General features: G+C 40.8%; 1 protein-coding gene, 2 long non-coding RNA genes and 1 pseudogene across 33 annotated transcripts; 3 read left to right on the plus strand and 1 right to left on the minus strand.

Moving 5' to 3' along the window:
- The first annotated feature begins 53,331 nt into the window (after window positions 1-53,331).
- USP9X (ubiquitin specific peptidase 9 X-linked) lies at window positions 53,332-205,864 on the plus strand. Of its 31 annotated transcripts, none has more exons than XM_035288921.3 (48): window positions 53,870-54,627; window positions 56,154-56,202; window positions 88,192-88,251; window positions 88,716-88,779; window positions 90,855-91,108; window positions 96,243-96,388; window positions 100,004-100,083; window positions 103,770-103,882; window positions 106,238-106,456; window positions 110,095-110,210; window positions 110,425-110,676; window positions 110,752-110,890; window positions 119,607-119,759; window positions 120,929-121,033; window positions 122,744-122,950; window positions 125,266-125,402; window positions 127,245-127,393; window positions 135,448-135,535; window positions 138,363-138,705; window positions 139,982-140,077; window positions 140,819-141,030; window positions 143,133-143,373; window positions 143,598-143,747; window positions 144,850-144,970; window positions 157,823-157,953; window positions 158,186-158,464; window positions 160,333-160,458; window positions 161,775-161,900; window positions 163,094-163,260; window positions 169,724-169,832; window positions 170,063-170,209; window positions 170,826-170,972; window positions 171,941-172,163; window positions 174,415-174,635; window positions 178,872-179,062; window positions 184,414-184,587; window positions 187,818-187,959; window positions 189,635-190,388; window positions 190,619-190,742; window positions 191,799-192,024; window positions 192,533-192,662; window positions 196,449-196,634; window positions 198,151-198,371; window positions 198,458-198,546; window positions 202,009-202,165; window positions 202,323-202,583; window positions 203,198-203,293; window positions 205,494-205,864. In XM_035288921.3, the coding sequence occupies exons 5-48, from the start codon at window positions 91,013-91,015 to the stop codon at window positions 205,629-205,631; spliced, it is 7,728 nt and encodes a 2,575-aa protein (XP_035144812.1). In that variant the 5' UTR covers window positions 53,870-54,627; window positions 56,154-56,202; window positions 88,192-88,251; window positions 88,716-88,779; window positions 90,855-91,012; the 3' UTR covers window positions 205,632-205,864. The 31 variants fall into 31 exon arrangements, with proteins under 31 accessions (XP_078220184.1, XP_078220189.1, XP_054107096.1 ...); XM_078364062.1 differs by having other exon boundaries at window positions 127,260-127,393; XM_078364072.1 differs by having other exon boundaries at window positions 127,260-127,393; window positions 202,323-202,535.
- Window positions 205,865-212,327: 6,463 nt separating this feature from the next.
- Window positions 212,328-216,815, plus strand: LOC144581047 (glyceraldehyde-3-phosphate dehydrogenase pseudogene; annotated as a pseudogene).
- Window positions 216,816-229,451: 12,636 nt separating this feature from the next.
- On the minus strand, window positions 229,452-237,676 carry LOC103790217 (uncharacterized). The gene is made up of 3 exons (XR_616402.6): window positions 237,525-237,676; window positions 229,855-229,928; window positions 229,452-229,701 (listed from the first exon to the last, which is right to left on the minus strand). It is a non-coding gene; the product is annotated as an uncharacterized LOC103790217 (long non-coding RNA).
- Window positions 236,909-243,207, plus strand: LOC144581199 (uncharacterized). The gene is made up of 2 exons (XR_013531753.1): window positions 236,909-237,118; window positions 239,317-243,207. It is a non-coding gene; the product is annotated as an uncharacterized LOC144581199 (long non-coding RNA).
- Window positions 243,208-270,385: the final 27,178 nt, after the last annotated feature.

A 270,385-nucleotide genomic window follows, 5' to 3' on the forward strand; every position in this document is an offset into this window, starting at 1 on the left:
GTACTGGGGGGTCTTCTGTGACTCCACTAAAATTTAATCTGCTCAGCATTTTCTTTGAATATCTACAATCTATTGGTTATTCACTGACATCATACGCCTTTTTCTTTTCCTGAGACAGAGTTTCCCTCTTCTCGCCCAGGAAAGACCAGGTTTCACCATGCAGTGTTTTCTGCATTTTTCACAGTGGCATCTTTATGCATTTGAAAAATTTGGAGTAAGAAATGGAAATAGGCCAGGAGTGGTGGCTCATGCCTATAATCCCAGCACTTTGGGAGGCTGAGGCAGGTAGATCACGAGGTCAGGAGTTCAAGACCAGCCTGGCCAAGATGGTGAAACCCTGTCTCTACTATAAATACAAAAATTAGCCAGGCATGAGGGCAGGTGCCTGTAATCCCAACTACTCAGGAGGCTGAGAAGAGAAATGCTTGAACCCAGGAGGTGAAGTTTTCAGTGAACTGAGATCGCACCACTGCACCCCAGCCTGGGCAATAGAACAAGACTCCATCTCAAAAAAAAAAAAAAGAGAAATACAAATAAATCAGCAACTGTCCTTACCCTTAAAATTATGTGTCTTGCCAGGTACTTACTTTCTCTATTACATGATTAAAAACAGTAACCTATAATTTCTTTCCCTAAAAGTAAGTGTCAAAAGTTATTATGGTGCTATCACACAGAGCAAAAATCTTTAAGCTATTACTAAATTTGGCCAGGCGTGGCTCACACCTATAATCCCAGCACTTTGGGAGGCTGAGGAGAAAGGATCATTTGGGGCCAGGAGTTCCAGAACAGCCTGGTCAAAAAAGTGAGACCCCACTTCTACAAAAAATAAAATAAATAATCTGGGCAAGGGGGTATGTGCCTGTAGTCCCAGCTACTCAAGAGGCTGTGGTGGAAGGATCACTTCAGCCTGGGAGTTCAAGGCTACAGTGAGCTGTGATCATGCCACTGCACTCCAGCCTTAGGCAACAGAGTGAGACCCTGTTTGTTTAAAAAACAAACAAAATAACTATCACTAAATTTTGCTGACATATTGACTAAAGGAGTCATCCATGCAGATAACATAAATGAAAAAAATATCTTGTATGTTTTAAGACAATCCTTTGTTAGCATATATTTTATAATATGCAATTCCATCTGACTTTCTCATACTTGCAGTTAACAAACGGCCAATTATTAATCCACCTCTGCCACAGGCTTTATCTTTACTTTGCCAACAAAGGCTTAAGAATCCCTTAGGCTAAAAAGCTAGCAAGTTTTTTTTTTTTTTTTTTTGAGATGGAGTTTCGCTCGTTACCCAGGCTGGAGTGCAATGGTGCGATCTCTGCTCACCGCAACCTCCGCCTCCTGGGTTCAGGCAATTCTCCTGCCTCAGCCTCCTGAGTAGCTGGGATTACAGGCACGTGCCACTATGCCCAGCTAATTTTTTGTATTTTTAGTAGAGACGGGGTTTCACCATGTCGACCAGGATGGTCTCGGTCTCCTGACCTCGTGATCCACCTGCCTCGGCCTCCCAAAAAGCTAGCAAGTTTTAAAAGCTTTGAGAAATGTTCTTGACACACCCATGAACACGTGTGAGCTCTAGGTAGGCTCTCTGTGTACCAAGCTCTGTTCCATTCCAGCAACCTGGACAGTAATAACACATGTAACAAGTGTGCTCTTTGGTGAAATGGAGATTCTGAATTATTCAAGGTAGTTTCACCAATGAAATGACATAATGTGATATTGATGGAGTTGTGTTCATGTTTTCATTGTACTATATAATTTGGTCTAGAAATGCTTCAAATGTTAAACGTAAATGAAACTACAAAACAAACAGAATAAGTTATTACTGGATAGGTCATTAATTAGGTAATTTAGAACATTTATAGAATTTTACCCTCATGCAATTACACCAAGGTCACCAAGCTGCAAAATAAAACTTGCAGGCCAATGCAGTAGTAGGCAGAATCCTGGGAGTTCAGGAATCTGCATTAAGTCCCACATATACAGAATGAATTCTACATAGTTGGGCAAAGAATGATTTCTTTTTTTTTTTTTTTGAGATGGAGTCTTGCTTTGTCACCCAGGTGGGAGTGCAGTGGCATGATCTTGGCTCACTGCAGTCTCCGCCTCCCAAGTTCAAGCGTTTCTCCTGCCTCAGCCTCCCGAGTGGCTGGGATCACAGACGCACACCACCAAGCTCAGCTGACTTTTTGTATTTTTAGTAGAGACAGGATTTCACCCTGTTGTTGGCTAGGCAGGTCTCAAACTCCTGACCTCAGGCAATCCGCCTGCCTCAGCCTCGGAAAGTGCTGGAATTACAGGTATGAGCCATCATGCCTGGCCTCAAAGAAAGATTTCTACAGAAATAACTACCAGGAAGTTGTATTCAAACAATTCCCAGAGTTCACACAGGACCAAGGATCTTCAAGTTTCTACTAACCTGAGCAAAGTAACAACAAAGTAAACTTTGTTGAATAAATGGGGAACTCAGTAGAGACCCCACAAGCGTCACACCTTAGGAGTGTGGCTAACCAAGCCCTAAAGGAAAGTTTACTCTGAACCTACCCTTAAAAATTTTTACAAGAAAGTCTTGAAGAGATCAAGCTGATCTGCAAGTAACATAAACTGTGCCAGAGCAAAGTCCAATGGTATTTAAAGTAGAATGAAGAATTCTAGGACTTAGCAATGTAAAATGCATGTGCTTGGCATCCAATGAGAAATTACTTAGTATGTGCCCAGGAGTTCAAGACTATCCTGGGCAACATAGGGAAACTTCATCTCTACAAAAAAAATTAAAAATTAGCCAGACACGATGGCACATGCCTGTGGTCCCAGCTACTGAGGAGGCTGATGTGGTAGAATTGCTTGAGTCCAGGAGGTCGAGGCTGCAGTGGGCCATGATCACAACACTGCACTTCATCCTGGCAACAGAGTGAGACCCTGTCTCTAATAAAGAAAAAAAAGAAATTATCTAGTATGCAAAGAAACAAGACTGGGCACGGTGGCTCACGCCTGTAATCCCAGCTCTTTATGAGGCTGAGGCAGGTGTATCACCTGAGGTCAGGAATTCAAGACCAGCCTGGCCAACATAGTGAAACCCCATCACTACTAAAAATACAAAAATTAGCCAGGTGTGGTGGCACGCACCTGTAATCCCAGCTACTCAGGAGGCTGAGGCAGGAGAATTGCTTGAACCAGGGAGGTGGAGGTTACAGTGAGCCAAGATTGCTCCACTGTACACTGCACTGCAACGTGGACAACAGAGTGAGACTCCGTCTCAAAGAAAAAAGAAAAGAAAACATGGCCCCAAACTAGGAGAAAAATAGTCAATAGAAATATACACAGGATTTACAAAATGATGGGGTAAAAGACAAAGAACAAAAAAAATAGCTATTATAAATATTCTTAGACGGGCATGGTGGCTCACACCTATAATCTCAGCACTTTGAGAGGCTGAGGTGAATGGATCACTTGAGGTCAGGAGTTCAAGACCAGCCTGGGCAACATGGTGAAACCCTGTCTCTACCAAAAATACAAAAATTAGCTGGGCATGGTGGCTCTCGCCTGTAATCCCAGCTACTCGGGAGGCTGAGGCCAGAGGATCACTTGAACCCAGAAGGTGGAGGTTGCAGTGAGCTGAGATTATGCCACTGCAAGATTTCATCTCAAAACAAGTAAATATTTTCAGTATAGTAAAGTAAAAATAGGAATTACAGTAAAAGGAAATATGAACAGAATGAAAATATAAATAGATAACACAAAAAAAGAACCAGGCTGGGTGTGGGGGCTCACACCTGCAATCCCAGGACTTTGAGAGGCCAAGGCAGGCAAATCACTTGAGGTCAGGAGTTCGAGACCAGCCTGGTCAACATGGAAACCCAGTCTCTAGGAAAATACAAAAACTAGCTGGGCTTGGTGGCGAACACCTGTAATCCCAGCTACTAGGGAGGCTGAGGCATGAAGATAGCTTGAACCGAGAAGGCAGGGGTTCCAGAGAGCCAAGATCATGCCACAACAGCCTGTGTGACACAGTGAGACTCTGTCTCAAAAAAAAGAAAAAGGAAATTCTAGACATGAAAAACAGACAAAGTACCTGAATTTACAGTTTCACCTAACTGGATTAATGGCAGATTAGACACCACAGAAGACCAGAGATCTGAAGACAGAAACTATATCCAAAATGAAGCACAATGAGAAAAATGGCTAAGAAATGATACATAGAGCCTCAGTGACCTATAGAATAATACCAAGTGGTTTAACATATGTGCAATTGGAATCTCAAGAGAGAAGAAAGGAGGACAGTAAAATACTTGAAGAAAGAATGGCCAGAAATTTTCCAAATTTGCTTTTTAAACTCCTGTGAAGCCACAGATCCAAATAGCACAATGAACCCCAACAAAACAAAACTGCATCAAGACATGACAAAGTTGAATTGCTAAAAACCAGCGATAAGGAGATTTCTTTTTTTCGTGACAGGGTCTCACTCTATCGCCCAGGCTGGAGTGCAGTGGTGTGATCTTGGTTCACTGCAACCCCTGCCTCCTGGGTTAGAGCAATTCTCATGCCTCAACCTCCCCAGTAGCTGGGATTGCAGGCACATGACACTATGCCTGGCTAATTTTTCTATTTTCAGTAGAGATGCGGTTTCGTCATGTTGGCCAGGCTGTTCTCAAACTCCTGGCCTCAAGTGATCTGCCCACCTTGGCCTCCCACAGTGCTGGGATTACAGGTGTGAGCTACCATGCCCGGCCTAAGAGAAAATCTTTCTTTCTTTTTTTCTTTTTTTTTTTTTTGAGACAGTCTTGCTGTTGTCAGCTTGGGCTGGAGTGCAATGGCATGATCTCAGCTCACTGCAACCCCCACCTCCCGGGTTCCAGCAATTCTCCTGCCTCAGCCTCCCAAGTAGCTGAGACTACAGATGCCTGCCACCACGCTCGGCTAATTTTTGTATTTTTAGTAGAGACAGGGTTTTACCATGTTGGTCAGGCTGGTCTCGAACTCCTGACCTCAGGTGATCCACCTGCCTTAGCCTCCCAAAGTTCTAGGATTACAGGCATGAGCCACCACGCCTGGCCAAGAATAAATCTTAAAAGCACACAGAGAAGAAAGGTATATTATGTACAGGTATACAGAGGTAAGACTCACTGTAGACTTCTCTCCAAAAACTATGAAAGGCATATAAACAGTTCTTTATATAACTGAAAGGAGGAAAAGGGTTTATTTAGAATTCTCTACCTAGAAAACATATCCTTCAGAAATGAAGGTTACAAACAAAAACTGAAAGGATGGGCACCCACCCATCCACACTGCAAGAAATGTTAAAAGTTTTTCCAGCAGAGAAATATGATACCAGAAAGCAACTTGGATATACACAAAGGAATAAAGAGTGCTGAAATGGTAAATATGTGGTTTAAAGTCATTTTTCTAATTTTCTAATTCTCTTATGAGATAATTGTTTATAGAAAAAAATAATAAAATGTACTGTAGGGTTTCTAAGATAGGTAGAAATAAAACGTATGGCAAATTAACACAAAGACTAGTAAGGGAAGAAGGGAAGTACACTGTTGAAGGGTTCTCAGACAATATGTGAAGCGGTATATTATTTGAAACTAAACTGTGATAAGTTAAAGAAGCAGTTTGTAAACCCTAGAGAAACCATCTCAAACCAAACAAAGAGGCATAGATGGGAGGGGCAGTGGTTCCCACCTATAATCCTAACATTTTGGGAGGTGACATGAGAGTATCACTTGAGACCAAGAGTTCAAGGCTGCAATGAGCTATGATCATGTCACTGCACTCCAGCCTGGATGACAGAATGAGACTACTCTGTCTCAAAAAATAAGTACAAAGCTATAGCAATCAAATCAGCATAGTTTTGGCATAAAAACAGACACATACACCAGTGGAATAGAATAGAGAACCCAGATAAAAATCCACACATTTACTGCCTATTCATTTTTTAAAACCTTTTTTAAAATTGATTTTTAAAAATTTTAATAGAGACATGGCATCTTGCCTTGCCCAGCATGGCCTCAAACTCCTGTCCTCAAGGGATCCTCCTGCCTCAGCCTCCCAAAATGCTGGGATTACAGGCGTGAGCCACCATGCCCAGTCCAACCAACTCATTTTCGACAAAGGAGCCAAGAACATGCAATGGGGAAAGGACACTCCCTTTAATAAATGGTGTTGGGGAAACTGCATAACCATATGCAGAAGAAGGAAACTAGGCCACTATCTTTTACCATATACAAAAATCAAATCAAAATATATCAAAGACTGAAACTGTGAAACTACTAGATGTAAGCATTAGAGAAATGTTCCAGGATATTGGTCTGAGCAAAGATTTTTTGGGTAAGACCTTAAAAGCACAGGCAACAAAAGAAAAAATAGACAAATGGGATCACATCGAGTTATAAAGCTTCTGCATAGCAAAGGAAACAACAAAGAGACAACCCACAGAATGGGAGAAAATATCTGCAAACTACACATCTGACAAGGGATTAACAACCAGAAGATGTAAGGAGCTCAAACAACTCAATAGCAAAAAAATTCCTAATAATCCAATTTAAAAATGGTCAAAAGATCTGAATAGACATTTCTCAAAAGAAGACATAGAGGGGCAGGCGCAGTTGTTCACGCCTGTAATTCCAGCACCTTGGGAAGCTGAGGCAGGTAGATCACTTGAGGCCAGGAGTTTGAGACCAGCCTGGACAACATGGTGAAATACCATCCCTACTAAAAATTAAAAATTAGCCAGGTGTAATGGTGCAAGCCTATAATCCCAGCTACTCGGGAGGCTGAGGCAGCAGAATTGCTTGAACCCGGGAGGCAGAGGTTGCAGTTAGCCGAGATCAGGCCATTGAGCTCCAGCCCAGGCTATAAGAGCAAAACTCTTGTCTCAAAAACAAAAGCAAAACAGAATTACCACGTGATCCAGCAATCCCACTGCTGGGTATATACCCACAAGAAAGGGAATTAGTATATTGAAGAGATATCTGCACTCCCATGTTTGTTGCAGCTCTGTTCACAATAGCCAAGATTTGGAGGCCACCTAAATGTCCATCAACAGATATATGGATAAAGAAAATGTGGTAAATATACACAATGGAGTGAGTACTAGTCAGCCATAAAAAAAAGAATGAGATCCTGTCATTTGCAATAACATGGATGGAAATGGAAGTCATTATGTTAAATGTTGTTATGTTATTACCTCTTAGAGAATGCACTGTGTTAAATGACTTCCAGTTCCATCCATGTTATTGCCAGGCATAGAAAGACAAATACTGTATTTTCTCATTAATATGTGGGAGTTAAAAAAGTAGATCTCATGAAAACAGAGAGTAGGTTGGTGGTTCCCAGGGGCTGGGAAGGGTAACGGGGAGAGGGAGATGAAGAGAGGTTGATTAATGGGTTCAAATATACAGTCTGATAGAAATAACATCTAGTGTTTGATTGATCAGAAGAGGGACTACAGTTTACAATAATCTATTGTATATTTCAAAACAGCTAGAAGAGAAGAATTAGAACGTTTCCAGCTTTATGCTGGAAAAGACAAATATTTAAGGTGATAGATACCCCAACTATACTGATTTCATCTTTACAGATTACATGAATGTATTACATGATTGCATGTACCCTCTAAATACTTACAGCTATTATGTATCAGCAAAAAGAATAACATTTTAAAAATACTCAGTGCAACTACAGAATACACATTCTTTTCAGGTGCGCATGGAACATTCACCAAACAGACCATATGCTGGGCCATAAAACAAGTCATAATAAATTTAAGAGGATTGTGAGCAAACAGAACATGCTCCCTGACCACAACAGAATTAAATTACAAATCAATAAGAGAAAGATATCTGGAAAATGCCCACAAATTTGGAAACAAAACAACACTCTTCTAACTAACCCATGGGGCAAAGAAATCACAGAGGAACTAATACTGCATTTTTAATGGGATGTAAATAAAAATACAACATATCAAAATTTGTGAGTTGCATCTGAAACAGTGCTTAGACTTTAGAGGAAATTTTTATAATATTAAATACTTACATTAGAAAGAAGAGGCCAGGTATGGTGGCTCACGCCTGTAGTCCCAGCTATTTGAAAGACTGAGGTGTGAGGATTGCTTGAGTTCAGGAGTTCAAGGTTGTAATAAGCTGTCATTGTGCCACTCCATTCCAGCATGGACGACAGAGCAAGTCCCTGTTTCTTACAAAAGAAAAATGAAGAAGAAGAAATGTCAAAAATTGATTATCTAAGATTCTACCATAAGCTAGAGGGCCGGGCAGGGTGGCTCATGCCTGTAAGCCCAATACTTTGGGAGGCCTAAGCATAGAGGATCACTTTGAGATCAGGAATTCAAGACCAGCTTGGGCAACATAGCAAGACCCTGCCTCTGAAAAAATTTAGAAAAAAAAAGAAAGCCAGAAAAAGAAGAACGTATTAAACCCAAAGAAAGGAAATGAATGACAGGAGCAGAAATCAATATAATAGGAAATTAACAAACAACAAAAAGATCAATGATACCAAAAGCTGGTTCTTTGAAAATATAAAATCAGTCAACCTCTAGCTAGGCTGATCAAAAAGAAGAGAGAAGACACAAATTACCAACATCCGGAATAAAGGAGGGCACATCACCCAGATCCCAGAGACTATACAGACTATATATACATATCCCTTGCTACGTGTGTGTGTGTGTGTGTGTATAGCAAGATATAACCAAAATAGATAATAACTGTATTAATTAAAAAAGGATGGATACTTAATGAATCTGGTTTTAAAGCAAACACACGTGCACACACTCACACAAGCAACCAACCAGTAAATCTTTTTAAAGATTTTTCCCAATTCAGGTTATTACCTCTTAGAGTGTATTTTCTACAATATTTCAGCACATAATATCAAAAATATTCAAAGCTAGAGAGCTGCCATTGTGACTCATCATGACGCAGTCTGAGTAGAACTGGCAAAAAGTGTCTCTTATTTTTATATATAAAAAAAGGATATGTTTATTTCAGAAATGCAGCATTGGGTGAACAATCTGAAAATAAATGTTACTATTTACCATATTAACAGAATAAAGGAACAAAATTATACGTGTCTCAAAATGCATTAAAAGCACTTGATACAGCTTCTATTCATGATAAAAATCCTTAGAAAGCTACGAATAGACATAGGCTTCCTTAAAATGACACCAACAACAAACATACACAATAATAAAATACTGAAAGCTTTGAAATCGAAACAAGACGAGGTTGTCCACTTTCACTATTTCATTGCCATTGCAATGTAGCTCCTAGTGAGCATAATGAGGTAAAAAAGAATAAATGAGAATGCGAGAATGCATCACGTCTTACAAAGGAGCAATGACTCTCATTCTTTGTTAGCAGCATGATTGTGCATATGGAAAGTTGTATATGTGGAGGGTCACCAAAGTGCAGGATAAAATGTTAGTATACAAAATCAGTTGCAGTCTTATATGCCGTAAAAAAATTAAGAAATGAAATCTTAAGAGAAATCATGTACAACAGCATCAAAAGAACCAAAGACTTAAATCTACCATAATTGTGCAAGAACTCTACAAAGAAAGCTATAAAATACTATTGATATTGTTAATAGAAATGCAAGAAAACTTACACCGGAAAACTTTATATTGCGAAAATATCAATTTTCCACAAACCTGCTAGATTTAATAATCTACATATTGTGTCTTTAGGGGAAGATTGGCCAGCTTATTCTTTTTTCTGCATATGAATTTTAATCCATAATCAGTGCCATTATTGAGAATATTAAGATGCTTTCATGTTAAACTGATTAAAACAGCATTTGGGAATAGTAAATGGCATGTAATGTATGAATAACCTCCAGCTGGCCAGGTGCCATGGCTCACGCCTGTAATCCCATCACTTGGGAAGGCTGAGAGGGTGAGGAGGGTGGATCATGAGGTCAAAAGATCGAGACCCACCTGGGCAACATAGTGAAATCCCATCTCTACTAATAATACAAAAATTAACTGGGCATGGTGGTGTGCACCTGTAATCCCAGCTACTCAGGAGACTGAGGCAGGAGAATTGTTTGAATCTGGGAGGGGGAGGTTGTGGTGAGCCAAGGTCATGCCACTGTACTTTCAGCCTGGCAACAGAGCGAGACTCTGTCTCAAAAAAAAAAACAAACAAACAAAACCCAGCCCTCTTTTCTCTAAGTGTAAAAATTATAAGCAACTATAATGAATAGTCTTCAAAGGTATTCTCTGGGAAACTCAGGATTGGAGGGGCCAGAAGCAGAGAGCCAGTAGGTCCTAGGAGGTGGTCTACTACAAGATCTGGGGGCTTACTGCCTACCCAAAAAGATATAGAACTCCTGCCCTCAAAAAATCAAAGGGAAGTTGAACTACTCTGGAAGTCAGTATTCATCAGTATTCATTTTCTTTTGAATCGCTGAAAGACTAAAGATGCCTTTTAAAATAGGTCTCTGTAATCTGGTAGGAAGAGTTTGCCAAGGTTTTCTGATTTTGAACCCAAATATTGCTTAAGCATCTAAGGCACAGCTCCAAATATATTGAACCTGCTTCTCTCCCTTGCCAATGTTGCATGAGGCCCTTTTCAAAACCATCTTAATTCCATTCTACCAGCAGTATAGGCCACACACAAAGTGGTGCTTCTGGCTTTTGTAATCAGAACGCAAAAGCACCATCCTGCCAATACTGAAGTCAGCCAAGCCCAACCCTTTGCAGGGAGCTCCTTCTGGGGTAATGGCTGATCAGCCTTCTGGCTTCAAGAAGAGCTCTCTGAGTACCAGCATAAACAGTACTGGTATAAACCAATTCACCAAGGCAAAGTTCTGTGGAAGAGCCTGGCAGGTTCCTCGCCCTATACCCATTCCCAAGGCACCACGTGCCTCCATTCCCTCCAATACCCCCATCAGCCTCTCATCTGCCACCAGAATGACTTTTTCCCTGCCTTCCTGTGGGTTGCCTGAACATATTTTAGAACGCTATTTTGACTTAGCTTTAGTGTTCTTGGGGTATATCTCTTTAATGGTTGCCCTAAGGATTACATTATAAATACCTAACTTATTCTACGGTTGACAACATTTTACCAGTTTGAGTGAAGTGTTGAAACTTTACCTCTTTTTATAACTCTCAATCCTCCCCCGTTTATAATATAATTGTCTTAAATATTTCCTCTACATACATTGAAAATTACTGCATAAGCCAGGATTATAATTTTGTTTCAACTGTCAAATATAATTTAGAAAACTCAAGAAGAGAACAAAAGTCTATTGTATTTACCCATGCTTTTGCTTTATCATTCTTTCTTCCTTCCTGATGGGCCAAGATTTCTTTTTCTCTCATTTTCTTTTTGTTTAGAGAACTTCCTTTGGCTATTCATTAGGGCAAGTCAGCTGACAACAAATTCTTTTAGTTTTTTTGTCACCAGAGCATATCTTGATTTCCTTTTTATTCCTGAAAATATTTCAGCTATATAATTCTGCATTGAAAGTTCTTTCCAGCACTTGAAAAATGTTTTGCCATTTCCTGCTGGCCTTCATGGTTTCCGATAAGAAAAAATCCATGGTCGTTCGAATTGTTTTTCCTCTATAGGTAACATGTTGTTTCTGTTTGGCTGCTTTCAAGATATTTTTCTTTGTCTTAATTTTCAGAAGTTTGAGTATGATGGGCCTTGGCATGGATTTCTTTAGGTTTATTCTGTTTGGGGTTTTCTCAGCTTCTTGAGCTGCAGGTTTATGTCTTTTGCCAAATTCCAGAACTTTTATCAATTATTTCTTCAGTTCCACATTTTTCTCCTCTCCTTCTAGAACACCCATAATGTGAGTATTATATTTTTTGTTACAGCGGTCTCATGTGTCCCTGAAGCCCTGATTTCTTTCGTTCTTTTTTCAGCCTATTTTTTCTCTTTTGTTCAGGTTGGGTAAATTCTATTCGATCCTCAAATTCTGATTCTTTCTTCTGTCTGTATTCTCTTGTTGAGTATATGCACTGAGCATTTTATTTCAGTTACTGCAATTTTTAGTTAAAAAATTTCCCTTTGGTTCTCCCTTATAGCTTCGATTTCTTTGCTGAGATTTCCTACTTTTTTCGTTTGTTTCGAGCATGTTTGTAATTGTTCACCAAAGCATTTTTATGATGGCTGCTTTAAAACCTTATCAAATAATTCTAGCAATTCTGTCATCTAGGTTAATTGTCTTTTCTTATCCAAGTTGACATCTTCCTGGTTCTCAGTATGACAAGTGATTTTTGTTTTTGAAACCAGGATATTTTGGGCACGATGTTGTAAGATTCCAAATATTATTTCAATCCTGTGTTTTAGCAGACCTCTTCTGCCTTACTATTGGCAGATGAAGGTGAAAGTCCAGGTTCTCCCCCCAGGGGGAGTGGGAGTTCAGGCTCCCCACTAGGCTTCCACTGATACCACCCTGGTTAGGAGGGTTGAAGGTGTTTCCTTATTGCCTCTCTTAATGCCGTCGTGTCAGGGTGACCTCATTACCACGGAGCAGTGTGAAAGTTCAAACTCTGCTTGAAGATCGGTTTGTACAGAATTCTCTCAGTTTCAACTGCCCATCCTTGATAAGAATATTTCTATTCTCTTGATACAAAGAAGGCAGTGCTCACATAAGAATTTTATCTCGTATTTTTTAAAAAAGAAAAGGGGGATCAGAGTGTACTTCTTGCATCTGCTGTTTTTCAAGTGCCTTTAACCCCAAATAGTCAATATGGTATACTGGCATACTTTAGGCTGGCATGTTTTGAACTCCTTCAATACAATGGAACACTACACAGAGGGAATGAATTGCTGATAGATACAACAACATGAAGAATCTCAAAATCGTAATGCTCAGTGAAAGAAGCCTTACACAAAAGACTACATATTGTGTGATAACATTTATATGAAACTCCAGAATGAGCACAAGTAATCTACAGAGGAAAAAAACAGAACAGTGGTTGTCTCTGGTAGATGGGATTGGACAATGCATGGGAAAGAACATGAGGAAACTTTCATCGATGATGGAATTGTTCTATATCTTCATAGAGTTTTTGATCATATGGCACTTTTCAAAACTCAGTGAATATTCTCTTAAAATTTGTGTCTATGGTTGTAGGTAAATTTTATATCAAAGAAGAACTATGAACGAATACTTAACTCTTATTAACCATTTGCCTGCTGAAATATTTAGGGAGGTAAGTACTGTTGTTAACAATTTACTTTAAATGCATTAAAATAAGATAGACTAATGGATGGATAGAGCAATAGATAAATATATTTGTAATAAAACAAATGTAGTAAAATGTTAATGCTAAAATCTAGATGATTTTATGAACGTTTGCTATAAAACTCAATGTTGCTGTTATGTTTAAAAATTAAATGAAAATTTTCATAATAAGACCAGGCATGGTGACTCATACCTGTAATTACAGCATTTTGGGAGGCCAAGGTGGGAGGATTGCTTAAGGCCAGCAGTTCAAGACCAGCCTGGGCAACATAGCAAGACCCTCTCTCCATTTTTTATTAAAAAATGTATTTCTCATAATGACATGTTAAGAAAAAAGTAACAAAATACAGAAGAATATGCAGTAAAAAGTAAAGTCTCCCCTTTTCTACTTACCCCAACCATTCCCCGTTTCCAGATGCAACTACTACTAACAATGTGGTAGATATTGTTCCAAATTCTTTTCTTTAAATTTGCATACATGTATATGGGGTGGTGTCAGAAGAGACCTAGCATGTAAATTTGCATACATGCTAGGTCTCTTCTGACACCATCCCAGAGTAGAGGGGGAGCAGTACTTTGTTACTGCCTGGCGGAGGTGGACGTCCAGGCTGCCCATGTGGTTTCCATTGACACAGGGAACGAGGAGGCTCCTTACTCCCCAGCAGGGATGTTCCACCTGCCTTCCTACTCAGCCTGCTCTGGCACCACTGGGTTGGGGTAAGGGTGGTGTGAGGTGCCTGCTTACAGTCTGGTAAGGGTGAAAGTCTAGGCTCCCGACTTGGCTTCTGTCCCACAAAAGGTGGAGCCACGGTTTTTTTTCTGTGTTGTTTGCTTGCAGCAAAGTGATTATTGTCTAGAAGTTTTCTGTCTTGCTAAGCTATCCTTTTCCTGGTCCTTTGGCTAGAAAGAGTAGACTTTTCTTTTTCTTTTTCTTTTTTTTTTTTTTTTGAGACAGAGTTTCACTCTTGTTGCCAAGGCTGAAGTGCAATGGCGAGATCTCGGCTCACCACAACCTCCGCCTCCTGGGTTCAAGAGACTCTCCTGCCTCAGCCTCCTAAGTAGCTAGGATTACAGGCATGTGCCACCACAGCCGGCTAATTTTGTATTTTTAGTAGAGATGGGGTTTCTCCATGTTGGTCAGGCTGGTCTCAAACTTCTGACCTCAGGTGATCAGCCCGCCTAGGCCAAGAGTAGACTTTTCTTGGAGGCTTTATGTTTTGTGTTTTTGTCTGTGCCTGTTGATGTTTCTAGGTTGCTGGCTTCACCAGCACCCAGTCAGGAAAATGTCAGACAAAAAGAAAACTCCGGGAATTCGCAGCCATGTTGTTCCTCAGGTCCTAATGAGTGTGACTTTTTCTCTCTGCCTTTCAGTCGTCATATGCTTATTTTACATAGAAAATCTAGGGTGTTGGTGGGGTGCAGTGGCTCATGCCTGTAATCTCAGCACTTTGGGACGCCAAGGCAGGCAGATCACACTTGAGGCCAGGAATTCAAAACCAGCCCGGCCAACACGGTGAAATCCCATCTCTATTAAAAATATGAAAAATAGCTAGGTGTAGTGGCATGTGCCTATAATCCCAGCTACTTGGGAAGCTGAGGCAGGAGAATCACTTGAATCAGGGAGGCAGAGGTTGCAGTGAGCCAAGACCGCACCACCGTACTCCAGCTTGGGTGTCAGAGTGAGATTCTGCCTCAATAAAACAAACAAACCAACAAAGAAGTCTAGGATTTTGAGCTGTACTTAGCAGGAGGACTAGTACATTTACTCCATCTTCCCAGAAGTCCCAAAGGCTGCCTTTTCATATTTCGTCACAGCCAAGAAAGTATTATTCCACTGCTCTATGTATGGGTTTGGAGGGCATTTCCTGCTGTAAGGGAGTCTATATTGGAATGGGGAACTGTCTTAAAAAACCAATTATTGGGTTTTAAAAAGAACAAACTTGAGGCCAGGCACAGTGGCTCATGCCTGTAATCACAGCACTTTGGGAGGCCAAGGCAGGTGGATCACCTGAGGTCAGGAGTTCTAGAGCAGCCTGGCCAACATGGTGAAACCCCCATCTCTACTAAAAAAAAAAAAATGAACAAACAAACAAAAATAGTTGGGTGTGGTGGTGGGCACCTGTAATCCCAGATACTCAGGAGGCTAAGGCAGGAGAATCACTTGAACCCAGGAGGTGGAGTTTGCAGTGAGCCGAGATCACGCCCTTGGTATTATACTATTCACACAATGAGTAACTTGCTTTATTTACTTGACATTTTGTCTTGGAGTATGCTCCATGTCAGCACATCTACATTGGGTTCTTTCTCTTTAACTTCTGCTTGCTACCTTATTCCCAAAAGAAATGTCAACTGCTTAAAGTTTTTTTGCTGTTAAAAAATTACTCTTCAAAAAACCTGAGTCAAATTACCTACAAAATGACTATTTTTTAATATTGTGTGTACCAATGCCTGATGCCCCACACTCTTGCCAACACTAGATACTATCAGTCTTTTTCATTTTTGTCTAATGATGAGTGAAAAATACTTTGCATTTTCCTGAGAATTGGTGAGATTGAGAATCTTTTCATATTTTATTGGTCATGTATGATTTTTCTTTGGTGAATTGCCTTTTCATATTCTTTGCCCTCTTCTCTATTGGATTTGACTTTTCCTCATTGATTCTTTATATATTCTGCATACAATCCTTTGTCAGGTATCATGTTGAAAATATAAAAATATTGTCTCTAGTTTGTGGCTTGTGGTTTTGTCCTTTCGTTAACGTAAGTTTTTAATTTAAATTTATTCAAACGTATAAGCTTTTCTTTATGGTTTGTACTATTTATGCCTTATTTAAGAAACTTCCCAATATCACAAGACTATAAAAATTTTCTTATAATTATCTCCTAAAAAATTTCCCAGATATCTTTCTTATTTTTTTTGAGATCTGCCTCCCAGGTTCAAGCGATTCTCCTACTTCAGCCTCCGGAGCAGCTGGGATTACCTTTGCACGCCACCACACCCAGCTAATTTTTGTATTTTAAGTAGAGACGGAGTTTCACCATGTTGGCCAGGCTGTTCTTGAACTCCTGACCTTAGGTGATCCGCCCACCTCGGCCTCCCAAAGTACTGGGATTACAGACGTGAGCCACCACGCCTGCCCCCCAGATATTTTTTCTAGGCAGATCTATAACCTGTATAATTAAAAAAACAGGATGACATCATGCATACAGCTTTATAACTTGTTTTGTCATTTAGCTATATATTTTGAACATCTTTTCATTTGAATAAATGTATCAGTAGTGTTGTGGGTGGGGTTTCCCAGGAAACAGATCTGAGACAGAGATTTGTGTGCAGGACGTTTATCCGGGAGTGCTTTCAGGATCAACATGTATGGGTGAAGGGAATGAAGCAGGATTAGACAGGAGAAGGTAGGCTGTGGTGCAGTACCAACAAGGGCTCCGGCTTTGTTGCTTAGAGGGCCCTGCAATGCTGTCCCAAATTGAAGAAAGAAAGCTGGGCCTTTATACACCCATGTGGTTTGATGTGGGCTGCCCCTGGGAAGGGATGGGGGTGACATTGGGCAAGGCAGCTGACTTCAACTGAATACAATTCCCAGAGGCAGATGAAGCCTGTAGCACTCCCAATAGCTGGGAGTCCTGAAGTGGGATCCGAGCCCTGCATCACAGAATCCACCATAGTTAGGGACACTACTGACTTCAACCAGCAGAAAACCCAACTAACCCTTGCTTAATAAATAGAAGTTAGTCTGAGTTAACAGGTCCTTAGTAGATGATTACTGGCATCAATGCTATCTATCCCTTTACTAGGAAAACAAAAACTTACTGAGAAATCCTCAGTAGATCCTTCTTTACATTTCATTGGCCAGAACTAAAATGTCCATCCCTAGGCGCAAGGGCAACTTCGAAAGTAGTATCAGAATTGACAGGATTTCGTGCCTGGAGCAGTGAACATTGCTGCCCTGAACAGTATCCAGATTGTTAGTATTGGAGAAAGCATAAAGGGCATTACACATGCAACTAACAAAATAGACTTGCACAAAATTATGTTGAATAATTGCATATGGATTTAACTTACTAAAACGGTCTCCATATTGCTAAACACTTGGTAGTTTCTAACTTTTTGCTACTATCCACTGTACTGCAATAAACACCCTAGATACTTTTCTCTGCCCATTGCTTGTTTGGAATGAAATGGTAAATATATAATTGTTAAACAAAGGGAATGGATCTTTGAAAGAATTTTGATGCAGATTACCAAGAAGTACTTTTAAAAGGCCCTACAAATTCATGTTTTCTCTGGCAGTAAATTTTTTTTTTTTTTTTGAGACAGAGTTTCACTCCTGTAGCCCAGGATGGAGGGCAGTGGCATGATCTTGGCTCACTGCAACCTTGGACTCCCAGGTTCAAGCGATTCTCCTACCTCAGCCTGATGGGTAGCTGAGATTACCTCCACCATGCCCAGGGTTGTCAGCCTCCCAAAGTGCTGGGATTACAGGCGTGAGCCACCCGGCAGTAAATTAACAGGTCTATTTTCCCTTAGCACATCCTCACTGTAGTCCCAGCTACTCAGGAGACTGAGGCAGGAAGATCGCTTTACACCAGGAATTGGAGGCTGCAGTGAGCTAAGATCACACTACTGCACTCTAGGCAACAGAGTGATACCCTGTCTCTTAAAAAAAAAAATTATCGGTTTTAAATCTCATTTTGTGTAGACTTTTACTGTTCATATTTGCTAATTTTTGCACTGTAGTTGAAAAACGTGCTCCAGACATTTCCCTTCTTGGAAAGTATTGAGATATAGTAGGTGTCTTCGTTCTTGTACTGTGAGGGTTAATTCCAACAGGCCTGAGTTATTTTGCTGGTCAAGGCAAGAAACATACACACTGATAATGTTTCCTAGCCAGGTGCAGTGGCTCACACCTGTAATGCCAGTACTTTGGGAGGTCGAGGCAGGTGGATCACGTCAGGAGATCAAGACCAGCCTGGCCAACATGGTAAAAACCCCGTCTCTACTAAAAATACAAAAATTAGCTGAGCGTGGTGGTGGGCACCTGTAATCCCAGCTACTCGGGAGGCTGAGGCAAGAGAATTGCTTAAACCCAGGAGGCAGAGGTTGCAGTGGGCCAAGATCGCGCCAGCACACTCCAGCCTGGGCGACAGAGCAAGACTCCATCCCGGGATGAATGAATGAATGAATAAATAAATAAATAAATAAATAAATAAATAAAAATAATGTTTCCTTTTAGCTAGGAATATCACAAGCTGGAAACATACAAATTAATGTTCCCTTTTAGCTAGGAACCTCACAGGCTGGAAATATACAAATTAATAATGTTTCCGTTTAGTTTGGAACCTAACAGTCAGTGCTGGGAGTGGGGGAGCCCAGGGCAGAAAGATTTTCTTAGCATTTTGACCCAATTTGATAGAATTATTTATTGATAACAATGAGATTAGCCAGCAATGTGGCTCACACCTATAATCCCAGCACTTTGGGAGGCTGAGGTGGGTGGATCACCTGAGCTCAGGAGTTCAGACCAGCCTGGCCAACATGATGAAACTTTGTCTCTAGTGAAAACATACAAAAATTAGCTGGATGTAGTGGTGGGAACCTGTAATCACAGCTACTTGGGAGGTTGAGGCAGAAGAATCACTTAGGTGTATGAGGCAGAGACTGCAGTGAGGTTGCAGTGAGCCGAGATCTGCCACTGCACTCCAGCCTGGGTGACAGGATGAGACTCAGTCTCAAAAAAAAAAAGGCCAGGCGAAATAGCTCACGCCTGTAATCCCAGCACTTTAGGAGGCCAAGGCAGGCAGATCATGAGGTCAGGAGTGCTAGACCAGCCTGGCCAACATAGTGAAACCCTGTCTCTACTAAAAATAAAAAAATTAGCCCAGTATGATGGCAGGCGCCTATAATCCTAGCTACTTGGGAGGCTGAGGCAGGAGAATCGCTTAAACCTGGGAGGTGGAGGTTGCTGCAAGCAGAGATTGCGCCACTGCACACCAGCCCGGGCTAAAGTGGGAAACTCTGTCTCAAAAAAAAAAAAAGGACTGCAACGAGATTGATGATAGCAGGTGGTCTTGGTATTACATACCCCCATTCCCCACCCCAAGGGAGCTCTGCTGTTGAATCTTCTTACATTTCAGGAAAACAGCTAGGTATTACCAATATCTAAATATATATTCACAATTAGTATTCACACTATTGAATATTACTGATGAAAGCTAGACCTCTCTCAATGTATCTTACAAAAGTACTTTATTATATAAACAACTCTTTCATGACCTATATATTACACTCTGCATGTCTAATAAATGCCAAAGATATTTTTAAAATATCACTCTGAAAAGGAAAAGGAAAAGAAATCATTTTGCTCATCTAAGGAAGAATGATGACACCTGAACTTAGAAACGTGTACCATAGCTATCTTAATGGGAAACATGGCAGTGCTATTTTGAAAACATTTAGGGACTATGTAGTTCATAAATAATAGATCTCTAACTCCAGTTTATGTTTTCTTAGCAGAAAAAGGTTAACAGTTATTATTATAGCCAAGATAAAACTATAATGCTACAAATCCAACAAAATAACTTGAATAATTCACTCTCTCTGAATATGTGAATATAATATACTAAAAATGTTTGGAATAATTTTTAGTGAATATTATATGAAATATAATCAAAATCATTGATGTACTTTATTATTTTGGTACACATAGTGTTCATAGAAATGTAAGTATTAAATATTTACTAGCTCAGAAAAATTCTGTAAGTCAACACACAGTTCAGGTTAAATATGTAGAAAAATTAAATAGTAAAAAATGGTATTTGATATATATATAATATAGTTTTTAAAGTAATAAGTTATCATTGAAATACATAAAGTAACTAACTTAGTAGTAAGAATGATGTGAAAGTATATGGCCACTACAGAAATCCACTTAGGCATATCTGTCAAAATAGTGAAGATTAAAAAGGAATTAGGCTACCAAATGCAGATCACAATACAGAGAAAATGAACACTCTCTGCATAGTAGGTGGAAACACAATGGGGTGTAACTCTGTTGTGAAACAGTTCAGGAGTACATAAGCAGAACATGAAACTTCTCATATCTTCGACTTAGTAAATCTGTATCTATGAGTCTAGTACCCTAAGATAAACCCACATCCAGCGAAACCTTTATACACAGATATTCACTGCAGCATTATTTATAATGTTGAAAATTATAAGCAACTAATGTCCCAAATTGGAGAAAAATTGATAAATGATGATGCCATTACAACATAATGTAAACTACAGGATCACTATATAATGGAGTTGAATGAAGGTATAAAATGGAATAAAGATGGCTATCGGTTGCCATTAGGTGGTCTGTTGGACATGGCATTAATTGAAGAAAGCAAGGTGTTGGAAATGTGTATAGTAAGTTAACTCTTGGAACTACAGATATATGTACATATTTTCTGATAATTTTCCAAACGAAACAATGGAAAAATAAAGCAAGAAGTAACAAAAGTAGTTTCCTAAAGGTGGAGGTAGGCAATGTGGAACACACAAAGGTGAAAGCTAGAACCCTCTGAATGTATCTTGCTTTATATTTTTGCTATGTGTAAAAGATGACCCCAAGAATCCCCACCTCCTGGCATTTACACCTTTGTGATGTCCCCTCTGACACTGTACCAGGGTTGATCTGTGAGACCAACAGAATTTGGCAGAAGTTACATCCGTTTTGTGTGTGGGAAGAAAAGAAACAGAATTTGACAGAAATGATGGTATGTAATTTCCAAGATTAGATTCTAAAAGACAACATAGTTTCCTTTTCAGCCTATTTTTCTCTCTTGGATCACTTGTTGCGGGGGAACCAGTTGCCTTGTAGAGCAGTCCCACCTGTTGAGGATCCAAGGCCCAACAAAGCCATGTGAGTGAGCCCTAGTGGAAGCAGATCCTCCAGCATTAGTCAAGGCTTACCATAGTCCTGGCTGACATCTTGACTGCATTTCAGGAGGAGATCCTGAGCCAGGGCCACCTAGCAAAGCTGCATCGGAAACTGATAAGATAATAAAAGCTGATTCACAGAAAGTGTAAGATAATAAAAATTGGTTATTTTAAGCTGCTAAGTTTGGTATAATTTGTTATGCACCAATAGATCACTAATAGATATTAGAACAGTAAGATTGTTGTAAATAATTTAAAAACTGGGCCAGGCGCAGTGGCTCATGCCTGTAATACCAGCATTTTGGGAGGTTGAGGTGGGTGGATTGCCTGACGTCAGGAGTTTAAGACCAGCCTGGCCAACTTGGTGAAACCCTGTCTCTTATTAAAAATACAAAAAAATTAGCCGGGCATGGTGGCACGTGCCTGTAATCCCAGCTACTCAGGAGGCTGAGGCAGGAGAATCGCTTGAACCCAGGAGGTGGAGGTTGCAGTGAGCCAAGATCGCACCACTGCACGCCAGCCTGGACGACAGAGCAAGACTCTGTCTCAGAAAAAAAGCAAAACAAAACGAAAAAATCTCCATGTGCCTCCCAATGAGGAAGTACACAGCATCCTGTGAAATATGCTTGCTAAAAAAATTAAACCTGAATCTAATTGAGTCTTCAAACTACCAGCTTATAGAAAGTAAAGGGAACAGAGGAACAGGTTATATGATGCCAACAGGATACAACCAGATGAATTTAAAATATGGGATATTCTGTAGGACAAATGACATGGTTTCTTTAGTAAGTAAATGACATAATAGAGGAAAGGGAGTATGGAAGGAAGGCGTCTTAGTCCTTTTGTGCTGCCACAGCAGAATACTTGAACAGAATTAAATTTCTGTTCAATTATAATGAACAGAAATTTATTTCTTACAGCTTGTGGAGGCTGGGAAGTCTAAGATCAAGACAGTGTCTTGAGCCTCTAGTGAGGGCCTTTGTGCTGTGAAGGGCAGAAAGACAAGAGACTAAAAAGAGGACCTAACCCATCTTTTTACAATGAATTAACTCCTGAGATAACAGCATTTATCCATTCGTGAAGACAGAGGCCTAATCTGTCTCCTGGACTAATTACATCTTATTAGGCCCCACCTGTCAACGTGGTTGCTTTGGGGATTAAATTTCTAACACATTCTTTTTGGCGGATACATTCAACCCATAGTAGAAGGATTATAGAGTAAAAGAGACTCAAGGGACGTATTTACCAAAACAACATGTGGACATTGTTTGGGTCCTGATTCAACTAAGGCCTGTTTGAATTAACCCTCACAACACAAGACCAAGTGGGGAGCAGAGCACTCTCCATCCTTTCCGCGTGCTCCCCGCTTCTCTCAGTTTCTCACCTGGAACCTTCCTTTTCTCCACTCCGCAAACGCCCTGCCCGGGTCTACACCAGAATCCAGTTAGTGGTTTTCCAGCATCACAGAACCAGCCTCGAGGTAGGTCCCTCTGCAGCGCCAACAAGCGGAGAGCAGCACCCGCGCCTTAGGGTCTGCACCTGTGCTATGGAGCCCTTCTCCCCAGCGGCTTTCCAAATGGGGAGGGTGGGAGCTGCTTCCCGAACTTTCTCTCTCCATGATGCCTTCGAGTTTGCTTACATTTAGTTATGTAACAACGTGTGTGTGTGTGTGTGTGTGTGTGTGTGTGTGTGTGTTAGAGAGAGAGCATGCCAGGATCTTGCCCTGTGGTCCAGGCTGAAGTGCAGTGGTGCATACTAGCTCACTGAGACCTCCACTTTCCCAGCTCCAGTAGTCTTCCTGGCTCAGCCTCTCGAGTAGCTGGAACTACAGGCGTGCGCCACTACGCCTGGCTAACTTCTTTTAAATTTTTTGTAGAGATGGGATTTCCCATGTTGTCCAGGATGGTCTTGGACTCCTGAGCTCAAGCGGTCCTCTCGCCTCGGCTCCCCCAAGTGCTGGGAGTACAGGGGTGAGGGATGGAATCCAGCTGTTACCTAATAACTTTACACCCAGTTAACTTTCTTTTTTTTTTTTGAGACAGTCTGGCTGTATCAACCAGACTGGAGTGCAGTGTCTCCATCTCGGCTCACTGCAACCTCCGCCTCCCGGCTTCAGGCGATTCTCCTGCCTCAGCCTCTGCAGTAGCAGGGATGACAGGCGCAAACCACCATGCCCAGCCAATTTCTATTGTATTTTTAGTAGAGATGAGGTTTCACCATGTATGCCAGGCTGGTTTCAAACTCCTGACCTAAGGTGATTGGCCCACCTCAGCCTCCCAAAGTGCTGGGATTACAGGCCTGAGGGCACTGCACCCGGCCTAGTTAACATTCTTTATGTTAAATCCTGTCTGTTCAAAGAACGAATGTGGTTTCTGCCTCCTGCCTCATTTCTGTCTGATACACCGCCTTCCATCAGGAATTGGTGAGGGCCGCTGCCAGGGGGTGTTAATTCCCTAGTATTTTCAGTTTGTCACATGGGTGGCAAAACTGATTCCAGCAGGAAAACAAGCTTCAGGGGCTGGGAAAGTCCTTGGGCAAAGTAATGCAGGAGTATAGCAGTTGGAAGTGGGGCCAGTGTGTGCTTAATTGATGAGACAAGGGACAGGGGTAGGGGGCATGACAATGTTTTCTACACAGCCAAATGGCTGTTATAAAAAATTAATTTCTTAGCTACATAAGTATTCATTATCCGTGAAAGACACTTTGCTCTTAAGCACAGGGCTAAAATTCTCTGTCACCATCCCCAATCCTTCTCTTCCTTCATCCCCAGACAGAGTTAACCACTGTTATCAGTTACCATTTACATGTGCTTGTACACATAGAGATACTGAAATACATGTGGCATGACTTTTTAGGTTTTGGGATTTTATTTCACAATATACATTGTAACTGGCTTTATTCAGTAAACAGTTTGTCTTGGAAGTTGACTATTCTGAATTACGGCATATAGATCCACTTCATTCTTTTCAAATGCTGTGTAATAGTCCTCTTGTGCATATACCACGGTTTATTTCACTGTTGTCCTGAGTTCCTTATTACAAAAACCCAGTGATTAATATCTCTGTCCCTGTGTCTTTGTCCCTGTTTAGGAGTGTTTCTCTAACGTAGATAGAGAGTAGTAAAAATGCTGGGTAAGAAACAACATATATTTTAAAATTGCATTAGATGTTAAAAAGGTTCTCTAAGGCCAGGTGCAGTGGCTCACGCCTGTAATCCCAGCACTTTGGGAGTCTGAGGCAGGCAGATCACGTGAGGCCAGGAATTCAAGACTAGCCTGATCAACATAGTGAAAGCCTGTCTATACTGAAAGTACAAAGTATTATCTGGGTGTGGTGGTGCATGGCTGTAGTTCCAGCTACTTGGGAGGCTGATGCAGGAGAATCGCTTGAACCCGGAAACTGGAGCTTGCAGGGGGCAGAGATTTCGCCACTGCACCCCATTCTGGACAACAGAGTGAAATTCTGTCTCAAAAAAAAAAAAAATTTCTCTATTTTCTCTAGAGAAAAGTGTTCTCTAACCAGGCATGGTGGCACATACCTGTAGTCTCAGCTACCTGGGAGGCTGAAATGAGTGAACTGCTGGAGGCCAGTAGTTAAGGCTGCAGTGAGCTGTGATCATGCCTGTGAATAGGCACTGCAATCCAGTCTGGCCAATAGAGTGAGACCCTGTCTCTAAAAAAAGAAAAGAAAAATGTGTCCTCTGAAATTTGGTTCTAATTTACAAGTGTACCTGGAGAGCACCAATGCCCTTTTCTTACTACAGGACTTCCGATTGCTGCCTTAGCCTACATTTCCCAACTGGCACTGCTCTGGACTGCTCTAGCAGAAGATAACACAGGGGGAGAGAGCTATTCATCCCAACCACCCAGAGACGACCACACACCTTCTGCAGCCCCCTACTGTCCAGGGGGCCACCAAGGCAGAACTATTGCAGCCCTGCAGAGAAACCAACATCCCATCAGAGCCCTTAAAGTGGCAGGGTGTTGTATCCAGCTGAGAGTAGAGTCTTACCGAGACTGCTGCAGTGGACTTGTTTCTAAGCATATGTGACAACCCTCAGAAACTCTTGGGAATAATTAGGTGCTTTTTGTGGGGATTTCAGGTTCTTTCTTTTCTTTTTTTTCCTTTTTTGAGATGAGGGTCTTGCTGCATTGCCCAAGCTGGAGTGCAGTGGAGCGATCTTGGCTCACTGTAACCTCCGCCTCCCAGGTTCAAGCGATTCTCCTGCTTCACCTCTCTGTTAGCTGGGATTATAGACGCATGCCACCAAACCTGGGTAATGCTTGTATTTTTAGTTCAGTCAGGGTTTCACCATATTGGCCAGGCTGGTCTTGATCTCATGACCTCAGGTGATCCCCCCTGTCTCGAGCTCACAAAGTGCTGGGATTACAGGCATGAGCCACTGCTCCTGGCCCTATCTGAGGTTCTTGCATGACAGGCGGCAGTGCAACTAGGTTTCACCTAGCTTTTGTTTTATGCCAACAGGTCAGACTGCAGCCAAGCCTTGCTCGTGTCTGTGGGAGTGGCGGCTTGCCGGATGAAAGCTAGACTGTTTCTTTCAATTTCCCCTAAATAGGCCTGGGACTGGGATCCACAGTGTCCTTTGCTATGTGAATTTCTGAAAATACATTTTTTTCCCATCAGAGGAATCAGCAAAGGCAAAGGTGGTAGCATGTTTATTGTTAAAGGAATGGTAAGGAGGCTGCCTGGAACGGAGGGAGTGAGGGGGGAAAGTAGGAAATGATGTCAGAGGGATAATGATGGGGATTGGAGACCACGGCAGCTTTCTCTGATCATTTCCTGCCCAAGGGCCGTTTTACACTTTGCAGTGTTTTGAGAGCAGGCTCTTGGTTTCTTTGGTAATTTAATTCCTTCAAAGCCATAGAAGGCTTCAGATCTCTTTGCTTCCAGACAGTTCCATGTGCTGTAACCATGCCCAGTGTTCTTTCCTAGATGTAGTGGTAAAGTCTCCTTTCTGCAGTGCTTGCTTTCTTGGTCCTGTGCTTCTCTCCCTTTCAAATTAATGGTGGCTACCTTGATGTCATCTCAAGCAACATGCTTGGTGAGGACACCAACACCCTTAATCAATTTTTGCTTTAGGGCAGGGTCTCTCTCTTTAAGTGAGGGGCCTTAAGGGTCATTGTGTCAAGGGGTCAAGCGCTTCCTAAACAGCAGCAGCATAGTGTCTGCCACTATTGCAGCTCTTAGGCTGGCTTGCCACACTACTGTAGATTTGGCTGGTAAGAGGTAATGAGGCCAAATGGAATTCAAATGGTATATTACTTACAGAGTCAATGTAAGCAAGATCAGCATGGTGTCCGCTTCCCATGTCCTTAGTCCCACAGAATGACAGGGAACCTGAGGAGCCAAATGACAGACCACTGGAGTGGTAGGTCACTCTGCTGCAGATAAGCCAGGTATAAACCATGGTTGATCAGTTTTGTAGAGCACTTCAGAAACATGCAGCTGCACCCTAGCTCAGAGGTGGGGAAGGTGGAAAGGGTTGCCCTCCCCAAATGAGGGAGATGCAGTTTCCCACAAGATAGGGACATGAAATGGCCTTGCAGCAGTTTCTTGTCCTTATCTCTCCTTGTTCCAGGAGGAATCAAGGGCATTCTGCCAAGACTCAGGTCAGACTGCAGCCAAACCTTGCTGTGTGGCCTACATGAAGATGTGCAGCATCACCAGCATATCATGATGAAGCCTTTCCTGTACACTTTGTGACACAAAGTCTTTTTCAGTCTCCTCTCTTATTTGGGATATAGAAACAGTGAGCTTTTCTAATGCTGTATCCCCAAATTTCCTAACTCTTTCTTTTTAACTTTTGGGTTCAGGGGTACATGTGCAGATTTGTTTTATAGGTACATTATGTGTCACAGGGATTTGGTGTACAGATTATTTCACCACCCAGGTAATAAGTGTAGTAATTGATAGGTAGTTCTTTGATTCTCATCTTTGTCCCTCCCTCTACCCTCAAGGATGTCCAGGTGTCTAACTGTTCCCTTCTTTATGTCCATGTAGACTCAGGGTTTAGCTCCCACTTATAAGTGAGAACATGTGATATTTGGTTTTCTGTTCCTGTGTTAGTTCACTTAGGATAATGGCCTTCAGCTCCATCCACATTGTTGCAAAGGACATGGCCCTATTCTTTTGTACGGTTGCACAGTATTCCATGGTGTGTATGTACCACATTTTCTTTATCCAGTCTACTGTAGATGGTCTTTTAGGTTGATTCTATGTGTTTGCTGTTTTGAATCATGCCGGGATGAACATACACATGCATGTGTCTTTACGGTACAATGATTTCTATTCCCTTGTATATATATCCAATAATAGGATTGCTGGGTCCAATGGTAAGTCGGCTTTGAGCTCTTTGAGAAATTGCCATACCGCTTTCCACAGTTGCCAAATTAATCTATATCCTCACCAGCAGTGTATAAGCAGCCCCTTCTCTCCACAACCTTTCAAGCATCTGTTTATATATATATAAAATAGCCATTCTGACTAATGTGTGATGTTATCTTATTGTGTGTGTGTGTGTGTGTGTGTGTGTGTGTGTGTGTGTGTGTGTGTTTCCAATGAGACTTAAGGTGAGGTGGGCTTTGGGGGCTTTGAGATTATTGTGGTTTTGATTTGCATTTCTCTAATTAGTGATGTTGAGCCTTTTTTCATATACTTGTTGGCCATGTGTATGTCTTCTTTTTTAAAAAATTTAATTGAATTTAAAAGTTCCAGGATAAATGAGAAGGATGTGCAGGTTTGTTACATAAGTAAACATGTACCATGGTGGTTTGCAGCACCTATCAACCTATCTTTAGTTATTAAGCCCCACATGTATTATGTATTTACCCTGCTCTCCTTCCCTGCGCCCCCCCATGTATGTGTGTATGTCTTCTTTTAAAGAGTGTCAGTTCATGTCCTTTGCCCTTTTTTATTTTCTTTTTCTGAAACAGAGTCTCATTCTGTTGCCCAGGCTGGAATGCAGTGGCACAATCTCGGCACACTGCAACCTCTGCTTCCCAGGTTTAAGCGATTCTCCTGCCTCAGCATCCCCAGTCACGCCTGGCAGCACCACCAGGCTTGACTAATTTTTGTATTTAGTACAGACAGTTTCATCATGCTGGCCAGGCTGGTCTCAAACTCCTGACAGGAAGTGATCCGCCTGCCTCGGCCTCCCAACTGTTGGGATTACAGGCGTAGGCCACTGAGCCCCGCCTCCTTTGCCCATTGTTAAATGGGGTTGTTTGGGTTTTTTTCTAGTTGATTTAAGTTCCTTATATATTATAGATATTAGACCTTTGTCAGATGCACAGTTTGCAAATATTTTCTCCCGTGCTAAGGTTGTCTGTTTACTCGCTGATAGTTTCTTTTGCCTTGCAGTTCTTTAGTTCAATTAGGTCCTGTTTGTCCATTTTTGTTTCAGTTGCAATTGCTTTAGGATTCTTTGTCATGAAATCTTTGCCAGGTCCTGTGTCCAGAATGGTATTTCCTAGATCACCTTCCAGGATTTTCATAGTTTTAGCTTATACATTTAAATCTTTAATTCATCTAGGGTTTATTTTTGTGACTGTTGTAAGGAAGGGGTCCAGTTTCAATCTTCTGCAAATGGCTAGTCAGATATCCCACCAGCATTTATTGAATAGGGAGTGTGGCATTATTTAAACTCTAATTCCTGCTTTTTTTTTTTTTTGAAACAAAGTCTTGCTCTGGCGTCCCCCAAGCTGGAGTGCAGTGGCACAATCTTGGTTCCCTGCAACCTCTGCCTCTGGGATTCAAAGGATTCTCCTGTCTCAGCTTCCCGAGTACCTGGAATTACACGTGCCCGCCACCTCATCTGGCTGATTTTTGTATTTATAGTAGAGACAGCATTTTGCCATGTTGGCCAGCCTAGTCTCCAACTCCTGACCTCAAGTGATATGTCCACCTTGGTCTCCCAAAGTGCTGGGATTACAGGCATGAGCCACCACACCGGACCTACAAAATTATTTTGAATAATTGCATATGGATTTAACTCACTAAAACAGTCTCCATATTGCTGGACATTTGGTAGTTTCCAACTTTTTGCTACTATTCACTGAAGTGCAGTAAATACTTTAGGAATTTTTCTCTGCCCATTATTTGTTCATGATGAAATGGTAAATACATAATTGTTAGGGAAAGGGAATGGATCATGAAAGAATTTTGATGCAGATTACCAAGAAGTACCTTAAAAAAGTTCTACAGACCAGGCGCAGTAGCTTCACTCGAGTCCCACCTACTCAGAAGGCTGAGGTGGGAGGATCACTTTAGCCCAGGAGTTGCAGGCTGCAGTGAGCTATGATCACACCACTGCACTCTAGCCTGGGTGACAGAGTGAGATGCTGTCTCTTAAAAAAAAAAATAGTGTTTTAAATTTTGTATCCACTTTTACTGTTCATATTTGCTAATTTTTGCACTGTAGTTGAAAAAAGTGCTCCAGGCTGTTTGAGCTTTTTGGAAAGTATTGAGATACAGTCGGTGCCTTTGCTCCTATGCTGTGAGGGTTAATTCTAACAGGCCTGAGTTGTTTTGCTGGCTGAAGGCAAGAAACATACTAATTAACAATGTTTTTTTTTAGCTAGGGCCCAGCAGGCCCCAGAGAACTAAGGAATTTCAGGGCATTTTGACCCAGTTTGTTAGAATTATTTATTGAGAACCTTGAGATTGATCATTAGCACTTGGCCTTGGTGTTATATACTCCATCCCCCATTCCCAGGGAGCTCTGCTGTTGAGTCTTGCTACATTTCAGAAAAACAGCTAGGTATTACCAACACCTAAATACATATTCACAATTAGTATTCACAGTATTGAATGTGATTGATGAAAGCGATACCTCTCTGCATGTATCCTGCAAAGTACTTTATTACATAAATAACCCTTTTATGACCTAAAAATTACACTCTGTATATCTAATAAGTGCCAAAAATATTTTTAAAATATCACTCTGAAAAGTAAAAAGAGAAATAATTTTGCTCATCTAATGAAGAATGATGACACCTGAACTTAGAAACATGTGACATATATTGGGTGTGGTGGCTCATACCTGTAATCTCAGCACATTGGGGACCCAGACAGGCAGATCACCTGAGGTCGGGAATTTGAGACCAGCCTGACCATCTTGGAGAAACCCCGTCTCTACTTTAAAAACTACAAAATTAGCCGGGCATGGTGGCGCAGGCCTGTAATTCCAGCTACTTGAGATGCTGAGGCAGGAGAATGGCTTGAACCCAGGAGGTGGAGGTTATGGTGAGCTGAGATCACAGCATTGCACTCCAGCCTGGGCAACAAGAGCGAAACTCTGTCTCAAAAAAAAAAAGAAAGAAAGAAAAAATGTACCATAGCTATCTTAATGGGAAACATGGAAGTGGTGTTTTGAAAACATTTAGGGACTATGTAGTTCATCAATAATAGATCTGTAACTCTATGTTTTCTTAGCAAAAAAGTATTAACAGCATTATTATAGCAAAGATAAAACTATAATTCTACAAATCCAACAAAATAACTTGATTTTAGTATCTCTATATGAATATATTGTACTAAAACTTTTTTGAATAATTTTAGCGAATATTCTATGACATATATACTCATAATCATTGATGCACTTTATGATTTTAGTATATATTTTAGTCTTGCATGGAAATGTACTAAATATTACTAGCTCAGAAAAATATTCTATAAGTTCACATGTGCGTCAGGTTAAATATATAGAAAATTAAATAGAAAAAATGGTATTATATATATGCTATTGTTTTTAAAGTGATGAATTATCATTGAAGTACCTCAAGTAAATAACTTAGTACCTAGCATGATGTGAAAATATATGGACACTAAAAGAATCCACTTAGGCATATCTGTTAAAATAGTGAAGATTAAAAAAAGTTAGGCTACCAAATGCAAATCACAATACAGAGAAAATGAACACTCTCTGCATAGTAGGTGGAAACATAATGCAATATAACTCTTTTCTGAACCAATTTAGCAATACATAAGCAGAACATACAAATTTTCATATCTTTGACTTAATAAATCTGTATCTCTGAGTCTAGTAGTCTAAGATAATTCCACATCCAGCAAAACCTTTATACAGAAAGGTATTCATTGCAGCATTGTTTATGATGATGAAAATTATAAGCAACTAATGCTCCAGATTGGAGAAAAATTGATAAATGATGATGTCATTGCAACATTACATCAACTACAGGATCACTATATAATGGAGTTGAATGAAGGTATAAAATGGAATAAAGATGGCTATCGGTTGCCATTAGGTGGTCTGTTGGACATGGCATTAATTGAAGAAGGCAAGGTGTTGGAAATGTGTATAGTAAGTTAACTCTTGGAACTACAGATACATGTATATATTTTTTGATACTTTTTCAAACAAAACAATGGAAAAAATAAAGCAAGTAGTAACAAAGTAATTTCCTAAAGGTGGAGGTAGGCAATGTGGAACACACAAAGGTGAAAGCTAGAACCCTCTGAATGTATCTTGCTTTATATTTTTGCTATGTGTAAAAGATGACCCCAAGAATCCCCACCTCCTGGCATTTACACCTTTGTGATGTCCCCTCTGACACTGTACCAGGGTTGATCTGTGAGACCAACAGAATTTGGCAGAAGTTACATCCGTTTTGTGTGTGGGAAGAAAAGAAACAGAATTTGGCAGATGTGATGGTATGTAATTTCCAAGATTAGATTCTAAAAGACAACATAGTTTCCTTTTTAGCCTATTTTTCTCTCTTGGATCACTTGTTGCGGGGGAACCAGTTGCCTTGTAGAGCAGTCCCACCTGTTGAGGATCCAAGGCCCAACAAAGCCATGTGAGTGAGCCCTAGTGGAAGCAGATCCTCCAGCATTAGTCAAGGCTTACCATAGTCCTGGCTGACATCTTGACTGCATTTCAGGAGGAGATCCTGAGCCAGGGCCATCCAGCTAAGCCACACTGGATCCCTGATCCACAGAAACTGTCAGATAATAAAAATTGGTTATTTTAAGCTGCTAAATTTTGTATAATTGATTATACACAAATAGGTCACTAATAGATGTTAGAACAGTAAGATTTGTTGTAAATAATTTTTTTTTTTGAGACAGAGTCTCACCCTGTTATCCAGGCTGGAGTGCAGTAGCATGATCCCGGCTCACTGCAGCCTCCGACTCCTGAGCTCAAGAAATTCTCCTGCCTCAGCTTCCCGAGGAGCTGGGATTACCGGCATGCACCACCACACTGGGCTAATTTTTGTATTTTTAGTAGAGACGGGGATTTCACCATGTTGGCCAGGCTGGTCTCAAACTTGTGACCTCAGGTGATTCGCCCGCCTCGGCCTCCCAAAGTGCTGGGATTACAGGCATGAGACACTGCGCCCAGCTGAGATGTCAATAATTTAACAACTGAATATAATCAAAAAGAAAACAAGAGGCAGTTGTTAAAAATTGAAGACAAACTGAAACAAATTGAACTTGATTATATATCAAGTTGGTGGCAAAACTACACATATAAAAATGATTTCAAGTGATTCATGAACACAGTATTTTTTACTGTACATCCTTAGTGGGCTGGATCCTAAGGACTGAAATAACTGTGAATAAATCTTAAAAGGCATTTGGTGATCTGACTGTTAGTAATAACATTGGTATTGTTATCCTGAAACTATTCTATCTATACAGTGGAATAAATCAAGTAAGTCATTATGTTAGTATCATTAGCAACCAACATATTACACGAGAGAAGAGATGCAAACACAAAAATCAGAGAAATTAAGTAAAAACCATTTAATCTTTAATTTAGATTAGAAATAGCAGTATTTATTCATAATTTATTTTTATTTTGAAAATTTCTTAGCTCTGTGCACTGAAAAAACCTGAAGGAAATGACAGCATGATAGCAATAAAGACCCATCATCCATATCATAGTGAGTAAATATAATTTGAAACAAACATGCAGAACTCCTTAGGGAAGTGGCTAGTTCCAATTCCAAGGCTGGAAATGTAAAAGATGAACTTGGAATATCCTGTCTTTCCAGAAATTAAGGATTCCAAGGGTTGTATGACAGAAATAAGGAGCTGACTTTTTAAGGGCTCTCACTGGCCCAGGATGGGACAATTTGAACATCAAAAAGCATAATGACTGCAAAGTACTGTAATATTTACACATCAAGTATTTTAAAACTCCGTGAATTCATAATGACATCAATAATCATAAATAAAACCTCATTGGTTACCTTTTGCAGGCTGCTGGGACATCAACTTGCTAATTGCAAAACAGGCAAATAAAAGGAAAGAATCACATTTTTGGGGGGGGAACTATATTCAAGAGCATCCAGAAATGATAGGAAAGTTCTTCATTATAAACGAATTCAAGCTCATAAAAAAAAGACAGGGCCAGGTGCTATGGCTCACACCTGTAATCCCAGCACTCTGGGAGGCCAAGGTGGGTGGATCACCTGAAGTCAGGAGTTGGAGACCAGCCTGGCCAATATGGTGAAACCCCATCTCTACTAAAAAATTTTTAAAAATAATCTGGGCATGGTGGTGCACACCTGTAGACCCAGCTACTCAAGAGGCTGAGGCAGGAGAATCACTTGAACCCAGGAGGCGAAAGTTGCAGTGACCCGAGATCCTGTCACTGCACTCCAGCCTGGGCCACAGAGCTAGACTCCGACTCAAAAAAAAAAAAAAAAAAAAGCAATTGAAAAACTACCTTTGGGCTGGGCACGGTGGCTCACACCTGTAATCTCAGCACTTTGGGAGGCCAAGGCGGGCAGATCACCTGAGGTCAGGAGTTTGAGACCAGCATGACTAACAGAGAGAAACCCCATCTCTAGTAAAAAATACAGAATAAGCCGGGCATGGTGGCAGATGCCTGTAATCCCAGCTACTCAGGAGGCTGAGACAGGAGAATTGCTTGAACCCAGGAGGCAGAGGTTGCGGTGAGCCAAGATCTCACCATGGAAATGCTTTGTATTCATATAAGTGGTGGTTACATGGTTGTGTAAATATGAATATGTAAATATTCACCAAGCTCTTCACTTAATATTTGTTCATTATATTTTAGGTAGTTTAACCTTAATTTAATAATTTTACCTCAATTTTCAAATTACACTTGAATTATAAAAAAAATTCTCATTGTGGCCAGGACCCGTGGCTCACGCCTGTAATCCCAGCACTTTGGGAGGCCGAAGCAGACAGATCACTTAAGGCCAAGAGTTCAAGACCAGCCTTACCAACATGGTGAAACCTCTTCGCTACTAAAAATACAAAAATTAGCCGGGCTTGGTGGTGCACACCTGTAATCCCAGATACTTGGGAGGCCAAGGCAGGAGAATCGCTCAAACCTGGGAGGCGGAGGTTGCAGTGAGCCAAGATTGTACCACTGCATACAAGCCTCAGTGACAGAGTGAGACTCCATCTCAAAAAAAAATAAAGAAAATAGCCGGGCACGGTGGCTCATGCCTATAATCCCAGCACTTTGGGAGGCTGAGGCAGGTGGATCACAAGGTCAGGAGTTCGAGACCAGCCTGACCCATATGGTGAAACCCTGTCTCTACTAAAAATACAAAAATTAGCCGAGTGTAGTGGCACATGCCTGTAATCCCAGCTACTTCGGGCTGCGGCAGGAGAATCGCTTGAACCTGGGAGGCAGAGTTCGCAGTGAGCTGAGATCGCGCCGCTGCACTTTAGCCTGGGCAACTGAGTGAGACTCCATCTCAAAAAAAAAAAAAGGAAAGAAAAGAAAGGCCAGACGCAGTGGTTCATGCCTATAATCGCAGTATTTTGGGAGGCCAAGGCGGGCAGATCACAAGGTCAAGAGATCGAGACCATCCTGGCCAACATGGTAAAACCCCATCTGTACTAAAAATACAAAAATTAGCTGGGCGTGGTGGCACACACCTGTAGTCCCAGTTACTCGGGAGGCTGAGGCAGGAGAATTGCTTGAACCCGGGAGGCCGAGGTTGCAGTGAGCCGAGATCGCGCCACTGCACTCCAGCCTGGCGCCTGGTGACAGAAGGAGACTCTGTCTCAGAAAAAAAAAAAAAGAGAAGAAAAGAAAAGAAAAAAATCCCCATCGTGCCTCCCAATGAGGAAATACACAGATACAGAGCACCCTATGAAATATACTTGCTAAAAATTTGAACCTGAATCTCATTGAGTCTTCATATGTGACTACCAGCTTAAAGGAAACAAAGGGAACAGAGACGCAGGTTAAATGAGACTAACAGGACACAACCAGATGAATTTAAAAATATGGGATATTCTGTAGGACAAATGACATGATTTCTTCATGACATAATAGAGGAAAGGAAGTAAGGAAGTATGGAACAAAGGTGTCTTAGTCCCTTTGTGCTGCCATAGCAGAATAACTGAGACAGGTCAATGATAATGAACAGAAATTTATTTCTCACAGTTGTGGAAGCTGGGAAGTCTAAAGTCCAAGACACCAGCATCTAGAGGGCCTTTGTGCTGTGAAAGGCAGAAAGGTGAGAGAGTTAAAAGGGGGCCAACCCATCTTTTTACAAGGAATCCACTCCTGAGATAACAACATTTAACCATTTGTGAAGAGGTCTAATCTGTGTCATGGACTAATTATCTCTCATTAGGCCCCACTTCTCAACACTTGCTTTAGGGATTAAGTTTCTAACACATTCTTTTTGGGGGATACATCCAACCCATAGCAGGATTATAGAGTAAAAGTGACTTAAGAGACATATTCACCAAAACAATATATGACATTCGGTCCTGATTCAAACAAACCAACTGTTAAAAAACAAACAAAAACAAAAAACCAAAACATTTTTTAGACAATCAGGAACACTGGAACACAGACCGGGAATTAGATAACATTAAGAAATTAGTCTTAATTTTATCAGGTGTGATAACGGCACTGTGTTCTTAAGTCTGTGTCTATTAAATGCTTGAGTATTTGTACATGAAATGATGTGACTGCTTAAAAGTACTCCTGAGGGAAAATGTTGAGAGGAACAAATGAAAAAAGAGGGGCAAAGTAGTAATGATGGTCGAAGCTGGGTGATGGATACACCTGGAGTCACTAAACTGTTCGTGTATGTTCTTAAACTATGAGGTTATGAAGCTGCAACCCACCCTTGCAGACTCCACTTTTGGATTCCGGAGATGGGATTCTACAAGCCACATTACTGGTTTTACCCGCGGCTACCTGTTAGGCTCCGCCTATAGGGGGCGACAGAAGGATACTGCCAGGCTGGAGGTGTGGAAGGATGGCAGAGCGCTCTCCATCCTTCCCGCATGCTTCCCGCTTCTCTTAGTTTTCCCCCTAGGAATGTTTCTTCTCTCAGTTCCTGCCAAGCCCTGCTCGGGTCTACACCAGAATCCAGTTAGCGGTTTTCCAGCATCACAGGACCAGCCTCGAGGTAGGCCTCTCGGCAGCGCCAAAATGAGGAGAGCAATACCTGCGCTTTAGGGTCTGCGCCTGCGCTGTGGAGCCCTTCCCCCCAGCGGATTTCCATATGTGGGGGTGGGAGCTGCTTCCCTAACTTTCTCTCTCCATGATGCCTTTGAGTTTGCTTATGTTTAGTTATGTAACAACGTGTGTGTGTGTGTGTGTGTGTGTGTGTGTGTGTGTGTGTGTGTGTGTGTGTGACAGCGACAGAGAGCAAGCGAGGGAGCAAACAAGCGGTGTGGTCCAGGCTGGAATGCAGTGGCGCCATTATACTAGCTCACTGCATCCTTGACTTCCTGAGCTCCAGCAGTCTCCCGGCCTCAGCCTCCCAAGTAGCTGGGATTACAGGCGTGCACCACCACGCCCCGCTGATTTCTTTTAAATTTTGGTGCAGACGGTTTCCCATGTTGCCCAGGATGGTCGCAGACTCCTGGGCTCAAGCGACCCTCTCGCCTCAGTCCCACAAAGTGCTGGGATTACAGGTGTGAGCGACGGAATTCTGTCTGTCCTTAACAATTTTATGCCTAGTTCACTTTTTTTTTTCTTTTTTTGAGACAGAGTTTCTCTCTGCCCAGTCTGGTGTTTAGTGGTGTGATCCTGGCTCATCGCAACCTCCGACTGCTAGGTTCAAGCCATTCTCCTGCCTCAGCGTCCGGGGTAGCTGGGATTACAGGTGCCCACCACCATGACTGGCTACTTTTATTTTTGTATTTTTGGTAGAGACGGGGTTTCACCAGTGTTGCCCAGGCTAGTCTCAAACTTCTGACCTCAAATGATCCGACCGCCTCGACCTTCCAAAGTGCTAGTATTACAGGCCTGAGCCTCTGGGCCCAGCGTTTTTTTCCCCCCGTGAGACAGAGTCTCACTCTTTTGTCGCAGCTAGAGTGTAGTGGTGCGATCCCAGCACTCTGGGATGCTGAGTCGGGAGGATCACTCAGGCCCGGAGTTCGAGTCCAGCCTGTCCAACATAGTGAAACCCTGTCTCTACTGAAAATACAAAAATTATCTGGGTGTGCTGGTGAACTTGTAGTCCCAGCTATACGGGAGGCTGAGGCAGAATTCCTTGAACCCAGAGAGGTAGGTTGCAATGAGCCAAGATGGCGCCACTGCATTCTGTCTTGGGTGACAGAGTGAGACTCTGTCTCAAAAACAAACAGTGTTCTCTAACCTGGTGTGGTGGCACATGCCTGTAATCTCAGCTACCTGGGAGGCTGAAATGGGTGAATTGCTTGAGACAAGGAGTTCAGGCTACAGTGAGCTGTGATCTCACCTTTGAATAGACACTGCACTCCAGCCTGAGCAATAGAGTAATACCCTGTCTCTAAAAAAACAGAAAAAATATGTGTCCTGTAAAATGTAGTTCCAATTCATAAGGGTACCTAGAGAGCACTAATGCCCTTCTCTTACTACAGACTTTGGATAGCTGCCTTCGCCTGTATTTCCATCTGGCACCGTTCTGGACTGCTTTAGCAGAAGATAACCCAGGGGGAAAGAGCTGTTCATCCCAACCACCCAGAGACCACCACACACCTTCTGCAGCCCCCTACCGTCCAGGGGGCCACAGGGGCAGAACTATTGCAACCCTGCAGAGAAACCAGCACCCCACCATAGCCCCTAGAGGGGCAGGAGTGTCTGGTATCCAACTGAGAGTAGAGTCTTACTGAGACTGCTGCAGTGGGCCTGTTCCTAAGTATATGTGACAATCCCTAGCAACTCCTGGAAATAATTAGGTGTTTTTTGTGGGGATTTGAGGTTCTTGCATGAACAGGTGGCAGGGCAATTCGATTTCACCTAGCTTTTGTTTTACAGCAACAATGGACCTGGTTGCCTGGGGGAGTGGCAGCTTGCAGGAAGAAAGCTAGACTGTTTCTTTCAATTTCCCCTAAATAGGCCTGGGGCTGGGATCCACAGTGTCCTATGCCATGTGAATATCTTTCTAACAGTTTTTTCCTGTCAGAGGAGTCAGCAAAGGCAAAGGTGGTAGCATGTTTATTGTTAAAGGAATGGTAAGGAGGCTGCCTGGAACGGAGGGAGTGAGGGGGGAAAGTAGGAAATGATGTCAGAGGGATGATGATGGGGATTGGAGACCACGGCAGCTTTCTCTGATCATTTCCTGCCCAAGGGCCGTTTTACACTTTGCAGTGTTTTGAGAGCAGGCTCTTGGTTTCTTTGGTAATTTAATTCCTTCAAAGCCATAGAAGGCTTCAGATCTCTTTGCTTCCAGACAGTTCCATGTGCTGTAACCATGCCCAGTGTCCTTTCCTAGATGTAGTGGTAAAGTCTCCTTTCTGCAGTGTTTGCTTTCTCGGTCCTGTGCTTCTCTCCCTTTCAAATTAGTGGTGGCTACCTTGATGTCACATCAAACAACAGGCTTAATTAGGTGAGGGCACCACCACCCTTAATCTAATTTTTGTTTTAGGGCAGGGTCCCTCTGTTTAAGTGAGGGGTTTTTATGGACTATTGTGTCAAGGGGTCAAGTGCTCAAGATATAGGGACATGAAATGGCCTTGCAGCAGTTTCTTGTCCTTATCTTCCCTAGTTCCAGGAGGAATCAAGGGCATTCTGCCAAGACTCAGGTCAGACTGCAGCCAAGCCTTGCTGTGTGGCCTACATGAAGATGTGCAGCGTCACCAGCATATCATGATGAAGCCTTTCCTGTACCCTTTGTGACACAAAGTCTTTTTCAGTGTCCCCTTCTTATTTGGGATATAGAAGCAGTGAGCTTTTCTAATGCTGTATCCCCATATTTCCCAACTCTTTCTTTTTAACTTTTAGGTTCAGGGGTACATGTACAGGTTTGTTATATATAGGTACATTGTATGTCACGGGGATTTGGTGTACAGATTATTTACTACCCAGGTAATAACCAATTGGTAGGTTTTTTTTTCTTCCTGTTTTTTTTTTTTTTGAGATGAAGTTTCGCTCTTGTTGCCCAGGCTGTAGTGCAATGGCACAATTTTGGCTGGTAGTTTTTTGATTCCTCCCCTCCTTTCTCTGTCCACCCTCAATCAGGGCCTGGTGTCTATTGTTCCCTTCTTTATGTCCATGTGTACTCAGTGTTAGGCTCCCACTTATAAGTGAGAACATGTGGTATTTGTTTTCTGTTCCTGTGTTAGTTCACTTAGGATAATGGCCTCCAGCTCCATCCATGTTACTGCAAAGGACATGATCTCGTTCGTTTTTAATGTTGCATAGTATTCTACGGTGTATATGTACCACATTTTCTTAATCTGTCCTACCATACATGGTCATTTAGGTTAATTCCATGTATTTGCTATTGTGAATAGTGCTGTAGTCAACATACACATGCTTGGGTCTTTATGGTAGAATGATTTGTATTTTTTGGGTATATACCAATAATATTGGATTGCTGGGTCAAATGGTAAGTCTGTTTTGAGCTCTTTGAGAAATTGCCATACTGCTTTCCACAGTGGCTGAACTAATCTACGTTTTCACCAGCCGTGTATAAGCATTCCTTTTTCTCTACAACCTTTCCAGCATCTGTTGTTTTTTGCCTTTTTAATAACAGCAATTCTGAGTGGTGTGAGATGGCATCTCAATTTTTTTTTTAATTTGACTTAAGGGCACGGAGGCTTTGGGGACTTTGAGGTCATTGTGGTTTTGATTTGCATTTCTCAAAGTCCTGGGACACATGTATAGCACCTGCATGTTTGTTACATAGATTAACATGTTTCATGGTGATTTGCTGTACCTTTCAACCCATCATGTAGGTATTAAAGTCCCACATGCTCTAGCTATTTATCCTGATGCTCTCCCTTCCCCTCCTTCCCTGTGCATATGTCTATGTCTTGTTTTGAAGAGCATCTGTTCTTGTCCTTCGCCCATTTTTAAATGGCGTTGTTTGTTTCTAGTTGATTTAAGTTCCTTATAGATTCTGGATATGAGACCTTTGTCGGATTAACAGGTTGTAAATATTTTCTCCCATTCTATAGGTTGTCTGTTTACTCTGTTGATAGCTTCTTTTGCTCTGCAGAAGTTCTTTGATTAGGTCCTATTTGTCAATTTTTGTTTTTGTTGCAATTGCTTTTGGCGTCTTTGTCGTGAAATCTTTGTGAGGTCCTTTGTCCAGAATGGTATTTCCTAGGTTATCCTGTAGGATTTTTATAGTCTTAGGTTTTACATTTAAGCCTTTAATCCAGCTTGAGTTGATTTTTGTGTATGGTATAAGGAAGGGGTCCAGTTTCAATCTTCTGCATATGGGTAGCCAGTTATCCCAGCACCATTTATTGAATAGGGAGTCCTTTCCCCATTACTTTTTTTTTTTTTTTTTTCGGAGACCAGGTTTCTCCATGTGATCTGCCAGCCTCCCTTGGCCTCCCAAAGTGCTGGGATTACAGGCATGAGCCACTGCTCCCAGCCAGCCCATTACTTGTTTTTGTCAACTCTGTTGAAGATCAGATGGTTGTTAGTGAGCAGCATTATTTTAACTCTTTCTTTTCTTTCATTTCTGCTCTTGAACCAGCCAGTTCTTGAGTCAGCTTTTCTCTTTCATGTAATACCTTGCTAAACACAAGTAACCATCAATACACACCAAAAATTGCTTTCTATCTTTATTTCCCTAGAGTTATAGGCTCAGGAGATACTTGGTCTGACTTCCAATTTATCACAGGTGACATTTTAATCAAGAATTTTGCTGCTTTTTAACATGGCTCTCCATGTTTTATCTTCCAGTATCAGTTACGTCACTGCTCACTGGCTCAAACACAATAAACATGTTTTGGTATTGCTCATCTTCAAGTATTATGTGGGTGAACAGGTCGATGGGGCAGCCTTCCTCCATGTAATCATTCAGAAACCCAGAGTGACAGGGGCTTTGCTACCTTCAGCACATGGTCACCAAGGACATCCTTGGGGATTGCGTGCAGTCATCCCTACTCCAGCAACCTAGTAGATGAGAAAAGCATATAGGAATATGTTTGGGAGTTTTATAGGAGCAGGCTGAAAGTGACACGAGAAATTTGCTCTCATATTTCATTGCTTATAAAGCAATTTCATCATATGGCTATACCTAACTGCAAGGGGAGGCTGGGAAATGTGTGCCCAGGATGAAGAGGAAAGCATGGATCAGGTGAGGGGCTAGCAATCTGCCACGGGTGCTTTGGAATAGTGTATTGGCAATGAGAATAGTGAGAAGTGGTAGAATTTTGGGTTTATATTGAAGATAGAGACATGAGAATTTGTTGACTCCAAGGCTTTTGGACTAAATAATTGGAAGAATAAAAATGCCATATACTGATATTGGAAAGATTGTTGAGAACTCAGTTTTAGGCATTTAATTTTTGAGATGTCTGTTAGCATCCGTGTGGAGATGTCAACCAAGCAGTTGAATACGCAGGTCTAAAGTTTAAAGGAGTGGTCAGGATTGAAAATGTAAATTTGGGGGTCCTTGGGACATGGATGGTATTCAAAGCAGTTGTACACTAAATGAAAAATTATATTTAACAATACTGAATTTCATTCACTCTACAAAGTGCAACTTCCTCAGATCTTTGAAATTGGAATGCATCTTGGAACACTCAGTAGTCTTCAGTTATTATGATTGGCAGTGTTTTCTTTCCTTGTTAGTGACACATAAAATAATGATGTGTCTACAATTGATGGCACCGCAGATTCAATGAAGCATAGTAATAATGGTAAAAAATGATAATATTGAACATTTAAAATTGTGGATGAGACACTATGCTAAGCTCCTTCTACAATTATCTTTATATCCAGTTGTAATATAGAAAGGCTAAGAACACAAACACTGGGGCCTGACTGGGTGGGGTCTGTCTAAATTTTAGCTCTGGGCTTACTAATCACATGACTCCAGCCAAATGCTTTATCTATGCCATAGTTTTCCTATCTAAAATAAGATAATACCACCTAACTTACAGGTTTATTATAAGGATTAAAGGAATTAATACACATATAGTGCCTAGAACAGTGCTTAGCATGTAAGAACTAAAATGATTTAATATTATTGTTAAAATATGTGAAAGGCATATGTAGCCTGGGTGTGGTGGCTCAAGCCTATAATCCTAGCACTTTGGGAGGCTGAGGCAGGCAGATCATTTGAGGTCAGGAGTTCAAGACCAGCCTGGCTAACATAGTGAAACCCCGTCTCTACTGAAAATACAAAAAAAATTAGCCAGGCATGATGGTGCATGCCTGTAATCCAGCTACTCAGGAGGCTGAGGCAGGAGAATCTCTTGAACCTGAGGGGCAGCCACTGCACTCTAGCCTGGGAGACAGAACAACATTCTGTCTCTAAATAAATAAATAGCATATATGAATGCATGTAAAAATTGACTATACTCTTTTTTTATTTTTATTTTTTTTGAGACAGAGTCTCGCTGTGTCATCCAGGCTGTAGTGCAGTGGAACGATCTTGGCTCCTTGCAGCTTCCTCCTTGAGGGCTCAAGCCATCCTCCCATGTCAGCTTCCTAAGTAGCTGGGACTATAGGTGTGCATCAGCATGCCTGGCTAACATTCCTTTACTTTTAATCTATATGTTTATATTTTAAGTAGGTTTCTGGTAGATGACAAACAGTTAGGTGTTGGGTTTTTTTTAATCCATTCTGACAGTGTCTATCTTGTAATTGGTGTTCTTTATAATAATTAGAACATTGATGTTTAAGGTGACTATTGATATAGTTGGATTAATGTCTACCATGTTTGTTATTGGCTTCTTTTCATTGTCCTTATTCTTTTTTTTTTGTCTTACACTTTTTTCATGCCCTCTCTGGTGTTAGCTGAACTTTTTGTTTTGTTTTGTTTTGCTTTTTGTTTTTTGAAACAAGATTTTGCTTTGTTTTCCAGGCTGGAGTGCAGTGGCATGATCTTGGCTCACTGCAGCCTTGACCTCCTGGGCACAAGTGATCTTCCTACTTCAGTCTTCTGAGTAGCTGGGACTACAGATGTGCACCACCACCCTTGGGTATTTTTTGTACTTTTTTGGTAGAAAGGGGTTCATCATGTTGGCCAGGCTGGTCTTGAACTGCTGGGGTCAAGCAATCTGCCCACCTGAGCCTCTCAAAGTGCTGGGATTATAAACATGAGTGACCATGCCCGGCCAGTTGAACTTTTTATATGATTCTAATTTCTCTCCTCTCTTAGCATATCAATTCTACTTCTTTCTTTTGAGGAGTTGCAATAGAGTTTGTGTTGTGAACTGAACGCGAGCCCGGGAATCTCGTCCAGCAAGAGTGTCCCAAACCTGGAAGAGAGCGCGCACCGGAAAAAAAAAAGATAGAAAAGGCGAGGTCTGGAGGGCTACATGCGCTATGCTCATGCAGCAATTTTATTTTTGCAATGTTTCATTATATACTTTTCTGAAGTTAAAGTTGTTTATGCCAGATCAACATACTTAAGTTACAGTAAGCAAGTTACGCCCAGTAAGTAAGTTAAGCCCAGTAAGTGGGCTAAGTCCAGTAAGTAGGTTACGCCCAATAGGTCAAGGTAAGTAAGTTACAGTCACTCCCTGTAAGCTATGGTAAGTAAGTTACAGTTACGCCCTGTAAGCTATGGTAAGTAAGTTACAGTTACGCCCTGTAAGCTGTGGTAAGTAAGTTACAGTTACGCCCTGTAAGCTATGGTAAGTAAGTTACAGTTACACCCAGTAAGTTACTGGTAAGTAAGTTACCAAGTGTGAATACTTAAGTTAATATTTTACAATGAAGGTAACAAGGGTCCAAAATGAACACAATCAAGCAATAAACCATAAGAAGCCAAAAGTGGACACATTGCCTCCCAAGTCCTCATATCCATAAAGTAATATCTATTAATTATTTAGAATAACATAGTCCCTCTCCTGGTTCTTGCTTTCCCTCAGCTCGACTCCCCCAACCGGGGATCTGTGTCAGGGCTCAAGCTCACCGTATGGCGAGGCCCATTTCCTAGGGGCCTCACACAGGAGTGATCCCCACAGGTCTCCCTTAAGTTTGCAGTATACATTTACAACTAATCTAAGTCCACTTTCAAATAACACTACCACTTGCCAGGTAATACAAGTACCTTATAACAGAGTATTTTCAATTCCTCTTTCATGCCCCTATAACATTGCTGTCATTCATTTCAGTTATGTATAAGCTATAACCAATGAATACTGCTAAAATTGAATCACTGCTATTATTATTTTGAACAAACTGTTACCTATTAGATGAATTAAGTATAAAGATAAAATATTTTATTTTACCTTCATTTATTCCTTCTCTAATCCTCTTCCTTTCTTAATGTAGACCCAAATCTTTGACCTTCATAATTCTCCTTCTTTCTGAAGCACTTAACATTTCTTTCAAGGCAAGTATATAGGCAAGAAAATACCTCAATGTTTCTCTGAGAAAGTTTTTACTTCCCCCTCACATTTGAAGGATAATTTGGCTGGATACAGAATTCTAGGTTGGTGGTTTGTTTGTTTTTTTAATATAACACTTTAAATATTTTACTCTATTCTCTTCTTGTTTGTTTTCGTGGGCTCTAAAGAGAGGTCTGATGTGATTCTTATCTTTGCTCCTCTGTAGGTATAGTAAGGTGTTTATCCCCTCTGGCTTCTTAGAAGATTTTATCTTTTTTTTTTTTTTTTTTTTTTTTTTAATTAAGACGGAATTTTGCTCTGTCGCCCAGGCTGGAGTGCAGTGGGCATGGTGACAGGTGCCTGTCAGCCACCACAACCTCCACCTTCTGGGTTCAAGCAATTCTCCTGTCTCAGCTTCCCGAGTAGCTGGGATTACAGGTGACTGCCACCATGCCTGACTAATATTTTTGTATTTTTAGTAGAGATGGGGTTTCACCATGTTGGTCAGGCTGGCCTCAAACTCCTGATCTCAGGTAATCTACCCACCTTGGCCTCCCAAAGTGCTGGGATTACAGGCATGAGCCACCTTGCCTGACCGATTTGAAACTTTTAGTAGCCTACAGTAGAGTTGCTGGGGGTACCTCTTTAAGTTGGCCCTGGCTCTCTTGAAAGCTCTGTGTGGTAACAGAGCCCTCAGGTCATTACTATGCTCATTTCACATGCTTTAGAGAAGCTACTTTAAATACTAAAAATGATTTAGAAGTTTAGTGTTTTAGCAGATTTTTCTAAAATGTCCCAAACAACTCTGTAATAGAGACTAGATTATAAATAATTCTCTTATAATTTTGTTTATACTGTCGATTTGAATATGCTTTCTTTTTTTTCTTTCCCCCAACGATGGGATAAGCATAAAATTCAAGACAGTTGCTGTCTAGAATATCATGCTCTAATTTAGTGAGATCCAAATTAATGATGTTGTAGTAGATGATTTGGTAGCAAATGAGCATATTTGCTTATGGGCTTAAAAAGTGTTTACTTTTTCTGAGATAAGCAGTAATATTTCCAAATTAGAATAGACTTTGAAGAAACTCTAGCAAAAGGAAGAGTTGGTTGAAAATTTGCCTTTTTACAAGACTTCTAGACTAGTCAAGAAGAAATAACAGTGCTAAGGCAGAAAGCAGGACAGAACTGAAGCTTCTCCAGGCTGCAGTCATTGTAGAGAATTGGACTTGATGTCTGACTTGAATTAGCAAATGGTTGGTCTGGGTGACTACAGTGCAGTTTTCTTTCTTTCTTTCGCTCTCTCTCTCTCTCTTTCTTTCTTTTTTTATAGAGCCTAGCTCTTGTTGCCCAGGCTGGAGTGCAATGGCGTGATCTCAGCTCGCTGCAACCTCCACTTCCTGGTTCAAGCAATTCTCCTGCCTCAGCCTCCTGAGAGCTGGGATTACAGGCACCTGCCACCACACCCAGCTAATTTTTTGTATTTTTAGTAGAGATGGGATTTCACCATGTTGGCCAGGCTGGTCTGGAACTTCTGACCTCAGATGATCCGCCCACCTCAGCCTCCCAAAGTGCTGGGATTACAGGTGTGAGTCACTGCGCCTGGCCTTGCAGTGCAGTTTTGATTGTGAATATGGTTGGAAAATGTGGAATCCTCTAGACGGTACATAGATATATATCTGAGATAGACCACTGCTAAGGAGCAATGGATTTACTGGAACTAGCATAAGGTCAGGAATGAGGCATAATCTGTGCCACAAACTGGCGATATCTTCTCCTGGGAAAATATATTCTCTTTAGGCCTAGTTGAAATAAACAAGATTTCACTAGTAAAAGCAAAAGGATCAAATCATTTTGTGCTATGGTGGTTTACATAGAATATGTAAGGCAGAACCCTTCAAATTTAAAAAAAAAGCCCCAAAGATCTGAAAACTCTACAGTAAAAGGAGAGCAATAATACCTAAAACACTGGCTAATAGACTCTGGTGGAATAGTAATAGTGATGCCCTTGGGGTAGGGTAAGGTGGAGATGCAGGGAGGCAGGTTGGCTTGGGGTCAGCTCTGGGGTCCCTCCAGTACTTTTCAGGTCTTACTCCTCAAATCTTTATTGGTTTTTTTTTTTTTTTTTTTTTTTTTGAGACGGAGTTTTACTCTTGTTGCCCAGACTGGAGTGCAATGGTACCATCTTGGCTTACTGCAACCTCCACCTCCTGGGTTCAAGCGATTCTCCTGCCTCAGCCTCCTGAATAGCTGAGATTACAGGCACATGCCAACACATCTGGCTAATTTTTGTATTTTTAGTAGAGACAGGGTTTCGCCACTTGGGCCAGGCTGGTCTCAAACTCCTGACCGCAGGTGATCCACCCGCCTCAGCCTCCTAAAGTGCTAGGATTACAGGCGTGAGCCACCACGCCTGGCCCTGTTTTTTGTTTTTTGACATAGGGTCTGTCTCTGTTGCCCAGGCTGGAGTGCAGTGGTGCAATTTTGGTCCACTGCAGCCTCAACCTCCTGGTCTCAAGTGATCCTCCCGCCTCAGTCTTCCCAGTAGGTGGGACTACCGGCATGTGTTATCATGCCTGGCTAATTTTTTATTATTTTTTGCAGTGATGGGGTCACCCTATGTTGCCCAGACTGGTCTCAAACTCCCGAGCTCAAGTGATCCTCCCACCCTGTCCTTCCAAAGTGTCAGGATTACAGGTGTGAGCCACTGCACCCGGTCCCTCATTCCTCAAGTCTTTAATATCCAGAGATGAACTTCCTCTAGTGATGAGCCCATGCTAGCCAAATCCAGAGGAGCCTAACATATGGATCCCAATGAGAATGTGTTCATTCCTAACGAAATATGTCCCTTCTCAGTGACAGGAATGTTGGGGATCTACTATCCAGGGTGCATGCTATACAGTATCAAAATTTTAGAGGGCCACTTTTTAGTAAAATAGCCATCCATCCTCTGTGCTTCTCTATGGCTTCTTATTTCAGGAGGGCCAGCCTCCAGTGCCTGGCTGGCCCTTGCTCTCTCAGTGACCCCTCCTTGTTTTTGCTCCTACCCCAGATTTCTTCTTTGGGTTTCCTACGAAGCCATCCATTTTGATGCCCAGGCCCCGGGGGCTCAGCTTCCACTGCATGGGCCTTTCAAGGTTCTTTTGAAAATCAGAATAAGAAAGATTTCATGTCATTGCAAATATTTCTTTCATTTATGTTTTTCCTGGCTTTCTAAATTGCTGGGGGGATTTTTAAAAATCTTTCTGGTTTTTAACTAGATAAACTAATAAAATATACACAGACTCTCAAATGACAGTATGGGCACCTTCATGGCTTCATCTTTAATTATTTGTTATTACGTTATCCTTCTTCACAGGGGCAAACCCATGCTTTATGAAGGCTGGTGCTTACACAATTCTGGGAGCCTTCTTTGAAAAAAAAATTTCAAAATTACAAATGCAAAATTAGGTACAAAAGGGAATATTTACAATGAGAAATCACCACAAATGGGAAGTTTTAGGAAGCTGACAAATTAAACAGCACAAAATCCAGGAAAAAAATCATGATTGATCAAAATTTCTTTTGTTCTTTTTCTTTTTTATTTTTTTAGGATGGAGTCTCACCCTGTTGCCCAGGCTGGAGTGCAGTGGCACGATCTCGGCTCACTGAAACCTCCACCTCTCATGTTCAAGCAATTCTCCTGCCTACCTCAGCCTCCTGAGTTACAGGCGGTAGCTCACGCCTGTAATCCCAGCACTTTGGGATTACAGAGCCCGGCTTACCTATTTTTAAAATAGTGGCAACTTGGCATTCATTTAGGTGTTACTGAATTTTGCCTCATAGCTTAAAGTATGAAAGATTCGAGAGAAGTGAGGTTTGTTCTTTCCAGTGAATGATGAATCAAGTAGTGCAGGGTGGAGGGCTAACAGAGGAAAGAGCTCCGTTCTTCAAAACAGAGAGATGAAAATTCATTCTGAAACTCAAAGTATTTTCATTTTGGATATTCTCTTGTTTTTTATGAACCTTGTCATTACACTTGGCCATGTTCGAGGAAGGCATGTCCATTGTGATTTTGATGATGACAGAATTATTTTTCTCTGTAGAAAGATACTACTTTATCAGGGAAGTTAGTCAAATGAAATGGAAATTGGTAAATGGACAAAAGCTAGCTAGTAAAAAGGATGACCTCACAACCATGCTTTAACCCCATTGTATGTTTGTGGAAAGAGCATAGCTTTAAATCTTGAGAAATTTGGGATAAAAGTTTTCATGGTAGACAGACAGTTCATGCAGTATATGAATTGGCATAATGGAAATAATCTGATTTTATTTTTATAACTAACAAATCATTCCCTTTCATTTAAACACCTTTTGTATTTACTTCAATGAGGAGATTGGAGTCTGAATGGAAAGTCTTACTGTTTTCCAAGGGATTCTGAGAAATTTTTGTATTCAACAGTTGGAAAGCTCTCTATTATTCTAGTTGATAAAACTTCCCTTTTTTGATGTAGATGCAGATTTTCTATACAGTTCTGTTGTCTTCTTTTAGTAGGACTGTTAACATTTGTGATAAAATTCAAGTAAGATTTTATTTTTTGCTAATTTTGGCTTTCACAATTTACTTTTAAATCCTTGAGCAATCTGCTTACAATTAAGAGATTTCTGACATTTATTCTTACACTAAATGGATCAACTCTAGAATTTAGGCATGTTAACTTTACTTCTGTTCTGTTTGAATCTCTCCAGAGTTGCATGTGGATAACATTTATTTCTGTGCCCTTAAACCCATTTAGAAAATATCTACAAAGTAAAAATGGAGAGGAAATAGAAATGTATTTTTTCATGAACATTTTGATGCAAATTTCATCAGGCTTAATGATTCACCATTTTCTTACATTAATTTGAATTAAGCATTTAATTGGAAGAGAGGGGAGCATTTATTATTGATATATATGGGCTTTTAAAAACTCCATCCTTTATAAACAGTCAAGGTTTGGGCCACACAAATTACATTTTCATCATGGAAAAATTTCAATTCCTCAAATCATAATGTTGAACAGAAATGGAATATTTTCTTTAGAATTTCTTGAACAGGCAAATGAAAGCTTATTATAGAATGCATGTATTTTCTTTTCTCTTTGGAACATCACACCAGTATTTTGCTGGCAGCTATTGTATTAAAAAAATTAAGTATATTTTCACTATCATAAAGGATTCTTTTCCCTGCTCATGAAAATAAATAACAACTTGGGGTAAAAATAAACAAAAAAAGTTACTCCCTATTGCCCTTTCCCCCTAGTCCCTGGTAGCCTCCATTCTACTTTCTGTCTCTATGAGTTTGACTACTCTAGGTACCTTCATATAAGTGGAACCATAGAATATGTGGCCTTTGTGTCTGGCTTCTTTCACTTAGCATAATCTTTTCAAGGTTCATCCATGTTATAGCATGTATCAGAGTTTCATTCCTTTCTTTTTTTTTTTAATTGTACTTTAGGTTCTGGGGTACATGTGCAGATCATGCAGGGTTGTTGCATAGGTACATACATGGCAATGTGGTTTGCAGCCTGAATAATATTTGTGTGTATACACGACATTTTATTTATCCATTCATTTGTTGATGGACATTTGGGTTGTTTCCACATTTTGACTATGGCGAATAATGCTCCTATGAATGGTGGTATACAAGTGTCTGTTAGAGTCTCTGTTTTCACTTTTGGGTATATACCTAAGAGTGGAATTGCTGGGTCATATGGTAATTTTATGCTTTTTGAGGAACTGCCATGTTGTTTTTCACAGCAGCTGCATCACTTTACATTCCTGCCAGCAGTGTAGGAGGGTTCCAATTTCTCCACATCCTGTCTAACACTGGTTATTATTATTATTTTTTGTTAATTAGCCTTTTTAATGGGTATGAAGTGATATCTCCGTTGTGGTTTTATTTGCATTTCCCTAATGACTATGATATTAAGTGTCTTTTCATGTGCTTATTGGCTATTTACATATATTATTTGAAGAAATGGCTTTGCAAGTCCTTTGCCCATTTTTGACTTGGGTTTTTCCTTTTGCTGTTGTTGAGTTGCAGGAGTTTTTAAAAAAATATACTCTGGATATTAATCCTATATCAAATATATTATTAGCAAACATTTTCTCACATTCTGTAGGTTGCCTTTTTACTCCGTTGATAGTGTCGTTTGATGCACAAAAGTTTTAAATTTTATTGAACTCCAGTTTATCTATTTTTTTCCACCTGTGCTATCGTCATATCCAAGAAATTATTGCCAAATCCAATGTTGTGGAACTTCCCCATCATGTTTTCTTCTACGAGTTTTGTAGTTTTACCTCTCATGGTTAGGTCTTTGATTCATTTTCAGTTAATTTTTGTATGTTATGTGAGGAAAAGATCCAACTCCATTGTTTCATATATATATCCAGTTTTCCCGCCATTTGTTGAAAAAACTGTCCTTTCCCTCATTGGTCATGGCACCCTTGTTGAAAATCAGCTGACCATATATGTTAAGGGTTATTTATGAGCTCCTTATTCTATCCATTGGTGTATATACCTGTCCTTACACAGTATAGTTTCACAATAAGTTTTGAAATCAGGAAGTAGGAGTTCTACCAACATTGTTCTCCTTTTCCAAGATTGTTTCGGCTAGTGGGGTAGTGGAGGGGAGCGCCTTATCTGTATGAATTTCAGCATCATCTTGTCAATTTCCACCAAAAAAAAAAGCCTGCTGGGATTTTGATAGGGATTGCATTGACTCTGTAGATCAATTTGAGGAGTACTGCTATCTTAATAGTATTATGTCTTTTAATCCTTGAATATGGGCTTTTTTTCATTTGTCTCAGGCTTTAATGTTTTTCAATGATTTTCTGTAGTTTTCAATGTACAAATCTTGCATTTTAGTTAAATCAATTTTTAACTTTATTGATTTTGATGCTATTGTAAATGGAATTTTAACTTAATTTTCAGATTGTTTATTGCTAGTGTGTAAAACTATAACTGATGTTTAAATATTGATCTTATATCCTGCAGTCTTGCTGAACTTGCTTATTAGCTTTATTAATTTTTTTGATAGTGGATTTCCCAAGATTTTCTCTTTATGAAATCATGTCATGTGCAAGTAGAGATAGTTTAATTGTTCCTTTCTTATTTGGATGCCTTTCATTTCTTTTTCAGGCCCTGGCTAGAACTGCAAGTACAATGTTGAACAGAATTGGTGAGAGTGGACATCCTTGTTAAAGGTGCATTTTTGATAAGACCAGTGTTCAACACTTTCCAATCCTGACGTTGGGCAATTCATTTACCCTTTCTGTTTCCTTATCTAAAATCGAAGATAGCAGCCTACAGTGTACATGGGTGGTCATGTCTACTTTTTAGGAGCTCATAAGCTAGTGGGGAAGCAAATGATTCATGGAAATAATTATAAAAACAAGATAACATATGCTAAGAGTTATTAGGGCTGTGAATGATGTATCTTGGATACCCTATTAGATAATTTTGTGGTGAAACATTTGTAAACAGTCTAGTGCTAAATAAACGGTTTAAAAATTTAAGATACCAATAACTTGCTTTCACTGTTACCTAAATTAGTTTGGTTCCATTTTTAAGTCTTTTATTACAAACTGATATAATCATAACTAAATTCAACCCTGTTCTCTATAAAATTTAATAGATCTCATTTTGTAGGGCTTTACTATGATTTTGCAGGCCATTTGATGTCCGCAGGCATTTTTTAAGTCAAAAGGAAATCTGTAAATTAGGAACTGTTAATTTCCTCTTCATTTCCTAGGTAGACTGTATAGAATTGTTCCAAGCACCCCATTAATTTGAGATTAGCCTGATAAGTTTTTCCTATGCCTGCACTTTGGAATATAAACATGTAGAAAATAGTCCATGACACAGCGGATGGGTTCATAAGTTCCTTCCTGGTTTTAACACCGAATCGTGCTGATGATCTGGCAATGGAGGCTAATCTTGCCACATCCAGTACGCCTATTCGCTAAGCCGTCTGGGGCACTGTATAATTTTTTTCTTTGCTGGTGTGTTTGAAGGGCTCCTATGGCCAAAAAGGTGGTCGGTTCCGTCATTTAGGCTGTGAGGACGCCTAAACGCTTTGAGGTACTGATGCTGCAGGATCGTGTGAAAGAGTTTCTCAGAGCACCTCCCTCGCGGGGTGGAGAAAAGGCCCTCATTCCCCACGCCCCCTCCTTCCGCTGCGGGAGATAGCCACACCTTCCTCCTATCGGCGCCGAGCAGGTGGCCAGGCCCTCCGGACCTCGCGCCCCCGCAGCCCAGTGGTTCGGCCAGCTCGTGCGTCACGTGACGCGGGTCAGCTGCGCCGCCAGGACCTCCAGGCACCGGGGCGGCGACCGCCCAGCGCGTGGTCTGGGGATCTCATCTTTCGGTGCCCCTCCCCCCACGATCCCGGAAAAGGGGGAGGCCGGTTACGTCATCATCCGGGTTCTTGCTGACGCGGCCACTGTTCACAATGGAACAAAAACAGCGGCTCCAGTCAAATTGTGAGCTACGGGGCTGCGGTTCACACGTTTAACTCCGTTGTGGCCACACGCCCCGCCAGTCCCTGCTGCCCAGCCCAATCGGCGTGGTGTGCTAGTTCTTCTTGGGTCTCCCTTCCCTCTGCCCTCGTCCCGCTCTTGAGCTGAGGGGCATGGAACAGGATTTCTGGCCGTAGCACGACCCTGGAGGGGCCAGCCGAAAGAAACGGTACTGCGCGAACGATCTTTACCGCATTGTCTTCCCTTCCCCCATCCTAGCTCTCCGGGTTCCAGGCGTCTCGCGCCATAGCCCAGCCCCCTCGGCGACTCGCGCTGCGCTCTCAGCCTCGACGGCCCGGGGAGGAGGGGCAGAAGAGGGGGCAGCTGAGCGGAAGGGGGCTGGGCAGGAGCAGGGGGAGGGCAGAGAGGAGGGGCCTCAAGGGGGCGGGCCCTCAAGGGGGCGGAGAAACTCGGGTCTTGGGCGGTGCTGGGGCAAGTGGGAGTCTGCGCTGCTGCCGCCGCCACCCCTACCGCCGCCGCCGCCACCCCTGCCGCTGCCGCCGCTACCGCCACCGCCACTGGCCGAGCGGGTTTTTTTTTTTTTTGGTTTGCCGGATCCGCCATATTGACGAGGACGGGTACCGCGGCTGCGGACGCTAGTCTCCGCCGCCGCCGGAGCCGCAACCTCTCTGCACCCGGCCCGGTTAGGGCCTCTGCCGTGCCGAGCCCCTCCCCGTCTTGCACAGCTCGGGGCCTCGCGGGAGCCCGCCGCCGCCGCCTCTCTCTCACGGGAGGCGGCCGCTTTAGCGCCCGGTGCTCGGGTCGGCGCCGGGAGTGAGGACCGAGCTGCTGCAAAGCGGCCAGGCCCCGAGCGGGGACAGAGGCGGCGATTAGGGGAAGGTGAAGCCGTCGCTGCAGGAGGAGGAGCTGGAGGAGGTGACGCAGGAGAAACGCACCGCCCGGAGCCGTCTGAGCTCAGCGAGAGCCCCAATCTGAGGGTAGAAGGGGGAAGAGGGCTGTCGTCGGCCGAGGAGGAGGCGGCGGCGGGCGCGGCGAGGAGCGAGTTCGGGCGCCGGTGTGCAGCCTCCTTGTTGAGACGCCCGGAGCCCGGCAGCCGCAGCCTTTCGATACACTTTGTTGCCCGTCACCAGGCCTGGGATGCACCCAGGGTAGGTCTTCCCGGGACCGAGCCCCACCGTCGCCTGCTGCCTGCTTCCTCCCGCCTCCGCGTGCCCTGGTTCTGAGAAGACGTCTGTGTCGTGCGGTGAGTGGCCAGCTGCGCCGGGGCGACGCGCCTTCCCGGGGCCAACAGCTGGAAGTGGGCGAGGGGAGGAGGGCGGGGGGGGGTGTGCGTGTGTGCGAGCTTTTTCCCTAGGCGGCTGCCGGGCGGGCCGGGGCTTCCCGGTTCCCCCTCCTCCGGTCCGGGCTGGGCGGGCGCGCGGGCCGGTGTTGGGTGCGGAGCCGGTGTCCCGAGAGCGTGTCTGTGTGTTTTGGACTGTAAGGGAAAATGGCTGACGGCTCCGTCCCTCCCCCTCCTCCCCCTTCCCGTCCTGTCTGGGGCCGAGTAGGAGGATGGAGCCTCCGGGCGTGGCGGGCAGCCCCCCCTCCCCCCGCACCCGCCGTCCGCACCAGGGGTCCGGGTCCGTATTGGGGGCTAACCGCCCCCGGCCCGGCCGCCGCTTTCCTACCCCGTCTGGTTCCACTTGACACCAAACGCCATTACTGAGGTGGAGTGATTTGGAGCTGGGGAGCTAGGCCTCGGCTACGCCTGGCTATCAGGCCTGACGACTTGTCCGCCTCCCCCCACCCTCCCGCGATAACCCGCAGTTTCTCCCCTGCCCTGGGCTCCCGGAGTCCGAGCCCGGTTATCGGTCTCCTACACCTCCTTCGCCTACCTTAATTTGCAGAGGGCCAAAGCCTTGAAAGGGGTTTTTGAATGCAGAAGTCGCTTCCAAGCTACCTTGGACCTATTACCTTTGTATTTTTAACTATTTCTCCAAAAAATAGTAGCATGTGCGAGTTTGTCAGTGATCAGATCTTTAGATTCTTGTGACGTGAGGCTTCAGGTTGGATAAATGGCTGATTTTTCATTCATTGTGAAATAAGTTAAAGAGTTACAGAGCAAGTGTATGGATAGCTTCTTAAATTATTTGTATCGGTTTCTGTAGCGAGTAGAACTTACAGGAGGATTTGCGAAATTTCTAGTAGAACCTGCTTAAATTAAGCATGTTATTTTTTGGAAGTTACATAGTTATAACATTAATTGAATTTCCACGGTGCAGTTTACAGGTGTGTATAATTGCTTCAGATTGTCTTTGAATTTAAATAAGTTGTAGGTATAGGTTAAATATTCATACTTTATTTTTCGGGGAGAGAAGTATTTGTACCGTTCTTTTACCTGGAAACCTACGAGTCCCTAAAATTTACGTAACATTTGTATACTTTCACTTTTGAGGAAGAATAATTTGGGATGCATTGATTAGGAAACTTTCCGACAAGTACTTAACCCTGTCGGAGCTCATTATCTACCCTTAGGTAAGGACTCCTTAACCATGACTAGCTTGGCTGGTTAGTACACTTGAACTTAAAAATAGAGACTACAAACTCTCCTTTAGATCTCACTGGTCTTTTAATTCGCTGGGCTGCCATTTTGGTTTCAGCAGATGCCCTCAAATTCTTCAAGAATTACGTATTAAATGTACAAAATGTGAACATTCGTTTTCTCAATTTTTTAAACTCATGTGCTTTGTCATACATCTAACTTTAACCCTTTAAACTTTATCGTTCCAGCGTTTGGGTGGAGTGAAAGCTTGAAGTATTTGAAATTGGTGTTCCACAGGTGAACTCAAAATGTCTCTGGTCTTTTACTATTTTGTTTTCGCTAATTTAAAAATAGGCCGTTTGGACTATATGAATTCTCTCTACCCCTTTTCTTGTATTTTTTTGCATGAACATGTAACTTGTAATTCTGGTTATCAACGTTCTCATGTTTCTTTTGTTTGCTGACCTTGGTAGTTTCTGAGAGAATTTCTGGAAGGAGTAATAGCAGGAAGAGTATATGTGAGAATCTAAGTTACTTCAGGAAGGAACTTTGAAGGGCAGATTTTACCTATCACCAGGTTATTGGGGTCTGTAGTGCTCACAGTTTTGTTTTTTTTTTTTTTTTTTTTTTTTGAGACGAGTATTGCACTGTCGCCCAGGCTGGAGTGCAATGGTGTGATCTCGGCTCACTGCAACCCCCCCCCTCCAGGGTTCGTGCGAATCTCCTGCCTCAGCCTCTCGAGTAGCCGGATTACGCCTGGCTAATTTTTTGTAATTTTAGTAGAGACGGGTTTCACCATGTTAGCCAGGATGGCCTCGATCTCCTGACCTTGTGATCCGCCTGCCTCGGCCTCCCAGTTCTCATGTTTTATCTATGGAATGCTCAAGTAGGATTTACTTGAGATCTTTTTTCTTCGAGTGTTGAAGTACGTTTTTTAATATCTTAAGATTTGAGATTTCTTGGCTATCTTCTCAGATTTTTCTTTGACATGGTGTTAATGTAGCTTATGGTTTTGAAATGGATGTTTGTCATGAATTTGCCAGTCATCCAGTTCTTGATTAGTTGGTCACACAACAAGCGTTCTTTGAGCTTATTTATATTTCATAAAATCAATTTCTAACGTTCAGTTTCAAAATTTTAATATTGAAACCAATCTTTGTTTAAAACAGGTTTAAGAAAGTTATTTGAAATATTTAGTGGTGTGTGTTAATGGATTAGACGCCTTGTAAGTCTTTTGGGCAATGAAGGGGGGTGTCTTATCCTGCAATTGCATTAGTTGATTTTTATTCTAAAAGAATGTGTTACTTTTTACGGTAGCCTGCATTACGTTTTCTCTCTTGTAGGTATGTTTTCTGAGCCTTGAAATGTTTTTCTTTTTTTTCTAAAAGGGAAGAACGGGATTTTAGTTTTCATTTGGTTCTTTTAGGAGCTATAGTTTTGAAAGCCATCCTATTTGTTGCTAAGTTCTTGTATTTTAACATAGAGTCTTAATGTTAACATTTGGGAAAAAGTTAATACATTGGACCTCAACCCTGACTGGACATGAGAATCACTTGGCGGGGTTTAAGAAAAAAACCCCAAAACTGATCTGATATGGGACCTAGGCAGAGGTATAGTTTAAAAGCATTGTGGATGATTCTTACTTGCATTCGGAGTTGAAAACCACTGGGCTATTATTTTTATTTTGTTAGAACTTTCAAGTGAATAAATCAGAAAATGGATTTATTTTCTCAAATTCTTTTAGTTATTAGCATGATTATCATTTGAGTGTTAATTATCTGTTAGCACTGTTAAGCGGTTTCCATTTATTACCTTATGGAGATGGGTCTGAGGTCTGTCAGGTTCAACCAGTGGTGCTTCAACTACTGTGCTAATGTTAGTGAAGTGACACTGATTGCTATTTTTAAAAAAGCATTTAGAGCTTTTGTTTCTTGAACCAGAGTAGGTTTAGATTTAGTTTGGTTTTTAAGACTATCACAATAGTCTCCAATTTGATAAATATCTTGGTCGTCCAAGGGAGATCTTAAAAGCTACGTGGCAGATAGGTTTCTCCCTTTCCATATATCTTCCAGCATGCTCAGGGTGGTATTTTAGTTGGTGGGTTTATGAGAAAATATTAGGCAACTTAACATTCCTAAAAGGTGTAGAGACTACAAGTTTGTCTCCTAATTTATTTAAATCATCCCATAAATGACCATTTAGTATCACATGAAATTCTGTTGTCTCAGTTTGAGAATTTAGAGTTTTATTTGGCATTGATTTATAATTGATTTGTGGAACAAATGTAATAATAACACATTTATTTGGTGTTTCTGTCTCTTAATCCCCTTGGTCCATTGGACTAAGTCGTAATGGGGAGATGGCAGCAGGAAAGCCTATATGAGTTCAGGATCTATGAGTTTTTTTTTTTTTTTTGAGAAAGATTCTCGCTTTGTCACCCAGGCTGGAGTGGTCACGGTTCACTGCAGCCTTAACCTCTCCTGGGCTCAGGTGATCCTTTCACCTCAGCCTCCTGAGTAACTGGAACTACAGGCGCTTGCCACTATGCCTGGCTATTTGTGTGTGTGTGTGTGTGTGTGTGTGTGTGTGTGTGTGTGTGTGTCTTCATAGAGATGAGGTTTTGCCACATTGCTCAAGCTGGTCTTGAACTCCTGGGCTCAAGCAGTCCGCCCACCTAGGCCTCCTAAAGTGTTCGGATTCCAGGCGTGAGACACTGTGCCTGGCTCTGAGCATTCTTAGTGTGGCACAAGATTCCTCAAAGATCTTTTTGTTAAATTATATCAGAAAATGGGACTCTAGCAATCATGAAAGAAATTGATGTAATTGCTATAAGGAAGAAAGAAACTTGTAACACTTACCTATATTGGGCATTGAATTTATCAGTTAGTTACTGTGGATTATAAAGTGATGACCGTTGTAATATACTTTTAGGGAGTAACTTATGAAAAAGTATATTGTTAGGATGAGATCGCTTACCTAAAATTTATTCTTCAAACATATCCATACTAACTCTTCATGGCTTCAGAATATGTATACACACATACCTTATATTTGGCAGCAAATGGGTTTTCAATTTTATTCTCAGTCACTGCCTAACAAGGATTTTCTACCACCTCTGTGTATCAATCATCTGTGGAGCTTTTTCAAAATATATTTGCTCAATAGGTGAGTCTTGTATGTAACCAGGGTTTTTTTTTTTTTTGGCAATCCCTTTTAGGGAAAGGGGAGATACGAGACCCTTTGCATGTCTTAGGCAGCAGTACTCTTGCTTGAGTTTAGTTTTGTTAGTCACAGTCAAAAATAACAGACTGAAACACAACATGTAGTGAAAAGCTCAAACACTAGAAGAGACAAGGATTCCACACTCACATGTAATATATGTAGTATATGTGCACATATATATCAAATTTATTATCACTTACCACCTTCTTGATTTGGTTCCAGCTGTACTAGAAACATTAATATCTGTTAAGACATTAGTTTCCTTTTTACCATTCAACAAATACTTATTGGGCATCTGCTAGGTACTGTTGTAGAGATTACTGTTGTCTAGAAGCTAACATTGTATGAAGTGAGGTGGGCTGGACTAGCTGATCTCTAAAGTCCTTAGTGCTCATTTTCTGGCATTCTTTTATGTACCTGATAGGAGAGATTGGATTAAGTTGTTATTTTAAAAAACCCTTGTTATGGTATATGCCAATTGAATTTTTTTGTTACTTTAAATAGAATTTCATTCTGAACTCCAGTCTTCTGCAGTGAGCCCAAATGTCAAGCATAGTAGAAATAGGTTCTTTTAATATTCTTGGCATATTGGCTTTAGGAATAGTTGTACTTCTTTTTTTTTTTTTTTTTTGAGACGGAGTTTCGCTCTTGTTACCCAGGCTGGAGTGCAATGGCGCGATCTCGACTCACCGCACCCTCCGCCTCCTGGGTTCAGGCAATTCTCCTGCCTCAGCCTCCTGAGTAGCTGGGATTACAGGTACTTGCTACCATGCCCAGCTAATTTTTGTATTTTTAGTAGAGATAGGGTTTCACCATGTTGACCAGGATGGTCTCGATCTCTTGACCTCGTGATCCACCCGCCTTGGCCTCCCAAAGTGCTGGGATTACAGGCTTGAGCCACCATGCCTGGCCATAGCTGTACTTCTGATGCTGTTAATTTTTGACCAGAAATTACATACTCTGGTGTCACCCCTTACTCCTGCCATTCCTTTGCTGTATTGATGCTCTATTATCTCTACGCTGTTTTTCTATTTGTTTATTTTGTTGAGGTGTTTTGATTAATTTTGTCTTCCAAATTCTGTTTTTAAGGTTAATGGCTTTCATCCTAAGTCACTGATAATATCCTTAGCACCTAAAATGTGCCTGGCATACAGACACTCAGTAACTGTTGGATGAATATAGTTTATCATTATGTTCTTGCTATTTTACTTACTTTTTGCTAATTATCTTTATGACTCAGAGTCACTTGTCTTACCAATCCCGTTACAGTAAAGAGTTCTGGAAGAGATTCCAGTTCTAGTCGGACCCTTCATTTTCCAGATGAGAAAAATGGCTCAAAGGGGTGAAGTAAGTTGACCAAGATAGCATGCCATAGACTGCCTTCTTTATGAAGCTATTTCTATATGTGTCAAATCATATTAATTGTTTAATTCTCTGTCGTCACTCATAAAATTAACATTAAATTTTCTCCCTGGTAATGGATAATAAGATCAGGGATTCTATCCTTTACCTTTGTGTATTACAGAGCATCTAGAATAATACTGTTTATAATAACCCCTTGATTACATGAATGGGAAAATCTGGGGCAGAATTTAACTTGTAATACCTCCAACCTCTTGTACAGAATTGATGCATCTTCATTTTATGGCACCCTATGGTTTATCTTTATTAATCATGTGAGCTTTGAACACATTTGTCTCATGTTAGTCAACCATAATCAAAGGAATTGTTTTCCTTGGGATGAGTTTGAGCTGGTAATCTTGGGTATTAGATCCCATCTTCTACAGAGCCTGTGAATCGGGTGGAAAAGAAAAAGGAAAAAGGGAGTGGTGAAGCCTCCTGTTAACTGTCCTTTATGTCCATATTATTCCTGCTGCCTTTGATGGCTGTTGAGCTTTTAAGTTGAGGCCGTTGGTTACATCTCACTTTTCTGGTCTTTTCTGTCAATTGGTTACTTAGGACTACTAAGTAAGGCTCCTCTTTATTAACTTGGACCCCTGAGAGCATGGAAGTTACCATACAGTGTTAGACCCATTTCTATCTGTTTTCTCTCTGGTTGAGGTGTAGTGTACAAAGGTTTGGTTGCTCTGCTTGGTAACATATTTGGAGTTCAGAGTAGGGATCAGTAAACTTTTTCTGTAAAGGGCCACATAGTAAAAATACTTTGGACTTTGTGGGCTGAGGCAAAATTGAGGACATTGGGTAAATTTTTTATTGGTGAAATAAATATAATTAAATACAATTAAGTATAATGTAAGTCTAATGAGAAAAACAGAATTTGGTATATGTATGTGAAGGGGAGGTAATAGAGTATTTTGCTGAATTGGATAATGTTCAGTGTTCTTGTCATCAAATTGATTGCAAATGTTTTGTGTGAAATCCGTTCTTGACTTGTCAGCTGTACAAAACAGGAGGCTGGAATTAGTCTGTTACCATAGTTTTCCAGTTCCCAGTTAGAGCAGCGATGGCTGGAGTGTGGTGGCGCAATCATAGCTCATTGCAGCCTGGAATTCCTGGGTTCAAGCCATCCTTGCACCTCAGCCTGCCGAGTAAGTAGGACTACAGGCCTACACTACCTCACCTGGCTAATGTTTGGTAGAGAATAGGGGTCTGGCTATGTTTCCCAGGCTGGTCTGAAACTCCTGGTCTGAAGCAATCCTTCTGCTTTGGCCTCCCAGAGGATTATAGACCTGAGCCACTGTGCTTGACCTCTTGTTTGATACACTATATGTTAACAACTCTGAACCTCCTTTCCTTGAGTCAGGTTCAGACTTCTGAACATTAGCTGATGAAAGGGGTTTCTTTTTATTGCAAGGTGGTATTGCATGAGAATAGTTTGGTTTCAGCAGCTTTGCTGTATTTGTACAGCAGTATCTTGTGTTTATGTGTAAGTTTAGATGTATTTTGCCCTTTTATGAGTGGAAAACAAAAATGTTAAAGTGCATAACCTGGAGGTCTTAAATATCATTAAAACATAGGGAGCGGGTTAGGGATATGAATCTTAAATCTTACTGGTTTAGGTTGTGCTTATTGGTTAAGTTAGTTGGCTTTATTCAGATAGTGAATGAAATAATTAGGATGAAATAGGAATTAAGTATGGCAAAGGTATGATGAAGCTTATATTTGAAAGGTGAGGGTATAATTAGAAATATTATAATTTTCTGTATTCTGTGAGTGGGAAAACCCCCTAAAAACATATGACTGTTGTTTTTGAAATTTTTTACGTCTCTCTTATTTTCAGGAATGTGAAAGGAGGATACTGGCTGTGTACAGCATTTGTCCAGACTTTTGAAAATACAGAAAATTTCATTTAGTCAGTATGCATATTATCTGTTTACTATGTCCTTTGTAGATACCCAGGATTTTTAAGAGTTGACTTGCAGTGTGCAGATCTGAGGCAAGAGGGCTTGCAGGGCCAGACTGAGTGCTGGAGGAATAACCTACTGTAGTGCCCACAGGTGTGTGTATGTATGTATGTATGTATTTATTTTGAGGCAGGGTCTCACTCTGTCACCCAGGCTAGAGTGCAATGACACAATCTTGGCTCACTGCAACCTGCCCCTCCTGGGTTCAAGTGATTCTCCTGCCTTAGCCTCCCGAGTATCTGGGACTACAGGTGTGTGCCACCATGCCCAGCTAATTTTTGTATTTTTTTTTTTAGTAGAAACGGGGCTTCACCATATTGGGCAGGCTGGTCTTGAACTCCAGACCTCGTGATCCACCCGCCTCAGCCTCTGAAAGTGCTGGGATTACAAGGGTGAGCCACTGCGCTGAGCCCTATTTATTTTATTTTATTTTTTTGAGATGGAGTTTTGCTCTTGTTGCCCAGGCTAGAGTACAATAGCTCAATATTGACTCACTGCATCCTCCGACTCCTGGGTTCAAGTGATTGTCCTGGTTCAACCTCCCGAGTAGCTGGGATTACAGGTATGCACCACTACACCCAGCTAATTTTTGTGTTTTTAGTAGAGATAGGGTTTCACTGTGTTGGCCAGGCTGGTCTCGAACTCCTGACCTCAGGTGATCTGCCTGCCTCCTTGGCCTCTCAGAGTGTTGGGATTACAGGTGTGAGCCACCGTTCCTGGCTCGTTTCTTTCTTTCTTTTTTTTTTTTTTGAGATGGAGTTTCGCTTTTGTTACCCAGGCTGGAGTGCAATGGCGCAATCTCGGCTCACAGCAACCTCCACCTCCTGGGTTCAGGCAATTCTCCTGCCTCAGCCTCCTGAGTAGCTGGGATTACAGGCATGTGCCACCATGCTCAGCTAATTTTTTGTATTTTTAGTAGAGACTGGGTTTCACCATGTTGACCAGGATAGTCTCGATCTCTTGACCTCGTGATCCGCCCGCCTCGGCCTCCCAAAGTGCTGGGATTACAGGCGTGAGCTACTGCGCCTGGCCCTGGCTCATTTCTTGTCTGATGTCAGTGCATGTCATTATCTGAGCCATATCAATGTCAGCTGAGGATTGCTTTGTTATCCTCGTGCATGATGGGAAGGAGAATCATATCAGTGCTACCTTACTATGATTGAATAGAAGTTAGTCATTTAATATAGATTGAGTTGAGTATCACTTATCCAAAATGCTTGGGATCAGAAGTGTTTCCGATTTTGTAACACCCCCCCCCCAAGATTTTGGAATGTTAGGAATACTAGAGTGAAATGCAAAATCCGAATTTTGAGGCCAGACACGGTGGCTCAGCCCCATAATCCTAACACTTGGGAAGCTGAGGTGGGCGGATCACTTGAGATCAGGAGTTTGACACTATCCTGGCCAACATGGTGAGACCTTGTCTGTACTAAAAATACAAAAATTAGCCAGGCGTGGTGGCGTGCGCCTGTAATCTCAGCTACTTAGGAGGCTGAGGCCAGAGAATTGCTTGAAACCGGGAGGTAGAGGTTGCAGGGATCTCGGCTCACTGTAACCTCCACTTCCCGGTTTCAAGCACTCCAGCCTGGGCAACAGAGACTCCGTCTCAAAAAAAAAAAAAAAAAGTTCAGATTTGGGACTTTTCAATACCAGATTTTCAGATAAGGGATGCTCACCTTGTGCCATTTTAGGCACCAGAGGGTATTAAAGATGATTGTCTACTTTCTGAAGTATTGTGAGCCAGACAATTATACAGTGCAATTACAGCTATATTAAATAGATGTGTGAAAAGTGTCGTAGGAGAGATGGAGAAATCATTGTTTGGCATTGGGTGAGGTCTTGAAGGATGTACTGTTTTCATGGCTCTATTAATTAGAGCAGGGACTTCCAGGCAGAGGGAGCAACTTGCTATCAGGCAGGTTTTTTAACCTCGACGCTATTGACAGTTTGGGCCAGATAATTCTTTGTTGTGAGGTGCTGGGTGCTGTCTCTCTCAGTCCTGGCTTCTATCCACAAGATGCCAGTGGTATAGCCCCCACCCCCACCCCATGGCTTGAGACATTGGCAGTTGTGCCCTAGAGGCAAAATTGAGAACCATTATTTGAAATGGAGCAATGAAAGTGTGAAAGTCTAGTGTTTTCAGGGGAAAAACTAGTAGGAGAGTGGAAGGAATACTGGAGACTCTGGGAGGGGAGGGGTTATGGAGATGGGGCTGAGAGGTAGTTTGAGTGAAGCTAAAATCAAAAGGGGTGACCTTGAGTGTCACGTTAGGACATATGCCTTTTACTGTTAAGGTAATGAGATGTACTTTCAAGTTTAAGTGAAAGGAGACATTAGATTTGTGTTTGTTTTTGAAAGATAATTCTGATGGTATTCATGGCAGATGTGTTTGAGAGTTTGGGTCTCAGGAGATTGAGATGGTATTTTAACAGTTCTCCTGAGAGATAATAAATAATGATTAGGGAATGGAATAAAGGAATGAGATCAATGGGGTGCTCCCATGGTATGAGGGAGGTGCTGATAATTTGAGTTTGGCTATTTTGCCATAGAATGGAGTACTGAGCTAAAAAGCAAAACACCTCTATTGTCTTCCCTTTCAACTCTTCCTGCCACCCCCAATTTCCTTTCCTCACTGAGAGCTACTGTCTTTTGAGATGTGTTGAAAGGTCAGAGAGAGAAAGGAATCTGGGTTATAGAATGACTACTCTCCCATGTGATTCCTTAGACAGTGGATTATCAAAGCACAAGTGTTTTTCCCCCCTGCCGCCACCGCCACTGTAAGGGGTTAGACTCTGGTATCCAGAGAGCATTAACTGTAGCCTCTCTCCTTAGTTTGTGTAGATGTTATTTTGCCTTAAAATAGTTTGATATACAGATATAGATGAATAATCTGATTGTTTAAATAATTGTAATAATTTAATTGCTTTCTATTTTGGCAGTTAGCTTTCCTATTTTAAGTGAGAATGTAGTCAGTGGAAGGGTACTGGACTTGGAGTCAGGCTGTGTTTTAATTTTATTTTGTATATTGTTTGAGACAGAGTCTCTCTCTGCTGCTCAGGCTGGAGTGCAGTGGTGCGATCTTGGCTCACTGCAGCGTTTCCCTCCCGGTTCAAGTGATTCTCCTGCGTAGCTGGAATTACAGGCATGCGCCACCACCACTGGCTAATTTTTGTATATTTTGTAGAGACCAGGTTTCCTCATGTTGGCCAGGCTGGTCTCGAACTCCTAACCTCAGGTGATGAGCCCGCCTTTGCCTCACAAAGTACTCGAACTGCGGGTGTGAGCCATTTCTCGAGCCATTGTGCCTGACCAAGAGCTGTGTTTTAGTTCCAGTTCCTCCACGCCCTGTGTTAAATCATTTAGCTAACCTCTTGGGTCATTAATGACTCTGTAAAACCAAGATGTTGGACAAGAGTTGAGTTAAACTACTACTTTTTTAGTTCTTAAATTTTATCTTTATTCCTAGGGATGTGGAAAAATCTGTAGTCTAGAGAAGAGAAATTGTTAAGTAAAGGAAAATAGAAAAGGTAAAACACGTTAATGGGTTTAGGAGTTGATTATATTCCTCCACTTGTCAATCCAACAACTTGAATGTCTCCTCCCCCTTGTTTCTCCTGTGTATGGTCTGAAGGACTTTATTTTATTTAGAATCCTGTGGGTTAATTGTGCTTGGCCCAGAGTTTGTACTGTGAATTTAGGGACCGTAGACTTTGTAGCCAGGGTGTAATTTCTTTGTTGGCAGAGCAGTTTAAAGTTTTGCTAAGTTTTCATCTGCAGTCTAGCTTAAGCTTTAAGAACATAACTGCTGCTAAAAAGTGATATAGCCGGCTAGGGGAAATAATATTTAGGGGGAAATTATTTTCTCCTAATTGAAGATGAAAATACACAGATAAATACAGTAGCAGTGATTTTTATCTGGCACAGATGATTTCAGAGAAAATGTTGATACCTCATTTCTTATTACTGTAAGAGAACTAGCAAAAGAAGCTTATTTTTATTATATTTCTTAGCCAAGTCATTCTCAGACTTGTTGGTCTCAGGATGCTTTTATACTCTTAAATTGCTGAGGATCCCAAAGAGCTTTTGTTTATGTGGGGTTACAGCCATTGATTATTTGAGGAATGAAAACAGACATTTAATAAAGTTATGTATGCTTTTAAAAGTAACAAAACATACTGCATGTCAATGTAGATAATATATTTTTGAAAAATAACTTTTCTAGAACAAAAATTAGAAGAGAGGCATTGTTTTACATGTACATATCTCATCTGGCTTAATATAACATAACTGGATTCTCTGCCTCCTTCTGCCTTGAATCTATTGTGATGTAATACATTATGTAGCCTCTGGAAGAACTCCATAGTACACTTTAGAAAGAATGACAGTGAAAGTGGCAAGTAAAGTTTTATGGAAACAAGTTTGACCTCTCTGACCTCTTGAAAGGGTCTCGAGGACCTCAGGGATCTTTGAGAACCAGTGTCTTGGACCACCAAGAGAAGTTGGATGTTGTCTTTTGAGTGGCTTATCTACTGTAAATTTTACTTTAACTGAGATAACTTACAGTAAAATGCACAAATATTAGATTGTACAGCTTGATAAATTTTAGAAAAATGTGTGCATCTGTGTGATCACTCAGATCAAGATATAGAGTATTTCCAGCACCCCGGAAGGTTCCCTTATGTGTCTACCTCCTCCCCGTAAAACCCCAAATACGGCCGGGCGCGGTGGCTCAAGCCTGTAATCCCAGCACTTTGGGAGGCCGAGGCGGGTGGATCACGAGGTCAAGATATCGAGACCATCCTGGTCAACATGATGAAACCCCGTCTCTACTAAAGATACAAAAAATTAGCTGGGCATGGTGGTGCGTGCCTGTAATCCCAGCTACTCAGGAGGCTGAGGCAGGAGAATTGCCTGAACCCAGGAGGCGGAGGTTGCGGTGAGCCGAGATCGCGCCATTGCACTCCAGCCTGGGTAACAAGAGTGAAACTCCGTCTCAAAAAAAAAAAAAAAAACCCAAATACTCTGACCTCTGTCTTTTATTTATTTATTTAGTTTTTGAAATGGTGTCTCGCTCTGTTGCCCAAGCTGGAGCTCAGTAGTGTGATGTTGGCGCACTGCAACCTCTGCCTCCCGGGTTCAAGTAATTCAGCCTCCCGAGTATTTGGGATTATAGGTGCCTGCCACCATGCCCGGCACCATGCACTGCTTTTTGTTTGCTATTTATTTGGCCTGCAGCTCAAATGTTACCTCTTCTGAGAAGCCTTTAATAGATAGTCTCTACCTTCTTCTAATTTACTTTTTTTCCAAGCTTTGTATTAAGGAAAAATCAAACATACACAGATGTAGATAAACTTCCATATGCCCATCAACCAGCTTCAACTCATGGCTAGTCTCTTTTTTTTTTACCTATCCCTTCCATTTTGAAGCAAAACCCGGATAGCATTTCATCTTACATATTTCAGTATATCCCTGTCTAATTTAGATGTTTTTTTCCTGGTGCTCACATTGTGCTACTCTGTTGTAAATTATAAGTTTTCAGTTTAGTTCTTACGTATTCTCTTATTCTACTTTGTAAACTTTTTGCTGGTAACAGTCACTAACACTTAGCACCTATGTGTGAGGATCTATGAAATTGCTTCACCTGCATAAATTCTTTATTTTCTTACAACAGTCCTAAAAGGTAGATATTACTGTCTCTGTTGTGTGTGTATATATATATATATATGGAAACCAAGACACGGAGGTTGAATAACTTGTCTAGCTTGTATACCTAGTTAAGTAGTAGAACAGGAATTCAAACTAAGGCAGTCTATCTTCATCCTTTAGTGTTAACCAGTACATTACATAATGTCTGTGTAAATGAGCTCTTTACTGCATATAAGCTATTTCAGTCGTCTTTTTTCTTAATTAGCATTTTTTCCTTATTATTATTATTATTTTTGCCTCCTGGCTTGTATTTGCCAATGACACACAGGTATTATTTGCTCTTTTATAAAATCTAGCTAAAAGGATCCTTAGCATCCAAGTCTCTTACTTTTTAATTTTTAATTTTTTTATTATTATTTTGGAGACGGAGTCTCGTTCTGTCACCCAGGCTGGAGTACAGTGGCATGATCTTGGCTCACTGCAACCTCCAACTCCCAGGTTCAAGTGATACTCCTGCCTCAGCCTCCCAAGTAGCTGGGATTATAGGCATGCCACCATACCAGGCTAGTTTTTGTAATTTTAGTACAGGCGTGGTTTCATCATGTTGGCCAGGCTGGTATTGAACTCCTGACCTCTGGTGCCTGCCTCGGCCTCCCAAAGTGCTGGGATTACAGGTGTGAGCCACCTCGCCTGGCCTTTAAATTTATTTATTTATTTATTTTTTGAGACGGAGTTTCACTCTTGTCACCAGGCTGCAGTGCAGTGGCGTGATCTCGGTTTACCGCAACCTCTGCCTCCTGGTTTCAAGTGATTCTCCTGCTTCAGCCTCCCGTGCCCACCACCATGCCCAGATAATTTTTGTATTTTTAGTAGAGTCAGAGTTTCACCATGTTGGCCAGGCTGGTCTTGAACTCCTGACCTCAGGTGATCCACCACACCCAGCCAACTCTCCTGTTTTAAAGATGAGCATCCCTTGCTTTTAGCTGTTCTGCTTCTAATTTTATATGTGATATTCTGTCAAAAAATTGCTGACCTCTGGTCTCTTTGTTTAATAATAGTGTCTCTGTAATATAATGATAGGGAGAAGGTACCACATATTGAATTTAAATATTTTTGGTTTTTGTATACTATATTTTAAATTTCTGATGTTTTCATTTTTGCTTTAACATTGTATTTGAAAATTTCATTTGCAGTAATTTGGTATAGCTTTCACTTTAGATTTTTCTGGTTTGATTTGAGTGTTAGCCCTCATGGTGTTATTTTGTGTGTTTGAACCTTTAGGATTAATTAAGTGTGCAAAGACATAAAGACCTTAGAGGTTATTTCCCAGATCTATCTTAATTGGAATTTGTGTGTATAAAACTATTATGGAAAGAACCTGAATGTCCATTGTCCATCAAGTGATGACTACATAAATAAAATGTATAATGGAATATTGTCTGCCAGTGAAAGGGAATGAAGTACTGATACATGCTATAGCTTGGATGAACTTTGAAAACATTACACTTAAGTGAAAGAAACCAGTCACAAAAGACCTCATATTGCATGATACCATATATATGAAATGTCCAGAATGGGCCAATTCAGAGTCAGAAAATAGATTAGCATAGGGCTGAGGGAGGTTGGAGGGAAGGGAGTATTGTTGTTAGGAAAGTTTCTTTTAGAGGTGATGAAAAATAATATGAGATTGATTTTGGTGATAATTGTACAACTCTGAATATACTGAAAACCTTTGACTTGTACACTTGAAATGGATGATTTATATGGTATGTGAATTAGATCTCAAGGCTATTATTTAAAAAAACTGAAAAATAATTTATAATGATCTCATTGATAAAAAGGAATTTGAAATACTTTGGTTTACTTTTTCAGATTCTTGACATTTATGACTTAACCAATCTAGTTTTGGAAGATACAGGCAAAAAGAGCACCCATTGGTGGCACATGAAAAATGTTATGAGGCTGGGCGCAGTGGTTCATGCCTGCAATCCCAGCACTTTGGGAGGCTGAGGCGGGCAGATCACTTGAGGTCAGGAGTTCAAGACCAGTCTGGCTAACATAGTGAAAACAGGTCTCTACTAAAAATACAAAAGATTAATTAGCTGGGTATGGTGGCACACACCCTGTAATCCCAGCAGCTGAGGTACGAGAATTGTTGGAGCCTGGCAGGTGGAGGTTGCAGTGACTTGAGATTGTGCTATGGGCTCCTGTAATCCCAGCTACTAGGGAGTCCGGGTGACAGCGAGACTCTGTCTCAAAAAAAAAAAAAAAAGTTAATTATTAATACTGCCTTGTCTAAAATCTCAAATAAATGAGATCTTTGTTTTTAGTGTGTTGGGTCATCATTTCATGGTAGGACTAGTAACTTAGAAAAGTTAGATAACTTTGACAAAATTGGTAAAAAGCTGTTAACAGATAACTTTATTTATTTTTTTAGACAGTCTTGCGCTCTCACCCAGCCTGGAGTGCAGTGGCACGATCTTGGCTCACTGCAACCTCCGCCCCAGCGGTCTCCCTGCCTCGGACTCCCTAGTAGCTGGGATTACAGGAGCCCACCACCACGCCCAGCTAATTCTTGTATTTTTTAGTAGAGCCTGCTTCGGCCTCCCAGAGTGCTGGGATTAAGGGCTTAAGTCACTACACCCGGTCTAACTTTGAGTTCATCTTAACCTGTTCTTTCAACAGAGTAGATTGACAATTAGGCATACCTTTTATAACATCTGATGTGACTTACGTCTAACATTAAGTCAACATTGCTCACCTGTTGGCTGATTAGGGACTGGAATTTATTGGAACTTTACAGACTTTGTAATGATTTTAAAAAGAAGTATGTAAGCAAAAGAATATTTATTTTCTTGAAAAGAGCCTGGGGTATGTTCACCATAAGTCTTAGTATTTTGAAGACTTACAATGTAGCAGATGGTGAGTATTAACTTTTTGTTTCAGGAAGTGAAACTGTAACCAGTAGATATTAATGGCGAGATAAACTTGATTTTTGACTCAATAGAAGAAAGAAAAAGACCTTTCTGCTAACAGCAGTGGGCTTCACACTGCTGTAAAATAAAATGTCCAAAGGGAGATTAGATGTAATTTACTACATTTGGAGCAGTTAATTTCCAAATCTTAATATTCTTTGAGCTCTCCTCCCCCATTCCCTGCAAGGTTTTAGCCTTGTAAGTATCTCTTTGGTGCCCTTTTTGTGTTCAAGTTAAAACAAAAGTGTTTTATTTATAAAATATTTTTTAAAATTTTTATGATACTCTTCAACATTAAGAACTGTTACATCATTTAAGTACTAATGTTAGCTTTGTGTTTTTTATTGCCTTCCTCAGTTGTACTATTAGATTTGTGGGATAATGAGAACAGAGGCAGACCTAACACATGAATAATGTGTTGGTGCCAAGGGCAAATGATGTCACAGGACACTGTGTATAGAGTAGTGTAATCATTAAAGTAGAAGTAGGAACATACGATGATGGTGATAAAGCCATGCAAAACTCAAAAGGAACCCATCCCTTAGCATTCAGTAATACACTGCCATCTGTCACATTATATTAATAGTATTACTTGTATTTTGTTTATAAATTTATTTTGGTTTCAGTTATAAGAGCAGTAAACATAAGGAATTTAATCTAATTTCATGTCTGCATTTATTTAAGAAACATTAAGTAGAAAGTGATTAAATTAGTTTTTGAAAATTCTGTTAAGGTAGAACCAGAATTTGCAAGCTTGAGCCAGCTTAGTATTATTGCTAGAAACCTGGCATTTGGCATTAAATGACTGGAACTGGGACTGCAATTCTGTATTTACTAGGTTATTTCTCTGTTTATGAAATGGGAAAGACACTTAACATTTCTACCTAAAAGGGTCATTCATTTGTTCATTCTTTAACTCAACAGATAATTAGTAAGTTGTATAGCACCACTTAATTTTATAATCTTGTTACTAGTTTAATTTTCCCTACTGTCATATTTTCTTTAGAGCCAACACAAAATCTGATAGGAATATTATGCTATGAATTGTCTTCTAGAGAGTAAGTTACCACCTTCTCTCCCCCTTTTTTGAGACAGGTTCTCGCTCTGTCACCCAGGCTGGAGTGCAATGGCACGATCACGGCTCATTATACCTTTGAACTCCCTGGCTTAAGCCATCCTCCTGCCTCAGCACCCCCAGTAGTTGGGACTACAGGTGCATGCCACCATGCCCAGCTAATTTTTGTATTTTTTGTAGGGGAGGATTTTGCCATATTGCCCAGGCTGGTGTGCTGGGCAACTCCTGGGCTCAAGTGATCGGCCCACCTCGGCCTCCCAAAGTGTTGCGATTACAGGTGTGAGCCACTTCACATGGCCTATACCTTTAACTTGAAATTTACTTCTAAAAATAAGACAAAATAATTTTAAAATATGGTAGGATTCTGTGTTAGTGCAATGAAATAACAGCTATATCAGTAAAACTGTTGAGGCTGTTCATTTATTTAAAAATCAACTTAAGCAACTTCGATATGTATACCAGAAGCAGAAAATTCTGGTAATTTATGGTTTGGAGAATAATTTTTCTCTGGGCTGGTCGAGAGATTATATTCATAGGGACCCTCTGAAGGTTCAAAAATAAGAATTGTCAAGAGGGGGTAATCAGCATTTCAAGAGAAATAATCAGCACTTGTTAAAACACCTACTGTTTATTGGGTCCCTCCATGTGTCTGGTACTTCCCATACATTCTCCTATTAAAGCTTTCCAACAGTTTCTGGAGGTATTAGCCATCTTGAGAGAAAAAAAAAAAAAACGATACTTGGAGTTGAACATCATCTGTTATCGACCTGTCATGCTGCAGTATATGCATTGCTGAAAACCTCATGGTCTGCAAAAATCAGGTACCAAAATGTATAGGGAAAAATGGGATTAAGAGTAAACTGGGTGGGTGTGGTGGATCACTTGAGGTCGGTAGTTCGAGACCAGCCTGACCAACATGGAGAAACTCTGTCTCTACTAAAAATACAAAATTATAGTCGGGCGTGTAATCTCAGCTACTTAGGAGGCTGAGGCAGGAGAATTGCTTGAACTTGGGTGGCAGAGGTTGCAGTTAGCCGATATTGCGCCATTGCCCTCCAGCCTGGGCAACAAGAGCGAAACTCCATTTAAAAAAAAAAAAAACAGAAAAAATCAGTTGGCCATATGCGGTGGCTCACATTGGTAATCCCAGCACTTTGGGAGGCTGAGTTGGGCAGATCACAAGGTCAAGGGTTTGAGACCAGCCTGGCCAATATGGTGAAACCCTGTCTCTGCCCAAAATACAAAAGTTAGCCAGGCACGGTGGTGGGCGCCTATAGTTACAGCTACTTGGGAGGCTGAGGCAGGAGAATAGCTTGAACCCGGGAGGTGGAGGTTGCAGTGAGCTGAGATCGCACCACTGCACTCCAGCTTGGATGACAGAGTGAGACTCTGTCTCAAAAAAAAAAAAAAAAAATCAGTTAAAAAAAAAAGTAAACTGATCATTCCAAAGCTATTTTGCTTTGTAATTAGAGCACTAACAAAACAATAAAAATTCCAGTAAAATAGTACAGTTTAAAAGATCCTAAATTCTTGACAAACTATAGTAAATATAGGACTTGAAAAAGCTAGCTTGATGGAAGGGGCAGGTATAAGGGAGGATTGGGATGTCTCAGGGAGACAAGTCTAAAATGCATAAATATCAGGTGGAACTGTATACATACTTCTGAGACACAGAGCATGTGGCCAGACTAAGCCGAGAAGAATAATGCAGGGGATGGGGATAGTGGTGATGAGCATCTGGTCCAGACCTATAAACCCCAACCCCATGCTGCATTTCAGCTTTTGTTACTTGTGGGTACAAAACAATGTGTTGGGGGAAAAGTGGCAACCACTATTCTATTTTGTCTGTGAATTTGATGAATCTATGTACCTCATAAGTGGAATCAAAATGTTTGTCCTTTTGTGACTGCTTTATTTGAGTTAACATAGTGCCCCTCAAAGTTTATCCTTGTTGTATCATGTCAAAATTCCCTTCCTTTCTAAAGCTGTAATTTTTCATTGTTTGTATATATATTTTATTGACACATTCATCTGTCAAATGGACACTTGCGCTTCCACATTTTGGCTATTGTGACTATTGCTGCTATGAACATGGGTGTACAAATATTCGTTCAAGTCCCCTTGAGTTCTTTTGAGTGTACACCCAGAAGTGGAATTGCTGTATATCATATGTAAATTCTGTGTTTAACTTTTTGAGAAACCACCATACCATTTTCCACAGTGGCTGCACCCTTTTATATTTCTTCCAGCAATGCACAAGAGTTCCAGTTTCTCCCCTTATCCTTGCCATCACTTGTGTTTTCTGCCTTTTTGATTATAGCCATCCTAGTGGGTGTGAAGTGGTATCTTATTGTGGTTTTGGTTCGCAGTTCCCTAATGGCTAATGATGTTGAGTATCTTTTCAGGTGTTTATTGACCATTTGTATGTCTTACACATTCAGATTCTTTGCCCATTTTTCAATCGGTTTGTCTTTTTATTATTGAGTTGTATGAATTCTTTGTATATTCTAGATACAATTCCCTTACCGGATACATTATTTGTAAATGTTTTTCTTGTATTTTTTAGGTTGTCTTTTCACTATTTATAGTGTTCTTTGGATCACAGAAATTTTAAGTTTTTGATAAAAGTCCCATTTATTTTTTGTTGTTGTTGTTGCTCCTGCATTTGTTGTTAAATCTGTTAGAATCCATTGCCAAATCCTAGGTCATTAAGATTTACCCCCATGTTTTATTCTAAGAGTTCTGTAGTTTTTTTTATCTTACATTTAGGTATTTGATGCATTTCAAGTTAATTGATAATGTTACTGGGAAACATTTTGATATGTAATAGGCCCAACAATGAATTATACACATTGTTTTACACAATGCATTTTAAATCAGTTAAGCAAAAGGAGATATATGCATTCATACTGTTTTCTTATAATTGCATAATTGTGTTTTGTCATGCTCCTCAGGTTGTCATACTGGAAGCTGATTTCTGAATTCTTCTTTTTTAAGACAGAGTCTCTCTCTGTCACCCAGGCTGAAATGCAGTGGCATGATCTTGACTCACTGCAACTTCCTTCTTCAGGGTTCAAGCAATTCTCCTGCCTCAGCCTCCTGAGTAGCTGAGATTACAGGTGCCCGCCACCATGCTCGGCTACTTTTGTTTTTAATAGAGATGGGGGTTTCACCATATTGGCCACACTGGTCTTGAACTCCTGACCTCAGTTGAGCCACCACACCTGGCCCTGACTGAATTCATTTTTTTGAAAGAAGTTTGGTTGATAATTTCCCCCGTTGCCCAGGCTGGCATGCAGTGGCACAATCAGAGCTCACTGCAACCTCTGCTTCCCTGGTTCAGGAGATTCTCCTGCCTCAGCCTCCTGAGTAGCTGCTATTATAGGTACCTGCTGCCAGGCCTGACTACTTTTTTGTATTTTTAGTAGAGATAGGGTTTCACCATGTTGACCAGGCTGGTCTCGAACTTTTGACCTCAGGTGATCCACCTGCCTTGGCCTCCCAAAGTGTTGGGGTTACAGGTGTGAACCACCATGCCTGGCCTGATAGTTTCAATGCTTTGAGAATGCCATCCCACTGCCTTCTGGTCTTAATGTTTTCTGATGAGAAATCAGCTGTTTTTCTTATTGATGATCCTTTGTATGTGGTGATTGATTCCCTTTTTGCTGCATTCAGAATTCTCTTTGCTTTTGGCAGTTGATAATGTTTCTCAGCTGGTTCTTTTTGCATTTATCCTGCTTGGAGTTTGTCGAGGTTCTTAGGTGTGTAGATTAACGGTTTTCATTAAATTTGGAGGTAGTATTTGACTACGATTTCTTCAAATGTCTTTCTGTTCCCTTTTCTCTCTTTCTGGGACTCTCATTATGCATATGTTGGTTTGCTTAATTTGTCACACATTTCTATGAGGCTCTGTTCGTTTTTCTCTGTTAAGATTGCTTAATCTAACAGTCTGTATCTTCAGCTTGGCTGCTGCTTTGTTCTGACAGCTCACTGGCTAAATTTTTCATTTCAGTTATTGTACTTTTCAACAGCAGAATTTCCATTTGGTTCTTTTTGTTAATTTCAATTTATTTTATCTCTATTGTTAGTCTCTGTTTAGACTAAATTGTCGTATTTTACTTCTTTAAGCATGGCTTCCTTTAAAGTTCATTGAACATAAGCACGATTGCTGTTTTTGAGGTCTCTGCTAAGTCTGGACTTTCTCAAAGTCAATTTCTTTTGCCTACTTTTTTCCTGTATGTGGGCCACACATTCTGTTCATGTCTTAACATTTTTTGTTTAAAACTGGATCTTTTATATAATATAGCAACTTTGGATACCCCACACCTCTAGCAGCTTTGTTTTTTGCTTCCTTATTTATCTAGTGACTGGCGAAACTGTTTTAGTGCCCACCCCTAAGCCTGTGATGTTGTTCTTCTGAGGGTGTAGCATTAGTCATGCCTGGGATGATGGTGATTTTAGCAAGGCTTTGTGAGTTTCTGTGCTTTCTGTGTTAAGCTTCTCTCTGTGTTGGTGTTACATGCACATATTACCCTCTACTAATTGCCTACTGATTGCTCTATTGTTTTAAATGATGCCTTGGGACATAAATTGCCCCACAGTTTGATCCAATTAAATTCTCATGCTTTCCATGGGTAATCTTTGAGGGTGTGCCTGAGGTTAGTTCTGACCCCAGGAAGGTGGTTCTTAGCTTGTATTTCCCTGGTTCTCTCTGGTAAGCTGCTAGCTGGATAGTTTAACTTGTTGTTGTTCTGAAACTACAGGCCTTTTGATAGCTGCTTATTGCCATGATTTCTTCTGGTTTTTTTTGTTGTTGTTGTCCAACACACCCTCAGGCAGGATATTACCATATTCTGTTTCAAATAGTTCACTTTTCGACAACTTCAGAACTGTTCTTATGGCCTCCCTTTCCCACTAGGCAAAATCTTTACACCACTGCTTGAGAACTGGGTTGGACAGTGGCTCACTTCTCAGAGTGACATCTCAGCTTCTTGAGCAGCGTGCTGAGTGGGGGAAGCAGCCTTTGGTCTTCTGAGCTTGCCTTTACCTGTCATGGAATTTTGACTCTAAGTGAGGTAGAGTGAGGGCCATTAGGACTACACTTTTCTTGATCTGCTCCACCTGGGGTTGAGTGTCTGCCTTACAAGTAGGGCCTAGTTGGAAAAAAGAGCCCCAGACTTCTCAGCTACTCTTGCCTGCAATAGAGCCTCTGCAACTCAGACTTGTGGGTGATGAGAAATGCTGGCTGCCTTTTCCTCTTGGGGAGATACCATCAACTGGGAGCTGGGAGAGGTGTGTTCTTAGCTGTACTTACCTGGAATGGAGCTATTGTCCTGCTGAGCTGGATCAAATGCCACATACTATTCTGAGAGATGGTAGATTTTCTTGAATAAATTATTTTTTCATTTGCTATATGCCCTTAGGGAAATTTCCAGAGGCTTTAAGTGTTTTCATTAAAAAAAAATTTTTTTCACCAGTTATGATTGTTTCACTGGGGAGAGCATTTACAGAGCCTCTGATGGCACCATTCCAAAAGTTACTTTTTTTTTTTTTTTTAAAAAGATGGGGTTTCACCATGTTGGTCAGGCTGGTCTTGAACTCCTGACCTCAGGTGATCCGCCCGCCTTGGCCTCCAGAGTGCTTAGATTACAGGCATGAGCCACCATGCCCGGCCCCAAAAGTGATTTTTAATTTACAATTACTCAAATTGTATACAGCCACTTAAAAATTTGTATTTGAGAATGCTTTGGGAAAGATGTTTATATGTATGTAAAATTCAGTGCCCTAATCAGGTACATACAACTTGACAGACACTCAGTATGGAGGAGGTTTGAATAAGAGTGTTTCGCCAATTACTGAGCATTTCTAAATGAATAAATTTCTGCTGCCACAAATAATTATGAATTCAGGATGCAGTTCTGTTGCAATGACTTGTAGGAAGTTATCCATAGGAAGTAGCCACGGATGCACACAGTAATTTAGTGACAAAAGTCAGGAGTCTGTAAGGGTGTACGTGTGTAGGTGTGTGTGAATAATGTTGGAAATAAAATATGAGCATTTAGCTCAAGTAACATTTGAATTTAATGAAGATTAATTGGACATTTTTATTTGCATTAACCTGAATTACTGATTGGATTTAAAGTAGCATCACACTCTGGGGGTGGGGAGGGCAGGAAACCTGTGCTTAATATAGTTATCTTGACTGGCTTTGTGTATAATTTGTCATAATGTGTGATGAGAATGATAAGGTCTGTGCAAATGATAATGGCAGTGCTGTGGAGCTAGGAATAGAAAAGCTTTTACCTTTGAGCAAAGGTCACATTTTAAAATAACTTAGGGATGTTTAGGTTTATAGCTGTAGGCTCAACTATTAAAAATAACTTACTGTATTTCAAACTCCTTAACATGAACTCTCCCCATTTAACACTCCCTCTGTCAGAGGGAGAGAGCCCCAACTTCTCAGCCATTCCTGCCTGTTTGAGAATCATTCTCAAACACCCCCACAGAGAAGGGGTCTTACTTTGTTGCCCAGGCTGGCCTCAAACTCGTGGGCTCAAGTAATCCTCCTGCCTAAGCCTCCAGAGTAGCTGGGGCTATAGGTGTACACTACCACACCCAGCCAATTTTTGTAACATTTTTTATTATTCCATATATCTGAGGGCAGGCGCAGTCGCTCATGCCTGTAATCCCAGCACTTTAGGAGGCCAAGGTGGGCAGATCACCTGAGTTCGGGAGTTTGAGACCAGTGTGACCAACATGGAGAAACCCCTCTCTACTAAAAATACAGAATTAGCCGGGCGTGGTGGTACATGCCTGTAATCCCAGCTACTTGGGAGGCTGAGGTAGGAGAATCACTTGAACCCAGGAGGCGGAGGTTGCAGTGAGCCGAGATGGCGCCATTGCACGCCAGCCTGGACAACAAGAGTGAAACTCTGTCTCAAAAAAAAAAAAAGGCATATATCCGAGGAATACAGCTAATCGTGTCTTAGAAAGTTCCTTGGTGTGTACTATAACGGTGACAAAGAATCCTTAACATAGGGAAATCGTGAATTAAGTAAAAAATCCAATTTTGTAAAACGTGTTTCTGCATCAGAAACTATACAGTTTGTCTTGGGAGTGGGGTTATTGTGAGATTAATGGTAGTTTTTTCCCCCTTTTTTATGACATTATTAATGTATGGTGTGATAATTAAAACTGTAAGACACTGGCACTTCCCCCTTTTTTATGACATTATTAATGTATGGTGTGATAATTAAAACTGTAAGACACTGGCACTTGTACTGCCTGAGTTTGAATCCTGGCTCCTGCCACTTTGACAGTCTATTCTCTCTCTGTTTTTTTTTCTCATGAAAGTGAGCTGATAATAGGGTTGTTCTGAAAATTAAGTAACTTGCTTAGAATAGTGCCCGAGAAAAAATAAATAATTAAATGTTAGCTATTGTTGTCACATTTCTTAATGAAGAAAATGTTATTTAAAATTTGAGGCATGTCAACCTGGCTGCAATAGTATTGAAGTTGGGGAATGAGAGACAAAGTTGAAAAAGTAAGTTAAAGGCTAATTATGAATGACCTTGACTGTATACCAGATGGATAGGAGAAGCCATTAAAGGTTTTGGAGACTGAAAGTGTTGAGATTAATTTGGCATTAATAAACCAAACAGATTGGCATGGTAGTATGGACACTAGCCAGGATACTGTTAAAAGCGAGTCTAGGCTAGAGTGGTTTGAGTGGGAGTAGAAAATATAACATTGGACACATTATAAAAGAGGAATGGAGGAGATGGGAAGGGAGAGATTTGACTTTGTTTTTACTGCATTTCCCCATACCCCCATTTTAGTTTTGAGCACCACTATAGACTATTTGTCTCTACCTGCCCCCCCACCGAAATTCATATGTTGAAACCTAACCCCCATGTGATGGTATTAGGAGGTGGGGCCTTTGGGAGGTGATTGAGTGATGAGTGGAACCTTCACAAATGGGATTAGTGCCCTTGTATTAATAAAAGAGACTCCAGGGAGTTCCCTCACTCTTTCTGCCTTGTGAAGATACAAGAGGAAGATTGCTGTACCAGATGCTAAATATGCTTGGCACCTAGATCTTAGATTCCCTAGCCTCCAGAACTGTTGAAGTTAAATGTTATTTGAGCCACTCACTCTTTGGTGTTTTTGTTACAGTATCCTGAAGGGGCTAAGACAAATATCTATTGTTTGCCAATGAATCCTTGGGATTCAGTGGTGAGCAAAGCCTGTATCGCTTCTGCCCTTAAGGAGCTTTTATGTTTTAGTAGGAAGATAAACTGTCACACAGATGCTGTAAGGAAATAGTGTAGCTGGCTCCAAAGAGCCTAGGTTATGAGTACTTGATGAATCCTGAGCCAGGAGAGTTGGGAGCTGGTGAATTAGGATGGGTAAAACTAAGCAGACTGATTTGTTCAGAGGCTCCCAGAGGTGGCATGGGGACCACCCTGTGAAAGAACTACAAGAAGGCAAATTGAACTGGAGTTTGAACGAGCTTTGGGTGGGATTAGTGGTAAGATGAGGCTGGAATTGGGTGTTTGAGGGCCTTGTAGACCATTAAATATTTTGATTTTCATCCTGGTCTTTGAAGATTTTTAAGTAGTGCCATGGCATGTTTTGCATTTCAGTAATACTCATAGTGATTTTTAATGCCAAAAGAATAAAACATAATTGTAGGAATGGATGCAGGCCTGACAGTCACCGTGCTTTCAAGAGAAAGCTCAGTCCCTTTTCCTTAACAGCTCTTGTTTCCTCTTCTCCTCATATGAATTTAAGGAGGACATCAGAAGATTCTATTGAGAACCTTCATAGTATAGTATAGAAGAGCCAAGGGTTTTAGAGTCTTAACAGACATTATTGTGATCTTGCACAAACTCAGTGTACTTAATCTCTCAGCTTCTATTTGTTAAATTGGACTGATGGCTGTATGCGGTGGTATTACGATTAAATGAGATGATACAAATAAAGCACCTATTGTTGTGCCTGATATACAAGTAAGTACTTAGAGCTTTTCTAGAATAACATACAAACTAAGATAGAACTGGAAAGTAGCCACAGAGAACCTTTGAATGGAATGGAACCAACAAGTCCACAAAAGAAAAAAAAAAAAACCCTTAGCATAAATACTGAGACCTGTTTTGCCTTGCCTACAGGGTGGTTATGGACCATAGTTTCTGAATATAATCGATTGTGAGATGTGTGCCACAGTAGTTATAAAGTACTTAAATAGTTAAAATAAATAGTAATGTTTGCAAATGAGATTATCTAAAAATTAAGGTCAAGATTATCCCCTTAATAATTATTTTCACTCACATTTCATGTGCTTTATTTTGAGAGACCAAAAAACCCCTTGAAGTCCAGCATATAACTATTAATATTTGCTATTTTTAGTTTGTGTTCTGCTTTATACAGTTTTTGTGTTTTGGCAATTTCTCTGTGTCCATAGAATTGTGTCAAGCCTGTGATAACCTTATTTTAGTGTCCTTTCTCATGCTGTGGTACAAAAACTACTGCTGTATAGGATACTTCTTTCTTCTAGACAACAATGCATTAAAATTTTGTCTTTAAAAACATAGTGAATCTGTCATAGCAACAGAATCTTTAATTTAAAAATTCAAAAAGATCTAAACTTGGCTTAAAAGTAAGTATTTTCATACTCTAAAATGGATATTTTGAAAGAAAGATTAACTGAAGAGATGCTGCTTACTGGATTGTAATAAACATGAAACAGTTGATTATACGTTCCCATTATAATTTTAAATCAGTATATAGTTGAACAACATGGGTTCAAACTGTGATTCACTTATGCTTCAGATTTTTTTCAATAAGTATATTGGAAAATATTTTGGAGATTTGTGACAATTTGAAAAAAACGTAAGGTTGAGCTGCATAGCTTGAAAATACTGAAAAAATTAAGAGATATGTCATGAATGTGTAAAATATATGCAGAGACTAGTCTATTTACTACCATAAAATGTACATAAATCTATTATAAAATTTAAAGACCACATGTGGTGCCATGTGCAGTTGAGAGAAATATGAACAAATGTAAAGATGAAGTATTAAATCAGAACTGCATAAAATTAACTGTAGTATATTCTCAACTACTGTAATTTCATAACCACCTCCTTCTGCTACTGCCCTGAGCTGCTTGTGAGTATCCCATAAAAACATATGACGCTAATCTCTGCATGAGCAGTTCATCTCTGTAGTAAATGGTTTATCATAGTAAAAAATGATATTTCACGTTCTCATGTATTTTTCATGTTTAGTGCAATACCCATAAACCTTGAATAACATTACGGGACTTGTATCAAGTTCCACTAGTGGTGCTGGCGAATGGGCTCCCAAGAAGCAGAAACGTCATGACGTTTTAAGAAAAAATTAAATTGCTTGATAGGTACCATATATTGAGGTCTGAGGTCTCCAGCTGTGGTTGCCCACCATTTCAGATGATGTAAACTTACTGTATTGATAAATACAGTACAGTATTATAACTATACTTTCTCTGATTTTTTTTTCTTTTTCTTTTTTTTTGAGACAGAGTGCTGCTTTGTCACCTAGGTTGAGTGCAGTGGTGAGATCTCAGCTCACTACAACCTCCACCTCCAGGGTTCAAGCGATTCTCCTGCCTCATCCTCTCGAGTGATTGGGATTACAGGTGCACACCACCACACCTGGCTAATTTTTTTTTTTTTTTTTTGTATTTCTTAGTAGAGACGGGGTTTTGCCATGTTGGCCAGGCTGGTCTCAAACTCTTGACTTCAAGTGACCTGCCTGCCTCAGTCTCCCAAAGTTGCAGGATTTGCAGATGTGAGTCACCATGACCTGCCCAGCCCCTTCTGATTTTCTTTAACCTTTTTTCTTTAATACAGTATTATAATACATGTAACAAAATATGTTAATCGCCTGTTTATGATCAGTAAGGCTTCTTGTCATCAGTATGCTGATAAGTACTGAAGTTTCTGAGGAGTCAAAAGTTATTCATGGGCCAGGCGCGGTGGCTCATGCCTGTAATCCCAGCACTGGGTGGCCAAGGCGGGTGGATCACCTGAGGTCAGGAGTTCAAGACCAGTCTGGCCAACATAGTGAAACCCTGTCTCTACTAAAAATATAAAAATTAGCCGGGTACAGTGGTGTGTGCCTGAAGTTCCAGCCACTCAGGAGGCTGAGGGAGGAGAATTGCTTGAAACCAGGAGGTGGAGGTTGCAGTGAGCCGAGATCACGCCACTGTACTCTAACCTGGGCAATAGAGCCAGACTCCATCTTTAAAAAAAAAAAAAAGTTGGCTGGGCACTGTGGCTCACGCCTATAATCCCAGCATTTTGGGAGGCCGAGACGGGTGGATCATGAGGTCAAGAGATCCGAGACCATCCTGGTCAACATGGTGAAACCCCGTCTCTACTAAAAATACAAAAATTAGTCGGGCATGGTGGCACACGCCTGTAGTCCCAGCTGCTCGGGAGGCTGAGGCAGGAGAATTGCTTGAACCCAGGAGGCGGAGGTTGCGGTGAGCTGAGATCGTGCCATTGCACTCTAGCCTGGGTAACAAGAGTGAAACTCCATCTCAAAAAAAAAAGTTATTCATGGATTTCCGACTGCATGAGGAAATTGTCGCCACTATCAAGGGTCAGCTCTAATTTAACTTCTGTCTTGTTTCCTGTATATGCTAGCATCTTAATTGCAAAATAATTCACAGCTTGCCTGAAACAGTTGTACTTTAAAAAATGATAAAGTAGTGAGGTCTAGTGCCTTCTACTGGTGAAGGCTACGTATAGCTTGTGTTGTACAGTTAGGTCTTGTCTCTGGTGAGTCAAGTATTTTAAAAATGGAAAAACGAGGGTTATAGGTGTCAGTTAAACACAGACATTTGAAAGGAAGAAAAGTAATTCCCTTTGATTTTTGGTACATAACACCAGAATAGGCCAAATTCACAAGTCAAGATACTTCACGTGTATGAGCTTAAGGATAATCTATCAAATCTTTTACTAAGAAACTCAACTCGCTTTGATGTCCAGTAAAGAAAATAATCTGGTAGGGGTTTGGAGTTGCTGTTGCTTGTTTATTGTCTCTATAGTCAGTCTGTAATGTTCCACAGAAGAGATATTTGAAGCACTGTGTACTTCCATATATTCTCCTATGATTAGAACAATATGTGGCACATTGTAGATGCTCAGTACACATTTTTTGAATGACTAAGCTTTGAATTTTTATTTAAACATCTTTTTTTTTTGGTTAAAAATAAAAACTTAGAGAAGAAAATCTTTTAAGTATCCTAGGATCATATATAGAATCAGAGGATTTCAGTGTGCTGTACAAAAGGAGAGTGATTCTGGAACATCGGGCAAATTTGAGCAGAGTTGGGATAATTACTGGGTAAGAAAGGACAATTCTTTGTCCTGACAGGGATTTCTCTGGTATTAAGGCCCTCTGTGAAAGCTGCTGGAGAAGTTCAGTTCTGCAGAGTTTGAAGTAAATGGTTTGCTGTTTATGGAGTGCTAGATTATTTATTACAGTCCTGCCTTTATCTAGGTAAAGGTGATGCTTTCCCATTATGAAAGATGTTAGGATGCTAAGTTTGAATATGAAAAAGTGTTGCGTGTCCTAGAGGCAGTTAAATCACCATTTTGGTTGTATTTCTCGTTGCAGAAAATTCAATATGCATTCTCTTCATATAATTTGGTTTTAATGGAGTAAAGCTTAAAAATGTTATGTGATAAATTTTCACATTGTGATTTGTTGTATTGGAGCATTCATATAGGAAGTGATGTTATTGTGTCAAATATTGAATGATTTGAATAATTACTGAGTTGCTCAGTTGTGTACAGGATGTGCTTTGACTTGATAGAGCTTGTTCTAGCCCTGCTAGGTATGCCTACATCTCTGTGACACAGAGAGCAGGCTCTTGTGGAGTTGTGAGACTGCCACTTGAAATCAAGTAAAGCTGTGTGATTTCTAGCTGTTCCCACTACTTGAATAGGATTTATTAAGAAAAGTAGTGATGTTATTCTTGGATAACTTAGTTTTATCTGTGATAAGTTTTTTTCCCACTCAAACCTTCCCAAATTATATCTGAAAGTAATATTTTCAGATTCATTTCTCAAATATTTAGGAACTCTGCACAGTACATTATAGAAAGAGAAAAGATAATTCATGGTTTTTTTTTTTAGTATTACTGTACTTGTGAGACTCCTTTTACTAAAGTAATTCTCATGGCTGTGTGTGTGTGTGTGTGTGTGTGTGTGTGTGCGCGTGCATGCACGTGTGTGTGCAGTAGCATCTCAATTTCCAGTAGCATCTAGAAAAAGAATGGGAGAAGTTGTTAATGTCTTTTAAGGTAGGCAGAATGTAAGTGACAGAAATGGGAGTTTGAATGAGTTATGTTTGAATTCAGAAATTATTTTAATTCCTCCATGCCTATTTCTTGCTCTTTATCTTGCATCCTAATGTGCTGAGGGAAAGGGATCAAATTCTTATGTGGTAGTAGAGAGATATAGCAGAGTATGCTATGCTGAGACCTGACATACCTGCTCAGCAATATCGGAAATGTAGAAATGAGGACAGCTTGTCGGGTAAAAGAAAACAGAGAAACCAAGAGCTAGAAAGGTGAGACTATATAGGAGATAGGGGTAGCAAGCAACTTGAGGCTTTGCTGATTGAGTGTCCTATCATAAGCAGATGATGGATGATTTAGTTCTGTGGTCTGAGAGAAAGGTGTTTTGTTTGAGAGAGGAATTTCACAGTGCCACTTTCCCTATTTATCTTATTTTGTTTAAAGGGATAATCTCCTTAGTTATCCACGTAATACTTTTGCCTAGAATAATTTACACCGTGACTTTTGCCTGATATTTCTGATTTGTCTACAGATGGAGGGTTACTGAATTCATATAGATGGAATAATACAGTGCATAAAAATATGAGAATATAATTTTGAGGTATTTTAGCTTAAATGATATCCAAATGCTAAAGAACTGCAAGGTAAGGGAACAGTGAGTGCTCTATATATACAATTGTACTGTGGGAAAATACAAAACTTATCATTTGAACCTTTTTCTTTTTTCTTTCTTTTTGAGACGGTGTCTCATTCTGTCGCCCAGGCTGGAGTACAGTGGCACGATCTCAGCTCACTGCAACCTCTGCCTCCCGGGTTCAAGTGATTCTCCCGCCACAGCTTTCTGAGTAGCTGGGATTACAGGTGTACACCACCACACCCAGCTAATTTTTGTATTTTTAATAGAGACAGGTTTTACCATTTTGGTCAGGCTGGTCTCAACTCCTGACCTCAGGTGATCCACCTGCCTCAGCCTTCCAAAGTGCTGGGATTACAGGCGTGAACCACTGTGCTTGGCCCATTTTAACCATTTTTAAGTGTGCAGTTCAGTACATTCACATTGTGGAATGCTTACCATCATCCATTTCCAGAACTTCCTTTTTCCAAACTGAAACGCTGTACCCCTTAAGCAATAACTTTCCATCGCCCCAGCCCCTGGCAACCATCATTCTTTTTGTCTCTACAAGTGTGACTAATCCTGCTACCCATATAAGTGAAATTATGCAATATTGTTCTTTTGTGAGTGACTTATTTCACTTGGCATGGTGTCCTCAAGGTTCATCCATGTTGTAGCACCTGTCAGAATTTCCTTTCTTTTTAAAAAATACTGAATAATGCACTGAATGTATGTACCACATTTTGTTTGTCCTTGGTTCACTTCCTGGAAAGACTTTTAAAAGAGATTCAATACTGGCTTAGTGGACAAGGTGATCTCCCTGGCACCCCACTTGCCCCACACTTGGGAATATATAGTTGCTTATCCCATCACTCTCGGGAGGAGATGATAGGAAGTGGAGGTTGTGTTTGTTTTGGGGAAAAAAACAGACTCCCAGGTGATGCTGGTGAATCCATCTCCTCCTACCCTTTTGTGAATAATCGGATCTGTGTTAAAGATTCCCCAAGATTTGCCTGAATTCTAGACATGTAGAGCCAACTCTCTAGTGGTTTTCACCTCAGTTTCAGTGTTCAGAAATGTACAAACTGCCACTCTCCCCCCTTCTCTTTGAAGAGAAGTGGACAGGAAACCTGGTGTCCAGGATTATATAAACCAAGGAAGCTCAGAGTTTCAGGAAGGTAGAGGTCAGTGGTAGCCAACTGTGTGTAATGAGATTGATTAGGGATGATGACAATTGGAGCTTCATCCCTTGGAGAGGGTATACAATGGGATCATGACCCCAGGCTGAGGGACAAGAAGAAGAAACTGGATCAGATTTGAAGTATACAAAAATAAAGCTGAATTGGTTAGCTGATATTTTGACTGCCAACAAAATAATTTGTCGGTAGACCCAAAGTGGCTAACAAAGTTTTTAAAACTGTCCTCTTCACACTCTTTGTAATTTAGGATGTATAGAATGGATAACAAAAGCCAAAGAGGGACTGCTTAAATCAGTCCTTTTCATTGTCCCCCCGCCCCCACTTTATGTATTTAAAGAGCTTCTGTGTCTTAGACTCACCAGTACTTAATATTAGCAGTCTTAAAACTTACTTTGTTTTGCTTTGCCAGTTTGATCAGTGGAACAAATCTTGGTTTTCTAGTTTGCATTTTCACAATTACTAATGAGGTTGAGAGGCTGGCTAGTGTAGCACATAGGAGCTATGGACTCCCTGGGTTGGAATCCCATTTTGCCACTTAGTACTTACTGATACAGGTAATTTACTTTTGCTCTCTGTGCTTCCCTTTTCTTATTGGTACAGAGGGATGATAATAGTTCCTTCTGTATATATTTGTAAGGATCACAGTGCTACAGACATGTGAAAAGCTCTATTTTAAAATTACATCTTATTTCATGTATTTATTAGTCACTTCTTTTTCTGAGACGTCTATCTTCATATCCTTTGCCTGTTTTTCTGCTGAGGTGTCTTTATTTTGTAATTTGTTGGACGTATATAGTTAAAAATATTTTCTTCTACCCTGTTTGCCCTTTACTTTTTCAGAGAAAAATCTGATTTCTCCTAGGCCTCTGAATTTTTCCTAGAGAAGGACATATCTTAAAAGTAAGTTTTTGTGTGTGTTTTAGTCAAGTTTTTTTTTTGAGACAGGGTCTTGCTGTGCTGCCCAGGCTGCAGTTCAGTGGCCCTATCTCAGCTCACTGCTCCCTCCGCCTCCTAGGTTCAAGTGATTCTCCTGACTCATCCTCCTCAATAGCTGGGACTACATGGGTGAGCCACCATGCCTGGCTAATTTTTCTTTTGTATTTTTAGTAGAGATGAGGTTTCACCATGTTGGCCAGGCTGGTTTTGAACTCCTGACCTCAAGTGATCCACCTGCCTTGGCCTCCCAAACTGCTGAAATTACAGGCATGAGCCACTGCGCCTGGTTTTAAACATATATACCTCTAGCAGTTTCTATACTTGTTTACATTTTCCTCATTAATCTACCTATAATTTGTGTGTATGTGAGAGGGGTGCAGCGGGGGTTGAAGTATACTTCAGCTCTTTTTTTTTTTTGACAATGATAGAGAACTTGAAGAGGAAGAAGTCTTAGAGTCAGATCTGAATTAGAGTCTGCTCTGCATAACTTGGGTAAGTCCCCACTGTCTCTTATTTTTGACTCTGTAAAATGGAGATAATACTCAGTTTCTGTGCTGCAGAGACTGGGTATGAGAATGAAGTGTCAAAGTTTCCAAAGTTTGGAAACTTCCTGCAGTGGCTTGCTAACCTAAGTGTCTGGTGAAAAATACTTGGCTATTAATATTACAGAAGCAAACCAGCCCAGGTATGTTTTATATGCAATGGTGAAAATTTGCTCTTGAATGTCTTAAGCCAGGTTATGATTAGAAAACTTAGAAAGGTTTGTGGGATGTCTCTTTCAATCTCTGAGAGACAATGAGTTAGAACCAATTGGTTAAATTTATCTGGTGTCATTCACTGGGGAAGATTTTTTTTTTTTTTTTTTTTTTTGCAAATTACTGATGCCTAGGCCTGACTCCCAGATACTGTAATTTATTCCATCTGGAGAGGAACCTGGGCATCAGTGTTTTAAATAAAATCACTTCCGGTGATTTTATTGTGCAGCTGAAGAGGGCTACTGATCTAATGAATATAGATTTGAGGATTTGGTAGCATTCTCTTACACTCCTTTGCTGGTCAGGTTGCAAAGAAGAGTTCCTGTTCTTAAACAGTTGTGGACTTTTAGCCCTGTTATGGGTCTAGGAGTGGCTGGAGCCAAAACCTTGCCAAAGTAGGGAGCTGAGATCATCTGATAAATTCAGTTGTATTGGAGTATTATGTAGTTTGAACCCTCTTAAAGAAAATTTTGCCAAAGAGATTTTTGGGGTTTTCAGGGTTTTGTGTCAGTAGGTTTGGTTTCTTCTCTTTGGCTTGCAGATGGCCACTTTTCTGCTGCATCTTTACGTGGTCTTTACTCTGTATGCCCGCACCCCTGATGTTTCTGTCCAAAGTGTTAAAGTTTATGTTAAAAGCACTTGGAAGCTTGCTTAAAAAACCATTTGATAATGTCCTAGTATCAGTTATAAATGTTAGTTGTGTAGCCTTCCTTGAAATGTTTTAAGGAATCATGTTATACTTTCTTAGTCCACATGTTCTTGAAACAGGAGAGTTCCCCGAGCCCCTCATGGTACATGTGACAGGGGTGTGGCTTGTTTATTCCTCTTGTGGGAAGGGGAGCACACAGGTGAGCAGGTGCAGGAGCCAGGGTGAGTGCTTTGGGGTTCTGGCCCCACAGCAGTGTCTAGGGTGTTACAGTGCTCTTTCAGCCCTGCCCAGCTTAAGTGTTAAACAGCTCAGAGAAGAGTCAGTGTGATAGCCTTTTTGGGTTCCCCCATGCAGGGCATCCCAAATTCTTTTCCCATGTCCGGGAAGAATCACATCACAGGGACTTGAAAGATGGTTAATATGGGAATTTTATTGAGTGATGGAGGTGGCACTCAGTGGGATAGAGAGCAGGAGAGGGGATGGAGTGGGAAGATGATCTTCCCCTGGAGTTCAGCTATCACACGGCTGATCTCCAGCCAATCTCCAACGGCCCCCAGTCTGAACTCCTCTCCACCTTTAGACACTTCCTCTCTTCTCTGCTGCGATGCCCTGCCACTCTGCTGCTCTTGGAGCCTAGGGCTTGGGGTTTATATGGGCACAAGATAGGGGTGTGTGGAAGGCCAAAAGGCAACACTTGGGCATGAAAACAGGAATGCCTATTCTCATTTAGGGCTGCAGGTCCAAGCTTGAGGGTGGAGCCCTTGCCAGGGACCCCACCCTCATATGACCTGTTCTTATTATTCTTACAGTATAATGAATGCATCAGCAAATTGAAGACAAATAGTTTTTTGCCATTCCTTATTTAATCAAAATGACAGTTAAGTAAGTACTTTGATATATTGTCTTTAGAGTCAGTTCCAGGAGAAAACTGTAATATTACATATTAAGGCTATATTTGTTTGTTTTCTTGGTATAATGGCCGGTGTACCATTATCAGTTTTAACTTTAGTGTTAATAAAACTAAAGCTTTTTACTTTCTCTTCTCATTTATATAGCCCCTTTTTCCTGACTAGACGCACTGGTGATGCTAAATTTAAACAGTTCTGTAATTCATGTTTTTTTATATCTAAAACCAATTACTTTTTCCCCCCTTCTATTTGTAGGTTATGCAATGGTCTCTGCAAGATGGTTTATTCTTGAATTGGACCTTTTTAAGACTGACAAATGCTGGCACTTCATCTTCTATAAGTGGACTATAATTTCTTTTCTCAAGACAACTACATAAGCAGACAAAATTGCAAAGATCTGCCCTGTGTCGAGTATGACAGCCACGACTCGTGGCTCTCCGGTCGGAGGGAATGACAACCAGGGCCAGGCTCCTGATGGACAGTCTCAGCCCCCCCTCCAACAGAATCAGGTAAGATGTTGAAGATATTAGTTAAAGCTACAGTGGGACTGGGCTCAGTGGTTCACACCTGTAATCCCAGCACTTTGGGAGGTTGAGGCAGACGGATCACTTGAGGTCAGGAGTTTGAGACCAGCGTGGCCAACAGGGTGAAAACCCCGTCTCTACTAAAAATACAAAAATTAGCTGGGCGTGGTGGTGTGCACCTGTAATCCCAGCTGCTTAGGAGGCTGAGGGAAGAGAATCGCTTGAACCCGGGAGGCAGAGGTTGCAGTGAGCTGAGATGTTGCCACTGCACTCCAGCCTGGGTGACAGAGCAAGACTCTGTCTCTTAAAAAAAAAAAAAAAAAAAAAAGCTACATTGGTAGGTCTACTGTTGAGCCACTAAATGATGGAACATGTTCTAAATAATTTGTGAAGCAGCTATAATACTGTTATTTTAGGCCGGGCGCAGTGGCTCGTACCTGTAATCCCAGCACTTTGGGAGGCCAAGGTGGGCAGATCGCAAGGTCAGAGTTTGAGACCAGCCTGGCCAACATGGTGAAACCCTGTCTCTACTAAAAATCCAAAATTAGTCGTGCATGGTTGCCTGTAATCCCAGCTACTTGGGAGGCTGAAACAGGAGAATCGCTTGAGCCCAGTAGGCGGAGGTTGCAGTGAGCCGGGATCACACCACTGCACTCCAGCCTGGGCAACAGAGCAAGACTATGTCTGGGAAAAAAAACCCCAAAACTGTTATTTTAAGTTTTGTTTAAAAAAAGTGAACATAGGTCTTGCATAGTAACAAGAAAGCTCAAGTGGTATAGATGGTAATTTTGAGTGTACACCATCTTTTGCTGGTAGCTTATACTGTCATTAAAATTAACTGTTTAAGCCCTGTGTCAATTCTAAGGGAGAAAGCATTAAATCATTCAGTGTAGCCTATGATTCGCATGGCTAATCATAAACCATGACCCATCAGAAATCATGACAACAGTTTATACCCCATAAATACATACAATTATAAATTGTCAGTTTATGATAAGATTATTAAAAGAGCATGGATCCAAGTCATGTTGCCTAGTATTCAAATTTCAGCTTTGTACTATACTTGCATTATGACTGTAGGTAAATTATATAACCTCTAAGCCTTAGTTTGTTTATCTGTACAAGTAGGGTAATAATAGTGTAACTACTTCATGGATTGTTAAGAGGATCAATTGAAGTAATGCTAAACATAGATTTTGGTATTAAGGTTTTTATGCTTGCCTCAGAACTCATAGGATATAATATTCCCTTTCTGTTCTCTGGATGAATTTATGCACAGTTTATTATTTCTTCGTTAATTGGAAGATTTGCGTAAAAGTTATTGCAGATTCTTTTTTTTTTTTTTTTTTTTTTGAGACGAAGTCTCACTGTATCACCCAGGCTGGAGTGCAGGGCTGTGATCTCAGCTCACTGCAGTCTCCGCCTCCTGGGTTCAAGCGATTCTTCTGCCCAGCCTCCCCAGTAGCTGGGATTACAGGCATGTGCCATCACACATGACTAATTTTTGTATTTTTAGTAGAGACAGGGTTTCACCATGTTGGTCAGGCTGGTCTTGAACTCCTGACCTCTTGATCCGCCTGCCTCGGCCTCCCAAAGTGCTGGGATTATAGGCATGAGCCACCATGCCTGGCTGATTCATTTTTTTTAAATGGAGGAATTTTTAAATTTTTAGTGTCTTTTGGTAAATTGTGTTTTTCAAGGAATTTGTCCATTTGGGTTTTTTTCTTTTTCTCCCCCTAACCAGTGTGCTATATCCATTTGATCTAGATCTTCAAATTTGAGGTAAAGTTGTTAATGATAATCCTTTTTATCTTTTTTGTGTCTTGGGGCCTATGGTAATGCTTCCTTATTTCTGATACCACTACCAATTTCATTAAGTCTTCTAAAAAACCAACTCTCTTGGCTGTACTCCCTCCCCCTGCCTGCCAACACTCACACTCACACATTCACTCTTTTACCGTCTCTTTGTTTCTTTTACTTCCCTTGGATTTGGTTTGCTGTTCTTTTTCTCATTTCTTGAAATGGAAAATTAGACAATTTATTTCAGTTGTCTTTTCTAATATATTATACTTTTATATTGGGAAGTATTAAACTGACAAAACATTAAAACTTGTGATATGCAGCTCAAACAGTGCTTAGAGGTAAGTTAGTTGAGATGTGTGTAAATGATCAAAAACATGCTGCTTCCAATTATTACATGTTTGTGTAGAGTCTGTTGGGTAAGTTTTTAGGCAAAATTGTTATTTTTTTTTTTATACTATTATTTGGGGATAAGTTCTTGTCCAGCTATTACAGATTGGAGGCTCTCTCATAAGTAGTATAGAAAAGAGCTTCTGTCTGTCTCTCCTTTTTCCTCTTCCTCTGCCATTTTAGAGAGTGAACAAGTCGGGGGTTTTTTCTTCCCCAAATAAATGTGTCAGCTTTATTCCTTTTCCTCGGTAGTTCCCATTTGCAAGACATAAAATATTAAAAGTGTATGGTCACGGGTCTTAGACAGAGTTAAGTCTTTCTTGTGTTATAAATTTGTTTGCCAGTATTCAGGTTTTAAAAAGTGTAGTCAAAGGTTTGTGTTAGATGCCAAAAATTTCTGATTTTAAACCAGAAGCTAGTAGGTAGAGGTCCAGTATCTTTCTCTCTCTCTTTTTTTTTTATTTCATACCAGCATTGTCCATAAAATTCGAATCTCTTGCAGTGTTTCTAACTTGCATGGCTTTAGACAAAAATCAAACCTTTTCTTTAGCCCTACTCTTATTTTAAGGTGTACTTGATGATTTTTAGAGCTCTTGGATTTGTGATATTCAACCTACTATTCTATGTCTACATTGTGTTCCTTTTCTTTTAAAAACTTGACATTTTTGAAGATGACTATTACATTATCCTTCACTCTTACACTTTGTTATTCTCTACTTTTTAATGTTAGGATTTTATTTTATAAAATCTGACATGGTTGTACCAAGAAGCAGCAACCAAAGTGTTAATCCCTATTCAATTTAGGGCTCACTTTTTGGATATGCTTTTTATGTGCTGGCATAAAGGGAATTTCTAAAATCAGATTTTTCACTTAATTTTTTTAAGCATGTCTTTAAAAAAAAATTCTCTTAGAGAATTTTAGGCTTTAGTATATAGTAAAACTCAATAAATGAAACAGCCTTGGCAGAGGCACTGTAAGATGAACACTCTTGGATGTGGTTGCTGGGAGGGTGCAAATTTTCTGGAATGAAATTTGGCAGCAGTATATGTCAGTGGCCTTCAAAGAAATTGTTTATACCATTCTAGTAATTATATATCCAGAATACAATCCTAAGGAAAAGTTAAACACAAAGGTTTATGTATAAGAACATTCATTACAGTTATGTTTATGTTTGTTAGCAGTAACAATTACCAAATACTAAATGTCCTCTTGATTTTGTTTAATTCATGCAATATTATCTGGGCATTAATGTTTTTAAGATTCTTAATGATTAAAATAATTGAATACCTAGATTTATTGAATGGAAAAGGACACAGACTTAAGCAAGTATAATTCCAATTTTATTGAACATATATGAACAGTTTTTATTTACTTGTAAAGATTACAAGGAAATAATTCAATGTCATTGGTGTTTATAGGTGTGGAATTATAGATGTTTTAAATTTTATTTTTGTCTTTATATTTTCTATGACCATGTATAAACTACATTGGGGGAAGGGAGTTAAAAAAATAATAAAGCAGGCTTTCAAAGTTGCATACTTCACATCAGGCATTTTTGTTAGACTTATAACACTTGACTTCTGTGCTGTAGTTGCCTTTGCCTTGAGACCAGGTCTGTGGACACCTGCACAGTGTTCTTTAAGTAGAGGTTCACCATTTAGTTACTAATTGACCGTATGAGTTCATATATAAACTTTGTAAGTGAAACATATTTAATGCTGGTAAACTCGTGTCTTCATGCAAGTGCTTACTTATGCAACTGTTTATTTTACAACTGTTTAATATGTGCTTGAATGATAGGGCAAGGGTCCCTTTTCTCTTAAAAGGCCACCAACCTACAGTGAATAGAAAATTCAAGAATACATGAGAAAATACCACCTGCTTTGTAAATTAAGAGTAAAGGTCATAAAAGTTCATTCACTTAGTTGTAAAAGTATTATATACTGCTAAAGTCGTGGGGGGGGGGGTGGTGAAGGGGGCTGGGGAGGGAGAGAAAGACATGCCAAAAACAAGGAATGAAAGAAGTGAAAAATAGCCACATTAGTTGAAAGTGTTTTTACTTATTTAAGAACCGTAATCATAAACTTCTAAATAAGTGTTGTTTGGATAATTGTTTGGGTGTAGAGAAATTGTGGAGTAATTACATTTTCCCCTTTCAAATAAAAAAAAGTAGAAGTTACAAATCACTTTATAATGTATTAAATGTGATGTATCATATTTGTAGAATGATTTCTGTCATGGCTCATGTAATGGGAAATGTAAGCAGAGAGGCAGTACACGTTATGATTAAGGACACAAACTATTTAGACTTTCATTCAAATCCTGAGTATAGAGTTTGAGTTGTGCGATCTTGGGCTACATATTATCTGAGTTTTTTAATCTATTAAATGGCAGTAGCATACTTCATTAGGATGTTGAGGATTAAATGAAATTATTTTAAAGCACAGTAGCAGAGAGATGGCCTGAAACTTTGTAAACGTTCAGTATAGTTGTTCCTTAGTATTCATGGAGGATTGGTTCCAGGACCTCTTAAAACTTGGATAGCAGAATTTGTGTATGCTCAAGTCCCTGATATAAAATGGTTTCGTATTTGAATATAACTCATGTACATCCTTCTGTATATACATGAAATGATTTCTAGATTACTTATGCCTAATACAGTGTAGATGCTATATAAATTGTTACTATGCTGTATTTTGGGGGAATAATGACAAGCAAAAAAGTCTGTACATATTCAGCATAGATGCAATCTTTTCAAATAGTTTCAATCAAAGTTTGTTGGTTAAATTTGCAGATGGAGAACCAATGGATATGTAGCAGTAGTTAAAAAATTTTTAAATCTGCAATGCTCATCTGTGTTGGTGTTTGGATTACTATTTTTCATATGTTATAGAAACTTAAATGTGGAATATTTAATTTTTAATTAAGACTTCATCGCCTGATTCTTCCAATGAAAATTCCCCGGCAACCCCCCCAGATGAGCAAGGTCAAGGTGATGCCCCACCACCGCTTGAAGATGAGGAACCTGCATTTCCACATACTGACTTGGCCAAGTTGGATGACATGATCAACAGGTGAGTTGGTTTTGCTTTGTTTTTTTAATGTATGTAACACACAAGAAAGAGCAGACAGGAAAGTAACCCCACTGCCACCTTAATAGTCTTTACAGCTTTGTCACTGCCAAGTATTTTATAACTCATAATTCTTGTTTTAATAAATGAAAGGGAGTGAGAATGTTAGTAAAATTTTCACATTAATGGTGATGACCCTAGTTGGTTTGTTTCTGAAGTAAAATTGTATGTGCAGTTTCTCTCTTTGAAAGTTTATGAAGTTTTTTTGTTATTGGTCTCTTGGTTGCTGGATGACTTTCATAATTTTGGGATGCCCTGAGGTAAATAAGGTCATGAGGACATTGAGTTCCTCAGAGTCTGACCCTAGTGAACTCTTGACTAGTTTGAGCCATTTAACCATCCTAGATGTTTCTTTTTTTCTTGGTCTTCATACCAGGGAACAGTTCAGAATATAATTTTTCAGACTTATAATACAAACAACCACCTTATCCCACCCCAGCACACTTTGATTATTTAGAAGAAGACTCCAAGAAAGTGAAGCTGTAAGTTTTTGTGCAGAGGAAGAAAACGATTTCAAGAGGCTAGGGAAAGCACATCAGGGAATCTCATATGACTGTGGTCTTCACCAGACTGTGGGCTCAACAAGTGAGTGCTTGGAAGGTGTGACACATTTCCCCCTCCCTCCCCAAAAGGAGAGTAATGAAAACACATGTTTTTAGAGGTACTTGCTTTACTGAGTTTCTTTTTTCTTTTTTGTATTTCACTTTTTAAAAATAACACTGTTAAATGCATAATGTGACGGGAAATAGAAATCCTTTGCATTAAAAAAATCTGAATATATAAATAATAAATATGCATTACTAAGCAGAAATACGTGTCTAAATTTCCCTATGATTTCCCCCTTACATACACATATTCCTGCCAAAAATTACTGTTAATGAGCAGGAGTACATTCTCCAGATTACCTTTGTGTTTACTATTATATATGAATTGATTTTTCTATAAATACAGAATTCTTACTATAATTTTGTAACTTGCTTTCTTCATTTATCTTGAATATTTTTCCTGTTAGTAAATAAATATCTATTGTTTTTAATTGTATATTTATAAGAATATATTCTGTGATTCTGGCAGGTGCCCATAGTAATGGTATACAATGAATTATAGTCAAACAAAAATTGTTTGTAATGGTGGTCCCTGACCATTCTCTGTAGCAGTGATACCATAGCAGAAGGTTGTATTGTTCGTTGCTTTTCTATACTTGTCTGGTAGTTGGTGGTTTCTTAGGTTGACTAGAGGACTAAAATTGCATATTATTAGCAAGTCCTCAGGAGAGAGAAAAATACAAATGGGTTTTTTTTTTTTTTTGGAGACAGAATCTCGCTCTTTAGCCAGGCTGGAGTGCAGTGGCATGATCTCGGCTCACTGCAACCTCTGCCTCCCGGGTTCAAGTGATTCTCCTGCCTCAGCCTCCCGAATAGCTGGGACTATAGGCACGTGCCACCACGCCCGGCTAATTTTTGTGTTTTTAGTAGAGACAGGGTTTCATCATGTTGGCCAGGATGGTCTTGATCTCTTGACCTTCTGATCCACCTGCCTCGGCCTCCCAAAGTGCTGGGATTACAGGCTCGAGCTACCAGGTGCCCTGTGTCGTGTCTTTTTTTGTTTATTGGTTGTCTTTTTCTTTTTTCTTTCTTTTTTTTTTGAGACAGAGTCTTGTTCTGTTGCCCAGGCTGTGGAGTACAGTGTACAATTTTTAGCTCACTGCAACTTCTACCTCTGTGATGGAAGTGATTCTCGTGCCTCAGCCTCCGAAGTAGCTGGAATTACAGATGTGCACCATAACACCTGGCTGGTTTTTGTATTTTTAGTAGAGACAGCGTTATGCCATGTTGGCCAGGCTGGTTTCGAACTCCTGGCCTCAAGCGATCCGCCTGCCTTGGCCTCCCGAAGTGCTGGGATTACAGATGTAAGCCACCACATCTAGCCACAAGTGATGTTTTTTAATGTAAATATGAACAGTGACAAAAGGTGTAGTATATATTTGTTTCTAATAGATTATCTGGGCTGGGTGCAGTGGCTCACACCTGTAATCCTAGCACTTTAAGAGGCTGAGGCAGGTGGATCACAAGGTCAGGAGTTCATTACCAGCCTGGCCAATATGGTGAAACCCCGTTTCTACTAAGAAATACAAAAGTTAGCTGGGCGTGGTGGTGCACGCCTATAGTCCTAGCTGCTTGGGAGGCTGAGGCAGGAGAATTGCTTGAATTCAGGAGGCAGGGATAGCAGTGACCTGAGATCGTGCCACTGCACTTCATCCTGGGTGACAGAGTGAGACTCTGTCTCCAAAAAAAAAAAAAAAAAAAAAAAATTATTTGGTAATGGAGTATTTTTAATCAAAATGCCTTGGGGGTATTTAGTGACTTTGCCTACTCTGAGTACACAGATAAAGGGATGGATGGAAGAAGGGTCACTCTTCTGGGGAACAGTGGGTGTGTGTTGGGTGGTGATGAGGGGGGCAAAGGGTTAGGAAAAGGATGGATTCATAGGCTGCCACCGAGACTGGAGAATGCACCACCTGGTTGTATCCTGCATCCTTGTTTGAGGGTGGAGGATGTCTGTGAGGCATGGAAACTTGGAGACCCACTGCTTACTTACCCTTCAGAAAAACTTGATATATTATAATGAACAGAGGCAGAAATCAGTCCATTTCCTCCTGTTTATTTTCTTCTTTGTGAGGAAGTTCAAGACAACAGTGGGCCAGGTGTAGTGGGCTCACACTTTAATTTCAACACTTTGGGAGACTGAGGCTGGAGGATCACTTGAGGCCAGGAGTTTGAGACCAGATTGAGCAACATGAGAAGACCCTGTCTCTCTCTCTCCTCTCTTTTCTTTTTCTTTCTTCCTTTTTTTTTTTTTGAGACAGAGTCTTCTTGCTCTGTTACCCAGGCTGAAGTGCAGTGGCACAATCTCGACTCATTGCAACCTCCGCCTTCCAGGTTCAAGCAATTCTCCTGCCACAGCCTCCTGAGTAGCTGAGACTACAGGCATACACCACTATGCCCCGCTAATTTTTTGTATTTTAGTAGAGATGGGATTTACTGTGTTGCCCAGACTAGTCTTGAACTCCTGAGCTCAGGCAGTCTGCCCGCCTTGGCCTCCTAAAGTGCTGGGATTATAGGCGTGGGTCACTGTGCCCAGCCAACCCTGTCTCTTTAATTAAAAAAAAAAAAAAAGTGGGGATGAGGGGCAAAGAAGAGGTTTATCATAGTGTCTCCTTTGATCTGATCCTGAAAGAGCACTTCCCTGTCAGTTTTAACAAAAATATCCATGATATCTAGTTAGTTAATAGTTGTTATAATAGTTTTATACCCTAAGTTATCAAGATAATTTAGTTTTCTTCTCTCTTATTGCTTTATCTTTTGACGTATCTTTAAAAATTTGTAGAGACAGCAGATGGTGCTTAGTCCCACAAAGCAGATATTCTTCCAACCTTGTCTTAATACTTCAATGTTATTTTAATATTAAATATCTTTATAAGAAGATAATTAGTAGCTCATTTATAGTGCCTCTTTTAGTGTACAACTATTAAACATCTTTTTATTTTATAAAACTTAGGCCTCGATGGGTAGTTCCAGTTTTGCCGAAAGGGGAATTAGAAGTGCTTTTAGAAGCCGCTATTGATCTTAGTAAAAAAGGTAAGTTATATGTTTTTATGCTTTCTATAATGTATGCTACTAGATGTACTTTTACTTCATCCGCAAAGTGGATGAAGTGGATTTGTTTTCCTCCATTATAAACACATACTTACAGCTTGCAAACAGGAGCTCATATCCTTTGGACATTCTTAAAGAGTGTTTGTGAACTCTCTGAAGTTAGATAAAATTTATGTATGTTTGTATTTCTAAGGAGTGGATTCATTGTTTAGTCAGATTTACAAAGAGGTTGTCACTCAAAGGTTAAACATTTTTTTGAGATGAAGTCTCACTCTGTTGTCCAGGTTGGAGTACAGTGGTGTGATTTCTGCTCACTGCAACCTCTGCCTCCCAGGTTCAAGCAGTTCTCCTGCCTTAGCCTTTCAAGTAGCTGGGACTGCAGGCATGTGCCACCATGTCTGGCTAATCTTTTGTGTTTTTAGTAGAGATGGAGTTTCACCATGTTAGCCAGGATGGTCTCAATCTCCTAACCTTGTGATCCACCCACCTCAGCCTCCCAAAGTGCTGGGATTACAGGCATGAGCCACTGCACCCAGCCAGGTTAAACATTTTTAACCAAGGGTCTTATCTGTTATGAGAAGTAATATATAAAAGAACATTTTACAATTTTCTATAAATGATGGATGGTATGATGGACTCCGGACATATCTGCCCCCACCCCCCTTGTAATTATCTTGAGTCATTTGTGTCCTCAAAATATGTACTATATAAATCCACAAATTATTTTCACTTTCCTGAAATGACAGTGAGTTAGGGTGTGTGGCTCTTTGTACCTAGTAAAATCTTCATTCGTAATCCTTTAGTTAAAAATTACCATTTTATTAATAGCGTACTTATAAAATAAACTGTCTACCTTACATGTTTGTAAGATAGTCTTGCTTTTCACCCAGGCTGGAGTGTGGTGGTGTGATCATGGCTCAATGCAGTGTCTATCTCCTGGGCTCAAGTGATCCTCCCGCCTCCGCCTCCTGAGTGGGATACAGACACGCATCATCATGCCCTGCTGATTTTTTTTTTGAGGTAGAGTTTTGCTCTTATTGCCCAGGCTGGAGTGCAATGGCATGATCTCAGCTCACTGCAACTTCCGCCTCCCGGGTTCAAGCAATTCTCCTGCCTCAGCCTCCTGAGTAGATGGGATTATAGGCACCTGCTACCACACCTGGCTAATTTTTGTACTTTTAGTAGAAACAAGGTTTTTCACCATGTTGGGCAGGCTGGTCTTGAACTACTGACCTCAGGTGATCTACCTGCCTCCCAAGGTGCTGAGATTACAGGCATGAGCCACCACCCCTGGCTTTTTTTTTTTTTTTTTGAGACAATCTGGTTGCCCATGCTGGTCTCAAACTCTTGGGCTCAAGCGATCCTCCCACCTTGGCCTTCCAAAGTGTTGGGATTAAAGGCGTGGGCTACTGTACCCAGCCTATTTTTTTTTTTTTTTTTTTTATTAATACACAGGAAAGGTGTCATTTTTCTCTTATAGAACTGAAAGATGAACTTTCAGCTTTTGTTAAACCAACAAAAGGAAATCTGGTATTTTTACTCAGGGGTCCAGAAGAAAAAGCTTAATGCAGGAATTAATCCCCCCCCCCCCAATGATGTTGGTCTACTTAAGGTGCATTTGATCTAACAGAGTACTACTATTGTAGTAACTCTCAATTCATTTTTTAAGGCATTGCAGATTAAAAAGCAGTAACATTTTATTTTCTTAAATAGGATAACTGTGGATGTGTTATAACTAACAATAGGCACTATCACAATTGAAATTGATTATTGTCAAAATTAACATGTTTAGTACCTTGCTTTTAAGTTCAACTCCCATGTCAAGGGAAAATCTGATTTATCTTAGAATAATTTCTCTCTTTTGTTTGGAGAAAATATCCTTATGCCTCATTAATCTTGTAGAAGTAGTCTAACAAACTGAAAATATAATACATGGACAGGTTACAGTTTTTACCACTCAAAATTTTTTGTTCTTTTATACATTTGTTCACTAATTTATCAAAAAATTTTTAAAGAAAATACCTTTCTTATTTAAAAAATGTTTAATTTTTGTGGGTATATAGTAGGTATATATATTTTTGGGTAATGAGATTTTGATACAGGTGTAAAATGCATAATCACATCAGAGTAGATACACAGTATTCATTACCTCAAGCATTTATTTTTTGTGTTTCAAACAATCCAGTTATACTCTTTTAGTTGCTTTAAAAGGTACAATTAAATTATTTTTTACTGTAGTCACCCTTTTGTAGGTCATATTCTATTTTTTGTACCCATTAACCACCCTTCTATTCTCTTTGTCCATGAGTTCAGTTGTTTGATTTTTAGATCCCACAAATGAGTGAGAACATGTGATGTGTGTCTTTCTGTGCTTGGCTTATTTCACTTAACATGGTGACCTTTTGTTCCATCCATGTTGTTGCAAATGACAGGATCTCATTTTTTTTTTTTTTGAGACGGAGTTTCACTCTCGTTACCCAGGCTGGAGTGCAATGGCACGATCTCGGTTCACTGCAACCTCCGCCTCCTGGGTTCAGGCAATTCTCCTGCCTCAGCCTCCTGAGTAGCTGGGATTACAGGCACGCGCTACCATGTCCAGCTAATTTTTTGTATTTTTAGTAGAGACGGGGTTTCACCATGTTGACCAGGATGGTCTCGATCTCTTGACCTCGTGATCCACCCACCTCGGCCTCCCAAAGTGCTGGGATTACAGGCTCGAGCAACCGTGCCCGGCCAGGATCTCATTTTTTTTTAATGGCTAAATAATCCGTGGTGTGTATGTACCACATTTCCTTTATCCATTCATTTTTTGATGCTTAGGTTGGTTCAAAATCTTGGCTATTGTGGATAGTGCTACATCAAACATAGTAGTGTAGATACTGCTTCAATATACTGATTTCCTTTATTTGGGGCATATGAGCAAATTTGTGAAGACTTCTGTGCTTAAGCATGTTCTAAGTCCTGACAAAAATGATGGGTAAACACTGATTAATGGTATTTCATTTAATAGCATTGACATTCAGTGGGTGTGTATTTCTCCTTTCACCATATTTTTTTCTGAGACCCCAGTGTCGACAAGTTCCAAATTTTTAAAAGTTTAAATTACCATCTCTTTTGTACTATCAAAGTCAGATAATACTTTCTATACAAATTGATGTTTTTCATTTTGTCGTTAAGAGTTAGATTTTCTTTGTTTGGAAGCACATGGCTCTGTTGCCTTTCTAAAATGAGGTGAAATTAAGTAAAGTAGTGACACTGAGACAATGAAAGAGACTAATAAGGAAGATAAGACGTAATTCATTTTATTTCATCAGACACAGTATAAGGATATTGATGCTAAATGAATGATTTATGAACAAAATAAGATTTTGAAAATTAGTTGTGAAATGTTTTTAAGTTCAAAGGCTTATTTTCAGGGAGCAAAACGTTGTTTAAATTTCCCTCTAATGTGCTGCTGATCACCATTTTGTGTTTAAGGCTAGTACCATAATTAGTAACATTTTCAATTAGTGTTACTATTACTCGGTTAATCTGCTTTTATACAATTAAATATTTATTAGCTGTCATTGAAATTTCCAGTTATTTATTACCTTTTATTGTATATTGGACATTGTAAAAACAATCAGAGAAATGCTTTGTTTGCATTAATTTTTCTCCGTTTATCTTAGGGCTTGATGTTAAAAGTGAAGCATGTCAGCGATTTTTCCGAGATGGGCTAACAATATCATTCACTAAAATCCTTACAGATGAAGCAGTGAGTGGCTGGAAGTTTGAAATTCATGTGAGTCTTGCATTTGACTTTAAAGAATCAGTTTTACATAGTGTTGTCTGTGAGTGGGGAGGGGTGTATGTGTGTATGGCTGTGTTATATTTGGTCTGTTATAATTGAATTAAAAGGTCTAAAACTGGGCCAGGGGTGCTAAAAGGTCTAAAACTGGGCCAAGCTCACTCCTGTAATCCTAGCACTTTGGGAGGCCAAGGTGAATGGATCACCTGAGGTCAGGAATTCCAGACCAGCCTGGTCAACATGGTGAAACCCTATCTCTACTAAAAATACAAAAAACGTTAGCCAGGCGTGGTGGCACACACCTGTAATCCCAGCTACTTGGGAGGCTGAGGAAGGAGAATCACTTGAACCTGGTAAGTGGAGGTTGTAGTGAGCCGAGACCACACCACTGCACTCTAGCCTGCGCGATGGGAGCGAGACTTCTTCTCAAAAAAAAAAAAAAAGTTCTAAAAATGAAAAACATAAAAATATTCATAAATTCTCTTGAAGGCAACGTGGTCATTTAGAATAAGCATGAGATTTAGAGTTAAATTTGGGTTTAATGTATCCCCTGGGATCTCAAGTGTCTGTGACCTTAGGCAAGTCATCACATTTCATTAAAAATATAATGCTGTCAGTTGCAAGGTATGTCACTGTTTTATGGACTACTAAGAAAAATACCCAAGATGGGGCATCTTATACATAATCTGGGACACCAAAAGGTAGAGGTAAATGAGAAATGAACTTACCCTGCAGAAAGGGACAGCAAAAACCCCTGCATATCTTAACCTTGGCACTTGGTGGAGGGAGGGATAAAAATTAAAAAATGAAAATCTAAACCACAAGCAGTATTTAAACAGTTTTGCAAGTCTGAATTCAAATGACAGTTGTGATACAAAAAAATCCTTAAGGGGAAAATGTAAACTGGTCTCAGGTGGGTAGTGCCCCCAAGTGACTAGCAGGAGCAAACATAAATCCTCTCTGCAAATACCTTCCATTTAGGAAAACAGTAATGTATGATTCATTATACATTATAATAATACATTATATATCATGTTAATTATAATACATTTTAACACATTATAATGTATTATAAGATAGAGTCAGATTCCAGAGATCTTAAACAGTGAAAAAAGTGTATGTCTCAGACTGATAAAATGCCATAATTACTCTAAGTCTCTGTTGCTTTTGTTTTGTTTTGTTTTCCCCAAGACAGAGTCTTGCTCTGTCTCCCAGGCTGGAGTGAAGTGGTGCGATCTCGGCTCACTGCAACGTCCGCCTCCCAGGTTGAAGCGGTTCTCCTGCCGCAGCCTCCTGAGTAGCTGGGACTACAGGCGTGTGCCACTATGCCTGGCCAATTTTTGTATTCTTAGGAGAGATGAGGTTTCACCATGTTGGCCAGGCTGGTCTTGAACTCCTGTCCTCAAGTGATCTGTCTGCCTCAGCCTCCCAAAGTGCTGGGATTACAGGTGTGAGCCACTATGCCTGGCCTCTGTTCTTTTGTATATTATGGACATGGTCATAAGTTGTCAAGAAGATAATATTTTCATGGTCTATAACCTATTTCCCAAATAGGACCATAGCATAAAGATTCCACATCTTCTGATTTAACATGTAATTTTATAGGTGTAGAAATGGAAACTTTGGAAGTGGGACCAGACTTTTGCATTTGACATTTAGCTAGCAAATTTATCTTGGATGATTGACATATTGTTTATTTTATTTATTTTTATTTTTTGAGACAGAGTTTTGCTCTGTTGCCCAGGCTGGAGTACAGTGGCGCCATCTTTGCTTTCTTGGAACCTCTGCCTCCTGAGTTCAAGCTATTCTTCTGCCTCAGCCTCCTGAGTAGTTGGGACCACAGGCACGTGCCAGCACGCATGGCTAATGTTTGTATTTTTAGTAGAGACGGGGTTTCACCCTGTTGGCCAGGCTGATCTCAACTCCTGGCCTCAAGTGTGATCCACTCACCTCGGCCTCCCAAAGTGTTGGGATTAACAGGCGTGAGCCACTGGGTCCGGCCTGACATATTGTTTAGATTTTAGAATTGCTGCTTCTCGTATACAAATTCCAGAGAGGAAAAAAATAATTTGCATCTTATCTGTGGATGGAGAGCGGGAATAGATAACATATGGTGCCTCCTGTATTTTTTAAGCCATAGCAAATGGCTTTGAAAATACCATATAAATTATGAAGTAAACAAATTCTAATATTTTGATAATCAGTTTGATCACAATATTAATGAAATGATTAGTATAGAAAATGAAGAGATAATTTTATTAGTTACGATACGATTAATACTGGAAGACATTCCTGTTTGAAATTGCAGTGCTTTGACCTTGTAAATCACCTTTCCCCCTTATATAACAGAGGTGTATTATTAACAATACTCATCGTCTGGTGGAGCTATGTGTGGCCAAGTTGTCCCAGGACTGGTTTCCACTTTTAGAACTTCTTGCCATGGCCTTAAATCCTCACTGCAAATTCCATATCTACAATGGTACACGTCCATGTGAATCAGTTTCCTCAAGTGTTCAGTTGCCTGAAGATGAACTCTTTGCTCGTTCTCCAGACCCTCGATCACCAAAGGTGTGTTGATTTGTTATTTTCAAAATTAAATAATATGATTGTTCTGCTCTGACACAGAATCTTCAGTAATCTGTATTTAAAGTGTCACAGTGAAATAGGCTTTAACAGTTTAAGTGAAAATATACACAACCAGGAGCATTTTTCATAGCTTTGTCATTTTAGTTCTGTATTTGTTTTTTCTGCATGTGTAATTATCCCCATTGTCTTCTGTCCAGCCTCTTTAGGAGTAGTCATAATTTGGGTTAGTGGAAAATAGACTGTACTTTTTTTGAAATAGAGTAGGAGATTACTTCTTTGGCCGAGGACTGAAGTGTTGATCTGTAGGTCCGTGATCGTTTTAAGCATTCTAAAATTTTGATACATCATAAAATTACAGAAATATATTTACCTAATGATACATCAGAAAATTGTTACTGAAATCAATATAGTAAGTCTTCCAAATCTCTCTTAAATATCTATATTCTGTACATAAATGTAAGTTTTCTATATTGGTGTAAACAGACTGTACATTTTTAAAAATGTATCCCTAAATGTTGCTTGTCTTATTAAATATATAATTTAAAATTTTTAGGTTTTAGGGAGATAGTTTTAATATTATAGGTCTTGTACAAATTTCCCTTTTTCTATCCAGCCAGAAAAATTTTAAGTCATATTACTCAGAACTTGGTTTATTCTACTAATAACCTGAAGTTATTATCAAAAATTTGTCAAACTTAATAGTTGAGATTTTCTGGTATTTCCCAGTTCATATTGTTGCCACTAGATGGCTTAGTTTTACTTGAGTAGATCAGGTTAATATCTAAATCATGGCAGTCTTCAAAATAAAAATTTTCATCTACACCTGTATTTCTTTTTAAATTTTACCTTTTTTCCCCCCTCTATATGCCAGTAATCCACAACTTAAGAGAGTCACGGGGAACAAAACTTGATTTAACATGGCTAAATATAAAATTTTTAGATGACTTCTGGTTGAAGATAATTATATGTCTTTGAAGTACATTTCTTGCTATTAAACTAATAAAAAATAGCGACTGTGAGAGTAGACTTTCAAAACCCTCAAGAGTACAATTTTATAAAATATAGCCCAAAATAGCATATTCTCTGGAGTTACCTACATATTTACTTGCTACTGAAGTAAGAGAAATTTTATCACACAGCTAAACCGGTCTTTTATAAGCTTTTAAAAATCTGATTAAAAGGTGACGTATTTGGCAGAATCTTCAACCATGTCCCTAGTTGGTTGTAGATGTCATGATATAATGAAAAAATCTAAGGGATATATAAGAGCCCCCATATGTTTTTTTTTCTCCCGTTCTACAAAGGTGGTGGTGGCAAAATTCAGATCATTAAACTTAGTTGATGGAGATAAATTTTGCATGCTGTAGATTCACTTTCAAATACTGTTTGTAATGAGTTGCATTTACCTTTGAGAAATTTGAGTTACAGAGCTTAAAATTCTATTTTATTAGGAATATTTTTGAGCCTTAATACTCAATTATCCTCTGGAGTTTTTGGTAGGTCTTCTGTTCTACTTCAGATTGTCTCTACACCCCCTACCCTCCTACCCTCCTGGGGCATTGAACCTCTGTGGCCTCAACTTTCGACCCATGATAAAGCTAAAGCTGTCAGGACTATCTCTGAGAGTGTTAGCTGTTTCCCATCTTCTCCCAAGATGTTTGCAGATGTTTAAGTGAGGTTATCCAAACATTCAAAATATAATAAAAACTTCATTGGTTGCGACAAAAGGTCTCAGGTGAAATTCACCATGCTATGTTTGAGAAAAGGAACTTGTAGGAATAGAAGACTATGTGGAAAGCGTATGGTGAATTATAGGCTGTATGGTCATTTTGAATTTCTCTATTTAGGGCAACTGATCTTTCTCTGCCAGTCTTGACAACTTACAGCCAGAGAAGGAAAGCTGTTGTTTGGCAGCTGCTGAAGCTAGTCTATTAGCCTCAATTTGAAGCAGTCTATCTTAATATTCTCAGTTGTTTAAGCGTACATTGCAGCTGAAGAAATATGAAAAGATTAGCTTTAGATAATTTTTTACTGTGTCCACACCTGCTGTTTTATACATATTATGTTATTGTCAAGTATATCTTCTAATAATCTCATTACAGTTACTGAAGAAATAAAATATATTACATAATGAGCATATACTTTCTTACAATTGCTGAATGACAAAAGGGATCTGGTGACTTAAGTACTCAGTTTTAATGGTTTTGAATTAGCCTTTTATGACTAAAAAGGTAGGAAAACACTATAATATATTAAAATATGATAGTGGATTTATTAGATAATTTAGTTCATTTATATTCTTAAAAACCATATCAAAACTAGCATTAGACCAGGCAAGGTGGCTCATGCCTGTAATCCCAGCACTTTGGGAGGCTGAGATGGGCAGATCACCTGAAGTCAGCAGTCGAGACCAGCCTGGCCAACATGGTGAAACCCAGTATCTACTGAAAATACAAAAATTAGCCGGGCGTGGTGGTGGTTTGTGCCTATAATCACAGCTACTTGAGAGTCTGAGGCAGGAGAATTGTTTGAACCTGGGAGGTGGAGGTTGCAGTGAGCCGATACCACACCATTGCATTCCAGCCTGGGTGACAAGAGTGAAACTTAGTCTCAAAAAAACAAAAACAAAAACAAAAAACAAAACTAACATTAGCTATCATATTTTCTCTTTAAACAAACATTGGACATACAACCATTTATTTAGCATCTTTCCTTTTTCCTGTACATTTAAAAAAAAAGCTGTAGGAAATATTTTTGCTTAAGCTGTAGAAGCGAAAATTGCCTTTTCTGTCCATTGTTTTCCCTTCAGCAGCTTCTAAAACATGGCCTAAATTGCAGAAGGTGGCAAAGTGTGAAAGGTTTTCTTAGGTACGTTAATTTCTACATAATATTTGATTCTTACATCTATATAGCCTTATAATTCATTTTAACTTTTTGCATACAGACATGCTTTTAGCCTCACAACTGTTTCCTGTCCCAGCTGTATGGTACTTTGAGCTACAGCTTTTTCTCAGACAGTTCATCCTGTTACATGGTGTTACTTCTAAGATAAGGAGAACTGGGTGCAATTTGTATAAGCAAAAGTATCAACCAGCATATTCTACTTAAGAACAATGGATATTAATACCAGGGCTTAATTTTTAATTGACAGTTCACTCTGTGGCTGTTACTATGTTTATAGGGAAATTTTAATGTTTTACAACTAAACAAGAAGTAGATTCAAAATTCATTCATATTAGGTTACTAAGTAGCTTCTTCTTAACTCTCTTGAAGCCTTTCTGCCTCCTGAAAATTAATATAAAAGACTTTCCAATAATTAGAAGGTATTCATTCTTCTATGGTGGGATATTTGAAATAGGAGCATGTCTTCTAATTCTTGTTCACCACTTAGATTCGAACAGACAGACAGAACTGTGCCCCAATGATTTAATCTGTACTTGCTCCGTATACTGCTTCTGTCTCACAGGTGGAATTACTATGAACAAAATGCAATGTTTTGTGGTCCTTTGAAAGATGATTTGTCTTATTGAATTTACTATTTCTAGTATATTTTAATAAAGGTTTAGTGCTTTTTACCCCTTAAAGTAGGAAGTTAACTTTTTGCATTAATTGTGTTGCAGGGTTGGCTAGTGGATCTTCTCAACAAATTTGGCACTCTAAATGGGTTCCAGATTTTACATGATCGTTTTATTAATGGATCAGCATTAAACGTTCAAATAATTGCAGCCCTTATTAAGTAAGTTACATTTAAAAATCAATGTTTAGTGCACTGTAGAATTACTGGGTTTTGCTTCATAAAAATTGAGGTTTTCAACTGTGATTTCTTCTTCAACGAATTACTTGAATTTTTAAAAAGTAATATAGAGTTCAAAAAGTGATATAGAGTTTAGTCCTAAATTGATTTTAAGAATTCACATATTTACAGGAGTTTTGTGTCTTTCTTATTTCAGACCATTTGGGCAATGCTATGAGTTTCTCACTCTTTATACAGTGAAAAAATACTTTCTTCCAATAATAGAAATGGTTCCACAGTTTTTAGAAAACTTAACTGATGAAGAACTGAAAAAAGAAGCAAAGAATGAAGCCAAAAATGATGCTCTTTCAATGATTATTAAATCTTTGAAGAATTTAGCTTCAAGGGTTCCAGGACAAGAAGAAACTGTTAAAAACTTAGAAATATTTAGGTTAAAAATGATACTTAGGTAAGATACTTAAGTCTTGAAGTAATTATTTATGCCAATTTTAGAATCATACTTATGACTGAATTTTTCTTACAGATTATTGCAAATTTCTTCTTTCAATGGAAAGATGAATGCACTGAATGAAGTTAATAAGGTGATATCTAGTGTATCATACTATACCCATCGGCATGGTAATCCTGAGGAGGAAGAGTGGCTCACAGCTGAACGAATGGCAGTGAGTCTTTCGATTCTTCTTTATGTGAATAAGAATCGACTTAGGACAAAAAGTTAGAATAGCTCTAGCTAAAAAAATCAGTAACATTTTAAAATAAACTCAAATTGGAGATGTTCTGATTGATTTATAACTCTGTTAATCCTGAGAACTTTTTGAAATAACACAATTTATTATTTGATATTGCTATGTGTAGCTTTAAAACATCTTTGATAAATTTAGTGAATGTGGTAAACTTAGTGAATGTGATAAACTTTAGAATGTGGCGTTCTAAAGTAATTACTAGTTTTTTGGGGAGGGAAAATTGATTGAAATGGAGTAGGTAGAGTTGATCTAGAAAGTGGATTGGGTCGTATCTGGTACCTTATAAAGTGGCCCTATTGTTCATTTGACCATTTACAGTTAAATGTTTTAAAACAGGAAATGAAATTACTAGAATAAGATCTACATAAATCATTTTATCATGATTTTGAGAATTTTATTTTGAAAGCCCTTGACATTGAAATTTTAGGAAACTTTATGTACCATAGATATTTTGTATACATTGTTTTGAAATGAGTAAGTATGCCATTTACGTATAGTGCCAATATTTTTTGAATGTAGATTGTGTAGCAGTCCTGGGGAAACATCTGTAGGAGAACTGTTCTTGCGCTCAAGGAGCCCTCAGTTAAATAGCCGAGATAGTGATTAGAGTGTGTTAAAATGTATGTGGAGACTGCTTAGATATTGCCCTGTAATAGAGGGTCAGGTGGTAGACATCTGGTTTCATACATATGTTGTACCAATTTGCCTCATGGAAAGTCCAGCACAAAGCTATTGAAAGTATGGTGTGAAGAGTAGTGCTAGTTCTTGAACCATTCCTAGATAGGACAGAAAATGGCGTTAAGTGTTTAGAAACTTTAGTTGCAGTTTGACATTGTGACATTCTTACTGTATTTTACAGAAGTATCTGCAACTCTGCAATGGCTCAGGCCTGTAATCCCAGCACTCTGGGAGGTAGAGGAGAGATTGCTTGAGGCCAGGAGTTCAAGACCAGTCTGGGCAATAAAGCGAGACCCTGTCTCTATATTAAAAATATATGTATATATGTAGAATAAAATAAAAATATCTGTAACAGATTAGACATTAAATTAAAAGCTGGCTCTTTTTAAGCTGAGACATGTACTTCTCGAGCACATTTTGGGCCTAACTACTTTTTTATTCTCAGTTAAACTGAATATTGCAAAATCATACAGTGGGGATTACTCCCCGTTTGTATCATGAGTTATCACTCTATTGCTATAGATTAAATGAATGCTAGTTGAGCAAGCTAGCATAGTGTTACAGAAAAACAGACGGTGGCAGCATATGACTTGATTCATATTCCAATTCTAGCATCTGTGAGCCTCTTTACATTTTCTAATAGAATAATGTATCTCTTACTAGGATTGTTTGGAAAATTAAAGAGATAACGGATAAGCAGTAATAGTGCCTGGCACATGATAATTGTTAATAAAAGTAAGGCTGGGCGTGGTGGCTCATGCCTGTAATCCCAGCACTTCGGGAGGCTGAAGTGGGTGGATCATGAGGTCAAGAGATCAAGACCATCCTGGCCAACATGGTTAAACCCCGTCTCTACTAAAAATACAAAAATTAGCAGGGCGTGGTGGCACACGCCTGTAGTCCCAGCTACTCGGGGTGCTAAGGGAGGAGAATTGGTTGAACCAAGGAGGCAGAGAATGCAGTGATCCAAGATCTTGCCACTGCACTCCGGCCTGGGCAGCAGTGTGAGACTCCGTCTCAAAAAACGAATGAATGAATGTAAAAAATAGAGTGCCTTTTTACCCAAGGTCAAAACATAATTCTGTGAACAAATTGGGATAAAGAATTCAATGATTCTAAAATTGATCCTGTACCCTCCCTACCGTGGTGATTGTGTACTTTAATATTTTTCTGAATAAATGCTGGAGTGTAGAATTTTTTTGATTTCAGTATTTCTTTTTTTTCTTTTTTCTTTTTATTGCATTTTAGGTTTTGGGGTACATGTGAAGGACATGCAAGATTATTGCATAGGTACACACGTGGCAGTGTGATGTGCTGCCTTCCTCCCCTTCACCTATATCTAGCATTTCTCCCCATACTCTCTCTCCCCAACTCCCCACCCCCTGCTGTCCCTCCCGTTTCCCCCCAAGAGATCCCACTGTGTAGTGCTCCCCTCCCTGTGTCCATGTGTTCTCATTGTTCAACACCCACCTATGAGTGAGAACATACAGTATTTCATTTTCTGTTCTTGTGTCAGTTTGCTGAGAATGATGGTCTCCAGGTTCATCCATGTCCCTACAAAGGACACGAACTCATCGTTTTTGGTGGCTGCATAATATTCCATGCTGTATATGTGCCACATTTTCCCTCTTCAGTCTATCAATGATGGGCATTTGGGTTGGTTCCAGGTCTTTGCTATTGTAAACTGTGCTGCAGTGAACATTCCTGTGCATGTGTCCTTATAGTAGAACGATTTAAAATCCTTTAGATATATACCCAGTAAAGGGATTGCTGGGTCAAATGGAATTTCTATTTCTAGGTCCTTGAGGAATCACCACACTGTCTTTCACAATGGTTGAATTAATTTACACTCCCACCAGCAGTGTAAAAGTGTTCCTATTTCTCCATATCCTATCTAGCATCTGTTGTCTCCAGATTTTTTAATGATTCCCATTCTAACTGGCGTGAGATGGTATCTCAATGTAGTTTTGATTTGCATTTCTCTAATGACCAGTGATGATGAGCATTTTTTCATATGTTTGTTAGCCTCATGTATGTCTTGTTTTGTAAAATGTCTGTTCATATATTTTGCCCACTTTTGAATGGTCTTGTTTGTTTTTTTTCTTGTAAATCAGTTTTAGTTCTTTGTAAATTCTGGATATCAGCCCTTTGTCAGATGTGTAAACTGCCAAATTTTTTTCCCATTCTGTTGGTTGCCAATTCACTCTAGTGACTGTTTCTTTTTCCATGCAGAAGCTGTGGAGTTCGTTTAGGTCCCATTTGTCCATTTTGGCTTTTGTTGCCAATGCTTTTGGTGTTTTGGTCATGAAGTCCTTGCCTACACCTACGTCCTAAATGGTTTTGCCTAGATTTTATTCTAGGGTTTTTATGGTGTTAGGTCTTATGTTTAAGTCTTTAACCCATCTGGAGTTAATTTTAGTGTAAAGTATCAGGAAGGAGTACAGTTTCTGCTTTCTGCACCTGGCTAGCCAGTTTTTCCAACCCCATTTATTAAACAGGGAATCCTTTCCCCATTGCTTGTTTTTGTCAGGTTAGTCAAAGATCAGATGGTTGTAGATCTGTTGTATTGCCTCCGAGGCCTCTGTTCTGTTCCATTGGTGTATATCTCTGTTTTGGTACCAGTACCGTGCTGTTTTGATTACTGTAGCCTTGTATAGTTTGAAGTCCGGTAGTGTGATGCCTCCTGCTGTGTTCTTTTTGCTTAGAATTGACTTGGCTATTCGGGCTCTTTTTGGTTCCATATGAACGTTAAGGTGGTTTTTTCCAGTTATGTGAAGAAGGTCATTGGTAGCTTGATGGGGATAGCGTTGAGTCTGTAAATTACTTTGGGCAGTATGGCCATTTTTACGATATTGATTCTTCCTAACCATGAACATGGAATGTTTCTCCATCTGTTTGTGTCCTCTCTTAATTTCGTTGAGCAGTGGTTTGTAGTTCTCCTTGAAGAGGTCCTTTATGTTCCTTGTTAGCTGTATTCCTAGGTATTTTATTCTCTTTGTAGCAGTTATGAATAGCAGTTTGTTCTTGATTTGGGTCTCTTTAAGTCTGTCATTGGTGTATAGGAATGCTTGTGATTTTTGCACATTGATTTTGTATCCTGAGATTTTGCTGAAGTTGCTTATCAGTTTCAGGAGATTTTGGGCTGAGACAATGGGGTCTTCTAGATATACAATCCTGTCGTCTGCAAATAGAGACAATTTGGCTTCCTCCTTTCCTATTTGAATATCCTTTATTTCTTTTTCTTGCCTGATTGCTCTGGCTAGGACTTCCAGTACTATATTGAACAGGAGTGGTGAGAGAGGGCATCCTTGTCTAGTGCCAGATTTCAAAGGGAATGCTTCCAGTTTTGCCCATTCAGTATGATATTGGCTGTTGGTTTTTCGTAAATAGCTTTTATTATTTTGAGATACATTTTGTCAATGCCTAGTTTATTGAGGGTTTTTAGCATAAAGGGCTGTTGAATTTTGTCAAAGGCCTTCTCTGCATCAGTTGAGATTATCATGTGGTTTTTGTCTTTGGTTCTGTTTATGTGGTGAATTACGTTTATAGACTTGCGTATGTTGAACCAGCCTTGCATCCCCGGGATGAACCCTACTTGATTATGGTGGATAAGCTTTTTGATGTGCTGTTGCAATCGGCTTGCCAGTATTTTATTGAAGATTTTTGCATCTGTGTTCATCATGGATATTGGCTTGAAGTATTTTTTTCTTGTTGAGTCTCTGCCGGGTTTGGTATCAGGATGATGTTGGTCTCGTAAAGTGATTTGGGAAGGATTCCCTCTTTTTGGATTATTTGGAATAGTTTCAGAAGGAGTGGTACCAGCTCCTCTTTGTATATGTGGTAGAATTCGGCTGTGAACTCATCTGGACCTGGGCTTTTTTTTGTGTGTGGTAGGCTCTTAATTGCTGCCTCAACTTCAGACCTTGTTATTGGTCTATTCAGGGTTTCGTCTTCTTCCTATTTTAGGCTTGGGAGGAGGCAAGTGTCCAGGAATTTATCCATTTCTTCCAGGTTTACTGGTTTATGTGCATAGAGTTGTTTTTAATAATCTCTGATGATGGTTTGAATTTCTGTGGAATCTGTGGTGATATCCCCTTTATCATTTTTTATTGCATCTATTTAGTTATTCTCTCTTTTCTTTTTTATTAATCTGGCTAGTGGTTTGTTTATTTTGTTGATCTTTTCGAAAAACCAGCTCCTGGATTTATTGATTTTTTTTTTTTTGAAGGGTTTTTTTGTGTCTCTAGCTCCTTCAGTTCTGCTATGATCTTAGTTATTTCTTGTCTTCTGCTAGGTTTTGAGGTTTTTTTTTTATCTTATTCCTCTAGCTCTTTTAATTTTGACAATAGGGTGTCAATTTGAGATCTCTCCTTGCTTCTCATGTTGGCGCTTATTGTGACATATTTTCCTCTAGAGACTGCTTTAAATGTGTCCCAGAGATTCTGGTATGTTGTGTCTTCGTTCTTGTTGATTGCGAAGAACATCTTTATTTCTGCCTTCATTTCATTGTTTATCCAGTCAACATTCAAGAGCCAGTTGTTCACTTTCCATGAAGCTGTGTGATTCTGAGTTAGTTTCTGAACTGAGTTCTAACTTGATTGCACTGTGATCTGATTACATCATAACACTGTGTGTTATGATTTCCATTCTTTTGCATTTGCTGAGGAGTGCTTTACTTCCAATTATGTGGTCAATTTTAGAGTAGGTGTGAGGTGGTGCTGAGAAGAATGTATATTTTGTGGATTTGGGATGGAGAGTTCTGTAAATGTCTATCAGTTTTGCTTGTTCCAGGTCTGAGTTCAAGTCCTGGATATCCTTGTTAATTCTCTGTTTGGTTGATCCGTCTAATACTGACAATGGGGTTTTAAATTCTCCCACTATTATTGCGTGGGAGTCTAAGTCTCTTTGTAAGTCATTAAGAACTTGCCTTATGTATCTGGGTGCTCCTGTATTGGGTGCGTATATATTTAGGATCGTTAGCTGTCTTGTTGCATCGATCCTTTTACCATTATGCAATGTCTGTCTTTGTCTCTTGATATTTGTTGCTTTGAAGTCTATTTTATCAGAGACGAGAATTGCAACTCCTGCTTTTTTTTTTTGCTCTCCATTTGCTTGGTAAATCTTCCTCCATCCCTTTATTTGGAGCCTTTGTGTATCCTTGCGTGTGACATGGGTTTCCTGGATAGAGCACACTGATGGGTTTTGGCTTTTTATCCAGTTTGCCAGTCTGTGTCTTTTGATTGGGGCATTTAGTCCATTTACATTTAGGGTTAATATTGTTATGTATGAATTTGATCCTGCCATTTTGATGCTAGCTGGCTGTTTTGCTTGTTAGTTGATGCAGATTCTTCATTGTGTTGATGCTCTTTACCATTTGGTATGTTTTTGGAGTGGCTGGTACTGGTTGTTCCTTTCTATGTGTAGTGCTTCTTTCAGGAGCGCTTGTAAAGCAGGCCTGGTGGTGATGAAATCTCTGAGTACTTGCTTGTTCGCAAAGGATTTTATTTTTCCTTCACTTACGAAGCTTAGATTGGCTGGATATGAAATTCTGGGTTGAAAGTTCTTTAAGGATGTTGAATATCGGCCCCCACTCTCTTCTGTCTTGTAGGGTTTCTGCCGAGAGATCTGCCGTGAGTCTGATGGGCTTCCCTTTGTGGGTAACCCAGCCTTTCTCTCAGGCTGCCCTTAGCATTTTCTACTTTATTTCATCCTGGTGAATCTGATGATTATGTGCCTTGGGGTTGCTCTTCTTGAGGAGTATCTTTGTGGTGTTCTCTGTATTTCCTGGACTTGAATATTGGCCTGCCTTGCTAGGTTGGGGAAGTTTTTCTGGAAACTTGGATTATTCTCTTCGTCACATTCAGGTACACCTATCAAAGGTAGATTAGTTCTTTTCACATAGTCCCATATTTCTTGGAGACTTTGTCCATTCCTTTTTACCCTTTTTTCTCTAATCTTGCCTTTTCGTTTTATTTCATTGAGTTGATCTTTGACCTCTGATATCCTTTCTTCTGCTTGGTCAGTTCGGCTGTTGAAACTTGTGCATGATTTGCGAAGTTGTCATGTTGTGTTTTTCAGCTCCATCAATTCACTTATATTCCTCTCTAAGTTGTCCATTCTTGTTAGCATTTCGTCAAATCTTTTTTCAAGGTTCTTAGTTTCTTTGCTTTGGGTTAGAACATGTTCTTTTAGCTCACAGAAGTTTCTTATTACCCACCTTCTGAAGCCTGATTCTGTCATTTCATCACATGCATTCTTTATCCAGCCTTCTTCCCTTGCTGGTGAGGAGTTGTGATCCCTTGTAGGAGGAGAGGTGTTCTGGTTTCCAGTGTTTTCATCCTTTTTTTGCTGGTTTTTTGCCATCTTTGTGGATTTATCCACCTGTCGTCTTTATAGTTGCTGGCTTTCAGACTGGGTCTCTGAGTGGACGTCCAGTTTGTTGATGATGAAGTTATTTCTGTTTCTTAGTTTTCCTTCTAACAGTCTGGCCCCTCTGCTGTAGGACTGCTGAGGTCTACTCCAGGCCCTACTTGCCTGGGGATCACCTGCAGCAGCTGCAGAGCAGTAAGGGTTGCTGCCAGTTTCTTCTTCTGCTATCTTTGTCCCAGAAGGATGCCCACCAAATGTCAGTCTGATCTCTTTTTTTATGAGGTGACTCTTTGGATATATGGTGGTCAGGGAGCTGCTTGAGGAGACAGTTTGTCCTTTATAGGAGCTCAAGTGCTGAGCTGTAAGCTCCGTTGTTCATTCAGAGCTGCTGGGCAGGTACATTTAAGGCTGCTGCAGCAGAACTCATAAACCCCTTTTTTTTCCCCACGTGCTCTGTTCCGGGGAGTTAGGGCTTTATTTGTCAGTTTCTGTTGTGCTGCTGCCTTTTTTTCAGGGCTGCCTTGCCCAGCGAGGAGGCATCCTAGTCACTGCCTGCCTGCAGAGGCTTTGCTGAGCTGCTGTGGGCTCCGCCCAGCTACCATGTGAACTTCCCTGCAGTCCTGTTTATATGGGTGTAGTTAGAACTGCCTTGGCAATGGTGGCCCACCTTTGTAATGGTGGACTCTCTCTGTAATGGCGGGTTGCCTAGGCAGCGGCGGGCTGCCTCAGCAATGGCATATTACCTCCGTAGTGGTGGGGGTACCTCGGTAATGGTGGATGTCCCTCCCCACAGAGCTGGACTGTCCCGGATTCAGCTGTGAAACTCTCAACCCAGAGCATTTTTTTTTTTTTTTTGTGGGAGTGGGACCTGCCGAGCCTGATCACCTGGCTCTCTGCCTCAGAGCCTTTTTTTTTTTTTTTTAGATGAAGGGTTGAGACTCTCCCAGGTGTTCCAGTCGCCTGTTGAAAAGGTGCTGGGATTTGTGTGATTGTGTGATTTCCTGTGCAGCAACCCACTGAGCCGGCTGAAACAGCGGCACTGAGGTTCGTGGCGCTTTTTTGCCCAGGAATCTCCTGGCCTGGCTCCCTGTTTCAGTCCCCTTTTTGCAGATGAATGGGCGACTCTGCCTTCCTGGAGCTCCAATTGCCAGCTTAAAAGGGCACCCAGACCAGGGTATTTAGTGTGGAGAACCTCTGCGCCAGCCAAAATACCCGTGGTGGCAACCCGTGGGGCTCCTCCGCCTGGGAATCTCCTGGTCTATGGGCAGTAAAAATCCATCTGGAAATGCAGTGTCCACTTACCCTCTCTGCTTTCACTGGGAGCTGCAATCCTGAGCTGCTCCTAATCGGCCAACTTGGATCTTCACTCCAGATTTCAGTATTTCTAATTTATGGAAGCATTTCTGTATGTGCAAAATTGTTATAAAATTATACTTTCATAATTTTCCATTAAAGCAACACATAAGCATATTTTATCAGTATTATATCTTGTAAATGTGTTTTAAAATTTCTTATTTAATAATGTCAGCAATTAAGAAAAAATTGTTTTAGTTCCTGCTTTCAAACACGTTTTTGAATTAACATTTAGGAATGGATACAGCAGAACAATATCTTATCCATAGTGTTGCGAGATAGTCTTCATCAGCCACAGTATGTAGAAAAGCTAGAGAAGATTCTTCGTTTTGTCATCAAAGAAAAAGCTCTGACCTTACAGGATCTTGATAATATCTGGGCAGCACAGGTAAGGAATTTTAAGATGGTAGCTATTTTGTTTTTAAAATAAAGATACTAAAATCTGAAGAAATACAGTAGCTGTTATGAAATGGTTGGAGGCTAGTGTTGTTTGACTTTGAGAATATTTAAATGCTTGTTCCTCTGCCAGGAATCTTTTTGAAATAACCAATAATCTTTTTAAAATAAGAATATTTCTTTGTCTGTATTCGATAAAGGTTGAGAATTTGTCAGTGGTTTTAAATAAAGATGCAAACAGTAAAATCATAAGGAATGTCTGTTGAAAAAGTGTAAAGACAACTGTAATTGGTTCCTTCATAGACTTACTAGAAAGCAGAAACCTCCAGTGTCAGATTTAAATCTTTATAAAGACCTATAATAATTATTCCAGAGAATTTATTAACTCTTTAGAAGGAATAGTAACCTTTTTAGTTTTTGAGTTGGAAACTACAGCTTCTGCTGTTATCTTAATGACAGTTTTCTACTTGTGGATTTCTTAGGAAACATTATTGAGTTGTAGACTATAAAGCTTTGGGTTTTTTTTTTAGTCTATAAAAACCAAGAAAACAGTTTTGCCGTGATTGCTTAAGGCTCCAGTTTTGAACGATATTGTTAGTGTGCCTTATTTTTCTATTCGCTGTATTAAAATTGGCATGTTAAATTGTAATAAAGGTTTTTATGAACCACCAGAGTACACATTAGCTGTATTTATTATATCATGAAATTAAGTGGCCAGGTTTTAGGTAGCAGTTCTAAAGCATTTTATAATGTTAGAATTTTTTTTTTTTTTTTTTTTTTCAAGACAGAGTTTTCCTCTGTCACCCAGGCTGGAGTACAGTGGCTCCATCTGCAACTTCTGCCTCCTGGGTTCAAGTGATTTCTCTTGCCTCAGCCTCCCAAGTAGGTGGGCTTACAGGCACCTGCCACCACACTCCACTAAGTTGTGTATTTTTAGTAGAGACTGGTTTTTATCTTGTTGGCCAGGCTGGTCTCGACTCCTGACCTCTAGTGATGTGTCTGCCTTAGCCTCTGTGCAGGCTGTGTTAAGAATTTTCTTGTGTTACAGTTAAATTAAAGAGATAGGAGTACTTCATTAATAGTTGTCAGCAAGCAGTATATACTATTTAATCTGTTACTCAGATTCTAGTGTGTTGTGATTTTGTTTTTGTTTTTCAATAGGCAGGGAAACATGAAGCCATTGTAAAGAATGTACATGATCTCCTGGCAAAATTGGCATGGGATTTTTCTCCTGAACAACTTGATCATCTTTTTGATTGTTTTAAGGTAATTGTTAACATAGCAAAATATTACCATTCTATTTCAAATAGAATTGATTAATTAGATCTGTGAGTTATTCCTAGCCAATAAATACTTAAATAGAAATCCCATTAAACAGTCTGTGGTGTGAAGGAATTGGCCATTGTTTTCTTTTCCAACGAGAACTTGATGATCATTTTCATAATAACCCCCATAAGGGAAACTCAGGCTGTCACTTTTTGATTCTTTCCCCTAGCAGTTTCTATCTAAGTTACAGGTTCAAGCAAATTTTAGGACTACAGGGAAGGATGATTGGTTGCAATAAACAGTAAGATGACAGCAAGGGATTACCAGTATCTTGGTATTCTGGGGTCATATGCACAAGCAAAATATGAGTTAATCAAAATATAACTGATAAGGTAGCCCAAGAACCCCTGTGGTCATATCTACATTGATGCCATCATGTTGCTTTTTGAGGCCATGTTGTGTAATATCTTTCATCAGTTGCCAGGGTTAGGTTTGTGAAAGCTCAAGTGGTCAGTGAATTTGTGGATTAAGAATATAAAGACCTTATGGCAATGTGCACTAAGGGCTGTTCTGTTAACAACTGGCATTAGATCGTTAGGTCACCAAGGTTTCTTGTTAAAAATAACATAATGACTAGTGGGAACATAAATTGCTATAGCCACTTTGGAAAATATTTGGTATTTAAAATTCTCATGACTCATCAACTTAACTTCTGAATATACACTTGAGAAACTCATGCTTATGTACACCAGGATATGTGTTCAACAACACTTGTAGCAAAAAAAACCGTGGAATGTTCATACAGTGGAAAACTTGGTGGCACTGAAAGAGCAACTCATCCACATGGATGAGTCTAATAAACAGAAGATGGAAAAAAGGAATAAAGCCACACAGTAATTCATGTACCTTGATTGCATTAATGTAAAGTTCCGAAATAGGCACAGCTGGTTTCTGGGGTGTTGCTTACCATGTATTATTTTTTACCTGGGTACTAGTTACACAGGTGTTTACACTGTGTACTGCAACAATGTCTAAATGTCTTAGGTCATACATCTTCATTTTAGAAGTGAGTTTTAATCAGGATCCTGATACGGTCCATGTGTATTTCTTTTAAGTTTCTTAGGAACTAATCGTTCTTCTACCGTTTGACATTAGGTTCATTTCAGTTTACTGTCTATAAACACTGATTAGCAACTTAGTCCATTTTCTGCTGTTATAACAACAAAGAACAGAATTTTATTTGGCTTACAGTTCTGAAGGTTGGAAAGTGCAAGAGGCATGGTCCCAGCTTAATGTGAGTTTTGGAGGGGACATTTGAACAGTAGCAGTAATTTTACACATAAGGCTTTTCCCATATTGCTTAGCAGCATCCCCAGCCTGTACTCACAAAATGCCATCAGTACCCTACCCTTCCACCAGTATGGTAACCATGTTGTATACCACTTCAGAGGTTTTTAAAAAAAAATGTATTTAAGAGTTTTTAATGGTGTGTGTCATCTAAATTGAGATAATGTATCATTTTTTTTTCTTTTTTGGAATTTAACTCTGTCCTATAAAAAATACCCAGTTAACTGTATTATCAGATCTCATTGAGTCATTCTGTGCTCAGCTCTGTTGTTTTTCTGATGAATTTGAACATTGTTAACCTGGTGGCAATTTATGAAGTGGTGACTAAATGTGTTGTTTTCATGTCACTTCATTTTTTTCTAGGCCAGTTGGACAAATGCGAGTAAAAAGCAACGTGAAAAGCTACTTGAGCTAATACGTCGTCTTGCAGAAGATGATAAAGATGGTGTGATGGCACACAAAGTGTTGAACCTTTTGTGGAATCTGGCCCACAGTGATGATGTGCCTGTAGATATCATGGACCTGGCTCTCAGTGCCCACATAAAAATACTAGATTATAGTTGCTCCCAGGTAAGGATGTACTGCTTTGCTCTTTTTGTGACCTTTCCCCTTCAGTTAGAGGGGCTTAGTTACAGGATAGTTCTGTATTACTCTGACATTGTTAGTTTTTGAATGATTTTTCCGAATTGACTTTTTGTGTTCATTAGTCTGCCATAGGATCTGTACATCAAGGTTTTGTGACTCATCTGAAAAGCATTTGAATCTCCTTGGGAGAAAGTACAAACAGAACAGATTGTACAGTGGTGGTATTATCAAGTGTATGGTTCTGAAATGCCAGTTTTGAATAGATCATAAAATATTAAAGCTGATTAGGGACTTTAGAGGCAAGAGAAATTAGGTTTTCTTGGCTTATAGGGAAGTTAAGAAAAATTAGTAGAATATCCTAACTAGTAAAGCATTTAGTGCCTCCACAATGAGCAAATCACACAATTTCCCTACATTCTAATTTGTAGCTTTTGTATTTTTTTAGCACATGGTAAAGTGAACATTGCTGAGTAATTTTTCACTTGTTAATAAAAACTATTTGTTACATTGATGAACTGGCATTTGGGTAAGAGCTAAGAAAAGCTCAGGAAGGTATATTAATGTAGATACTACTCAGGTTTTGATTATGCTTACTTGGGACAGTTTGTTAGGTATTTATTCACCAAATTAAATAGTGATAATTCATTAAACCAAGGGTTCTTCTGAGGAGTTTTGAATGAAAGCAGTACATTTGCTATCAGGGCTTTTAACTAGTAACTTCTCTTTTAAATATCTATTAGTATCAGTGCCTGGCATAGTGTTTTACACATTTATTCATGAATAGGTTCTGGATTTCATTGAATTTAGTAGATTTTGCCTTTTTTCAGCTTCAACTTTCATTTATTGTTTGGGAAATAAATTTTTAAAAGTCATTCTCCCACTGCCACTTTTTTCCCTTCTGCTTGCCAAGACTGCTGTGAAAGTGTACATTTGATCATAAATTTTTTCATGACCTTAAAAAGGTATACACTATTAAACCCAGAAATCGTGAAAAAGGATACAAAGAGGTACCCACAAGGACATTCATTAGTGTTTATAGACATGAACATGTGGAAGCCGCCTTAATAAATCCTTTTTTTTTTTTTTTTAAAATGGAGTCTCACTCTGTCGCCCAGGCTGGAGTACAGTGGCATGATCTAGGCTCACTGTAACCTCCGCCTCCTGGGGTCAAGCTAGTCTCCTACCTTAACCTCCCCAGTAGCTGGGATTACAGGCGTGTGCCACCACGCCTAGCTGATTGTTTTGTAGTTTTACTAGAGACGGGGTTTTGCCATGTTGGCCAGGCGGGTCTCGAACTCCTGACCTCAAGTGATCCACCCACCTCAGCCTCCCAAAGTGTTGGGATTACAGGCATGATAAAATTTATGTGAGGTTGTATTATGCAGCCATTAAAAGGATTATTGATGTAGAAAGACTTTTACTGATGTAGAAAATGTTTAGTGTATATCATTTAAGAGTATCATTCTAATTTTGCTACCAAAAAAGGAATATCTGTGTATTACAGAATAACTCCAAACTTGAGTTTAAGGGGAAGAAAAAAAACTCCACAAAATTGTTTTCCTTTCCCTTTTTGCAAAAATAAAATAATCCAAGCTTACAAAATTGTTAGACACACAAACTTGCAGTTACTGATTACTGTTGACTTTACGGAAAAAGGTGAAGGTAACTAAGGTTTGAGAAGTAAAATACCATAATAGAAATAATTTTGAGCTTATAATAACATTTATTAATTTTTGATTGTTTATATCTGTTTCTGTCCTTTTTCTCTCCTTGTATGTATGTTTCTTTATTTTTATTTTGGTGATTATTTTTAAATGTAGTTGCCATTCTATTTTCTTAGTAAAATAAACATTTTTAGTGTTCTTCACTGTACTAAAACTTGGCCCATTTAGAGTAACAGTGTGTTGTTATATATTAATTACGGATTTTATGATAAGGTAGAATCTCTTAAAATACTGGATAAAACTCAATACCTACCCTCTGGCAGACTTGGAAAATCAAACTTTCTGTCAGTGTGCCTAAATACTTAGGATCTGTAATGTGTGTAGATATATTTCAGTACATATAATACTTTGCTTTTATAATAGTGCTATACTTTTTGGAGTTTTGGTAGTAAATGTGAAATAAAAACAAACATAAAGCTTTTACTATTATTTAAATTAAACTCTTTACTGTAACTACAACATGATGCTTTTGTTGCCAATTTTAAAAGAAAAGATTTTATTTTATAATTCTCAAAATAATTTGAAAATAAAATTCTCCTATCAATCTACTTAAAACATTGAAATCATTTGTTTAAGGACCGTGATACACAAAAGATCCAATGGATAGATCGCTTTATAGAAGAACTTCGCACAAATGACAAATGGGTTATTCCCGCACTGAAACAGATTAGAGAAATTTGTAGTTTGTTTGGTGAAGCACCTCAAAATTTGAGGTAAGACTTTTTAACATAGAAAATTACAATATTTAAGTTTATGTACTTTATTGAAATGAAACAGTGTATCAGCTGACAAATGCAAATATTAAAATTAGTGGAGTGAAAAAGAAGAGGCTATAGAAGAAATGTTTGTTTCGAACAAAAGAATCCTTTATTATGTCTACCTCCTTTGTTTTATTAATGAGGAAGTAAGCCACAGTTAAGTGATAAATATTCAGAATCAAGATAATATTGCCTTTGGGTTCTTGGTTCAAAATTATTATTACATACATACTATATTTCTAGCAAGTATGCCAGGAAGTTTCATGGTATGTGTTTAAAGTTGGATTAGACCACAAGGACATTTAAATTGATGAAAGATGACAAGATACAGTTTCAGAATTTTTAAACATTTATTTTAGCGAAATTTTAATAGCTATCTTAAACTATCTTAGGTATCAAATTCTGGTTACTGAAATAATTTGTCCTTCTATTTTCTGGTAATGGAGTTGGAATTGATAACATTAAAAGGAAAAATCATGTGGAGAGAAAGCAGGGTGCAGTAGAAGGAATATTCACAGTGCAGTCAGGATTCGTAGATGTGAATCTTGTGTCAAACCAGGAGTTTAATCTTGTGAAAATTCTGTAAAGAATCATGTTTGGCCGGGCATGGTGGCTCACCCCTATAATCCCAGAACTTTGGGAGGCTGAGGAGGGCGGATCACCTGAGGACAGGAGTTTGAGACCAGCCTGGCCAACATGGTGAAACCCCGTGTCTACTAAAAAATGCAAAAATTAGCCAGGTGTGGTGACATGTGCCTATAGTCCCAGCTACTTGGGAGGCTGAGGCATTAGAATCTCTGAGCCCAGGAAGCAGAGGTGGCAGTGAGCTGAGATTGCACCACTGCATTCCAGCCTGAGCAACAGAGTGAGACTCTTAAAAAAAAAAAGTTGTTTTCTTTATGTGTAAGATTAAATTATTGCCAAGATCCTTTATAGCTCTAGATTACTATGATTATACCTAAGACAGAAAAGGTTGTGTGTATGTCTTTATTTAAACAGTTGAACTTTGTCTCATTTCTTTCCCCCAAGGCTAGAAAAAATTATCAAATTGGAAAAGGTATGGAGATAAACAGTGTAAGAAATTGAGACATATCTCTCATTAACAATATTTATTCGAGGCGCATATTTTGAGTATGTTTGGCCCATTGCACATGTGCCTTTCAGCCTTTCTCAAATGAATGCATTTATCTGTTGAAGTAGACACAGTAGTTCACATATTCACCCAAGGAACCGTGGCTTTGTCTCCACTAAAATAGTAGTTTTGACTGTGAAAGTTGATTGGCTTCAGTGAAGGTAGTAGAACAGATTAGGGTTTCAATGAAGATAGCAAAGCAGATTAGTCTTTGTGGTGTCACCTACACCTATGGGCAAACTTGGCTACAAACCAAGTGTCCCAGGATGTTTTCTTAAATAGCTAATAAATAAAATTTTACTGAAAGCATTTTCTTTGATTAAATTCTTCATTACAACTGTAGCGTAGTCTTACAAAAAATGTTTGTTTCATAATTTTGGGAATAATTATGTAACACAAGCGCTTTGGTATTATTGAAGTATAGAAATTAGTCGTTGAGGTATACTCCCATTTGGTAAAGTTGTAGAATACTGATGGATGCTTTTTGTGCAAAGTAAGAATAATGTGATAAATGTCTCATTTTTTGAAGAGTTTAAATTGGTTGTGATTTTTCATTAAATGTACAAAAGTATAATTTTTAAGTTTTTAATTCAGTTGCTAAGAATTTAGGTAGTACAAACTCTTCTGATTACAACAGAGCTTAATTGCCTAATTATATTGTTAAGTTCTTCTCGTTTCAGTCAAACTCAGCGAAGTCCCCATGTGTTTTATCGCCATGACTTAATCAATCAACTTCAACACAATCATGCCCTAGTTACTTTGGTAGCAGAAAACCTTGCAACTTACATGGAAAGCATGAGACTATATGCTAGAGGTATGTATTGTAAGCTTAAATGAACTATGGGAGATAACAGTGACTCTTTTTGCATTAATTATCTTAGAAATATAAACCATGTTCCTTTATGGGTTTAAGATCCACTATTACTCCCAACTCTTAGACAACCTAAACTGTAGGCCAGTATTTTAGGGCTCTTCACTAAGTGCTTGCCTTCTCCTATTCTCCTTGTTAAGTAAGTATTTCTTCCCTGCCTTGGGAGCTCTGCCTGCCTTTATTACAATTGATTGCTACCTTCTTAAGAATGTACTTGACTCATTTTCAACCTTTTTGTCCTTAACCTCCACCTTTAGCTTTTTAAAAGGAAACTTGTTTTGTCTAAATCTGTTCTTACATTATAATTCTTTTATAATCCCAAACCTGTGTTTTGTAAGTGCTTCAAGACTTCATGAATTTAACAATCATAAGAGTAGAGATGGGAGGCTGGCTATAAGAATCTATATGTTTACATTGGAATTCAAAGTGTAAAATTGTTTGAACATGTTTAGAATAAATTTTCGTATGATTTCAACAGACCCTGATTTTAAGTGCCTGCCGTATGTGGAGCCCTGTGTCAGTGCTCTTTTGCCCTCTGACAGTTGTGTCAATCTGTGTGTGTAAGAGTAGGGATGGCTTCTCAATATATACCTCCTCTGTCTTGCTACAAATTCATGCCCCCTTCCCTATTGATACTTTGTAGTTTCAAGTTTGTTTCCAGAGCAATATATAAGAAAATACTGTATTACCAATGTTAATGATAGAGTTAAGCATACTGATTACTCAACTTACCATTCATTTCACATGTTATGTAGGATCTGCAGAACCCTATAGTATGTTAAAAATGAGAATATTTATAATACTCATTTGAGGAGACTTTTGACATTGTTGAATAAAATCCCCTGGTGCTTATGAATTACCAGATTTTTGCTTAATACTTACGTACACTTCCCAATAAAATTGAGATAAACATAAAAATTAAGCAACTCTTCTGATATTCTCAGTGATAGTGTCGACTCTGTTCTTCCATGTATCCCCTCAGGGCCAATAGATTGTAGAGCTATACAAGCAATGTAAGTGTTAGGCCGCTGATGAGCAACAGGCAGTGGTCTTAGCATTTCAGTCCTAGGTTCCTTCTAAGCAGTATAATAGAACAATCAAGGCAATACAGACGTACAGCCACGTGATTTATGTTCTATGCCAAAAGCACTCAAAATCAGATAAACAAGAGGTTTATGTGTAGTATATATACCCAAGCATTTGGGTCTAGTATAATATAACTCAGACTTTTTGTTATGATTATAATCTCTTCCTGGTAGTACAAAGCCCTCATGGTTGCCAAGGAGGGCTCCCCAGAGTGGAGCCATATACTTGATATGTGCTTTAATGCTAATTGTTATTTACTTCATTTGCATGTGGTGTTTAATTTCATTGTCAGAAGTTGGGGACCCTACTGTCTCATTAGGGTTTTCTGCTACATTTTAATACAATTCTACATGAGTTACTGCCTCATTTCGACGTTGTCACAGGAATGATTACATTCTTCAGTTTCCTCTCCTTATGTTGTCTGTATACCTGCAAACCAAGAGATGTGAGTCTGAAACATGACCCAAACGTTAGCTGTATGACCATGGGCAGGTTATTTATGCTAGAATAATGTTTGGCGTATAGTAGATTCCCCTCTGAATTTATTAACATCATACCTTTTCTTCTCCCAACCTTGGTATCTTCTCTTCTCCCAATTTATTACACTACTCTTGATTAGTATTGATGAGTCTGCAGATTCTTAAATATGGGGGTGGGGGAAATAATATTTAAAACTAGTAGAATTCTTCTATTAAAATAAACTTTTTACAATGTTAAATCACTTCTGTGGTAACGTCATCTAGTAACATTTCTGAATTTGCAATTCTAAAGTAAATTGTGAGGTTTGCCTCTGTAATAAAAGTGTTGGATGAATCCCATTAGATATGAGGCATATTACTTGGCAAGATAACATCAGGCTTCCATAGTTCACTGATGTTCTCAATTTCTGATAACCATTTTACCAATGGTTTGTCCTGCCTCTATTTTATTTTCACTAGCATCTTTAGCTTTGGGGGGGAAAAACATTTCCTTAGTAAGCATGATCAGCTGATTTTTACCTCTTTTAAACATTTAGGTAAAAGAATGGACTTAGTAAAATTCTTTACAGTATTTATTCATTTCTCATTACAAGTGCTTTCATACACTGGTGCTTAGACAAATCATTCTTTAAAAGTTTTTCATATGCATACAGTAAAGCATAAACTACCTTTTAGTTTTCATTCAAGTTTTAACTCTGGTAGAATAGTCGTTGTACTGACTTCACTACTTATTAAAAGTTTAGTTAACCATTTTTTCTTGTTTCTGGATAGAGTCGGATAACACAGCTTCACTGTAGGTCAGATTTTTGCATTCCATTTACTTAGGACTGTCATTTTCTGTTACTTCTTCCCAGTCTTTTCCATCCAACAGTGACAGTTTTTATAGGAACGTTTTTCACAGAAGAAGATTTCTTTATGAGTGTCATTGATCAACACTGCTCTGTTAGGATGCAAATCCTGTGCTAGATTTTCTCAATTTGGACTCATTCCTACACATCATCCGTGAAGTACTATTAAGTCTGTGTGGCTTCTTTGTGGTTTAAAAATAATTGGGTATTACCCATTTTGTGAACAATTTATACCTTCCTGGAGAAATGGCTGTTTCCAGGCCTGCAGCAGGGAAAGTACTACATGATCCTTGATGATTCTATTTCAGAAAGTAAGAAAGTGCTCAGCAATTATGTTGACATGCCAAAGGACACAGGATTTGGGTTTTCACTCGCCATAATTAAGTCAAAAATTAGTAATGAAAATAAAATAGGAAAATACTATATAAATAAAAATGCCAACTAACAGATGTAGATTATGTGATGAAAATAAACCCAAGGGGGTGAGGATTTTCATGTCTGGAATGACAGAGTAAAATGCTCAGCAGATCTTAACAAAACAACCATTTATTTGGAGAAAAATATTAAAAATAGTCATTTAAAGTACCTGAAAATTGTCCTAAGGGAGTATAGCAAATGGGGAGAAACACTCAAGAAAATCTGTCGTCAGAAAAACAACAAGAGTCTATAGCATTTGAGCCACAACTTACTCTCTTCTCCCCATGCTCAGATACAACTTTCTTGTGTGGAAACTCCACTCCAGGCAGGTGTAACTAAGAATCGGGCTCCCCATGGCTGCCAGTCTAGGGCTATAGTTTGACCACACGAAGTGCAGTCTGCTGACATTTCTGATCCTTTTTAGTACTATGTGGCAGAAGCTTTGTTCCAGACAGTCATGTCCAAGAAAACTGAGACTCCTTTACCGCACTCAGTGCCTACTTGTAGTGCAAATGCTTTACTTAAGGCATGGCAGGCTGAGAATACTGGGGCTCTGATTATCTCCAACCGAGCTTGCTCACAGGGTGGAAATTATATGTCAGGGAGTGCAATCTGAGAAAATCGGAGAGTTTGATCCCACCCCTCAACACCGGTACCATTTCTTAAGGCAGGAATATCATGTTGGGAGAAGTTAGCTGCTGTCCTGCCTTCATCTCCTGCATAGTAGCATAGATGTTCTGGGCCAGACGGTGAGAGAAGGTGTGAGGATGCTGTGCTCTGTAGTTATGCATGAAGGGACCAACTTTCTTTGGACCAAACCATACCATGCCTAAGGGTATTATCACAAATGGAGTTTTGGGTGAAGAAGAATTAAGAGAGTGCTTGTGGCTCCCTTGTACTGGTATCAGCAAGTCACACAGATGAGCAACCAGAAGTTTAACAGAAAGATCTAGATAAAGAGCCAAGACAAACCCTCTTGTGATCACAGTTTACCCTGGGGGTCAAGAATGCTATGTGTACGCATTAGGCTGCACCTACGAAGAAACAACCAGAGCTGGACATGGGACGAATTGAAAACATTCCCCAAGCTGCATATTGATCCATCAGCAAAGGGTGAAAGCTTCACCAACACAGTGGACTCAAATATATCTTTGACCAGACAGAGCACTGGATGAATAATAAGCTGCCCTGACTCAGGGGTAACGCTTCGGAAGCCAGACATGAAAATTACATGTATTCCTGGCAGTATGGAAGACTGTGTACATATTCAAGATTGCATCTTTGCCGGAGTGATTGAGAAGGGATCATGCAAGCTACTAGTCTCTGACTGAACATAGGACAAAAACATAAACTTTTTGAGCGGTGTGATAGTGGCCTCTAAGCCACACAGACATCCAGTGGCAAAGGGTAAAAATCTACTGGTCAAGGAGGCTTAAATATAGTGTTTGGCCAATAAGGGGCTTATACTGACCCAGGAGCAATTCCTAGATAGGCAAGCTAAAGGATTAAAAGAAGAGGGAAAACATCTGGGCAGACCTATTGGAGGATATACACTGTGAGGGAAATAGATTTCATAGACTTAGCCCAATCACTAAACAAGCTAGCAAATGAGTGGGAGAAGGGAAATCAGTATTCAGGTTGTTGCAGTATATCCAATTCCAGGTTTTATTGACAAAAATTGAGGCATGCAAACAAATAGGAAGATTTGATCTGTAGACTGACACAAAAACTACTTTTGGAGGAGGCCAGATGGAGGGCTTTGTTAGGCTTGACAGCAAAGATGTGAATTAGAAATATGCTCCTAGAACTGAAGAAAACCATGTCTAAAGAATTTTTTAAAAGTATGATGACAATATCTAATCTAAATTGGATAGTAAAGAGAAATTTTATTTTAAAAATCATGTAGAAATTTTGTACTTGAAAAGTGTAACCAAAATGAAATATTCATAAGAGGGGCTAAACGATAGATTTGAGCTGGGAGAAGAATGAATCGGTAAACTTGAAGATAGATAGTAGAAATTATGCAATCTAGCCAGGCATGGTTGCTCACGCCTGTAGTCCCAGTACTTTCAGAGGCCGAGGTGGGTACATCACAAGGTCAGGAGATTGAAACCATCCTGGCTAACATAGTGAAACACCATCTCTGCTAAAAATACAAGAAATTAGCTGGGCATGGTGGTACACACCTGTAGTCCCAGCTACTTGGGAGGCTGAGGCAGGAGAATCACTTGAACCTGGGAGGCAGATTTTGCAGTGACCTGAGATTGTGCCATTGTACTCCAGCCTGGGTGACAGTGAGACTCTATCTCAAAAAAAAAAATGCAATCTGAAGAACAGAGGAAAGGTGACCAAGTGAACAGAATATCAGGAAAATATGGGGTACCGTGAAGGGGACCAACGTACTTATAATGGGAATACCAGAAGAATGAGAGTGACAGAAAGAGACAGTCACTGAAAATGTCCCAAATTTGATGAAAGATAAGCTCAAAGAATTTCAAATAGGGTAAATCCAAAGAGCTTCAGGCTGAGACACATTACAGTCAAAGAGAACAGTTAGAAAGTAGTAAGAGAAAAATGAGTCGTCCTGCACAAGGAAACCCCAATAAAAATTAACAGCTGATTTCTCATCAGAAATACTACAGTCAGAAGGTAATAGGACAACATACTCAAAGTGCCAGGGTTAGGGTACAGACCTGATAACCAAGAATTTTACATTCAGCAGAATCGTCTTTAAAATCTGAAGGCAAATTAAAGAAATTACCAGATAAAGACTGAGAGAATTTGTTGCTCTAAGACTTGGCTTATGAGACATCTTAAAGGAAGTAGTTAGGCCAAAAACAAGTGACATCAGATAGTGAGAGTATTCCAAATTTGCCGAAAGTATTCAAAAAATATTTGAATGCTGTAAACTTGCAGTCCCCAACATTTTTGGCACCAGGAACTGATTTTGTGGAAGACAATTTTTCCGTGGACTTGAGGGTGAGGGACTCGCAAGCAAGGTAGTAATGCTCACTCATCTGCCACTCACCTGCCACTCACCTCCCACTGTGTGGCCCTGTTCCTAACAGGCCACAGACCTAACAGACATCTGTGGAATACTCCATCCAACAATAGTAGAAACTACCAAAACCACGTATCTTAATAGATGCAGAAAAAGCATTTGTCCAGTCCAACCTCTTTTCAATATAAAAAGGCTCAAACTAGGAATAGAAGGGAACTTCCTCAACCTGATCAAGAGTATCAAAAAAAAAAAAAAAAAACAGCAGCTAACATCATACTAATTAATGGCAAAAAGACTGGTTGCTTTCCCCTTAGGATCAGGAATGAGACAGTGATGTCCACTTCAGCTGCTTCTGTTTAACATTCTGCTTGAGGCATTAGCCAGGGTAACTAGGCAAGAAAAAGAAGTAGAATAGAAATCTGAATAGAAATTTCTGCAGAGAAGGTATATAAATGGCCAACGAGCTCTTGAAAAGATGCTCAGCATTATTAGTTACTAGGGGAATGAAAATGAAAACCACAGTGAGATAATACTACTTCATACGTGCTAGGGTGACAAAAGACAAGTAAATGTTGGTGAGGCTATGGAGAAATTAGAGCCTTTTTATGTCCCTTTTGGGATTGTAGAGTGGTACAGCCACCTTGCGAAATGTTAAACATAGAATTTAGTGTATTATCCATTCCCAGTTACATACCCAAGTGAAATGTATACATAATTCTGTACCATGTGAATGAACTTTGAAAACATGCTAAGTGGTTTTGAAAAAGTCCGTCAGAAACAACCACATACTGCATGATTCCCCCTTTTTTTTTTTTTTTTTTTTTTTTTGAGATGAAGTCTCAACTCTGTTGCCTAGGCTGGAGTGCAGTGGCACCAACTCGGCTCATTGCAACCTCCTGACCTCAGGGGATCCACCCACCTGGGTCTCCCAGTGTGCTAGGATTACAGGCATGAGCCACCTCACCCAGATTTTTTTTGTTGTTAAAGAGTGACAAGGTCTTCCTATTGCCCAGGCTTGAGTACATTGGTGTGATCGTAACTCACTACAGCCTGGAACTCCTGGCCTCAAGCCATCCTCCTGTCTCAGCCTCCCAGGTAGCTGGGAGTAGAGGTGTATGCCACCACACCTGGCTTTTTTTTTTTTTTTTTTTTTTTTTTTTAATAGAAAAAAAACAGGGTTTCCCTATATTGCTCAGGCTGGTCTTGAACTCCTGGCTTGAAGCAATACTAATGCCTGGGCTTCCCAAATTGCTGGGATTCCAGGCAAGGGCTAAAACTTGACTTTCTTTTCAGTTTCTTAAGAAAACCTCTTCAAGTAGTCCTTTAAGTCCCAATGTTGTTGAAATTTGGATTCATGAAGTAGACCATGTTTATGCCTGTTTGCGTATTCCAGTATATGTGGAATTAGAAAGTAGTTGGTCATAATATGTGGGGATTTTGTCTTTATCAAAGCATCAAAACCAAATGTTTCCAGACATTATGAATGTCCTATCTTTGTAGCACATCAAGAGTTTGTTCAGAGAAGAAACATCAATGTTTTGAAGACTTGGATTACCAATACCAAAGGAGCTCACATAATTAGAATCTTTAAAAATGACTTGCACATACCATAGGGTCTGGGATCTGATATGGAAATAGAGTAATTAATGCTGAAGGAAAATGACACATTTGTGGACATTAATAACATAGTAATAATGATGATTATATGATAAGTTGATCATGTAGAGTAGCATCTTGTGTTACCCTCACTTCTTGGGTGTAAATTAGTATTTTTATGCTAAAATATTTTTTTCTTCAAGAAAATACCTTTCAGTATAACAGGTAGGCAATTGAAAAATTTTTGGTCTTAGTTCACATTCACAGACCACTTAAGTTGGTCTTAGGCTGCAATCATAAATTGCTTCATTGTGTGTGAAGGTTGCACGAAGGGGTTGTGCTGAAGAATTATTTTTGATAGCACATTTAACATTCTTTTGGTTATGTAACAGGAAAGTATTTTTATGAGAAAAACAGGAGATGGATAAAAACCACCAATTAGTAGAATTTAGGTTACCTTTTAATGATAAAGGTTTAATGACATTTTAACTGACCTAGTTTCTTAGGTTGAAGTCAGCAGTGATTTGGTTTATCCATGTGTTTAATGCATGATTTTTTCTTAATTTGCAGACCATGAAGATTATGACCCACAAACTGTGAGGCTGGGAAGTAGATATAGTCACGTTCAAGAAGTTCAGGAACGGCTTAACTTCCTTAGGTTTGTTTTATACAATTAGTGTTGCTCTCTTTAAGAAGCAGATAAGGAATATAGAGTGAATAGACTACATAGCTTGGTCTTTGTTGGGTGGCCTTTTTCCAAGTCATATAAGACATTTCCCAGTATTTGTTACTAAATACCCTACAATGATTGGCTGAATTTTAACTTTCTTTGTTGCAGTATTTTAAGAGAATACATTTTTAAACTTTAGAGTTTATTTCTGTTCTTCATATCTGTTAATGCTGGAAATAGTGGTGTTTTTTTGTTTTTGTTTTTGTTTTTGTTTTGAGACGGAGTCTTGCTCTCTTGCCAGGCTGGAGTGCAGTGGCACAGTCTCGGCTCATTGCAACCTTTGCCTCTCAGATTCAAGCAATTTCTTCTACCTCCACCTCCCGAGTAGCTGGGACTACAGGTGCACACCACCACGCCCAACTAATTTTTGTGTTTTTAGTAGAAACGAGGTTTCACCATGTTGATCAGGTTGGTCTTGATCTCCTGACCTCGTGAACCGACTGCCTCGGCCTTCCAAAGTGCTGGGATTACAGGTTTGAGTACCATGCATGGCCAACCAGGAGGAGGACTATACTGACATAATGATATCATGGACATTAAGGACATCGGGACAAAAGGCTGCTAGACCAACACCTCAAAAGAGTGGATTGAGTCTTCTGGTGCCTTGTTTATTCTAACAGTGGCTGACAGGCAATCTAAAGTCGTGTGTTAATGGTGTAATTTCAGATTGGCATGAGGGAAAATGTTGATTAAGATAAAATGTAGTATAGGGCTATGTTTGCTCTACAATATTTAGCTTTTGGCGATTACACACTTACAGATGTGCAAAGTACCTTTATTAAAAATTTCAATTGTCAGGCTCCGTGGCTCACACCTTGTAATCACAACACTTGGGGAGGCCAATGTGAGCTGATGGTTTGAGCCCAGGAGTTCAAGACCAGCCTGGGCAACATGGCAAAATCCCATCTCTATAAAAAATATAAAAATTAGCGAGGCATGGTGGTGCTCACCTGTAGACCCAGGTACTCGAGAGGCTGAGGTGGGAGGATCACTTGAACCTGGCAGGCGGAGGTTGTAGTGAGCTGTGATTGCACCACTGCACTCCAGACCCTGTCTAAAAAAAAAAAATTTTTTTTTTTGATGAGAGGTTTCTTTTGAATTCCAGAAAACAAATGTAGCAAAAGAGCCTGTTAAGTGTGCTAACAGAAATGCCCAGATTATCACTGCTTCATGAAATCTGTTCCATTTATTATTTTGATAATGTATTCCGGAGAGTTTTGTCCTGGACTATGTTATAGATTTCTATTTATTGAATTTGGCACTTACTTATGGAGAAAATTTTAAGTAGCTGCGTAATTTTAACTTGAGGAAAAACTTCTACCAAATTTTAAGAAATTTGGTATTAAAGTGCATAGTTTTTCTGTGTGTTTTGTTTTTAACCACCTGGATAGAAGGACTTGCCTCCCCACATTGAGAGTTACTGCCATTGTAAGTAGTCATTACTGATTGGCATGTGTTACATGTCCCTTAGGGTTACTAGAACAGAGAAGTGGTTTCAAGCCCTTTTGCATTTTAAAGTTTGGAATCGGAGGAACTGTTGTAGTTTCTATCCTTTTTGTACCTCTATGTGAGCTATATCAACTAACTCAAGGGAGTAGAACCTGACTTTAATGCTTACTGTGTGTTTGGCCTGTGCCAGACACTTTATATTTGCTCCGAAGCAACACAGTTAAGCAGGTGTTATTCCCATTTGATCAATAAGAAAACCAAGATTCCAGTGGCTTAAAGTAGCTTGTTTGAAATCCCACAGCCAGTATATGGTAGAATTGCACTACTCAACTAGGTCTCTTTTACTTAAGTCTGTGCTCTTCCTATTAAGACCAGTAGTTTTTTAGACCTGTGTGGGAGCTTTAAGGCTTCTGAGTTAAGTTCCTTCAAGATTTCTGAACAGGCAATAGGAATTTTCCCATTTCTCCTTTCTTTTTCCTCTCCCAACAACTGGAGCAGTTCTGCTTTTATTTTATATATAAGATTTACAAATGGGATTTTTATTTGAAGAAAATTGTATGCCATCTTTAGGAAAAAAAACAAAAAACCTTTGAAAATTTAAGCAGTTTTAACTCATAAGTATTGATAGGTTAGTTATTTGTGAAAGTCACTTAATTGAATACCTCATTTTTCAATGATGCCATATGAGCAGGATGTTAAGTCTTATTTTGAGACAGGATCTCACCCAGGCTATAGTGCAGTGGCAGAATCTTTGCTCACTGCAACCTCCGCCTCCCAGGTTCAAGTGGTTCTCATGCCTCAATTTCCCCTGTAGCTGGGACTACAGGCGCAAGCCACTACACCTGGATAATTTTTGTATTTTTAGTAGAGACGGGGTTTCGCCGTGTTGGCCAGGCAGGTCTCCCCCTCATCCTCCCAAAGTGCTGACATTACAGGCCTGAGTCACCGCGCCCAGTCTAAGTCTTTTATTTTTAACTCAAGCTATTAAGTGTGCCTTTTCCCAAAAGTCTGGTTTCAAAGACTAAATGGTTAAAAGTTCAGAGAAAGAATCTTTTATTCATAATCAGCTGGCTGCATTTCAGGCACATAGTGGGTTGTCAGTTGTATGCTTGTTGAATTAATATCTAGTGGGAATTTTTTTAATATCAGATAAAAGTAGAGAAATAGGTTCTTTTGAAAGAATGAGTATCTTTTTATATAGTTAAAATATAATGGTGGTAAATGTATTATTTTATATGTAATACAGATTGCCTTTCAGGATAAAAATTATATAAATCTAATTGCTAATTTTTTGTTTTTTTTCAAGATTTTTATTGAAGGATGGCCAGCTGTGGCTATGTGCTCCTCAGGCAAAACAAATATGGAAATGCTTAGCTGAGAATGCAGTTTACCTTTGTGATCGTGAAGCCTGTTTTAAGTGGTATTCCAAATTGATGGGAGATGAACCAGACTTAGATCCTGATATTAATAAGGATTTCTTTGAAAGTAATGTGCTTCAACTTGATCCTTCTCTGTTAACTGAAAACGGAATGAAGTGTTTTGAGCGATTCTTCAAAGCTGTGAATTGTCGAGAAGGAAAACTAGTAGCAAAAAGGAGAGCCTATATGATGGATGACTTGGAGTTAATAGGATTAGATTATCTTTGGAGGGTAAGTCAAAAGTAGGAACTCTGTAAATGGTGTCTGATGTACTTTTTCGAATAAGTGAGGAATTGTAATTTTGCATATAAATTGTGCATTTTACTCTGATACTTATCTCAGGAATTTGGTGTAGTTAGTAATTGTTCATTTGTACTATTACATCATTTGTCTGTCAGTGGGCTTTTTCTTCTCTCTTCTTCTCCCTCCTCCTGCCACTAATGTTTCTTTTGTCTTAGCTTAGAATCTGTGAGTTCCATAGATATGCACTAAACATAAAAATCTTTCATTCCTCCCCTGTGGATATTAATGTTTCTTCCCAATTTTTCATTCAGTGTCTATCTATTTCCTCCTCTTCAATGTTTCACTGTAAAAGAGAAGCCAGAAGAGAGGACTTGTATTTAGTATAGATTATGAGTATATGCTTTATTGGTACTTTTTACCTTGTGATATTTGTAAATACTGGGGGGAACAAAATACTATCTTTTTATACTATCTTAGGCTAATCTTTCTATTTTTATAGTGCTAGTATATTATTCCTATCTTTAAAAGTCTGACCTGTTATACAGCAGTTTATATTGTTGTTTGGATATCTGTGAATTATTTTTCTGCAAACCACAGGTAAAGATTTTTAGCTTTTCATTAAGTATGTGGTTTTCAACAATGTTTTAAACAGCAGAAACCTATCTTAAAAACCAAAATTTGCACCACACTACAAAATGTATACTGACTTGAACAAGGAAAACCTGTTTTCTTACTTGGTCTCCCCATGCTTACCCCCTTCCTCCTCACCAACTCTCTTATAAAAGGGGTCAACCCTGAAACACTTCCTCAAAGACCCTTTGGGTTCTGAACATAGTTTGGAAACCAATAATGTAATTAGATGAGTGATAAAGATTGATAGAGACTGGGGGTGGACTAGTCCTTTATGCTAAACTGTGTTTCATGTAATCTCTTATTTCCTGCCAACTGATTTGAATTTATTCTTGAGTGTCTCACTTGGTTATCAAGATGTTAAATTATAGGGTTAAATAATAGTGGTCAAAGCGTATTTTATTTTTATAAAAATGTACCTTTCGTTCTTAAATTGTTTTATTCAGAGACTTTCATTTTGCATTTATTATTTCTTTTGGTCTGTCCTCACTTAATTTTACTTGATTATCAAAGTCAGCTTACCGTTAAATTATTGAATAGTGTATTTAAAATAATTGATGATATAGTTTGAATTTAAATGCCCAACAAAAATATACGTTGAAAGGGATGAACACTTTTTTCATTTTGAAACCAGGTCGTGATTCAGAGTAATGATGATATTGCCAGCAGAGCTATAGATCTCCTCAAAGAGATATACACAAACCTTGGTCCAAGACTACAAGTCAATCAGGTGAGGATTGATGTGCATTAAAACTTACATATGTAATTCTTTCAGTCCCTATTTCTCTTATACAAAAGAGAAAATATACTATTTAAATGAATCTTGCCTTGATAATTGTCTTGAAGTTACTGGGTTTGTTTTTTTGTTTGTTTGTTTGTTTTTGAGACAGTTTCACTCTTGTTGCCCAGGCAGGAGTGCAATGAATGGTGTGATCTAAGCTCACTACAATGTCTGCCTCCCAGGCTCAAGTGATTCTCCTGCCTCAGCCTCCTGAGTAGCTGGGATTACAGGCATGCACCACCACACCCAGCTAATTCTGTATTTTTAGTAGAGACAGGGTTTCTTTATGTTGGTCAGGCTGGTTTTGAACTCCCCACCTCTGATCCGCTGCCTTAGCCTCCCAAAGTGTTGGGATTATGGGCGTGAGCCACTGTGCCCAGCTGAGTGGGTTATTTTAAATGTAGCTATTTATTATATGTTGAAATGACAAAGTCTATGTGAATTCATTTTGATGCTAACAACTAATCCTGAAGTTCATTTTTGACTGTCTGGTTTATATTTGTTAACTTATGTAATGCTAGCTTCCTTTTAAGAAACATAATACATTTTATTATTATATGGATTCTTTACTTAAATATGACTGTTAATTGAATGCTATTTTTAAATCAGCCATTGCCATCTTTAATTGGATTAATGTTTAATTTTTACATTTTAAAGCAACTTTGTCTTTATTTGGTATGTTACTTGTAGGTGGTGATCCATGAAGACTTCATTCAGTCTTGTTTTGATCGTCTGAAAGCCTCCTATGACACATTGTGTGTTTTGGATGGTGACAAAGACAGTGTTAATTGTGCAAGACAGGAAGCTGTTCGAATGGTTCGAGTATTAACTGTTTTAAGGGAATATATAAATGAATGTGACAGTGATTATCATGAGGAAAGAACAATTCTCCCAATGTCAAGGTTTGTGAATAACTGATCTATTGGTGCTAATTCTTAATTATTTTATATTTTCCTAACTATCTGGTAGGAGAGCAGAAACTTTTCTTATTTGAAAATTGTTGTCTTTGACCATTAAAAACATTTGCATCTCATATAATTTTTTAAAATAACCTCCCCCACCCTCCCATCTGGTAATTTGTTTGGGTTTTTTGGGTGAGGCATTCTTACTCAAGTTGTTTCCTGATTTTCTTTTTGTCTTTGACGTTATTGCCCATTAAGTGTTGTAGTGATACTTTACAGTTAAAGCGGATTTTTGTGTTTGTTTTGAGACAGGGTCTTACTCTGTCAACTCAGGCTGAAGTGCCAGGGTGTGATCATGGCTCACTGCAGCCTCAACCTCCTGGGCTCAAGTGATGTTCCCACCTCAGCCTCCCATGTAGCTAGAGCCACAGGCACAGGCCACCACACCTGGCTAATTTATTTTTTTAATTCTTTGTGGAGACGGGATTTCACTACATTGTCCAGGCTGGTTTCAAACTCCTAGGCTTAAGCAGTCCTCCTGCTTTGACCTCCCAAAGTGAGCCACAGCGCCTGGCCCATAAAGAACTCTTAAAAGCTACTTTGCCTGGCAGTATAAGAAATATTTTCAAATGGTGTTCATAGTTTTAGGATGTTTTGTATTGTCAATGCCATCATTTTTTTTTTAAGAGTTCTGTTTATTAACCATAAAAGTATGTAAAGCTATTTCTTTTCTTTTCTTTTTTTTTGAGACGGAGTTTCACTCTTTTTACCCAGGCTGGAGTGCAATGGCGCGATGTCGGCTCACCGCAACCTCCGCCTTCTGGGTTCAGGCAATTCTCCTGCCTCAGCCTTCTGAGTAGCTGGGATTACAGGCACATGCCACCATGCCCAGCTAATTTTTTGTATTTTTTAGTAGAGACGGGGTTTCACCATGTTGACCCGAATGGTCTCGATCTCTTGACCTCGTGATCCACCTGCCTCGGCCTCCCAAAGTGCTGGGATTACAGGCTTGAGCCACCGCGCCCGGCCAAGCTACTTCTTGAATATGATTTTTATTCTGCATTTTACTTTAAAGAAAGATAATATACTAATATAAGTAGCATTTTGGAGTGAACTTTGATACAAAGGATTTTTTCTGGAAAAAAGTGTACATTGTGGCATTTTTGTTGATGCTTTTAATAAAATGTATAACTGTCCCTTTTACATGTGAAAGGTAAACTCTACCTTCTTTTTTTGAATTTTTAAAAAATTTTATCGATACAGACAGGGTCAACCTATGTTGTCCAGGTTGGTCTTGAACTCCTGGACTCAAGGGATCTTCTTTCCTTGGCCTCCCAAAGTGGTAGAATTACAGGTATGAGCCACTGTGTCTGGTCAGCCTTTTACATTTAAAAATAGTCTTAGTGAGTTGGGCTTTTACAGCATGAAAATAAGTGTTAGATCTTGGTTTTAATTTCTTTTCGGTAGACACCTCATTTTCTGCAACCATAGATGCAAAACTAACAACAATAGAATATAATTATTATGTTTTTAAATATTATTTATGTTTATAGTTAAAAGAAGCAATACTTTTTTTTTTTTTTAGTTTCGCTCTTGTTGCCCAGGCTGGAGTGCAGTGGTGCTATCTCCTATCACTGCAACCTCCGCCTCCCAGGTTCAAGTGATTCTCCAGGCTGTCTCCCGAGTAGCTGTGATAACAGGCACCCACCACCAAGCCCAGCTTATTTTCTGTATTTTTAGTAGAGATGAGGTTTTACCATGTTGGCCAGGCTGGTCTTGAACTCCTGACCTCAAGTGATAGACCTGCCTCAGCCTCCCAAAGTGCTGGGATTACAGGCATGAGGCACTGTGCCCAGCCTTATTTTCAAGATACTGAAAATAAGACAGGTTGAGTATCCCTAATCCAAGAAATCCAAAATCCGTCTGGTCCCAGACATTTCATATAAGGGATTCTCAAGCTGTATTAAGTATCTTTTATTTCACATCCTCAGTTTAATAAAGAAAATACTCAAATGTTAAATCCCCAGCATTATTTTCTTGGCAACAAAATTTCCTAGTCTGCTGAATATGATAATGTCTGTCTTTCTTTTTCCCCCCCCCAGAGCATTCCGCGGTAAACACCTCTCTTTTGTAGTTCGATTTCCAAACCAGGGCAGACAGGTTGATGATTTGGAGGTATGGTCTCATACAAATGATACAATTGGTTCAGTACGACGATGTATTCTCAATCGTATTAAAGCCAACGTAGCCCATACAAAAATTGAACTCTTTGTGGGCGGTGAGCTGATAGATCCTGCAGATGACAGAAAGTTGATTGGACAATTAAACTTAAAAGATAAATCGGTATGTATGTATAGTTAACAAATTTTTCAATAAAATCAAACCTGAGACTGTCATTTAATCAATAAATACTAATTGAGCATTTGTTATGTTTGGGGCTTGGTGTTAGGGTTATAGCATTAAAATGTAGCATGTAGTCTTTTGGATTTTTTGTTGGTGTATCACTAAGTTTTGTGTTCTGTGTATTTTTCCTTGTTTTTGATATTAACATAGTATATCATTTTCAGCTTATTACAGCCAAACTTACACAAATAAGTTCCAATATGCCTTCAAGCCCTGATAGCTCTTCTGATTCCTCCACTGGATCTCCTGGAAACCATGGTAATCATTACAGTGATGGTCCCAATCCAGAAGTGGAAAGCTGTTTGCCTGGAGTGGTGAGTAGATACAGTTTTGAACTACTGTATGTAAGACATTATGCTAGGGTCTTTGAGAATAAAGTATATAGGGTGGTTCTTTCTTTTATGGCAAAACTTACAGTTTAATGAGACACAGTAACAAATAACTATACAGTTAACCATCAACTTCAGAATGGAGCCCTCTAAAAGGTAATTGTAACACGGTTGAAATTTAAAACATAATTCCAACTGTGCCCCAAATCCTGCAGATGGCCCTGTGGAACCATGTATACAAAAAGTTAGCCTTTCCACATACTTGGGTTTTGCTTCCTGGAAGTACTGAACTTTCTATCCACATTTGGTTGGGAAAAATTCTGCATGTAAGTGGACCTGTGAAGTTTGAACTTGTGTTATTCAAGAGTCATCTGTATCACTTTTTAAAATTTATACCACAAAATGGGTCATTCTTTTAGAACTATTTATGAGCTGGGCTTGGTGGCCCACACCTGTAATTCTACCTACTCAGGAGGCTGTGAGGCAAGAGGATTGCTTGAGCCCAGGAGTTGTAGGCTGCAGAGAGCTGTGATTGTGCCATTGTGCTCTAGCCTGGTCAACAGAGTGAGACCCAGTCTCTAAACATATAAATAAATGAAAACAAGAACTATGTTGGAAAATACCTGTAATCTTTATCAGATTGTCAGTAACATATCTTATATCACAAAGAAATGATGACTCCTCCCTTTGTTAAGCTCTCCTTTCGCCCCTCCCCACAGAAATTTTAATGGTTACAATAATAGCCACTCCAGTGTCAGGAGGATTTGGCTCCCTATAACAGTTGGATTAAGAATTTGGTAGTGGGCATGGCAGCCTTTTGTTATGTCCAGAGTCTAAATTGTATATATGAAAGAAATGGTTTAATAGGAGGAGCTATCACAAAAAAATGACTGGAAGTGACTTGGATGAGGTATTCAATCTGCACTATAAGGATTTGTAAGGATTAAAAGATGGAAAAGTCAGACTATTTCAAAGAGTAGAAATGGCATAAGTGAAAATATAGGGATTAACACACAAACTTACTCGGGGGGGGGCTTTTTTAATGGGAATAAATAATTTACAGGTAATTATTTTGTGTATTTTCTAGATAATGTCACTGCATCCCAGATACATCTCTTTTCTTTGGCAAGTTGCAGACTTAGGTAGCAGCCTAAATATGCCACCCCTTAGAGATGGAGCAAGAGTACTTATGAAACTTATGCCACCAGGTAAGAATTTTTAAATGATGATCAAGTACTTGCTGGACAAAAAGGAGTATATTAGCAAATTCTGTTTCTAAATGGACCGTGCTTTTTGGTATAGACTACATCAGGAGTTGACAGATGACAGCCCACAAGCCACATCCAGCCCATGGCTTGTTTTTGTGCATCCCAAGAGCTATATTTTTAAGTGGCCACAAAAAAAAAGAAAAAAGAAAAAAAAATCCAGAAGAGTAATATTTTGTGATATGCGAAGATTATATGAAGTTTAAATTTTAGTATCGGTGATCAAAACCAGCCTCATTTGTTTACAGTCTGTCTACAGGACTGCTTTTGCCTTAAAACAGCACAGCTCAGGAGTTGTGACAGAGGCCATATGGCCCACAAGCCCAAACTGCTTGAGTTCCCTGGCCCTTTTCAGAAAATATTTACCTGTGCCTAAACTATAATATGGGTCATGTGTCATCTGCAGCATTGCTCCTTTTTTATTCCGTAGAAACAACCACTTTCAACTTCTTGCTTTTATTTTTTATATATATTTATCATTATGTCTGGAGTGTCCTCATATAGCTCTTTCTTTGTTACTTATAGCTATATACTGATTTTCTACTGTGCAGATGAAAACTTGACTGTTACATGCCCCAACATCCTCCCAGTATTTGCTTAAATCCAAATTCAACATTTAAGTTTCCAAGATTGTGTGAAATATAGATTACTGACAGCTTTATCCTGGATTTAATAATTTCCCTTTTGTTTTCTGTTCTGTACACCTATCACTTTTTCTTCCCACGTACTTTCTAATAATCTTCCACCACATTTTCTATTGTTATATACATTATATGATTCATTGGCTCCACTATTGTCCTAGGACTTTCCTTCTCCTCTGGTTGTTCTTTGCTACACAACCATTGTTTTGGGACTCTGGTTTCTAAAACTTCTCTGTGTCAGATCCTAGTTCACTGGCTCCTATGTCTTAGGCCATGCTTAACGTGCTCTCATTTTGTTAAAGTATATCCTCCTGTAGTTTGGAAGGGCATGTGGAAGGTAGATTTTTTTTTTTTTTTTTAAGACATTTTTTATCTGAATGTAGACAAACTGTCAAATACGATTAGTGGTTTGGGTATAGAATCCTAGGTTTGAAAATGTATTCCTTCTAGATGGTGACATTGTTGATCAGAAGACCAAAGTCCTCTTGGTTTGTTTTCCTTTGTATGTGACCTTGGTTTCTGGAATTTTTGGTTTTATCCTTAAATTTTATTTTTCCCTTCCCCACCCACCCCAGGCTTCCCTTATCCTTACATTTTGAAATATTATAATGTGCCTTAGAGTTAGGTCTGTTTTGTGATGTGGCATCTGTGGGCTTGGAGATTTCCTCAGTTGAGAGAGATTTGTATTCTTTGATAGTTTTCTCACCACCATTTTGCATTTTCTGTGTCTTTGAAATGTCTGAGTGTGATGGTGAATCTTACTAGATCTGATTTTACCTTTTCTCTCTTCCTTCCTTCTCTCTTTTCTCTTTAATCATATTCCATCTTTGGAGTGGCTTAACTTTTTCCAGCTCTTTTGTTGGCTTTTCCCCTCCAGATATTCTGGTGTTAAAATATCAAGACCTTTCTCCTAGTTACACTTTCCCATACATAGGATTTTATTTTTCACTAACAGATTCTTGTGTTTCTGTTCTAATATATGTGTGTTCCTTAAAAACCTAATGTTTGGCAAAATTATGCACTAAAAATGGTAGGGCTTATGGGGGAAAAGTAGAGTTTGGGCAGATGATTCAGGCCTATACAACCTAAAAAAATTTTTAATGTGTTTTTTGAAAATATTTACAATCGTACAGAAAAATTAGAAGTATAATTTAAGAACATTTGAGAATAATTTGCTAGTTTCTGTAGTCCCATTACCACCAAATACATTCCCTACCAACAGGAATATTTGTCTATATAAGCAAAATTCAGCCATCTATACCAGGAAGTTAATGTCAATTCATTACTGCCATCTATTTAGCAGGCCCTATTCAGTGTTTTCAGTAATCTCCTTCACAGCAAAAAGATATCTGGAGTTCAAAATCAAATATAGTCAGCCCTCCATATCCATGGGTTCTGTGTCTATGGATTGAACCAACTGTAGATCAAAAATATTTGGGGGAGAAAACATTGTTCAGAGTTCCAAAAAGCAAAACTTGAATTTGCCACATGCTGAGTACTGTGTTGAATGCACATGAATGAAGCTATGTGTAGGCATTGTATTAAGTGTTACAAGTACAGTTAGGCACTGGATAATGATGTGACAGACCACATACACAATGTTGGTTCCATAAAATAATACCATATTTTTATTGTACCTTTTCTATGTTTAAATACACAAATAAAATACTTACCATTGTGTTATAATTGCCTATAGTATTCAGTACAGTAACATACTTGTATGAGTTTATAGCCTATAAGTAATAGGCTATACCATATATATCCTAGATGTATTGTAGGCTGTGTCATCTAGACTTGTTGTAAACACACACTGATGTTCGTTCACACAATGATGAAATTGCTTAATGATGCATTTCTCAGAACATACACAACACATGAATGTAATCTGGAGATGATTTAAAGTATACAGGAAGGAGTGCATAGGTCATATTCAAATTCCATATATTTTTTATATAAGGTACTTGAGCATCCCTGGATTTTGGTATTGGGAGGGTGGATCCTGGAACCACTCCCAACCCCCCATGGATACTGGGGAATAACTGTATCACATTCAGTTAATGTATCTCTTTAGTTTCCTTCTGAAACAGTTCCTCATACTGTCTTTGACCTTCATGACCTTGACTCTTAAAGTTCATATAGAATATCCTTCAGTCTAGATTTGTCTGTTTTATCATGATTAGATTTGGGTTATGCATCTGTGGCAGAAATACCATAGAAGCAATGTTCTGTTCTTCTCAATGCATCTGATCAGATAGTATGTAATTTCAGTTTTTCCCATTACTGATGATGATTACTGTGATCACTTGAGTTTTTTCTTTGCTTCTCCACTGTAAAATTACCCTTCCCTTGGAAAGGATTTTGGGCCAGGTGTAGTAGCTCATGCCTATAATCCCATCACTTTGTGAGGCCGAGGTGGGCGGATCACCTGAGGCCAGGAGTTCAAGACCGGCCTGGCCAACATGGCAAAACCCCATCTCTACTAAAAAAAAAGACAAAAATTAGCTGGGCACCTGTAATCCCAGCTACTCAGGAGGCTGAGGCTGGAGAATCACTTGAACCTGGGAGGCAGAGGTTGCAGTGAGCTAAGATCATGTCAGTGCACTCCAGCCCGAGCAACAGCAAGACTCCGTTTCAAAAATAAAGTATTTTGTACAGACGTACTTTGAAACTGTTTATACTGTTCCTCATTAGACTTTTCACTTTTCATTCATTCATTTTTATCTGTATGAAATTTTGGTCAAGGGGTTATAATCTGTTGCTATCAATTATCTTGATGCTGAAATGATCTCTAATTTGGCCAGTGAGAGTCCTTTCAGGCTGTTCTGTGTTACTTTCATATGTTTTCATTATTCTTTCAGCACTTGTATCCTTTTTGACTTAAGATGTTTCAGGATAGGCCAGGTACAGTGGCTCACACCTATAATCCTAACATTTTGGAAGAATGAGGCAGGAGGATCACTGGAGCTCAGGAATTTGTGACCAGCCTGGGCAGCATAGTCAGACCTCATCTCTATTAAAAATTTTAAAAATTAGCCAGGTGTGGTGATGCACACCTTTAGTCCCAGCTACTTTGGAGGCTGAGGTAGGAGGATCACTTGAGCATGGGAGATGGAGACTGCATTGAGCTATATGATAATGCTACTGCACTGCAGCCTGGACAACAGAACAAAACCTTGTCTCAAAAAAAAAAAAAAGTTGTTCCAGATTAACATCTTAAACTCTCTCTGCCAGAGTCCTGGATTTGGCTGTTTCTCCAAGGAGCCCTGGTTGGTATATTTTCCTGGAGAATGGTATTTAGAAACCAAGATCTGGACATTTATTGCACTCATTGCTGTTGATGTGTTGTTTCTCCCCAGCTCTCTTAGCAGTTAGAACTAAGGAACGTATGTATGTGTATCCACATTTAAGTCTATATTACTATATACACACACACAAAAATATATGTGTGTATTACAAAACTGTGGGGTCACACAGCTTCCTCTCCTTGCAGCCTATTACGGTTTCATTCAAGTTTTCTCCCTCTCCACGTTTGTAACTCTCTTTTTTTGTTTGTTTTTGTTTTTTGAGATGGAGTCTTGCTCTGTCATCTAGACTGGAGTGCAGTGGTGCAATCTTGACTCACTGCAGCCTCCGCCTCCCAGGTTCAAGGAATTCTCCTGCCTCAGCCTCCCAGTAGCTGGGATTACAGGCATGAGCCACTGTACCTGGCCAACTCTCAAACTCTTTTTTCTGACAGGGAAAAACCTGGCTTCCATTATCCTTTCACTTATTTTCCTATTTAATCAGTTATGTCCAGCATGCATGCAGGCACACACACGCCTTTCTTTGAATGCAGAACTCTGTCTCTGAATGTTGGGTCTCCACTCCAGGGGCACACTCATCACTCTGCATTGAGTTGAATCTTTATGCTAAGCTCTTCCCGCTTGTTGGGCTCCCTCTTCCTCCTTCATGGTCTCTAATTCCCAACATAGGACTACCTTTAAAACTTGCACATAGTTTAATTAGAGCACTAATGAAATGATAATTAGTATCCTCAGAGATAACTTGGACAGCCCAGGCAAGTACTTCAGTGGGACTGAAGGTTTCCTCAGGAGATAGTAAAAAGACACAGACCAGTACAGAGGAAATACCTACTTGACATTGCCGAGATATGATGCAAAAGAGTGGAGCTCTGAGATAGATGGGCTACCGTTAAGATAGGCACAGGGGGAAGTAAAACCTGCCAAGGTCCATGAAAGTCTAGTTTAGGTGTGTACCTCCCAGGATAAGCCCTTATTCACTTCAAATTTTCCTTTTAACAAAAAGCAGGCTTCTACCTACACAGCTGTCAAGCTGAGGGGGCTTTTTGCTTTGCTCATTTTTATTTTTTGTTGAGGATTAACTGTTCTGCTGTTCTGGCTACTGTTGCCTCAGAGAAATCACATATGGCTTCCCCATTTTACTGACATCATTATATTTGCCAATCGAATGTGGGCTAATTGGTGTTTTAGAAACATGTGCTATAGCATAGCAGACTGTAATTATTTCTCTCTAGGCTATTACTGATGAATATTATGTTTTCTTCTTTTTCCAGCATCTTCTTTTACTGACCCTGGAGTATCTTTTTTTTTTAATAACAAAACTAGGTTTTTATATTAAAATAATTTCAAACTATTTACAAAGAATACAAAGAGCTCCCAAATTTGGTAATTAACAGTTTGCTGTAGTTATGGCATTATGTGGTTTTTTTTTTTTAAACCTTTGGAGAACAAGTTGTAGACAATCATCTTTTTGTCTTCTGAAAACAAGGACATTCTGACTTACATTAACATATTTATTCAAAATAAAAAAATTAGCAGATACAATAATACCCTCTAATCTACAGACCATTTTTTTTTTCACATTTTAACACTTTCCCCAGTAATGGACTTTATAACAATGTTTTCTGGTTGATCTAATCTAGGTTCATACACTGCATAATTATTTGGTATCTTTGACTTTAATCTGGAATCGTTCCTCAGTCTTCATCTTTTGTGACTTTGTTTTTTAATAGCACAGGTCCATTGTAGTGCTAAACGTCTCTCATTGGATTTTATCTGTTCTGATGATTATATGGAGGTTGTACATTTGACAGAATACTACTTGTATGTTGATGTGTCTAGGCATCACATTGAGAGACACATGTAACTGCGTCTTTAGTTGGTCACATTAACCCAGATCAGTCTATATTACTATATATAGTTGATATCTGCCGGCTTTCTCCTCTAAAGTTTTTTTTCTTGTGTATGGAGATGCTTTGAGACTTTGTAACTATCTTTTCATCATCAAACATTTGTTTTATCATCTGTTGTGATTATTGCCTAAATGTTTTTACTATGATGGTTGCAAGATGATAATTTTGTTTTAACTTTGTCATCCTTTCTACGTTTATTAGTTGACATTCTACTATACAGTAGTGCTTTGTTTTTTCTCCTTTATATTTGTTATATATTACTCTTATAGATTTATTTTTATTCACTGGGTTATAACTGTTACAATTGTTATTTCTTTTGATGCTCAGTTGTCCTAGATATGGTCAGTGGAAGCCCCTATAGATTAAACCCAGTGTCTTTTTTATATAACCTCAATTTTTTAAGATACTTTATTATTTTCTGATGTTTAAAGCTCATCTATAGTATTTCCTTTGCCCCCAGTTCTGGAATCTGCCATTTTTCCTCTTAGTGAAAGAAAAGGTATTTAGAAATCAAAATTTGAGAGCTAAAGGGATAAGTCATCTTTTTTTTTTTTTTTTTTTTTGGAGACAGGGTTTTTGCTCTGTTGCCCATGCTGGAGTGCAATGGTGCGATCTTGGCTCACTGCAACCTCCGCCTCCTGGGTTCAAGCAATTCTCCTGCCTCAGCCTCCCACGTAGCTATTGATTAAAGGCACCCACCACCTTGCCCGGCTAATTTTTGTATTTTTAGCAGAGTTGAGGTTTCATCATGTTGGCCAGGTTGGTCTTAAACTCTTGACCTCAGGCGATCCACCCACCTCGGCCTCCCAAAGTGCTAGTATTACAGGTGTGAGCCACTGCGCCCAGCCAAGTCATCCTTATTTCGTTTTAATTGTGGTAAGGTGATATCTCATTGTGATTTGGATTTGCATGTCCTTAATGATTAGTTATGTTGAGTGTGTTTTCATGTGCATGTTGGCCATTTGGATGTTTTTTTTGTTTGTTTGTTTGTTTGTTTTGAGATGGAATCTCACTCTGTCACCAGGCTGGAGTGCAGCGGCACGATCTTGGCTCACTACAACCTTTGCTTCCCAGGTTCAAGTGATTATCCTGCCTCAGCCTCCTGAGCAGCTGGGACTATAGGTGTGCACCACCACACCCAGCTAATTTTTTTGTGTTTTAGTAGAGACAGGGTTTCACCATGTTGGCCAGGATGGTCTCGATCTTCCGACCTCTTGATCCGCCCCTCTTGGCGTCCAAAAATGCTGGGATTACAGGCATGAGCCACCGCGCCTGTACTGGATGTCTTTTGTGAAAATATCTGTTCAAGTCTTTTGCCCATTTTAAAACTTGGATTTCTTTTGCTTTTTTGCTGTTGAGTTCCTTATACACTGTGGATATTAACCCCTTGTCTGATGCATAGTTTGCAAATATTTTATCCCGTTCTGTAGATTTGTTTTTTTGTGGTCTTATTTCCTTAGTTGGGTTGCTTTTTAGTTTAATGTAATTTCATTTGTCTGTTTTTGTGTTTGTTGCCTGTGCTTTTAAGGTCGTATCCAAAAATTCCTTGCCCATACTAATGGCATGAAACATTTCCCTGCGTTTTGCTTCTAGTAGTTTTATAGTTTCAGGTCCTTACATTTAAGTTTTTAACCCATCTTGAGTTGATTTTTTACATATGATGAATAATAAGGGTCTAGTTTCATTTTTCTGCATATGGGTATTCAGTTTTCGCAACACTACTTTTATTCAAGAGATTGCCTTTTCTCCCCCAATGTGTGTTCTTGGCACCTTTGTTGAAATCAGTTGGTTCTGATTATGTGGATTTATTTCTGGGTTCTCTAGTCTGTTCTATTGATCTGTGTCTATTTTGTGTCAATACCATGCTGTTTTGGTTACTATTGCTTTCTGGTAAATTTTGAAGTCAAGTAGTATAATGCCTTCAGCTGTGTTCTTTTTGCTCAAGATTGCTTCGGCTATTGGGAGTCTTTAGTAGTTCTATATGAATTTTAGGAGTGTTTCATATTTCTGTTTTTTGTTGTTGTTTTACCTTGCACATTCAGCTCAAATGACATCTTTTTCTATTTCTGTGAAGAATATAATTGGTATTTTAATAGAGATTGGATTCAATCTGTAGATTGCTTTGGGTAATATGGGCATGTTAGCAATATTCATTACACCTCCCTCAGATTTAGGAAGTTGGGGAAACAGGCAGTCTCTTGAATAAAATGGTGTTGCAAAACCTGAATATCCATATGCAGAGAAATGAAACTAGACCCTTATTATTCATCGTATGTAAAAATCAACTCAAGATGGGTTTTTCCCTTCCAACCCATGAACATGGAATATTTTTCCATTTATTCGTGTCCTGTTTTTCTTTCTTTCATCAGCTTTTTAGTAACGATCTTTTGCTTCCTTGCTTAAATTTATTTCTAGGTATCTTACATTTTTGTAGCTATTGTAAGATTGCTTTCTTGATTTCTCTTTTAGATAGTTTGCTATGGGCATATAAAAACACTACTGAGTTTTGTATATTGATTTTTGTATCCTGCAGTTAACTAACAGGTTCATGCTTGTACTAGTTCAACTTCCTAGTTGTCCCCATTCCATATTTGTATCTCTACAGCAATGAAATCTGTTTCCCCAGCTTCCTAAATCTGAGGGAGTTGGACATGCTTCTTAGTCTTCAGCCTCTCTGTCTTTTTAGGGCTTTGAATCATCTGTGCCTTCTCAAGTGTTTGTTTTCATACCATTACCTTTTCTCAGATTTAGTGGAGCACTAATTTATAGGCACCCTCTTCTTGCCTTCACAAGCACTTCTTGGTTCAGCTGAACCAACTATCTCCATCGTCACTATGCCTTCAGTAATTTGTTGACAGCAGTTTAATGTGTTGCTTCCTCTTCTGTTTTTAATGTTCTTTTGAGTTTCTGTATTTTTATATTCATTAATTCTCATTTTAGTGGGGCTTGGGGGTGAATTACTGATAAATATAGTTAAGTATACCATATTTAGTTGACACATAATTTTTAAAAGCTGTCTTCTGCTTTTATTACCTCCATTTTCTAAATTAAACATCTCGTTGGGACTTGCTTTGCAATTATTATGGGACAGAAGCAGTTCACATTAGATTTTTAGCTAAGCCTTCCCTCAAAGATTTTTTATTTCATTCTTGTCTGTTACAGTGTTTAGAATTTACATTGTTTTATTTGCCAGTATTTCAGTAATAGTCTTTGAATTGCTTTACTGCACATTCAACCTTCACAACATATTGTAAAAACGGAAACCTATTGCCGAATCCTTGATCTTGTGATTGGCAATTAATGCCACCAGATGGCAAGCATGAGCTCGAGTCAGACCATTAGGAAACTTGAAGCAGGTGCTTTTTTCATTTTTTTTATTGCATTTTAGGTTTTGGGGTACATGTGAAGAACATGCAAGATAGTTGTATAGGTACACACGTGGCAGTGTAATTTGCTGCCTTCCATCCCTTCACCTGTATCTGTCATTTCTTCCCATGCTATCTCTCCCCAACTCCCCAGCTCCCGCTGTTTCTCCTCTATTCCCCCCAACAGACCCCAGTGTGTAGTGCTCCCCTCCCTGTGTCCATGTGTTCTCATTGTTCAATACCTGCCTATGAGCGAGAACATGCGGTGTTTGATTTTCTGTTGGTGCGTCAGTTTGCTGAGAATGATGGTTTCCAGGTTCATCCATGTCCCTACAAAGGACACAAACTCATTGTTTTTTATGGCCACATAGTATTCCATGGTGTATATGTGCCAATTTTCCCTGTCCAGTCTATCATCGATGGGCATTTGGGTTGATTCCAGGTCTTTGCTATTGTAAACAATGCTGCAGTGAACATTCGTGTGCATGTGTCCTTATAGTAGAACGATTTATAATCCTTTGGATACATACCCAGTAATGGGATTGCTGGGTCAAATGGAATTTCTACTTCTAGGTCCTTGAGGAATCACCACACTGTCTTCCACAATGGTTGAACTAATTTGCACTCCCACCAGCAGTGTAAAAGTGTTCCTATTTCTCCACATCCTCTCCAGCATCTGTTGTCTCCAGATTTTTTAGTGATCGCCATTCTAACTGGCGTGAGATGGTATCTCAGTGTAGTTTTGATTTGCATTTCTCTAATGACCAGTGATGATGAGCATTTTTTCGTATGTTTGTTGGCCTCATGTATGTCTTTTTTTGTAAAGTGTCTGTTCATATCCTTTGCCCACTTTTGAATGGGCTGGTTTTTTTCTTGTAAATCTGTTTTAGTTCTTTGTAAATTATGAACAGCCCTTTGTCAGATGGGTAAACTGCAAAAAATTTTTCCCATTCTGTTGGTTGCCAGTTCACTCTAATGACTGCTTCTTTTGCCGTGCTATAGTACCTAAATTTGAAACAGCCAGCTTTTGGAAAAGCTAGTAATGGTTGTATTACAGCAGAAAAAATCATAGGCTTTGGACTTGTGTATCAATCCTGCTTCTAATTGCTACTCTATGGCCTTAAACATAAGTTTCATAGTTTATTAGATCTTCCTTATCCTTAGAACTGGGATAATAACGTTTTTGTATGATCGCAGGGATTATATGAGACAATGTATGGAACACCCCTAGTCTAGTGACTGGCATTTAGTATTCAGTAAACATTAACTCACTCTCGGTCACCATGTTTTAGACACATAAACTCTTGAATAAGAACGGAAGTGGGAGCTCTAAGAATAGGAAGTAGTTAGAAATTCTATTTCTGGCTATAGTAACTAGCTGTGTAACCTTTGGGTGATCATTTAGTATTTGTGCACTTTTGGATGTATTTTAAATGGAAGGGAAAGACAGAATCAGTAGCTTTTTTCCCCAGTCATTAACTACACTTCTGTTCATTCTGAATCTGCCTGAAGAGAAGTGCCCTTGTTGTGATATGCTGTTAAACTTAAAACTTCTGCAGTCCTCTCTGTATCTAATACAGCTTTTTGTAAAAGTCTATTGTAAGTTCTTAGTACTGATAAACCGCACACCATCCCTATAAGGAAATTATTAATTTTATCTGTATTTTAAAGATGGAGAAACTGAGGCACAGATACATTGTTAATTCACTTGGGACACATAGCTTAAATGCCATTTCTTCTTCCTTTCTTTTCTTTCTGTCTGTCTTTTCTCTTTCCCTTTCCCTTTTCCCTTTCCGTTCCTCCTTTTCTTTTCCTCACTCTGTCGCCTAGGCTGGAGTGCAGTGGAGCGATCTTGGCTCACTGCAACCTCCACCTCCCGGGTTAAAGCGATTATTCTGCCACAGCCTCTCGAGTAGCTGGGAGTAACAGGTGCATGCCGCCACACCCAGCTAAATTTTGTTTTTTTTTTAAGTAGAGACGGGGTTTCACCATATTGGTCAGCTGTTCTCGAACTCTTGAACTTGTGATCCGCCCACCTCGGCCTCCCAAAGTGCTGGGAATACAGGCATGAGCCACTGTGCCTCGCACAATTCTTTCTTTCTTTTTTTATTTTAAAGAGAGGGCCTTACTCTGTGTCCCAGGATAGAGTACAGTGGGTTGATCCTAGCTTACTGTAACCTCAAACTCCTAGCCTCAAGTGAGGCTCCTGCCTAGGAGTAGCTAGGACCACAGGTGCATAACACCACACCTGGCTTGCTTTTTTTTTTTTTTAAAGAGTCTCGCTCTATCGCCCAGGCTGCAGTGCAGTGGTGCAGTCTTTGCTCACTGCAACCTTTGCCTCCTGGGTTCAGGTGATTCCTCCACCCCCTGCTCTCCCTCCCCAGCCCTCCCACCCCCCAATAGGCCCCGGTGTGTGATGTTTCCCTCCCTATGTCCCTGTGTTCTCATTGTTCAACAACCACTTATGAGTGAGAACATGGCGGTCTTCACCATAATTTAAAAGAAATTTATGTTTTAATATTATGACAAAAGGACGAAAACTCTGATTGCTTTGAGGTGAATGAACATAGGCACTTATCCTTTTTTGATGTTTGCTTTTTAGGGTTCATTTTCTTGTTTCTTTCGGTGAAGCAAGCCAGTTAATATGTAGTGTCGGGATAAACAGTAAAGAGGTTGGAGGGAAGAGCTTATAATTTTTTTCTTGTTATTTTCAGTCAGAACTAATTTCTTTTGAAATGCAAAAGAACAGAAATCATAACAACCAGTCTCTCAGACCACAGTGCAATCAAATTAGAACTCAGGACTAAGAAACTCACACAAAACTGCACAACTACATGGAAAATGAGGAGTGATTTATTTCTAATTATGTGGTCAATTTTTAGAGTAAGCACAATGTGCTACTCAGAAGAATATATATTCTCTGGATTTAGGGTGGAGAGTTCTGTAGATGTCTATTAGGTCTGCTTGGTCCAGATGTGAGTTCAAGTCCTGGATATCCTTGTTAATTTTTTGTCTTATTGATTTGTCTAATATTGACAGTGGAGTGTTAAAGTCTCCCACTATTGTGTGGGAGTCTAAGTCTCTTTGTAGGTCATTAAGAACTTGCTTTATGTATCTGTGTGCTCTTGTGTTGGGTGCTTATATATTTAGGATAATTAGCTCTTCTTGTTGCATTGATCCCTTTACCATTATGCAATGCCCTTCTTTGTCTCTTTAGATCTTTGTTGACTTAAAGTCCATTTTATCAGAGACTAGGATTGCAACTCACACTTTTTTTTTTGCTCTCCATTTGCTTGCCAAATCTTTCTCCATCCCTTTATTTTGAGTCTGTGTGTGTCTTTGCACCTGAGATGGGTCTCCTGAATACAGCACATCGATTAAAGAGCCCTGGTTCCCCACACTTTTTTTTTTTTAATCAATCCAGGTCTTGTTATGTCTTACGAAGTTTGAGCCTATATAGCCCGACTTGAGTGGATTGTTAATCCATATCAATATGGTCTTCAAGATATCAAAAGTTAAATATGCATGAACACATGAATTATGTTTTGTTTCACACTGTCTCTTTTTTGCCCTCCAGATAGCACAACGATAGAAAAATTAAGAGCTATTTGTTTAGACCATGCCAAACTTGGAGAAAGCAGCCTTAGTCCATCTCTTGACTCACTTTTCTTTGGTCCTTCAGCCTCACAAGTGCTATATCTAACAGAGGTTGGTTTTTATTCCCTTTTAAATTCTGTGTTTTTTTTTTTAATTTGACCTTTCATATGGTAATGTGAATAAATGGGTAAAATTGTAATGAAATATTTTTGAAATGAAATATTAATTTGAAATAATAGTGAGATGGTCAAGAATTTCTTGGCGGTGACAATAATATAAATAGAAGTAAGTTTTTAAAAAATCTTTTAATACAGCCCTCTCCCCATCTTCTCTGTTTCTCCAGGTAGTCTATGCCTTGTTAATGCCTGCTGGTGCACCTCTGACTGATGATTCCTCTGATTTTCAGTTTCACTTCTTGAAAAGTGGTGGCCTACCCCTTGTACTGAGTATGCTAACCAGAAATAACTTCCTACCAAATGCAGATATGGAAACTCGAAGGGGTGCCTACCTCAATGCTCTTAAAATAGCCAAGCTTTTGCTAACTGCCATTGGCTATGGTCATGTTCGAGCTGTGGCAGAAGCTTGTCAACCAGGTGTAGAAGGTGTGAATCCCATGATACCGGTAATACAGACTTTTTAAAAATCTTTTTATAATAGTAGATAGAAATTTTTTAAGTAAAACTAATTAGCATTTTAATTGTAGAGTTCAAGGTTGACTCAATGTTCAAAGTACCTTTCAGAGGTTTTCTTTATGATGTTTGTATTAAAAGTATAAATACTTTTCACTGACTGCTAATAATTTGAGAGGATAGTTTCTCCCTGCCCACTTAAATCTTGCTTGACTTTCAATTATTTTAAACCTAACAAAAATTCCATATGAATCTCATTAACTTGTGCCTGGCAGATATATAAAAACACAGATGGTATTAAGAAATGTAACTGATTTATCTTGTTGCTAGTTTCCGTTTCCACCTTGGGCTAAAACCCAAGTTCTGAGCTTATTCTGACTCTGTTTCTGCCTTGGTGGCATTCTTGATCCATGTCACTAAAAATTCCGAAGACATGCCTGAATGTGATACTTATTTTTGAGAGATCAAACTATGCATTTAATTCTAACTAAAATTTTATGAACATCATAAACAATGGTTTTACTAAGTTACTGATAGAAAGTAAAAGCTCTAGGAATAAAGATTTTCTTCTTTAGAAATGGTGGCTTAGGTTTCAGTTGGGGAGATCAGAATGTCGATAATTCTGGTAATATCATATATAGTTGTCTTAGCTTTGATAATACTGTGGTCATGTTTAAAAGGAAGGCCCCCCCCCCCATATTTTTGAAGTGATTGCTGAGATACTTCCAGGTTAGATTATATGATAACCAGGATTTGCTTAAAAACAGTCCTGGGGTGGAGAGATGATGAAAAGCAAGGGAGGATAGTTAGTTAAACAATTTGGTCCACTGGCGATAATTTCTGAAGCTAAGTAATATGTACATGGGAGTTAATTCTACTTTCAACACTTGGGTATGTGTTAGGAATTTTCCGTAAAAAGTGGCTTAAATTTTATATATTGTTTTGTATCACAGGTCCAATTTTTGTTAGGATTTTCTTTTTTAAGTAGTTTAAGTTAAAAGACAGCTTGTTGTTAGGATAAAAACGGAATTTTGTCATGATCCCTGACACAGATGCTTAATGAAGTACACAGAAAACAATTACATGGTTCCACTTTCACCTTTCTTCAATATTCAGAGAAGGTGCCACTGTGGTACAGAGGTACATAATAAGCTCTAATCTCAATGAGCTCACAGTAGGGAACCCAATGCAAAGTTAGTAATATGGAAATATCTTAATATTGTAGAAATATTTATAGTATATTGGAGGGGAATTACAACTTGAAGGCAGTCAGAATTGCCTTGCTAACAACTACTTAATGAAAGTAATCTGTTTCACTGATTTAACAACTTGATTATACTATTAAGTAAAAACTAGGGTACCTTTCATACATTAGTCCTCTTACTGCTTTTTCAGTATTCCTTAATTTTTCCCCTCCCTCCCTCCCTCTCCCTCCAACTTCTCTGGAGGAATTTTTCTCCCCCCCCCAAAGCAAAATGTGATAACAATGGGGAATACAAATAGGGTCTGCCCAAGGCATGCACATAGAAGAGGTACAATAATTCACTGAGTCTCTAGAAGGGATTGGAACCAGTCTGTTGTGTATCATTATTCCCTGCAAGTTAAGGTGAGCCCAGATGTAGAGACACGAGTTGGATTGCTCTAAAATGGAGATTTCCACAGACACGTGGCACTACAGTGCACAAGAAAGAGAGAAAGCCCACCTTGTTGGTAGTGCTTTTTGTGTAAGTTGCCACAGGTTCTATAATGTGTATATGCAAGGAAGTCGTTCTGAGGGAGTGGGTGATGAATGAAGAGCAAATGGTTAGGTCTGGTTATGTACAAATTATTTACCCCAAATAAAATGGTTAACTTTTTTCAGGTCAACCAGGCTACCCATGATCAAGCAGTGGTGCTACAAAGTGCCCTTCAGAGCATTCCTAATCCATCATCCGAGTGCATGCTTAGAAATGTGTCAGTTCGTCTTGCTCAGCAGATATCTGATGAGGTTAGTTTTATCAAGACTTCTGTCACAATTTTCATTTTCCTAGGCCCACTTATTTTAATCACTGTCTCATTCTATAGATAATATCCTCTTAATATTGGTTTTGTCTACTATTAGTACTTTCTGTTTTTTTTAATCAACTTTATGTATAATAAACAGCATCCTTTTCAAGTATACAGATTCAGCGTTTTTTTGTTGTTGTTTTTTTTTTTTGAGACGGAATTTCACTCTGTCATCCAGGCTGGAGTGCAGTGGCACCATCTCAGCTCACTGCAACCTCTGCCTCCCAGATTCAAGTGATTCTCCTGCCTCAGCCTCCTAAGTACAGCTCCCCTCCCCCCGCCCCACCCAGCTGATTTTTGCACTTTTAGTAGAGATGGAGTTTTGTGATGACCGGGCTGGTCTCGAACTCCTGACTTCAGGTGATCGCCTGCCTCAGCTTCCCAAAGTGCTGAGACTATGGGCATGAACCACCATGCCCGGGCCAGATTCAGTGAATTTTGACATATATGTGTGAAACCATTGCTGCAGTCAAAACCAAATATTTTCATCACTCTTTCTTTATGCCCCTTTGCAGTTATTCTTTCCCCAAATAATCACTGCTTTTTTTGTCCCTAGAGAGTATTTTTTGTCTTCTAGAATTTTATACAGATGGATTATAGTGTGTGTTCATGTCTGCCTTCTTTCACTAATGACCTTGAGAATTATCTATGTTGTGTGGATCAGTAGTTCTTTCTTTTTTATCGGTAACTAGTACCCTATTACGAATACTCCACATTTTGTTTATATACATGGTGTTGGACAGTTGGATCGTTTTCCCTTTTTGTGAATAAAACTGATGTGAACATTGTGTACAACTGTTTGTGTAGACATAAGTTTTCATTTTTGTTGGGTAAGAAACTGAGTGGAAGTGTTGTCATCTTTGTAGTCTTAAAGTTTACTAGTAAAGGGCCGGATAACTTGGGGAGCATACTTTGTTGTATTGCTGTTTAAAGTCGGGAGATGGGGAAGGGGAATAAGCCAGGTGCAGTGGCAGATGCCCGGAGTTCCATCTGCTTGGGAGCCTGAAGTTGGAGAATCTCTTGAGGCCAGGCATTCAAGGCTGTAGTGAGCTATGATCATACCACTGTAGTCTAGCCTGGGTGACAGAGCCAGAGCCCCCCCACCCCTTTTTCTTTTAAAGACAAAGGCAACTTGGGAATTTAAAGACAGTGGTACTACACAGTAATTCCTATTTCCTTTACAAGGTGAAGCATTTTTCTAATCATAATTTTACTCTCATATTCTATCAACCGTTCTATTTACTCATTATCTTTCAGGCTTCAAGATATATGCCTGATATTTGTGTAATTAGAGCTATACAAAAAATTATCTGGGCATCAGGATGTGGGTCATTACAGCTAGTATTTAGCCCAAATGAAGAAATCACTAAAATTTATGAGAAGGTAAGAATTACTACAGATCTATATTCCTTGCAAACAAATTTTTCTTAATTGTGCATATGCTTTGATTTTTATTAGGTTTGCTACTTTAATAAATCCAATAACTTGCATCTTAATGGTTGAAAAATAACTGATAGTTATATTGGGAATATGGTAAAATTTTATTTTGAAAAATAAGTACTTAATCCTTCCATGGGGCTGCTTTTTAAATGAAATTGCCTTTTTCATCTTTTTGTGGGGATCAGATAGAATTGTCTCATACTGAATTTGCTTTATCCCATTCTATTTTTTCTTTTATTATCTTTCCGTTCTGCGTAAATTTTGGTTTGTCAGTTATGGTATCAAGGCATTTAAGTGTTTTTATTTGATTCTCTTAAAGCAGTCAAAAATAAGAAGAGTGTTAGCCAGTTAGATACCATTCCTGACCTTCGACTAGATTAAGCAAATTATCTATAGAAGAGAAGCTGTGTTTGGCTTTTTGATTTATCATGTGTGCCTGCCCCTGATGCTACATATTTAGGAGGAGAAGTTGAGTTACAGGGACATCCCTGGCTTGGTAGAGCTTCCTTTATATGTCCAACATAACCCTGATTTTCCCAGGATATATGTTCATGTTCCGTAGTATCTGTCTGGCATAGCCCTGGGTATTCATTCAGCATGTAACTGAATGCCTATTGTGTTTTAGGCATGTACTATAGTTAATATTTTTTGATGAATAAAGTCAAGTTAGACTTTATTAATACCTCCCCAAGCATATTTTAGGTTGTAAGTCTTTGAAACCCTTCCTGAGTAGTTGTCAAGGACAATTGAATTTTAATAAAATGGCACAATAGGCAAGCTACACCTTGAAACTAGTCTAAAGTACCTAAGCGCCATGCCGCAGTGGTTCTTGAGAAAGGATTGGTTGTTGGTTCAGAAGTAAACAACTCAGAAAGTCTCAAAGAAATAGGTAGTGTACTCAGTGTGCTCCTTCAGCCCTCCTTGGGACATAGGAAAATAATGGAATTAGACTTTATTTTCTATTAAAGTCATTTCCAGACTATTCCAAGGGGACCTCAAGAGTTGCATGCAGCTTCAGAGGGGCTGAGGCCAGATGGTTTAAGTGAGTAGGTGAGTTTTAAGCACTAACCAGAAGTTGTATGAGATTTTTCTTAAATGCTTCTTTAGGTAATTTGTTCTTGATTATAATTTTACAGACCAATGCAGGCAATGAGCCAGACCTGGAAGATGAACAGGTTTGCTGTGAAGCATTGGAAGTGATGACCTTATGTTTTGCCTTGATTCCAACAGCCTTAGATGCTCTTAGTAAAGAAAAGGCTTGGCAGACATTCATCATTGACTTACTATTGCACTGTCACAGCAAGTAAGTATCTTTTTTAATTGTAAGAAACTTACTTTTTTATAAGTGGAGTGAATTAATTTTTGCTGGCAAAATGTATCCCAAAAGTCAAATATTTATTGTTTCTATAGCACATTGGTATTGAGGAAAATTTTATTACTTAACAGTGTTTTGCTTAACCTAAATTTGTTTGGTTTTAGTCTGTGCAAATGCCAATATTAATTGTCAAAGCATGATGTTTTCTAATTTTAGAATTTAGCTTTACCTAGGAGGTATATAGGTTAGCCTGTTTCTAAAAATCTAGTTTGCAAGATTTAAATGATATAGGACATTAGCCTCCTACCTTAGATTCCTAGATGCCAGATTTTTTTTAAGCCAAAATGAATTTGATGTAAAATTTCCAAGACGGGTCATTGTAAGAACTTTTGCAGTTTACACTGAGAATAAAGATCAGTATAAAGCTCTTGTTTTCATTTCAAGAGCATTTAATCAGTGACAGTAATTTTGGTTTGTGCTTCTTTTTGTGTTCATCAGTTAGATTTATGGAAAATGTTGGTTTCCATCCCCTTAAATCAATCTGATCCTGACCTTCGTATACAGTAACTTTATAAACTTGAGCTTTAATTAGTGTCACTATTATATGTAATTAATTTGTCTTCTCTATATTTTGTGAAAAGACACAGAAAATGTTTACTTTATCATTCCGTCACATGCCATTCAGTAATGACAAAATTCACTGATGAAAAGTTAATGTAAAGTCAAAATAAGCCATTTGTTGAAATAAAGTGTAGTGATAAGTAAAGTTTTAAAAATGTACATGCTGTCGCAGGTTAGTTCAACTTGCCCACTACAAAGGATGTGGAGTCTGGAGTGGGAATGTCACTTTAGAGTCTAAAGTGATTTAGTGGTTCTAAAGTGGGAATATCACCTATTTTAAGAAGTTCCTTCGGTAAGTTCTTTGAGGACATCCAGTCCAACCTATTCAGAAACTCCTTTAATAGGATCCCCACAAATGAGGTTGGGCATGCCACCTCCTTGAGAAGGTAGTTGTACACACTAGAAAAGATAAAGAGGTTCAGTAAGTCTAGTTCCATTTAGTGATGCATACATGTGGGAGTGGTGAGGATAGAAAAGATGATTAGCCAACAGTTTTAAATAAGTCAAACCTGGAGGCTAGAAGTTTCTTATTCTATATTGATTTTTTAAAAATCTTTAAATTAGGAACTTGTTTCACCTCTTAGTCTAATACGTATTAAGGAACTTGATTTAACAGATTTTTTTTGCCCTCTGCCCTTTATGAAAATTCCCCTTATATCAAACTCAGAACCATTTTTACCCTCTCTTCCCTGATAATTGCAAGTAGTGCGGTAAAGTACTGTAGGAAACATGTTACCTCATTATGTCACTGTTACATTGTCTGCAATAATACGGAGGGTGTTGTAAGGATCTTTTTGAGTTTTAGGTACCTGAATTTTATAAATATCTGAATGCCCATGTAGGTTCAAAATCCATTATTTCCCATTGGTAAGAATTTTCAGAAAGTCTAACTTGTACGTTAATTATTGGCATTAATATTTTAAAATCTGAATCCCCAGATTGTGTTAGGTGGCTCACGCTTGTAATCCCAGCACTTTGGGAGGCTGAGGTGGGTGGATCACTGAGGTCAGGAGTTCGAGACCACCCTGGCCAACATGGTAAAACCCCGTCTCTACTAAAAATAGAAAAAATTAGCTGGGCATTGTGGTGGGTGCCTGTAATCCCAGCTATTCGGGAGCCTGAGGTGAGACTCGTTTGAACCCGGGAGGCAGAGGTTGCAGTGAGCCAAGATGGTGCCATTGCACTCCATCCTGGACAATAAGAGTAAACTCCATCTAAAAAAGAAAAAAAAAAAACAACTGAATCCTCAAATACATACTGGCCCCAGGGGTTTCAGAAAAGTGATTGTGAGCTGTGTACAAGTCTGCCCCTCAGATGGAGTTTATAATCCTATAGTCGTGGTTAAACATAGTTACTTACAAGATACTTCTCACTTAATCCCTATGGCAACTCAGAAGTAGACTTTGTTGATGGAGAGGCACAAGGGCTGTAGAAATTAAATGACTGACAAGGTCATATCATCACTAAATGCTAAAGCTAAGACTGAAGGTTTACTACCTCTTGAGTTCTGACATTTCTGCCACACAAATTTGGCTCTGGGTGTAATTACAATACACCAGCAAATACGTGAGTTCCTACCTATGTGCCTGGCAGTTAAAACCAAAGTCAAATAAGGCAGTTCTTGCACTCAAGGAACTTTGAGACAGAAATTGGTGTCATAAAAGGTAAAATACTTTGAGAATTGGGAGGGGAATAACTTACTTTCTACCTGGAAAGAACAAAAGTGAAGGTTTTCTGCAGAATGTAGCATGTGAGCTCATGTTTGGGGTAGAATTGATATGTGCATTGAAGTGGAAGATGGGCATTGCCAGTTTGCGCTCTCTCCCTCTCCCTTTCTTACTCCCAGTTATGTGGCTTTTACTTCATGTGTCTTTGGACTCCATATGCTTTCCTCCTCATGGTCTACCCTGACCTAAGCAATCTGGACACATTGCCTGGACAGTCGTAGTACCCTTATCTTTCCACCTGTAGTGTTGTACTCTTCTAATCTGTTGACTACATGGCAAGCAGAGTGATCTCTAGAAGATAGGATCTTCCTGCTTAAAATTTTCTTCCCATGTTTTCCCATTATCTTTTAATTAAGTCCCAGCATTTAAATTTGGCTTATAAGCACTGCATAATTTGGTCTCTGCCTGTACTTACTCAGAAGTTTCAACTTAAGTGTCACATATTCCAGTAACTTTTCCTTATCCATAAACTAGGAAAGGTTTCCTTGACCTCTCTGTTCCTACTAGATGGTCTGCTTCCTCATCATAACACTGACCTTACTTTATTGCAATTAGTTGCAGTGGATTTAAATTCTTTTAGATATGATATTGTTTTCTGCTGTTTCTACAGCCTGTTGCTTTATTCCCTGCCTAGTTAACTCATTTCTGTTACTTCTTTGACCCGTGAAAGCATTTGATTTTGCCACTCCTGGGATAGTGCTTTCAGAGCAGAGCTGAGTATTTAATATGTAGAAAAGGAGTCAAGGATATTACTGTATAGGAGGTTAGTGGGAGTTTGACAGAAGGCCTATGATACTAAGGTCTAAGCATTGTTTGATTTTAATGTGGTATAGGCAGTCTCGTGTATATGTTTGGTAAATATTGATCAAATACCTATTGTGTATAAGCCACTACCCACTAGGAATATGGCAAAATGGACAGAATCTTACCCTTCTAGGAGCTTATGTGCCAAAAGGAATAGGGGAAGAGAAGACATAAGAGAAGCATATCAGATATGAATAAGTGCTATGGTGATGAAGTCAAGCAGGAAAAGGGGCTGTGTAGTATGGAGGGCATAAGGAGAACATGAGTGGAGTTCAGTTTTTATATAGGGTGGTTGAAGACTTCACAAAGGTGATAGCTTTGTTTAGGGGTCAACTTTTATCATTACCTTTCAGAGCAAAGTAATAATCCATGTAGCTAATGGGAGTAGTGTATTTTAAGCAGAAAAAAACAACAGATGTATATGCCCAGGCGTGTCAGAAACATGCCTGACATGTGAAAGAACAGCAAGGAAATGAGTGGATGGAGCAGAGGAGGTTGGGGAGGGGGGACAGTTGTAGGGAGTAAAGTCAGAGAGGATAACAAACACCCTGTGAGGGTTTTTATAGTTCATTGTGAACACTGACTCTGACCCTAAATGAGATGGGAATCCTTCAGAGGATTTTTAGCACAGAAATAATGTGCTCCACCTTAACATTGTAAGTTTATTCTGGTTAAGAATAGTGCATAGGATAGGATAGCAGGAAAAGCAAGCTATTTTATGAATTCAAATAAAAGATGACAGTAGGCTGCATGCAGTGGCTTGTGGTTGTAATCCCAGCACTTTGGGAGGCCAAGACTGGAGGATCACTTAAGGCTAGGAGTTCGAGACCACGCTGGGCAACATAGTGGGACCTTATTTCTACAAAAAATTGAATGAGCGGGACATGGTGCACATGCCTGTAATCCCAGTTACTCAGGAGGCTAAGGTGGGTAGATCACCTGAGCCCAGGGAGGATGAAGCTACTGTGAGCAATGATCGTGCCACTGCCTGGGCAACAGAGCAAGACCCAGTCTCAAAATATATATATATATATATTTTTTAGCTGGATGTGGTAGCATGCACCTGTAGTCCTAACTACGCAGGAGGCTGAGATGGAAAGAATTCTTGAACCCAAGAGTTTGAGGTTACAATGAGCTAGGTTGTGCCACTGCACTCCAGCCTGGGTGACAGATGGAAACCCTGTCTAAAATAAAAGGGACTGACTGTTGTGAAGGTAGAGGCAACAGGATTTGCTGACAGAAATGTGTTTCTTTTGAAGCACTGTAGAAGCCTGCATTTTCTCAGGGAAGTTTTAATCAGGAATTAACAAGCATCAACTTTGTATTGCCTACCTCATCCCCACATTTGGGCTGTATACCTAACTTGTTGAAAAACGAGTAAACCAAAGCAGCGGGAGTAACATATACCTTTGAAACTCTGACAAAAGTTTTGGGCTTGCTTCCCAGAAAAGTAGTTACGCCTGACTTTGGTTTACTTGGGTTTCCCCCAAATTCTACCTCCAAAAATGTTAGGGTCTTCTGAATCCCTCTGATTTATAGGCCTATCGACTGTTCTTAGAAACCTAAGCTACCCTCTAGGGAGGGAGGTTAGTACACAGAATATATGCTGTCAGGTCCTTTATACTTGTAAATTAGGTTCTGAGTTCTCTAGTAACTAGCACAAAGACAGAAATGTAGTTATCTATGAAATACAGTTTGTGATGTCTTTAAGATATACACAAATGCTTAGCAGATACATGCTTGTTGAGCATCTTCCATATGTCAGGGATTGTTCTAATTGCTAGGACCTCTGGCATCAAGAAGAGTCCTACCCTGAAAGAGTTTACTTTGTAATGGAGAATAGACTACACATTTGATAACTGGCTCTTGAACTCCTCCTATATGCCAGGTAGTATTCTAGGTTCCAGAGGTGCAATGTTAACTAACTAGATTATGTCTCTGCCCTCTTGAAGCATTTTTTCTAGTGAGATCTATATAGTACATACACAGTTTTTAAAAAAGATAGATCCATGATTCCCAGTACTGGAACCATAGCAAGTTTTTCCCATGGCTCATCAGAGAGAAAATATGGTATTGTAATTGTCAGGGTTTTTTTTATTTTTTGAGATGGAGTCTTACTCTGTTGCCAGCCTGGAGTGCAGTGGCACGATTTCGGGTCACTGCAACTCCACTTCCCGGGTTCAAGTGATTCTCTTGCCTCAGCCTCCCAAGTAGCTGGGACTACAGGTGCGCACCACCACCCCCGGCTAATTTTCGTATTTTTAGTAGAGACAGATTTCACCATGTTGGTCAGGATGGTCTCAATCTCTTGACCTCGTGATCCACCCGCCTTGGCCTGTAATCCCAAAGTGGTGGGATTACAGGCATGAACCACCGTGCCAGGGCTGTGGTTCTCAGTCTTTAGTGCACATCAGATTCACTTGAAGAGTTTATATAAACACATTGCTAGGTCCCACCTTTAGTATTTCTGATTCAGGAGGTCTGCGTTAGTGCCTGAGAATTGGCATTTCTAATAAGTTCCCAGATAATGCTGATGTTGCTGCTCTGCGGACTGTGCTTTTAGAACTGCTAGAGTATGGTATAAGGCAGCACAGTCCCCAACCCTTTTGGTACCAGGGGCCAGTTGCATGGAAGACAGTTTTTCCATGGATTGTGGAGGTAATGAGGGGTAGTTTTGGGATTAAAGAATTCCACCTCAAATCATGAGAATTAGTTAGATTCTCATAAGGAGGACACAAGCTAGAACCCCTGCATGGTTCAGTAGGGTTTGTGCTCCTGTAGAATCTAATGCCACCGCTGATCTGACAGGAAGTGGAGCTTAGGCCATAATGCTCACTCGGCCCTCTGACCTGAGGGTTGGGGACCCCGGTAAAAGAGACATCTGCCATAATAACCTTACTGTGATTACTATAGAATTTCCACAGAGCTGTTGTGTAAAACCACAGTTTAATGAAAATTCTATGGAAGGCCAAAAAGATACATAAGGCTTACTGTAGAGCATTTTGTATATAGAGGAATATTTCTAGCCTCTTCCAAGAAAGAGGTGTTGGAAGGTGGTATCCTTCAAACTTAGTGTCAATTTGAGGTTATAGTCCTAGACATACAGCTTAAGCTCATCTGTTATGTGGTGTTGACTTGAGTGCTTGGTGTGTGTAGGTGGGATAATCCTGTATCCTTACTGTTAATTGTCTCCCTTTTATACTCCCCCCACCTGCCCTCCCCAAGACGGAACAATGTTACAGTTATTTATTTTTTTTTAATGAAAATAAAGTATTAAATGTGAAACATTTTTATTTCAGAACTGTTCGTCAGGTGGCACAGGAGCAGTTTTTTTTAATGTGCACCAGATGTTGCATGGGACACCGGCCTCTACTTTTCTTCATTACTCTACTCTTTACTGTTTTGGGGGTGAGACTTTTTAAAATATGCTTATCAATGTGATTCATTCTTTAAGCAAGAAACCTTCAGAAATTTGTGGTTTTAGCTTGCATTAAAGCTAGGACAGTCTATATTTAATAAATGAAATATTACTTAATTTCCCATACTGTTATAGTCATCTTCTCTAGTTAATTCTGGCTTTAAGAAATGGGGTTCTGAGCATAGACATGTAAATTGATATTATTCTACTTCATTTCCAGAGCACAGCAAGAGAGAGAGCTAAACATTCAGGCGACTATTTTACTCTTTTAAGACACCTTCTTAATTATGCTTACAACAGTAATATTAATGTACCCAATGCTGAAGTTCTTCTCAATAACGAAATTGATTGGCTAAAAAGAATTAGGGTAAGTTGCAGTTAATACTACATTTATATGTCAAGATTAGTAAATAGATTATTTTATTAATGATTTATATTTTTTGAGCATTTTGATTAAGTGGAAAATTCCGAAGATTGATAAAAGGGACTAAAGAAATGTACTCTGCATTGGTGGATGTTAGTAACCTGTGATTCACAAAATGAATACATATCTTGTTTTGTAAAATGGATTGCTTACTTGAGACTTGAAATATTGATGTTCAGCTTCTTTTATTTTAGCGTTTTGGGCCTTTTTGCAAATCCCCATCTTTTAAAAAAAGTATTCTTGAATTGTTTATGTCAAAAAATGAGTCTGATAGAGCAGAACTTTTGATCGTAACATCTGATACCCTTGATTTGGGCAGAATGATACAAGAATTTATTTCTGAAGAGATATGTAGTTTCTAGCCTTTAAAGTAGCATTTATTCTCGTAGTTCATAAAGCCTATTTCTAGAAAGTGCTGAAGAAAACAAACTTGCTTGAATGGAAAGACTTAAGGAAATTATATCATGTCCCTCCAGCTCTGTCTTGTTCTGGCTCCTCTCCCCCCACTTACCTCCCTTTCATGAGCTAGACATTTGATCTTTTTTCCCCCCTGTGGCAGGATGATGTTAAAAGAACAGGAGAGACGGGTATTGAAGAAACGATCTTAGAGGGCCACCTTGGAGTGACAAAGGAGTTACTGGCCTTTCAAACTTCTGAGAAAAAATTTCATATTGGTTGTGAAAAAGGAGGTGCTAATCTCATTAAAGTAAGTTCTGTGTTCTTGGCTGTTAGCTAGATATAACCTTCTAAATATTGATGATCAAATCTAAATAATTTATAGTACTATCATGTCTTTGTATTTTCTTGATCTTTTTTTTAATGAATCTTCATCAAATTTACAGTAATTTAAGAAATACAGTGGTGCCTTATTCAAGAGACATTTCTAAATTTGTATTTAAATAAGATTTTGTGGCTGGACATGCTGGCTCACACCTATAATCCCAGCACTTTGGGAGGCTGAGTATGGTAGATGGCTTGAGCCCAGGAGTTGAAGACCAGCCTGGGCAACATGGTGAAACCCCCTCTCTACCAAAAAAAAAAAAAACCCAGGTGTGGTGGCACACACCCATGATCCCAGCTACTCGAGAGGCTGAGATGGAAGGATCACTTGAGCCCAGGAGGTGGAAGTTGCAATGAGTCGAGATTGCACCACTGCACTCCAACTTGAGCAACAGAGCAAGGCACTGTCTCAAAATAAATAGATAAATAAGATACTTCATAAAGTAATTGTTTAATTTTTCTCTTTGGAAAAACAATTCATTTTATTTAATGAGGCAAACCTGTTTTGTAAGAATGCATCTTATATATCTTTAGTGAGTTCATGTAATAACTCAAGGAAACAGTTCCATTTTTGTACATTTTGTTTCTATTAAAAATGGGTTTAATTTGCTATACATTTGGTTAAAGGAGCAAACCTATTTAAAATATAGATTTCGATAAGTACTAAATTCAGTTCTTAATATTTACAAATTAATCTGGGAGATTAGGTATGTTTATTAATGATGGTAAAATAGTGTTTTGAAGGAAGATCTTTTTATTAGAAAATCTAAGTGAGTTTTCTGAGATGTAATGAGATCTTAAATTCTAATGAGTAATTTTAAAATTACTTACAAGAGACTTTTTTCTAAAAATGTATAGCATTGCTCATATGTACTCTCTTTTTCAACTTTTTAGGAATTAATTGATGATTTCATATTTCCTGCATCCAACGTTTACCTACAGTATATGAGAAATGGAGAGCTCCCAGCCGAACAGGCTATTCCAGTCTGTGGTTCACCACCTACAATTAATGCTGGTTTTGAATTACTTGTAGCATTAGCTGTTGGCTGTGTGAGGAATCTCAAACAAATAGTAGATTCTTTGACTGAAATGTATTACATTGGCACAGCAATAACTAGTAAGTATTTTAAAATATAATGTGATAATTGATCATTCCAGTGTTTCACATTTCTGTTTTTCTTCTAGTTCCATCTTACATATTTCTTTCAGTAACTAGTTTAACATTTTTAGTGAATGAATGTATAATTAAGAACATTATAGGCCAGGTGCAGTGGCTCAGGCCTGTAATCCAAGCACATTGGGAGGCCAAGGTGGGTGGATCACCTGAGGCCAGGAGTTTGAGACCAGCTTGGCCAACATGGAGAAACCCCATCCCTACTGAAAATACAAAAATTAGCCAGGTGTTGTGGCATGCACCTGTAATCCTAGCTACTCAGGAGGCTGAGACAGGAGAATCACTTGAACCCAGGAGATGGAGGTTGCAGTGAGCTGAGGTGGCGCCACTGCTCTCCAGCCTGGACGACAGAGCAAGACTCCATCTCGGGGGGAAAAAAAAAAGAAAAAGAAATGAATAGTTAAGACCATTATAAGCAGACAACCTTAATATAGAAAAAAATTCAAACATTTGTTAAATGTCATCCTATACGTGGTATAGCCATTTGGCAAGATAAATTTCATCTCACAAAACCTGACATAAAATCTAAACTCCAGATTTAAAAATAGCCAAAATAAATGCCGTAGAGTAGTACAGACTTAAAACTTTATTTATTTATTTTTTGAGGCAGAGTTTTGCTCTTGTCACCCAGGCTGGAGTGCAATGGTCTGATCTTGGCTCACTGCAACCTCCACCTCTCAGGTTCAAGTGATTCTCCTGCCTCAGCCGCCCAAGTAGCTGGGATTACAGGCACCTGCCACCACACCCAGCTAATTTTTTGTTTTTTTAGTAGAGACAGGGTTTCACCATGTTGGCCAGGCTGGTCTTGAACTCCTGACCTCAGGTGATCCACCTGCCTCGGCCTCCCAAAGTGCTGGGATTCCAGGTGTGAGTCACCGCACCTGTCCCAGTCTTAAAACTTTAAATTGCAAGTATTGGAAAACCTTTCAGGTCCTCACTTAGAAGTTCCTTAACATTATTTTTAAGAGTTCAAAGAAAATCTGGCTTTGAAAATTAGAACATGAGAAGTTACCATTTTAGTGCACCTTATTTATGTTCTCATTTAAAGCCCACATCGAATAGACTGCAAATTTCAGACCTTACAGATAAGAAATTGAAGCTCAAAAGGGGCAAGGGCAATATAAAACATTAATAACAGAAAAAGCAGAAATAAGCATAATTGGTGCTGTTTCGTTTTAAGAGAAAATCACTGTTGAGAACACTTAAGAATATAACTGATGATAGTAAATTTTTAAGAACATGTCAAATTACTTCTTGATGTGTTTCAGAATGTTAGGAAGTTTTAAATAACATGTTGGGAATTTCTGAATAAATTGATTGCTTAAAAAGGTTAGATCTTTAGCTGTCCTATCAAATCTGTGTATTGTATTTTTTTTAACTTAATGGGGGTTAATATTATAATCACAGATTATATAGTACAATGTTCTTTGCATTGTTCTGTATCTGTCATTGTTCCCTGCCAACACATAAGTATTTACCTGATTCCATTTTTGGCTATGTACCTTTCAGTCAGCATTATGTAATTAACTAGTTCCCTAGACAATGATACTTAACTTGTTTCCAGGTTTATATTAGGTGGGAGGGAGATAGGAAGATGTACAGTGGTTTACAGTTATCACAAATTACTGTCTTCCTTGCTCCTCAAAATAGTATTATAGGCATAAGAAAGGCAAGTGTTACTTTTATTATTACGTTTACTAGGAAGAAACAGGTGGGGGGAAGAAAAGTTGATAAGCATCAGAACCAGGATATGAGCCCATGTGGTTTTAGGATTATTTAAAACTGAGAAAAGTAGGATGTTTTGATATATTAAGATAACATTTCGTTCCTTGGCAAATTTGAAGGCAAAAGTATGCAATATTAAGAACGTTAATCATGGCTAAAAAAATAAAGATGCAAGTAAAGTTAGCATGTAGACATTCAGGTTATACCATCTTGTACTTTTGAGACTGCTACAGAAACGACATCAGATAAAACACGGATTTGTGGGTGATTGGATAAGAAGCTGCACAATGGGTATATATTTTAGATTGTTTGAAGATGAAGCGCAAACTTAGAACACTGCTTCAGGTTGTGGCAGGGTTAGTGGAATTATGGGTAGTAGAATTATTGCCAGGGTTGCTTTGTCAGCATAATAGAGTTTAAAAGGACAAAATGGCTGTGTTCATGCTACAAGAATCTTTTCTTCTCTCAGCTTGTGAAGCACTTACTGAATGGGAATATCTGCCACCTGTTGGACCCCGCCCACCCAAAGGATTTGTGGGGCTGAAAAATGCCGGTGCTACTTGTTACATGAATTCTGTGATTCAGCAACTCTACATGATTCCTTCCATTAGGAACGGTATTCTTGCAATTGAAGGCACAGGTAGTGATGTAGATGATGATATGTCTGGGGATGAGAAGCAGGACAATGAGGTAAATTTGAGTTACCATTTCTGTTTTCTGTGTTTCAAGTCATGATATAAGATATTATTCTCTCTTAAGAGAACATTATATTTCATCAGACCTGTTAAAGTGTATTCGAAAGTAGGGATGGGCTGGACATACCTGTAGTCGTAGCTACTCAGGAGACGGATGCAGGACGATTGCTTGAGCCTGGAAGCCTGAGGCTGCAGTGAGTGATCATGCCACTGTACTCTAGCCTGGGTGACAGAGTGAGACCCTGTCTTAGGGAAAAAAAAAGTAAGTAGGGATGAACTTCGGCCAGCCAGCATGAACTGCTCCCTGTTAAGATAGTATAATGCTCACTACCTACCAGACTTTAAACTGCAGTTAATTTTTAGAATAGTTTGTACATTTTTAAAGGAACAGTTCACCAGTTGCAGCGGCTGACACCTGTAACCTCAGCACTTTGGGAGGCTGAGGCAGGTGGATCACCTGAGGTCAGGAGATCAAGACCAGCCTGGCCAACATAGTGAAACCCTGTGTCTACCAAAATTACAAAAATTAGCTGGGTATGGTGGCATGCACCTGTAGTCCCAGCTACTCGGGAGGCTGAGGCAGGAGAATTGCTTGAACCTGGAAGATGGAAGTTGCAGTGAGCCAAGATGGTACCACTGCACTCTAGCCTAGATCACAGAGTGAGACTTCGTCTCAAAAAAAAAAAAAAAAGCAACAGTTAATGTACTTATTATTTTGGTACATTTAGTATAATATGGAGTTTGTTTAATGGTAGGAACATTCATTTTTAATGAGTTTTAAATTTTTACTTTTCTATTTCAAAGTTTAAATTTTCTATTTTTATGCCAAGTTATACAGTATCTGCCAGTTTCACTTTCTGTGCTTGCTTTTAGGCTACTCTTTGAATTTCTGTTAGATCGTAACTATTCTCAATTAGAAAACAAACTTCCCCTACTTTCTAAATAGTTACATGGTCTTGTGGCAAAATTTAGGCTGCCCACTGAGTATCCAATGCAATATAAAGCAATGAGGAAGTTGAGTTGTAGTAGTGAATCAGAACTGACATAACTATGAAATCGCTCTTTAAAGAAGAGCATATGGCAAGAAGACTTAAGCTGTGGTCATATTTGTACTTACCTTATAATATTTCCTTGGTTTTATTTTAACTTTTCCTGTTTATAATGATGGCACTGAGGAGAGAAGCCAGAGTGTATTTTAATTATAGTAAATGGTTCTTTTCATTCCCTCCCTTCAGTTGCCAGAACTGATTTTGCTCTGAAGAAGTAGTTTATCAATTATGGCGCTTCTGTAACATCGACTTGCCTCAACTTTTCCCTAGACCGGCTGTCCCAGATGGTCTAGGGATTGGGGTCTGAGCATTTTTATTTTTTAAAAAAGCTTCGTATCTGCAGGAATTGGGTATAGAAAAAGAAAAAGGCTTTTAAAAAGCCTTTTTAAAAAGTGTCATAAATGACACTTACACCCATACCTGGTTAGAAATCACTGCTCTGAGGAAAAAAGTGTAATTCAAATTCCAGATCTGTAGCCCATCATATACCTGGAATGTTAAACACAGATAGATATAGGTAATTGTAGTAAAGAATTGAGTGAGACACACAAAATATAATACAATTTCAAATAAGTTGTCCCACCTTTACTCTCAGGCTATCCTCTGCTCTATGTTGTCTCGGCATCCCAGTGCACTGTGGCAGTTTTTGTGGGGTTTTTTGGGTTTTGGTTTTCTTTTTGGCTTATGTTTTTGTTTTCATCCCTAGACTATAAGTTTCTTATGGGCAGGGACTGGATGTTGTCTATTTCTATATCAGAGGTCTCAGATACGATTCAGAGAATATTGAAAGATATTCAGTTAAATGTAAAAACAAATTCTGTTCTGTAGCTGCAATATGATTATGACCTTTAGGAATTCTGTCTTCATGTTACATCTTCTACCACTACTCCTATTGTTTTTTAAATTGTGGTAAAATACATATAACATGAAACTTGCCCTGTTAACTGTTTTTAATGTACGTTTCAGTAATAAATACATTTACATTGTTGTACACCATCACCACCACCCATCTCCAAAACTCTTCATATTGCAAAACTGAAACTTGCCATTAAACTACTCCCCATTCCCCCTCCCCACAGCCTCTGGCAGCTACTATTTGTCTCTTATTGACTACTCTACAAACCTCATATAAGTGAAATCATATACTATTTGCCTTTTCATAGCTGGTTTTTTTTCATTTTAAAGTCTGAGTAATATTCCATTATATGTATATGCCACATTTTGCTTATCCATTCGTCAATGGACATTTGGGTTGCTTCCCCATTTGAGCTATTGTGAATAAGGCTGCCATGAACATGGATATACAAATATCTGTTTGAGACCCTTCTCACAGTATTTCTAGGTACATTCTCAGAAGTGGAAGTACTGGATATATGGTGATGCTTTTTTTATTATTTTTTTTATTATTTGAGACACACTCACTCTGTCACACAGGCTGGAGTGCAGTGGTGCAATCTGGGCTCACTGCAACCTCTACGTTTTTGGTTCAAGTGATTCTCCTGCCTCAGCCTACGGAGTAGCTGGGACTACAGGCTTGTACCACCACTTCCCACTAATTTTTGTATTTTTGTAGAGAGGGGGTTTCACCATGTTGGCCAGGCTGGTCTCAAACTCCTGACCTCAGGTGATCCACCTGCCTTGGCCTTTTCAAAGTGCTAAGATTATAGGTGTGAGCCACCTTACACAGCCAAATTTTTCGAGGAACTATTTTCTACAAGTGACTGCACCATTTTGCATTCCTACCAGCAGTGTACAAGAATTCCAGTTTCTCCACATCCTTGCCAACACTTGTTAATATTCGCTCTTTCTGGTAGTTGACACCCTAATTGAGTGTGAGGTGTAGTATCTCATCATGGTTTTGATTTGCATTTCCCAAACCGTTAATGATTTTTAGCCTCTTTTGCTGTGCTTATTATTGGCCACTTGTGCATCATCTTTGTCTATTTTTAAATGGAGTTGTATTTTTGAATTTTAAGAGTTCTCTCTATGTTCTAGATATTAACTCCTTATCAGATATGTGATTTGCAGATACTTTCTTTTGTTGTCTGTACCTCTAGTGTCATATCTAAGAAATCATTGCCAAATCCATTGTCTTGAAGCTTTTGCCCTATTTTTTTTTTAAGGATTCTGTGGTTTTAGCTTTTACATTTAGAATTTTGATTCATTTTGAGTTAATTTTTTCTATTTTTAGATGTATAGAGTTACTGTTGGGTTGCAGTTGTCTACAGTATGTAGTACAATAACATGCTGTAAAGGTTTACAACCTAGGAGCAATTAGGCTATACCATCTACGTTTTATTGATATACTCTACCATGTTCACATGACAAAATCACCTAATGATGCATTTCTCAGAGTTTATCCCTGTCATTAAGCAAAGAATGACTATGCTAATATTAATAGGTATATTTTATTGACAGATCTGAGCATGTTGTTATATACAACAGCTACGTGAAAAATAGGTTATCCCCATTCACACATAAAAAAACTTGAAGCTGGCCGGGCATGGTGACTCACGCCTGTAATCCCAGCACTTTGGGAGGCCGAGACGGGCAGATCACGAGGTCAGGAGTTCGAGACCAGCTTGACCAACATGGTGAAGTCTCTACTAAAAATAACAAAAATTAGCTGGGCATGGTGGCTCATGCCTGTAATCCCAGCTACTCAGGAAGCTGACGCAGGAGAATTGCCTGAACCTGGGAGGTGGAGGTTGCAGTGAGCCAAGATTATGCCAGCCTGGACAACAGAGTGAGACTTTGTCTTAAAAAAAAAATTGTTAAAAAATAAATAAATTTTTTAAAAAAAGAAACTTAAAGCTTAGAAAGTTTAAGTAATTTTTACTTGCTCAAAGTTACTTGGCTTATAAGTGGTAGAGCCTGCATTTGTGTCTGATTCAGTCTAAATTACTATGCTAACTCTATACTGTATTATCTTTCTTTCTTATACATGGTCATGGATATTTGGTTATGATAACTAATATGTGAAATGGTGGGGATAAACACTAAATACTAAAAATTTATAAAATTTAATTCCAATGCAAGACACCTGAAAAGAAAAAAAAATTTTAAGTGCTTTGGAAATGAGCATAATAGGAATACAAATCATTTGTTCCCTAACTGCTTGGCACTTGTCTCATCATATTATACTCTACTTTAGCTCATTGGTGATATTTTTTGGTTTCTAGAGCAACGTCGATCCCAGGGATGATGTATTTGGATATCCTCAACAATTTGAAGATAAACCAGCATTAAGTAAAACTGAAGATAGAAAGGAGTACAACATTGGTGTCCTAAGGCACCTTCAGGTCATCTTTGGTCATTTAGCTGCTTCTCGACTGCAGTATTATGTGCCCAGAGGATTTTGGAAACAGTTCAGGTAAACTGGATGAATAGTAATACAGATACTTCCTAAAATGAACATCTCAGTACACTCACATAGAACCTCTAAAAGACATATTGGAAGGCATCTTTTTTTTAAGCACTGGTAATATTCAAACTGTCCTTAGTTGGGTGGGTTGTTATTTTGTTTTTCGTCATGGTAAGGAAGGGCAGCATCCTTTAGTCTCTTAATGATATTATTAACTTTTTATTAGGAAAATGTCTAATAAATACAGAAGTAGAAAAAATAGTATGGCCCCTTGTATACTTGTCACCCAACCTCAGTAGTAGTCAACTGGTGGCCAGCTTCATTTAATCTGTATTCCTATTACCTATTTCTTTTCTCTCTCTCTCTCTCTCTCTCTCTCTCTCTCTCTCTCTCTCTCTCTCTCTCTCTCTCTCTCTCTCTCTCTCTCTCTGTTTTTGTTGTTTTTTGTTTTTTGTTTTTTTGAGACAGTGTTGCACTCTTGTTGCCCAGACTGGAGCGCAATAATGGCATGATGTCAGCTCACTGCAACATCCACCTCCCAAGTTTAAGCAATTCTGCTGCCTCAGCCTCCCAAGTAACGGGGATTACAGGTGCCCACCACCACACCTGGCTCATTTTTTGTATTTTTAGGGGAGACAGGGTTTCACCATTCTGGCCCAGGCTGGTCTCGAACTCCTGGCCTCAGGTGATCCATCCACCTCAGCCTTCCAAAGTGTTGAGATAACAGATGTCAGCCACTGCGCCCGTCCCCTACCTATTTCTTTCTAGATTGTTGTGAAGCGAAACTTAGTTCCATCTACAGATACTTTAGTATGGGTCTGTAGTGTTTGTCTCAAAACATGACCATGATACCATTAAGTTTTTAAATTGCTTAATATCAAAATCTCTGTCAGTGTTTGAATTTACCGAGTTACCTCAAAATCGGTTTTTACTGATATTTTTAAAAATTAAGATTCAGTTGAGGTCCATTTACCACAAATGGTTGATAATGACTCTTGATTATTAATCTGTTTTTTCCTCTTTACAATTATGCGAGAATCAGGGGACAAATAGTTTACCCTGTAAATTTCCCCATAGTCTGAATCTTGTTGATGGAATCCCTGTGGTTTTTTATTATTTTCTGTTTTTCTTGGTCACCTGCATCTTCTATAAACACCTTGTAAGATCTAGAAGCTTGATAAGATTGAGGTATTATTTTTCTTGTTGTGGGATGGATAAGTAAAGCTGTTTCATAGGGGTTAATGTTGATCTCCATGAGGAGTGGCATATAATGTCTGTCTTATGATGTTAACCGCAATTGATTATCATTATTGTTTTTGTTGTTGTTGTTGTTGTTTCCTGAGGTGGAGTCTCACTCTGTTGCCCAGGCTGAAGTGCAGTGGCACAATCTCAGCTCACTGCAACCTCCACCTCCCAGGTTCAAGCAGTTCTCCTGAGTAGCTAGGATTACAGGCATGCACCACCATGCCCAGCTAGTTTTTGTATTTTTAGTAGAGACGGGCTTCACCATGTTGGCCAGGCTGCTCTTGAACTCCTGACCTCATGATCCACCTGCCTTAGCTTCTCACAGTGCTGGGATTAGAAGCTGAGCCACTGTACCTGGCCTTTTTTTTTTTTTTGGGAGACAGAGTCTTATTCTGTTGCCCAGGCTGAAGTGCAGTGGCTCAGTCTTGGCTCACTGCAACTTCCGCCTTCTGGGTTTAAGCAATTCTCCTGCCTTAGCATCCCAAGTAGCTGGGACTACAGGCACCCGCCACCACACCCCACTAATTTTTTGTATTTTTAATAGAGATGGGGTTTTACCACGTTGGCCAGGCTGGTCTTGAACTCAATGTCAAGTGATTGACCTGCCTTGGCCTCCCAAAGTGCTGGGATTACAGGAGTGAGCCACCTCACCCAGCTGATTATCATTGTCTTAATACAGGATTTTTTCAGGGTTACAAAATAATAATCAAATTAATTTTTTTTCATTTACTAGCTACAAAAGATCTATAAAGGGAAACTTGCCCTCACCAACTATTTTTTTAAGTTAGAAAACTCAATTACATTTTGATCTTGTTTTGACTTTTTTTTAATGTCAGTACTACGTCATGCACTGTGCTAAAATAACTACAGTACAACCACATAACTCTTACTGTGTATGAAAAGAGCTATAATTCTTTATAGCAGTGAGGTTTGGTTTCATTTGGTTTGTAGGTAATCTTCCTTAGAATCCCTTCAAGGTGCTTCCCGGCCAGCTGAGAGGAGGAGGAAACAAAGGGTCACCTGACACTGATACTCTAGTATGCTTTCCCTCTTTCTGACAGAGCAGTATAAATTCCTTTTCCTCCCCTAACTAGGCCCTCTACTTTGTACTAGTGGCTTGTGTGGACCACCCTCCCACCCAGCTCTCATTTTGCTTTTAGTCCCATCATCTAGCATAATACTCTGCTTCCTCTCTGACTATTCCAGCTCTGTCTTCTTTCTCTAGGTTATGCCATCTCTGCCTTAAGGCTTTTAGCATTTCTGTTGATGCTCTTCCAAATTGAAGAGCACAAACAGTCTTACACTGGTGGGATGGTGGTGTTGTTTTGAGACAGTCTCCCTCTGTCACCCAGGCTAAAGTGCAGTGGCGTGATCTCGGCTCACAGTAACTTCTGCCTCCTGTGTTCAGGCAATTCTCCTGTCTCAGCCTCCCAAATAGCTGAGATTACAGGCGCCTGCCACCATGCCTGGCTAATTTTTGTATTTTTAATAGAAATGGGGTCTCACCATATTGGTCAGGCTGGTCTTGAACTCCTGACTTGAGGTGATCCACCCGCCTCAGCTCCCAAAATGCTGGGCTTACAGTTGTGGGCCACCACGTCCAGCCAAGGCTTATACTCTTTAAACTTTTGTCTTAATTTGTCATTCAGTTATAATTCTTTCACTTGTAATGCCTTTGCTTTTTGACTTTTCAATTAGTTACTCCCTGTGCTAGTGGAGCTTGGTTTGTATAGACGAGCACTTTGGATTATCCACACTTTAGACACATAATCTACTCTTGATACATGTGGGTTAGTTAACTACACTTCCTCACCTCACTTTTTTTTTTTTTTTTCCAAAAAATTTCAAACCTACAGTAAAGGTGAAGAAGAGGTATAATTATCACCTTTATATTATATCTTTACACAGTTGTACTAGTTAACATTTTGTTGGCATATTTGCTTATCTTACCATATGTATACTTGGTTTTTGATTTATTTTAAATTGATAGTAAGTTGCAAACATGACACTTTACCCCTTCATACTTCAGCATGTATCTTAGATCATATATTACCCGGGCACAGTGTCTCACGCCTGTAATCCCAGCACTTTGGGAGGCTGAGGTGGGCGGATCACATCATCAAGAGATTGAGACCATCCTGGCCAACATGGTGAAACCTCATTTCTACTAAAAAATACAAAAAATTAGCTGGGCCTGGTGGTATGCGCCTGTAGTCCCAGCTATTTGGGAGACTGAGGCAGGAGGTTCGCTTGAACCCAGGAGATGGAGGTTGCAATGAGCCGAGATCGTGCCACTGCACTTCCGTCTGGCAACAGAGCGAGACTCTATCTCAAAAAAAAAAAAAAAAAAAAAAAAGATTATATATCAGAACAAGGCAATTTTCCTACCTATGTATAATGCAATTATATCCAAGTAATATAATATCAATTTTTAATCTCTAATATTCATCAGTATATATTCTGATTTCCCAAAAATGGTCTGTATAACTTATCTTTCTACCCCAATCTGATACTCATGAAGGAATCACAAGAATTTAGCTGTTACCTCTTATTTTATTTTATTTTATTTATTTATTTACTTCTGAGGCAAAGTCTCACTCTGTCGCTCACATAGTCTCCCAGGCGGGAGTGCTATGTTGTGATCTCAGCTCCCTGCAACCTTCGCCTCCTGGGTTCAAGCAATTCTCCAGCCTCAGCCTCCCGAGTAGCTGGGATTACAGGCACCGGCCACTATGCCCAGCTAATTTTTGTATTTTAATAGATATGATGTTTCACCATGTTGGCCAGGCTGCTCTTGAACTCCTTACCTCAGGTGATCTGCCCGCCTTGTATCTAAAGCGCTGGGATTGCAGGCATGAGCCACCGCACCGGGCATGGCTGTTACCTCTTTAGTCACCTTTTATGTAAAATAATCTCCCTAACTTGTCACTTGTATAGCACTGAAATTTTTAGAGAGTCCAGGCCAGTTGTGTTGCACAATGTCTTTTTATTTGTGTGATTGTTTCCTCATGATTAGCTTCATGTTAAATGTTGAGGGAGTGTGGGCAATGAAACTACATAAGTGATGTTATGTGTTTCTCACTGCACTGTATTGGGAAGCATGTGTTATCCACTTAATTATTAAGCAATAATTAATTTTGATTTCTTGGTGTCTTAACAGATCTCTCCATTATAAAGGGTACCTTTCCCTTTTGAAATTAGTAAGTTGATTATATGTTTGAAAGTTTGAGGAGTTGAGTATGGTTTCAAAGTAAATAGAATGGACTGGTACAATTTCCAATAATGAAACAAGCTGATTTTTAACAAATAATATATTTGATTTTCAACTTACTGTATATAAATTCTTGTCTAAAATATAATAAAGATGAGATTATTTGCTACATAGAAGAGGTTTTACAAAACTATCAAAAGACAGTTCTGTCATACTTAAAAATGTTTGTCATTTCTTGCTTAGAACAAATACACTTAAATTCTCTACGTGCATTATTCTGTATACAAAATCAGGTATTATTGATAGTTTCCAGCAGTGCCTGGGTTTTAGCAGTATCAGTTCTCATTTTGTGATCTGTAGTGATGGTGTGTTTTCTTAGATTATTCAAGATTAACTCTAGAACAAGTTAAACTTTTCTCTCTTCTCTTGGGAAAGAAATAAATTTAAGAGTAACTAGATCGGATATTTTTACTATCTATAATCCAAAATTTAAGCAAAATGAAATAAATAAAATAGTAATTGTAACATCCACATAAGAGTGAGATCCACCACCTCATCTTAGTAGTATTTTTAATTGTATTCAAAATGGCATGCAAGTGCCATGTCACCTGAAGCAACCATCCTTGGAGCCATGCTACCCATGAATTACACCACTGGTTTCATGGCAGTTCTTTGCTGCTGGAGTACAAGTTTTACTATGAGGCTCACTCTCTTACCCCACTACACTCTATAGGGAAAGCACATTCATTTTTTTCTCCTTTTCCATGTAGTTGAGGAATGAAATCTCAGTTTTATATACTGTTGTTTGTGGTGCTGTTGCTTTTTTTTCCCCCCGAAAAATAAAGTTGTACATATTGTTCTGTGAATGTCACATGTTACATGTTTTATTTCATTCATTTCTTAGGCTTTGGGGTGAGCCTGTTAATCTGCGTGAACAACACGATGCTTTAGAATTTTTTAATTCATTGGTGGATAGTTTAGATGAAGCTTTAAAAGCTTTAGGACATCCAGCTATGCTAAGTAAAGTCTTAGGAGGTTCCTTTGCTGATCAGAAGATCTGCCAAGGCTGCCCGCATAGGTACGTACTATAATTACACATTGAAAGTATATGTTGTACCATGTATGTACTAACAAAATTTTTGCTAGTACTTAACATACAAAAGTGGAGTATGTCACTGATTATTAAATACCTGAAACTGAATGATTTATATACTGTGCATATTACCTTACTGCTGTGGGGCTGTTTTGTTTTTGTTTTTGTTTTTGTCAAATAACTTTTAGCTCCTTCTACTCTACCTGATCTCTTAGCCATTTTATTAAATTATACTCTTATAGTCCCTCCCTCCCTCTCTTCCTTCGCTTCCTTCATTTTCTTCGCTTTTCTTTCCTTCTTGAGACAAGGTTTCTGTTTGTTGTGCACACGCTGGAGTGCAGTGGCATGATGGCAACTCATAGTAACTTTGAACTTCTGGGCTCAAGCAATCCTACTCCCTCATCCTTTCAAGTAACTGGGACTACAGGCATGTGCCACCACTCCTGGCTAATTTTTAATTATTTTAGCGATGGGATCTTGCTATGTTGCCCAAGCTGGTCTCAAAACTCCTGACTTCAAAATCAGTCCTCACACCTCAGCCTCCCAAAGTGTTGAGATGACAGGCATGAGCCACCACACCCAGCCTCCTCTTACATTCTTTTACAGATGATTATTCCTGGGGAAATAAAATGGCATTTTGCATATAGCTACAGGTGTTACTTATAAATTTGCCCTTTATCTTAGAACTCGAGTGATTATAATAGTGTAAATACAGTAAGTTTAGAAGATGACAAAGCTGTGGTAGTATTTTCTATACAAATGAAATAATGACTTTTAAAATAGCATTGATTATTGTCATTATCTTTAAGGTATATTTGTACACGAAACATTTATATCCGAGTTGACAAAACTTAATTGTAAAAAATTTTTTACAAGAAAAAGATTGACAAAACAAATTGTTCGACTTGAAAAGAAAATCAATTAAGGGCTTCTATTAGTTCATTACTGATAAACACACATGCCTGTCATATGGAAGTTTTACTTTGGGACTTGTCTTGTTATATTACAAATTAATGTTGATTTGCAATCGTTTTTCACCAAAATGTCACAGTAAGATAGTATTTTCTACAATCCAAACTGTATTAAATATAGTCATGGGTTGAGTATACATGTGGTTTGTTGGGAGTATTTTGTTTTTGATTACCAGGAAATGATTGTGGGAGAGGTAATACTATATAAACGAGAAATTTCTGTCTATCAAGTTATAGTCTTACCACTCATTCATAATTAGGGCATATACTTATTTACTTAGCCTAGGCAACTTTTAGTCCTTTTGAAAGGCCTTTTATATTAGGTGAACAATAAAACAAAATTTTAACCTCTTGGTTTGTTTGTGAGATGGAGTCTTGCTCTTTCACCAGGCTGGAGTGCAGTGGCATGATCTCAGCTCATTGCAACCTCCGCCTCCTGGGTTCAAGCGAACCTCCTGCCTCAGCCTCCCAAGTAGCTGGGACTACAGGCGTGCACCACCAGGCCCAGCTAATTTTTTTATTTTTTAGTAGAGATGAGATTTTATCATATTGGCCAGGGTGGTCTCAATCTCTTGACCATGTGATCTGCCCACCTTAGCCTCCCAAAGTGCTGGGATTACAGGCGTGAGCCTCCGTGCCCTGCCCTCTTGTATTTAATTATTGATAAAAACAGCCAACTTTGGAGTCATTTGTTCCTGTCAGTGCTCCTTAGTTTTAGGTAATTTTCTAAATTATTTCAAAATCACTGTTTCTTTTTGGCAAGTGAAATGTCAAAAGATTATGGTCTTGAAATCAGATCCCTAATACCTGATCAACAACTAAACTAGTCTTGTTTTTTTAAGTAGCTGGGCATGGTGGTGGACACCTAAAGTCCTAGCTGCTTGGGAGGCTGAGACAGGAGGATCGCTTGAGCCCAGGAGTTACAAGTTACAGTGAACTATGATCATGCCAGTGCATTCCAGCCTGGGTGACAGAGTGAGACCTCACCTTGTTAAAAACAAAAAAGAAAAAAAACTCTACTTTGAGTGCCCATGCAACCATTCTGTTTTTCACTTTCAGTACAGTATTCAATGAATTACATGAGATAGTTGCATGAAGCTTTGTGTTGCAATATTTTGCCCAACTATAGGCTAATATAAGTGTTGTGAACACATTTAGGGTAGGCTAAGCTAGGCTAAAGCTATGATGATTGTTAAGTTAGGTGTATTAAATGCATTTTCAGCTTATAGCATTTTCAACTTATGATGGGTTTATTGGGATGTAGCCATTTCATAAGCAAAGAGCATCTGTAGTTGCTGCAGAGACCATATGCCTCTCAAAACCTAAGATGGGTGCTGTCCGGCCCTTTACAGAAAGATTTTGCTGACCTCTAGTGTTAGAACACCTTCTTTTTATAGATGTTGAAGAATATCCTGCTTTTGAAGTGTAGTCTAAGATCTAACGTCTTTTTTTTTTCTATGGGCTGTTCCCTGATTATATAGTAGCAATTTGCTTAATACCTGCTTTATATTCCATTCATACCATTCATAAATGCCTTTTTGTATCTATCTTTTTTCCTGAGTTTAAAATTCCTTAAATGAGGGACCATCTTAAACATTGAATATCTCATGGTGCTTTTACACATGGAAGGCACTCTCAGTTCATTTATTGAATGAATTAATGGTTGATAATGTATTCCTTACTTCCCTTATTTTTCATATATGCATGTCTCTCATCAGAAGCCGGAAGTTAATGGTTGATAATGTATTCCTTACTTGCCTTGTTTTGCATATATGCATGTGTCTCATCATTTTTCGGTTTCTGATGAGACACATGCATATATGCAAAACTGGGATTGTAGCTCCTACTCAGATTGCTTATCTTCTACTCATGGTGTGTTCAAACTTGTGCTTAACTAAGGTTTCCATTACAGCAAAGGAAGAACATTTAAAAATTTAGCTTTTTCATAGTTGATCCTTTTCAGAATTTAATAAATTCATGCTTTGGCTTCGGCATGAAAATATCTAAACAGATAACACTGGAAGCAGCAGCGTGGTATACCACAAAGAGATTAAGCTGTGAGCCCAGACAGATTCAACTTTAAAATACCGTTTCACTTAATGATTAGGTTAACTTTTTTATTGCTAACATTCTATGATTTATGGGTTTCATATTCTGAAAATGGCAAATGTAGTTTTCATTACATCCATAACTAAATAAATGGTTAGAAAACTAAGGGATAAATTCTTTTTTTATTGCTTTTAGGTACGAATGTGAAGAATCTTTTACAACTCTAAACGTAGACATTAGAAATCACCAAAATCTTCTTGATTCTTTGGAACAGTATGTCAAAGGAGATTTACTAGAAGGTGCAAATGCATATCATTGTGAAAAATGCAATAAAAAGGTATGGGCTGTCCAGTTTTGTTTAATGTAATTTTGATTACATTTGATGAATTTGGAAGAAATTAGTTTTTTTTGGTTCATCCTTAAAATTCACCCTCTTTTTACTTTTTCTACCTTGGTATAGTGGTAGCAGAGTAGTAGTCAATGTGATAACTGATATATAGGTTTGGCAGGGAAGGAAAAACAGTAGTGCCAAAGGGGCTAGGTAAATAAGATAAAAATAGGTAAATAAGGGCTGGTCACTGTGGTTCACGCCTGTAATCCCAGCACTTTGGGAGGCCGAGGCAGGTGGATCCACGAGGTCAGGAGTTTGAGACCAGCCTGACCAACATGGTGAAACCCCATCTCTTTAAAAAAAAAAAAAAAAAAAAAAAAAAAGGGTAAATAAGAGTGAATAATTTTAAAAGTCATAGTAATGTGATAGCATATTTTCTTATATAAGTTACACAGAAATTTCCCATCTCTACCAAGAAACACATTGCCATTGAACCCCTCAAAGATACAGAGCTGATAGAGGAAAACAGTTCTCTTGTCATGTCCAGGGTTACTTGTCAAGGCCAAAATATTTGCTAAAACCATTAATTACTTTATTGAACCACATAATATTTCTTTTAGTCAGGTGCCACATAAGATTTCTTTTACCACCTATGTTATAAAACCATTTATTTTGGTCGGGCGCCGTCGCTCACGCCTATAATCCCAGCACTTTGGGAGGCCGAGGCGGGTGGATCATGAGGTCAAGAGATCGAGACCATCCTGGTCAACAAGGTGAAACCCTGTCTCTACTAAAAATAAAAAAAAACTAGTTGGGCATGGTGGCGTGCGCCTGTAGTCCCAGCTACTCGGGAGGCTGAGGTAGGAGAATTGCTTGAACTCAGGAGGCGGAGGTTGCAGTAAGCCGAGATCGCGCCATTGCACTCCAGCCTAGGTAACAAGCGCAAAACTCCATCTCAAAAAAAAAAACAACACATTTATTTTGGAAACTTATTAGCAGTTGTTTGGGAGAGATGATTTATACGCATTATAATAATGAATAAGGTGTATCTTGAGGGCTCCCAAACCCTTTCACCTTGAAGTCACTTGTGGTGTTTTGGCTTTATGCAGCCCACTTAGAGAAGCCTTAAAGTTTAAAGATTGAGACTGTGGGCTGGAAAGCGATACTGCCTACCACCTGCAGCTCCTGAGACGTGAGGCAAGTTACTTGACCTCTCTGTGATTACTAATTTTCATCTTTAAGGTTCAGTAGTATGCACTAGAGAAGGTTGTAAGAATTAGTTATGTTTCTACTTATACAGCACTTAGTATATTACCTGACATCTTAATTGCCTAACAAATAACAGCTATTACTATTTGTAGTTCTTTGGTTTGTGCATAGCAAACCACCTTCATGGGAGCAACAGCATCAAACAGGTAATAATGGCTAGATAACAATGTCGTGCAGAAACCAGTCAACAAAGTTTCATTTGCATATTATTAGTTTTAGCATTTACATCAGCTGGTAAGATTATCTTGATTATGTTCATTTTCATGTATTTGTTTACACTTAAAAATTAAGTCTTAAGAATTCAGCATCATTTAAAAGTTTGCTTGGGTTTTTGTTTTTTTGTTTTGTTCTGTTTTTGTTTTTCCTGTGGTTTATAATAGAACATGTGGTGACTTTCTCTTATTTATTTTAGGTTGATACCGTAAAGCGCTTGCTGATTAAAAAATTACCTCCTGTTCTTGCTATTCAACTAAAACGATTTGACTATGACTGGGAAAGAGAATGTGCAATCAAGTTCAATGATTATTTTGAATTTCCTCGAGAGCTGGACATGGAACCTTACACAGTTGCAGGTGTCGCAAAGCTGGAAGGAGATAATGTAAACCCAGAGAGTCAGTTGATACAACAGAGTGAGCAGTCTGAAAGTGAGACAGCAGGAAGCACAAAATACAGACTTGTGGGTGTGCTTGTACACAGTGGTCAAGCGAGTGGGGGGCATTATTATTCTTACATCATCCAAAGGAATGGTGGAGATGGTGAGAGAAATCGCTGGTATAAATTTGATGATGGTGATGTAACAGAATGTAAAATGGATGATGATGAGGAAATGAAAAACCAGTGTTTTGGTGGAGAGTACATGGGAGAAGTGTTTGATCACATGATGAAGCGTATGTCATACAGGCGCCAGAAAAGGTGGTGGAATGCTTATATACTTTTTTATGAACGAATGGACACAATGGACCAAGATGATGAGTTGATAAGATACATATCAGAGCTTGCTGTCACCACCAGACCTCATCAGATTGTTATGCCGTCAGCCATTGAGAGAAGTGTACGGAAACAGAATGTACAATTCATGCATAACCGAATGCAGTACAGTTTGGAGTATTTTCAGTTTATGAAAAAACTGCTTACATGTAATGGCGTTTACTTAAACCCCCCTCCCGGTAAGTATCAAGAGTTTAGCTTCTTAGTAATAAAGAATAATTTCTAGTAGGCATCAACATGTTTAAGTTCGTAAAATGAATGTTTTCACTTTAAATGGGTCTAAATTAAAGTAGCCTGAGAAGGGTTCTTAACAAATTTAGGACTTCTCAAAATTAATGGAAATGCCGAATTGTTTGAAAATGGGGTTGGAAAATAGAAATTTATTTCTATATCTGCATTTTATTTATAGGGCAAGATCACCTGTTACCTGAAGCAGAAGAAATCACTATGATCAGTATTCAACTTGCTGCTAGGTTCCTCTTTACTACAGGATTTCACACAAAGAAAGTAGTCCGTGGCTCTGCCAGTGATTGGTACATTGCTTTGGATTTTGATTTCTATTATACTAATACTTAGTTTGGTTCTTTAGTAGGCTGCTCAATTTTTTTCTAAACCATGAGAATCTTGTTTGAAGTTTGGAATACAGAATAAAAATAACTCTTGGCCGCAATAGTGAGAGGAATCATATTAAAATAGTCGAAAACTGGCCTTTTGTTATTCAGAAGCTGACTTCTGCTTCTATTCCTTATCGTATCTTTGACCTCTCTGTACCAAAGATTACAAGATGAGTCTGGGCACAGTGACCTGTAATCCCATCACTTTGCGAGGCCAAGGTGGGAGGATTGCTTCAGCTCAGCAGCTCAGCAAGACCAGCCTAGGCAACATAGTGAGAGCCCCATCTCTTCAAAGAAGATTTTAAAAATTACCGGAGTATGGTTGTGCATGCCCACATGTAATCTCAGCTACTTTGGAAGGCTAAGGTGGGAGGATCACTGGAGCCTGGGAGGTTGAGGCTGCAGTGAGCGGTGACTGTGCCACTGCACTCCAGCTTGGGCAGCAGAGCAAGACTCTGTCTCAAACAAAACCAAAGATTACATGATGAAACTGAAAAACGTAAGCTACTTATGAAATTTATTAATTCTTGGAATAAAAGTTCTAAAAAGAAAAACTAAAAAAAAAAAGAAATGTATTAGGTTTCAGCTTACCTAGATTGAATTCTGACACAGATTAAAATGGTTTTCTTGTATCTAATTGTGAAAGTATAGAGGCCATGATATGTCAAGATAAGGGAACGGGGTGATGTTTTGTTGTTGAACGTAGGAAGAGTTTGTTAATTGATTTTTAGAGGACAAGCTTTCTCTCAGTGTTACCTCTGAGAGAGGTAACAGAGTTACCTGTTTTGTAACTCAGAGAATAGACCAAGTCATAGTATTTATCCATTGTTTTAATAGTAGAAGCAACCTTTACTGGTTCTCTCCCTAGCAGTAAAGGAAGATCTTTGTCTTTTTTTGGTTCATAGAGACTCATCCTTTTACTATGGGAAACAAGTTATTTAATTAATAGTCATAGATATTTTTGTTTTATTTTAGGTATGATGCGTTGTGTATTCTCCTTCGTCACAGCAAGAATGTACGTTTTTGGTTTGCTCATAATGTCCTTTTTAATGTTTCAAATCGCTTCTCCGAATACCTTTTGGAGTGCCCTAGTGCAGAAGTGAGGGGTGCATTTGCAAAACTTATAGTCTTTATTGCACATTTTTCCTTGCAAGATGGGCCATGTCCTTCACCTTTTGCATCTCCTGGACCTTCTAGTCAGGTAATTGCACAGCTTTCTTTCTAAATGATTAAATGTTTACAAATAAATTGTGTTTCCTGGAAGTTGAAGTCACAGACATATGCATCTACTTGATATGTTTACCTGCCTAACAAATACACGCTCAATCTGACATCAGTGAGTTCCATTTAGAATTACTGCATAGCAATGAAGAGTAATTGTTGGCTCTTTAAAAACATAAGAGAATTTTCCCTGTTTAGTTACATACAGTAGCTTAATTATAAATTTACTGTTATGTAGATTTTTTTCTACTTTAAAGGTTTTTTAAATAGCCTTAGATTTTTTTTAAAATTACAAATGTGAAGAATTTATAATGAAATCCACCTCTGATCTCCATTCCCTTTCCCAAGAAGCAAAATAGTTTAGTTTGTGTGATCAGTCCTTCCACAAATGTATGCCTGTATCACCATATGTGCATATCCTTTTTATGCAAATAGAAGTATACGTATACCTTGTTGCTGTAAAACAGGTAATGTTTTATCCTTTACAGGCTTATGACAACTTAAGCTTGAGTGATCACTTACTAAGAGCAGTACTAAATCTCTTGAGAAGGGAAGTTTCAGAGCATGGGCGTCATTTACAGCAGTATTTCAACCTGTTTGTAATGTATGCCAATTTAGGTAAGAATTTAAGTTTTTCAGAATTCTGTTTTGATGTGTCATATTAAATTGTGAAGTCACTTAGGTCAAGTGATGAAATATAATCTGATCTGAAATAGAAACAATTTCCCATAAAAGTTGTTGTGAATTTCATCTGAACATGGCACTTTCACCTTTTACTTTAATTATGCATGTGTCTTTGTAGTAGACACAGGTCAGAATCTGTATCTTGATTTTTTTTTTCTTTTTAATCTCCTAATGCAATGGTGCCAAATCTGGCTGCTTATTGAAAATACAGTTTTTAGGCCTCTTCTCACACTGATTCAATCAGCATTCCCAAACCTAATGCCAGGGAATCCATTTTCAAAGGGGTCCCCAGGTGATTATGATACTCACCAAATTTAGATAGAAGACTTAGTCTGTACATGTTTTTTGTTGAAGTAAATTATGATTATGGATAATATAAATACTTACTTAAAACATTAATTTAGGTAGGGACTGGGTGCAATGGCTTATGCCTGTACTCTCAACACTTTGGGAAGCCAAGGCAGGAGGATTGCTTGAGCCCAGGAGTTCAAGACCAAACTAGGCACTATAGGGAGACCCTATCTTTACAAAATAAAATGTAAAAATTAGTTGGGTGTCAGTAGGCGGAGGTTGCAGTGAGCCGAGATTGCGCCACTGCACTCCAGGGCTTGAGTGACAAACCAAAACTCCATCTAAAAAAAAGTTGTGTGTGGTGACATATGCCTGTAGTCCTAGCTACTTGGGAGGCTGAGGTGGGAGGATCACTTGAGCTAAGGCGGTCGAGACTGCAGTGAGCCGTGATTGTACCACTGCACTCCAGCCTGAGCAACAGAATGAGACCCTGTCTCCAAAAAGCAAAAGCAAACAAACCAAAAAGCTGTATATCCAAAATGAAGTTCTATATCTAAGCATTCCTGTCATTTCAGGTTATTTTCTGTGACCTTACTTAATCACCATTGGATCCATGGTTCTTTTAACATAAGGGAGATTCTACTTTTCATTTGTCTCCTTAGTTTGTCTTCTTTTCCTTTACCTTTTCCATACTGCAAATATTTGGGTATTTGTAGATGAGAAAGAAGAGGATATTTATTACACAGACAAGCATAAATGGAATCTGTATTTCAAACTTAAAAATGCAAAATTTAGACCTTCAGAAAAATCCCATGTGTTCAGCTCTTCTTTTAGATATTGCCTGTTCACAAAGCACAAGTCATTGTTCCACAATGTAAACTACTGTAAAATTTTCCTGAAACAAATACTGAAAACAAATACTGTAGGGTCTGTAAACCTTAATATTAAATCCTTAAGGTCAGATATGTATTGGGATTGAGAATTGTTTGGATTTAAGAAAGGCAAGGCAATGCATATATCAACATCCCTATAGTAGGGTCTGAGACAACAACTTAAAATTGAACACATTAATATTTCTACAGTAAGACGTGAATATTTATAGCAAAGGGAGAAATGAAGACTGTAAGTAGCCTTTTGTCAGTTCTGGCTAGGTTATCCCGCCAAACACATTTTGACACCAACTTAGTGAAAAACTTTGTTGGCCTGGGCGCGGTGTAATCCTAGCGCTTTGGGAGGCTGAGGTGGGTGGGTCACAAGGTCAGGAGTTTGAGACCAGCCTGGCCAACATGGTGAAACAGCGTTTCTACTAAAAATATAAAAATTAGCCGGCTGTGGTGGCATGTGCCAGTAGTTCCAGTACTCAGGAGGCTGAAGCAGGAGAATTGCTTGAACCTGGGAGGCTGAGGTTGCAGTGAGCTGAGATCATGCCACTGTACTTCAACCTGTGCAACAGAGGGAGACTCCATCTCAAAAAAAAAAAAAAAAAAAAAAAATAGCTTTGGGCATCTTAGGATTTTAGATAAGAGGTTTTGGACCTGTTTTTACTATGTTTCTGGGAATATGGCAGTAAATGAGACTGCCTGATGGGATGTAGAAGCAAATAAAAATGTAGTTGCCATAAAATAAGTTAATGACTATAATAGGGAAAATGCAAAGTACATCATGGGGGTGTGGTACCTGAAGGGATTTGGGAAGTACAGAAGACTTAATGGGGAACATGATGTGGGAATTGGTTAGTTGAGCTTTTCATCTAGAGTGAACAGCAGATGCAAAGACTTAGGATAAACTTGCTGTGGCTTATTGGATGGAATGAAAGTTGTCTAGTCTGACTAGAATTGATGTAAGATGGGAATGGCAGGAGTGTTGAGCAGGAGTTTCTGATCATGTGGTTCCAACAGGCCTGAGGCACTGGATGAGCCATCGTAGAGTTTTGAACAGATTATTCCATCTAGAAAATGCACCGTAGCTAATGTGGAATGGATTGCAATGGAGTAAGATCCCAGAGAGTGTTAAAATGATCTGTAGACATAAGATCATTGTGGCCTTTATTGGAACTGGCAGTAAGGGAGATACAAGTGGACAGATAGATAAATGTTGTGCTTTTTACAAGAAGTGGAATTAGTTAATTTGGTGATTGGATATTCACAGAAGGAAGGGACAGAGAAGAGATATGAAGAATGATGCCCAGGATTCTAACTTGAACAACTGTGAATGGATAGTGGAAAGGGGAAACACAGGAGGAGAAACATGTATGTATGGAAAGAAAGGGGTGAGTTCAGTTTGGATAGATTGAGTTTGAGCCTATCTGACACCCAAATGGCGTTACACAGTAGAACAGTAAGATTTTTGTCTTGAAATGTTTTTGAGTGATCTGAATGAAAATACCTAGAACTTTAAAGCCATGAGAGTGGGCTAGACCATCCAGGGAAATCGGTGTGAAAAGATAGCCTGGCACGGGAACTTGGAGAAACATCAGTTTTTAAAGAGACAGGAGGAGTCGCAAATAAGAACAAGAAGAGGTAGAAAGAAAATTAGGAATCTAGGGAGGAGGAAATGGTTATGGTTTGAGAACTGCTCCTTAGCTTATTACCGTGAAGAGGGGCCAAAACCAAATCTACATAGGTTGAGGAATAGAAAATGGGAAAGTAGACCAAATGTAGGTATCTTTTTCAAGAAGTTTGGCTGTGGAGGAAAGAAGAGAGGTGGCAACTTTAAAAAGAATTCTTGTTTCTCATTTCATATAGTTGTTTTATTGTTTTCACCCTCCCTACAAATGAGGGTTGCAGTCTTGATTAGTCCCTTTAGACTCTCTAGGCCATAGAAAGTGTTCATCTTCCAGCTGGGCGCAGTGGCTCATGCCTGTAATCTCAGCACTTTGGGAGGTAGAAGCAGATGGATCATGAGGTCAAGAGATTAAGATCATCCTGGCCAACATGGTGAAATCCCATCTCTACTAAAAATACAAAAATTAGCTGGGTGTGATGTCACATGCCTATAGTCCCAGCTACTTGGGAGCCTGAGGCAAGAGAATCGCTTGTACTCGGGGGCAGTGAACTGAGATCACACCACTGCACTCTAGCCTGGTAACACAGGGAGACTCCATCTCAAAAAGAAGAAAGAAATTGTTCATCTAACTTAATAGTGGGCCGTTGTGATTGAAATGTCATAGTCATGGTTACTGTCACTGTTTAACAGTGTTAATACTTATACTCAATGGGTTTTCTTTTCTAATAAAACAGTTCTCTGAACACTAAGTAAACGTAGTGAAATTACAAATAAAATTACAAATCAAAAATTTTTCTGATCATAAAATTATAGACAATATATTTTGTATAACTACTTGTTTTATTCATGAAGCCATTGCCATCTTAATTTTTTCCTCATATATTTCTCCCTCTCTTTCTTCTCCCCCTCACTCCTTTGTTGTAGGTGTGGCAGAGAAGACACAGCTTCTGAAATTGAGTGTACCTGCTACCTTTATGCTTGTGTCTTTAGATGAAGGTCCAGGTCCTCCAATCAAATATCAGTATGCTGAATTAGGCAAATTATACTCAGTAGTGTCACAGCTGATCCGCTGTTGCAATGTCTCTTCAAGAATGCAGTCTTCAATCAATGGTAAATTTGAATGCTCCATTCTTTATGGTGCTTTTGTTTTTTGTTTTGTTTGTTTTTGAGACGGAGTTTCATTCTTGTTGCCTAGCTGGAGTGCTTGATTTCGGCTCACTGCAACCTCCGCCTCCCAGTTCAGGCCATTCTCCTGCCTCAGCCTCCCAAGTAGTTGGGATTACAGGCACCCACCACCACACCTGGCTAATTTTGTATTTTTAATAGAGACGGGGTCTCGCCATGTTCGTCAGGCTGGCCTCCAACACCTGACCTCAGGTGACCCGCCCGTCTCAGCCTCCCAAAGTGTTGGGGTTACAGGTGTGAGCCACCATGCCCAGCCCTCTTTACAGTAGTTTTTAAATGTTGTTGGGCGTATATAGTATTGAGAGTCTGGAGGAAGATTTCTGCTTTGGAATATTTTAGTCCTGTACCTTTTCTACACGTTTAATGGGAATCTTTTTTCTGTCTTCTTGTCACTTGAGGTTGATACCATGTTTATGAAATAGTTTAAGAATTAACTATTTAGGGCAGGTGCGGTGGCTCACACCTGTAATCCCAGCACTTTGGGAGGCTGAGGTGGGCGGATTGCCTGAGATCAGGAGTTTGAAACCAGCCTGGTCTACATGGTGAAACACTGTCTCTACTAAAAATGCAAAAATTAGCTAGGCGTGGTAGTGGGCGCCTGTAATCCCAACTGCTCGGGAGGCTGAGGTACCAGATTTGTTTGAACCTCGGGGGCGGAGGTTTCAGTGAGCCGAGATTGCACCACTGCACTCCAGCCTGGGTGACAGAGTGAGACAATGTCTCAAAAAAATAAAAAATTAAAAAAATAACTTTTTAGGCTGGGATCAGTGGCTCATGCCTGTAATCCCTATGCTTTGCGGGAGGCCAAGGCAGGAGGATCACTTGAGCCCAAGAGGTTGAGCCTGGGCAACAGTGAGACTTCATCTCTACTGAAAATTAACAACAGAAAAGTTCGCTGGGAGTGGTGGCATGCGCCTGTAGTCCCAGCTACTCAGGAGAACGAAGTGGGAGAATCACTTCAGCCTAGGAGATCAAGGCTGCAGTGAGCTATGGTGACACCACTGCACTTCAGCCTGGGTGACAGAGTGAGACCAAGTGTCCAAAAAAATTTTTTTTTTTAATTTAGAGTTGGCATTTTTACATCTCAATATATCTGATCATTATAATGCATAATGTTACTTTCTTATTGTGCTTGGGAAACTTGATTTAAAATGTTATTTTTCTAAAATAAAACATTTGGCTAGGTGTGGTGGGTCACGTGTGGTGGTGCGCACCTGTAGTCCCAGCTATTTGGAAGGCTAAGGCCCGAGAATTGCTTGAACTCAGGAGGCCAGATTTGCAGTGAGCTGAGATCGCACCACTGCACTCCAGCCTGGGTGACAGAGCAAGACTCCATCTTTAAAAAAAAAAAAGCATAAGCTATTTTCTATCGTGAAAGTTGTGTTATTATTATTGTGGAGAAGCTTATTAGTTTTTTATTGATGACAAATCTGTATTCTAGGTAATCCTCCTCTTCCCAATCCTTTTGGTGATCCTAATTTATCACAACCTATAATGCCAATTCAGCAGAATGTGGCAGACATTTTATTTGTGAGAACAAGTTATGTGAAGAAAATCATTGAAGACTGCAGTAATTCAGAGGAAACTGTCAAATTGCTTCGTTTTTGCTGCTGGGAAAATCCTCAGTTCTCATCTACTGTCCTCAGTGAACTTCTCTGGCAGGTAAAAGGAAGATAACATTTGTATGTTTATTATTTGGTTTGTTACTCCTTTCATTAAATTATTCACTATGTCTTACTTGTTTTTAGGTTGCATATTCCTATACCTATGAACTGCGGCCCTATTTGGATCTGCTTTTGCAAATCTTACTGATTGAGGACTCCTGGCAAACTCACAGGTGGATGGATACTCTTTTTGTTACTGGAAACAGTTAGGCTTGCCCAGGTGTTAGACATAACTGAAATTGACAGTCACCACTTTTTTTTTTTTTAGCCTATTGGAGTTCTAGTGAGTGTTTTATCTTAAACTAAAACCTAGGACAAGGGTAAATAACAAGTTCTCCCCGTTTCCTCAGAATTTTATTTCCTTTTTTATTCTTTTCTCTCATTGCCTAAGTTTCATACTTAATAAGCCTTTTTCTTTAGAATGATTTTTTTTTTTTTTTTTTTAATTAAGAGCTAGCTTGGGCTTTTGGTAAATATTTGAATTTCATTAATGATGCCCTAGGATTATTTTATTACTAAATTACATTTATTTTAGATCTAGTCATTTGAAGTAACTTAAAGTAGTCATTAGTCACAAGAAGTATAATAGTATATTTAAAAGTAATTCCTAACCAAGTACAGTTTCCATTTTTCGTGGTATTTATATTCTGTAAAGTCACCAGACACTGAGTTAGCAAATACTGAAACATTACTCCTAGGAGAAAATAGAGAATTAGATTTCTATAAGCTTCTGTTTACATTTTTATCAACCAGTTCAATACATAACCTTGTTTTATGTGTGTTTCTACTTAAAGTCATTTAATATATATTGTTGACTCATTAAGTTTGCAGCCAACAGCTCTATAACTTAAGGCTGAACTCAAGCTTTTTTAACACATTCTTCATAAGACGCATCGCAGCCTTCTTGCTCTTAGGAACATTACACAGAACTTCAACATTATATACTTAGGGGTCATTTTAAACATAAAAATAACCAACAAAAGCACAAATATGTGGAAAATGTGGCCAAAGGACACTGGTTTACAGTTTAAGCTGAAACATATAATATCACTTTTGGACTTCACCTAGAACGATTATGTTGGACAACTTGATATTTTTACTGCTCTGCATATGTCCACATATGACCTAGAAAGCACCTTGAGGATTGATTTTTGCAGTTATAAAGTTTAGGAAGTAGGCAAATTCACAAATAACAGAATTTATGAATAGAGGATCAATTATAATTAGTTTTTATGAGAAGTTTTAGAATTTTAACTTTTTTCCCTTTAAGAACTAAGGTTATCCAGCTTAACTGGCCCTCAGACTTTCATGAGAATTTTTCTACTTGTTTTTTTTTTTTTTTTTTTTTTTTGGTAGTAAAAGTTGAATATATTATCTTTAATCCCAAGAGTTATATAATTGATGGCAAATTATGGTATTAGTTGACAGCTGTGCCAGGTTTTATAACTTCCCTTCCCACATGGAAGATAGTATTAATAATTTGGGGAAACAATTCAAAGTCTGTATTGCAGTTTGCTTCCCATCTGTCAATGTAATAAACTCAAAAACCTGATCTGTAACAACAAAATGCTTAAAGAGAAGTTACAATCTGGAGTTTTAGTGGGGATTGCGAATACCAGAATTTGTAACTTAGTATTTTTCAAATTATCTTCAAATTTACCATAATAGATTACAAACAAATACTAATGGCATTAAACCAAAAATCAGTTTTCATGAGACACAAAAGATAGTAGCTCAAAATTAAAGCCATTTATTCAAGCAATATTCAGGGGCCTTCTAAATATGTTCATAGGATTTGAAAGCTTTCTTCAGAGTTGATTTTAATGAAATCTAACTTCTACTATTTTCTTTTTTTTAAATGCAGTATTTCTGGGAACAGTGGTTCACCCTGTAATAAGCACTTTGAGAGGCCAAGGCAGGAGAATCGTTCGAGGCTAGGAGTTTGAGGCCAGCTTGACCAGCATAGCAAAATCTTGCCTCTCTCTATTTTTTTAAAAAAGAAAATTCTATAAGCACTTATAGTTTTAAACCAGTTAATCACATCTTAGCTCTTGTTTGATTAGAGCAAGTGTTAATGGCTAAGACATATATGCTAGAGTAAATGAGGAAATTACAGTTTTGTGTAATCAGGTAAGATATTGTTATTTGAATCACTGACCCAAACATGAAAATACTCTTCTCATAATGAACTTTTAGTTCATTCAGTGAACAGTGTTCAACTATTTATGGAGTGTCTACCATGTACTCAGCACTGCTTGGCATCAGGTAATAAGGCAAGTGAAGATAGTATTAATGAAAATGGCATTTGAGAACAGTTGATACTAATGGGGAGAAAATATGGTATGGCAGAAATACTGATTTAGCACTTCATTGTCACCTGAGAAAAACAAGGTAAAAGCAATTTATATGTAGTGTTTCAGATTTGGACATGGTTGGTTTGTCTGCAATGATTAAGCTTTGCAAAATTGCTGAAGTAATCTGTTTGGAAATCATGAATGCAGTTGATGGAGGAAAAAATCTTTTTGAATTGAAACATTCTATTAAGTAAAATACCATAGTGTACATTAGAATCTTAAATTCTCAGTGTCCAGGTTACGTTTTCTAATTGAGGTAAAATTTACATAACATAAAATGCATCATTTCAACCATTTTTAAATATACAATTCAGTGACTTTTAGTACATTCACAATGTTATATAGCCGTTACTACTATCTGATTCCAGAACATTTTTATTACCCCAAAAGGAAACTCATACCCAATTAAGCAGTCACTCACCATTCCTTCCAGCCCCAGCAACCACTAATCTGTTGTCTCTATGGATTTGCCTATTGTAGACATTTCATAGAAATGAAATCATGCAATTTGTGTGTCTGACTTCTTTCATTTAGCTTAATGTTTTCAGAGTCCATGTTACATATGTCATTATATCTGGATAATTTATAGATACATATACACCACAGTTTATTTACTGGCACATAATATTTTTAACACAAAAGAAACAAGGCATGTTTGTGCCCCTACAATCTTTTTTTAAGTTAGTTATTTCAGGGAAAGACAGGAACTAGTTGGCTAGGTATTATTACTCTGTTGTAGTTTGAGAAGAGCTGAAATGAAATCCTGTGTTATTGGCAAATCATCCAAATTGTACTATTGCCTGTAAAAATGCTTTGCCTGCCATGTATTCACATTATTAGAATTCAAATACTGTACCTCCACATTATATCACTGAATCCTAACTTGCCTTCAGAGATGCAGTTTTATGAAAGGTATTGATGTATAGCAAATTACTTTCGACTACCGCAGTCATAACTTAGTTACTATTTAAAAATTTACATTACTCTTGAGTGTCCTGAATTCACATCAGGCAGTGTATTTAACTTACATACATGGCAGAATTATTTTGTATTGGTAATAAGTTAGAGCGCAGCTGTATGACCTCAGCAAGCTGTATAACTCTGCCAATTTTCTCATCTGTTAAAAGGTTTAATAATAGTACATACTGTCTAGTGTTAGATTAAATGACTAAATCAAAGACATTATTACGTGGCACATAGTAGGCACTCAGTATATATTAGACTTTAGACGTTATATATTAGATTTTAGACGTTTTTCTTTGATATCTGGTTCTCTTTCAGAATCCATAATGCACTGAAAGGAATTCCAGATGACCGAGATGGGCTGTTTGACACAATCCAGCGCTCTAAGAATCACTATCAAAAAAGAGCATACCAGTGTATAAAATGTATGGTAGCTCTATTTAGTAACTGTCCTGTTGCTTACCAAATCTTGCAGGTGAGGATTTTGTTCTTACAATTTTGTAGAAATCTTAATCAGAGTTAAGGATTCTGTTTTAAAAGAAGAGAATTATGAGAACTTGGGGTTGTCATTTTAAGTTAACTTTGAAGTATTCCATATCCTCTTATATATATGATTTTATTTTCTTTTTCAGGGAAATGGAGATCTTAAAAGAAAGTGGACGTGGGCGGTGGAATGGCTTGGAGATGAACTTGAAAGAAGACCATATACTGGCAATCCTCAGTACACTTACAACAATTGGTCTCCCCCAGTGCAAAGCAATGAGACATCAAATGGTTATTTCTTGGAGAGATCACATAGTGCTAGGATGACACTTGCTAAAGCTTGTGAACTCTGTCCAGAGGAGGTAAAAAAAGCCACCAGTGTGCAGCAGATAGAAATGGAAGAGAGCAAAGTAATTCTTTATTTTATAGGCCAGTGTTTATGTATTAATGATATTATTAAAAGATTGTGTTGAAGTTTTGGGTTTTGAAAAATGTTTATTCGGCTGGGCGTGGTGGCTCATGCTTGTAATCCCAGCACTTTGGGAGGCCGAGGTGGGTGGATCACCTGAGGTCAGGAGTTCAAGAGCAGCCTGGCCAACCTGGCAAAACCCCGTCTCTACTAAAAAAACAAAAATTAGCCAGGCGTGGTTGCGGGTGCCTGTAATCTCATCTACTGAGGAGTCGGAGGTTGCAGTGAGTGAACGTTGTGCCATTGCACTCCAGCCTGGGTGACGAGCAAAACTCTGTCTCAAAAAAAGATTAGAAAAATGCTTATTCTGTGTTGTCTTAAGCAAATGAGGGAGCCTTCTTTTGGAGAAATTTCTGTGAAATTGCCTGAGATGTAGTATTTCTAAGAGAATGCAAATCAGTTTTTTTGTTTGTTTGTTTTCAATTTATTTATTTGCAGTAAAACTTGCCAATGAGTTAGTTTTGTAGATTTTTAAAATTTATTTCAAATAGGAAAGGTTAAAAATAAACTTGAGTTTGCCTACATAATTCTGTATCTTTAAATATTCAAAATTAGGAGCCAGATGACCAAGATGCCCCAGATGAACATGAGTCGCCTCCACCTGAAGATGCCCCATTGTACCCCCATTCACCTGGATCTCAGTATCAACAGGTAAACAGGAGTCAGTTGTGGCTTTATCCCCTAGAACTAGGTTTTATGCTTAGAGGATGGCTCAATTTTTTGTTGTGACTACAAAGTAACAGGATTATCTAGACTAGCTTTGGGAGCATGATTAGAAGAAGAATGGTTTGGAGTGGGGGTCATGGTGCAACATGTTTGAACTTAACCCTGTAGGGTTTTCCTTGTCAAGAAGGTGTCCCTCTTGTGCTAGTAGTTAATATAAAACTGTGTGAGAAATTATGTCAACATAAAATGATCATTGTTTAGTGCAGAGGATTATGGTGACATTTACTATGAGGCGAAATCTTCACCTGGATTTTAAAGATACTAAGGTATGGCAATGAAGTAAGAAGTCCTTGGTTACTTAGCCACAGGTTTCAGTGATGGTAAAAATAACTGGGGAAAAAAAGGATTTGGGTTTCATAGGTGATTAACTGTAAAGTAAATAGCAAATTAAATTAGATAAAGAAACATTCGAAATGAGAACTTTTTCTTTCTGAAACCAAAATGCAACTAAATCAGCACTTGTGAGGCAGTGGTACTCAAACTTGAACAGGCATGAGTCTCCCTTTGGGGCTTGCTCCAGTAGAGTAGCAGAGGGCTGGACGCTACCCCAGAGTGTCTAATTTCATAGGTCTGCAAGGGGGCTGGATAATGTGCATTTCTAACAAGTTCCCAAGTGATGCTGCTGGTGGTCCAGGAACCATACTTTGAGAAACATAATTTCAGGCATTCTTTATTACATTTCAGTGTGTACATACAAGCAGACTGAAGAGTTAGGAAGTACATATTCAGCATATTTATTTTCATCTATAGAAAGTAAAGCCTGGCGGGGCATAGTGGCTCATGCCTGTAATCCTAGCACTTTGGAAGGCCAAGGCAGGTGGATCACAAGGTCAGGAGTTCGAGACCAGCCTGGCCAACATGGTAAAACCCTGTCTCTAGTAAAAATAAATTAGTCGGGCTTGGTGGCACATGCTTGTAGTCACAGCTACTCAGGAGGCTGAGGCAGAGAATTGCTTGAACCTGGAAGACAGAGGTTGCAGTGAGCCAAGACTTTGCCACTGCACTCCAGCCTGGGTGACAGAGTGAGATTCTGTCTACAAAAAAAAAAAAAAGCCGGGCGTGGTGGCGCATGCCTGTAATCCCAGCTACTTGGGAGGTTGAAGCAAGAGAATTGCTTCAACCCGGGAGGCAGAGGTTGCACTGAGCCAAGATTGCACCACTACACTCTAGCCTGGAGACAGAGTGAGGTTCCCTCTCAAAAAAAAAAAGCCTGAAATCTTGGCTTGGCTGATATAGTATGTACAGAGAAATGAGAGCACTGTAGGGTTCATACGTTTAAAAAGGTTAGGGAACCAAATCTACAAGGAAGGTTAACTTAGTTTGGCCCTGAGAAAACTCTATGTTAATCATGCCTGGTTACTTTATTATCTTGAACATTGTTCTGTTTTTAATCAGCATTATTGTGAGTTCAGGGTTACTGCTTCTGCAGATCTCATATCATGGTTAATCAGTCTGATTTAGCATGTGGAAGACCCAACAGATGCTCACAGATCATTCTCTGACAATTTTTTACCAAGAGCAACAGTGGGTTAATCCTTTATTTGCCTGACTTGAGTCTAAATTTTTTTGACACTGAAAATCATTTTGGCCAAAGATTTCTGTGGACCTACATAGTCACTGCTCTTATTCAGAGCAGTGGGGTTTGCATTTACACTTTTTCTCTTTCAGGCCTTTGTTTTGTTTTGGCACTATAGTAGTGCAAGGGTATTTACAGAGTAAGTCCCAAGAATAAAAGTTTATATTTCCAGAGACTTTGGACCATGATTTTTGAAGTTTTTTTTTTTTGAGACGGAGTTTCACTGTTGTTACCCAGGCTGGAGTGCAATGGCACGATCTCGGCTCACTGCAACCTCCGCCTCCCGGGTTCAAGCAATTCTCCTGCCTCAGTCTCCCGAGTAGCTGGGACTACAGGTGTGCACCACCATGCCCAGCTAATTTTTGTATTTTTAGTAGAGATGGGGTTTCACCTTGTTAACCAGGATGGTCTTGATCTCTTGACCTTGTGATCCACCCGCCTCAGCCTCCCAAAGTGCTGGGATTATACGCGTGAGCCACCACGCCCGGCGGTTGAAGTTGTTTTACTATGTGAAAAGTTTTAACATGCAGATCTCTTCTCCTTTCCTAGAATAATCATGTGCATGGACAGCCATATACAGGCCCAGCAGCACATCACATGAACAACCCTCAGAGAACTGGCCAACGAGCACAAGAAAATTATGAAGGCAGTGAAGAAGTATCCCCACCTCAAACCAAGGATCAATGAAATGCACATAATTAACTGGTTCCATCAAGACTGCACCCAGGCCTTACAGTCCAACCTTTTTCTGTGTCTGGCTAATATTTAAAACTAGAAAAACTATTCCTAATCAACATGGAGTGGAGAGTTTATTCACTGTCTTATCTGCAGAAATTTGCTGTCAATATATAACCCGCCTGCAGTGGAAAGTGTATAGTGTTTTGTAATAAATGGCCTGATGCTAATGTGTAAATGGCAAAGGTGTATATAGTATATTAATGTTGACTGTTAATTCTTAAGCAAGAAACTTTTTTCTTGTTGAGACTCACAGATCTACAAAAACTACAAAAGTTAATTTTCTTGTTATACCCACTGCACTCTGCAACCAGTGTTGCCTGCCTCATGGCAGTAGAATCAGCTCCTTTACAAAAAAAAAAAAAAAAGAAAAAAAAAAACAGCAACAAAACAGAGCCCATCCATGTCAGCCACACCAATAGTTTCATGTTAATTCTTTGCCACTGGAGTCAGTTTTGCTATGAGCAATGTAAGGCTGGTACCCTTTAAATTATTTGGTTGATGTGGAAAATTGGTGATGTAACACTGTTTCTAGGTTTTTTTCATTGCCTTTTTATTCTGATACTAGGTTAATCACTTTGAAGCTATAGTTATGCTGTAACATTTAGCATGGCTTCACACCAAGTTAGTGTAGCCAATGAGGAAAAAGTTACCATAATGACAGCAGTTGTCTGAGAACTGACAGCTGTATTACTCAGAGCTTTTACTTCTTACACCTAGAATATTAAAATATAAAACAAGGGGAGAAATGTGACAAGCAGGCTGTTTTCAGTTGCACATATGTTCCTTATATATAATGTTTGACAGTTCAATCTCTGGGTGGGATAAAGAACACTTAAGTATCAGTAATGGGAATTTTAAAAGATTTAAAACCAATATGCAAAAATTTGCTATGCCAAGATGCTGGAGCATAATAGAAGACTGTATTTGGTGTGCTTGTTTTATTTCTTTGGTAGACTTTATTAGGTGAATCTTCTAAAACTTTCCTTCTGCTGGATCCCAGTGACGTGGAAGTCATCAGAACCCCACGGTACTTGGAGTACCTCTCTGCACCAAGATAACTGGCTGATTTTCTGCTCAGTCACAATTTTACTTGAAAGCAAGAATTGTCCTAGCTCCTTTTCCATTATTCCAGAAAGTCTAACGTTCAAAGCAGGGTCTAATTAAAAAAGAAACTACTGGTTAGTTAATATAATTGAGATACCACAATTTCAGAATAAACATTTGATTAAAAATAAGGAACTCCTCAGTTAATACTGTATTTAAAAGAATTGGTAACTTGAATGTGTGTAATTTTTTGGAACCTGTCTAAAAACCAAATACCCCTGCAAACAGATACAGCCCACCGTATTCTATTTAAATATTTTGCTGTTTTATTTTATAGAAATTATTTTGCTGAATTCACAAATAGAATTTGATTTAAGAAGAACTTTTTGTCCTGTGGTGTGTTTTGGGGTTTTTTTTTGGTTACTTTTTTGTCCTTTTTTAAAGAGGACTGGATATTAAAATTCATTCTGTGCATAGCCTGCCTAGGCATGACACCGATTCAGGATTTCAGTCACATTCAGATTTTGTGCACAGAAAGATTTGACCTTTGGCCCTTACTGAAGATTTTGAGAAATCAGAATGTTGACACTGTAAAAGTTTCCTAACATAATCTTGTACTTTTTGTATGTTTTTTATATACATGTATATTTAATGAGCACAAGCTTGGTTATATTTTTTACAATTCAGTTAATAGGGACATGTTTTGTCAAGGCTACAGTTGGAACTGAAGAAAGCAGAAACAATAGAGCATTGCATTATTTTGTGATTAAAAGGGGCAGGTATTTAAGATAAAGCTTTGGGTATCTTATTTTGTAGTACTCTATAGTCAACCTGTGCTTCTAGGTGTTCCTGTAATAGGAAATTTTGACACCAGATAGTTTTTTAAGTTTGAAAGTCAACAGTATTTGCAATTCCAATTGATTTTGTTTTGGAGATGGAGTCTCGCTCTCTTGTCCAGGCTGGAGTGCAATGTCACGATCTCAGCTCACTGCAACCTCCGTCTCCCAGGTTCAAGTGATTCTTCTGCCTCAGCCTCCCAAGTAGCTGGGATTACAGGCGCCCACTACCACATCCAGCTGATTTGTTTTTTTTTGTTGTTTTTTTTTTTATAGAGATGGGGTTTCACCGTGTTGACCAGGCTGGTCTTGAACTCCTGACCTCAGGTGATCCACCCGCCTTGCCCTCCCAGAGTGCTGAGATTACAGGCATGAGCCGCCACACCTGGCTCCAATTGATAGTTTTTTAATTTAAAAGTTTGTCGGTTTCAAGCTCCTTCAATGAGTGGAATAACTATTTGGAGGAGTTAACTATTTTTAAGTATACCATCTCACCATCTGAGAGGCGATTTATATATTTACTGCTCCTTAACAAAATATGTAATGTACTTAAAAACTTTAATGACTTCCTCAATGAGAAAAAACTTGACATATAAAAGGCTGTGAATATTTCTACTTGGAAGAAGAGCCCAACTTTGGTTGCTTTGAATTTACAAGCCCCCTTGTGCAGGTTAGGGGCTTGTGAATCGTTTTTGTCTCCTTTTGAGGAAGAGTGGTCTGTGTTGTGACCAGGAGCAAGGGAAAGTGAATGGAGTTATTTTTGTTTGTGCAAATTATTTTCTATATTTAACTCTTAAGCATTAATGTATAACCAGAAATTTAAAGATGCATGTTATTATAAGAGCAACATAATGGTGATTTTGAGGTCTTTCTGAACATAAATGGCACATTTTAAATTTCAAGTCTTCAAAGTGCCTAAGGATTATTTAGTTATCCCTCAACTGATTTTTTGAGCCATATATTTCCTATTTTAAATGTTTGCAGAATCACCAGTCTTCCTTTGAAAGAAGTAGCCCCCAGAATTCTAAATGACATGATTATAGAAGACAGTAAGTAGAATGTGTTAACATAAAGACTGAAGATATTTTAGTTGTAAAACCGTTTGAACAAGGGCTTTTGCCCTAGTGTATCTAAGTATTTCAGTGCACAACTTGGTAAAAAACCATACTGCTGCTGTTTCTAAGCCCTCCACCAACTGAATGTTCATGTTTAGCATTGTAGAGGCAGAAATAGCATATTTGGGGTTTTTTCTTTCATTGATTTTTCTCCTGGTGATAATTTTCCAGCCTTGTGTCTTTTAGCTATTGTGTATACAAATTTAGAATTATGAAAATGTTTTCTATTTTTTTTTTCATGATTAACTTAGTGAATGACAACTTAAATCCTTAATCCTAGTAGTGGTTAAAAAGATGAGGAGGCTTTTTTATTTGACTTACATTTGTAAATGAAAACAATCTGAATATTCAGATGACTACTTCAAAGTAGTTCTTTCAGTTTATTAGTATTTTTTCAGCTTATGTTCTCCCATGAGCTGTTTTACTTTGCTGAATTTTGTGGCTAATTTAGTGGATATATCCTGCCTTATTAAGGATTATTAGGTGGATAAGAAAACTGCCTTTTCATTGTAAGTGCCCAGTTTTGGTCTCTAGTTTGAAGGTACTACATACTGCCGATAAAGGAAAACAACACTCGCCCACACCCCAGTTTTTGTGTTACTAAGAAAAAAAACAGTACTGGTTTCATAGTAGGACTCAACCAGAATTGGTCCTACACATATGTGAGTGTTTAGTTTTTGAAAATAAGGTTTTTGAGTGTGATAAAACACTACAGAAGTGCTAAGTGTATTGAGAATTTGCTGCCAATTGTGTTTATAACAATTATTTTTACGTTTGCAGAAATGTAGCACTTTCCCTCCAAATTTATAGGTGTAAGAGAAGTGGGAGCAAGGTGCACCACATTTTAAAGCTGCAAATGTGTGAAAATTTATTTTGAGATCCAGATTCCCAAAAGGAAATTTCACCACCCAAGTCATGCACTTCTTAGCCTTTTACAAGCCAACAGACTGACATGAAGATTGTTCACGGTTCCTAAGATTTAGCACATATACAAAAATAAAACTTTATAAATTAAATTTCGGTTTTTCCCTTTATTTATTAATACAAGATTTCTAAACAGAAGGTAGAGGCGTAGTAGAGCTGAAGGGAGTTTTTTAAAGGGAAATGTTTATGAGGAATTTAGCTGTCATTGTGTATATCCAAAGTGGATTCACACCTAAGAAGCTCAAAGAAAGGAGTTGTGATCTAATTGCAGACTTTATAGTTAAAACTTAACGATTCAACAAACTGGTGTTTCACAGTTCTCTTAAATTGGAAATAACGCAGACCACGTGTTTTGAGGGGAGCCACAGAAGTGAAAATTCAGTTAACTCTAGCATGTTCCATCTGCTGTTTTTTAGTGTCTAGAAATAGCTCTTTGTTGTCCCAGGGAAATAAGATTTCCACAGAAACCTGGCAGTGCTTTCCTAAAGTTGGGTGACTTAAAGAACTGCTAAAAGACATACCAGAATTTCATTGGATTTAATTTCACTGATTTTTTTTTTAAATGGAAAACTAACTTTTCTGCAATTTGGAAAACTACTTCCAGTTGGATTAGACTGTATTTCAACTATTTTTAGCTACATGAGTACATCTAACTGAAAATCTACATAGCTGCCAGTATTTTGAATTGCTTCATTCTAATCTGATAACTTACAGATAGGCAAAAAGTTGACATCTTTATTTTTATCTGTATACTTGAAAGTTTAGATATCTTACTAAAGTTGGGGTTACATAAAACATTTCAGTAACTTTAGGGATGCAAAATCTTGAAAAATGTCTTAAACTACAAAAAAAATTTCCTAAATAGAACAAATTTCAGAGCCATTTAAATAAAGGTTGATTATTTTAAGGTCATTCTATTTAGGTAGTCAAAACTCAAGAGTAAGATAGGAATCATTTTAGCCATCATCTGAGTAAACAAGTCTTGTTCGGATCCATTAACACAAGACAGAATATACTGCATCTGAACAAATGCAAGATGCTGTTGGTTACAGGGCGCCTCAGCAAGCAAAATCACTGGCTTTCACGGATATTAAAATGTGGGGTATACCATCTGGTAGTAAGCCTTGTCATGACAAATGTCATTTTGCATCTGGAAGTAGATTTTTGTCGTGGGCTTTTCTCACATATGCTTTTTTTTTTTCCATTAGTGGAACTTAGGAATCCTATTTGTGTAATTGTTAACAAAGCTGGCCAATTTACAAGTTTATGAAGAAACAGCTTGATGGAACTGAACCTTTGAGGAGTCACCAAATTATGAAGTGCCCTGTGTAAGCGGTCTTCTTGAGGTAGTTTTGTGTCGTAGCTTCTAGTTTTCATATACATTATAGTTAAGACACCAAGTGGACTTTCTTGCTCTGCCAGAATGGTTCAGCTGCCCTGGACTTTCCTCTGCCTGTCACAATACTCCCTATGTTAGAAAATGAGTATAGAGGCCGAGTGCAGTGGCTCACACCTGCAATCCCACCACTTGAAAAGGCTGAGGCGGGCGGATCACCTGAGGTCAGGAGTTCGAGACCAGCCTGGCCAACATGGTGAAACCCTGTCTACTAAAATTACAAAAATTAACCAGATGTGATGGCGCGCACCTGTAATCGCAGCTACTCGGGAGGCTGAGGCACGAAAACCCGAGAGGCAGAGGTTGCAGTGAGCCAAGCTGGTGCCACTGCACTCCAGCCTGGGTGACCGAGTGAAACTGTCTCAAAAAAGTATAGAAACTGGCCTATGTAGCCTTCCCATTGCTAGCCAAACTCCCCAGAGGTAACCAAGTGGGGGGCACCTTGCAAAATAGTGAGAATTGTGTTCTTTTTTTTTTTTTTTTAAGATGGAGTTTTACTCTTCTTGCTCAGGCTGGAGTGCAATGGTGCTTAACCGCACCTCTGCCTGCCACTTCAAGCAATTCTCCTGACTCAGCCTCCTGAGTAGCTGGGATTACAGGCATGTGCCACCACGCCTAGCTAATTTTGTATTTTTAGTAGGGACGGGATTTCTCCATGTTGGTCAGGTTGGTCTCGAACTCCTGACCTCAGGTGATCCACCCACCTTGGCCTCCCAAAGTGTTGGGATTACAGGCGTTAGCCACTGCGCCCAGCCTGTGCTAATTTTCTATTTATATTCAACCTTATAGATGTGTTTAAAAACCAAGATGGATACTCGGGATATTGGAAAGGTTTTTCCATGGAGTCCTAAAAGCAATTCAGTTGCATGAGGAATAGAAATGTATTCTTAACAGTGTTGCTGCTGTGTTTCTTAAATCATTTGCCATTAATTCTCTCATGTTCTCATCTAATTCTTCCCCCACCCATTAAAACATTGGGTACACCACGTATGGAGTTCAGAAGTAAGGATAATTTGGACTGAGTCTTAATTCCCATGCTACTGGGACCAACAAGAAGGAAGGATTTGCTTCTTGGAGGTTCAGAATTGCATTCCCTTCTGACCCACCAACTACTGCCTACACAATGCCTGTTAGCAAGAGGAAGCATTTGCAGAATATCAAGGAAATGAGTCAACATTTAGGGCACATGGTGTATTCAGTGAAAACCCTTCAGAATCCATTTTCCTCGGGTGTCTACATGTTTAGGATGTGGCCCTTATTTCTTGATGTAAATGAATGTGTTCTGGGTGATTAAGGAAACAACTTTTTCAGGCTGTGTTTAAAAGTCTAGATGGGACTGCTTAAATTGGTGAGTTAGTACCTTAGCTTACTGAAAATATTAATCAGTAGTACTAGTAATTAGTTCTTCCAGCCATCTACTTTCGGAATGTTTTCTTAAGCATTTATTATGACTTTTTTTCTAGCAAAATGGGCCTTATGCAGATTCCCAAAATATCTTCTTTAGGAAGTCTGACTTAATCAAAGAATAAATATACTAAAGAGACTTGAAAGCTAAAGCTATTAGGTTGGTTTTAAATAACCAAGCTTTTAGATTGTAGTTAGCCTTTTCTATTGCTCCAAGATTGGAATTTGTTTGTTTGTTTGTTTTTTTATTGAGACAGAGTCTCGCTCTGTGGCCCAGGCTGGAGTGCAGTGGTGTGATCTCAGTTTACTGCAACCTCCGAATTCTGGGTTCAAGCTATTCTCCTGCCTCAGCCTCCTGAGTAACTGGGATTGCAGGCGCCCGCCACCATGCCTGACTAATTTTTGTATTTTTGGTAGAGATGGGGTTTCACCATGTTGGCCAGGCTGATCTTGGACTCCTGACCTCGGGTGATCTGCCCACCTCCTCCTCCCAAAGTGCTGCGATTACAGGTGTGAGCCCCCATGCCCAGTCCAAGATGGGAATTTTTGTCTAACAGAAAAGCAAAAACCAAAAATTCAGACTTGCACTAAAATGGTAGCAGGTTTGCCTTACTAATGGCCACTGAAGCTTGGTTTACTAACTCAGTAACGTTAAGTGCTAGATAAACTGGATGTTAGGTTACTGTTTAGTACATATCAGCACAGCGTTAGACACTTGAAACTATGGCTCTTACGCTGATATTAGTAAATACTCTATTCTTACAGGGAAAATCATTCACTCTTCAAGAGTTCAGGCTGGAAAAAATGTAAAATAGAAATGGCTACAGGATACTCCTCTGGTTCTGTGTTTTGCTCTAGAAATGAATGGGTGATAAACCAAGAGTGACACCTATGTTATCAGGTGCTTTTGAGGAGTGACAGTTTATCAATATGCAATCCACATTGAGGCTTTTCACTGCTGTTCCACTATGCCAAAGTGCAATGGGCAATACTCATCACAAAAGCAGCTTGAAGCTGTAAACGCAAAAGAGGAATTACTTTTAGAGAAGCTGGTTTAACTGTACAAATTTAAAGTCAAGAATTAACCAAAGATTCAAGGCTAAGAACTGAAAGAAGGCATATATAATGTCATACCTGAATCTCCTACTAAATACTGAAGTTTGGCATTAGGTCAGTTTGAAAATAGTTGTTAAAACTTAGCCTTCAGGCTGGGCACGGTGGCTGACACCTGTAATCCCAACACTTTGGGAGGCCGAGGCAGTGAGTCACTTAAGGTCAGGAGTTGTTGACTAGCCTGGCCAACATGATGAAACCCCGTCTCTACTAAAAATACAAAAATTAGCTGGGCGTGGTGGCAGGTGCTTGTAATCTCAGCTACTCAGGAGGCTGAGGCAGGAAACTCAGTGTCAAAACAAACAACAAAACAGAATGAAAAACTTGGCTTTCTAAATTTGACTAGTGAATGGGGGAAAAAGTATTTTTTTTTAAATTCTGAGTTTGTTTACAGATGTACAAAAGCTAAAACATAGTGTTGCATTTTGTGTCTAGATTAAAAGAAAATACAGTTGCCTAAAATAATATCCTATATTTTAAATTGTGCTGTACATCAACTGCAGTAATCCCCCCTACCGCCCACAGTAGTTCTTTGCAATGCATTTAGCGTGAACTCCTGTTGAGGAGCAGCTTTTGTTACAAATTCCATGTGGGATTACTACTTTGAAAACTGAAATAAGCGATTTCACTTTTTCGTAGCTCTGATTTGAACCTCATTTGAAAATAAGTGTATTGCAGATTTACGCTAACACATTTCCAGTAGGTGAGATCAAGTGTTGTAGCCACTACTTTGAGAAGAAAATGTGCTAATGTGCTGTACAAAACACATGGGTCCAGGAAGAAAATAAAATAGCAGCTCATATTTTCAAGTGACAGCAGACTGTACCCCGACTCAGCACCAATCCATCCAAATCCTTTAGTAGCTTTAAAATGTGGATGTCACAGGTCCCAATGGTGACTTCAGTACAGCACCAAACAAGAAGTGGGCGTGTGAGGTCTGTGTTCTGGCCCAGGGGGGCAATGCCTAGCTCTAAGAAAGCAGTCTGTACAGTTCTTCTCAAATTTGGTCTCAACTCCAAATGTTATCCCCCATTAAAAAAATAAAAAGCTTGTTTATTCCTATGAAACCCTACCGTGGTGACTTTGATTAAAAATGCATCTCCTTAGGAAAATAACTTGGAATTAAATGTAAAAAAAGAAAAAATGCATCTCCTTTATAGCTTTCCCAAATGGGCTGAATTTAGACTGTCCTACTGGTAGCCATTTGTCGTCTCCAAAGCAGGAATTTTTCTCATCTGCATTTCAAAAACTCTTGTCTTTGTTACAGTCAGTTTTCTTTTCATCAGAAGTTAATTTCAGGCCCACTGCGGTAGCTCTGTAATCCCAGCACTTTGGGAGGTTGAGGTGGGCAGATAACCTGAGGTCGGGAGTTCAAGACCAGCCTGGCCATCATGGTGAAACCCTGTCTCTACTAAAAATACAAAAATTAGTGGGGCATTGGGGTGCGCGCCTGTAATCCCAGCTACTCAAGAGGCTGAGGCAAGAAAATCAGTTGAACCTGGGAGGCAGAGGTTGCAGTAAGCCAAGATCCCGCCACTGCACTCCAGCCTGGGCAACAGAACGGGATTCCATCTCAAAAAAAAAAAGTTAATTTTGCTGTCACAACCACTGAGTAATAATAATGCTGCAAACATGTTATGGGACTGAAGAAACTAAAGACAGGAGGTGAGGGTGGCCATCAGAACTGAGGCACAGCTCCTACATGTGTGAAGTGCACTTTGCCTTAAATTGTGTTCTCTCCCAGTTGCTCCCTTGATTTAACATGGGAGATTGAGTTCACCTTGACCTCTGGAAAGCTCATCACTCCAGGTGCACAGTCATTAATCATGTCTAAAGTATTTGTGTTTGGTTTAGAGAAATCCTAGTGTCAGGCATATCCTTGCTGGGGTTTTCTGGATATACTCAGTGTCTTTTTTTATAAGAAAAGTCAGCTTTCTTTACAGTTGATGCAACTCTCATGTTAAAAAGGGGGGCGCGGGGGGCAGATGCTGTGGCTCATGCCTGTAATCCCAGCACTTTGGGAGGCCAAGGTGGGTAGATCACCTGAGGTCAGGAGTTTGAGACCAGCCTGGCCAACATAATGAAACCCCATGTCTACTAAAAATATATAAATTAGCTGGGTGTAGTGGTGGGTGCCCGTAGTCCCAGCTACTTTGGAGGCTGAGGCAGGAGAATCACTTGAACCTGGGAAGTGGAGATTGCAGTGAGCCAAGATTGCACCACTGCACTACAGCCTGGGTGACACAACGAGAGTGTCTCGGGGAAAAAAAAGTCAACTAATAAAATCTGTTAGCTTAGAATTTTTTTTTGAGACGGAGTCTGTCTCTGTTGCCCAGGCTGGAGTGCAGTAGAACAGTCTCGGCTCACTGCAACCTCCTCTTCCCAAGTTCAAGTGATTCTCCTGCTTCAGCCTCCCAAGTAGCTGGGATTACAGGTACCTGCCACCATGCCTGGCTAATTTTATCTATTTTCAGTAGAGATGAGGTTTCATCATGTTGGCCAGGATGGTCTCAAACTCCTGACCTCAGGTGATCCGCCTGTGTTGGCGTCCCAACATCATATCTGCCCACTCTGCTGATGCCCCCATGTTCGTGAACTATGACAACAGCCTCAAGATCGTCAGCAATGCCTCCTGCACCACCAACTGCTTAGCGCCCTGGCCAAGGTCATCCATGACAACTTTGGTATCATGGAAGGACTCATGACTACCGTCCACGCCATCACTGCCACCCAGAAGACCATGGCCCCTCCGGGAAACTGTGGCATGATGGCTATGGGGCTCTCCAGAACACCATCCCTGCCTCTACTGGCACTGCCAAGGCCACGGGCAAGGTCATCCCTGAGCTGAACAGGAAGCTCACTGGCATGGCCTTCCATGTCCCCACTGCCAACATGTCAGTGGTGGACCTGACCTGCCATCTGGAAAAACCTGCCAAATATGATGACATCAAGAAGGTGGTGAAGCAGGCGTCGGAGGGCCCCCTCCAGGGCATCCTGGGCTACACTGAGCACCAGGTGGTGTCCTCTGACTTCAACAGTGACACCCATTCTTCCACCTTCGATGCTGGGGCTGGCATTTCCCTCAACCACCACTTTGTCGAGCTCATTTCCTGGTATGACAATGAATTTGGCTACAGCAACAGGGTGGTGGACCTCATGTCCCACATGGCCTCCAAGGAGTAAGACCCCTGGACCACCAGCCTCAGTGAGAGCACGAGAGGAAGAGAGGCCCTCACTGCTGGGGGTCCCTGCCACACTCAGTCCCCCACCACACTGAATTGCCCCTCCTCACAGTTTCCATGCAGACCCCTTGAAGAGGGAGGGGCCTAGGGAGCCCCACCTTGTCGTGTACCATCAATAAAGTCCCCTGTGCTAAAAAAAAAAAAAAAAGCCCTGTGTGGAGGTACACGCCTGTGATCCCAGCTACTCAGGAGGCTGAAGCAGGAAAATCACTTGAACCTGGGAGGTGGAAGTTGCAGTGAGCCAAGATCACACCACTGTACTCCAGCCTGGGGGGCAGAGTGAGACTCTATCTCCAAAAATAAAAATTTTTAAAAATGACCTTTTTGCTGCTGTTATAGTTACCATTGATGCTGGGTTAAAAGAATTGGCTGTCCAAAGGGGCAGATACTTGGCTGGGTTTTTTGTTTTGAAGTTACCAGGTTTTTGGCGTCATGTAGGGTGAATGACTTTGGAAGGCAGTAGTGCCTCACAGGTGGTTCAAAGGCTGGTCCAGCTGGACTGGCTGCTTGAAGAACAACTGGATCCCACTCCTGGAGACTGAGTATAGGTTTGGCATGCCCGGGAATCTCTAGCATTTTTAATGTTCCACATATAACTACAGTCGGGTTTGAAACCATTTCTGTAGTGCACTGTCGTTCTTAAAAAAGGTTTTTGCAAAACTTAAAAAATACAGAGAAGTGGCTGAGCGTGGTGGCTTACGCCTGTAATCCCAGCACTTTGGGAGGCCAAGGCAGGTGGATCAACTGAGGTCAGGAGTTCGAGACCAGCCTGGCCAACATGGCAAAACCCTGTCTCTACTAAAAACACAAAACTTAGCCGGCCATGGTGGCGGGCGCCTGTAATCCCAGCTACCTGAGAGGCTGGGCAGGTGAATGGCTTGAACCCGGGAGGTAGAGGTTGCAGTGAGCCGAGATCACACAACTGCACTCCAGCCTCGGCAACAAGTGAGACTCCATCTCAAAACAAAACAAAACAGAACTAGGCAGACAAATATAACACCCATGTGCCTATGACCTGGAACTGGCATATTTGCTTTAAGTATTCTCTTCATTAAAATAAATCAGATATTACAATAAATTCCAATTTTCCCCATCCTCCATTCCATTCCCTTCCCCTACACCAGAGGCAAGCACTGTCGTGATTCAATTGAGATGCAGTTTTTAATGGTGCCCAACTTTGTTAACAGATGACCCATTTAGGATGCCACATCAACCCTAAGATAGGGACTTCACAGGGAAAACTGGAAATGGTGTTTCTCCAGCAAAGGACCAAGAGGATCTTAGAGAATTCCAAAACAAAGGCCAGGCGCGGCGGCTCACGCCTGTAATCCCAGCACTTTGGGAGGCCGAGGCGGGCGGATCACGAGGTCAAGAGATCGAGACCATCTTGGCCACCATGGTGAAACCCAGTCTCTACTGAAAATACAAAAACTAGCTAGGTGTGGTGGCACACGCCTGTAGTCCCTGCTACTCGGGAGGCTGAGGCAGGAGAATTGCTGGAACCTGGGAGGCAGAGGTAGCTGTGAGCTGAGACGCCAGTCTGGCGACAAAGTGAGACTTGTCTCAAAAAAACAACACCAGAGAATTCCAACACAAAGAAAATAATTTGGTGAATTCAAGAATGCTGCTAACATCGTGTGAGCAAAATGACTGTAACAGAGTATATCCTAGACAAAGGTGTCAGAGTTCAAAAGGAACTGACAATGTTTCTTCAGAATTGGTCATGAGGCCCTGAGTTGGAAATGGGGTCTCGGTGCATGAGGGATGTGACACAGCTGCCTGCCCCAACTTTGTGGAAATAAGATTTCTAGTCGTCATGGGTTTTTCTCACCTACAGCTTGAGTACTATGAGCAAGAAAAGGATGGCTTTTGTGTCTGTCAAGTTTTCATTATAGAAAAGAAAAGTACCAAGTCCCAACTTTGTGTAGAGCCTTGCCTTGCAGGGGGCTGTGATTCTGCCTAAGACATTCCTCCAGCTTTAAGCTTGGCGTCTCAGCAGGCCAACTTTACAATCTATGACAAATGAAATAGCACTTTAAGCCATCTGTTCAAGTTGGTGCATTTTGCCTCTGATGTTTATAAACCTGCTTCAATAGAAAGCAAAAACAAAGCCCAGAGTTTAGCAAAAAGCATGGTTGGGTGAGCAGCCAAAAGCAATTTCCATCTCAGAAAGAAACACAATTTTATTTTTATCCAAGATGTTTTGGTAATGTGCGGTTTGCTTCAGAACAAAAATGTGGCGTGTCCTGGTATCTTGAAGTGTCTCTCCTTTTTGAAGAAAAGCAAAGAAATGGGAGGAACGTGGGGAGGACCACAACTTTGTGGTTGTGTGTTTATGTATAAGATGGGCTTTGTTGCTGAAATTAGCAATAAGAATCTTCTGGAACATTTGCCTATCTAGTTCACCAAATGATTTTTCATAATGCGTGGGGGTGATTTTCAGGGATGACCAATGGCGGTTAGCTTTACTTTTCGTTTGCTTTGAGGAATTTCAATGTGGATTTTTTTCTATTGATTTGCTAAATGATATAACAAGATAATGTTCTTTTGTCTATGGAATATGACTACAAAAAGATTGGAGTATTTAGTTCTCAGCAAGCAGTAGGATAGCCCTAATCCCCACAACCCTATGAGGTATGTGAAATATCCTTATCTTACAGAAGAAATTTCAGCTCAATGGGCTTGAATATAATATCTTATCTGGGGTGGCTCAGCATGATGAAAGATAAACAGGAAATTATTTTCTTATTTATTTATTTATTTGTTTTTTTGAGACAGAGTCTTGCTCTGTCACCCAGCCTGGAGTGCAGTGGTGTGATCTCAGCTCACCGCAACCTCCACCTCCCAGGTTCAAGAGAGTCTTCTGCCTCAGCCTCTCTGTAGCTGGGATTACAGGCATGTGCCACCACACCCAGCTAATTTTTTGTATTTTTAATAGAGATGGGATTTCTCCATGTTGGTCAGGCCAGTCTTAAACTCCCGACCTCAGGTGATCCACCCACCTCGGCCTCCCAAAGTGCTGGGATTACAGGAATGAGCCACCACGCCCAGCCTATTTTTTATTTTTTGAGATGGAGTCTTGCTCTGTTGCCCAGGCCAGAGTGCAGTGGTGCAGTCTTGGCTCACTGCAACCTCTACCTCCTGGGATCAAGTGATTCTCCTGATTCTCCTGCCTCAACCTCCTAAGTAGCTGGGATTACAGGCAAGTGCTACCACACTGGGCTAATTTTTGTGCTTTGAGTAGAGGCGGGGTTTCACCATGTTGGCCAGGCTGGTCTCCAGCTCCTGACCTCAGGTGATCCACCCACCTTGGCCTCCGAAAGTGCTGGGATTATACATGTGAGCCACCATGTCCGGCCAATTTTCGTAATTTTTTTAAAAAGCCTCCAAAATGAGTGATTTCCAGCAGTCTTGCTCTGGGCTTCCTTATGGACTTCTGAGGAAGCTCTTGCTACCTGGAGACAGCAGCTGTTTTGAGACTGGCCTTTGTAGCCAAACCTTAGAAACCATCTGAGTTCTGACTGAAATGTACATCTTGCAATGTACTAACGAACTAGCATAATTCTTAATAACTTGGTTTCCTGTATTGGATCAAAATAAGTCTACGTGGTTGATCAGAGGAAGAATAATGAAACATACTTTTAATAAATGGTTTCGTGCCATTCTATTTATCTATACCTTCAGCCTGTCAACTAATGTTAGGCTGAAAAATTAGAAAGCTGCCTTTATATAACTAATTCTCAATATTAACATCTTAGTAACTGGAAAGCAGCACTGCTTTCTCATTAGCATAAATCTACTTGATTGCACAGACATTCTACCCTGGAAGAAAATACATTTCCTCCCCCCACCCCCATGGGATTCAAAGCTATTTTCATTTGGAATGAAAATAAATGCAGCCCGTAAGCATCATTTTTTTGCCCTAAATTGGCTCTTGTGGGGGAAAATTAAGTTTGCTCACCACTAATATAGAAATTTCTAAAAGGTAGAGGAGGTTCTGACTTGAGCAGCATGGTTTCTAATTAGTCAAAGACCCCATAGATGCCTATGAAAAAAATTGGGAAGAATAATTGAAGAAGGAAACAAAATAACCGGATGGGATACTCCCAGGGGTCCCCGGAGGAGGCACCCCGAAAGGGGTTTCTAAACACGGGGTTGCTCCCCAGACCTCATAATCCTTGAGGATTTTGTCTGGTCAAAATGATGCAGAATGAGCGATTGGTACAACAGAGTAAGATTTTCATAAGGCTGGATTTGTTTCATTTAAACAACTATCCTATGAGATTTTGTACCTCTGGATTTTTTTTTTTTTTTTTTTTTTTTTAAGAGACGGGGTTTCCCCATGTTGGCCAGGACGGTCGGGATCTCCTGACCTCATGATCTGCCCACCTCCACCTCCCAAAGTGCTGGGATTACAGGCATGAGCCACGGCGCCTGGCCACCTTTGGATCTCTTGAAATTCAAGTGTCTTTCCTTATATGAAATGATGGTGATAGTTGTGGTTGTTTGATTGTTTTTCAATTTCCTAACTTGGTACAACAAAAAGTTGGCAAAACAGATTGGTCCCTTTTTTTTGTTTTTTGTTTTTGTTTGTTTTTCTTTTTCAGACAGAGTCTCGCTCTGTTGCCAGGCTGCAGTGCAGTGGCATGATCTCGGCTCACTGCAACCTTTGCCTCCCGGGTTCAAGCCATTCTCCTGCCTCAGCCTCCCAAGGAGTAGCAGGGACTACAGGCGCCCGCCACCACACCTGGCTAATTTTTTGTATTTTTAGTAGAGACAGGGTTTCGCCATGTGGGTCAGGCTGGTCTCCAACTCCTGACCTCAGGTGATCCACCCGCCTCAGCCTCCCAAAGTGCTGGGATTACAGGCGTGAGCCCTGAGCCCAGCCAGGTCTCTTTTTCTTTCTTTCTTTTTTTTTTTTTTTAAAAGTGTATCAGTTTTAAAAATTGAGATATCTGAGAGCAGCTCATCTATGACATCTCAGTAAATGCTGGATTTCAAATGATGCAAGCTGGAAGGGGGCCTCTAGTGTTCACTGACACGGCAAATGTAGGGTCAGCAAACGCAGGGTGGAGCAGAGGACAGACGTGGGTTTATTTTCTGTAGCTAAAGGACTTGACAAGTCGAAGGATTCCTGTCTGTAAAAACCCAAGGAGTAAATATACCAACTCATGTACCTTACGCTGATACGAGCTGTTCACTGATCCCAGTGCCCAGGGAGGGTTCCCTGCATGTGGATTTGGGGAGAGATTCTCTTCTCCCCAGGGCCCATTGACTGCCTTTTCCAGAACTGGCCATCACAATTTGTCCATCTCTCTTGACAAAGAAGGACCACCTTGGTCTGCTCGTCCAGGCAGGGCCTCCACAGACACACCCTACCCCCATATGGTCTACCCTCCTCTTGCTTCCTGCCCGGACCTGGGTAGACTGGTCATAATGGGAGGAAATGTGGCCCCTCATCACCCCACCTACCCACTGTCCTGGGCTGCAGCCTCCATGTCCCACACTATCCCACCCTCCACTCAGTTGTAATGCAAGAGAGTAAGTGAGGATGAAAATATGCAGGATTGGCCGGGCACGGTGGCTCACGCCTGTAATCTCAGCACTTTGGGAGGCCAAGGCGGGTGGATCACCTGAAGTCAGGAGTTCGAGACCAGCCTGGCCAACATGGTGAAACCCCATGTCTACTAAAAATACAAAAATTAGCTGGGCATGGTGGCGGGGTCCTGTAATCCCAGCTACTGGGGAGGCTGGGCAGGCGAATGGCTTGAACCCGGGAGGCAGAGGTTGCAGTGAGCCGAGATCGCACCACTGAACTGCAGAGTCTTACTCTGTCTCAAAAATGAAAATATGGAGGATCACATTTGCTTCCCCACACCCTTACCCTTCTACTGTCTGGCATTTCCTACTGTCTTTGCCTTGTCCATCCTCTTATCATGGTGGCAGCCAGCCCAGTCTTGTTCTTTGCCTTGGGGACGTATGCGATTTGTAGCATTTAGTGCATTCATAACAGAAAGTGGAGGAAAAGGAGCTGCTTCTAGCATCTGAGTTTTAAAGCCCCTGACCCCTGAGTGGAAACAAAATAACTCCGAGTGAACCCTCAATTTAAGGCAACACCTGGGGAATCCAGGCACCTGGACCTTTGTCTGGTCCACGTGCCTGGACTCCCCAGGAAGTAAAAGGGTGGGGGAAGTTGTGCAGGCCCAGAACACCTGCTCACAGCCCAGCATTGGCAAAGGGTACTGGACCCAGAGGGGCCTGCACATGAGGGCCAGACACAGCCACAAAGGCGTGTGCACCTCATTCACAGTTGCCAAAAGGTGGATACAGCCCAGGCGTCCATGGACAGATGAATGGGTAAACAGAATGGGGCCTATCCATACAATGGAATATGATTTAGCCACGAAAAGGAAGGAAGCACTGGCATGCACGCTGCAACATGGGTGACTTTTGGAAACAGGCTGAACAAAAGAAACCAGACACGGAAGGCCATGGTAGCACGATTCCGTTGATATAAAACATCCAGAACAGGCAAATCCAGGGGCTGGGAGAGGGGAGAATGGGAAATGACTGCTAATGGGCAGCGTTTTTTTTTTTTTTTGGTGGGGGGGGGATGTTCTAGAACTAGATAGTGATGATAGTTGCACAAGACTATGAATGCACTAAATGCTACAAATCGCACACGTTAAAATGGTAAATTTTATGGTATGCATATTTTACCACAATAAAAAAAACTTCTGGTCAGGTGCGGTGGCTCACCCCTGTAATCCCATCACTTTGGGAGGCTGAGGTGGGTGGATCTCTTGAGGTCAGGAGTTCAGGACCAGCATGGCCAACATCAGGAAAACCTGTCTGTACTAAAAATACAAAAATTTAGTTGGGCATGGTGGCGTGTGCCTGTAATCTCAGTTACTTGGGAGGCCGAGGCAGGAGAATCGCTTGAGCCCAGGAGGCAGAGGTTGCAGTGAGCTGAGATGACAACTCTTCACTCCAGCCTGGGCAACAGAGCGAGGCTCTGTTTCAAAAAACAAACAAACAAAAAAACCCAAAAAATCTTTTAATGGTTAATTGTATATGTATTTTACCACAATAAATTAAAAAACAAATTTTTTTGAGACAGGGTCTTATTCTGTCGCCCAGGCTGGAGTGCAGTGGTACAATCTCAGCTCATTGCAACCTCTGCCTCCAGGGCTCAAGTGATCCTCCAACCTCAGACTCCCAAGTAGCTGGAATTATAGACGTGCACCACCACGCCTGGCTAACTTTTCCTGTACTTTTTTTTTGTAGAGACAAGGTTTTACCGTGTTGCCCAGGCTGGTCCCAATCTCCTCAGCTTCCCAAAGTGCTGAGATCATAAGTGTGTACAATTAAATTATTATTGACTATAGTCACCCTGTTGTGCTATCAAATACTAGATCTTATTCATTCTATAAATACTAGATGTGATTCTATTTTTTTGTACCCATTAACAATCCCCACCCCACCCCCGCTACCTTTCCCAGTCTCTGGCAAGTGTGTCCTACATTCTACACAATAAATTTTTAATTAAAAAATTTTTTTTTCATTTTTTGGTAGAGATGGGTTCTCCCTATGTTGCCCAGGCTGGTCTTGAACTCCTGGTCTCAAGTGATCCTCCCACTTCAACCTCCCAAAGTGCTGGGATTACAGATGTGAGCCACTGAGCCCAGCCTCAATAATTTTTTTTTAAAACATGGGCCTTGCCAGGTGCTGTGGCTCACGCATGTAATCCCAGTACTTTGGGAGGCTGAGGCAGGTGGATCATGAGGTCAGGAGTTGAAGACCAGCCTGGCCAAGATGGTGAAACCCGTCTCTACTAAAAATACAAAAATTAGCCAGGTGCAGTGGCAGGCACCTGTGATCCCAGCTACTCAGGAGGCTGAGGCAGAGAATTGCTTGGATCGGGGAGGTAGAGGTTGCAATGAGCCGAGATCATGCCATTGCACTCCAGCCTGGGCGACAGAGTGAGAGTCCATTTCAATTAAAAAAAAAAAATGTGCCTCTCCCTGCCCGTTCCTCCAGGGATGTGCACACACACCCTCTGCCTAGCACACCACAGCTGACAGTGGCTGAAAATAGTCAATTTCATCAGCATGCTTTTCTCACCTAAATCCGTTGCTTCTGTCTCCTCATCCCACCCCTTTACCCACAGACAGTGGGAGAGGAGCCCTGGACACTCAGCTTCCTCCTGCCCCTGAGTTCCAGGGATCAAAGACAAAATAGAAAACATCAGCTATGCCCACTGCTCCCTGGTGGAAGGCAGCCACCTTCTGAGGATGTCCCATGGGAGAGTGAGCCCCCTCCCCGTGCATAGGCTGACCCCCAAACTGGGACTCTTCAGACCCCATCAGATCCCGTACAGGCCCTTCAGGATAGGTGCTAGGGGAGCAGCAGCTGGCCAAGGCCTTGTGCCTTGTTGTCTAGGTGGTGTGCCCACCCCGGATCCTGGCTCCATCTGCTCACAAGCATCCCCGCGTCAACTGATGAACCCCCATGTCCAGCAGGTGCCAGACACCAGAAATCAAGAGGAGTGTCCTGTGCTTCAGGAGCCTGAGGGGTGGCAAAGTCGCCAGGGGGGACCTGGTGGCAGGGAGGGCCTCTCACACACCTCTGCAGGGGCCATGTGCTGAGTCCCGGGTTCCTACCGTGTGTTTCTGTGTGAAGTCAGTGACACTGCCAGCCCCGTGGTCACATCACCCAGCCCACAGCTGCCAGACCTGAGAGCTCTTTCTTACTTCCCTTAGGTACTTAGACCCAAAGCCAAGAGGACCTTGACCCGTGAGGGTAGTGGGTAATGAAAACCGTCCTGCGAACTTGAACTTCACTAAGGGAGGCCGGCGCCCTCTCTGCCCCGGCTCCATTGCGTGCATCCGTTTGGAACCAAGCAGCACTTGCGCGAAGCCAGCCTGGTTGACATATTTCCTGCTGACGGCGTCGTCTTGCGTGGAGCACGACTGCGCAAAGCGCCGACAGTCCCCCAGAACGAGTCCGGCAGCAATCAAGCACGCACCGCAGCCCGCGCCGCAGCTCTCGCCTCCGCCCTCGAGCCGACTGCAGCCGGGTCGTCCCAACTGAGGATGTGCTGCCCTCTAGAGGCCACTTGGCCACATTGCCCATGAGGCGGTCGGGGCAAGGTGGGTTCGGGTGGGAGGAACCAAGGTGGACAAGCCTTGAAGTAAGAGATTTGTTCAAGGTCACAGGGAGTCCGAGCTCACGCGGAGGCACAGATCCAAACTCTCTGCACTGGGCCCTTTCGTATTCTGTTGGCCCTTGTCGTTGCTGTTGCTTTGTTTTTGAAGTCTCTGTCACCCAGGCTGGAGTGCAGCGGCGCGATCTCGGTTCACTGCAACCTCCGTCTCTGGGGTTCAAGCGATTCTCCTGCCACAGCCTGACGAGTTGCTGGGACTACAGGCGCGTGCCACCACGTCTGGCTAATTTTTTATATTTTTAGTAGACACAGGGTTTCATTACTTTGGCCAGGCTGGTCTCAAACTCCTGACCTCAGGTGATACACCCGCCTCGGCCTCCCAAAGCGCTGGGATTACAGGCGTGAGCCACTGCGCCCTGCTGCCCCTGTTAATTTTTGAAAAAGAAAACAATCTCATTTCAGCAGGTGTGGTTTAAAAACAAAAAACACCAACCATACAAAACCCTTGGGGCTGGACGCAGTGGCTCACTCCTGTAATCCCAGCACTTTGGGAGGCTGAGGTGGGCAGATCGCTTGAAGCCAGGAGTTCCAGACCTGCCTGACCAACATGGTGAAACCCTGTCTCTATTAAAAATACAAAATTAGCCGGGTGCGGTGGCAGGTGCCTGTAATCCAAGCTACTTGGGAGGTTGAGCAGGAGAATCCCTTGAGCCTGGGAGGTAGGGACTGCAGTGAGCCAAGATCGTGCCACTGCCCTCCAGCCTGGGCAACAAAGTGAGACTCGTCTCAAAAAACAAACCAAAATCTCTCACACACTCATACAGACACAGAACTCATGAAGCTTAACCCTCAGAACCCCTCACTTGCAGAAGACCTTTTGAGGCCTTTAATGGGATACTTTCCACATACAGCTTTCACATACGTTTTTACAAGTAGTTATTATTGGCCATCCTGGGATAGGAATGACTTCCAGGGATGATCTGAACTGCCCTGGGCTGGTGGAGAAACAGCAAGGTTTGAAATGTACAGAATCAGAAGTTAATCAGTGGAAAATTCTTCCAACCATCAAATGCAAAAACTTGTAGGGAGATCAAAATGAAAGTTTTTCCTAATATAATCAGTCTATGTATCGTGGCTCATGCGTGTAATCCCAGCACTTTGGGAAGATGAGGCAGGAGGATCACTTGAACTCAGGACTTTGAGGCCAGCCTGGGCAACATAGGGAGATCCTATCCCTAAATAAATAAATAAATAAATAGCCATGTGTGGCAGTGCATGCTTGTAGTCTCAGCTACTGGGGAGGCTGAGATGGGAGGAGTGCTTGAGCCCAGGAAGTCAAGTCTGCAGTGAGCTATGATTGCACCACTGCACTCCAACCTGGGCGATAGAGTGAGTGAGTCCCTGTCTCCAAAAAAATATATATATATACGTGTATATATATGTGTGTATATATATATATGTGTGTGTGTATGTATATATATATACATACACACACACACATATATATTCAATAATGCAGTAATATAATTGCAAACTCACTATATGATGGAATTTTTCAAATATTTCTATATATAACCAATAGAAACGATTCTGACATCCGAGAAGTAAATTGTACCAAATTTTTTTTTCAGATCAGAGACAAATTTTGAATAGACGTAATATATGGGCTCTTGGATTGTTAAATAATTTACTTCATAAAAGAAGTGAAATATATGAACATAGTAGGAAAACATTTACATTTTGAGCAGATTTTACTAAAATACAGACATCGAAAAAGATAACATAAATCTCATAATAAGCCTCTACAGCAAGACACAGAAGTCAAATTGGTTCATGAGTATTGCCAATTTAGAGTATTTAAGGTTGGCTCCTGAACATGAAACCTTGATATGCCCTGAAAATTTACAGCTTTTATTTATTTATTTATTTATTTATTTATTTATTTATTTATTTTTAAGATGGGGTTTCACCATGTTGGTCAGGCTGGTCTTGAACTCCTGACCTCAGGCGATCCACCCACCTTGGCCACCAAAGTGCTTGGATTACAGGCGTGAGCCACCACGCCCTGCCAATTTACAGCTTTTATATGAAAGAAACTTGATCGAGGTTTTCCCAAATTTGACAGCAATCCTAAAAATATGCACAGAATTATTATGAAAATGTGAAGCTGAAAGTTTTCTAAATTATCAGTACTGAAAACCAAATTTTTATCAACCATGGTAGCACAAAAACTGAATTATCTTTCTTTCTTTTTTTGAGACAGAGTCTGGCTCTGTCACCAGGCTGGAGTGCAGTGGTGCCATCTCAGTTCACTGCAACCTCCCCCTCCCGGATTCAAGCGATTCTCCTGCCTCAGCCTCCTGAGTAGCTGACATTAAAGATACGTGCCACCATGACCGGCTAATTTTTGTATTATTAGTAGAGACGGGATTTCACCATGTTGGCCAGGCTGGTCTTGAACTCCTGACCCCGGGTGATCCACCCACCTTGGCCTCCCAAAGTGCTGGGATTACAGGCATGAGCCACTGCGCCTGGCCAGCCAAAACCTGAATGATCATTACTTCTCGGCCTTTTGGCTAAGATGAAGTGTAAAAACTGAACTATCTTTCTATCCTCTCCCTAGAAAATATTATAAAATTGTGGCCATATTAAAAGGTGGAGGGGGCAGGGGGAGAGAAAAAAGAAAAAAAAAGATGATCCAAGAGTATGCAGCCAAAAGTTATAGGAGGAAGAAGTGCCATCGAGGTTTGTTAAGCAGTTAAACACAACTTTGTTAGTTTCCTGAATTACATGAAATTGGAGATATTCTTCAGCTTTGAAAATATTGTGGGCCGGGTGCGGTGGCTCACGCCTATAATCCCAGCACTTTGGGAGGCCAAGGCGGGTGGATCACGAGGTCAAGAGATCGAGACCATCCTGGTCAACAAGGTGAAACCCCGTCTCTACTAAAAATACAAAAAATTAGCTGGGCATGGTGGTGCGCGCCTGTAATCCCAGCTACTCGGGAGGCTGAGGCTGGAGAATTGCCTGAACCCAGGAGGCGGAGGTTGCGATGAGCCGAGATCGCGCCATTGCACTCCAGCCTGGGTAACAAGAGCGAAACTCTGTCTCAAAAAAAAAAAAAAAAAAAAAAGAAGAAAATATTGTGAATTGTGTTTTCTTCCTAAACCTAAATAGGCCTCCCTCTCCTACCTAATTTTGGATTCACGTTTTGTGGTTTTAAAAACATTTTTGTTAAAAATTTTTTTTCTTTTAAATAGAGATGAAATCTCGCTATTTTGCCCAGGCTGGTCTTGAACTCCTGGGGTCAAGCAATCCTCCTGCCTCAGCCTCCCAAAGTGCTGGGATTACAGGCATGAACCACTGCACCCGGCCTGAGTTCCTTTTTTTAAAGGGTGATTCAAAATTGTATAATCTTCAGGGACCACAAAACCTGGGTCCACCCCCATGCATTCAGGCACACACATGCACACGAATGATTGCACATGAGCATGCACCCAACATGCACACATACACATATTCCAGAAAATTCACAGAATCACAAAATTATCACAGATTTATTCAAAGCCTGCTCCAAAGAGAATTATTTTTGCTAATTAAGTTAATTTGACTAATTAAACTAATTTGCCCATTGGTTCCCCCAGTGCCTTCTGTTCCTTTGTCACCTCCCAAAGAAATTGCAGAGGACTGCTTTTGGCCATCATTGCACAATTCTCTCAGACAGAAGGAGTGGTTTTGCTTCCTCTTTCATCTGTCGAGTATTTTAAGATTACCATCATCTGTTATGCAAAAAAAAAAAAAAAATCAAACCTTCATTTTTATGTTAATTTCCGTGAACTAAACTTTCATTTTGTTCTATTGGCATTTATAGAAAGAGGTTTTTTGGGAGTCTGTTATTCAAAGTTAAGTGGATGCAACCTGAAGAGAGGTACCTTGTCTCTGGGAATCTATGAGAACATCCTCCTTGGTAGGGAGGTTCTGGTACCATCATGGGATTTTTGCTGACCTAGAAGAGGAAACATAAGAGGCATAAGGGATGCCAGATGGTGAAAAATAGGTTTACGGCACCAAAATAGTGTTGTTTCTTTTTTATTAAAAACTAGGCTAGTATTGAATGCCAGAAGGCGCGGAATCCAGCACTGAGTAAGAATCTCCACATTTAGCATTCATCTTGGCACGCATGACAAGGCAGGACATGGTGGGCGCCTCAGACTGATGGGGGACACTGCTGCAGGCCAGCTGCTGTGGCACACAGGATCTGGGAGGCCTGAGGGAGCCCTCCCACAGGCCTGCAACTGGGAGGGTCAGCTTGGCCCCCGTCCCCCATCCCCATCACCATCATACTGGAATCCAAAGCCCTGTACTCTCTAACTCACCACATCTCCTTCATACTAGATTCTTATTTTTTTTTTTAGATGAAGTCTCTCTCTGTCACCCAGGCTGGAGTGCAGTGGCTCAGTCTCTGCTCACAGCTCACTGCAACCTCCACCTCCCCAGTTCAAGTGATTCTCCTGCTTCAGCTTCCCAAGTAGCTGGGACTACAGGTGTCTGCCACCACGCCTGGCTAATTTTTGTATTTTTAGTAGAGACTGGGTTTCACCATCTTGGCCAGGCTGGTCTTGAACTCCTGACCTTAAGTGATCCGCCTGCCTCGGCCTCCCAAAGTGCTGGGATGACAGGTGTCAGCCACCGTGCCCAGCCCTTCATACTGGATTCTAATATTGAAGAATCAGGAAGGCTGGCATCTTGACCTCCAAGAAGTCCTAGCTTCTTCAGCATCATGGACGGTAACTGCCATCTTTAAAAGTTTCCCCCATACTGGGTGCGGAGGCTCATGCCTGTAATCCCAGCACTTTGGGAGGCCGAGGTGGACAGATCACCAGGTCAGGAGTTTGAGACCAGTTTGGCCAACATGGAAACCCCATCTCTACTACTATTCAAAAATTAGCCAGGCATGGTGGCAGGCAACTGTAATCTCAGCTACTCCGGAGGCTGAGGCAGGAGAATCGCTTTAACCCAGGAGGCAGAGGTTGCAGTGAGCCGAGATCGCACCATTGCACTCTGGCCTGGGCAACAAGAACGAAACTCTATCTCAAAACAAAACAAAACAAAACAAAAAAAAGCCATGGCCGGGCTCAGTGGCTCACACCTGTAATCCCAGCACTTTGGGAGGCTGAGGAGGGCATATCACCTGAGGTCAGGAGTTCGAGACTAGCCTGGGCAACATGGCAAAACCCCTGTCTCTACTAAAAATGCAAAATCAACTGGGTGCAGTGGCACACACCTGTACTCCCGACTACTCGGGAAGCTGAGGCAGGAGAATCACTTGAATCCGGGAGATGGAGGTAGTAGTGAGCTGAGATCGCACCACTGCACTCCAGCCTGGGCAATAAGAATGAAACTCCAGCTAGGCGTGGTGGCTCATGCCTGTAATCCCAGCACTATGGGAGGCTAAGGCGGGTGGATCATGAGGTCAGGAGTTCGAGACCGCGTGGCTAAGATGGTGAAATCCTGTCTCTATTAAAAATACAAAAATTAGCAGGGCACAGTGGCAGGTGCCCATAATCCCAGCTACTCAGGAGGCTGAGGCAGGAGAGTTGCTTGAATCCAGGAGGCGGAGGTTCCAGGGAGCTGAGATAGCGCCACTGCACTCCAGCCTGGGTAGCAGAGTGAGACTCCATATCAAAAAAAAAAAAAAAAAAAAAAAAAAAAGTCAAACTCTGTCTCAAAAACAAAACAAAACAAAACAAAACAAAACAAAACAAAAAACAAGTAGGTGATAGATTGTTTGCAAATACGGCCACAATTTCACTTCACTAAAGTACCTGGAATAGCTGAATTCACAGGAACAGAAAATAAAAGAGGTTGCCAGGGGCTGGGGGGACTGGGGAAGGAAGTTATTGTTGAATGGATCTGGAGTTTCAGTTTGGGAAGATGAACAAGTTCCGGGATGGACGATGGTGCTGTTTGCACAACGATGTGAATGTACGTAACGCCACTGAACTGTACACATAAAATACAATGGCGAATTGTGTGCATTTTTATCACAATAAAATCTTCTTAAAGAGAAAATACAGTATTTACAATGCATTATGTATTTATTTATTTTTTTTTATTTTTTTGAGATGGAGTCTCACTCTGTCACCCAGGCTGGAGTGCAATGGCTCGATCTCAGCTCACTGCAACCTCCGCCTCCACAGTCCCGGTTCAAGCAATTCTCCTACCTCAGCCTCCCGAGTAGCTGGGATTACAGGCACGAGCCACCATGCCCAGCAGATTTTTGTATTTTTTAGTAGAGATGGGGTTTCACCATGTTGGCCAGTCTGGTCTTAAACTCCTGACCTCGTGATCCACCCGCCTCGGCCTCCCAAAGTGCTGGGATTACAGGCGTGAGCCTGGCCTTCTTGGCCTTATATGGAGACTTCATTGGATAGGCATGAAGCACGGACATCCATTTAGAAATGTGATTGGGCTGGGCGTAGTGGCTCACACTTACTTTGGGAGGCTGAATTGAGTGGATCACCCAAGGTTAGGGGTTTGAGACCAGCCTGGCCAATATGGGTGAAACTGCGTCTCTACTAAAAATACAAAATTAGCTGGGCATGGTGGCTCATGTCTGTAATTCCAGAATTTTGGGAGGCCAAGGCAGGCAGATCACCTGAGGTCGGGAGTTTGAGACCAGCCTGACCAATATGGAGGAACCCTGTCTCTACTAAAAATACAAAATTAGCTGGGCATGGTGGTGCATGAGGTTGCGGTGAGCGGAGATCACACCACTGCACTCCAGCCTCTGCAACAAGAACAAAACTTCATCTAAAAAAAGAAAAAAAAAAAAAAAAACAATGAGCCGGGCTTAGTGGCACGCAGCAGTAATCCCAGCTCCTCAGGAGGCTGAGGCAGGAGAATCACTTGAACCTGGGAGGCAGAGGTTGCAGTGAGGATCACTTGAATCCAGGAGGTGGAGGTTGCAGTGAGCTGAGATCAGCTGAGATTGCACCATTTCACTCTAGCCTGAGCAACAACAGCAAAACTCTGCTTCAAAAAAAAAAAAAACAGTACCTTAAGCCTGGGTGCGGTGGCTCATGCCTATAATTTCAGCAGTTTGGGAGGCCAAGGCAGGTGGATCACCTGAGGTCAGGAATTCAAGACCAGCCTGGCCAATATGCTGAAACCCGTCTCTACTAAAACTACAACAACAACAACAACAAAAATTAGCCAGGCGTGGTGTGCACACCTGTAATCCCAGCTACTCAAAAGGCTGAGGCATGAGAATCACTTGAACCCAGGAGTCGGAGGTTGCAGTGAGCCAAGATCACACCACCGCACTCCAGCCTCGGCAACAGAATGAGACTCTGTCTCAAAGAAAAAAAAATATATAGTGCCTTGTTGGCATAGAGATCTGGTACAAGTACTGTGCACAGCGTGCGAAAACATCCCCATCGCGCCGCGTGGCAACAAAGTGGAATTGAAGGACAGGAAAGTTAAGGCAAAATCCATCTTCCACAGAAAGAAGAAACTTCAGTACTGTAACATTTTTGCCAGAAGTAACTACAACTTTGAAAAGCCCTTCTTTTGTGTGATATTGTCAAATATATGTTGGTTTTTGACCCTAGTTTCCTGGCATACAACTCTGAAAATCCTCAGCATCTCCAAAGTGATGGCCTGTGTATGCTGACAATGACTGACGGCTGGAGCCCCTAGGTAGATTCAGGATGGGGGCTGCTCCCCAAAAAGACCAAGGCAGGATTAGAGGGTTGGGACTTTCAGCCCCACTCCTATCCTCTGGGGAGGGGAGAGGGGCTGCAGGTTGAGTTGCTCACCAGTGGCCAATGGTTTAATCAATCACGCCTAAAAACCCAAAAGGACTGGGTTCTGTGAGCTTCTGGATAGCTGCACACGTTGAGGTTCCTGGAGGGTGGTGCACCCGGAGGGGGCATGGAAGCTCTGCGACCCTTCCCCCATACCTTGCCCTATGTATCTCTTCATCTGTATCCTTTGTAATATCCTTGTTAATAAACTGGTCAACATGTTTCCCTGAGTTCTGGGAGCCGCTCTAACAAATTAAATGAACCAAAGGAAGGGGTGGAGGGAACCCCAATTTATAGCCCATCAGTCAGAAGCACAGGTGACACAACCTGAGGCTTGCCATTGACATCTAAAGGTGGGGCAGTCTTGGAGACTGAGCTGTCAACCTGTGGGATGTGACGCTATCTCCAGGTAGTGTCAGAATTGAATAGAATTAGAGGACACCCAGTTGGTGTCCACTGCAGAACTGATTGCTTGATTGCTGGTGGGGAAAATCCCCACATATTTTGGGGTCACAGAAGTGTTCTGTGTTAATTGTTGTGTGAGGTCAGAGGAAAAGCAGTTTGGGTTTTTTCCACTCAGACTTTGGCTTGCTAGAAAACAAATGGAGGCCAAGTGTCGTGGCGCACCCCTGTAATTCCGGCACTTCGGGAGGCTGAGGAGGGCCGATCACTTGAGCCCAGGAATTTGAGACCAGCCTGGGCAACACAGGGAGAATCTCAGCTCTGTTAGCTGGGTGTGGTGGCATGTGCCTGTACACCCAGCTACTTGGGAGGTTGAGGTAGGAGGATCACTTAAGCCTGGGAGGCCGAGGCTGCAGTGAACCATGATTGCACCCCTGCACTCCAGCCTGGGCAACAGAGCAAGACTCTGTCTCAAAAAAAAAAAAAAAAAATTAAAAAGAGTCTGGGTGTGGTAGTTCATGCCTGTAATCCCAGTAATTCGGGAGGCTGAGGCAGGCAGATCACCTGAGGTCAGGAGTTCGAGACCAGGCTGGCCAACATGGTGAAACCCTGTCTCTACTAAAAATACAAAATTAGCTGTTCGTGATGATGCACGCCTGTAGTCCCAGCTACTTGGGAGGCTGAGGAAGGAGAATCGCTTGAACCCAGGAGGTAGAGGCTGCAGTGAGCTGAGATTGCATGACTGCACTCCACCCTGGGCAAGACAGATCGAGACTCCGTCTCAAAACAAAACAAATCAATAAATAAAAAGAAAAAGAAAACAAATGGAGATCCCAGCTTGGAGTTCGTTGCCATGCCTGCTCTAGCCCCAGCAGAGGCTGTCCTGGTCTCAGCTTCAGCAGTGCAATTCTTACTGCACTGACTTAGTGAGCATGACTTAGCGATCACTCAGACAACTGCTCTCCCATGTGAGGATGGTGAGAAAATGACGCTGCAGCCAGCGTCAGAAGTCTCATTTTATAAGCAGCCATACTGAGCTGTGCTGGCAGTGATGCCCTGTATTTGTCACTTTCTTACAGAGCTCACAGAAGGTGTGCTTCATCTTTGGGATGCTGAGATGAATAGGCTTTGCAGAGAATGTGACAGTTTTTTTTTTTTTTTTAAAAGACTCCACTTTAAAAAGTCTAAAGACATGCATGTTTAGCTGTTTGGGAATGCAATTGTTTCCTTCTTGAATGTCAAATATAAGAGTACTGAGGTGGGGTGCAGTGGCTCACACCTGTAATCCCAGCACTTTGGGAAGCCGAGGTGGGAGGATCACAAGGTCAAGAGATTGAGACCATCCTGGCCAACATGGTGAAACCCTGTCTCTACTAAAAATACAAAAATTAGCTGGGCGTGGTGGCACACGCCTGTAGTCCCAGCTACTTGGGAGGCTGAGGCAGGAGAATCTCTTGAACCTTTGAGGCGGAGGTTACAGTGAACCAAGATCGCGCCACTGCACTCCAGCAGGGTGACAGAGAGTGACTCCACTCAAAAAAAAAAAAAAGAGTGCTACAGGCCAAGCACGGTGGCTCACGCCTGTACTCCCAGCACTTTGGGAGGCTGAGGCAGGCAGATCACCTGAGGTCAGTAGTTCGAGACCAACCTGGCCAACATGGAGAAACCCCATCTCAAAAGAAAGGGAAGAAAGGAAGAAGGAAGGAAGGAAGAAAGAAAAGTTATGTTGATGGAAGAAAAAAAGAAAACTCGAGGTGCCGTATAAGGAGGCCCATCTAGCCTATTAGAAGATGAGGGGCCATCTTAGACATTTTAGAAGGAACTCCAGTCAAAACTAGCAGAGGAACGGTCCAGCCAATCACTGGAATGGTGAGAAATAGTAAACTATGGTTGCTTTGGGCCACTAAGTTTGGGGTGGCTTGTTACACAGCCAAGCCTAATTAAAACACAAGTTCAATTTATCTTATTATTAAAAAATAAAAATACATAATGAGGGAGAGCAAGTGGGAAAAATATAGGTGAAAAAAATGGCCCTACATTGGTAAATTTTTTTTCTTTTTGATGACATGGTCTTGCTTTGTTGAAGTGGCAAGATCACAGCTCACTGCAACCTCCTGGGCTCAAGTGATCCTCCCACCTGAGCCTCATGAGTAGGCACCTGCCACCAAGTCCAGCTGCTTTTTAAATTGTTTTATAGAGATGGCGGTCTCACTGTGTTGTCCAGGCTGGTCTTGAACTCCTGGGCTCAAGTGATCGGCCCGCCTCTGCCTCCTAAAGTGCTGGGATTACAGGCGTGAGTACCACCTGGGCTACGTTGGTCATTGTTGAAGGTGGGTGTTTATTACCTACTTACCTACTTTTATGTCTGTTTGAAATTATAATAATAAGTAAAAAAGAAGTTAAGAGGGGGTTGGAAAGATTTCATTAGAAAATTTTATATACATGCTTGATATTTCACACTTCCCTAATGGCTTGTATTTAATTTTCTTTTTATGTTGCTTTTTGTTTTTAAATATTTACCAGGTTAGCTTTTTAAAAAAGCTTTCCTCCTTTTCCTTTTTTTTCTTTTTAAGTTGAAGCCTTGGAGGTGTTTTCATTCCGTTACAGAAAGCACCACCCTAGCTTAAAATGTATTTAATTTTCTTTACATGATTACGTAATATAGGGAAAATGAAATACATGTTTTTCCCGCTGGGTCCCATTTTGACCCCAGAGTGCGGTAGAAATCTGTACATTTCCTGGATGTCTGTGGAGGTGGGGGGCGGGGGAAGGCAGGGAGGGAGCCCAGCTGACTCTACATCCAGAAACCTCTCTCAAGGCAGCCCGCGCCCCCAACAGGCAGGATTCCAACAGTGCAGAAGCCCCCAGGCCCCGAGTCCGGGGTGGCGAGGGGTGGGGGACGACGAGGTCGTCCAGCCTCCCGGGGGAGCCACCTTGGCCCTCCCTCCCTCCTGCTGGCTGGGTGCTGCGCTGCGGGGCTACTCAGGTTGGTAACTGTGTAAACTGACGCTAGGGCCGCCGCTGGACGGTGGAGGTGGGGGTGGGGGTGCTGCGAGGGGCGGCAAGGCTCTCCCTAGCTGCGACTACGGAAAAGGCGGGTCAGCCTCCATTACAAAGCGCTGCAGGAGGGGCCAGAAGCTTGTCTTGGCCAGACCCTGCATCCATCCTGCCCAGGTTCCCCGCCAAGTTCCCCCTGGGCTGTGATTCTTGCGGATTTCAACACCACACTGTGGAAGCGGACATGCCCCCGCGTGCACCCCCGAAGTGAAGGGGCGCGCGGCAAATGAGGCGGTGGGACAGTGGCCAGAGCAGACCCCAGCGGGGTGGCCCGCCCGGGAGGTGTCTGAGGGTCCCCGGCTGAGGGGTGAGGGGCGCGGCCGGGCGGCACTTACTCCGCGAACGCCACCAGAGGTCGCCTGGAACCCAAGTTTCAACCGCCTGATAGCTCCTTTCCCCGCTTCCTAGCGATGTTTGCCATGACGGCCGCTAGTTCTCCGACCTGGAAGCCACTCTCCTTTCCTTCCAAGGACGCCCAGAACTCTCCAGGGGGCCGGGGGGTGGTGAGGGAGGGAGGAGGGAGAGGGTGAGGGAGGGAGATGGCGTGGAGAAGAGAGGGAGGGAGGAAAAGGAACGAACTGCATTGGCCTGTCGCCTCTGCACGGTAAGATTCTGGCACCCTGGGTCCTGGCCTCCTCTCCTGGGGCCAAACGTTCCGGTTCCCGATGCCAGGCTGCAGAAAAAATGAGCACACAGAGCACGTGGACTAGCACACAAACAAGCTTATTACCTCTTTTTTATCTTTTGCACACTAATTAATAAACAAACTACTGCAACGGAAAAAAAGAAAGCAAGCAGAATGCAAACAGCCTCTCGGTGGCTCTGTTATATAAGAAAGACGCACGGAGGCTGCTTGGTGGCCAAAGAATTCCTCCAATGCCCGCTCCAAAGCGGAGCCCTGCAACGGCCTTAAATCAAAAGGAAAGCGGGCGTCAGCAGCAAGCACAAAAAGCAGGGCCTAATTCAGCCAGGAACGAACACCATATTCCTGCGGGGGTGGCGATGAGGGCACGACGATTACAAAACGAAGCCCCCCTGAAAGCGCCCTGACCTACCCAAGACACACCATTCACTTCCTTGAGATTTCTGCTGGCAACTTCCATGGAACCATACCCGCACCTCCACCCCCGTGACCAGAGTTGCTGGGGCTGGGAGCTGCCCCAAGCACTGCGCCACCAGCGTCCCCTGGCCCAGGAATTTAGGATTGGGGTAGAGAAAGGGCAAACAGTGTCTATGGAAAGCGGGAGAGGATCCTGTGTAAACAGGGGAGCTGGGGAGAGAGAGGCCACCGGGATTCTGCCTTCCACCTCACTGCAGCCTCCTCCCAGCAGCTGTAATCATGGTTCCCGAGGCACCTATGACCTATAACGTCCTTCTGAGACTCAGTGAGCTAAAAACTTCTGTTACTTGCACGCAGCAGAGTTCTAAATAATATGCCCTCAAAACCAAGCTTGCATTTTCATTTTGCTTTTTTATTTTTTTAAATAGACTTTTTTTTTTTTTTTAGAGCAGTTTTAGGTTCACAGCAAAATAGAGAGGAAGGCGCAGAGATTCCCCATATTCCCGACAGCATCCTCCTAGCATGGGAATCTTATCACCCAGGAGCCGCAGCTGACATGAGGGTTCACTCTTGTACATTCTGTGGATTTGAACTAATGCATAACGCCACACATCCACCATGATAGTGTCACAAGGAGGATTTTCACTGCCCTAAAAATCCACTTTGCTCCACCTATTCATCCCCCATTCCCACAACATCTGGCAGCTGCTGACTTTTTTTCCCCCTTCTCCATAGTCTCGCCTTTTCCAGACTGTCATATAGTGGGAATCATACAGTATGCAGCCTTTTCAGATTGGCTTTCGCTTAAGTAATTCCTTTTACTTCTGCAGTTAAAGTTTCCTGCTTACATTTTCCCAACCCTTCTCTCATTTAGAGTACACGGCACGTCACATCTTCCAATTGAGGAAAAATCTCATTTCAGGCCTACAAATAAATTAGAATCAAGTATTTTTCCTTTCAGCAAAAGGAAATTAACATGTGTGGAAAACTTGAAAGGAGAGATCCCGGCATTTCTATTTCCAGCCATAGCACAACCTGTCTAAAGCGTTCTCTGATTCTTCTTCCAGACAGGGAGTTTTAAACACCTGGGGAAGCATGTGCAGAAGATCGGTTTCCTCACCCAAGGATGGGCACGACCCTGTGGCCTAGCATCCATGGCACGGTTCTGAGGGCTGCCTCCCTCTGCCCGGGCAGTGTGGTTCCATCTGCAGTGAGGAGAGTCCAGCGGCGCTCTGGGTCGAAGCAAATCCATGGCGCCCTTCTGCAGGAGCACCTGCAAACACTCATCGCCTCCTTATTTCTCCGGAGGTCTCTCACTTAATCCCCACTTTTTCTGCAACACTCTCCCGTCAGCCATAATAAGAGCAATAGCAGTGTAAATGTACTGACTGTTGACTATGTTCCAGGCACCCTTCTTTTTTTAATTTAATTTAATATTTTTGAGATGGAGTCCCTCTCTGTTGCCCAGGCTGGAGTGCAGTGGTGCGATCTCGGCTCTTTGCAACCTCTGCCTCCTGGGTTCTCGTGCTTCAGCCTCCTGAGTAGCTGGAATTTTAGGCATTTGTCTCTACACACGGCTAGTTTTTGTATTTTCAGTCAAGACAGGGTTTCACCACGTTGCCCAGGCTGGTCTCAAACTCCTGACCTCAGATGATCCATCAGCCTCGGCCTCCCAACGTGCTGAGGTTACGGGCATAAACCACTGTGTCCGGTCTCCAGAAACCTTTCTAACGGCTTTATTTTTATTTATTTACCTATTTTTAAAATTATTTATTTATTTATTTTAGACAGAGTCTCACTCTGTCACCCAAGCTGGAGTGCAGTGGCACGATCTTGGCTCAGTGCAACCTTCACCTCCTGGGTTCAAGCAATTCTCCTGCCTCAGCTTCTTGAGTAGCTGGGATTACATAGGTGGGCACCACCATGCCCAGGTAATTTTTGTATTTTTAGTAGAGATGGGGTTTCACCATGTTGGCTAGGCTGGTCTCAAACTCCTGACTTTGTGATCCGCCCGCCTCGGCCTTTTACAGGCGTGAGCCACCATGCCCAGCTTATTTACCTATTTTTTTTAACCTTTTTTTTTAGACAGAGTCTCACTCTGTCACCCAGGCTAGAGTGCAGTAGCATGATCATGGCTCACTGCAGCCTCAACCTCCTGGGGTCATGCGATCCTCCCACCTCAGCCTTCTGAGTAGCTGGGAGTACAGGTGGCACGTGCCACACCTGGCTAATTTTTGATTTTTTTTTTTTTTTGTAGAGATGAGGGTCTCACTATGTTGCCCAGGCTGGTCTTGAAGTCCTGGGCTCAAACCATCTTTCTGCATCAGCCTCCCAAAGTGCTAGGATTACAGGTGTGAGCCACTGCACCCAGCCCAACACTTTTATCATTATATTATTATTTTCATAGACATGGGGTCCCACAATTCTTCCACCTTGTCCCCTGGAGTAGCTGGGACTATGGGCCTGCTTCACTGTGCCTGGCTTATTCTTCAGTTTCAAGATGTTAGTTAACTTGCTCAATATCACACACTAGTTGGGAGACAAAGTCAACACAGGTGGATCACTTAGCAAGGCAAATGGCTACAAGTCCTGTTTAATAAAGCACACATTCAGTCCAAAACAGTTGAGGCCACAGAGTGTAGGATGTAGTTACCTATGGGAAGGTCCCTAAAAGAAAGAGGTGAACGAAGTTTTGAAGATGTTCCATGATCAGGTATTCAATGGGAAGCTAAAACAATTGGCTGAAGATGGCCCGACTGACCTTCGACCCTGGGGGTCTGTGTGTGATTCTCTTATCTTGGCTTTTGGGGGCTCCAAGTCTATTTGCCAAAGACCTTTTTCTTCTTTTTTGTTTGAGACAGAGTCTCGCTCTGTCACCCAGGCTGGAGTGAAGGGGTGCCATCTCGGCTCACTGCAACCTCCACCTCCCAGGTTCAAATGATTCTCCCGGCTCAGCCTCTGGAGTAGCTGGGATTATAGGCAGCTGCCACTGCACCAGCTAATTTTTATATTTTTAGTAGAGACGAGATTTCGCCAAGTTGGACAGGCTGGTCTTGAACTCCTGACCTCAGGTGATCCGCCTGCCTTGACCTCCCACAGTGCTGGGATTACAGGCGTGAGCCACCACCTGGCTATTTGCCAAAGACTTTTCGAGTACCGTCAGCCAAAGTGCCAGAGCAGCTTGTACCAAAGCATGGACTGTTGCCGAGTCAGTTGCTCAGAACTGGCAGTCTCTGGTCAGTTGGGTCAGAGTAGCTCATTAGCGTGGGGTGTGTGTTGCCTCCAAAATCCAATGACACCAAATAGTGTGCCTCTTCTTTTTTTTTTTTTTTTGAGGCAAGGTCTCACTCTGTTGCCCAGGCTGGAGTGCAGTGGCACAAACACGGCTCACTGCAGCCTTGTCCTCCTGGGTTCAAGCAATCCTCCTGCTTCAGCCTCCCGAGTAGGTGGGAGTACAGGTACACGCTACCACACCCAGCTGATTTTTTATTTTTTGTAGAGACAGATTTTGCTATGTGTTGCCCAGGCTGGTGTGCCTCTTTCTTAATGGCAAGTGGTATAGCCTCTCTTTCACTTTGGCAGTGACACCCCACCTTCCTTGAGGTGGTGGGAATGTCTGTATGTGAATAGTGAATCTAGTTTTTGAAGAAGCCATTAGAAAGGCGAGGGAAGGGAGGGAGTGGCAGTCCAGGCAGAACAGGGCAGAGGCATCGCAACAGAGCGCAGCAGATTACCAAAGAGGAACCGTGACCAGGCGCAGTGGCTCACGCCTGTAATCCCAGCACTTTGGGAGGCCGAGGCGGGTGGATCATGACGTCAGGAGATCAAGGCCATCCTGGCCAACATGGTGAAACCCCGTCTCTAATAAAAATACAAAAAATTAGCCAGGCATGGCGGCGTGCACCTGAAGTCCCAGCTACTGAGGAGGCTGAGGCAGGAGAATTGCTTGAACCTGGGAGGCCGAGGTTGCAGTGAGCAGAGATCGCGCCATTACACTCCAGCCTGGGTGACAAGACCGAGACTTCGTCTAAAAAAAAAAATCTAATAAGGTGTGGAGGCTCATACCTATAATCCCAGCACCCTGGGAGGTTAAGCGAGGGCAGATCACTTGAAGCCAGGGGTTCAAGACCAGCCTGGCCAACATGGTGAAACCCCATCTCTACTAAAAATACAAAAATTAGCCGGGTGTGGTGGCGTGCCTCTGTAATCCCAGCTACTCAGGAGGCTGAGGCAGGAGAATCGCTTCAACCCAGGAGGTGGAGGTTTCAGGGAGCCGAGATCCCTCCACTGCACTCCAGCCTGGGGGACAGAGCAAGATTTCGTCTCAAACAAAAACAAACAAAAATTAACTGGGGATAGTGGCGTATACCTGTAGTCCCAGCTATTCAAGAGGCTGAAAGTGGGAGATTTCTCAGCTCCTCACCACACGGGTCTCTCTATAGGGCTGCTTGAGTGTCCTCACAATGTGGCAGCTGGCTCTCCCCAAAACAAGTGATTCAAGAGAGAGCAAGATGATGGGAAAGGAAAATAAAAACTCATTGGGACCCCAATTAACTCTGCCAAGAACAAAAAAATTAAGCTGAAAGCTGACTCATGCAAGAGGCTGCCTTTCCTTTTATTCCTAAGCAGACAGCTACCGATAAAAGGTTAAACATCTCCACAGGCAGCTGCTCTATGTTCACCTTATCTTATGGAAAGTGGCGATTACTGAGTGCGAGATTCATACATAATTGACTATGCCTGTACTTGCTTCTTTTCTCTCGCAAGATGTGGATTCAGGAATGCGACCATACCCTTCCTCTTTCTCCTCCAGCCTGCTTTTCCCCTTTGAATACCGAAGCCCTCAAAATCATCTCTGGAGAAAGGCACGGACCACTCACTAACTGTTTCTGTGACTCATGTTTATTTCTTCTTGGCATGTCCTTAACCTTGGCAGAGTAAACTTCTAAATTGATTGAGACCTGTCTCAGACACTTTTTGGTTTACAGTGTAAAGTGCGATGTCTTTCATGGGCTACCTTCCGAAGCCACACTGTCACACTTCTGCAATCTCCTACTGAACCAGTGAACACTGAGGTGTGAGGATCATTTGGGGCCATCTCTTTTTTTTTTCTTTTTTTTTTTTGAGACAGAGTCTCGCTCTGTTGCCCAGGCTGGAGTGTAGTGGCATGACCTTGGCTCACTGCAACCTCTGCCTCCCAGGTTCCAGTGATTCTCCTGCCTCAGCTTCCCAAGTAGCTAGGACTACAGGTGCCTGGCTAATTTTTTTATATTTTTGGTAGAGATGTGGTTTCACCATGTTGGCCATGCTGGTCTCGAACTCCTGACCTCAAGTGATTTGGCTGCCTTGGCCTCCCAAAGTGCTGGGATTATATGTGTGAACCACCCCGCCCGGCCATTTGGGGCTGTCTTTAAGGCTGCCTACCACAGATGGCTTCTGGAGAATGGCAAGGACTCTGTATAGGTAGCCCAGCCTGCATGAACTGCTACTCTGGGCTACTCTTCTTCCTCAGCTCTGATTTTGTGCTTGCTATACCAGCTAGGATTAGGGTTGGCTCATAAAACACAAGATAAATTAAGTGATTTTAAAAAGATAGAGATTTATTTCTGTTTTACATAGAAGAAAAGTCCAGAGAAAAGTCTCAATAGGCTCAGGTCAGTTCTTTCTGTCTTTCTACCTTTTAACCCACAGGACATCCTTAAGATTACATCCTTAAGATCACAAAATGGTTGCTGCAAGTCTATCATCACACCCACATTCGAAACAGGAAGTATGAGAAGGGCCAGGGGCAAAAGGCCTTTCCTAGCAACCCCATCCACCAACTTACATCTCAAAGGTTGTCCCTACTCAGCTGCAAGGGAGGCTGGGAAACATCATTTTCTTGTCTGGTTGCAATTCTGCCCCCAGTAACATAGGGGGACGGTTAATAAGGGAGAAGGGGAGAAAGGAGATGAGTTAGGCATGTCTATCATTTGCTAAGCAAACTTGCTGCACAATAATTTGGTCTCCCCAGCTCCTTTATTTAGAGCAGGAGGGCTCTCAATGGGAAACCTTGATGCTCTGTGCAAGCAGCACGTGAAGGCAAAGGTAAGGTTGTCAGCTGCCTGGCTGAGTTTGAAGGTGTGCTCCAAAAACCCACGGTAAAGACCAGCAAAGCCTGGGAGACTTATTGTTTTCAAACACTTAAGGAAATCTCAATCCATTCATTGGCTGACCACTAAGCGAACCCAATGGACTTTAGTGGCCACACATGACAAAGAATACACAGAATTAGTTCAGAGGCAAACAAGGACAGTAGCAGCACAATTCACCCAGGAGGGGGACAGAATTTGATTTCTAGAGTTGTTCCATAATATTTCAAGGGTACAATTTTGAACAACTTTATGGGATGAAAAGAAACTGAAGTGATGATAGTTGCAAATATCCACGAATATACTAAAACTACAGAATTATACACTTTAAATGAGTGGATTATATGGTGTGAATTTTTTTTTTTTTTTTTTTTTGAGATGGAGTCTTGCTCTGTCTCCCAGGCTGGAGTGTAGTGGCGTAATCTTGGCTCACTGCAGCCTCCGTCTCCCAGGTTCAAATGATTCTCCTGCTTCAGCCTCCCTAGTAGCTGAGACTACAGGCGCCCACCACCACGCCTGGCTGATTTTTGTATTTTTAGTAGAGACGGGGTTTCACCATGTTGGTCAGACTGGTCTTAAGTTCCTGACCTCAAGTGACCCACCTGCCTCACCCTCCCAAAGTGCTGGGATTACAAGTGTGAGGCACTGCACCCTGCCAGTGCTATGTAAATTATAAAGCTGTTTAGAAAAAAAGAGAGTAGGGTGGGGTGTGGCGCATTGGCTCATGCCTGTAATCCCAGCACTTTGGGAGCCCAAGGCGGGTGGATCACCTGAGGTCAGGCGTTCAAGATCAGCCTGGCCAACATAGTGAAACCCCGTTTCTACCAAAATACAAAAAATTAGCTGGGTGTGGTGGTGGACACCTGTAATCGCAGCTACTAGGGAGGCTAAGACAGGAGAATCGCTTGAACCTGGGAGGCGGAGGCTGCAGTGAGCAGAGATCACAACACTGCACTCCATCCTGGGCAACAAGAGCAAAACTCCATCTCAAAAAAAGAAAAAAAGAAAGTGCCTCTTTGAGAGGTCGAGGCGGGCAGATTGCTTGAGCCCAGGAGGTCGAGACCAGCCTAGGAAACATGGTGAAATCCCATCTCTACAAAAAAATACAAAAATTGGCTGGGCATGGTGCTCCTGCCTGTAATCCAGCACTTTGGGAGGCCAAGGCAGGCGGATCACCTGACATAAGGCGTTCAAGACCAGCCTGGCCAACATGGTGAACCCTTTTTCTACTAAAAATATAAAAACTACCTAGGTGTGGTGACATGTGCCTGTAATCCCAGCAACTTGGGAGGCTGAGGAAGGAGAGTCACTTGAACCCAGGAGGTCGAGGTTGCAGTGAGCCAAGATAGTGCCCCTGCACTCCAGTCTGGATGATATAGCCTGACTCTGTCTCAAAAAAACACACATTGAGCAAAAAAAGCAAGACACAAAAGAATACATACTACATGATTAGATTTCTATGAACCTGTAGAAAAGACAAATGTTATCTAGAGTGACAGATCAGGCTAGATGTGGTGGCTCACACCTGTAATCCCAGTGCTCTAGGAGGCCAAGTCAGGAGGATTGCTTAAGGCTGGGAGCTCAAGACCAGCCTGGGCAGTATAGTGAGACCCTATGTTTAATGTTTATTAAATAGAGACCATCTCTTTTTTTTTATTTTTTGAGACAGAGTCTTGCTCTGTCACCCAGGCTGGAGCACAGTGGTGCGATCTTGGCTCACTGCAACCTCTGCCTGCCAGGTTCAAGCGATTCTCCTGTCTCAGCCTCCCATAGTACTAGGATTACAGGCATGAGCCACCCTGTTCAGCCTAGAGACCCTCTCTATTTAATACAAATGGATTTTTAAAGAACAGAATGCCTGGGCGGTGCTGGGGAGACTTGTAAGAGTTATGTGACAGCTGTCAGTAGTGTGGGTCGCAGGAAGGAGAGAGGCTGGACTAAGGACATGATTTGGGTTTAATTTTTTTCAAGGGCAGAGGAGATATGGATTCCATTTACAGCCTGTGAGGATGATGTCTGGTGAAAGACAGAAAGAAAACGTAAGAGAGACTTGGGAAATCAAGAAACGCCCAAGAAACAGGGATGAGTAGGATGAGTTCAGGGGGTAGGTTAGCCTTGGGAAGGTGTATGATCACTTAGCCAGGCTGCTTCAGGAAGGATCTGATGTGCACATGGACACACACACACACACAGAGAGGTGAAGGCAAGGCCAGTTCACCAGGCCTGGGAAGAGAAGGAGGCCCCAGTGAACTGCTCCGTAGGAGCTGGGGCTGGGGAAAAGCCACGGCTTTGAACCTGCTGTCGGGAAGAGCAGGGAGCCGCCTGGGATTGTCAGGCATAGAGCTGGAACTTATTAATCAGTAATGAAGCAGTCAGCGGGTTTATGGATTCTACCCTAGCAACCTGGGAGCTAGGTTCAGATGCCAGTTCCCTCTCCGTCCCCTGGACCGTGCTGGCTTCTCCGTGTCAGGCAGAACGTGTGGATGGGCCTGTCCCTGGTGAGGTGGGGAGGCTGCTGTGCCGATGAGGCCAGGCCCGGGCCCTCCAGCAAGGCGCCCGCCTTTCAAGGGCCTCTGCCTGTGTGTGCCTTAGCTGCTGTGCACTTGGTCATCTCAGACCCCTGGCCAGGCCCTAGGTGTGTGTGGTGGGAGGTGGGACTGGAAGAGGGGTGCATCTGTTATGTTCACTCTCAGCCCCAAAGTCCCTTTGCTCAAGGGGGAGAATGGGCAGAGGTTCCTGCGAGTCAGCTTCCTTCAGAGCCCTGACCTTTCATCTGCTTCTCAGTCACCCCCAGGGATTTACGCAAGAGCAGAGCTACTGCTGTAAAGAAAAAAGCCCCCCCCCCCCCGCCTCCAGGTGGCTTTCAGCCAGAGCCTGAATGCTTATCTGTCACATGATGTCCTCCTCTGTTTAGTTTTTTTCCACCTTAAATTATCTTATGATTGCAAGATTACATGCTTATTGTCAGACGTTCAAACTATGTGGAAAGGCTGGGCACAGAAGCTCATGCCTGTAATTCCAGCAATTTGGGAGGTCGAGGCAGGTGGATCATCTGAGGTCGGGAGTTTGAGACCAGCCTGCCCAACATGGTGAAACCCCACGTCTACTAAAAATACAAAAATTAGCCTGGCCTGGTGGTGTGCAGCTGTAATTCCAGCTACTTAGGAGGCTGAGGCAGGAGAATCGCCTGAACCCGGGAGGCAAAGGATGCAGCAAACTGAGATCGCACCACCGCACTCCAGCCTGGGCGACAGGGCGAGACTCAGTCTCAGAAAAAAAGAAAAAAAAAAAAACAACCACAGACTATGTGGAAAGATCTTTTCTATAGGAGATAGCTTTAAAAGAAAGAAAGAAAGAGAAAGAAAAGAAAAAAAAGAAACGATGTGGGAATGATAGAACATTTGCTATGCTCTCACCTTCCAGATATGACCGCTGTTCAGTGTAGTCTATATTCCTCAGGACATATAAAAATATTCATGTGGCAGGGCATGGTGGCTCACGCTTGTAATCCCAGCACTTTGGGAGGCCGAGACAGGCAGATCACGAGATCAGGAGTTTGAGACCAGCCTGGCCAACATAGTAAAACCCTGTCTCTACAAAAAATACAAAAAAAAGTAGCCAGGCGTGGTGACGGGAACCTGTAATCCCAGCTACTTGGGAGGCTGAAGCAGGAAAATTGCTTGAACCCAGGAGGCGGAGGTTGCAGTGAGCCGATATTGGCCCACTGCACTCTGGCTTGGGCGACAGAGTAAGACTCGGTCTCAAAAAAAAAGAATATTCATATACATAAGAATGTAATCTTTATTTTTTATTCTGGTAAATATATACAACTTTAAAATATTTTGTAAAATTTTATAAAATATTTAAAAATAGGCTGGGCACAGTGGCTCATGCCTGTAATCCCAACACTTTGGGAGGCCGAGGCAGGCAGATCACTTGAGGTCATGAGTTCCAGACCAGCCTGACCAACATGGTGAAACCCTGTCTCTACTAAAAATACACACGAACACAAAATTAGCCAGGCATGGTGGCGCACACCTGTAATCTCAGCTACTTGGGAAGCTGAGGCGGGAGAATCGCTTGAACTTGAGGGGCAGAGGTTGCAGTGAGCCGAGATTGTGCCACTGCATTCCAGCCTGGGCGCCAGAGTAAGACTTCATCTTAAAAAAAAAAAAAATGAAAAGGCCGGGCACAATGGCTCGTGCCTGCAATCCCAGCACTTTGGGAAGCCGAGGTGGGTGCATCACGAGGTTAGGAGTTCGAGACCAGCCTGACGAACATGGTGAAACCCTGTCTCTACTAAAACTACAAAAATCAGCTGGGCGTGGTCGCATGCACCTGTAATCCCAGCTACTTAGGAGGCTGAGGCAGAAGAATCTCTTGAACCCAGGAGGCAGAGGTTGCAGTGAGCCGAGATGTGCCATTGCACTCCAGCCTGGGCAACAGAGTGAGACTCCATCTCAAAAAAAAATTAAAAATAGAAAAAACATATAATTTACTGTTTTAACCATGCTTGAGTGTACAGTTCAGTGGCATTCAGTGCATTTACGTTGTGCAACCATCATCACCACCCATCTCTAGAACCTTTTCAACTTCCCGAACTGAAATCCTGTATCCCTTAAACACTAATTCCCTATTTTCCCTTCCCCACTAGCTGCTGGTAACCACCAGTCCACTTTCTGTCTCTATGAATGTAACTATTCTAGAGACCTCAGATAAGTGGACTCAAAATATGTGCCCTTTCGTGTCTGGCTTCTTCCACGTAGTAGAATATCTAAGGTTCACCCATGTTGTAGGATGTGTCAGAATTTCCTTCCTACAAAATTTGTTTTCTACAAAAAACTAAAAAATATTAAAAATACAATTAGCTGGGTGTGGTGGTGCATGCCTGTGGCCCCAGCTACTCAGGAGGCTGAGGTGGGAAGATTACTTGAGCCTGGGTGGTCCAGGAAAAAAAGTCCTTCCTTTTTAAGCCTGAATAATACTCCATTGTATAGATGTATCACATTTTTTACCCATTCATTCACTGATGGACATTTGAGTTGTCTCCACAACCCAAATATATTCTTTTTTTTTTTTTTTTTTTTTTTTTTGAGACAGTGTCTCATTCCATCACCCAGGCTGGAGTGCAGTGGCGAAATCTCGGCTTACTGCAACCTCCACCTCCTGGCTTCAAGCGATTCTCCTGCCTCAGCCTCCCTTGTAGCTGGGGTTACAGGCGTCCGCCACCATGCCTGGTTAATTTTTGTATTTTAGTAGAGATGAGGCTTTGCCGTGTTGGCCTGGCTGGTCTCAAACTCCTGGACTCAAATAATCTACCCGCTTCGCCCTCCCAAAGTACTGGGATTATAGATGTGAGCCACCACGCCTGGCAAGAATGTATTCTTAAATGAAAGAATATCAGTGAATCTTGTTTCTCACTCCCAAAAATTCTTTGGATGGTTTTAGTTTCTGATTGACACAGAGGAGCCCAGCAGGCAGGCCTCTCACACTCTGGATCCTGAGGTGCTTTTTGCTTCTGCACCTTCGTCCACTGATTTTGCCTTTCTCCTGGCAGTTTCCGTTGCCTCAAACTCTCTGTGCTCCTTCCAGCCTGGCCATTCCCTTCCTGGCCCCTGTGAGTAGGCCAACTCTCCCCTCACCCAGTCACTCCCTGCTGCTTGTATCTACAGCAGCACTTTGCAGATTAGCATGAGATTTACTTAATGTTATTTTGACTTTCCAACTAATGGTAGGCACCCCTTGTAAGAAGATGCCTTGTCTCTGGCATTCTCCCTGGTTCTACGTTTGATACTGGGCACGGTCATTTATGGAGGACTTGACTCCATAGGATCCTGAAAGCCAGGTCAAACAATTTAGACTCTGTGCTAGCGGGACATTCTTAATTAAGCAAGGCAGTGACAAAACCAAGCAGTATTTTATGCAGATTTGTGTTGGGGCAGGGGAGTAAGCTAAACTAAATGCCCTTTGCAAGCCCTACGAACTGAAGCTTTCTCTCCATATCTGGTTAATGCTCCCTGTCTTATCAATAAATGGACAATATACATTTACTGCACATTTGCAGCTGGCGTTCAGAATAATGATTACAAAATCATTGTGCAGGCTGGGCGCGGTGGCTCATGCCTGTAATCCCAGCACTTTGGGAGGCTGAGGAGGGTGTTCGAGACCAGCCTGACCAACATGAAGAAACCCCATCTCTACTACAAATACAAAATTAGCCGGGCATAGTGGCACATGCCTGTAATCCCAGGTGGCCAAGGCAGGAGAATTGCTTGAACACAGGAAGCGAAGGTTGCGGTGAGGCAAGATTGCACCATTACACTCCAGCCTGGGCAACAAAAGCAAAACTTTGTCTCAAAAAAAAAAAGTCATTGTGCAGGCCTTGTGGCACAAGACTGGACAATAGCCAGCATGGTGGAGAGGAAAATGTACTGAATGAAGGGATCTGAAAAATCACATGAAATTGCTGTGAACGGCTTTGTGCCAATTAATTTGGAAAACTAGATGAAAGAGACAATCTTCTAGATGTACAAGAACTAAATCAGTTAAGAAATGGGATACCAGAATAAACCAATAACCCTTTTAAAAAACACAAAACAGCCAAAAATCTCTCCCACGGCCCTCACCTACCTCCACAAAAGAAAGAAAAAAGAAAGGAAGAAAGGAAGGAAGGGAGAGAGGGAAGGAGGAAGGAAGGAAGGGAACCAGGTTCAGACAATTTCATGGATGTGTTTTACCTAATCTTCAAAAAATAGGAAATCCTACCTAATGTAAATGGCTACAAAAAATAGAAAAGAGGACTGGGCATGATGGCTCATGCCTGTAATCCCAGCACTTTGGGAGGCTGAGGTGAGTGAATCATGAGGTCAGCCTGGCCAACATGGTGAAACCCCGTCTCTACTAGAAATACAAAAATTAGCTGGGTGTGCATTCTGTGCAGGAAACCCTCAAGGGGAGAAGAAAAGACACACACATAATAATATCTTCAAGGGTAAACAACCTTTATCCCATGTAAATGGCAATGCAGATATAATAAGCAAATTGCAATGGGAAGGGGTTGATTCTCTCCCAGGTGCCCCAGTCGCCCGCCTAAAGGCGTCGGGATCTATGCAATTTCCCGTGCTGTGACCGCGCCGGCTGAAAAAGCGGCGCTGACATTCGTGGCGCTTTTCTGCCCAGGAATCTCCCGGTCTGGCTCCCGGCTTCAGTCCCTCTCCCAATCAGCTGAATGGGTGACTCTGCCTTCTCGGAGCTCCAAACACCAACTAAAAGGGCACCCAGTCCCGCATACTCCGCACTGAGAACCACCGCGCCGGGACGCCGGCAAAACAGCCTCGCCGGCCAAAAGAGTCTCGCTGGCGACCCGTGGGGCTCCTCCGCTGGGAATCTCCTGGTCCATAAGCAACAAAAATTCGTTTGGAAGTCTGGCGTTCACTCAGTCCCTGCGCCTTCACTGGGAGCGGCAACCCTGAGCTGCTGCTAGACGGCCATATTCAGGACGCATGTATATCTTTATACTCACTAGACTATGGAGGATTCACCACCAGACCAGGAAGCAACAGCTTGGGCTCCAGAGTTGGCCACTTGTCCATGCACAGACTAGGAGAGGTCTCACGAAGCTTCCGCGCAGTCTGGAACCCTAGCAATTTTTGTCTTTTTTAAAAAAATGTTTTAGAGATGGGATCTTGCTATGTTGCCTAGGCTGGAGTGCAGTGGCTATTCACAGGCGCAATCTCACTACTGATCAGCACCAGAGGTTTGACCTGCTCAGTTTCTGACCTAGGCCGGTTCACCCCTCTTTAGGCAACCTGGTGGTCCCCAGCTCCTGGGAGGTCGCCATACTGATGCCGAACTTAGTGCGGACACCCGATCTGTACAGTGCACTACAGCCCAGAACTCCTGGGCTCAAGCGATTCTCCCACTTCAGCCTCCCGAGTAGTTGGGACTACAGGCACGCGCCACCACGCCTAGCCCTAGCTCTTTTTTGTAACTAGTTGTTAGGCACGAGGCCCAGTCACGAGGGCCCTTCGTGACGGGGCTCAGGGAACACGAAAAGGTCAGCTTGTTTTTGCGACTGTCTGTTGTTTTTCAGTAACTAACATATAAGAATAGATTGAAATAGAGATTTCTCTGACTGTTCTCGGATTTGGTGACCATTGTTTGTGTCCATGTTCAATTGAGTTTAAATTTAATATTTAACTTTTCTGGCCGGGTGTGGTGGCTCACGCCTGTAATCTCAGCACTTTGGAAGGCGGAGGTGGGTGGATCACCTGAGGTCAGGGGTTTGAGACCAGCCTGGACAACATGGTGAAACCCCGTCTCTACTAAAAATACAAAATTAGCTGGGCGTGGTGGCACGTGCCTCTAATTCCAGCTATTTGGGAGGCTGAGGCAGGAGAATCACTTGAACCTGGGAGGTGGACGTTGTAGTGAGCCAAGATTGTGCCATTGCACTCCAGCCTGGGCAACCAGAGCGAAACTCCATTTCAAAAAAAAAAATTAATATTTAACTTTTTCCTACACAGTGTGGTGGTGGATGCCTGTAATTCCAGCTACTTGGCAGCCTGAGGCAGGGAGGTTGCAGTGAGCCGAGATCACGCCACTACGTTCCAGCCTGGGCGACAAAGTGAGATTCTGTCTAAAAAAAGAAAAAAAGTATAAGACAATTGGGGAAATGTGAACATAGATACTTGATGATATGAAATAATTATTGTTTTGTAAGAAGCAAAAAAAAAATAATTATTGTTATGGTGGGTATTAATGGTATTGTGGTTATGTTCTTTTATAAAAGTCCTTAGTGCTCAGAGATATCTCTGAAAAAATCTACGAATGCAATGATATGATATCTGGGATTTGCTGCAAAGTATTCTGGGCATGGGGGAGTGAGTGAAGGTATAAAGGCAACAAGATTAGCCATCAGTTTTTGTTTTGTTTCCGTTTTGCGACAGGGTCTTGTTCTGTCACCAGGGCTGGAGTGCAGTGGTGTGATTACAGCTCACTGCAGCCTCGACCTCCTGGGTTCAAGTGATCCTCCTGCATCAGCCTCCCAAGTAGCTGGGACCAGAGGTGCATGCCACCATGCCCAGCTAACTGTTATTTTTGTAGAGATGGGGGGGGTCTCGCTATGATGCCCACGCTGGTCTCGAACTCCTGGAATCAAGCAATCCTCCCTCCTCGGCCTCTCAAGGTGCTGAGATTACAGGCATGAGTGACTGCACTGGGCCAGCCATCAGTTTTTGAAATGGGGTTTATTTTACTGTTTTTTCTACTTGGATATATGTTCAAAATTTCCATAATAAAAAGTTTAAAAGGCTGGGCTTGGTGGCTCACGCCTATAATCCCAGCACTTTAGGAGGTCGAGGTGGGTGGTTTACTTGACCTCAAGAGTTCAAGACCAGCCTGGGCAACATGGTGAAACCCCATCTGTACCAAAACAAAACAAAACAAAAAAACAAACACAAAAACTAGCCAGGTGTGGTGGCACGCACCTGTGGTCCCAGTTACTTGGGAGGCTGAGTTTGGAGGATCGCTTGAGCCCAGAAGGTCAAGGCTGAAGTGAGCGGTGATTGTGTTACCACGCTCCAGCGTGGGTGACAAAGTGAGACCCTCCCTGTCTGAAAAAAAAAGTTTAAAAATGTTCAAATAAAAATGTGTGCATAAATATGTACAGCTGCTTTCCTGGTCACACTACATTTACTGTAGAACTGAATCCAGGACAGAGAAGAGAGATGTTCCAGGATGGCATGCCCGTTGTACGTGGACTTCCAGCCACTTAACCAACTGAAAGGAAAAGGAGAGAAAGAAAGGGAAGCTGCGGCCAGGTGCAGTAGCTCACACCTGTAACCCCAGCACTTTGGGAGGCCGAGGCAGGTGAATCACCTGAGGTCAGGAGTTTGAGACCAGCCTGGCCAACATGGCGTAACCCTGTCTCTACTAAAAATACAAATATTAGCCAGGCATGGTGGTGCTTGCCTGTAGTCCAGCTATTTGGGAGGCTGAGGCAGGAGGATTGATTGAACCTGGGAGGCGGAGGTTGCAGTGAGCTGAGATCACCCCACTGCACTCTAGCCTGGGTGACGGAGTGAGACTGAGTCTACCAAAAAAAAAAAACAAAAACAAAACCAAAGAAGAGAAATTGGGATGATGTTGAGAAGAGAGGGGAAAGGAGTTTGTGGAAAGGAAATTCTACATGATGGGAGAAGTAAACCAGAAGGGCCCAGAGGAGGGTGCCTGGGATAGACAGATGCCTGGAAATCCACAAGGTTGGAAAGGACCTTCCCAGGCTCCACCGCACAGCCCTGGGATGCCCTCTGTCTCCCAGCTCCTTTCCCCAAAAGCCTCCATCTGCTTTTTGAACAGGTGACTCAGACTGTATGCCCACTGGGACCATATGCCCATACTGCATGCACACTGTGTGCCCACAGAGACTCTGGGAGCACCGCCCAGGTGACTTGGGGCCTCTTTCACCGGATCCGCCTGCCAGCCCCTTAACTACTCCAGTGGCTGTTGCTGATGGCTCACACCTGCGACCCTCTACAGAGGTTTGCCCTCATGCCCTCAGATAATTGGTGCCACTCAGACCTGAGGTGCTCTGGAGCTAGGCATTTTCTTTCTCGCTCTCTCTCTTTTTTTTTAAACAGTCTCTTTCTGTCACCCAGGCTGGAGTGCAGTGGTGTGATCTCAGCTCACTGCATCCTCCGCCTCCCAGGTTCAAGTGATTCTCCTGCCTCAGTCTCCCAAGTATCTGGGACTACAGGCGCGTGCCACCACGCCCAGCTAACTTTTTGTATTTTTAATAGAGACAGGGTTTCACTGTGTTAGGCAGGATGATCTCAATCTCCTGATCTTGTGATCTGTCCGCCTCGGCCTCCCAAAGTGCTGGGATTATAGGCATGAGCCACCACGCCTGGCTGGAGCTAGGCATTTTCAACCACTGATTGGTATAGAGGCATGCAGTCTCCTTTTCCTGGCTTCTGCGCAGAACAGATTCTGAGGTCTTGTGCTTGCTCCAGAGCTCCCCTCCCCATGGGATCAGGCCTGAGGCTACACTCCCGGAACCACGGAACCACGTCCTTGCTAGGCTTCTTCTCTCCTCTTCTCTCCTTGCAGCTTCCTCCTGAGAGCACCCCCACTCACTAATTGCCACTTGTGCAAGAACCCATGTCCCTGGCTCTACTTTTAGGGAGGCTGACTTGAGGCAGAAGGTGGGGTAGGCCTGCAGTTTGTTTTTCTCTGGGTTGTGACACTCAGAACACACTGTAGTGATTATGCATATGTTTCTCCCCAAGGCAGAGACCAAGTCTCATACCTATTTCTTTCCTCCATCCAACCTGAAATGATTAAAGCCAAAAAGATCCTGGCTTGAAGCGCCCATTGGAAAGGATGTGCATGTGCCGGAGCTACTGGGCTACAAAGGAAGCTGTCTGGTACTGGTCTAAGCTGTGTAGAAAAAAGAAAAAACAGTGGGCCGGGCGCGGTGGCTCAAGCCTGTAATCCCAGCACTTTGCGAGGCCGAGGCGGGTGGATCACGAGGTCAAGAGATCGAGACCATCCTGGTCAACATGGTGAAACCCCGTCTCTACTAAAAATACAAAAAATTAGCTGGGCATGGTGGCGCGTGCCTGTAATCCCAGCTACTCAGGAGGCTGAGGCAGGAGAATTGCCTGAACCCAGGAGGCGGAGGTTGCGGTGAGCCGAGATCGCGCCATTGCACTCCAACCTGGGTAACAAGAGCGAAACTCTGTCTCAAAAAAAGAAAGAAAGAAAGAAAAGGAAAAACAGAAAACCTAGTTCTGTGGATTGTCACACCCAAGCTAAGCCACTAGAATTCAGCTTGAGGACCTCTCTGGCTGATTGTGGCCTGTATGTTTTCTTCTTCTTCTTCTTCTTTTTTTTTTTTTTTTTTTGAGACAGAGTCTCATTCTTGTCACCTAGGCTGGAGTGCAGTGGCGCAATCTCAGCTCACTGCAACCTCCGCCTCCCGGGTTCAAGCGATTCTCCTGCTTCAGCCTCCCTAGTAGCTGGGATTACATGTGTGTGCCACCACACCTGGCTAATTTTTGTGTTTTTGGTAAAGACAGGGTTTCAGCATGTTGGCAAGGCTGGTCTCGAACTTCTGACTTCAAGACCAGCCTTGAACTCCTGATCCGCCCACCTCAGCCTCCCAAAGTGCTGGGATTACAGGTGTGAGCCACCACGCCCGGCCCTTCATTTACCCTTTAGAAGTCCCCGGTGGGAGTCGAGCCCATTCTAGTTCACCATAGCCTGCTTTAGTCTTCTCAAGCGTGGGTCTGACAGGGTCCCCGGTGCTTCTAGACAGCAGCACCTCCCTCAGCGCCGGAGCATCTTTCACCCTGGCCCTGGGGCTTCTTTGTGGCTGTCTGGGTTGGGAGACTCCATCTCAGCATTCTGAAGCTTGTGGAAACGCCCTGAGGGCAACTCTTGGCTGAGTGGGGCTTCGAGCCATACTTTCCTGTTCTACCCTTTGGGCAGAGAATTCTGAGAGTTATTTACATGGCTTGGAAAGTGTCCAGTGATAGCAAGCCCCAGTTACCTACAATAATGAGGGGCTTGGATCAGCTTTCCCCCTCCATTTCACTCGTCCCTGTCACTCCTGTTCCTCGGGACCATTCCAAGAAATGAACTAACTATAAAGAAGCCCTGCTTTGGGGGCCAGGGTGGGGAGAGTGAGGGTGAGGAGACAGGCTCAGACGGATCCCTCATTACACTTTGGTTAAGAGGTAACCCCTTCCCACATACATCCTTCCCCATATAACCTTTCATTTTCAGGGCTTGGGTCTGGTCTCAGACACTGCAGCTACTACCCCTTCCCCCTAAATCTCTTCCCCTTTCTCACTCTCTGACCTTTCCTATCTTTGATCTGGGTGAGACCCTCCAGAGATGCTGAACAGGCCCGGGAACCATTTCTTTTGTAAATCTATATATGGCGATTTGGCACCTGACTCTGAAATTTCACGTTTATTGTAGCTCAGTGTCTCTGCAGAAGCTTCCATTTTTATATCCTGTTACACACTGATCATTCCATCCAGAGTTTCTCTTCCCAAAAACGCTGACACCTAGTTTTTTTTAGTGTGTGTAACACAAGTTCCAGTTTTCCTGCCATTCAGGTCCACCCCTCTGGTCCTGTTCTGAGCTGGGTTACTAACGTCAGTGTTAAAATATTCCCACTCCCTGCCGACTGCCAGTGAAGCCAATGAGGCACACTCCGCAAAAGACCTGACTGGCAAATCGATGATTGCCTCTGCCTGAATACTACTTGGCTGTAAATGCAGCCTCATCTTGTCCTCGTTTTAGCAGCCGAGTCATCTGGCTACTTAGTAACTGCTGATCCTTATTTCCTAATGCCTGCCCGACATTTCCACTGGGATGTCTTCAGGCTCCTCACATTAATAAACCCATGATAGCTCATTATGTCGTCCCACAGAGCTCTGCCTCATGTATTTGTGGTCTCAGTGAATGGAGTCACTCAACCTCCCAGACTAGCCACCTCAGAGACGCTCCCTCGTAAGGACTCCAGCCCCTCCACCCTCCCCATCCAATTCCATCTCTCCCGATCCTCCGGGTCCTACAGCTTGAACGAGTGTCCAGCCCCACTACCTCAGCTCACGTCCCATCCCTCCGACAGCCTCCTATCTGGTATGACCTCCATGGGGTCTTATCTTTCTCTGAGTCAAATCAGATCTAGTAGCTTTTTGGTTTCGAAACTTTCGTGATCTTTCCATCATCAGCCATATGAGCAGCCAGCTTTCAGTTCACAGGTGAGAACAATGATAAAAGTCTTCACAAATCAGCCCTAAGACCTTTCTCCAGTCTCACTTCAGGCACGTATATGAGGCCTCTGACCTTCCTTGAAGGTCATGATCTTGGGTCCAGTGGGACTGAGGTTTGAAGCTCTACTTCCCTTTTCATTTCTGCCACCAAATCTCTGAATCCCAGCTTCCGACAGTAACCCCGTGACTGTGGATCTCAAGTCCTCAGTCATTACTCTCTGCTCTCATCATTCTCTTTCTGTATTGAGTCGGGTTTCTCAATGATGACTGCCTGCTATTAATTTTCAAAGTCCCTAGCATACTGCTGGCTGTATCCAAATAACAGTCATCTGAGTACATAGTTCCCAGTCCCCTGGGGAGCATCAAGTGGCCAAAGCTCATTAGGAAACTACAGAAGTGCCTGCAATGTTCACTCTTCATACCTGCTTTGAGGGCAGGATTCCAGAACACAGCGATCTTCTCCACCCACTCGTCTCAGTTTTGGTTTTTTTTTTTTTTGAGATGAAGTCTTGCTCTGTTGCCTGGGCTGGAGTGCAGTGGTGGGATCATGGCTCACTGCAACCTCCACCTCCCGGGTTCAAGTGATTCTCCTGCCTCAGCCTCCTGAGTAGCTGGGATTACAGGCGCCCACCACCACACATAGCTAATTTTTGTCTTTTTCGTAGAGATGGAGTTTCACCGTGTTGGTTAGGCTGCTCTCAAATTCCTGACCTTGTGATCCACCCCCTCGGCCTCTCAAAGTGCTGGGATTACAGGCGTGAGCCACCACGCCAGCCTCTTCTCAGCAGTTGATGTCATCCTGAGAGACTCAATTGGGCACATCGTAGTACCTGCTTGAGTCCATTGATATGCTGAGGACAGGCCCCATCTGCTCTTGGAGTGGCCAAAGGGCTGGGTGTTGGGGGGAGAAGGTCAGGGACCCCAGGACCGCTGAAGCAGGTGCCAAGAGCCAACCAAATCTCCATACAGGTTGGAAGCCACCCAGACTGCGGATGAGCAGTTCTGAACTCAGAACCTGTGAGCCCCTAGGTCGTGAATCCCCAGAAATTATAGGTAAAATCTGATAATATGTATACTGGCACTTCTGGGAAGAAGATTCACAATTCTCATACATTCTCAAAGGCGTTTGTGACACAAATGAGCTTCAGGAAAGGAGAAGAAGTGGCCCTACGGAATTATTATTTTGTCAGAATATGTTTCTTCCTGATTACAAAAGCAATTCATGTTCATTGGAAAGTTGGAAAATAAAACGAGCACCAAGAAGACTGTAAAATCAGCACTGTCTGGGCGCGGTGGCTCACCCCTGTGATCCTGGCACTTTAGAAGGCCCTGGTGGGTGGATCACTTGAGCTCAGGGATTCGAGTCCAGCCTGAGCAACATGGTGAAACCCCAACTCTACCAAAAATACAAAAAAATTAGCCGGTGTGGTGGTGCACACCTGTAATCCCAGCTACTCGGGAGGCTGAGGTGAGAAGATCACTTGAGCCTGGGAAGCAGAGGTTGCAGTGAGTGAAAATGGCACCACAGCATTCCAGCCTGGGTGACAGAGTGAGACCCCTTCTCAAAAATAAATAAATAATGAATTAATTATTTAAAATCAGCCCTGACTCCACCCTTCCAGAGATAACCATGTCAAAATTTTTGTGTGTTTCCTTCCAGTCCTCTTTCTGTGCACACGTAAACACGCGGTATCCTTCTAAACCTGGGGAAGAAGCTCCTTTGTGATCTGCTTCTCTTTAAGATTTCATGAACCTTTTCCCAGGTCATTAAATATCCTCTTGCAACTTTAATGACTTAGATGGATTCATAGTATTCAATCATTTCAGTGCCTTATTTTATATTGCTTTTTGGTATATAATAACGTTGGGGAAAAGATCCTCTTACATACGCTTTTTAAAAAAGAGATTGGAGTCTCAGTTGCCCAGGCTGGCCTTGAACTCCTGAGGTCCAGTGATCCTCCTGCCTCAGCCCTCCTCATAGCTGGTATCTACAGGCATGTACCATCATCCCCAGCTTTACATACACTTTAACAAATATTTCCTTATTTTCTTTTAATACAATTCTAGAAGTGGAGGGGGTTTTTGTCTTTGTTTTTGTTTTTCGGGATGTTTTGAGACAAAGTTTCGCTTTGTCACCCAGGCTGGAGTGCAGTGGTGCCATCTGGGCTCACTGCAACCTCAGCCTCCTGGGCTCAAGCGATTCTCCTGCTTCAGTCTCCCAAGTAACTGGGATCACAGGTGCGTGCCACCGCACCTGGCTAATTTTTGTATTTTTTGTAGAGATGGGGTTTTGCCATGTTGGCCAGGCTGGTCTCAAACTCCTGGCCTCAAGCGATCCACCTGCTTCGGCTTCCCAAAGTGTTGGGATTACAGGCATGAACCACCATGTCTGACCAGAAGTGAAGTTTTTCGAATGAAAGAGTATAAACACTTTTATTTAAGGATTTTGTATTGAAAAACGATTCTCCATAAAGTTGACTGCAATTTATTATCCTACCACCAGTTTATGAGAATACTCACTTCCTTGCATTCTCTTGCAATGAATAGTTGTTGGGTGTTATCTTTTCGGGAGGTGGGAGGGGAATGTTTGCAATCTGACGGGTAATATAGCACATTTCAGGTTTTACTGAAGCCTTGTGTGGAAGCTGGTCAGGACTGCAGCTGTTGACTGCAAGGTTAACATTGCCTGAGAATTTTCCCCAGAGTTTTGGCAACCCTCTGACAGGTGCTATTCAATAGAAGATGACTCTGCTTTTCTTTGCCTGTGTAGCAGACCCGGAGACGTGGCAACAGCTTAATTTCCAGGCAGTGACTAGTTTAGAGTCCATGAGACTGAGTGGCAGCAAGTAAGCATTTGGTGGCTCTTTAAAAAGAAAAGATTCCTTCCCCTTGCCCCCAGTTTAAGTCAAAATTTTTCTTTTTTTTTCTTTTTTGAGATGGAGTTTTGCTCTTGTCACCCAGGCTGGAGTGCAGTGGTGCGATCTCGGCTCACTGCAACCTCCGCCTCCTGAGTTCAAGCAATTCTTGTGCCTCAGCCTCCTGAGTAGCTGGGAACTACAGGTGCCCACCACCATACCTGGCTAATTTTTGAATTTTTAGTAGAGATGGGGTTTCACCATGTTGTCCAGGCTGGTCTCAAATTCCTGACCGCAGGTGATCCACCTGCCTTGGCCTCCCAAAGTGCTTACAGGATTACAGGCATGAGCCACCGTGCCCGGCCTAAGTCAAAATTTCTATGTCTTATGAAAGTTTTAAGAATTGTGGCTCATCCCAAAGGCCCCCTAGCATGCACCAATTTTCTGGATAATTTCAGGAAAAAATGAGCATGTCTGAATAAAAAGCATTCATAATTAACAAACATCTGCATACAGGCATGTCTTAGTCTACATGGTGGACATGCTGGGGACTCCAGAAACTTGCATGTAACTGAAACCCTATGAAAATTATACATTTTAAAATTTGTATACAACTTACATTTCTCTATTTTTAACTTCTCTAAGATTACCCTCAAAAGTAAGCCCAAGGACCAACCTGGTGGCTCATGCCTGTAATCCCAGCATTTTGGGAGGTGAGAGGATCACTTGAGCCCAGTAGTTCGAGACCAGTCTGGGCAACACGGTAAGATTCTGTCTCTACACAACAACAAACAAGTAGAATAAAATAAAGCAAGCCCGGGCTGATTCTTTTATAAAATAAGTAATAACCTATGTTGCAAATTCACATTTTTGCCTAGCGAGAGTGCTAGAAGTCACTTATTCAGTTAATTCGCTCACCTCACATCGTTACCTCACATAGGGTGCCTAACACTGTGGTTGGAGTTGAAGAAGGGATTTTCATTTTTGTTTTGGGTCTCAGTCTTGTCCCTTGGGGCTTTTTTTTTTTTTTTTTTTTGAGATAGAGTCTCACTCTGTTGCCCAGGCTGGAGTGCAATGGCACGATCTCTGCTCACTGCAACCTCCACCTTCCGGGCTCCCCACCTCGCAAGTAGCTGGAATTATAGGTGTTAACCACCTTGCCCAGCTAATTTTTTTTTTTTGAGATGGAGTTTTGCTCTTGTTGCCCAGGCTGGAGTGCAGTAGTGCAATCTCGGTTCACCGCAACCTCTGCCTCCCGGGTTAAAGCGATTCTCCTGCTGCAGTCTCTCAAGTAGCTGGGATTACAGGCATTAGCCACCATACCCAGCTGATTTTGTATTTTAAGTAGAGACGGGGTTTCTCCATGTTGGTTAGGCTGATCTTGTCTCGAACTCCCGACCTCAGGTGATCTGCCTGTCTCAGCCTTCCAAGTGCTGGGATTACAGGCATGAGCCACCACGCCCAGCCTAATTTTTGTATTCTTAGTAGAGACGGGGTTTCACCAACTTGCCCAGGCTGGTTTTGAACTCCTGACCTCAAATGATCCACCCACCTAGGCCTCCTAAAGTGCTGGGATTACAGGTGTGAGCCACCGCATCTGGCCTCTATCGTGTCTTTCTAAGAACCAGTTGCTTCTAGAGACATAGAGCAGTGCAGGTGATTTTTGTTTTTCAGAGACTAGCTTAAGGAATTGGGTAAAAAGAAAGACGTTCTGGGCACATTGCCAGAGATTCCTTGTGCCGTGGAAATGACTTGAACAGAGCAGTCATTTTCCAGATGAGCTGTCAGTGGTTTGTTGTTGTTTCTTATGACAAGGCTGCTAGACTCATGGTTGAACAATTACACACATTCAGCCAGTCAGGGTAACACAGTCACTGAAGTGATGGAGAATTTCACTAATTCCTCCCTGTCAGAAGAATGAAGCATATGATTATGTTAGACGAACTGATAAGAACCAGAGTTTGAAGCCAGGGGAGATGTCTCATGTCTGTAATCCCAGCTACTTGGGAAACTGAGGCAGGAGGGTCGCTGGAGCCTGAGAGCTCAAGACCAGCCTGGGCAACATAGAGGGACCCTGTGTCTCAAAAACATAACAGCAATGGCCAGGCGCAGTGGCTCATGCCTATAATCCCAGCACTTTGGGAGGCCAAGGCAGGCAGATCACCTGAGGTCAGGAGTTCGAGACCAGCCTGGCCAACATGGTGAAACCCTGTCTCTACTAAAAATTAAAAAAAAAAAATTAGTCAGATGCAGTGGCATGCGCCTGTAGTCCCAGCTACTTGGGAGACTGAGGCTGGAGAATCACTTGAACCTGGGAGGCAGAGATTGCAGTGAGCCGAGATCGTGCCACTACACTCCAGGCTGGACGACAGAGAGAGACTCCATCTCAAAAACAAAATGAACAAAAATCACAACGATGGCCAGGTGTGGTGGCTCATGCCTGTAATCCCAGCACTTTGGGAGGCCGAGGCAGGTGGATCACTTGAAGTCAGGTGTTTGAGACCAGCCTGGCCAACATGGTGAAATCCCGTCTCTACTAAAAATAAAAAATTAAAAATTAAAAATTATCTGGGCGTGGTGGTGCATGCCTGTAATCCCAGCTACTTGGGAGGCTGAGGCAGGAGAATCACTTGAACCTGAGAGGCGGAGGTTGCAGTGAGCCGAGATCGCACCACGGCAGTCCAGTCTGGGCAACAAAAGTGAAACTCTTGTCTCCAGAAAAAAAAAAAAGAAAAAAAAAGCATAACAGTAACAACAAAAACAAGACACAGAATTTGTCTGGGAGTCAGTACCCCCTACGAGGCTGATAATCAACAGCAGTTGCTTTCCCCCGCCTACCTGCAATGCTGTCATGAAGCACAGATGGCATTCAAAAATGTTCGCCTAATGAATGAATCTATGACTTAGAAGTCCTGAAACTGAGTAGCTTGGAGTCAGGTAACCCACAGGGATCCTATAAATAGCAAGACTGAAAACAGCTCCATTCATGCAGTAATTGAGTTACACCCTAGCTAACTATACAGGGTGTCCATGCCATCTGGAAACAGGCAGAAATATAGAATGTCATCAAGAACAACTTCAGAAAATAAATAGTGGGTCCAATGAGGTGGCTTGCACCTGTAATCTCAGCACTTTGGGAGGTCAAGGCGGGGAGATCACTTGAGGCTGAGAGTTTGAGACCAGCCTGGCCAACATGATAAAACCCTGTCTCTACAAAAAAAATACAAAAATTAGCCAGGCCTGGTGGCAGGCACCTGTAATCCCAGCTACTTCAGGAGGCTAAGGCACAGGAATCGCTTAAACCCGGGAGGTGGAGTTCAAGCTGCTGGGAATCCCAGCAGCGCTGGGCTGCAGGACCAGAGGCAATAATGGCAATATGGAAAGCAGGAGCAGAGGTGGGGCCAGTCCACAGAACAAGGAGAGTCCTGATTCCACTCCCACGCCGCTGGCTCCCAGGTCTTTCTGGAGAAACAGTTCCCCTAAGGGGACTTCCCTTTCTTTTCTCTCAGTTTCCCCAGCCAACCCAGTGCTGGGTCACCTCAGATTGGAAAGATGAACAAATTCTTTTATTTTCTCCATAAAAAATGAGACATGAGGCCGGGCGCGGTGGCTCAAGCCTGTAATCCCAGCACTTTGGGAGGCCAAGGCAGATGGATCACGAGGTCAAGAGATCGAGACCATCCTGGTCGACATGGTGAAACCCCATCTCTACTAAAAATACAAAAAATTAACTGGGTATGGTGGCGTGTGCCTGTAGTCCCAGCTACTCAGGAGGCTGAGGCGGGAGAATTGCCTGAACCCAGGAGGTGGAGGTTGCGGTGAGCCGAGATCATGCCATTGCACTCCAGCCTAGGCAACAAGAGCAAAACTCCGTCTCAAAAAAAAAAAAAAGAATAAACAAACTTGCAAGTCAGAAATAAATACTGACTAGTTTCGTTTTTAAACTTTTAATTTTGAAATAATTATAGATTCACAAGAAGTTGCATAACTGTAGTACAAAATCAAAACCAGGAAATTGCCATTGGTACAATCCACAGACCTTATTCAGATTTTGCCAGTTTTACCCACACTCGTTTCTGCATGTGTGTGTGTGCGGCCCTATGCAATTTGATCACATGTAACTTGCGCTACATCAAGATGCTTAACTCTACCATCACCGCAAGGCTCCCTTGGGCTGTCCATTTACTCCCCTCCCAGTCCTAATCCCAGGCCACACTAGACTGTTCTCCATCTCCAGAATTCTGTTATTCAGTGAATGTGATATAAATGGAATCCTGGGACACATATCCTTTTGAGGTTGGTTTTTTTTCCACTCAACATAATTCCCTGGGAATCCGTCCATGTTGTTGTTTGTATCAATAGCTCATTCCTTTTTCACTGCTGAGTAGTCTTCCATGGTACGGCTGTATTAAAGTTTGGTTAACCATTCATCCATTGAGCAATGTTTGGATAGTTTCCAGGCTTCGGCTATCACAAATAAAGCTGCTGTGAGCATTTGTGTAGAAGTTTCTGTGTAAAAATAAGGTTTATTTCTCTGGGGTAAATGGCCAAAATTCTAAGTGCTGGGTTGTATGGTAAATCCGTTTCTAGTTTTAAAAGAAACTGCCATGGCTCAAGCCTGTAATCCCAGCACTTTAGGAAGCTGAGGTGGGAGGACAGCTTTAGGCCAGTACTTTAAGAGCAGCCTTGGCAACACAGTGATAGATAGACAGTAGATAAATAAACGCATAAATGGACCTGGCACAGTGGCTCATGCCTGTAATTCCAGCACTTTTGGAGCCCGAGGCAGGTAGGTCATTTGAGGTCAGGAGTTCGAGACCAGCCTGGCCAACATGGTGAAACTCCGTCTCTACTAAAAACACAAAAGTTAGCCAGGTGTGATGGCACATGCCAGTAATTCCAGCTACTAGGGAGGCCGAGGCAGGAGAATTGCTTGAACCAGGGAGGCAGAGGTTGCAGTGAGCCAATATTATGCCACTGCACTCCAGCCTGGGCAACAGAGCGAGACTCCATCTCATAAATAAATAAATACGTTTTAATAAAGAACTGCCAGACCATTTCCAGAATGGCTGTACTATTTTACATTTCCACCAGAAATCTACAAGTGATCCAGTTTCTCTGTGTCTCCAGCATTTGATGTCACTATTTTTAATTTTTGCCATTCTGATAGGTGTGTGGTGATACCTCATTGTGGTTTTTATTTTTTACTTTTTAAAAGTGGCCAAAGATAATTTCTCTAAATGCCTGGCCAGTGGCCAATGGCCTTCTGTGTGGTCAGGGGCTTAGAACCTCATTGTGGTTTTAATTTGCATTTCTCTAATGTCTAATGACAGTGAGCATCTTTTCACACGCTTAATTGCCATTGTATATCTTCTTCAGGGACATATCTGTTCACGTCTTTTGCCCTTTTTCTAATTGGATTGTTTATTACCGATAAGGTTTTTCTTTTTTTTTCTTAAGGTCAAGTGAAAGTTTTTTTTAATTTTTTTGTTTTTTTGGTTTTTTTTGAGACAGTTTTGCTCTTATTGCCCAGCTCACTGCAACCTCTACCTCTAGGGTTCAAGTGATTCTCCTGCCTCAGCCTCCCAAGTAGCTGGAATTACACCTGCCACCATACCTGGCTAATATTACTGATAAGTTTTGAGAGTTCTTTTTTTTTTTTTTTTTGAGACGGAGTTTCGCTCTTGTTACCCAGGCTGGAGTGCAATGGCGCGATCTCGGCTCACCGCAACCTCCGCCTCCTGGGTTCAGGCAATTCTCCTGCCTCAGCCTCCCGAGTAGCTGGGATTACAGGCACTCGCCACCATGCCCAGCTAATTTTTTGTATTTTTAGTAGAGACGGGGTTTCACCATGTTGACCAGGATGGTCTCGATATCTTGACCTGGTGATCCACCCGCCTCGGCCTCCCAAAGTGCTGGGATTACAGGCTTGAGCCACCGTGCCCGGCCGAGAGTTCTTTACATACTCCAGATACTAGCCCTTTGTCAGATACGTGATTTGCAAATATTTTCTCCCAGTCTTTGTCTTTTCATTCTCTTAACAGGGTCTTTGGCAGAGTAATTTTTAATTTTGATGTGGTTTCTTCTTAAAGGTTAAAAAGTAATAATGTTCTCAGGCCAGGTGAGATGGCCTGTAATCTCAGCACTTTAGGAGGCTGAGGCAGGTGGACTGCTTGAGACCAGGTTGGGCAACATGGCGAAACCCCATCTCTACCAAAAAAAAAAAATTAGCCAGGTGGGGTGGCAAATGCCTGTGGTCCCAGCTACTCGGGAGGCTGGGGTGGAAGGACTACTTGAGGCCAGGAGTTGGAGGTTAAAGTGAGCTGTGATCATACCACTGCATTCCAGCCTGAGTGACAGAGGGAACCCGTGTCAAAATAATAAAAATTAAAAATAAAATAATAATAATCATTATTATCATCTCCTGGCCTTCCCTGTCATCCATGAGAAGTAAAGGCCTGTACAAATCTCATCTACCCATTCAGTCAACATTTATCGAGTACCTACTATGTCCAGGTTCAGTCCCAGGTGCTAGTGATCTGAAAATGAATAAAATACAGTTGTTACTAAGTGTTCATAGTCTAGTGGGGACAGAGATTTTTTTTTTTTTTGAGACAGACTCTCACTCTGTCAGCCAGGCTAGAGTGCAGTGGCGCAATTTCAGCTCACTGCAACCTCCGCCTCCTGGATTCAAGCAATTCTCCTGCCTCAGCCTCCCAAGTATCTGGAACTACAGGTGTCTGCCACCATGCCTGGTTAATTTTTGATATTTTTAGTAGAGACACAGTTTTACCATGTTGGCCATGCTGGTCTCGAACTCCTTACCTCAGGTGATATGCCTGCCTCTGCCTCCCAAAGTGCTGGGATTACAGGTGTGAGTCACCGCACCCAGCCAGGACAGAGACTTCTAAGCACATGCCTTCCACGGAAGTGTGGTAAGGGATGTAAAGCAGGCTGTGGGAGCCCAAGATGGAGCACCAGCTCTGGCCAGGAAAGTGGGGAAGGCCACTCCTTGCTTGTCAGTTACAAACCAGTTCAAATTTTAGTATTATTCTTGCTATATACAGGTTACAGTATATTCTATAAAAACATTTCCAACCATTATTTTCATCATGATTACCACTGGTTCATTTTCTGCAAGATTCGTTTTCCAAATACCAAATGGCTAATACCCAAACTGAGATCTTATGAAATTAATGGGGGATTCACCCCTAGAAATGATCATTTTGCAACAATACGATGACAATGGTTAGCTTAACAAGCGGTGTTTACTGTGAAGCTCAGGCATCAAGGAAAGGTGTAGTAGATAGGTCTTGTTGCATAACAGTCCCTGGTCCTAATATAGCAACATTCATCTGAGAAGCTTAAAGGACTTGCCTCACATGACAAGCTGCCTCATTTTTGTACTGACTCTTTGAGGAAGGCAAGATAAGATTTATTATCCAGTGGCCTATATTCCAAGTAGAGAAGGATCCGCCCTACCCAGGTAACTAGAAAGGTATGTCTAATGACACATTTAGGAGGGAGGCAGGGATCCAGGGGTAAGAAGGGGATTGAATCTTTGGTTTTAGGCTGCAGTTCTCTATCAGTAATTTTTTAAAAATGTAAGTCCTGATCTTGCTTATATAGGACTGATTAAATTCTTTCTTTCTGTTTTTTTCTTTTCTTCGTATGAGCTGTGGTTTTGCTGTAGGACTTTCTGTTTGTTTTGAGACGGAGTCTCAATCTACGGCCCAGGCTGGAGTGCAGTGGTGCAATATCTGGCATTGCAACCTCTGCCTCCTGGGTTCAAGCGATTCTCCTGCCTCAGCCTCCCCAGTAGCTGGGACTCAGCCTTTCCAGTAGCTGGGACTACAGGTGAGCGCCACTATGGCCAGATAATTTTGGTGGTTTTAGTTAGAGATGGGGTTTCACTATGTTGCCCAGGCTGGTCTTGAACTCCTGGCCTCAAGTGATTTGCCCACCTTGGCATTCTGAAGTGCTTGGATAACAGGCATGAGCCACCACATCCAGACTGATTATTATTATTATTATTCTTAGTTTTTGAGATGGAGTTTCCCTCTTGTTGCCCAGGCTGGAGTGCAATGGTACAATCTCAGCTCACTGCAGCCTCTGCTTCCTGGGTTCAAGCGATTCTCCTGCCTCAGCCTCTCTAGTAGCTGGGATTACGGGCACCCACCACCGCATCCGGCTAATTTTTGTATTTTTAGTGGAGACGGTGTTTCACCATGTTGGTCAGGCTGGTCTTGAACTCCTGACCTCAGGTGATCCACCTGCCTCGGCCTCCCAAAGTGCTGGAATTACAGGTGTCAGCCACTGCACCTGGCCCTTAAATTTTCATTATAATAAATACTTGAGCCTCAAAAGCTGAGAATGCTTTTCAGCCCTATGTCTAATCAGGACCTTGTCTTATTGATTTTCCCTTCATGATGTCCTCCCCTCATATCCTCCCTTCCTTCCTATGCTTACTGAGGTTTGGTTCACTGGACACTTGACATCTGGCTGTCCAGCCTCAGCTTCTGTCTGCCCCAATCCACCCTGTGCACAACCCCAGTGGATTAGTATCACAACAGCAACATCTCCTCCTCTCACTACCTGAATCAGAACTCTTCAGTCGCTCCCCGCTGCTTACAAAAAAAAGTCCAAACACTTCACTCTCCACAGTCAGCCTCAATCTCCCTTTCCAACCTTTTTTTTTTTTTTAAATAAGAGATGGGGTCTCGCTATGTTTCCCAGGCTGGAGTGCAGTGGCTATTCACAGGCGCAATCCCACTACTGATCAGTATTGATCTGCTCCATTTCTGACCTGGGCCGGTTCGCCCCTCTTTAGGCAACCTGGTGGTCCCCCGCTCCCAGGAAGTCACCATACTGATGCCGAACTTAGTGCAGACACCCAATCAGCATAGTGCACTACAGCCCAGAACTCCTGGGCTCAAGCGAACCTCCCACCTCAACCTCCTGAGTAGCTGGGACTACAGGCACGCACCACGGCGCCTGGCCCCCTCCAACCTTTTTTTTTTTAAATCTCTTATGATTTTTCTTTTCTTTTTCTTTGAGACAGAGTCTTGCTGTGCTGCCCAGGCTGGAGTGCAGTGGCGCGATCTCAGTTCACTACAACCTCCGCCTCCTGGGTTCAAGCAATTCTCCTGCCTCAGCCTTCCGAGTAGCTGGGATTATAGGTGCCTGCCACCACACCCGGCTCAATTTTGTAGAGATGGTGATTTCACCATGTTGGCCAGGCGGGTCTCGAACTCCTGACCTCAGGTGATCCACCCGCCTCGGCCTCCCAAAGTGTTAGGATTACAGATGTGAGCCACTGCACCCGGCCCTCTCATGATTCTTCTAAGCACCCACTTGAAC

This window comes from Callithrix jacchus, chromosome X (assembly GCF_049354715.1).
Source record: "Callithrix jacchus isolate 240 chromosome X, calJac240_pri, whole genome shotgun sequence".
Taxonomy (NCBI): Eukaryota; Metazoa; Chordata; class Mammalia; order Primates; family Cebidae; genus Callithrix; species Callithrix jacchus.

Coding starts and splice junctions, on each gene's coding strand:
- USP9X (XM_078364058.1), top strand. CDS start 91,013: ATGACAGCCACGACTCGTGGCTCTCCGGTCGGAGGGAATGACAACCAG. Junction 91,109..96,242: donor CCCCCCTCCAACAGAATCAG/GTAAGATGTTGA, acceptor TTTTTAATTAAG/ACTTCATCGCCTGATTCTTC. Junction 119,760..120,928: donor ATAATATCTGGGCAGCACAG/GTAAGGAATTTT, acceptor GTTTTTCAATAG/GCAGGGAAACATGAAGCCAT.